This window comes from Strix aluco, chromosome Z (genome assembly GCF_031877795.1).
Source record: "Strix aluco isolate bStrAlu1 chromosome Z, bStrAlu1.hap1, whole genome shotgun sequence".
In the NCBI taxonomy this organism is placed as follows: domain Eukaryota; kingdom Metazoa; phylum Chordata; class Aves; order Strigiformes; family Strigidae; genus Strix; species Strix aluco.
The window spans coordinates 92,472,234-92,760,153 of NC_133971.1; the positions used below are offsets into that span (position 1 = coordinate 92,472,234).

The window sequence follows — 287,920 nt, forward strand, 5'->3', positions numbered from 1 at the left end:
CTAACTGTTGTCTAGCAAGAGTGGCACTTGGTAGAAAAAAATTGGCACGGTTATGCCACAAGAATGATTAAACAGGTGGTATAAGACAGCAAAGCTCATCAGGAGTCATCAAAGAGTTTGTGTAAGGAAGAGGGAAAGCCAAAACGAGAGCTGAGTTGTGCTGGTAGCATGGGCAGGGAAATAGAGGGGGTGAAAGCTCCAAGGTGGCTGCAGCCATGAAACATCCCAGTGTGCACAGAAGCGTTGGTGTCCTGGAGGCAGCCTGCCAGCCTCCAGTATCTCTGCCTTTTGCTCCTCTCTGAGCTGATCTATCACATGCCATCACACACCACACTCATGGCAAGCCTCATCTCCCTCATCAGTACCTCCTTCCTCAGAGGTCCGCAAACCCATACCTCCAGGCTGCACGCAAAAGGTGAGCAAAAGCTAAACCCTCCTACACCAAAGCAGAGGAAGAAACCGGCATGATGCTGTCTTCATCTTGAATATAAACTCAAACCAACACAAACCTCTTTGAAGCTGTGAAAATCAGAGCTACCTCCAGATACATCCGTACAGCAGGATGCATTTACCTCAGCAGCAGTAATGGTTGTTTGCACTTCACCCAATTTCCAGCTGGGAATTCCCTGATTATTCTCAATATTCACTTAATGTTGATTCATGCAAAGCACCAATCACTCTGGCTCCTACTGAAACACTTCAGCGTGTGTTTGTCTTGGAGCATCTGAAGAGTACCTTGACATTTATGCAAAATACTTGGAAGTTTTTAAGGGTCTGTGCTGACTGTTACAGGTTATGTTTGCCAAAATGATGCTCTATGCACATGAACACACCAGTTAAATACTTACTATGGTTACAGTTTTATCAGGACCATCCTTTACTCACCATGAAAATGGGCCTTTGAAATTAGCACTTGTTTGTTTTTACCAAACCACAGTTTGAGAAATAATTTCTTGTCATACACAAATTGAGCCAAATTCTTCTCTCATTCACTCAGGGGCAAATCCTGACTAACTCCATTGACTTGAGCACAATGACTTTGGATTCATATTGGCAAAACTGTGAACAGATTTGGACCTCACACACTACAAGAGATTGCTTGCTTTTTATAAGCTTTAGCAAAAGCAGCTTTTGAATCCAGTATGGATGCCAAATTAATTATTCAAAGAAAAAGAGGGATTTTTTCCATTAATATTTGGACTGTCTGCACACTGTTATACATTTTGTTATTCATAGTATATAAAGAATTGCAGAATTAATAGTATCTTGCATTTTGAGACACTTCACAGACATGAATTAGGGAAGTTTCCTGCAAACTTACCACTAGTACACTTAGACAGCATTATGTTGAGCTTTGAAAGATAATTTATCTCTTAAAATATAAATCCAAAGCTGAATACCGTCCTGTCTGTTCCCACAGGCAGAGTAGTTGTTGTTTGGAGTTTGTTTTACTTCATCAGATATTGCAAAATCAACATTTCATTCTCATGCACGGTAGGAAGCCAAACTTGATTCATCTGGTGCTCCAGCTATCACTTAAAAGTGCTTTTGCCTTAGCACCACCAGCAAACACATCTTAGTTCTTTGCTGGAACAGCAAAGCAGAATTAGCTTAGCAATCGACGTCTTTGTCACTCAAGATTAAATTGAGCTGGAGGAAAACACTGTGCCTCAGGGGAGAAAAACATTTTCGAGAAAAACCTACTCCATTTCTTTCATTATCTTTTGGAGACAAGGGGGGCCTGTCAGGACACAAGGTGCCTCTGAATCACAACTGTGGACAAGAACATTAGACATTGCTGCCCAATGGGAAGTGTAAAATGCAGCTTGGGTAAAATATGACATTGATTTTACCTGCAGCAGTGAGTAAAGTCTGTGGTAGAGCAATGTGTCTGCAGAATGCAACTGGAAGTAATTCTCTGCTATCACATCACCAGATTCAAACAAGAGCTCCACTTTCTTCTAGTTGTCTAGGCAGCAGGACAACGAAGACCAAGGAGAGACACTCTCCTTGCTGCCAGCTCTGACCCCCAATACCCAGATATCAGGAAGAGCAATTTTCCCAAAGATCATTTTTTTGCTGACCCCCCAGCACCCTTGGTCTGGAGGCGTTGCAGTATTGGACGTTGGATGTTTCCTGACATGAGCAGGGCACTTCTCCCAGCTTGTTTCTGGGGAATGGCTGAGTTGGTTTTGCAGAGAAAAACACATTTGACAATGACATGTTTCAAAACTGCTCATCCTGAGGTGGTGAATCCAGCAGGACCGTGTTCAGGAGTCAACAGCTGGCAAAGCCACTGGCAGGCGAGGACTGGATGATGCTGCGAGCAGGGACAGTCACCCCATGGCAGGCACACTACCTGCAAGCAGAGGGTGACACTGCGCCTGTGGCAGCTCTCAGCTGAGGAACCAGCACCTTATGCTCCTGAGACCTGATTTCCAGCTGCATTTCAGGTTGATGTGTGGCATAAGCAAGGACTGATACCTGCCAGAAGCTTGCTATAAACACAAGCTATGTGTGTCACTTATATTTACACACACATTGTGAGATGTCATTATGAATTAATCATAACTCCATGACTTAACCATTCATGACAGACAGCTACTACTATCCAACTAGCACCCTAGAAAAGATTTTTTAAAAAAACCCAAATATGAATGGGTACAAACTGTGATCTTCCCACCTCCTACCTCTTCCTTCTTCGCAAATACCTCCTGATTAACACTTGCAGCTCATAGAGTAAGTCTGATAGGAATACTGCTATGATACAGACGTCTATAAAATGGAGGACACCAAACTGATGTGAAATCTGAACATTAGGGGGTGAAGGGCCACAAAGACCCAAGAGTTTCTAACAGCCACAAAGAATTACAGCAGCAATGAACAACTACTTCGTGATACCTGTCCAGTGGGTCTTGCAATACATATAAACCCATCAACAAAAGCCACAATTATTATTTTCAGGGTGTTTTTAAGTGTTGCCATTCAGGTATTTGTGACACTGTGTTGCACAGCAGTATCCAGCAAGGAAGAAAAACCAAAGGCAGAAGAAAAACACCTCTGACAATACTTGGGGAAACATCTGCGCCCACAAGGCACTCTGAATAAACAAATATTTGTTGGAGCAGCAATAGTCAGCCAAGAGGAGGCTTTAACTGGACAAAAAGTATGTTGTGAATCTGGAAGTTATGTCCTGGTTGCATCCTCAACAGCTGACACAGAAACTCTTGGTAAATCATAGCATGATGACAGTGGTCAGATGCTCTCAATACCAACCCCACCAGGAGTCTGTTCTCCTGGAGCTCAGATGGGTAAACCACCTCACCTGAAGCTGTGCAGGGAATTGACTCAAGCTGGAATAAAAATTTGCCCTGGTACCCTGTCTGTGCTTAGTCCCTTACAGATTAGTACAAGTTTCTGCCCAGGCTTTCCATCTGGATGGAGGTAACTCTGCTGTTTTAATGGCACAGTATTCAGATCCAAATACCCAGGGACGTGATGATAAACAGCTTCATGGAGAGCCTGGAAGACATATTGTTAACAAAGTATAAATGGGAATAAAACTCATGATCCTTAAAGTACTAATGCAGTCCTGAAACTGGGAATTTGATGCACCAGTGGAGGGAACTGCTGTACCTGTGAGCAAAAGCAACTCCTCAGTTTTCTTTCTGCAACCAGAGAATGAAAAACCACCCAGGCCAATCTTGGATTTTCTAAAAACACAAGAATCTTGCTTAGTTAATTAAAGGTTTAAAAAAAAGGGGGGGGGGGGGGGAAGTAAGAGGAAAAAACCCCCAAATCTTCTTGAAATTTTCCAATGTGATCATGTTCTAGTCCTGCATCCTCTAAAGGTCACCTTCCTCAGAGAGACACCTTGCACAACACCTCAGATGTTACAGATCGTTAAATCCCGGCTAATGGGACACACAGGTTGCGGGGAACACGTTTAGGATTGAATATATTAACCTGCATTTAACATCTGCTTCTCAGGGAAATCTTGTTCAGTTTCTCTTCAGGAACTCTCAGATATTTTCTTTTAAAGCCCAAAACCCAAACATTCAGTCTAAAAAGTAGCCACGGACAATTGAGGATATAAAACTGAACTTGCCATTCCATTCAGATTTAAGTATTTTGGGTGTGCGGTGAGCAGCAATGCTGGAAAACTGCAGCCCTCACGCGTGTGGGTTTTACAGGCATCAGCTGGCACATCAGCTGTGCCATGCGTTTGGCAGCCCGGCACCTGCAGCTGTTCCTCGATGCTGTTTTTGGTGCTGCCAGCTGGGCTGAGCCATCCCAAACGGATCGTGTGTGCATAACGAGGATGGCTTCTGCATATGCCTGGGGTTCCTGGGTCCTGCCCAGGGAGAGGGAGAGGTGGGGGGTAGAGAAGCGCTCGCTGCCCCCGGCCCCGTACCTGCACTCACTCAGCACACACCTGCAAACGAAAGGAGACATCTGCAAGGGCCTAAACCTTCAGATCCCAGAGAGGGCTTGCTCTGAAATATTTATTTGAGCTCATCTGCTTTACAATGCTGATTTTCCACACCAACGACTATCGGCAGCCCTGCTGCAGGTCAATGGATGATCAGGGAGGATGAAAAGCTGCTGTGGTTCCTTGAAGAGCCCCATCCACAGCATATTAACTACTCATTTCCAATTTGTAAGACCCCATTTCATCAGGACACCTCCAGGCAACTTTAACTCTCCAGTGGGACTACACAGGTGTGTAGTGAGGGGTGTCTAATAGCCAGGACCAAAGATTTTTTGGAGCCAACATAAAAATATTAGCGAGTGCTCCTGCAGTTTAATCAATACTTTAAGATCACAATTGATTTAGTGCTGGCTTGTTCTGTCACACGACCCGATAGTTCCTGTGTACGCTTGTCTAACAAATTTTAAAAGTGATCTAAACTTTTCAAAACTCGTATTTCATGTGGTCATTTGTAACTGCAGAAGATGCTGACATGCAAGCAGGTATGATCCACCACATCCCCAAGGCAGGTTGCAGCACCACCTTCTCTTAGTAGCATGCTTTGCATGGCCCACTGGATCACAAGAAATAAAATTGCCACTGCCACAAAAGTCTTCTCTGAATATTTTATGCCTAAAATCAAAGCTCATTTTGGCTGTGAGGAGAAAAAAAAAAATTCATCATGGAAAGAGGAGTCCTTGTTCATTTTGATTTGGAATATTAATCAAAGCCTTGGTTTGGGAAGATCAGAGGGTGCAGGGCCCAGATGAGGTGATTTTGCAACTGATGATCATAAAAGTATGTGATACATCTCTCCAGTTCTGTATATAGCAGAGGGAGAGAGCTGGCAACCACACAGCACTTGCTCTCCTCCTCCATTCTGCTGCTAAATTACATTAAACAGAATTTAGCAATAAACTCAGCGTGTCCTGAATGCTTTTTCTGGGTAACCCTTTGCTACAGTTGCTAAAGGAACATGATGTGATAAGCGTAACACAATAAAACGGATGGTGCACATCAACAGAAATGATGACTGGCTTGTGTGTCTATTTACAAATCAACAGTGGCCCTTTCCCTCCTTCCATCACCATTTGAGACAATGTGTTAACACAAACATGCATTTCTTGAGTAGCTTTCTTCATTTTATAATTATTATCGGCACTGCCAAGAAGTCCTGCTTCACCCTTTGTGTAGCACGGACAAACCAGCAGTGTTTCATACAAAGTGCTCAGCATCTGTCCGTGGAAGAGATGACAGCAGCCTCAAAGTAGTGCATCTCCTGGGAGCTAATCCAGGCTTTGCCCCCTTGCATGGGATGTACACTTTCCATGGACCTCTACAGTATCTTTATTATCATGAGTCCCCTAAGCTTTCCTAGCCATTTACTGTCACACAGATCTGCCATTTCAGAGATTGCCTGTATGGAAGTGTTATCCTTCATCGTCTATGGGAATCCTGGCCCTGGAGATGTGACCAAGCAAGCATCGTGTGGTAGGTCTGACTACATGCTACAGTAAAACTTCCAAGAGAAAAGGAAAACCCGCTGAAGGATTTTTTTCTCTTTAAAGGAAATACACCCACTTCTTAATACCTATATCTGAAACTCATCAGGAATAAAAGAGGGCAGAAAAGAAAAAAAGGATTTTATCATCAGTAGGACCCAAAAAAGATTGTTTTCCTCCAAAATTAGATATTCTTCTTGGTGAACTACAGCTATGCAAAGAGGGAAGCCCCAAGATCTCCTGAGTCAGTAGCACTTTACTGTGGCACAGTAGAGGAGGGAGCTTTCCACCATCTGCCACAACCTGTGGATGTCTCGGGGCTGGAGTCACCAAGCCAGCAGCTACCAGCTCAACCAGAGGAAAGGCTCAGTTAATCGCATAAAAGCAAGTTTGGAGAAGGAAATACTTTCTTTCTTCCTACCAGCCCAGAGATATCAATGTCTTTGGCAGAAGTGACAGAGAAAACAGATAGTGACACCTGGTCCCTTCCTTCATAGTTCTCTGACCTCAAACCTGAGCAGGAGGATAAATAACCATGCCAGTGTCCCTCTTCCCTATCACAGACAAGATTCAAGATATCAAGAGAAAGGTATGGAGAACGAAAGAGATGGAGTTCCTGCAAAGGGTTTGTTTCAGGTCTCAGGCATCCACTCTGAACCTCTGATAGCTGCTACCTGTAGAAGCTTTAATGATGGTTTAGGCAGCCAGGGTGCTATATGAACAATCTCTGGATACCTACTTCACTTTAAATCTACCGATTTCAGCAATTAACTTTGCATTACACAGAATGCCCTGTTTGCAGTATTTGAGGTACGGCAATTCAAGATTATAGAATGGTTTGGGTTGGAAGGAGACTTTAAAGGTCATCTAGTCCAACTCCCTGCCATGAGCAGGAACATCTTGAACTAGATCAGGTTGCTCAAATCTCCGTCCAACCTGATCTTGAACACTTCCAATGATGGGACATCATCCACAACTTACCTAGGCAACCTGTTTCTCACCAACCAGTGTCTCACCACCCTCATCGTAAAAAATGTCTTCCTAATGTCCAGTCTAAACCTACTGTCCTTCTGTTTAAAACTATTGCCCCTTCTCATGTTGCTACAGGCCTTGGAAAAAAGTCTGTCCCCATCTTTCTTATAAGCTCCCTTTAGGTATTGAAAGGGCTCAATAAGGTCTTCCCAGAGCCTTCCATACTGTACTGTAGAAATAACTTTGCAACTACTTATTAATAAATAACTAATCTCATTAACACCAGGATCACAGGCATGGACAACAGCTGCAATCTAGTTAAAAATGCCTGCTATCTCTGCTATAATTTTCTCAGATACACTATCACCCAGACACTTGATATCTTTTGTTTTCCTGTCCCTGGGAGCTGGATTTGTCTTGTTCTTCAGTCATCGATCGAATGCGATGGGGGGCATTCCTTCTTCTGTTTGCTAATACAATAAGATAAAGAGGACATCAGATGACACAGGCACCACTGACTCCCTGCTTATAAAACATTTACAACATCTCTCTTCTCTTTTTACAGCAAAAGAAATCACAACTTGTGGACTGAAATATATCTCTACTGAATATTCACCAGTACCAAAGGCAGCTGACATCCCCAAAGCTCCTGGGAGGCTTTTTGCAGATGTTACATGATTCTCAAAAGCCTGACCAACAACAGTCACTTCACTCAATGGTCCTTTGGAAGAAAAGCAACAGTGGCCTCCAAGTCACAGAAAAAAATCTGCTGTTTTGAATCAAAATAGGAAGACAGCAGCTTAGTGCATGGCAGAGGGAATAGCTGAAACTCAGGCAAGAGGATAGGGCAGTTAGAGTTTGCTCCTGAGCTTTCAGTTTTTTTGGTGCCAAACTGGCCCAGTAGCAGGTTTTCACTGGTGGAAAACCTCAGTGGCCCATTGATTGCGTATGTCCTACCAACATCCTTCTCCTCTCCCTTGTCCTTTGTTTCTTCCCTCACATACATGTACACTCCATTCCATAAATATCTTGAAATTGAGGGTGCAAAATTTTGAGACACAGCTCAAGGAGGAGAGTCTATGATCCAAGGGAGCAACCATTGGTTCACCCTTGGGACTTTTGGCCACGTGACAAGTTCTTTGAAGGTCTTGGGGCTGTCATGATAGTAAGTGTTGCAAGTTTTGGACCAAGTTCTTTTTTCTGATAGGGACTATAATAATCAAGTCCCTGCTTAATTCATTCCCCAATGTTTCAACCACAAGCTCTTACTTTCCCTGCAGAAACTGTTGAGAAACTAAGCAGAAGACCGCATAGACATTATTACAAATATCTGATGGAACTTCTCTCTTTAAAAAGTGCAACCGTTATTATTCTTCTACTATTAAAAAATCATGGTGTGAAGGGAGACAACCTCTCTCCCCCTAAAGAGCCATCCCGAATGAAGTAGATTATGTTCATGGCCTAAATACAATATATATGGGAGGGCCTTGCTTCTCCTGCATCAGAGCTGTTGAATCATTTTTCTTTTCCCAGTACAGCCATATGGCACCATTACAGAAGTCATCAGTTATAGTTAACCTATAACCACACTGCAAGCATGAGATGCTTTACAAGATTCCTTAGGCACGCTCAGTTCTCCAAATTGCCACATACAAGACGTGTTATTACTTTAATTACCTTATGGGGAAACCACGGTGCTGAGAGGTTAAGTCTCTTGTCCCAGTCAAGCTAGGTTCCATTTGCACAGGTAATGAGGTGGCTGGTGTCACCCCTTGGCAGTCTATTATCTCTTTGCTGCCCACCTCTCTGATAAGGAGGTAACTTCACTGTGCTTGGGAGCATCCTCCTACCTACTGAGGGCTTTTTCTTTTAATCATGGAACTACACTGTGGGTCTTTGCTGTTCACCTTGCACTTCCTCACTTCTCTGCCATAGTGCTGCAGGTTTGCTGGGGAGGCAGAGGGATTACTAGCTGCCACCCAGCAGATAAAATGCTAAAGTGCAGTCTTTTTCCACAAGCTGTCTAGATGTTTCCAGGCTGATGTCTGCAATTCTTCTCCAGGACATTCTCTTCTAATGAAACAGAGTGCATCATCTAAAACTTAAGTCACTGCACAGCTCATCATGCATTGAACTAAAATAGCCTGTGCACATAAAATGAGTGGACTGTTTGTTGTACCAACACAGTATTAAGGTTTAGACATGATTAGGAATATTTCCCCAACATATCTGGTTACTTACAACAGTCGGAGAGACAGGACCTCCTGCTTCTACATCAATTCTAAGCGGTCCACTGCCTGCTCGTCTGATTGCTGAAATCACCAGCATGCTCCTGCTGCATGTCCTTGAGCAGGACTGTGCACCTTTGTTATGTATCCTGCTTACACAAAGGGAGTCATCATAGCATACCAAGTTGGAAGGGACCTCAAGGATCACCTGGTCCAGCCTTTCTTGGTAAAAGCCTAGTCTAGACAAGCTGGCCCAGCACCCTGTCCAGCTGAACCTTAGAAGTGTCCAGTGTTGGGGAATCCACCACTTCCCTGGGGAGATTATTCCAGTGGCTGATTGTCCTCAGTGTGAAAAATTTTCCTCTTATGTCCAATGAGAATCTCCCCAGGAGTAAATTATACCTGTTACCCCTCATCTTTTCCATGTGACTCCTTGTACAAAGGGAGTCTCCATCTTCTCTGTGGCCACCCTTTAAACACTGGAACACAGTGATAATCTCTCCCCTCAGCCTTCTCTTCTCAAGGCCGAACAAACCCATTTCTCTCAGCCTTTCCTCACATGGCAGGCTGCACAGTCCCTTGATCACCTTTGTGGCCCTTCTCTGGACTCTCTCCAGCCTGTCCACATCTGATGATTGCAGCTTCTGAATGGCACCACAATGCAAATATTAATTAGAAAATGTAATTACAGCAGTACCATGCACATGGCAAAGTGACTTCATAAACTGAAAAGCTAATAAAGACACAATCTGTCAGTGCCACCTCACATAGCAAAAATTCTTAGTTAATTAGAAGTATCCCCCACATGGGAAAGGCAAGTGCCTGCACCCCCAGGAAGGGTCCTGAGACAGGAATCGGCAGGGCCAACATCATAACTGCCTGCTCAAGAGGCAAGATGAGAAACGATGGAGCTGACCTTTTTTTTTGTTGTACTCATCTTCTGTCGCATTGGAGGCATCCGAATGATAGTCCCGAAGCTCCTGTTCATACATCTCCAAAAAATTGTCATCTGCCTTTCCTTTCTTGGACTTGTCACCTTTCTTCTTCTTCTTTTCCTTGCCTTTTTTGCGTTTTTTCTTCTTTTTTTTTCTGCGCTCATAGTCATCTTCATCATCACTACTATACTCTCTTCGCTTGGTTTTTTTCTTTTTCTTTTTCTTCACTTCCTCATCAATCTCTGAGTCCTCAGACTTTGATTTCTTTTTGCTTTGTTTCTCCTGGCTTTCATCTTCCCCGTCTTCCTCAGCTACCTCCTCAGCTACCTCTTCCACTACCTCCTCTTCCTCTTCCTCCTCCTCCTCCTCCTCCTCCTCCTCTACTTTGTTCTTTTTGGTCTTTTCTTTCATGTCATTGTTTTTCACCCCTACACTTTTAACAACACCCTAGGATTGCCTTAACCTCACACTTCTGCCACCTACCCTGGCTTCTGTACTAATTACCAAAGTCCTTTAGTCCTCCTCTCCCTACCTAGGGCTGGGCTGCCCTTGTTTTGTGGTGTCCTTTCTCCCCACCAGCTCAGCGTAGCTATGTGCTGGAGTCCCTTGTCCTTCCCAACCCACGGGTGCCGACAGCTCCTTCTGACTCTTTGTGCCTTCCTTCACCTCCTTGACTGAGGCACCTTCCTTTCTCTTTTGTCTCTCCTGGTCTTTGGGTTTTCTCCTTTTCACTGTTATTATTTATTCATTGGTCTGTGCTGAGAACTTTCTCTTTTTTTCAGAGCTGCCTCAGCCTCCACTCAAGGTCAGTTGACAGTCTGGGTCTATGGTATCAGGATGTGCCAATCAAGGTTGTAGCTCCCCGGAAAATCAGTCAGATGAGGGCACATGGTCAAGTCGCTTCTTGTCCTTCACATGCCAGTTCAGGACAGGGGAAAACAAAGACATTCCTCCTCCTCATAACATGTAGCAGCTTCAGAATCTTCATGAAAAATTACTCAGTGCTATGCAGTCATGTGGTTATAAGACAGATGGGCAGGTGAAAAAGGAGACCCACCAAGCAACCATATCGCACTGGTCTGCATTTCCTCTCCATTATTCATGGTGTCAGGATCACCTTACTGATAACAAAGGTCTCAACTTTACATGGATTTTTTTTTTTTTTTTTTTTTGACCAGGCCAGTGACCAGAAAAAAACAAACACTTCCAGGATCTCTGTCTGGAGAACTTCAGCAGCATCAATGCACTCCTGCATCCAGCTCCTCCATCCCCCAGTTACTGTGCTGTACCTCCAACCAAATGAAAAAATCAATGTTCAATAAATAAATTCAGCAGAAGAAGAGACTGAATGTTTTTTGCACAAGGTGTCCCCATAACAGCCCATCTTGGCCAACCAAAGAGGAATAAAAGATTAATAACTGAACAGAAACACAAATATACCTATCTGACAGCTCTCACGGACAAATACAGAGGTGAGATAGGTGGAGGACAGGAAAAATAAATGATGTGACATCCTGGTTGGAAGGACACTGCAGCATAAAACATGCCCAGGACCCCGCTTGTGCCTAGGAATGTCAGCATGGGGCTCACCTAACATCTAGTATATGAAACAGGGTTTCCACTCCCATGCCCAGAGGCAGATATTCCAGTGGGACGTAATAAGGGACCCAGGGTCCTTCAAGGTCTCTTTTCCCAGCTGAGCCATCAGTGCAGCCGTGGTCCAAGCCCCATGATGGTGTAAGTGTAGGGCCCCAGCTGTTCAGCTGGGTTGGGTCCAGCCCTGCAGAGGCTCCAGCAGGCTCTTGTGACAGGTAAGGGAAGGACAAACACCAGGAGACTGGGTCAATCTCAGCTGTAGTCAGGAGCAGATGATTTAAAGTCTGACTGAGGACAGAAAGAAAAAAAAAGAAGAAAAATAATCTCTTCTTCTTCAGAGGTGCTCTTATGGGTTTTGTCATAGGAAATGAAGTTTAATTAAAAACTGTGATATAGAAAACCATACTGAATTTCTCTGGTGTAGCTCAAGCATACGTAAACCAAGCAGGGCAGTCAGCCTGACACTAAATCACACTAATGGAAGAAGCGAGAGCTGAATTTATGGCAGGGTTGTAGGATGATGATACAGGGCCACCTGCTACCAGCTGCCCTGCCTGTGGGATAACTCAGCCCACAGCTACCTCAAATGATAAATTAAGTGCGATTTGCTTGATGGGTTGCTGCCCAAGTTAATGATACCGTAAGTATTGGTAAGTCCGAGGATTCAGCTGTGCTAAGTCTCTAATGCACATGTTTTAAAACTCTTCCTAGATAAATCTGGGGGTTTCCAGGAACCAGCCTGGAAAGGGGGGCAATGGCATCAGTGGTGGGTTATCAGGAACATCAGGAGCAGATATTTTGATGGCAGGATGTGCAGCCTGAGCAGGATGGCAGTGGCATTGCCCTGGGCAGGAGCAGATGGGAAGCACCAGGGTCACAGGATCCAGGGTTGGTGGGGGTCCGTTCCACCCTCTTTAGCAGCCTCCAACAATTTAATGTGAATAACAATATTTAAAAAAAGCACTGTATTTTTTATGGTCTCTGTTGCTGAATGGAAATCTTTCTATTAAGCATCGTAAAGTGAATTATTCAGGGATAGCTTCCAAGTAGGTTAAAGCACAGGTTTGGGATGAAACACAAGAATGGCTTTTTCAAAGTCTTAAAATCATAAAGAAAAAAAAAAAATCACTGTCCTTCCGTACAATACAACTCTCACTTGCCAAACTCCTGAGACATCAGCACCACAGGACCTGCACCATGCCTGAAATCCCCTGTTTAATTTCAGGTCTTTATTTTCTGGAAAGCAGCAGAAAGGCACATAGTGCATCTCTGCATGGCATTTCTCAGGACGAGCACAGGACAGTGCTCAGCAGGCACCAAGGGCACGCGTCTCCAAACGGACCATCCAGGCACGTGGATGCTGCCAGTCCTCAGGAGCTGGGGGACCCTGCAGAGAAATTTGATGAAGCAGCACATTTCCCCAAATAGATCCTTTGCAGCACAGTATATTCATAACTGTTAAATTTCCCGTCTCTGGGGCAGCCATCAGCCCACAGCAGAAATCGCAGGCACAAACATTTCTGCTTAAAGCTGGTCACTGGATTTTGGTTTCAGCCGCAGAAAAGCCAGCCCTTTCCACCAAAAAAAAAAAAATAATCCCACAAAACAGAACAAAAACATGCCCTCAGAAAAAAAAATAAATAATGAGATGCCTCAGAAAAGCAAAGCTCGTATCTTTGTTATGCTTTCACAAAGTAAACACTTCATCACATCCAGTCCCTGAACGCTGCTGCTCCAAATGGCTCCAGCTCCATGCAGCAAAATGTTGGCAGCATCAACATCTAAGGTCAAAAGGCAGCATTACGATTACACAGAAGTCATCCAGGTGCAAGACTGCTCCCTTCTAGACCTAAAGTAGTTTTCCTAATATCTGCTTGCCCCCACTCCCTGTTAATAGTAAGTTATCTGCTTTGCATTGACAGCAGAAGTGCCTTTTCCCCTCCTGCACTGGGGGATTCAGTTTCAGGGTACTCAGGGCACCCTCTGGGAGCAGCCTCTGGCTGATGCAGCCCCAGTGATGGCTGATGCCATGCATCAGCCGCAACTACATTTGCAGAAATACGCCAGTTAATGAGTCGTGTGTCAGAGAGAAAGATCTGAGGGACTAAAAGCACCAGTGGGACACCACAGTAGCTGCCCCGGTGAGAATCATCCCTCTGAACTATCTCTAACCTTGCACTTCGCTTTCTCCTGGTGCAGCAGAGCAGGACCTCAGGTATAAGCCAGAAATAAATCACCCCATTCAAATGGGCTAAAATGGTGGGAGAGAAGAAATATTTACCATGTCTCGTTCAAACTTTGCTCCATACGCTTCCTTCGTCTGTTGTTTTAATTAAAAAGAAATGTGCCGAGAACGCTTCAGCTTGCTTTTGTTCTTTTTGTGAATAACAGCTGGGAGAAGAACAATGGGGTTTATTGGTGCATAAAAAACTACTGGGAAAGCAACCAGGCTATTGGTGAGAACCATTAGTTAAAACTGTCAACAGTATTTATATGGGTTTATAATCTTACACTGGGTTCAGCAAGAGATTCCCCCAAATTCTCTCTCCCAAAAAGACTCAGGCCAGAACCCAGCAGAGCACCATAAACCCAGGGTGACTTCTCAAATTAAAACAGATTTGGGGGAGTACAAGAGGTCAGAATTTGGCTCTTTGAGGTACTAACTCACCTGTAGCCTTTTTTATCCTGGCATGCTAAAACCTGTACAGTGCTTAACCTAGGATTATTCCATTATTAAGTAATGAGATCATTATTATTAATAATTATTAGGTAAATATTAGGCAAGGCATGAACACACCTTTTCTTTATTTCATTCTCTTCTATGTTGTTCCTATTTTGCACCTATTACCATAAAATCCAGATGTCCTGTACCCCAGGTGCCTTGCAACACAGCTGACGTTTCCCAAAGAAACATTTGTTCTAGTCTCCTTCCCAAGGCAGATGCAGTGAAACCTCTTGTTTCAGGAGGGGTTATTTTTCAATACATGCTGCTCTGCATTTGTGGTTAGAGAAGTCTGTCACCTTCATTGCATAGTCTGGGGACAATGTAATGAAAAAATGGATGTCTGCGTGCACAGGTCTGTATTTTGATGCTTTTTTGGTGACCAACACACCCCATGGAGATGAGAGTAAAGAAACTGGCTGTGAAGGGCAAACAGCAAGACATAGGTCAGATATAGGCAAAGCAGTTTTCCAGATGTTTTTATGAACCAGTTGCTTTAGTCTGCCTCCACTACTGCTTCTGTGGGGTTCAGGGTGGGGTATAATCCAGAAAAAAAGGGCATCCTTGGACTCTAGCTGAATTACCAGTTAGCAGAGCTTCAGGGGGCATTGAAGCACACCATGCTCTGCCCAGGGCACTGCTAGCTCCAGGGACACAGCCTCAGCTTAAGTACTGCAGAATTTCATATTTTTTTCTGTTAATATACTTGGCAGTAAGGCAGGATCTGTCCCCATCTCTGGATAGTTTCTTGAAAATACTCCCTGCATCCCAGCACGCCATATACTTATAATACAAACATGCGTAGTCCATCTCCTTCAAAACATAAATGTGTTTAATGCCACAGAAATAAATACCAAAGGATTCCTTTAATAGAGCCATTTCATTTCTCTCCCATGTACATGAGTAATGAACAAGATTACACCAGGCTGGGCAGAGGAGGTGCTGGGGGAGCCACTTGCCACTGTTGCAGCACCAGTCATTACAGATTTAATCAGACCTCACGGTGCCTACTAAGAGCTTTGCTTTTTCTCCCAGCCCCAGTTGGCTACCCATTACTTTTTTTATTTTTTAACTCAAATAACAAAATCTGCATCTGCACTGCAATACCATCAACCCAACAGCTGAGCGAAGGGCAGTTGGGGATATTGGGGTACAGAGTCCAATCCATCTCAAAGACAGGCTGGAAAGGTTTTAATATGTCCATGGGCTTTAGTGGGAGCTCGCTGCCTTCAAGCGTATGGGCATAACGGCCTCTGCTGGCAAAATGGAGTTTAGCCAAAAGAAGTATTTCGCTGGCAAAATGCAGTGAGAGATGCTAAGTGTCCAACAGAGAGAGGAGCAGGAGTCCCTGATCCCTGGGAGCTGCAGGCGTCCATCAGCAGGGACACACTTATACTTGCATACTTGCAGGGACTCTGAGCCTTCAAAAGCCTTGAAACAGCAGCTCCTGTAGCCATCTCGAACTCAGGACTGGGGAAACTGCTTTCCTCAAGGTCATAAGGAAAAGCCTTGAAAACAGAAATAAAGCATGAGGGCTTTTAACAGAATTTGCCTGGAAAAAAAATATATACACCAGCTTTTTCAAGAGCAGGTGGTTAAATCCATGTCAAGATAGAGATTTGTGTGGCTTTTCCATAATGCAGAATGAAGTCTCTCCTGTTGCCCGAACAAGCAGGCAGCAGAGCACAGACCCTACCACCATCCCTGGCACCCCCTAGGACACAGCCAAGCAGACATTAAACATTACCTGTCCGGCTTCGAGTGCCAGAGGAGCTGCAGGAGCACAGAGCCCAACGTAGCCCAACACCGAAGCATTTCCCAGAGGTTTTCACCCTGATGAGTCTTCTGATTGAAATAAGGAGGTGCTGGGAGAGGGCAATGCCCTTGTCTAATTTTCCCTGGGGCTGTGGTATCTCTGATTTGAAGGCTCCTGCCAGACCTACAGGATCCACTCCAGATACCCATAGCTGGCAAGTTGTACATGCAACAATCCATTAAGGCTTATTCACAGCCATGAGTTGTTGTTTTAAAAGCCACAAGCCTGGGAAGAATGAGCATCTTAATGCTGCTAGCCTAAAACAGACCCCTTACAAGGACAAGTGTGTAAGGCTGGTGAAAGAAACGCTCTTCTTTTTTATCAATTTAATTCACAAGGTTTAAGTACTGCTAAAAATTAATTAGCAACAATTAAAAATAGATTGAACTGTGATTATGGCTGTGATTCTGTGTCCTTAGGAAGTCAAGCTGAGCCTACATGTACTCAGCAAATACAAGCTCAAAACATCTCTATTTGCAGCTTTTTGCATAAACAGAGGTATCTCAAAGCTGAGAAGTCAACCTCTGTCACCAAAGGACCTGTCAAACATGGGACTGGGAAGAATGTAATCCAAGCCTTCTCATTCAAGAGAGTTTCGCAACATGGAAAAACAGGAAAAGAGCTGACTATGTTTTTACCTGCTTTCCAACTGCCTTTTCACAAAACAATAACAAAACAAGACGCACAGAGACCAGGAATTTCAAGTGCACATAGATACTCTCCAATGCATAAGCAACTAGACTATCAGCTAAACAACTTAAAGGACATTATTTCTATTTAAACCAGCCATGCAGCCAGCCCTAACTAAGGCATTAGCTATAATTACTAGTATTGCACGTGGTTTCTTATTGGAGACGCTTTCCTTAAAGAATAACGATTCAACTCCTGCTGATTCCAAGAGAATGAGAGATTCAGTCCCAGGACTGTAATTTGCCTATTCATTTTGATCGTAATATATATTAGCCCAACCACCAAAACTGGGAAGAGGGATTCAGAGCACTGGCCACTTCTGTGCCAAGTACTGAGTGTCCCTACAGGTGGTGAGGCTCCTTCATCATCTTGTGCAGGAGTTAATTTAAGTTTCCCCCAAGAGGGATCAACCTACCTTCTTGCTTCCTAAAACTTTCTGACATATCTGTTCCACCAGAAGACTATAAAATCCAACATTTCTTAAACAGACTGTGACTGTCACTCACATCAGCTTTAAGTATTTCAAAGGACACTGTTGTTTCCCCCCAATAAAGGACCATCCAATGTTTAACGTATTTCTTTAACATCCCCCCAGTGTTTAACATCTTTGTCAGTGACATGGACAGAGGGATCGAGTGCACCCTCAGCGAGTTCATCAATGACACCAAGCTGTGTGGTGCTGTCAACACACTGGGGGGAAGGGATCCATCCCAAGGGACATGGACAGGCTGGAGAAGGGGGACAGGCAAACTTCCTGGAGTTCAACAAGGCCAAGGGTAATGTCCTGCCCATGGGTCGGGGCGATCCCAAGCACAAATCCAGGCTGGATGAGGAGTGGCTGGAGAGCAGCCCCAAGGAGAAGGACTTGGGGGGGTTGGTTGACAAGAAGCTCAACATGACCTGGCAACATGAGCTCACAACCCAGAAAGCCATGTATCCAGGTCAAGGGATGTGATTTTGTCCCTCTGCTCTGCTCTTGTAAGATCCCCCCCTGCAGTGCTGGGTCCAGCTCTGGGGGCACCAACAGCAGAAGGACATGGACCTGCTCCAGCGGGGCCAGAGGAGGCCACGAAGATGCTTGGGGGGCTGGAGCAGCTCCCCTGTGAGGACAGGCTGAGAGAGTTGGGGGGGTTCAGCTGGAGAAGAGAAGGCTCCGGGGAGACCTTAGAGCGGCCTCCCAGGACTGAAAGGGGCTACAGGAAAGGGGGGAGGGACTCTTGATCAGGGGAGTAGGGATAGGATGAGGGGGAATGGTTTTACACTGACAGAGGGCAGATTTAGATGAGACCTAAGGAAGAAATTCTTCCCTGTGAGGGTGGTGAGACACTGGCACAGGTTGCCCAGAGAAGCTGTGGCTGCCCCCTCCCTGGAAGGGTTCAAGGCCAGGTTGGATGGGACTTTGGGCAACCTGCACTAGTGGAAGGTGTCCCTGCCCGAGGCAGGGGGGTTGGAACTGGATGGGCTTTAAAGCTCCTTCCAACCCAAACCAGCCTGTGCTTCTGTGAAGAGCACTGCAGATCACAACGAGAGGCAGCAGCAGAAGTGACTAAGTGGCAGGGATACACGGAGTAAAGCAGCTATGTTCAGGCACTGCAGCAGGGGTAAAGAACTGACAGTGTTCTGTTTTGCAAGGTATTGAGCATGGTGAAAATAAATGTATAAATAGAAACACTGAAGTCAATGGGATCAATTGATGTTTGAAATGCCACCTGAACAAAGCAAACTCCAGAGCTTTTCTCCTATTGCAGTGACATGCAGCATGTTAATGCTGCCTGCATTCACATGGCTGCTTCTCCCTGCAGAGCCAAAGCACAGCTCTGCTTGCTCCTGCCCAGCTCCCAGCCTCCACAGCCCAAGAAACCAGCTGCAGCACCAGGTTCTACGCAGCTTCTCCCTTGCCAAGCCACAGTAAAGGCTCAGAAGTGGAAATTTGAGCCCATGTCAAGCCATTCCATACCACCCTGTTGAACCTACTGTCTGTGGTGGAGGCCAGGCTCCATCCCAGTCCAATATCCCCAATACCTCAAGCTTCTCCCTTCTCACTCCAGTACCATCTTTATCAAGGACAGATGGACACCGCAACCATCCCAGCACCTACCGCTCCAGCCCTGACCTTCTTCACCCCTAGCTTGGTGCCTTTCTCTCTGCCCAGAAGAACCATCAAAGCCTTCCCTGATCTCCAAGGTGTATGCATTTCACACCTCTCCCCAGCTTGGGTTTACACAGGGTTGTACACAGTGCTAACACTTCCACTGGGGAGAGGAGATTTAAAGAGAAAAAAAAGGGAGGGAGGGTGTCAGATCCACACTCTCCTGCTAATTCCTACCAAAGGACCAGGCTGAATTTCCTCCCGTCTTTTAGCTGCATCATGAGAAGCATGTCTTTGATACATTGGTCCATCACCTGCAGAGATAATCATACTTTTCATTAACCTGGCTGCTCCTGGGATTAGATCTTCCCCTGAAAAGTGCTTTAAAACAAGTTACAAGCCAAAGGGCATGTTTAGCAAGCACTGAGGTGGACAAGCCTTCTGTAAATTGTTTCACATGAACTTGCCTTCTCTTTTAAAGGCTTGAGGAAGATCTAAGAGCAAACGGTGGCTGCACTGTGTAGCAGCATTAGCCTAAGATAGACAAAAAGAGGATTTTAAGGTTGGCTATGAGAAACAAGATGGTCAAGAGGGCAGAACCACCTGTCTGCTGTGCTTGCTAGGGCAGATGTTGCTCATGGTGGACTACAGACTGATGTAGAAGAGAAGATGGGGGAGAGAGGAGGAATCAGCTAGCACTTTCCACCCCGTACTTCTCTCACTTTACCATATCCCCAGTCGGCACTTCCTTGGGGAACGGAGCTTTGTGCACAAGCCTAAGGGACATTGTGGGGCAGAGCCAACTGCAGAGGGACCAACTGGTCCTGCCTGTGCAAACACTCTGCTCACGGGCAGCCAAGGAAAGAGATTCTCCCACAGATTAAGAATAAAAACATCTCCTCCTTTGAAAAACATATTAATTAATGGCATTCATTAGGGAGCTAGCCAGGAAAGTAGGTAATTTAGTTTCTCAAGTACACAATGTCAGGAAAGATAATGGGCCAAAAGCCAGTGCTGCCAACAAGGTGAAACCTCTTTCATTTATTATCTGAGAGGTGGGGAAGTCAAGCATGAACGTCAGAGTGTCACTAGAGAAACTAGATACACTGAGCAAGTACTAAATTATCCCAATGAGTCCATTATATCTATTGCTGTCATGTACCACCCGAAGGAGATGGGAAAGCTCTCTCAGCTCACCAGTGATGCCATGGGGCAGTGACCTCCTGCAGGTGAGAGGCTTTGCTGTGCTAGACACCACACAGAGCGAGTCAGCAATTTCAGAGAGAAGAAAAAAGAAAAACCTCCCAGCCAGCAATTTGCCATGGGAAATCATGAGCAAATAAAAATTCAGATAACATTCCTCTAAAAGATATTGATGCCCATGAAATGCTGATTTAACCAAGAGCTACAAAAATTATTTTAAATCCCCAGACTAGTTTGCAGTGTTAAATGCACAGGGCAGCTGGGTCTGTTGTCCCTGCCAAGGGATGCCCCATCTGGACTGTGTTTGGGGAAACAATGGATAAATCAGGCCAGGTGACTTTCTTGCCATGGTCTACATAAAAAGTGATGGAAACAATCAAGCTTAGTCATTTTGCTGTGCATCTCTGGTTTTCTTCCAAATGTATCAGAGAACTTAAACACAAATCAATCCTCACAACAAGTAGTCAAGCCAAAAACCTTCGTCACCCTCTGAACAGGTAATTTGGAGCTTGGGGAGAAAATGGATTATTACAGTGCTTGACCAAGCTGATTCAGCAAAGCAGGGATAGAAACATGAGCAAAAGAGTCCTATCTCACCCCCTTCCTTGGCACAAGAGTTGAACATTTGCACCTTGGGCTGACGTAGCCTTTCCTTTCCAGGAACCAGACAGATAACTCCAAAGCAGCAGATTCAGCAGAGGGAGACACCTGGCCAGAGCTAGGAGGCTTGTTTTGGCTTAACAAGGCATGGTCTCAGCTCCAGAAGTGTTTTATGGGAAGAGGTTTTTTTAAATTTTATTTATTTATTTTTAAATACCAACTTAGAAATGGCAAGAGATTACCAGCACAATCAGTCTAGGACACCATGACTCTTTACAAAGAGGCTCTGGGGAAGAAGAAAAAAACCACCACCATTCCCAGTTTTAAAAGGTGTAAGAACACTATACATATACCCATCTACCGGTACCCAGCCCACCTTGAGAAGTTCAAGACGATGCTCTCACAAGCTCACAGCACATCCTGCAGTGGTCAGTGAAAGTGAGACTGCCTCAGAACAAGCAAGTACAGGGCAGTTCCCATTCCTTTTCCATCCCTAGAGAAATATACACTTCCCTCCCCCCTTTAAAGATCAGCCATGTCAGTACATTATTTTTTGTAATTAACAATTTTAACAGTGCACCATTAAATTCTCCTAATTAATGAAAAGGACAGCACTGTAACACTATACACAACAGGAGAAACACCTTCTTTTATTTAGGACAGGTTTGAAATTACTTTTGGATACATCCAACCCCTTTAAAATTGTAATTCAAGCAATTTCACTGAAACCCTGTTTGGTTTTTACATTCAGGAACAGAACCCCTATCCAGTACATACCTCCAAGGGAAAACATTACCGTTATCCAAAACTGCATTAAGATTTAATACAAACAACACAGTAATTCAGCCTTTTAAAATTCAATAATGGTTCCTCTGATTTGACACATAGTGAAGCTGATTGCAGAACTACCATTAACTTCAGTGATTTGGCTGCAAGCTTCCTGACAAATTCAAAATTACATCCAAATCACACAACATTTATTATGATGTAAGCTATTATACAGTAAATTAAAATCAAAGCTAACAGATGTTTCTACAGCCCTGTTTACTTAAAAATTACACAACTAAAGAACACAATTTTATTTTTTTTATTTAAACCTATGCACAGGCTACTGCATCTAAGTACATTTAATATTTAAGGCAAGCAGTATGATCCCTACAAGAATTTAATGCTCCCAGTGAAGCCAGTACCACTGTTGACATTAGATAGCAGGAGTAAGTGTTTGCAGAGTTCAGACCCATAATTGATGTAATGACAGTAAATATGCAGACCCTCAGGCATGTCCTCCAACTTCAACAGAGCTAAGCTTCCGAGAGGATTTCTGTATCACATCCACGTATCACAGACCACATGAGCAACAGTGATTAAGGCCTGTAATACACAGCTGCTTGTTGAATTTGGGGACATTTGCAGCAAACGTGACAATTCTGTAAGCTACCTTCGCCTCCCTCGCTGAAAGATAAGGATCTAATTCAATAAACCCAGAAGAGCTCAAATGCTTAGTGCTTCAAATGCTGCCAAATTGCCTCTGCAACGGTCATTGATTTCCTCTCCCACATGCCCATGGCCTCCTCAAAGCGTGCAGCAGGGCTGCCAAAATACTGCTCAGCATCCCTGGGCTGCCTCTGACCCTCCTGCCCTGGGCCATGGGGAAGCTGCGTGGTCCAGCTGCGCCCATGCACATCCGTGGGCAGAAATTTCCTGGAAGCAGTGCCCAGACACACTGGTGTTTTATACCTCTGTGGGAACACAGGGAAAGATTGGCGAGGATGATTGTAGCTGCGGGAAAGATCAAAGCACAGTGGAAAAATACACCTGCGAAAATCCCTGATATTTACAGATGAAAGCAGCGGGCCTGAGATCTTTTCTTTCTTCTTCTCTTTCTGGTTAGCAAGGACCGAGCTCTATGGTGCCTGCATCCCTGTTTGCGTGCCTCTGCCCAGGTGCTGCTGCAGAGATCCCCCAGGTTGCGAGGTAACGAGAATAAATCTGCTCTTTCCATTTCATGTGTGGTTTTCTGGTTGTTCCTGTGTCCTGCCTGTGCCTGGTCATACAACCTTAAATACTTTCCTGTGCTGTAAATGTTGTTTGACCTTTTAAGATGGTCGTTAGCAATGTAATCAGCACCAGAGAAGCCTCTGCATACTCTGTTCCCAGATAATAGGAAAAAATTGTTTTTATTTGTTTTTTCATATTTGCTCTGCAGTGACATTAGAGTTCCCAGTTGAGACTTGGGTCCCTGCTGTGCTGAATGCTGCAATAACCACATCGAGAGGGTGCACCACCACAAACACTGAGCAGGTCACTACAGCCAAGATGGGTGCACCTCCTGTCTCTATTACCTGCTCCAGTAATCACTGAGTCACCAGCAACAACATGCACCAAAACCCCAAAGTTTACTGTCCTCGCATCTTCCTTGCAGGATGCAGCCACCTGCGTGTAGGGAAGCAGGCTCAGAGGTGTAACAGATGCTCTTCACAAACAACTAAAGAACTATTCAAGCAGTGGTGGCACCTGGACAAGCTGATCTTGATCAAGTTTAAGGTTTTCAACATCAGAGCGGGGAGGTTCTCAAACAGCCCTCCAAAAACAGTAGTGGGCAGAAACCCACAGCTGGATTTGACAGGGGCTTGGGGCCTTCGTGGGTAGAATACTTCATGGGTTAAGCTGGGACTAGATTTGGTGAGGCATGTGGTCTCTTGCGACCCTGCAACCTCCAAAATAATCACTTTGTGAGCAGGTGACGTTCCAGTGGCATGTCACAAAATAGATACTTCAGAGATGGTCCAGGGCTCATTGTCCTGGCATTGACTTCTCAGTAGTGTCTCTCTTGATGGCACTTCACCATTCCCAGGGCCTGATGTAGCGATTGTTTGAACCAATTATAAGATAGAGGTACTTGCCTCACCAGTGGGCTTGTCCCCACCAGTGGGTACCCGGTCACAGAATCATAGAATGGGTTGGAAGGGACCTTCCATAAAAGTCCATCCCCCCTGCCATGGGCAGGGACACCTTCAGCTAGATCAGGTTGCTCAGAGCCCCATCCAACCTGGCCTGGAATGTTTCCTGGTGACAGGCACTCAGACAGAAGATCGCTGGCCCCAGCTCACCCACCATCAGCCAAAGCCTGGCAGATGAACATTTTGATGCCAAGGCAGGTCCTTCACATCAGTAGCTCAGCTACCAAGCTGTGAGTCCTGCCCTTCCTGCAGGTCCAGACACTGTCCTGTGATACACATGTCCATGCACCTGATCAGGGTTGCCCACATAGGGCTCATGTCATTTAAATGTGTGCTATAAGTGTCCATACCCCAGCAACCCACCCCACACCTCCTCCAGGATTGATGGATCCCTGCCAAGATGAGGTATCTCCATACACAGGGATAAATCCCACCCAAGAAGATGCAAGAGTGGCCCTGGCTTTTCCAAATCCAGATGTAGAAGTGCTAATGATGAAATTGTGATGTTGTGGTCACCTACTGAAGGTACTGCTTTCTGCCCATCACACACCTCCACTCTGTTCTCCAACCTTCCTCATGGACAGGGTAATATCCCATCACTGATTCTAGGCAGGCGGCTTGCAGTAACAGTTCTGAACACAGCCAGACACAGCTGTCAAACATATTCTATGAGGAAAGACAAAATTCCTACAAATACTTTACATATATCTGCTAGCACCTGCTGGAGGACCCAGAGTGGCACAGATACTTTCATCTCTAAATCCCCAAAAGCATAATAACCTGCTCTTTGCAGACAGGGACTCAAAAAGGGAAAGTCAATTGTCTTGCCACAAGTCAAAGCTAGAGTCCTTTTTCAGTGCGTGACACTTGTCTTAGCTGTTAAAAACAATAATTTCTTGGCACAGCACCTCGGAAGTGAGGCACACCCAACATTTGGTATCTTTTCTTTCAGATTTGGGTGTTCAGCGCAGTGCATCAGCCATTGACTGACCACAGCTGAAAATCCTGTGCACTAACTGTGCTCTAGGAGACATCAGAGAGGATGGAGAGCTGAGAACAGCTGCAAAACTGCTGAGTTTTTATTTCCTTTTAAAATAAAAAAAATCAAAGCTTTGTTCTTCCAATCCTGTACAAACATCTGTGTTCTTTTCCTCTTTTCATCCTTTCAAACACTAATCATCCCCAGAAAGTTTACAACACAGGTGGAGACTGAATTTCCAAAACCTGTTGTTAGGAAGGAACTAAAGAAAGCCTTCTGTAGTTCTTTCATGAACTGGAAGCGCTCTTAGTCCTGCAAACCCCATACAAACTATGGTATGGGATTTCAAGTGGTACCTGTGAGTCTGCTTACACACACGTGAGCTGAATGGGTTTATTTCTCTCTTTTTATTCCCACCAAAACTCTGAGTCATCCTGGTAGCATTGCCTAACTCTCATAAAAGCATCCTCCTCCTCCCAAGGATCCTTATCTTGAAGAAGAACTAAGGGTTTGCACCACACAAACTACTCTAGACAGGCACTGAAAGAAAGTCAACTTCTGGCCAAAGTTTCTTCTCTCAAATATTTTTTCACCTCCATTCTTCTATCAGCAATAAAATTATCACCAACAAAAAATTTTTGCAAAGAGAATTAGTTTAGAAGATTTCTGCCAAGGAGGATTAGAGGCATTGTTACAAGCTGCCAAGAAACAAGAGTGCAAGTGTATATACGTGTGTCTGGAAAAGGATAAAAAGTAAAATAATTGCAGCTGAACTTGCCCAGATAACACCAAATAAATATAAAACTTTCTATTAAGCTGACATAAAAATAGAAAAGCTCTCAGAGTTACAGGGATCCAGACCTAACTCAAGAAATAGTAATACCCCTTATCTGTCCATGCCATGGATTTACTCTCAGGCTTTCAGAGTTGATCCAGTTATTTCCTTCAGGACTTGCTGCTTGCTATACCTTATCTGAATACGGCTGTAAGTAGCTGTAAGCATGCAAACAAGCTTCCCCAAAATGTGCTACAGCAAATCCTTCCCACAGTATCTTCAGTTCCCTCCCCCAACACCGTCTGTATTATTTGTCCGTGGGTGACTCCATCCCAGTTCTCCCTCCTGCGATGGTGGACATATGCAAACACTCAGTTCCACGTGTAACATTAGGGAACCAGATAACCAGACTGCCCTGGAATTTATTTCTGAGCCTGATGATTGATTTTCTGCCTCCTCTGACATCAAACCACCCTCCGCCGTTACAAATCTAATGGGCCATCCAGAGATAAAGCTCTGCTTCAGGACAAAACAGGCTTGGCTTCCATCTGCTAGCACAACGACTTACAGCACAGGTGGAGAGCAAACCGTCTTTAACACCTATTTGCACCGACACTTCTACCTCTTATGGTAAACAGATTTTGGTCTAGAGTTTCCAGGTCCTACTGCTCACACAGCATTGAGACTGGTCAGATTGGACGGCAACATTTATACCTATAGTTATTTTTTTTTCAAAAAAACACCACAAAGCTTCTAATATTGGAGAATTCAGCATAGTCACAATAAAGGTTTATCGTCTCCCCTGGTGAATATCCCCTAGGCCTGACTTCAGCTTCCAACAACATCTTTTGTATTGGTGTCTGGTAGACTTTGGGTGTCCAGGCAGGCCCTGGCACACAGAGACTACTTTGAGGTAAACTAAGCTGCTTGACCTTTCCATTTTCAGGCACATTTCCAAGCTTTTCAGTATTCTTGTTTGAACTCTAACATTTTGCACACGTGACGCTGCGACTGTTGCAGGGGTGCTGTGTCAGAGCCGTGCAGGGAGGTGCTCCCACACAGGGACCCCTATTTCCACACAAACACTTCCCACCGCAGTAGGAGTTCATGGTAAACCTGCTTGCATACCTCTGCACTTGTTTCATGTCACTGCATGTATCAAAGATCAGCAGAGATTTTTTTTTTTTTCCGTCCTGTAAAATGTAGATTAAGAGCCAAAAGTACCTAACTGAGAGTCTGACTCAAAACCCAACCCACTGAGCCTCCCGAGAAGGTTTTGCACCAGCCCTGTCATACTTTGCATGCAGAAGTATGTGGGCAGAAATCCCCACTGATCTGTGTTGTAGCACCAGGTACACAGCCGTCAAGAAGCAAACAAGCAATGATTTTTTTTTTTTTTCATGCTGTCAGCTTTGAAATTACAGTCCTGCCAATACTGTTTTAAGCCCAACCCCCAATATCAACCTAAATGATCATAAATAAACATTGCATTACTACACAGCTGAACTCCAGAAGCACGAGGAGAATGATAGTTACTTGTATTTCCTATCTGCTAGGAAAGGGACAACATGGCAGGAGCAAAGAGAGTTTGTATGTGTACATATGTATATACACACACATATATACATACACAGAGAGTATACAAGCAACTTGAAATACATACACAAATAGAAAAGAGAGAGAAAAGTAACCCAGCCCAGCCAGCGCTGTCTATGGGCTACAGATCACAAAGGACAGACATGAAAGAGCAAAGCAGATATACAACATCAAACAGGTGAAAATAACCTGCTACAAAAAAAACCCAAACAAACACAAATGTAGAGGGCACCTTTACGAGAAGAGGTGAAGAGGGAAACGTTATTACCACACATCCTCAGTCTGGGACTCATAAGTAAGTCATAATCCACGCTGATATCAGCTCTGCCGACTAATTGAACTGAAAAGCCAACTGAAAGCTATCTAATTCCCAGCATTTTCTAGGGGGCGAAGGCTCAGTTCAGAAAGCGCTTTTGCAGCTGATCAACTCTTAAGCGTGTAATTAGACCCACAGGGTGAAATCCTGGACTTAGTGGTAAGTTCTTCCTGAACCAGATCAAGGCAGGATTTTGTCTGTTGGACTTTGTGAGTGCTCGGGGACTTCGCTGAACCCAGATGGGAATTTCAGCTCTTCGCAGAGAAAGCATTTGTGGAATTTCTTTCTATTTGCTTCACAAAGAAGTTGCACGAGGCCGAAGTTTCCAAATCTTGTTGTCCTACACTGAGGCATGTTTTGCATTGTTTTCACCAGGGCTGGACAACCGCAGCTCCTGTCCTCTCAGACCCATCCTGCCATAAGCCAGCACCCTGCAGCCAGGTGTGATTCCCAGCTTTAGCATCTCAGGGGTGGCTTTTTGTGACTCAGCTTGCGGCTTAATTTCATCATCAAAATAATTATGTCCTTCACTGTAAACCTGTCAATGGTCTCACTGGAGCTAGCACATGCCAAATTAAACAGCCCTTTAAGTGTTAGGGTGGATGAAGTTCACTGCTGCCTCCTTTGCGGGGGGAGTGATGCTCTTTGCAGCACATAATAGTGTTGGATATGCAGCCACTTAATGCATTCAGCCGTTTAACCAGAAGACAGACAATTTTCCCCCCTTTGTGTAAATTCTTCAAGTCAGAAGATTTCCTGGAAAAATTCCCCAGGACATCTCTGACTGGCATTTTCTTCAGACAAAAGCCACCAGTGTCTGCTGCTGTCACTAGAAGAGCAGCCTGTGCACTCCTGAGGGGCTCTGGGCAGAGGTGAGGACATACCTCCCCTCATTATTCCTTGCCACAACAAGGGATAGTCTCCAAGATATTCAAAACCCATCAAAAAAAATCCCTGCCTTGGAGGTGACAAGCAATATATGATATTTCGTTGAATTCTTAAAGCTGAGCTATCAAAACCCCCTCATACTTGCATGCTTCACCAGTAACATTTTTGCAACACACTTAAACAAGGACTATCATCAAAGTAAAACTTTAGTTAACCTAGACCGTGCCACCCCACCCACCACGGGAGGTCAGTGACTAGGACCATGCAACACTGTGCCCCCTCCATCCTCTGCTCGGATTCCAGTCCAGCAGCACAGCCAAGATGTGCTTAAAATTAAGCCTCAGAGCCCAGAGTCCAAAATAGGGATTTCAGTGGTGACATTAAAGCTGTTCAAAGAATAGAGCATTGCTCCAAAATTCAGAAATATGTTGTCTCCAACATATAAAATGCAAATCATGCCTTTATTTGAAAGACACACATCTTTTCCTGAGAAGCTACAAAGCAGAATAATTCAAATATACAGTTAATAGAGAGCTTGTGAAAGTATAACTCTTCTTGGTATTTTGACAGAGACTTTTAAGATTTACTAACACAACATTTCACATGCAAATAAGGAGAAATAAAGCACGGAAAACACAAAGGGCTCCTCACCCTTCACCATTTCACTATCAAAATTTTCAACACAGTTCAGCCCTCATTGACACGGTCAGACTATAGAATGGTTAGGGTTGGAAGGAATCCTTAGAGATCATCTAGTCCAAAACCTCAAATCTTCAAGGCTGTATTAGTCTGCATTATTTAAAATATTAAACAATAAACCTCTTGTTTCATACTGCAGCAGCACAGCTCATGTTCCTCCCCCAATTATATGGATTTGGAGAAGCTTATTCTAATCATAAGCTATCAAGCCATCATGTAAGTTTTTAGTTCCTCTTTATTAACTTATGTAAATTCAGCTCCTTTGAGGGTGAAGCTGTGACAGGGGAGTGAACAGGACAGTCTGCTACTCTTTACCCAATTTATGCACATTCTTACAGATATCTTTCACCTGTGCTAAAGAGCAGCACTCATTTTTTGTGTCATCTGACTTCTCCTGCAGAGGACAATGTGGTGAGACTTTGAAAAACAAATGGTGTCAGTTTAGTTTTTTTATCTGACTGAAAAATATTGGTATCAGGCTCAAAGTAAACATAAGCATTTTGTTGTGTGCCTCCAGGCTCAAGACTTTTTATCTACATCTTTTAACTACTATCTCCTTACAGAGATAAAAAATCCTTAAAGTAATTTTTTTTCTCTGTAATTCTGACAGAAAAAAAGAAGTCACATTATAACTTTTGGATATACCTCCAATTGACATTGTTGGGGCTCACTTTCTGGAGAGAGGGAAAAAGTGCATCTAATTTGGGGTATAAAAGACAGAAAGATGAAAACCATTACCCTACCAGCACAACCACCAGCAGAATGGAGTTTCTTCCCCCACCCCATGGTGACTACTCTTGCTCTAGAGGTGATCAGCTGGTTTCCTTCTTCAGCTGCTGTTTGCAGATTGCTAAATGAAGCCACCTGGAAGAGCAGAAGTTCTTCCCAAGGTCTCAGGTGTCCTCAGGAGAGGAACTGGCAGAGGAGGCAGCCGGGAGGGGAGTCAGAGTATTTATTTGCCAAAGGCAGTCAGCTGAGAGCCCTGCTGGAGTTAACGAGGGCTTTAAAAAAACATGAAGCCAGCAAGGACCTATCGACCTCTGAGAGAGGAGATGTTGGGGAGATGATAATATGGGGGGGGGGGCGACGACACACGACTAAAAGGAGGAATAACTAATTGCACGTTAAGCAGATGTTCTGCCATTGCAAACTTCACCCATAATTTAATTTCTCCCATTTAACTCACCTTGAATTTCTCCATATACTACAGACTAGATCCCTTTGATCTTTTCATACAAACGAGGAAAAATCCTCCAGTTTCTGACTTTTAACATCAATACAAAGAACAGTAAAATCCCCTTCTCAAGGCACAAACCAGGCTTGTTTGATGAAGTCTATCCTATATAACTGAAAATACCTTCAGTCCTGAAGTTAAATGGACCTTATGGTATTTTTTTGCTTTTCAGTATGCAGACCTGAGCACAGATTTCCTCCCTCTTTCCCAAGAATTTTCTACTTGGGCAAAGGAACAAAGAATGACTGGGGAGAGCTGTGCAAGATGGGCAGCTTCACCTGCACTTGACCAAAGGGCAGGTCACCGCTGTTCTGCAATAGAAACAAAATTAGGTCAGTGCAGAAGCCTTAGGAAAATCTGGTCCAGAAACCCTGTGTTGAAGACACCATCTGCAGTTCTTCCTCAGGTCACAACTCAGCAGATGCAATTTCTTTTGAAAAATGAAAAGCTTTCACTGTAATTAAAATACTACACGAAGGATTACAGAGCTGGTTTCGTGAAGATCTGGCCATCGCTGCAGGCCACAGCAAACTAGAGCAAGTGATGTCTCATGAAGACTCTTTGAAGAGCAACCTTTAAGGCTTAATATTGAATTTTGAAGACAGTAAACATATCAACCCTGCCACAGGGCACTATGGGGGGTGTTAGGGGAGTTTCTGCTCAAGCACTGCCAACCCTGATGCAGCATGGACAAGTGGGTCCCAGGCAGACGTGCTCACCCTCGAGCAAACCATACCTCCAAGAGAAAATATTGAATTTAGGCCTTGTTTCAGTTTATCTATTGTGATGGCAAAAGCACTTTTCCACAAACGGTTGTTTATGAATATGCCCCAGTTTTCAGAGCTTGTGTGTATGTGAGCACATATTGAAGTAGTCTTTGCTTTATTGGCTTTTTTAAACTCAAAGAGGCAAACCTTGAAACAAATAACAGAGCCAGTTACTGAACTAGACAGCTTTAAAGAGCTAAAGGACCAAAGTTTTGGAAATTTTTTGAGTCAGAAGTTCAAAGCCTATTGTTTCAGATATAAATAATAAAGGGAGTGATGGGACACATACTCCAAAATTCAGTCTGAGTTAGACGTTGGAGGTTAACAAAGAATAAGATATATTGCAACATGGATTTTGTGAAGAAAGAGGTGCCTGACTAACCTGAATTCTCTCTCTGATTATTGACTATTATTTAAGAAATGAAAATGTGCCAGGTCTCTCATATTTGCAAGTTACTCTGGTATAGAGTAACTTGCGAAATGGAAAATAACTTAATTCTGCAGAAGGTGTAAAGCTACAGAAGGTGTGGACTGAGTCCAGCAACATGGGGCAGTGAAGAGGAGACAAAGGGTTTTGCTGAAAGGAGAATAAATAAAACAGAGTTTGTCAAATGAAAACCCAGGGCAGGTAAGTGTGTAAATGAAAGGCATGGACCTAATTAAAAACAAAAAAACAAATAAAATTACAGGAATCATCAATATGAAAGAGAAAGTATTTTCATTCCTTTGGATCAAAATATTCTCCAAGCATATGGAGCAGCTCCAAGCACATGGGACCAGCACCAGCCTGTCCACCTCATACTTCTCGTCTTGGACTTGCTATCTGGCAGCATTGTCTTGAGTTGGGTTCTTTTGCTTCTTTAGGTGTTTTTCATATCAGTCCCACTGAATTGTGATAATGAGAGGAAAAATGCTACTCAGGTGCTGCATTAATATCCTCCTTGAATAATAGGATTTTTCCTTCAGAAAGTTTTAAATTGGTTCATTTGACATCTTTTTGATCTGGCAACAGTTATCCCTCCTAGATATACGTGCATCACCAAGAATACTCCTGAAAAAGAAAGAAAAGTGGAAAAGTGTGCAGACTACCCTCAGAGAGCAAGGTAACAGTGGGGGGAAGATGATGGTTCATCACACAAGCAGCAAAGCCATTGCAATCTTGGCCTGTTGAATTCAGCAAAGAGCAGAGGAGCTGTGCTGCACCACCCCCGTTTACAGAATACCCACTTAAATCCAGTACAGCTGGCTGGCCTGGGGGTAATATCTTAGATATTTTGCCATTAAAGACAGACTTTCTGCATGGTGGTGAACTAATGACCATGGGGAGCCAAGCTTTCTGCCTGCACAGCCAGTATGGGTGGCCCACCAACTCACTGATGGACCCACAAGTGCCATGAGAGGGTATTGGCATCCCAAAATGTCCCACATACAGCTAGAACTGGGATTTTCTTGAGTAGCTTCCATCCAACACAAGCATCAGTTAGTTCAAGCCATAAACGCTTCAAATAGTGATAGGGGTGATTGTCCTTGTGTGCCTTAGGGATCCCTGATTAGCACGGGTGGAGATACAGAGCAGTGAAGGATGGGTCCTTGCAGAGATAAAGGCAGGGAAGACACGTTCAGAGCAAGGAAAGCAATGCACAAGTGAGCAGGGACACTATCAGCCTCAAACATGCACAGGGCAAATTACAAACGAAGGCCAGAAACGTGTCCACACTGCACTCCAATGCTTTCCTTCCCCAGGTTTTTCTTTGCCCAGGCTAGCCCTGCCTCCTCTCACCAGAGGTAGTGGAGAGCTGACTACATCGATATCTTGAGTTAGATTTTAAACCAATGAGGTTCTCACGGCCTGCACAGCCCATTCCAGTCTGTAATTTCACTTTGAAGAAAGTCAGAACAATCTGAAATCCCACACTAACAGTTTTCTGCAGGGTGATATTTTTTTTATATACAATCTCTGGACCGTGGATTGCAAAGGTATTAACTGACTCTAGCGAGATTTTGAAGACAAACATTGCCTCAGTCACTGTTGATCCAATCATCTTTGTGTGCGTGTCTTGCTTTGTTTTCCCTTCAAGTCCTTCTCCTGAAGAACTACCTGGGAAAGACATATCCCTCTATTATAAATAAAGCATCAGCATTAATACTTAAAAGTACTTAATAACCATCTATCAAGATATGGCAATAAAGTAAATTAATACTCCAAAGTCCTGATTTGGATCTCACTTACATTGGTGTTACAGCACTAAAACTATTGGTTTCAGCTGGGTCATTTACAGACGAGTAGCTGAGGCTAGCCTGACCTCACACTGCTTTAATAAATACATTACAGTAACAACAGATCTGGAGTCAAAAAGAGTCTGCCACTGGTTGCAACAGAAGCATAGTGTAAATAATACATGGATATTAGAAAAGCAATTACATCCCAATATCAGAGCCCATATCATGAGCACCAACTGCTCTGCAACACAAGCTGGCTCTGTTGGGATGAATGCCCTTTCTAAATTACAGTGTCACAGATCAGCTAGATATTCATTTTGTTTCTACAGTTATGTAAAACAGGAGACTGCCCCAGATTAAAGTCAGCCTGATTTTAATCTTTTTTTTTTTTTTTTTAATAGATCTCTTTAAGGACATGAGTTTATCTTTCAGAGAAAACAAAACCTAATCTTCACCTTGGACAGGCAGAGGATGACGTCTCCGTTTAGCTCTAGTCCCTCCAGAGTGATGCAGGGGAGGGAGAAGAAAGGCAGGATGAGGCATGGTCAGGAAAACTGCGATCAGTCTGATGCCATTTTGGAGGAACAAAACCAATACCTGGCCTAAGATGGTAAATTTGGGGCAAACAGAGCCCTGGCAAGGAGCTCACCTGTAGGCTCTACACTGGAGATGCCTAATATTAAGAGAGATCATTTCATGCAAGTATTGTTGCTTTGTATTTGCAGGAAGGTGCAGACTCAACTTCCCTCTGCCTCTGTTTTTCCATCTATATGAGAATATGAATAATATAGAGCTACATACACTGATGCTACCCAGGCTGTTGGAGACCAGTGGCCAAAGAGATAAGACAAGTCCTCACCTCTTCATTTGTCAGGGCTTTACCACTTGTGGTTTTTTCTCAGATGGTCAACAAGCAAGACCTTGACCTCAGCTTTGGACAAAGCCATTTGCTACTTGGCAGAGATCTCATTTGCCACTCAAAAATGATGAAACTTAACACCCTGAGATGAACCACATTCAGTTTTCTTGTGCAAAAAGTATGACCGGGCTTGAAAAGCCTAACAGCCCAGCCAGACCCACCTAAGTCTATGTGATTTATGATTGGATTACTGGAAGACTTTAACAAATACCTGTCCTATGTAGCAAGCTCCTTTAAATAGCTATAATCTTGGTATAAACTTACACAGCATAAACCAATAATTTTTTAAATCAAAATCATATTGTCTAGGATAAGGGGGCAGGGCCAAACTATTTTAATGTCTTCTGAAGCATTGACTGTGAAAACATAAATGTGATTACTCAGTGAATGGATCTTGTTTGCTTTTCCTGCTGGTTATTAGTATAAAATTAACAATCAGAAGGCTAATAGATGAAAAAGTTTTTAAGGTATAGGTTAATTAATTCACAGAAATTAAATCTTTTGCTCATGCAGCTACAAAGTTTGATAGTCATAAAAACATTTTTTGAGAAAAGCTTAGCAATACTGACTACAGATTTGCCCTAGGGGTGGTCAAAAATGCTCGGCACAGAAGATGGAAATGAGCTGTGCCACAAAGCCCCACAGCTGACAAGAGCTCAGTGCATTACAGACCCTGCAGAGGACAGTCAGCATCTGGTGAGCTGGTTGAAAACTCACCCAAAAAATTTAATAATAAGAGCTTATGAAGACATAAATCCTTGTTACTTTTCCAACTGAATCATCAGGTTACATTTGTATGTGTCTTATCAGCCTCTTCTCTGCGACAAACAGTTGAGCATCAGCCTGGCAAAGTGTCTCCAAATTCACTGGGATAAAAAATGTTAAGATAGCAGAGCAGTTATCGGGCAAGCACTTAATATTTTGGCATCAATATTGCCTGTTGACATGATTTCTTACAGAAAGGGTTGTGCAAGGCCCCTGCCTGTGTCTGTCTGCCAGCCCCTCCCTTCTGCCTTCCAATGCATGTGCTAAATTTCAGTCAAGGCTGACAGCAAGTCAGTGCTTCCAGAGACAGTCTCTCCCTAGATAGTTTATGGAACATTTTAGGGAAATAAAGAGCTATTGTGGGTAGTGCACATGTACTTCTTTCATTACACTGGAGATCTTGCAAAGGGCAGAAATCCCAACCGAGGAGAGGGGTGTCTGGTGTCTAATATGGCAGAAAATCTGATTTAATCTCTCCTGTTCATGCAAGCATTCGTAACATCTCTCTGCCGGGTCAGTCTTACAAGATCTAATATGGGATAAACCCACTGCTGCACTTATTTTAAAAAAATAATCTGCCCACCATGATCCATAAATCCAGAAGAAGATAATTTTCCTCCGCTCCACTGCTCACAAAACCATTCTGGATGAGTTTTGGATGTCTTCAACTTGTGGACACGCATGGTTCCTCCTGCGGTGATGTGTAAACATTTGAACCTGCTAGCAGACTAAATAATGTGATGCCAGCAGGTTTATTTTATAGAGTAAGAGGCTTGTGCAGGCACAGAGTCACAATGTGCTCTCTGCAGAATATTGTATACATTGATTTTTACTAATTATTCTTTATTCAGATGAGTAAGGTAACACACTGATCAGATTTAATCATGTAAACAGAACCATGTCTGTAACAGTGGATAAAGAAATACTGAAAAGCCAGAGGTGTTTTTCCGCCGGTGTTAACAGGTCTGTGATTTGAGATGAAACAGCTCCAAACCTCCAATTAAAGCAGCTACTAGATAGGAGCTAGTCATTATGATTGTCCTTTATCCCTAAGAGTTCATAACAAATAAGAACAACAAATTAGCATATAGCTCTAGAAGTGAGTGGTTTGGGGGTAATAAAGAGTGTTTGAGCCTGGGTGAGCTGGAGAGGCACCTGGAGGGTGGGTTGTACCCCTGCAGCCTATGTGTCCCCAGCATGCAAAAGGGACAACCTCAACCCTTATATTCAGCAGCAAATATAGTACTGGCTTATCTACTGCTGCCGCAGCTTATCCTGAAGAAAGGGGAGGACAGTGGGGCTTCTCTGCTCCCATGAGCATGGAAAATCCAGCGAAATTCATCTAATCCCAACATCTGCACTGTTACATACAAGACATTGTATATGGTTGCAAGGCAACAGAGACTAAAGAGCCGTAAAACCGTGAGTGTTAAGGAGAAAAAGAAATGCATTAGAAAAATGCATCTTCATTAGAAGAGAAGGCGGCTCGAGCAAGAACAGGAACCCCCTGGGGTAAGTTACAAAGGTGCCAGCTGAGATTGGATTTGAAGTTTTCTCAGTGGCAGGCAGCAAGGCAGAAGGTCAGGCCAAGTCTGATTCTGGGGCTGGTCTGAGCCTGACACAGAGAGATGTGCAGAGGCTCTGCAGCATCCGCCTGCCTCCCTTCGGCTGCTGGCAAAAAAAGAAGCAGAGAGATCCCCCAGGCCATAGACAGCAGCCTGAAGATTGCTGTGGGCCAAAGTTTTTCTAGAGTTATGTGGTCTGGCAGAACAAGAAGAGACCCCTCACCACTTCCATATTACCTTGTAGAGAAAGCAAACAAGATTCCCAGAAGAAGGCAGGAGGAACAGTGAGACTCATCCTGCCTCAGCAGGGAAGAGAGGTGGTGGAAAAGCAGCTTGCACCGTGCTATGATATGCCCTTCGAGGGGTTGTGGTTGCATGTCACCCACCCTAAATCTCAGCAGGAGAGAGGGCATGCACATGTCGAACCACCTGGTTATGGGGGGCTCTACACACGTGGGATGGACAGGGGGAAAAAGCCACCATTACCCCTGGGGGTGTCCTCCCACAAGGGGAAAATCTGGGTCCCACCACCCATGGGCCTTCAGTGGAGGTGAGCCGGTCATAAAATGGGCATGTCAGGTAAACAGAGAAGGATATTCAGCCAATGTCCCTCACTGCTCCAGAGACATGGCTATCCTTTCTCCAAAATATGTTGACTTTAACCGGTTTTATCTACAAAACACTTGGACCATCAGAATTGGAGGGGAAAATGAGACCATCTCCTGTGATTGCTAGGATAGGACCAGTTCTGCGTAAGTAACTGATATTCCATAAAGGATAAAGAGAAATATCTGATGGTGATCAATTTTCATTCTCACCATCACTCAAAGAGCCTACTCAATCAGTTTTTCACATAGTGACATACTGAGATCCATCACTGTTGCACAGCCTTTCCCAACTGTTGCCATGTGAAGCAAAGTTTCTGAGAGATTTATTAAAGACGTGATTGAAGAGACACTTCTGAAACAACAAAAGAACCCCCTTCTCAATACACAGTACTTCATGAAACACCTATATGATAAGTCAAAAATGCCATTAATCTTTTGAAGGGAAAGGGATGCATATTCCATATTTATCATCCTGCACCACATGTTCATGGAAACATCCGAAGAGCGTGGCATTAGGGACTCAAGTATTTTATTTTATCACCTGATGGCATTTGCATTGAGCAGCAAAGATGGTAAATTGTTTGCAAAATTATCAGACTCCCTCAGTGCTTCGGCACTTCTCAAGGGAAATAATGTGCTTAGAAACACGGATGTTACCAAGATTAACTTCCACTGCCTGAAAGGCATTTGCCTGCCTGACCTGACTGCAGCCCACAATTTTATCAAGTGCCACTAAGCAAACAGGCAATGAGATGAAAACGCTCCCATGAAGCTCCAGGCATCAGCTCAGAAGCCTCGACAGCATTTCATTCACTTCGTCTGGGGAAAGAATAAACTTCATTTTCCAAAAACTGACTGTAAGTCCAACAAGGCAGAAAGACTGCTAAAACCAACAGTGTGGCAGTCCTGGCTGTTAGCACATCTGACAAGATCTATTCCTTGCAAAAATAAACAGAAGATGCATGAAAGGAAAACAGTGGATTTTAGCCATTATTATCTCTAAATATGCAAAGAAGCACAGAGAAAGCTTATTTTTGTTGGTTAGTTTTGTCATGCTCTGTCAGACCAGTTAAACCCAGCCTGCCAGCAAACCTTGCATCTGGGAGACCCCTCATATACCAGCATGTCTGGAGGTCTCAAAAGGCAGCGCTGAACCCCAGCAACCAGGATGGGCCAAGAGCCCCTTGTCCTTCCCCTGCAGGACCAGCTACCCCACAGCAAGGACCTCTGTACAACCCCATTTCGGACCAACTGGTGACAGAGAATTCAGTGGCTCCCCAGGAAACCTTTTCTAGTGCCAAACCCTCGTTATCTTTCTGGTAAGTCCTTGCCAGGTGCAGCCAGAGGAAGAGGAGTTGCAGGCAAGGGTTGGAGCAGGCAAAGATGTCCCCATCCGCCTCAGGGTGATGGAGGCTGCAGGCAGAGAGGGTGAGCACCCAGCGGGACGCTGTCAGCAAGGAAGGAGGATGATAGTGCCACAGTGGTTTTCTACAGCTCTGGGCAGTAAAGGGCAGGCGAGCTGTACTGGACCTCTGATTTCACCTCCACGAGTTGTAATGTAATGCAAGACAAAGCTGGTCATGGGGAGCTGAAATTTGCAGCTCTGTGAAATGATACCCGACGTGTCCAAGAGAGAAGAAGACAGTGCCTATGTACTGGCTAAAACTGTGTGCTTAGGTGTTAAGAATAAACTGTGCTGGACGATGTGTGCGTCACTCATTCAAAAGCAGAGCAAGGAAAGGATAATTTGGTTAATTATTTCAGAGTTCTGTTTCACATCTCTGCCCTTCTGCCTACAGATGCCTACTTAGGGCTACCACAGTTACTAGCAGACACCTAGTGAGACACCCTCCAGTAGCATTTGTGTTAATTTGAGGGGTGTGTTATCATCTCTGAGGTCTACATAACCATCTATTTTCTACATCCTACCTTCAACAAAATACTCATGCTCCAAACTCTTGGTTAAGACCTGAACTTGCTAACTCAATAGTTTGCAAGTGTAGAAAAAAATAGTGGGGTCTGAGTTTCTACACATAGGAAGCTTTGGCATTGACATCCTTGTAACCAGGGTAACCTGAAAAGGTGCCCGTGGCAGCAGTTATACACACTTAATGGCATTTTTCCCCTCTCTGTGATGGACAATAGCTCATTTATGGATTTAAATGGTTTATTCCTCCATCCAGACCCACTGGGAGGGCTTAGAGATGGCTGAAGACTTAGAGCAAAAAAATCACCCAGTGATAAAAATTACCTGAAGCTAGCACTTCACTGCTCAGGAGTAGATTCTGCTTAGCAGTGCTCATCACAGCTCTAGAGCTGGTTGAGACAGAAAAAAAAAAAAGGGGGGGGGGGGGGCTGGAAGAGATTCATAAAGCTTTTATTCCAAGAGGTGATGCCTGTGGTGGAAGAAGGGAGGTCAGTACCTGCCCTGGCTCCACCTAGCAGGTCCCACAACCCAAAGACATCTTGCTGGGTGCCCCTGGGAGAAAGCAGCAGCTCACAAAGGCAAAAGGAATCACATAATCACACAAGCACAGAGCTAAAAACTGACACTCGTAGCACATAGTGTTGCTGAGGCCAAAAATACAAGCTGGCAATATCAGTTTGAGGGAATACCAGCAGAAGGGCCATTTATTAAGTTCCCAATTTCTTCTGCTCTTTCCCTAAGTATCCACTCCTGGGCACTGTCAGAGACAGACTGTGGTGAAACATCTCTGTCATTCACTACGGCTTTTTATTGAGACTTTCTCAGAGGAAAGGCTGCAAATGCCACTAAGGAAAATGACGGATGCTGCAGTCTTTAGAAAATGAACCATTCTTTGATTGCTTGCTTAGCTGAGCAATTTGCAGTGTGATAGACAGCAATTATATCATCCAATGTCAATTTGTCTATTCATTTTTCCCTCTCCACATGTTTCCTCTTCTTGATTGAATAATCACTAACAATAATCACAAGCAGCTGGGGGAAGGAAGTACATCCATCAGTTTTAATGTCAGCAAGAATGAGAACTGATTCCTCCAGCATTCACCACAGCTCTGCAGCTTCAAAGTCATTTACATGTTCCTTATACCAATGCTAATATCATGATCACGTTATTTCTATTACCTACTCCTATTTCAGTTTATAATCAAGGAACAATAGAATGCTACAGGAAAACACCCCAACTCAAAAAATATATGGTTGCTTCATCATCTATTCTGTATTCACACAAATATTTTTAAATTTGTGGTTTAACTCTCCTGATGCTGAGAATATTGAGGGAAGCGTAAGCTTGTAAGCTTGCTGCGGCTCAGTAAGATAGACCAGACCCACAGAAGATGAGTTTATGTAATGGGTGAGGACAGTAAAGGACAGAGCTGTTAGGAAGGTGTAAGAAGGCAAAACCCGGAGATTGCAGAGGCTTTTCAAAGCTTCTCTGTGCACAGATTGCTACTTTCAGCCATAAATTACCTTACTGTGCCCATATATATTGTAGGCTACAATTGAGAATGTAACACTGAATGTCCAGTGATCAAAATACCATATTCTCAATTTATATCACTGTATAGCCCGATATATGCTTTTATATATCTGTATACATATATGACATTATATCATCATATAATTCTACAGTGGTATTTGTTAGTTATACAAACCAGTTTCTATCAGCTGAGCTTCCAACTCTCTCTGTTCAGAGACACAGAACAGCAGAAAACAGAAAATGAGTTTGAAGGCACAAAAAGTGGCCCAATGATTGCCTTTCCCATAAAACTGTTAAAGTTTATTCAATAGAATCAAATCATCTTTCAAACACAGTGACACAGACCAAAATATACCCTGATTACTGTTTTAGTTATGGCTTACATCAATTGATAGGCTTTCTATTACAACCATAATACAGCTACAGAAACAATAAGCAAAAATTACAGGGTGGAAGGTTGAAAAAGGAAAGGTGAGTCAATGGACACGAGGGATTAACATCATCATGAAACTACCATGACTCCGCTTGGATTTCTCCACCCCCACCATCACCCCCTTACAGAAATAACAAACATGAAACAAGCTTTATTTTTGTAACAGCCCAAGCTCCCCTAGCGTGAAGACACACAGTTTTGCTCCAGTACTTCCAAACTAAGCATTTGTTTTCCACCAGGTGAAAACAGGAGACATATTCAACAGGCAGCAGCTGTTTGATATAATTTACATGGGCTGAACGCGGAGGTTTGATCAGGGACCTCATGGTTGACAATAAGGAGGACCCAGAAATGAAGCAAAAATCACCATGTCCTGTCCCAGATAGAGCAAGTACAGGCAGTTTCCTCGTCTCTAAGGGGTCAGGCTCTAGTGTCACACTTAAGTGCATATCACTTGGCCAACACAAGGTTAACAAACAGGGATTAAATCAATTCCGCTTGCTCCCCACTGCTAAAATGGGTAATAACCAGAACCGTACAGAGCACTGGAGATGCTTCAGTGTCTTGGTCCGTCAGTTTCAGGTAAAACAGACATTTCGAGAACTAGCCAACACGGTATCTGGTTTTGCTGGCTTAACTTGTCACCATTTTACATGCTAACACATTTTAAGTGATTAGTACAGTTAAGAACGTACGTCAACTTACCCAAAGATCAAACACCGAGAACATTTATGGCTTCTAAAGGGAAAGTCAGACATGTCAATAACATATTTACAGCTTTCAATTCTTGAAGCACTGAGGCAGATTTGTCTTTCTTTAAGTTTTCCATTATGTCCCAGTCCCTCATTTCTGACGTTTCTCAGATACTCAGGGCTTCAGGAAGCATTGGAGGTGCTGACAGCCTTGAACTCAGGCTCCCTCACTCTAATGCTTAGAGTACATTTGGATTTCCCTTAAGTTTATTTAAAAAAGCACTTGAGTACAATTGCTTATTGATTTTGAATACCATGCAGACAACACAGGGATGCCCAGCAGCCTCACCCATATCAGGCAGGATAATAGTAAGACATAAAATGATAATAGTCTGGGAGGGAGTTTCGGGAGATGCAGGTTATTGGCTTGACTTACAAGCACTGGACCCGATGTTTTTTTCTGTTGAAGCCAAATGCAAATGTTGTGCTGACTTCAAAGGGAACAGGCTGAATCCTGCCTTGAACACATTCATATCACTGGTGAATTCCAGGCGGATATTTTAAAGCAAGCAGTAAAACCTCTTTTCTTGAGGCATGTGATTCGCATACATACAGTCAGGTACAGAGGGTTCATTTGGGATTTCATATGGCAATTTACACTACCACGATGAAATGCTTTGCATAGATGAGTTTGAAAAGATGAAAAGTGCTGAAATCTGGAAGGGAGAGAGACAGTCACAACATTTCTGCTTCCAGATAAGTTTGTTCTTTACGCACACCATTAAAAACACAGTATTGCTACTGCACTGTATCTACAATATATTAAAAAGTGTATCTGAAATCGAGAAAGTAAGAAACAAGGGGCTGCTCTTCCTGCCCATGATCAGGGCCTGTTTCTGGAGGCTTGCTCTGAAGTACACCGAACTTTCTACAGACTTCACTGGATTTTGGAAAAGGCCCTAAGCATAAATACTGACTCCTTTATTTCTAAGACCTCAGATCACTCCAGAATTTCCCAGGGAAACTGGCCCTTAAGGATCACTGAATTTTGTCATTTCCTTCTTCATATACTTGAAAAACTCCACAGTTCTCTGCAAGCTCAGATGCAAGCAAGATAGGGGGAAAGGACCACTTCAGAGCTCTCCATTTTCATTGCCCAAGCTTGTGCTCTCTACAATCAGAGCTTTGCTGACAAGCCACCAGGCCTCAGGAGATTAAAAAGCACAGTTTCCCTCTCGCTCCACATCTCAGTGCTTTATCCATCTCGGTTTCCCTCACACACAAACCAGGATTGCTCCCCCCTGCCATGGAAAGCTGAGCACGGGCAGTCCACCCACGTAGCTGCGCCACCAGCAGTGTTTTTGCCTTCAAGGTCTGAGCAACATTTCTACTGATTCACTGAACCTCCACAGAGTGGACTATTCTTAGAGCTGATTTCCTTCTGTCTACTACATCTAACCATCCCAAGTGAACATCACCTTTAATTTATCATCAGTTGAGCCTGCATGGGGGCAGCTTTTGTCAGGGATCAGGGGAGCTACTCCTGAGCACTGCAAGCTGTGAAGCTTCATCCACTATCTCTGTCATATTACTCCACAGAGCTAAAGGCTCTGGACCAGACCTGTGGTTGCAATCTCCTATATTCCCTTTACATCGCTTTTCTAGGTGACCATGGACCTACTCACCACAGTGCCTCTCCTCTCCGAGATCACAACAGGAGGAGCTGCCACAGCATGGTTCTCCCTTTGCAATTCATGAGCTGGTTTTGACAACTCTGTTGCAACCACAGAAAATATGCTAAAATATTATAATGGCCCTATCACCATTTAATCCACTCTGTCCAACAGCAAAGTTGGATTTCATAAATCAAAAGCAAGCAGCTAAACTATTTTGACTAAATACTTCCTTCCCTTTGATGAAAGCACTGGCAGATTTATAAGCCTCCTCTGTTGACCTGACAATAAAGGAGAAGCAGTCCAAGTTATGTTTTTCCGACTGAATTTGCATTGCCAGTGTATGCAGATCTCAGGAACTTCTTAAGAGATTCTCCTAAATAATATGAGGAATTGGGGATTAAACCATAATATTATCATCATTTTCTCTCTCCCTGTCTCAGATTTCATATCCTCAGCAACAGAGCTGGGATTACAGCTTGAGCTCAGGATGTGGTACCAGACAGCTGACAGAGTTTCTTCTTGGACAGATCAGATTTTTGTATCAGGGGATTTCTCTGGGGCCTGCAGCCTTTTCTGTGGGAAAGCACGACATGCTGTGCACGCCCTTTACTTGTTATAACAGTGTGCAGCAAACACACACAGCTTCCTGACAGTCATTTCTTATCACTCAGGTATCCCATTGTTCAAAGATAGGACATTTGAAGCTCTGACCACATGGGAGAAGGGAAGACAAAATAGCCTCAAACTCAGACAAATTCTTGATGCCAAAGGAGTATTTTCTTATGCTCAGTACACAAAAGAATGATGGCAGAAAACAAGGAGGGTCCTTCTTTCTGCAACAGCCCTTCTTTTCATCTGTTTAAGCAGGACAGGCAGAAGCTCAGGCTGGCCAATGCTGGGTCACCCAGCCCAGAGTGACATTGCACAGGTAGTGACCTCCGCCTAGCTAAAATCTCCTGGGCATATTTATTTGCTACCCATGGAGAACTGAGCAGCAGGTTGGGCCCATCCTCAGACCCTGCTCCTGCAAGCTGCCACCACACCATTTCCACTCAACCCCACAGATGCTGTGGTACAGCAACAGGAATCTGATTTTCCAGCAGCCAGTGCAAGGTAAAGAGGCCAAAAAATATCTGAAAGCTTCTGCATGTGGCACTTGTGACAAATGCCATAGTTTTTCAATCATTTTTTGAGCAACACCTGAAAAATGAATCAGAAAGTAAACGTGTTGCAACATGCATTTTATCTCAAGGACTATTTTCTATATATTTCTTTAAGTATCTTTCTGGCTTGCAAATCACTCCTTATATCTAACTATACATCTATGTACACTTTCACAGACGTGTCTGGGCCTGTTTCTGCAGTCCCTACACAAACAAAATACCCATCCACTTGAATGGGAGCTCTTTTCAGATAAATGTGGCAAGACTGGGCCTTTGGTGCATATGTGCGAGTATCCTACACACACATTTTTAAAATCACTAAAAAAATATAGTAGCTATAGATTTATAACAGACCAAAATTTAAACACAGTAAAGCTGCACTTGTTACAGTATAGCCTAGGTGAATTTACATTGCTCATTTATATGAAGGAAAGGAAAGGAAAGGTCTGTGACCCTGTAATTACAGGTTAACTGTAATTACAGTTTTGCTTATCCTTTTGTCTGTCCAAAAAGTCCAAAAGGATTTTTGAAACTAAAAAGAGGGGTTTGCACAGTTCCTTTCCAACATATGGGTGCTTCTCCAGTGCTTTCCCATCTTTTTTGAAGTATCTTCCACAACTTATCAGACTCCTTTCAGTTGCATTCATTCACTTCAATCACCATAGTAGAGAAAAATCCCTTACTAAAGAAGGTAAGCTTAGCAAAGCAGCAGCAGCAAAGCAATACTGAAGTCACTACTACTTCCATAATTAGGCAGAATAAGGAGTAGAGGCTCTAGGTACCAACTTCAGTGTCATTCTTGTTATCATAAAGCTTAATGCACAGCAAGATGGCCAACCCACGGGGTCACATTGCTCTCTAAATAGCACTTTCATTTCTGCACTTCATTATCAAAGCCCTTTGCACATAAATCTACAAAACACAGCAAAGACAAAGATCTCCCCTGCATATTAAATCAAGGAAACCGTTTCATCTACAAGTTCATTCTTAGTGTGCTGCATATTTCACAGCTAGCCGATATGAGGTGGTGCTCACTAACACACAGTGTAACTCTAAGACCAAAAGCACAACAACACAAATAGATAAAGCGCAAGCGCAGGTCCTTCACCTACCCCTGGATGGTATTTCCCAAGTGAGTTCTGACACCTTTATCAAGGATATGGGTTGTTTTTAAAAGTAATCAGACCTCTGGAGTCTAGTGTAAAGTTAAGGAAATACACTCTCTCATACCATCCAGGTCACTGCTGGTCAGTAGGGACTTTTGAAATGGTGACCATCTCGCTCCACTTGCTTTTTGATCATTTTATCTGTAGCGTGAGCAACTTTCACAGCTCTCAGATTAGCGCAGAGGCTTTTAAAAGAAGCTTTGTGCATTCATGCATTACAAAATCAAAATCCAAGTCCGGATTTGGATTTAAACCCCCTCCCCCTCAAAAAAAAAAAAAAAAAAAGTATTCCTCATATAGAACTAGCATGTTAAACTCCAATCCTCGATCAAAGATCTTGTAATTTAAGTAAGACAAGACAAGGCACTGGACAACAGCCCAAGTGCTTCAGACTAAGAACTTAAATGAGGAAACTCTGTTCATTTAACTATGCCAGCACAGCTCAAACAGCAAACCTCACCCTCACTCATACTGGTGTGGAAGGGCGTATACCAGCAGCCCATTACACCGCAGTTCAGCAGACAAAATAAACTCCTGCAATATGTGGCAGGAGTTTCTGCATCAGGATTTTGTCAATTTAACTGTATCAGGTGAAAAATTAAGCTTGGCATAACTGACAGAGTTGCATTGGTAAATTTTAAAGAGTACACCAGCCCTTTTACTATTCTAGCAACATTCTCAACATACAAAAATGTCACATTAAGACTTCTGACATCTTAAAATGCATAATTTTAAAATAAGCATCATAATCCAAGCCACAAAGTATCTTCTCTGTATTTTAACTGTTTCCTGCTCGTACTTATTACAGATACCTGGAAGTATTTAACTTGACCTGCAGAACAGTGAACCAACTTCAGATACTCCTGCAAAGTCCTGAACAAAAATCAAAGAGGAAATGCTTTTTTCAATCTTATGCTGTGATGATATTTGAACCCATAAATCAACTTAGAAAATATAACTACGTAATCCCCTTGCTATTCAGCCTGATATAATCTTGCAGAAGTGTGAAGAAGCATGTTTCTTCGAATAAGGACTCCAATCTGAAGCTGAGATGGTCACTGTATGAGGAAGTACACACATGGCTCATGTGTTAGCTAGATAGAAAGCATTAAAGACAATGAGGAAGAAGACATGATCAGCAGAGGAGACCAGAAATATAGGACACAAGAAGGAAGAAGAAAGAAACACTAAAACAATTGCACACCATGGTCAACACAGTTACCTGTGGCTGTGAATGGGAGTTTAACATTCTTTTCTATCCTGGCTGAAAAAATTCATAAAGTGATCTTGTTTATTCCTATCACATCTATCTGCTATTTTTCACCAATACTTTGTGACGTTACAGAACAAAGACTTCAGGTTATATACTTCCCCTTAAAACTATAATGCTAAAGAGTATTTTCAAAAACCCAAATTCCAGAGAACAGTGCTTTCAATAAAATCTGGCAATGACCCAAGGTACTTGATTCAGAAACCTATGTAAAGTCATACAGTCTATGCTAAAATTCTCCATCACTGATTCTCCTCAAAAGTTTGGTGCTTTTCTTCATAGTGAAATGATAACTATATTAATGTGCTCTGTTTATCCCTAAACCTATTGGAAATGTGCTTCTTATCTGACTTGCTTTCCAGGGCAGCACATACCCTGGGAGAGAGGAGTTTTGCTTCTCCTACATTGTTACGGACCCAACTCTGCTAGCAGGAAAGGTGCTGGTATCCTAGATCCTATGGGATGCAATGCCTTGAGGAAATTTATATCAAACAATTATTGCATAATCTCAGGGGGTAATAAAACCTCCTCCACCATACAGAGGCATTGAGTTCCTGTTACACTTTTGTGTCAGAGGAAGAAATGTCCCTGTCAACAGCAGCTACAGGTCCCTGTATGGACCCGCAGGATCCCCTTGCTGTGCATGTGGAGGAAGTTGAAGATTTCTGAGGGCATAGCATGAAAACCAGGGCGAGGTTTCACATTGTCATAATAGTGGTGAGTTATAAAAATCCCTGAGGGGTTCATGGGGAAGGCCCAAAAGCCAAAAAGGTGAACCTCTTCGCAGAGCTCCAGGGCAGCAGTCACCAGGATTAGCCCAGTGCTAATCCGCTTGGCCCGCACCCCTTGGCCGAGCCAGTAGCGTGAGACGTTGATGAGATACTGGGGATGAAAGTAATAAACAGCTTGCTGAGATTCAAAATCATCCAGGACATATTTGACGCGGATTGAGACGTCCGTGTTGCGAGTGTTGTAGAAAGCTGGCAGCAGAACGGAAGCGTTCTCGTAGACCTGGAGCACGTCATAGAAGGGTTTCCTCCATTTCTCCAGCTTATGAAATCTAAAGGGAAAAGGATGCAAGTGGTGGTCAGACCAGTGAGGACTCAATCTGGACCCAGTAGATAAGAAACCTTCAATGGGCTTTTACTGAAACATTTCTGATACAGAGATAATTGAAATTATGTTTCAATTAAGAAGGGGAATATATTTAGGTTTGTAGCTAAAGCATCAATATGAAATGTAGAGCAAAAATGCAGAGAATAAAAAAATACATATTCTCCCCTCTTTTGACAATACACTCATTAAACAGTGGACAAGCTTTGTAGACATTCTGATAATGTCTCACTTCACATTTTATTATAAAAAGTATGTAATTTTTCCAAGGTTTGGTCAGTTGTATAGTGCATTACGCAGTGCAGAACTGTATAAAAAAGTGGCAAATATCAAAGCAGAACAAAATCACTTCTAAAATGTCTAACTGTAACATTTAAAAGAAATCCACGATACAAGCAAATGTTGCTTGAGAAAAGAAACAGATTCCCCCAGCAAGAACGGAAAGCAATAATTAGCCTCATGATCCCAAACTCGTCAGCAATGTGGCATTAAGGCATTAAATTTAAATTTAAATTTAAAATCACTTAGTCAATCCTGGGTACAAAGTTTAACTGGCATTTTTCGCTACAATGTGCGCTGCTTTATTTAAGAATTTAGGGTGGGAACCAGTTGCTTCCACCCTAATGTGTCCGATACATTTGCCTGGGGCTTGCCAGCATGGTACAGGACTTCCAGGTGAAGAATGACTCCGCTGTTATGATTTCAGCTCATCAGCTTCCCATTTCCTGTTATCAGTGTGCAGGTTTAAGTGTTTAACACATTTCTATAAGTTGTTACAGAGTCCATATACTGAATAACTTAAATTCAGAATGAAATATATGATTCATCGCGTCAGTTTAAAGTAATATTGGAGAAAAGGATTCTCTGTAGCAGAATTTAATGAAAAGTAGATTTATAAAAGCAATAGGAGGTGAAAATACAAAAACCAGAAATGACCTCTCAGTAATTATACTGGGATTGACAGTCACGACATCCGTCTTTACCCCAACGTCCGTAAAGTATTTCTCAGATATAGGAGGTAAATTGCATCTATAAAGGAAAGAAATTAGTAAGAAAGTTAAACAATTCCTTGCACATTTTCAGGACTAGAAAGCAGAATTGATTTAAGCATTTCTTCCAAACAACAAATCTAGAAACAGATTGAGAATTTAAAATGCTATGAAATGTGTTGATGCCCAAACAATGCATTAAAGTAACAAGTTCTTAGGGGCTGTATGAAAACCTCTCTTCTACCCCAAGTCTGCCAGAGTTGACCCCTTTTTGTGGATGTAGCCAATGTTCATTCGTTTTGCTTCCTTAATAGCAGTTCAACTATTTACTTTGGCAGTTTAGGACAAGAAAAGGGATGAAGCCCTGTGGGAATACAAGGGAAGATTGGCGAGGTTGATTGTAAACACACTCAAGTGACTTGCAGCTGGGCTGTCAAAAAAGACATATATCTCACTAATTGTTGCTTAGCCTTGTGTGTCTGACATGTAGAATGTCTGCATTTAGATAACACAGGCCTGGGAGAGGCTCAGGGGCACCTTATCGAACATCCTTGAGATTCCTGCCCTGCTGTGGGAAAGATCAAAGCACAGTGGAAAAGTTCGCCTGCAAAGATCCTGGATATCTACAGGCAAAAGCAACAGGTTTGAGATCTTTTCTTTCTTCTCCTCTTTCTTGTTAGCACGGTCCGAGCTCTGCAGTGCCTGCATCCCCACTTGCGTGCCTCTGCCCGGGTGCTGCTGCAGAGATCCCCCAGGTTGTGAGGTAACGAGAATAAACTTGCTTTTTGCATGGTTTTGTGGTTGTTCCTGTGTCCTGCCTGTGCCGGCTCACCCAAGCCCCAAGCACAATCAGCCCATAAAATCAAAGACTTCCTCAGCAACAGCTGAGCTATATTCAATAATTAATAGATAAACTATATCTATAATATAGCTTTTAACATGCTTTGTTTTTTACCCAAGAGAATTTAGGGGAAATGTTCCACAAGAGAGAAATCTGTCCAGTCCTAATTAATCCAAAACTATCTGATTCCCTTTCTTTTTTCTTTATAAGTATCTCCTAGCACACTGTAAGAACTGCAGTTCTCACTCTACAGATTCACCAGAGGACACCAAAGCTATCAGGAGCAAACTTGTGAAGATTTGCAAACCTTGACTTTGCCCAGCCTCCACTCACTTTGGCCTTGACCTTGATTCATCATCTCACAAAATTTAGAGCATCTCTCAAGGGATGCTAAAGTTATTGAAACACACAAATGCACAAGCTATCACACAAGCTTTACTTCTATAGGAAACCCAGATTAAAAAAAGGTTCAGCATGTATTATCAGAGGCAATGTAAGTGGCCTTGCAACTAGTTTTACACTCAGTTTAAGCTAGCATTAGATCCATTTTGAAAACTTTTGAAGTGATCTACAAGCCTCAATAAAAGCCATCACTGTTAAGACCCCCACATCACAAAAATACTGCTGTGCCTAATTCCTAAACATCTCCATGTTTCTGAAGATCAGGGCTGAATAGGAGAAAACTGTGGAGGTATTTAGGGTAAGCGATGCTCGGGGTTTTCACAATTCTAAAGTTCAGCTGTCAGCATAATTTCTTAGTCACAGGGAAAGGGCGAGTGGGGGAGCAGAAGAATGCACAAAGTCCTTCAAGGTCCTTGCCAGACCCAGGAGGTTCATATCTACTTTCCAGAGAGTCCCTCTCTATCAGGTCAGAGAATTTTTTTTTAGCCAACTCATCCTCCCCATAGGCAGTGTTATTTCCAGCACTCTTCTACCCTAGGTCATGCAACGTCCTTCTGGAGGCCTCTAGCACCCTCAGTTCCACCTAGTACTGGGCACTGTGCTCATCAGATTATATTTGAAAAAGGTCTTCAAATACTCATCTTCAATATTTTTCAACAATAAACTGCCACAAGGATTAAGAAAGACTGAATTTGTTGGAAGTGATAATTCCTTATAAAAATGATAAAACCTGCACAAACTCTACTTTTGCCATAAGACTCCAAAAATTCATCCCTGCAAAGAGAGTAGTCCCATCTCTAAATGCACCGTGTTTCATCACAGACCTCTACTCTGGCCAGTAGATGGAGATAGACAATAACAACTAGTAAATGCAATTCATGTGTGTGTACTTTATATATTCTACTGAACTATAATTAATTGTTATCAAAATTTATTTCATAGAAAAATCTTGGTTGCATCCTGCTGGCCACAAGCTTCCTGACAACAAAAGGATTTTTCCAGGTGTCCTGAAGGAATCAATGAATGCTGGCACTGCTCCATAGGCAGTTTTTGAAATAATTTCAAAGAATTATTTCATTGGTGACCAAGACGGTGATTCCTGACGGTTTGGTATTAGACTGTAAAGTGGATACGTTTAGACCTGACCTTAAATACAAGCTTTACTTTAAAACTGATGTCAGCAGACCTTAAGCTCTTAAACACTAGCATGTCTTTGTGCTGGTTCCACATATTTCAGAGATGGTGAACCAGGGTTTTTTTTGCACAAGTACTGACATATTTATTCCTATTTTAGTTCTACTTAAGCCTCTATTTAATTAATTACTGGTACCAAAAGCAACCCAATTTCTAAGTTCTGCAGTGATCTGATCTGCTCTTTTTAATCATTTTTGGGACAGTTCAGGGCAGAGTACCAGTGGTAAAAAGGGACCTCCACTGAAAGCAGACATTTGCTGCCCATATTTCCACTTTGACTCAACAGCTTCTCATCTCCATGTGTAACGTGTATCACTCCTTTCAACCACACTGATAGCTGTGATCCAACACAACAGAAGGGAATCTACAGTAGTTATTTAATGTATACAGGGTACACTAGGCTTTGAAGAAGCAAATTATGTGAAGCCTGGACTGTTTCACAGATTAAAACTAAGACAACCATTTTCTATAAAGTGGGCACAAGAGGTAGACACAAGGGTCTGAAAACAATGAACAGCGAAGGTAGGACCTGTAAAATTCTATTTCTCATTTGATGCCAAATTAAATTAAGAATGCAGTGAGCCAAAATCTGACCTAATTTTTGCTGGTATGAAATCAGAGAAATTAATTGGTTTATGCACAGTTATTCTAAACTGCTGGCAACGTACCCAAAATCAGAAAACAGGCCAATAGAAGTAAAAAGATTTTTCTTTTCTACAGAACAGGTCATGAATCTGTGATCTAGTTGTCATATCCCATGACCTAGGCAAAGAGCTTAACAGGATTTAGAGAGGGATTAGTCATGCATATGAATAATTAAAAAATATTTCCCATGTATATTAAGGATGATAAAAGTGCTGATAAACTCTGTTATCCAGGGACAAAAGTTGTGGGACATCCCAGTCTACGCAAAACCTGAATAACTCCACATATGGTGGGGAGCACAATATGAAGACACTCAACCTCCAGAGTTATTCAAGGCATCTCCGCACAACCTGGAGTCTAGAGTACTGATTACTGTAACTCCCATTATCCAGCACTTGAGCTCTGCACCACTTCAGAAACACACTTCTGAGGCACGTGAACTGCACAGCGTGGAGCTATTAACATCTGGCCAAGCTGCCTGTCACGCAATAGAGGTTGTACCTCTGGTTCAGAACTGCGCCAGAAAATCATGGCCACATTCACAGGTCACTGCTTATGAGCTAATGTCCATGGAGGGATAAATCCACAACCTGAGTGACAGGGGATGTCCTGAAAGAGGACATCAAACTTTGTCAATAAGTCAATGATTAACTACACGGAGTTAGGGAGAAATAATTCCTCAAAGAATAATTTTTAAACAAATATATGTGAGGGGTTTTTTTCCAAAACATTGCTTTTTGTGCAAGAAGCAGGCTTGATAGGGCCAGTTTGACAAATCCCATGTTTCCATGTGAGAGAGAACAGGTTTGCAATTCTTTATTTGTCATTAAAACAGGCAAAAAGAAAAACGGTGCTGTGATGATTACCGGAACACGAAGTCTGCACTGTCAATCTCCCGGCCACATCTGCTGTTCTTCAGAATTCCTCCGTTCCCAACCACCGCACATTTCTTAAACTGGGAGCGGTGGTATGGCATATCCTGCAACATCACAGTAAGGAAACAGTTAAATACCCTGAAACATGGAGGCAACAAATCTTTTTTTTACTTTTTCCTTTTTTTTCTGCAGTTGCATCTTGCTGCAGATGCACTAATCATAGGAAGTTGACACTGGTTCTGGTCCACAGTATTCCTATGGTGTACATAAACGGGTGGGATTGTTTTCTGTGCAATTAGAGATAGCATGGGCAACTAACTCAGAGGGAAAAAAAGCAATAACCTGGTTTTGTCCAGACTTAATAACAGAGTAAGTCATTTCAGAAACTTGCTTTCCCTTCTGACTTCCACATGAGGGCATGAGCCATAAAATTAGCATACCCTAGGCATTGCCTTCTGAGCTGCCTGCACACTGCTCGCTCCTCAGGCTCTGATGTCCTGCTTTCAGGAAGTCTGCACCCATAGTTTCAGAGCAGCTAGTAAAGCCCAAGAAGTCTCTCTAAGTCAGACAGCACACTACAGCTATTTATCGGAACCTAGCCCAAATTTTAGTGCTTGCTACCACTAATTGTACTAATAGTATTAATGATTATTAATTGGCGCTTGTACTACCAGCAGTGCCTAGAGACTTTGGTCAGGCACCTTCCTGGACTTGTGTAGGCTGTATCTTTCTGAAATCTTCAGGCAAAATTCTGCCTTCATATGCAGACATGCAGCTGCTGCTGATGCCAGAGAGAGTGAAAATCATCTCCTGGAGAACAGAACTGGGCTGTCAGGGTGAGAGGGTTGTGACGCAGAACTGAGCCACGCTACGCCTTATGAATATGTAGAGATGTGCTTATATAAGCATGACAGCGCTCGTTTTGGTACATACATATTTTATCAATAATTTCATACCGCAAACTACAGAGAGATGTGATAGTGGCATGACATATCTAGGTGGTTATTCCCAGGATCTTTCCATAGCATTCATAAACCATGAGGCAAAAGGGCACGCAATTACACCTGTCTGAGAAAAGCAGCAGCTGCCTAACAGAGAGGCAAGATACAGTTGCTTGTGTTTTATCCAGAGATTTCTTAACACAAAATGCCTTGGCAGTCCTGAAAGGGAGATCAGAAGCCAGGTCTCCACACTCAGCATGAGGATCTTTGCCCTTGCAGTCTTGCTCCCGTGCTTTCAGCCCTTTATCTCCTACATTTGACATGCTGCAGCCCTGCTCCTAGGCAGAGGGTGGCTTGGGCCACATAGGTGCTGCCCAGTGAATCCCAAAGGCACTTTGGCAGGGGATGGAGCCCGCAGAGCATCCTCAAGGCATACCTGGATAAATACAACAGCAGCTATAGGACAGTCCTAGCAAAAGCGTAGGAGTCTAGACTTTTGTGCATTCATCTGTGCAGTCAAGCAGGGTTTTGAGGATACTACTCCTGGATTTTGGTGTACCCATTCTTTGCATGTCTCCAGATACCAAAACGCTTTCCTGGATCTGAGGCTTTCCCCTGCCCTGCCCCAGTTCCCCATGTGCACATTTAGATAACAGCACTACCCTACCTCTTAGTAGTGCTTGGGAAGCAAACGGATTAAAAGTGGTTAGACCCTGAAGGACAACATTAATGACACAAATCTAAGTACTTCAATATTTTTCTGACTTTCTGAAGGGGATAAATTTCAGTTATTTCCTCCAAATATGCCATTTTAAATTCATGAGGTGTGACCCGTGATAAATCATAGTCACATAAGCCCATTTCTGCACATCATTCACTCTGTGCAATGGGAATTGCTCACTGGTTATAACTTTGAATGACCCCCTAGGTCAAGGATTATTTGCTGGAAAGGTTTTGAATAGTCATTATGATGAATATATTTAAAAATTGTTCAGCCTATTCACAGAGAAGCTGCAAACAGAAATAAGTATAAAAATATTTGGTCACTGTGAATATGAATTATAAAATAATCATGCCCCTAAAAAAGCAGACCTACCCCAAATGTTGGATTTACTGTATGTGAGTATTGTACTTTTAAAAAAGTTCTGATCAGTAAGTGCCTCTTTTATTCAGCTTTCTTAAGTTATTTCATTAGCCACTTTGTTGCTCGGTCAGTAATATTCTGCAGGAAAATATACATACATTGCATAATAGAGCCGCTAACCACTAGAAAATAGGATAATCAGCTAAAATATCATATAAAAAATAAACATTTTCAAAGTGTAAGTATGAATTTTGTAGAAATGTCAAAAAGCCAAAAGCTAAATGCTTGGTTATAGGATAGTATCTAATGCATCAAGTAGAGTGAAGTTGATTCTGCAAATGGGCAGAGGCATGAGGCACCTTTGGAAACATTTTGAAGATTTCTTGGTTGATATGGAAGATTCCACTAGTATCCACTTCATATTTCAGTTTAGTTCCCAAGGGAGTATTTTTCTGGGTGGTGAACAGAAAGGCAGGAGCATTGCAACACCTCGACAAAGTAGACCTGTAAAGTGAAAAAGAGAAATAAGATTAAGGAGCTGATAGCATGCTTTAGGATTTGCAGTTACTATTACTCCTAACAAGGCATTTTTCAGCAAAAATAAACTTTTTAGCTGTAGGAGGGTAAAATGGTGGTTTGCTGGATTTTCCTTTAGAAAATTTCAGATTCAGTGAAATTTTCCCTGATTGAGGAATTTATGGTTAAAAAAAAAAAAAAAAGAACCCAGAAGAAATGAGATCCCTGTACCTGTCTCTCTTCTAGGCTTCAGGAAATACATGTGTAAACTCTGCTCTGCTTCAGACCCCAAAGCTGAGCTTCTGCTCCTAATATCCTTGGGAAAACATCCTAATGAATTAGTCCCTCTCTGCTTTATAGGTTTTCCCACTTTTGTAAATTATTTACTCATCACTGGGCAGGAATCACAGGGCTTAAGTATTCGTCTGGGTATGTGGAAGTATGGCAGGGCAGGGACTTAAACACAGCAATATCTAAAGACATTACCCCACTCACCAGACTACTGTGGAGCATGGCACACTTTATTCACAAAATAACTTTTAAAGGCCTTAGTTTTGCCTTTGAACCTTGCATATGTGCATTAGGAAGACAATGTGACCCAACAGATGGGTGCCAGGCAGACTGGTCATGGCTACAACTCAAAAATCTCAGACAAATGGTCAAAATTTTCTTTGTCACTGGGACAAAATGTCAGGTATTCCAATGCCAACAAGAACTGTTTTGAAATCTCAAATATGGGATTATTGGCATCAGAGCAAGTGCATTCAGCTCTGATATGAAATTTAAACAGGAAAAGCCACTTTTCAAATAGGAGTACATTTTTAGCTCCCATCTTTCCCTGAATGCTTTTCTCCTTTTACTGGTGGAACTGAAAGCCCTGACTTCAGCTTACTCTTACTCCAGAGCCAGTTTGTTTCTCAGTCAATGCATCTCATACCTTTAATGAAAGATACATGTCATGGCACAAACATGAAGACAAAGCCAAACAGCTCTCAAATAACCTAGATTAAATACCTTGCCTCTGAGGTATGTGGCCTCATTATGAGTTGGAAGAATAAGTCAGTCTTCTTTACGGGCTTTATTACAAGCATCAGACAGCAAATACAGAATTATGCAAACATTTCAGTGATGTCCAATTACTATTATATACTCGACTCATGCAGAATGACACAATTATGATGATCAGATCAAGGCAGCAATTGAGACTGAATAAGTCAATAAATAATTTCTAATAATGAAATCATTAATAATTACAAGCAGGTAGTGGGATTGAGTTGTGGTGAGGTACGAAAAAATTCTTCATTAGTTCTGCATTAAGGAATTTAAAGTGATGTTGTTCTTTAATATCCAACTGGTTTTCCAGAGGCACGTTCCTTAATGTCAATGTCTGATACCTGAGGAGGAAGACTGTCAAGGAAATTGCTTTCTTTAGTCTCCAGGTACAAAAGCTAGTGTGATTTTTGCGCTTCCTCCTCCCTGCTGCTTAAGTAGCTGACATTTGAGTTTTGCTCAGTTCTCCCCATCTCACCTGATGGTCCAGAACTGGCAAAGTTCAAAAGCCAACAGCTCAGTGGTGTTAGACCACCACTATTCAGCCTCCTACTAGTCTAGCTCCAAACTCAGAGACTTTGGTCTGCTTTTAAGTGACTACAGTTTCTCCACACCTTCACACACTGAAGACTGTCCCATAAGACGAAAATGAAACAGACTTTGAACTTCTTTTTTTTTTTTTTTTTCCCCCTTGACTAGCATGATTCCTGGAACCGGCTAACAAAGGTTGGGTAACATCTAGGTGCCAGCGGGAGTTTCTTAAGCAGTGATATATCGTGCAGTCAGGCGTAGCCAGAGACGGAGGTCTTTCATCTCTTCTCTCAGTGCATTGTCTAGGATGGAGAAGGGTTCTTTGCTTACTGTGGGTGGCCTGAGAGAGAGTGATGGTCCTCCTGATGGGCTTTAGATAGTCCTTTCTCATTGCTCCCACCTCTGGGCTGGCCCTCATACTTCAATGTGCTCCTTGCGCTCTGGGCACAATCATTAGTTCTCTTACTCCAAGCAACCTTTCAGACAGCAGGCTCTAATCCTGAATGGCTCTTGTCTTCAACATGAGCTCTGGTAATTGTCCATCAAACAATTTCCAGAAAAAAATATACTAAAAAACCCCTAAAAAACTGATGTGTGGAGCTCACATTGGAAAAACTGCTATGAGCCTGAGACTAACAATTAGTTATTTTTAAAGATGTTAATGACTAACTCAGCACATGCATTCTCACATTCTCTCATTAACTCGTGACAGCTATTTTCTAGAATCATGTAAGACAATTTGGGAGAAAGCTGTGGGGCCTTATTCTAAACAAGAGCTCTGAATCGTGCCAGTGACTTACAGATTTAACCAGTCTATATTCCACTTACTCTTGAAATAACATGTTTTCTCTAGCCCTGCTCAATTATGGCCCTTGAATACATCAATATACAACATTCAAATATTGTTTTGGCTTTATTCTACTATTGCCTTCACAAGACCAATTTCAAAAGTTGTATCTTGAAAGGACCATGGAGGACTCTCAGCAAAGAGGAATTCACACAAAGGAAGACAGAGTATTACAGAAACAAACTGAAGAGGTCTCTGAAGACCAGAAAAAATATCTAGGTAATCAGGGAGTAATAGCTGAGAAGACATTAAAAAAGAGGAAGTCATAACCAAGGTCTGACAGTACCTAATACACCACAGAAAAAAATCCAGTTTGAGTATTTTGTAGGCCAAATGTGCAGTGTCACTGATGATATTACCATTTTACACCACCAGAGAGTTAGGTTGATGTATTAGGTGCATCCATTAAGTCTTGGCTCCACCCTTACTTCTGCCTGAATCATACCTGGAAGTCTTTCCCATATCAAATTCCCTGCCTTTCCTGGGAAGACTGTTCCACATGCCAGAAGAGCTCTCATTCACTCTTGCTGTTGACTTTTATAAAGTAGAAAAAGGTCCACATTTATTCAAAAGGATAGTACTCCAACAGTAACAGTGTTATAATGCTTATTCTTGCTATCCATGTGAAAGTTTAATCCCTCTACAGGAAGCTAAACTCAAACTAAAATAAATCTTACTCAGTCTTATTAATGTGGATCATTCTTACTTGAATAAATTAGCTTCTGTGACATTCATCTCCCATTTGCACATCTGAAGGCTCTTCCATCTGTCAAACAATTCAGTTTGTTTCACCCTAAAAGATAAAAAGAAAGAAAATAAAAATTCACTTTATTACAAGGGCCTCACATCCTAAACCAGCTGCAGCCAGGGTTCCATGCAGTAAGCTTTTGATAGAGCAAACTAGTCGGTCTAGCCAGTGCAAAATTTATCATTTTTATTTCTTTTTTCTGCTCAGACATAGCAACTCTAAGCCATGTATACACTGGTAGTGATGGAGCTCTTCAGATGTTTGGGACTGACTTCTACTCCCTGGTAGGCATTCTCCATTTCTTCAGGATAAAAAATACAGTACTGAGCAAGAAGCATCTACTGTGTCAATGTCTTTTGACAGTCTGCTGGAAAGCAGTGGCTTTAGGGGAAAAAGTTGCACCTAGCAGAAGGGCCTAGCAGAGCAGGTGTTGGAAAAGAGCATACTTTGGAAAACATGGTCAAATGCCATTTTATTTTGGTGAGGTTATCTTAATCCATGAGATGCTACAGAACAGCACTGCTGGTAAATCCATTTTATAAACTGCAAGAGCATGTGTGTAGGGATAAGAATCTGTGAAGGTAAGAGGACATGAAAAGCTCTTTACAGGATCTCTCACTCTCCTTCTGTTAATAAATATACTTTTAGTTATGTCAAAAAAATGACACTCCTATTTCTACGAGGCTGATACAGGATGACACATTTTTGGTGATATCATGAATTCGAACCACTTCTACCTTAGAGTTCATACCTATTCTGTATTTGGACAACAGAGATAATGAAGGCCTTGCAACTATCTAGAGCTAGGGAGCAACGTCATAATCTGGCTAGGAAATTTCGAAGTCTGAGGTTTCTTCAAGACTGATAGGTCTTAATGAGTTCTCTTCAGGCTTGAGGGCTTTGAATGTTTGAACAAAGCAAAGACTTTTAAGATAATTATATGTTTAAAGTGAGTAGAATTTAGGATTTCCCAGGCTGTGGGAGTTACAGGAAGGAATTAGGTCATATTGTACTTTCTGTAGCCCACCAGAGCACATTAACTTGGATAACTTCCATTACCATAAGGGCTGACTTAGGAAAGGTAATACATCAGAAGCAAGCACATCAGAAGAACCCAGCACAGTAAAAGAGCTTAATGACAAATGGCTTCTATCATAAAAGTAAGGCTAACTCTATCCAGCTGAGCAGGAGTCCACTACCTTATACATGCCATTAGAAAAGATTAAGAGAAATGAGTATTTCTCTGTACCATCTGATAAGTATGCAGAAAAGCAATTCAAAACTCCCCATCTTCAGTAGAACATTGGCAGAAGTGTGACATTCTCACCCCTTCTATTTATTTTTAAGCACTGCAAGTCAGCAAGCAGTGCAAAGTTGTTACTTGTGTATCCTTCATCCAGTACCAAATACAGAAGACAAGGACATAACCTACATTTTTCTGCGCATAAAGTCAGCGAGGGTGACATGTTCAAAACCCTGCAAACCTGGAGCAACAAATTGTATTTTCTCTCGTCTTGATTGCTTAATGCCATGCACTTTTTCAACTGAGATTCTCAGTGCACTTTACAGACCTTAATAAACCTTGTGGATTGCCAGTAAGATTACTAAACCACTGGTTTTAGATATGGTAGGGGATTAGGCATAATCTAAGCACCTAAATTCACTGTAATGCTGAATATGCAAAAGGACAACACAAAAATACCCTACTATGCTCTGTCCAATGAGTTCCATTGGCAACCTCACTTTTTTGCCCGATTTTACTGCTGTGGCTTCATGGATACATCTCATTCAACTCATAGGTTTCCTGATGTACATATAGGACCACAAAGGAAAATTAAAGATCTTTTATTGTTTCTCAGAATCACACTTTCCTACTTCTTACTGAGTGTTATTAAGTTGTGAAACTCACTGCTGATTGAGAATGTTAAAAATACAAATGGGTTCAGAAAAGATCTAAACAAATTAACAGAGAGGTGTATTGTCCACTCTGATTAGTCTAGTCACCACCTACCACTCAGCAAGTCCCCATGCCAGTATTTGTTATCAGGAAGGGCTAACTTTTTATTTAATTTCTTAGCCTTCACTACTGGCCACTGTCAATGACAGAACCTTAAGCTAGATGGACACTTGCTATGAGTCTGTCTGTCTGTTCTTACTCTTCAATTACCTGGAATATAATTTTAAAAATAATATTACAGACACTGTATTTAATTCCAAACAGTGATACTGGGCCTGACCAAATGCCTCAATGTACGTGAAAAGCCTCCATTTTTTTCAAATGGACCTCAGATCAAATTCAGATGTCATTACTTGCACATATGTGAGAACCTCAGGAATCACTGATGTGATCCCTATTGACGTGATCTCTTGAGCCATGTATCTTTTGACAAATTTATCATTTTCATCCTGCCTAAAAAGTAATCTTTTCAGCAAGCATTGATTCATACTTACATAGACAAAACCTTCACCTCAATGATGTCCTGCCGTAATTCCAGGCATTTGGTGGAGTTGTATTCCAGAGGCCCTTCATAAAACTCAAAATACCTGAAAAAGAACAAGAAAAAAGATTATAAATAAGGCTTAGACTAGAATACTTGTCTTACACATCAATGGAATTTATGATTTTTGCCTCACTTGAGACTACACTGCCTGGCCCATAGGCAGGTTATCACTTCACAGAAAAACACAGATGTCATTGCTGATTGTAGAACAGCCACCTTCCATCCCTACAAGAGTTCATCTATCTTGTAGGCACCAACAAGGCCCTTTTCCAGCAGTCAGCACATGGCAGCTGCCACTGAAAGTCAGGGGGAAAGCACTGAACGCTGTTGCCATCCTTTGGGTGTCTGAATGTGCTGAGAGTTTAAAAAAAAGTGCCTTAAATCTTGTTCTTATGTGGAAAGCAAAAGTGCTAGAGGTTTCATCTTGTCTGTGGAGACTGTTGCACAGCTCTACACAATTGAGCTTTTCATTATGATTTACTCTTTTGGTATATTCAGAGGGGAAGGGAAGCTGGGATTTTCTTTTCAAAAAATTTGAGATGGTTTTGAGAACGAAAGGATTTGAATGCTCAGACACAGAACAAATGACAGTGCTATTCCTAATTAAAACATAGACATAAATATTTACTTTTTTGGTTAAATCCTCCACCTTAGCCTTCAGACTGGAGTAAAGGGGAAACAAACAGAATGGTAGCTACTCATGTTTAAGGGCCAGAGAAAGCCCAGGCTGTCCAGTGAATTCAGTGAGACTGTACTGAAATGACAAAAAAGATTTAGGGTTTAAACCAAGCTCTGCATTAGTTTCACCACTTAATATTAGAAGTCTGTGTTAAAACCTAATACCTAAGAATTGTGCATACCCATATAGTAGTTATGAGCATAATGAAGAAATATGAGGAGACGACTTGGAGGAATTGGTATTGCGACCAAGGGTAGAGCAAGTTATTCTGATGAATCCTTTAAAATCTCAGAATTCATGAGGCTGTAATTCCAAACTATCTTCTGAATCTTCAATATGAATGAAAACATCAGATTCCTGGAAGAGCTTTATTTAAAGCATTATTGGAAATGTAATATTTTGGGTTTGTGTCATTGTAAAATAACATCAAAATTCATGTTTGACTTGAGTGGCTCTTCAGTTCTGAATATATATAATCCTTAGGTAGGAAATCCTTGTTAGCTTCCTTAGTAGTTCATGTTTATTGTGGGAATGCAAGGGAAGATTGGCGAGGAGGATTGTAATCACACTCAAGTGACTTGCAGCTGGGCTGTCAAAAAAGACATATATCTCACTAATTGTAGCTTAGCCTTGTGTGCTTGACACATAGAACATCTGCATTTAGATAACACAGGCCTGAGAGAGGCTCAGGGGCACCTTATCGAGCATCCTTGAGATTCCTGCTCTGCTGTGGGAAAGATGAAAGCACAGTGGAAAAGTATGCCTGCGAAAATCCTGATATCTACAGGCGAAAGCAACAGGTTTGAGATCTTTTCTTTCTTCTCCTCTTTCTGGTTAGCAAGGACCGAGCTCTATGGTGCCTGCTTCCCCACTTGCGTGCCTCTGCCCGGGTGCTGCTGCAGAGATCCCCCAGGTCGCGAGGTAACAAGAATAAGTTTGCTTTTTGCATGTCATCTGTGGTTTTCTGGTTGTTCCTGTGTCCTGCCTGTGCCGGCTTACACAATAGTTAACATAAAAATTCGGGGGGATCCAAAGTTTGATCTGTTCTGGAGAAGCGCTAAGAACTCACACCTCTCAGGGGAACTGTATGAAGAGAAGAGTGTCCAGAAAATAACATCTCCAGGTATCTCCAACAGGGCTGCCAAAGTTCAGAAGCATCTCAATGCAAACAACTTCTGAATTTTGCCTTGTAAGTACATCCAGAAATCAATCTGATAAAGTGGGGACAAGAGAAGCCCATAGAAGGGAGAAAGGGACTATAGTATGTGACTGGAAAAAGCCCAAGAGCCTCCCAAAGCAATCTGCTGGGAACATTTCTATCCTGTGAAATGCTGCTTTAGGACATGTCTCCTTCACCTCTCCCTGAGGTTTTCACCACCTCAGCTTTGCCAAATCCCAAACTAATAATTTCTTTGATCCAGTGAGAGGCACAAACCTTGAGACTGAAAGGAAGAAGGCCATGCCTAGAAGATAGCAGGAGAATATCATAAATTCCCAATAAAGAACTGATTACTGTCAGAAAAAAACCCAGCAGCTCAGCAATCTTTAAAAAATATGACTATTTGGAAATGTGTTTGCATAGTCTTCAAGGCAACAAATAGATTTTTGTGAATTTTGTAGACGAAAATATGTATTTAAAGCACTCCATAATCAGTGACAAATCTAGGAAAATACTTCCTCAGCCTCCAGAAGCAAGATAAAGTTCATGTCACATGAACCTTCACCTGTTCTCTCACCAAAAGGCTTAGGCTCTCCTTCCAACTCAATCATTCACCTGAACATTCAGCCTTTACTAAAGAGCAGCTGAAATCCATCACATTGGCACATTTCCTGTATGCTTGGCTCGTTGAGCTGGAGCTGAGCAACTTGCGTATTTTGAGAGCTGCTCCAACTGAAATTGGATTAAGAGCTCATCTGGTTGCACCAGGACAAAGCCCTGTGTGGATGTACTCCAGATAAATTTCCAAAATTAAACTGAAATTTCTCCCTGTGGAGCCAACACCATAGGACTTCTTGCGGTCATGGAATTTTACAGGGGTAAAGGAGTCCCCTCTGGCTACCAGCCCAGACAACTTTTTATGCTCCTGCAATACTCATTTTTCTTACTGTATTTTGCGGTATTCATTCTTCACTTTGGCTCTTTGAGTAAGACAAGACTGGGACCCTGAATGTGTATGTTCTACACAATAGCTAGAGGCAGGTATACATCCCCACACAACACCCAACACATTACACACCACTCCTACCTCTTTGGGCGTAAGGGGGATAGCAATCACTATCAGCCTCATCCTTTCCTTTCACCTAACACTGTATTTCAGTACCTTGTATGTGCCTCAGGACAGATAAGAATGACAAAAATCTAGATTAACATGTATTTTTATCTTTCCTGCACACTTCTGGCTCTGCTGCTAAGTTACAGAACTGCAGCTCAGATGTCAAACAGCACATGCTATCATGTGGGAATGCTGCAGCAGGGGAAAGTTGGCTTCAGCTCGTGGCACTGGAGAGAAAGATGTCATTTTATGAAACAGAGATGAAATTTCCTGAGTCCCAGAGATTCCCTTTGATCATTGACTGTTTACCCTATCCACAAACCAAAAATAGAAATGAAAAAGGATGTGTCACCAAAGAGGCAGCAGGGTAAGGAGAAAAGGATTAAGTAAAAAATAAACCACTTCTGGATCTGAAAGGAAATGCATTCCATTTGTAGCAGAGTTATTCCATGAGCCTACAGCTTTGAAAAGCACAGGACTGTCCTGCAAGTCACTAACTCTCACAATAGCCTCAGCTTTTCCATCAGAGTCACTGGGAGTGGTGAATTCACCATCTGGAACCTCGTGGAGGTGCAGAGGGAGGATCCGTGAAACAGGCCGGACGATGCGGTGCCGATGGGATACCCACGTGTGCCTCCCACCGCAAAGGCAGGGGACACCGACGGCAGTGTCACTTCTGCACTGAGTAGGGAGAAGATGCTACTGGCCATGGGGTGAGCTTGACTGAAACCCACTCATCCTGTCTGAGCTGCTGCATAATCACCATTTGGGCTGTCATTCATAAGCCCCAAACCACATCTGAAGCACCCAGCCAGATGCTAAGCCTCTTTAGTGTTAATGCAACTGATGCTGTAGCACTTAGGTTGCAAGCGTTAATGACACAACAGCATTAAGAAATTTGTGAGACAGTATCTAGTCAATAGACCAAATAAAAAAGATTTCTTCTCTTTCCCCCAAGAGTGTTCATGCTATTTATTTGCTTCACAGCAATTCTCCTCCTGCTACAGACACCAAGGCAAATTAGCAGAGGCAGCTCCCTGGAGCATCAGCCAACTTCTTCCCGCAGAAGACTTTCACGCTGTACTTTCCCAGAATACAGCTTTTGCACAACACCGGGCTCTAGCACAAGGAACATGGGTTCCCTCAACCCCCGCAGATGTCCTTGAAACCCAGCTCCTCCGCTCGGCAGGGTCTAGTCCTGCCAGGAGTGTTTGGAACCAGCCCCTCGCACTCTCCCAGAGGAAGCATCAGTCTCACCCACTCCCTGGGCTCTGAGTGCTGCTTCTGCCTATTAACTCCCACTCTAAACCATGTAGTTCCCAGTGAGTGAAGATACATTTGCCTGTCAGGAAGTTTAAACAGCACAAATGAAAACTGTCCTCCCCATCATCTTCCTCAGTCTGATAGCTGGCTAAGAAGCAAGGGTGTAGCGCAGTTTATTTTAATTTATGCTCTTGATTAGTGACAAGTGACACACCTGAGTACACTACTCTTTTGCTACAGAAAAGAGCTGTGGTTCAGCTCTACAAGAACGACAGTCATGTTTTATAACCATAAAACAGAATTGATATGTCACCACCAGAATGTCCTCTCCCTGCATTGCCTTTGCTTCCCCTGATGAAATCTAAATAACTTCTATCTCTCAAGGGTCACAAGTCTACGGGAAAACCAGCACAAGAATTCATGATTCTTTACAATAGGGAACACAACTACAACCGAATCACAACAAACCATACAGTTGCACACAAGATTGTGTTTTCCCAGGGTACCAGGCAGTACACACGGTTCACTGCTCTATATCCATTCAGGTCAGTTGTAGCTTTCAAATCTACAACATTTTTTCAGGATCACATCCTGTATCTGATTACCACACAAGCTGCAAGTGCTCAGAGAGGACCCTTTTTATGGCCCTCAGTACCGAATGCCCAGAAATGAGATGCTATTCACATGGCAATTTTCCATTTTTGACTGAAACTCTCTTCTTTTCTAAACTTCATGACTCCCATTGCAACCTCACTTCCAGCTGAGCAGCTTACAGAGCTCGCTAGTGAGAGACAGATTTGGTTTTCCAGAACACCAGCTAACTCTCAGGTCTTTGATCATCTGCAGTTGGGCTGCTTCTGCTTTGATCAAAAGTAAGCTTCTCTTGATCATGCTACATGAATTAAAAAGACTGAGACTTCAATCCCACCTTCAAGTGACACTTGGATTGAGGCACTGATTTGTCTGATATATTGAATAAAGGTTTTAAAATATAATTGAGCATAATTGTCAGGCATTTTTTAAACGAGACCATTTTCTCCTGAACCAGCCACCTTCTCATTTTGCTTGTTTCTGCAGTGCCGGTTCTGCAGTGTTTGCAGTGAGGCTGCAGCACTTACGCTGCAAGAGAGCAGAGTATCGCAGGAAGGATTCCACCTACCCTGCAGGAAAAACAAAGATCTTTCTAAAAATATACATTATCCAGGGACTAAGAAATGAGAATAAATGAACCAAGCCCTGCAGGCTTCTACTAAATACTTATTAAGAGAACTGTCCAATTAGCAGTGCCTGCACTCATCAGCATGGGCAGAGCCACAGCTAACCTCGGGTCTAGATTCACCTTCCCTACTCAGTAACCTTGCTAGTGTGCCAGAGCACAATCCCCAAAGCACGCAGGTACTCGCATTCATCTGGCAGGGCCAGCATGGGATCTTCAGACCCCTGTAGCAAAAATGCCGCTGAGGTGGAACATATCATGGCTATAGGGGCTCTGAAAAACCCATCCAGAGCAGAGCAAGCTACGTGCTGACTTCATCAGAGTCCATTGTGAGTGAGGCACCAAATACTGCTAGCCTTTGCTTCTATTAATATTTCTATGTGACAACATCAGAAACTACAAGATTTGGTCAAAAGGTTTAAGGGCCTGACATCAATACAGTGATTTGTCTCCCTCAAAGAGTGCATCCTACAACTTCACACAGCACATTCTCCTAAGATTACTTTGACCCTGTTTGGAAGTCATGATCCCCATTTGGCAGATAAATAGCTGATGTAAAGGCTGACTGCCAGGTAAATCCGTGGCAGGCAGGAATAGGGACCTTAGGCCCTGCTCTCATAGACACTGCCTAGACTACATGATTACCACCAAGAACAAGAGCAACCTCTGATGTTGATGGAATCATAATGACCTTTCACACTACACCTTGCAAAAGAAAAAACCTGTGGGCGTACTGATACTAAATGAGATCTCCTTGCTCTGAAAATTGGCAAGTGAAGCAGAAATGTTTGATGCCCTTAGATTAATTTACACATCACTACGGCTGTGGCACAAAAAATCACATTGCTGCATGTGTTGTTTCTGCTGTTTGAGATCCTGTGTTAACCTGTCCACACCAGGATGGTGCTTCAAAGACTGAACTGAGAGAGAAGGTGCTGTGGGCACAAAGGAAGAGGCTGGAGAAGCAAAAGTCTTCTCTAATACAGGTCAGTGAAACTAATTGACTACCTCCTCCTTGGGGACTGCAAATATAAAAGAAGATAGTTCACATTCCTCCCGGCTACCACCTACTGATGTCAATGTCACTGGAATTATCTGCTTTAAATCTTTTACCACCTTCATCTCTAATGCTACTAGATACAGTGGATGTCTAACTGATTACAAACTTTCAGTATGTGGCTGTAGCTAGGAACAAAATTATAGATTCACAGAATCACAGAGTGGTTTGAGTGGGAAGGGACCTTAAAGATCATCCAGTTCCAACCCCCCTGCCATAGGCAGGGACCCCTTCCACTAGCCCAGGTTGCCCAAAGCCCCGTCCAACCTGGCCTTGAACCCTTCCAGGGAGGGGGCAGCCACAGCTTCTCTGGGCAACCTGTGCCAGGGCCTCACCACCCTCACAGGGAAGAATTTCTTCCTTACATCTCATCTAAATCTATCCTCTTTTAGTTTAAACCTGTTCCCCCTCATCCTATCCCTACCCTCTGATCAAGAGTCCCTCCCCCCTTTCCTGGAGCCCCTTTCAGTCCTGGGAGGCCGCTCTAAGGTCTCCCCAGAGCCTTCTCTTCTCCAGCTGAACCCCCCCAACTCTCTCAGCCTGTCCTCACAGGGGAGCTGCTCCAGCCCCCCGAGCATCTTCGTGGCCTCCTCTGGCCCCGCTCGAGCAGGTCCGTGTCCTTCTGCTGTTGGTGCCCCCAGAGCTGGACCCAGCACTGCAGGGGGGTCTCACAGAGCGGAGCAGAGGGGGAGAATCCCCCCCCTCGCCCTGCTGCCCACACTGCTCTGGGTGCAGCCCAGCACACGGGTGGCTTTCTGGGCTGCCAGCGCACCTTGCTGGCTCACAGGCAGTTTTCCACTCACCAACCCCCCAGGTTCTTCTCCTTGGGGTTGCTCTCCATCCACTCCTCGCCCAGCCTGGATTTGTGCTTGGGATTGCCCCGATCCCTGTGCAGGACTTTGCACTTGGCCTTGCTGGACTTCATGATTATAATGTGTCATTATAAAGTGTGTTATGTAAAAAATGAAAATAAGCAAGAGAAAATGGTCATAAAACTTTGTGTACATTATGTGATAATAGTTCTCCTGAATTACTGCATCCAGTTGTGATATTTCAACTCTGAGGGTCTGAGACACTGGCAAGAATTATGAAAGGACCTGCAGAAATTATCTGGGTTCCAAAAAGTGTGAGAGGCATATGAAGCTTAATCTAAACATATGGTGACTGAGTAGGGAGATACTGCACCAGGAAGCAATTACTAGTAGCAGGAAGCTTTTCAATACAGCATAGCAAGGAAAAATAGTATCCGATGCCTGGAAGCTAAAGATAGAAATGGCATCTTTAGCTCAAGGCTCATTTTCTTTCTAGAAGAACCAGAGTAATCAAACCAAAGTCAGGAGCTGGAATTCTTGTACAGGGATGCATGCTTCACAAGAGACTCATGTAGCTGAGGTTAAAAGCTATTAATGCATGAATCTCCTGATCATCCACCTAGAATATTTTGCCAAGAAGGCCAATGGCATCCTGGCTTGCATCATCAATAGCGTGGCCAGCAGGGACAGGGAAGGGATCTTACCCCTGGACTCAGCACTGGTGAAGACGCCCCTCAATGACTGTGTTCAGTTTTGGGCCCCTCACTCCAAAAAGGCCATTGAATGACTCGAGCGTGTCCAGAGAAGGGCAACGGAGCTGGTGCAGGGTCTGGAGCACAGGTCTGATGGGGAGTGGCTGAGGGAACTGGGGGGGTTTAGTGTGGAGAAGAGGAGGCTGAGGGGAGACCTCATTGTCCTCTACAACTCCCTGAAAGGAGGGTACAGAGAGGGGGGATGAGTCTCTTGAGCCAAGGAACCAGCACCAGGACAAGAGGGAATGGCCTCAAGCTGCGCCAGGGCAGGGTCAGACTAGCTCTTAGGAAGTATTTCTTTGCAGAAGGGGTTGTTGGGCGTTGGAATGGGCTGCCCAGGGCAGGGGGGGAGTCCCCATCCCTGGAGGGGTTTAAGAGTAGGGTTGACTTAGCGCTGAGGGATCTGGTGGAGTTGGGAACTGTTAATGTTGGGTTGATGGTTGGACTGGAGGATCTTCAAGGTCTTTTCCAACCTAGACAATTCTGATTCTGTGATTCTGTGAAATGTTTGGCTAGATTTGTCTCCTTACAGTGCAACAAGTTTTTCTGGGTTTTGATAGTTGACAGCATCAGAAATGTCCATCCAACAAGACAAGGACAGGTTCCCAAGATACCCTGCCTATCTTCCAAATTAACTATTTTTACTTTAAAAAAAAAAGCAGAAGTGCTTCCATGAACCAGCCCTAAATTCATAAGTTCGATCTTTCACAAAAGAGGAGTGCGTTTTATATTTCTGTCCTGTAAAAGCAGTTCATTGTTAGCTCCATGTACCTCCCAAGTAACCTTAGAAAAGCGCATAAATTAATCTGTCCTATCTCAGAGGTGCTCCTTTTCTGTATTCCTTATTTGATTTGGTCCCATGACTTCACAGATAGTTTACACACCTGTGCAGCTAAGATGTTATGTTTTTCATCACAGCTGTGAAGGCTCCTGGCAGACTGGCACTGACTGCTCGCTGCCATTCTGATTTTGATCTCCCATCTTTATGTCTCAACACTCAGATCATTTAGGAGTGCTTGGTTCTGCTGCCCCGTACCACATTAGCAGTGTGAATTGACCAAATATCCACTCCTGCCAATGACATGTTGTTCCCTTCTCATCTGTCCACCTATTGGGGACACAAGTCTCTCTACAATTTCGGTTGAATATACCACCTAATACAGCTCTACTGCACAGCTGTGGGTGTAACAGCAGGAGCTAAAGCAGAAACAGCCCTAAATGACATAGCAAAGTCCAGGCTACCGCCTGCAGTTTGTTCACCCACCTGGGATAAGCCCATGCTTCTGAACCACCACTACCCCCTGTGCTTCCTGAGTCTTCTCTCACACATACTTCATTTAGAGGTTTTCCCACTGTCCAGTGTGTCGCCATTAGAAGGATTTATTGGAGAGTATACTGAATTCTAGTTTTAGGGACACTTTGGTGTTTCTTTTCTTTCACAGTCATTGTGTCAAAATGACACTGGTTCCTGATAAGCAGCAGTGGGATATGCTGTAGGAAGTCCTATTTTACCAATGCAATTTCAGAACTCTCCAATTTTTAATAAGCTGCAGTTTGACTGTTTTAATCAAGCCCGTTCCCATCACTCTCATGATGTTGTTATCCATATGACCACCTGGGAGACATAACAAAACACATGACAACACTTATATCTCAATAACATCTCAAAAACCACATTTTAGTTTATCGTTGCAAGCAATGTTTGGGGGGAGTGTGGGGGGGTGGTTCTTAAGATTTCAGTATCTTTGTATGAGAAGTTCAGCGCTATGACCTAAGGAACATCCTCACCTGCTGTCCTGGCCAATGAGGTCTGATGGCTCAAGCCCTTACATTCATTCTTGTAAAATGTGTATTTGATGAATCCAATTCATTATACTTTCTATTTTGAGGCAACTGGGGAAAAATCTCCAGATTTGTCATACTGGAGAATTCAGTCTACAAATTGACAGACCCAAAAGTATAAAGCTCATGTCTCCTCTCATCCATCAAAGATTTCTGTGGTCTCACCACCTAAGTCCTACATTGAACCTTATCTTCAGCTCAGATGGACTGAAGGTGGCAGAGAACACCATAATCCAACCGATATGGCAGAGAGATCTTTAAGGCAGATTCTTGGCAACAAAAAATGCTTTAAGCATGAAGACTCACAATCCCAGTAAGTTGCAAAACATTAAAAGGAGAACAGAGGAATCAGGATTCGAGGAAGTAGTTGCATATATTAGTTCTCATAACCAGCATTAGATAGGGAGCCCTCTACCTGGTTCCCCACAAGTATGCTGTAAGATTTACAATACTTAGCACAAGATAAAAAGCAAAAGGTAGAAATCTGAGCAATGGCTGATATGTAAGAACCAAAAATAAGCCAGTATTTGACAGTTGGTTGACAATGCATCTGAGTGGGTGTTTCAAAGAGCCTGCAGCCCATCTTGTCCTCCTTTGGTTGAAAGCAGACTTCCCTATGGCTTTGGGGAGTTGTTGAGTGTTTCAATTTTAGTCCTGCCAAATATTCACAACTTCTTTGCTACCTAGAAGACCTGCAACGTGCAATATGCATCAAAATGAAGCTTTTGGTGCCACAAAAGCCCCATCAAATAGAGATCTCTGTCAGGCATCTACTCACAGCAATATTAGATGCCCCAAGCATGATCCACACTCTCAGTTGTACCATATACTGAGCTGAGCTCATGATATTAACTCCTATCTCCATGGACTGGTTCTACACAATCTGAAGAAGTGTCTTATGCATTGGGATGAAAAGCCTTGGTTAGTTTGGTTGCTCTGGCACAGTGGAGCTGTCTGCAATCAGAATAGGGCTCATTCTTCAAAACTGTGTAATGAACTCCCCATGACAGTAAAAAACATACCAATTGCAAGCCACACTTCAACTTAATACATTAGTTAAAGTCTGAATCAGTTTCTGTTGAAATCAGATAACATGACATTCTTCGTCTCTGTCCTACTTGATAATATTCATTCAACATTTTACATTCACTGTTCATTGGTTTTGATATGGCCACTACTCTCGTGAAGTCTGGCTGTGTTGCAATTCTAATGCACTGACTCTCTCAGGGTGCCTTTGCTGGAAGGTTTAGACTAGATATTAGGAAATATTTCTTTACAGAACAGGTAGTCAGGCGTTGGAATGGGCTGACCAGGGAGGTGGTGGAGTCCCCATACCTGGAGGTATTTAAGAGTTGGGTTGACATAGCGCTCAGGGATCTGGTGTAGTTGAGAACTGTCAATGTTAGGCTAATGGTTGGACTAGATGATCTTCAAGGTCTTTTCCAACCTAGATGATTCTGTGATTCTGTGATTCTGTGCTTTGAAAGCCCTTCATTCCATCACTCCCACAGAATGAGTTGTCAGTGTCTCTATACCATGTATTAAGTTACATAATTAAAAGATAAAGAGTAGTTATAGAATATACATGGGTTGATACCACATATGTATGAATAAACATGTGTCTATATACATATATAAATGATGTAAGCTAATGAAAAGCCTATTAATATCTATTTTAGTTAATATCTTTAAACACCGAACCTTTTATAAGGAGGTGATAACACATAATAGACTGCAGAGACATGTAGTGAAAGGTATTTACTGTGCATATGCTGACATATAATTAGTTTTGTGCACTTTAGACATCTCTCTGGAGACCTGTAAATATATACAAGTAAAATCGGGTCGGTAAAATGTAGTCTGCAAGTTTTCCATTTGGTGGAAAGAATTATTCATTAGAGGAAGGCTTGTTTTCAGTTTATATCAACAGCCTGAAGTTGGGTGTCAGATTAAGACTCTCAGGAGATGTCTAGCGATAACACGGTAAGAAAGGTGATCAAAGGTAAATAGTAAACAATTTATGACATAGCTCTGCAGTTATTCACCACACAGTCTCACCTCCAGTCTCACCTCCACATTTATACATTTCTATTTTGCTATATTCTCAGCTTTCAGACAGTAGACAAATGGATAAACAATATCTACAATAGACTTATGAGCCATATATGTTGCAGCTAGACTTATCCCTAACTCAAAATCCCCATCTTTCATCTTCACAGTCATTAACACAACACAGACTTTGAAATTTACATCCTTTATTGATAATATAAGCTTGAAATTTACACCTAACTTGTGCAGTTTGAGCCCATCTGTATAAAAACCCCTTGTATCCTGAACCTCTTTGCCTCTGAAGAGGCTAAAGAGATTGAGAATAGTACTGTCATTTGGTGCCTCACAACTTGCTCGTATTTTGCAGTCAAGGGTTTTGGTTCCTGTCCTGCAACCAGTGATGGTTCAACTGTCTCTGTCAAGGGTGCCTAGAGGGGGAAATCTATATTTATTAATTTTCTCATGTCTTCAAGAAGTCTTTGTGCCATATTCAGTTCTTTTATATGCCAAGTGCCTAAACTGAAGACTTTGCATATACAGACTATAGCTGCATACACATAAAAGGCAACAAAAGTAGATACAGAGAGATACACACACACACACATACATACATACATACGTTTTTCCCTTGCTCTGAGTGAGAAACTGCAGCTTAAGTTCGTTCTTTTTATACAGAACCATAACCACTTAAACCAGCCGAGTGGCAGGTAGCACTCATACAGAATCACATTACAACAAAGAGCCTTAATGGGAATTGCAGCAGTGATGTGGTTCAGTGAGACTGGATGATTTGGGGCAGCTCAGACTCCATTCTGCTTGCCTTTGAAATGATATCATCTCCACAGTTGTAGTGGTGTACGGTTAACAATATGAGGATATTTTAAATAAAATACTTAGTTTATCCAGAGTTTTATTTATATATAGGTATTAAATGTAAGCTTCTTATAATTAATTTTAATTTTTTTTAACTCACAGTCTTTCTAAGATTTCTCTGCTACTTATTGAACTTGATACTATACATGACTCAGGATTTTTAACCTCTACAACTGAGGTTCCAGGAAGATACCCCAAATATTTGCCCTATGTCTGTATCTGGATTTATACAAATGGTCTGCAATAGCTGTGGAGGTTTTCAGGGACAAATGCAGCCAGTTTCCTGACTATGCATGTGGCTCTTCATGACCCTTCAGATATGTGTCAGTCAAAAGGATCCTACTACAAATTCATAAGTAAAAGTGCAACAGCACATCAGTGCTTCTCATATATTAAAATGAGTGTAAATAAAGGAAATAGTCCAGTCTTATCTTGACAGAACACTTTTCCCCTACCAGGCCCCGGAAAGACTTCTAGTTAAGCTATGTTTTCTTAGAATACATATTCTATTATAAAGTAAGCCTTGGGCCAGATTCTCCAGCGTGCTCTGTGTGCATCAATACTGTCATGCTGGGACATGCTCCACCCAAGTCCCACTCTCCCACACTGCCACATATTGACACATAGCATTGGTGGGGGAATGGAAATGGGAGATAGCAGGACACAGAAGTCACCCTCCTGTGTACTGCAGGGATGCTTACGGCATGTATCAAAATGGCCTCAAGGCCTTCAAGGGGGAGAACAGTGCAGCACTTGAGCATCCCTGGCATCTTCTGTGCCATGCGGAGCAGCCAAAGCAAACTGCAAACCTCATCTTTCATACAGCCTGTGCTCACATCTGTGGTTCATATAAAAAGAGAGATATCTCTGTAGTCATTCCCTCGGGTGTTGGTACCTGGTGCCTGTGTCACTGCCACTCTTCACCGCTCCGTCATCCGTGAAATTAAAGGTGCCGGTCCAATTTGCCAATTCCTCTCCATTCTGCCAGCTAAACTGCAGCCCTCTAGCAAAAAAATGAGGCAGTTGATATTTTATATCATTCATTAGGTTAAGTCTATCAGCATGAGTTCTCATGTCCTTTTTCTTAAAGCAGAAATGTGATTATGACACATTCACCAAAAACAATGAAAGGATACCAACAACCACAAGACAACTTACTAGTGGAAACAATTAATTTCAGTTCCCATAGACTCTACAAGTCCTTGGCTGAAAGAACACCAGACTCCCCAACCAGATTGGAAGGCCAGTAATCATCTGTGCTCATAAACAACATACGTATGTGTGGAGTGGAGCAAGATGGAAATTTCATTCCCAGAGACGCAAGTGCAAAAAGCTGGAGACTTATGTGGAAAACTGCAGGGCCAAAGAAGTAAACCCTCCAAACTTCAATTTCACATCTACAGTAGTTGTTAAATGTGGTGGGCACTGGGTCCTTCCTCTGATTTGTTGGCCATGCTAGCAAAGGATTTGTCATTTGATGACTTGTCTAAGTCACACTATATTGCTTCTTTTCCCTGCTTGGGAAGATATTTTTTTTAAGCCAATGCTTAAAAATCATCATTTTTTCCAAACTTTCACAAATTAATTCCAAGACTCACGATGCCTGCAGTCTTTTGGAAAGTCCACCTATACTTGGCTAGAAATCTCACATGTATTTAAAAAATCTGGGTCTGAAGAAACGTTTGACAACACAAGTCAAACCTTTCCTTTAGCTCAGAAGTCAACGAAAAGGAATCTTGCAGATTGTTATTTTTAATCTTCTCCATTTTAACCCAATTTCATGATTTCAGAAGACTGGCAGCTGACTTGTGAACATTTGGTGCTGCCAATACTGAAAGTTCACTTCCCAGTTGGGCTGTGCGGGGACAGCCAGGAAACAATCTGCCAGCCTGCTTTGCCCGAAAGAAAGGGCATCCAGGACCCTGCTAGTTTTCTTGGTCAACAGGCTTATTACAAGGACTGGAGAATCTGTCAGACCACATCCACCTTCTAGTCTAATTGGCAGCAGTTATGAGCATGGGAAATTAAGAAGAAACAACACAAGGCCTTAAAATAAGGCCTCTTTGCTTCCTGCAGTAGAAAAGGGGAGAAGCTTTAAACAGCTCCAAAAAAATATAGTGGGAGTTTATTTGTTCCGTATTGTGGAAATGTGTGCACATAACTTTATGTTGTCATAGTTGTTTTAAGACAACCTTGCCTAATTTTAAGTATCTGCAGTGCAGGCGTTTCCACATGAGCTAATTGTCTTGTTTATTAAAAATCAGTAGAGATTGGCTCAGCACAGTTAGTTTAGGGAGAGAGTCACCCAGTCAAAGGCTGGCCTTCACCCTAGGGTGAGCCCATCCACCCCCCAAACTCTCCCTTCACCAGCAGTACAGGGAGCATGGGGTTGCCTGTAGTGTGGGCATGCATGACAGAAGAATCCCACCACACAAGTGAAGTGCAGTGCATGTCACCACAAATGTTTTTTCTGACCTAACCCAAAATATTTTGAAAGAATTTAAGAAGTTTATTCTTGTATGCTTTATGCCTTTTTTTTTTTTTTTTTTTTGTTCGGCTGTTTGTTTTACTGAAACCAGACTTTTTGGTAAAAGCATATTGGGGGAGAAGGAATTCTGAAGAAGGTAGGGAGTCATGTCAAAACCCTGAACTGAAGAAAGAACTAGACTCCTAAACTGCCCCCTCCCTTCTCAAGCTGCCTCCCACCACAAAAGGTGGGAGAAAAGCACTATGAAAATACTGAAAAAGCTTCCTCTGAATCTTTCAAATACATTTTCATTTCTTGCATGTTCTCCAGTGGTCAGATTTTGTATTTTCAAAGAAAACCTTTTTAAGTATAAAAATGATAACATTTCAAATTCAGAAGGCAAATTCTTTGCTCATACAAGACTCATTCTGATTACTTCTTAGTTAAATAAATAGATGCAATTCTCCTATTTTCCAAAAGATCAAAAAAGTGGAAGAGACCATGCTGATCACCATAAGCAAAATGAGATGATATCACATACTTACATCTTACATTCAGCTTGGAGAGAGATACTTTGGTGATCAATTTGGAAAATCCCATCACAGGGTGTGTAGGTTATGCTATAATGGCTATAGGGTAATGCAGTGTTATGGCTTGTCAGGAAGTTCCATACCTTGCACATTGCTCTGACAGCTATTAAATAGTTTTTAATCAGCTGAGGCTGCCCAAGAAAACATGAGAAAATTCTCACTTTTACTAAGACGCCTTCACTTTTAGGCTTCTTGAAATAAACACTTGTGCTTCTCTCCCATGTTTCACAGTCTAACACATTTTTTTTGCCACACTGTAACTGGTATGGAAACATGTTTCTTTTGAATGTGTATGTCTTTGTAAAATCTAAATATATGGCCTTAAAAATATCTGTTAATTGCTAAGGGCAGCACTGAATGATACAGGGGGAGAAAGAGAGAAGTGTGGGAAAAACAAGTTGGAATTATACTTTTTAATTGAATTTAAATTAGATATTTTGGGCTTGGACTTTTACTTGCAAAATAAAATAAAGAGCATTAATCTAGAAAAATAGCTGGTGTTGGTATGTCCTTCAGAGGTGAACTCTCCTAAAGCATAGCCAATATTCAGGCAGATTAAATGAAGAATTAAAACATTCAGTAAAGTCCTTTCCCTTTCTACGTCTTCACTCCACATGTAACAGCTCGAAGGAAAGCTAAGTAAATGCTCAAAGGTGGAGGGAGGTGAATCCGTCCATAAAGCAAAAGAAATTATAAAACCACTCTTTAATGCCCTCCTCTCATCAGGCCTTTTTTGGGAACAGTGTGTACTGCAGCTGAGGCACCAAGTTTAAAGGAGGACATGCACATTTTGGGCAAGATCCAAGAGGAGATCAGGAAGACTAACACTGAGGAATGGTAGATATGTCTTATGATGAACAGCTTAAAATACTTAGCTTTGAAATGGCAGAATGGGAGATCTAATTGAGGTACAAAAATATCTAACGAGGGCAAGCAAGGGTCTGGGTATGATACTTCTACATGGTGAGGACGAAGTACAAAGTTGTGAGCTTAGCTTAGGGTCAGGAGAAACCTAAGTGTCTGACCCTAAACCAGAGAGGGAAAGGGGATCACACAGTGCTCTTCTTCCAACAGACACTCCAGAGGTTAACAACACACAGACTTACATACACACAAAACACACCACTGAAGAAACACTGCACAGCTTATAGGACTGTCTCACTGTGGGTCTGCAAAACTGAGACCAAGCTGCTGCTCTGCATTTTCCGGAGTGATGGTACAGTAAACCTCTTCCTCTTAGTAGGAACAACTCCCATAAATCATGGTTTGTACTATAAGGACTGAGTAGAAAGGATGAGACATTTAAAAACACTGACCTGAATTAATTCTGTTCCTAACAAGATTACTGAGAGTTTTACCATTTCTTTCAATCAGGCTTAAGTTGGGAGATTTCAATTTTAGAAGTATAAAATATTCTAATCCTCTCAGTTCTGAGTGGTAAATGTTCATAAAAGCTGTCTGGCCAAATCTGCAAACAGCCTGAGAAAATAGAAAAGAGACTTGAACAGCTCCATCAGTATATTTCTTTGGCATATTACTGTAGTTAAATTCTACCATGTTCATTCTCAGCACTAACTACATTTAAACAGATAAACAAAGAATTAACTTTCCTTCCTTCCTTCCTTCCTTCCTTCCTTCCTTCCTTCCTTCCTTCCTTCCTTCCTTCCTTCCTTCCTTCCTTCCTTCCTTCCTTTCTTTTCTTTTCTTTTCTTTTCTTTTCTTTTCTTTTCTTTTCTTTTCTTTTCTTTTCTTTTCTTTTCTTTTCTTTTCTTTTCTTTTCTTTTCTTTTCTTTTCTTTTCTTTTCTTTTCTTTTCTTTTCTTTTCTTTTCTTTTCTTTTCTTTTCATCTCAGTTGGAAAAGCCCTTGAAGCTCCTCCAGTCCAACCATGAACCTCACACTGACCGTTCCCAACTCCACCAGATCCCTCAGCGCTGGGTCAACCTGACTCTTCAACCCCTCCAGGGATGGGGACTCCCCCCCTGCCTTGGGCAGCCCATTCCAACACCTAATTATGTGAATCAGAATAGCAACAGAAAAGCACATGCAGGATAGTAACACAGAAAAGGAAGAGAAAAAGAAGCAGAACAAAAGAGTGTAAGGAATGAAGAAAACCAGGGAAGGAAAGCAGAGGAAATGACTGAGACATAGAGGTCTCCTATGTAATTGAGACAGTTCCTGTCAAAGAGGTTTTTTTTTTTAAAAAAAAAAAAAAAAAAAGAAAAAAGAAAGAAAGAAAAGCTAATTTTGAGGCTGGGATCATTACCAATGACTACCATTGGTGGAAGTTTGCCATTTGCTCAATTTGCCCTAATGCTATTTCCTTCTAAAGTTAGTACATTTCTCCAACACATGATGTTGATGATGACAAGGGAAGACTTTATAAAAGATGTGATAACCAGAAACACTCATAGTGTAGAGATGCTATGTTTTGCCCATTCACTGTAAGCAAACCAAGGTTTATGGACATCACTAATCACATGACTTATCCCTAACAAATAAGAGTATGAGCAATGTTGTGCCCTGCGTTAGAGAAACTCCATTAAGTTGGAACTCAATAAAGACCTTGAGTTTCAGGTAAATGTCAAAGCAATATTTTGACCCTAATTGGTAACTGTAAATGTTGAATCAGTGCGTGGTCAAATAAACACTGGCGTAACATAAGAATGGTGGTGGGAGGGGGTGAAAAAACAGAAAATTAAAAAAGCAACATTAATTCTGAAGGGCTTGTCAAGACCAGCTGTCAAGAAGCAGCAGGAAGCAAAGCAAAAAGCCTGTTGCTGCAATCCAAACAACTCTTGCACAAGTGGAGGTTTTAATAACAGAGAATGTCAAACAATTACGAGCTCTTTGAACTATAAGGCAAGAATGAACAAGTGGATAGATTGTAGCAAGAAGCTTTGTATCCATGCTGCCCTCACACTGAGATCCCAACTCAGGGGTGTCTCATTGCCTTTCTAAAGCGTGAAGGCAAGGTGAAAATTCAGCTCAGACAAGAAGGCAAGGCTTTTAAAAGGGAGCTATTCTACAGCTAATAAATGGAGAAGACCCAAAAGACTTCAAGCACATCAGTCCTGTCAGCTTTAACCCAAAAGCAGGCCATGACCATGTATGCAGCAGAATTTATTCAGGAGAGACCCACATGCTTTCAAGGCATAAAAGCAGTTCGGTGCAAGTGGCTGAGTAACACACTCATCAGCACCTGTGAGCAACAAGGATGGAGTGGCAACAGGAGCACCACGCAGGTGGTGTGAGGAGAGGGCACGGAAGACCCCCTGCCACTCACTCCAGTGACAACCCATTCCCCCAAAACCACCAGCTCAGCTCATTTAATCCCAGCCAGCAGGCTATTTCCACTCATCTTTCAAGGTGACAGCTACCATTACCCCCATCCTGCATCTACCAGAGGCAAACTAAATGCAAAAGCAAGCAAAACCAAACAGAAACCAATGTCATTTTATATTGGTGAAGACAAGCCAAAATCTGACTCAGCTTGCTGGCCTACCACAGATGGTCGGGCAAGGGGAAGCAGAGGAGTCTACAGACTCGTTCTTTGAAGGGGTGAAAGGAAGATACAAAAGTCCCTGAGAGCAAGGCAAATTACTTCATTCTCTTTCTGAGCTCCCTCTCTTATTTGTCCACTTTTCCTACTCTTTCTTTCTAGCACTTCTCATATTCCTTCTCTATATGCCTTCTCCCTAGCAAAGAGGCCATTAGGAGGTGACAGCAAGGCCAGCTTTTGTGACTCTGGATCCTGTTTAAGTTATAAGCTAACTGTATATGCATTAATTCCATATACCTCACTAATAATTTTACAATCATATTTCTACAGGCCTGGCCGTGGTGCTGCACTACACTGTCACATACTATCCAAACACAGAAGCCATATACAGTCCCTGCCCTGACAGACAATCCAGGCCATGTATAGGCTTCCTAAAGTCAGTGGAAAATCACTTACTTTCACTGTACCTCAGTTTCCCCATTTCATAAGTCTTGTGCCCTTGAGAGGAGGAACTGAAGACTTAGTGTTAAATGATCGTGTTACTCTCTTTGAAAATGTAAAGTGATGCCCCTAGCCTACTAACTGCGATGTCACAGAGATATTGGAAAGTCAGATGGTTAATCTTGTTGAAGATCCAGTTCCTTCTTTCTGCAAAATAAGGAAAGTATGACTCACTGTGTCCACAGGGTGTATGGAAAATAAAATGAAAACAGTGGTATGCATGGATGACCTGCAGATGAGAGTGATTGAAAACACTCACTAAAATGGATCAGAGAATATGAGGAGGCTGGCTAAGAAAGGGGAATATCAGGAGTCTCCAATGTGACAGACTGCTACACAAGTGAAGACAAGGATAGCAGCCAACAGAGATAACAATAAGAGAAGTTTTGGAGAAAAACCAAGGATCTGGGTTTTTTTCACACAGGCCAGAAACAGCAAGTTTATTTACACTGCACTTGAAAAGACATCAGAGGGGCTTGAAAGGAATAAAGCATCCACTAGGTCACAATGAGATGCTGAGATCAAACCCAGCCCAGCAGAGTCAAGGCAGACTAGCCTCTGTGCCCAAAAACTCCCCTTTCCTGACAAAGGGCCAGACTCAGTCCCTGAAGACAATGAATGTAGATCACAAAAGAAAGGCAAATGATTACTTGAATAGTTTAATATCATTTCAAACAGTTCAACCCATTTTGAAATAAATTTTCAAGGCACAGCAATCTAGAAAAACACAGCAGAGATGAAAGAAAGAAACATAAATCTGCCTGTAGCAGTCCAGGTCCAATTCACCTGTGCTATAATTCCAGAAAAATGCCATGTGTGTGTTGGCCTCTTTCAGTGGAGAATCCATGGGCATAACCCTGCCAGGCACAGCACAAAGAAATAAAACATTTCTGGGGCCAACACATGTACTTGAGGGGGATGATCCCCTTCTTATGTGAGTCCATAATAAAACTCACATTTACATGCAGTGGAAGCAGAGTTGAATCTGATCAGTCCAGTAAAATTAGCAAAATGCAAGTTGCAGTCTGGATACATACACATATATACTTCTGCTCACTGCATTAACAGACTAATCTTTTTCTCAGTGACCTACAGCTTTGTGAGTTGACTGACAATGGGTAAAATGCTGAGCTGATTGCCTGCTATCTTATTTGGAGAAGACCATTAGAAAAGGTTTTGAAAATGTATGAAAATATGTGGGAGAGCAGGTATGGTATATTCACAGCAAAAGGAAGAAAGAAATTATATGGGTCCCATGAAAAGCAAAATATGGAGGGAGGAGGTGGGAAATGGGCACGTCTGGTTACACCACACACTTGGCCATGCAGTATTACATCAGGGACAAGCTTGGCTCTACATGTTAGAGGGAAATGGTAGTAATAAAGTGGTGGAGGAGTATATTTTGACTAGCACAAAAAGCAAAATTGGAAACATAGGTGGGAAGCTTCTGGATTATAACCACTATTACACAGAAAAATATTTTGTTTCATGTAGAACATTTCACATTTAGGTTAAACCTTGCATCAGCTATTCGCATGTAATGTCTGAAAAACCTGATCTAAAATCACTTCCCAAGAAAGATAAAATAGACTCAACACCACCATTCAACTAGTCTGCTTAAACAGGACGAAGGACATCAAGGACATTGAAGGATACCTTTCAAAACAATACAATCCTTCCTTTTCTCATCTGTGGCTGGAAGATAAATATTCAAGGAGTAATAGACAATCTGTATCAATTCTATTTGTAATAATTATTTATAATTAAAATATTATTATTTGTAATAAATAGGAGCAACACAAAACCCATAACGGAATGAACTGACAGCAAGGCAGGTTATTTTCTTTTCAAGGAAAAAGACCAATCAAGCCCCAAGCATGGAGACTCACAGGAAATACCAAACATTTTAAGATACCAGCGTATTCTGACATTTGACACAGTAGCTCACTGCAAAGATACTTGATGCAGCATGGGTACCACAAGCAATCTCACCATGGCATTAGAGATCTGACTGAGATAATTGCTTTGCATCTTATGCTTCCAAAACTAATATATTTAGCAGCAGGTCAAGTGTCCCTATACTGCACTATATTCTTCAGTGTAACCATAACCACAGAGCCCCATTTGCACTGAGGACTCATGTTGAAGATGATGAACAAAATGCTATTTAGAGCCACAGGAGTAGGCAATATTCCCTCTCTCCACGCACAGAAGTGGACGGCACATCTCCTCCTACCATTTGTGCAAGACCTCCAAACTGTTGACTGCCCAAGATTTTCAGCTAGGACTGTGAAAAGCCTAGCTTTGGCTTATTTGTTCTAACAGAAAGTCCTATGAAACCACCAGTGACAGAGATTGCTTTTAAGGTTTTCATCATGAGAACTAAATCATAACACTAACCAAATAAAGAGGACATGGAAGGACAGTGGCTATCTGCAGGGCTGATGAAAAAGCAAAATGGATGCAAGCAACAGAGGGCAAGGATGCCTCAAAGAAATGAGAGGTTAAGTCCACAATTTGCCTGAGGGAGGCATGGACTGCTGAGCAATGAATACACTTGAATTAAAAAATGAGAAATGAAATGAAAAAGCAATCAAGGGTAAGAATGAGGCACAGCGAAAGTAAGAAAATACAAAGCTTTGCACAGAGATTATGTCCAAATCAAATCCAGCAAATGTAAGAACGATCAGAAAACTCCAATCAGGTCAAAAATAAAAGACCAAATTACCAGGAGGTCTGCAATGCTGGCCACGGAGGTCAGCAGTCAAGGATGTAATCCTCACAGCTGGGGCTGTGGGGGGCACATGTGTAGCACAACTCCAAACAGGAAGATTGGGTTCTGAGTTTGGCTTTCCACAAATGTAGGTAAGACTGAACTTTGTACCTGCCCATACACATAGAGGGCAAGCAGCTAATTTTATCAAAATGACATAAAACAAATTGATAGCAGGCTGTAACACAGATGGTTTTGAAAGAAATGCCATGGGGTTTAAACCACTGTGGGTGAAAGGGCTTTGATTCTCAGGTGTTGAACGCTGGGCATTGGCAAAACTCACCTTTACTTTGTCATACAGCAGGTCTGCGTAAAGTGCAAAAAGTGGAGTTATCCTAGATATGCAGCCAAATATTCAAAAAGAGCTGTTTGAATGGAGAGAATCAGGCCTAGATCTCCACACAACAAAGTTAGACTGAAGCAAGCTGCTACTGGTTATTATGGGAATTAGGGTTTGTCTCTGTATTAATCAGTGAGGATAATGGCCACCTTTTGGCTGGTAAACGGGACACCTATAATCCACTACTCCAGGGCAAGAAGCTTCTGCAGAGCTCCTACAGCCCAACATGATTCAAACCCTAGGCAAACCAACCACTCCTGGGCAGGGTGGGCTTGTGGGAACTGATTTAGGGACTGTCAGGTGGCCACAGCCATAGTGAAAGGCGTAAGTATCTGTAGTGACTCACATCCTCCATGGTTTGAGCTCAGGAAGGATCATGGTGTTAACACACCAGGGAATAACACACTCAGGATAATGCAATTTGCACATATAAAATACTGAATAACTGACTTTCATTACCTTAATTTACTGTCATTTGGGGAATGGAGAAGGACTGGCAATTCACAGATCAGATCAGCAAGTGGTTTTGCCATCTAAACAGCAGAAGTGCAACACAACGATGGCTAGAAATCAAGCAAGTCTAGGGGAGCAGGGATTCAAACCCTGCCTGTTTCCTGCATTAGAGCTATAGAGAGCACTGCCAGGGAGCACGAGAGGAAACAACATACCCTCATGCTCTTGTACTAAAACTTCAGCCACTTGATGTTTTTCTTTAAAGGCAGATTAAAGTTACGGGTCAGAAAAAAACTCCAAGTAGCATAAGGTAAGATTTTGGCTTCGGGACACTTTTCACAATAAAAGTCTCTGTTACAGATTGTGATAGAGCTGCAATTGTTTGTAAATTCTTGCAGTGCTTTAATTCATATGCCATGTACTTGTGAACTGTCTCCTTTTATTTGATGTGGGGAGACAGGACCATCACATAAAGCAACCAACAGCAGCAATGAGAAAGGGAATGGGATGACCAGCGGGGAATGACTTCACAGGCAGCTGAGTTAATCTATCAGCTCCCTGCTCGTTCTGCCTCCTCCATCCCATTGCCATCTCTCCCCTGAGCTCTTCCCCAGCACAGGCTCCAATGTTCCTCTGACCTCTCAGGGAGCTGATTCAGCTCCTTGTCTTTTCAAGGTCAGTTAGGCACGATGGGGATGCCAGCACCCCAGTTCCCATCCCCTTGAAACACCTTTGGGAATACCCTGTAGCAAGAACAGCATGGCTGGAGTCTCAGCTTCTCCTGCTACACTAGACTAGATCCAGTCACCTTAAGGTAAAGACCATATCCCATACTGGTGTATATGTACTGGTGTATATAGCTTCAAGATTTTGCTGTCTCCTGAAGTTTCCAGTGCTCTTCTCTGAAGAAAACCCAGACCCACTCTGCAGCCCTGTCAGGGATGCAGTGAGGTGACTCATGGGTCGCATGTCATTTCGCCAGGATAATACTTCACCCTGGTTAGAGGCGGAGGGGGCACAGAGCTGTGTGTTAGAGGGATGATTCACTAGGTGACCTTCAGCTTATGTCTCTTGGGAAAAATATTTAAATGGAGAGAGACTTTAAACACTGGAATAGATGGTCTTACATTACAGTTAACATCTTCACAAGGTGTTACGAACAGGCCAGAGGAGCATGTGCCAGGTATGGGGCAGAAGTTCTCAACTGACATGAGATGGCTGCAGTTCCTCAAGAGCCCACTTTAGGACAAAATACAACTCAGGCCACATGCAGCCTCTGTGTCCCCATTGCAACAACTGCTGTTGCTGGTATAAGTAAGATCTGATCTTGTTTTATAGCACGGTACAGACTAAATGATCTCTCAAGTTGTAGTCCAGGTTTATTTTCTGTGAGTTCATTCCTTATTTGCCCATGCTGTGCAACAAATTCTCATAAGCTATATTTCTTATGCAGGTAAGGAAAGGGGAAAAGATGCCTGGGGATTGATCTTCAACTGTTGAATAAAAGCTGCTTCAGAAATACAAAAATGGTGGTATAACCTCAAGTTATGAGAGTCTGATATTAATTATAGGGTACACACACATAGGAGTGATGTTTTATTCTCATTTGAAAAACATAAAGCTTTCAAATAATGCAGGCTGCCTGCATGGGAAAGTTTGTTGTTTCTTGCTGTGTGATTCTTTGAGTTATTGTACGTGCCCCCTCTGACAGAACCCCGGGGTAATCTTTTTTTAAAGTCTTCAATAGCTTTGAAAATGTGTTCTCCTCACTTGGCTGGGAAAAAAAAAAAAAAAAAAAGTTTTAAAGGGGCAGATTCCTTTCTTCAGCTGACTGTCATCCTGTGCAGAAGTCAGGCTGTTAAAAAAACAGTATTTAATGAATTTTCTGCCAATAGAATATTGGTATATAGCGAAGTCTTGCTCTGATATTTTTCCCTTGCCAAACAGGCAGGGACCATCCTATTGACCTCTACCATGCTACAGGTTGGGAGATGAAGGCAGGGACATTTTTAACATTTTTTACTGTAGTGGCAGTTTCCTGATGTAATCCAGGATTATTCCCTGCTGGCCAAACAAGAGCTCACAAAAAAAGGCCAGCCCTCAGCTGAGCATCTGATTCAAAAGAAAATTCAGCTGAAAGGCGAGCATTGGAAAGATGAGTCAATACAAAAGCAAGCGGCAGCTCTGGATTTAAGCAGAAGTCCACAGTGTTTAACCTACTTTAGCAGATCAATGCAGTGGATTCTTAATCATCACATTAATCCTAAAATAAAAATAATTACCCCAGAGATCCGTATTAAAGTCCCTTAATTATATCTCATTTCATCATCCTTTTTACTGAGGATCAGGAGCTACAGAGACCAGAGCTTCCCGATGTCATTCTCCAGCTTGCAGTTTAACTCTCTCCTTAGGACTTGAGCTGCTACTATGGGCATGAGGCATTGGCCTTGATGAGAGCACCCACATCCATCTCACTTGGAGAAAAACTGAAAAAGGGAAAAAAAAGGTGGGCAAGATTCTGCTTTCCAATGACACGGTACAAAACAGCAGGGGAAGGAGCAGAGAACATTATATGGTGGGTGAAAAACACGTGAATACCTAGGAATTCAATCTCTAGATTCTCCCTTTCTTCCAGCAATGCGAGCTCATTAATATCTCATTAAGGGGAAAGAAAGGACTTCATCAGAGGCTGGGCCCCTTATCAGATTTCACTGAGCAGAGATTCTTTCCTGGAGCATCTTCTCCTGCCTGCAGTCCTGCCATCCCCACAGCCAGCCTTTGGGAGAATGGTCACAGGCAAACACAGAACCATAAGCCTCCATGGCACCCTCCATGGAGAGCTTCAAGGTGTTTTTTTACGGCAATAAACACAGCCCATTCCCTCCTGTAAGGGCAAGTGGCACAGCACACTTACAGCCATACAGCTAACTTTTCCATCTTTCTCCCAGAAAAGAGTACCTTTGCCCACACCACTTATTGGGACCAGTCCCTAGTTTTTAGTCAGATTGCCCCTGCCTTGCTGGCCTTTACCCATTTCCACCGTCTTCTCGCAGAGAAACAAGCTTACCTTGTGTTATATTTAGGCTTAAAAGCATTGTATGTTTACTGGAATAGCCCTTCCAGGGCAATTTTCAGGTTTCTCAAAATCCACTAGGGAATTTCTTCCCACAGCCTTGGGAAGAGGCCCAGAGGCCTGTTATTGTTGCAGATGTTGGGATGCAAGCAAAGGCTATCATAAAACAAGCAGCATGTTGAATCCTAGTGAGTAAATGGCTTTAGGTTTAGGCAGCATCCTCAAGCTCCAGCTTGGCAAGCAGCACCAAAGCTATAAATATCCCGCTTCCCCTCTGCAAGGATGCTCTCCAAAACCACCAGCTCCACCGTGATCCCTGGAGGTGCAAGCTATAACGTGTCCAAGGAACCTCCCAGCCAGCATCAGCTTCTAACAGGGGACTTAACACAGGAGGTTTATGAAAGAAAAGACTCATTAAAGGTTACAGCTATCCCTGCATGGAGTGGACTGGCAATTAAACTGCCCAGGAATGGTCACCACAATGTGCTGCAGGGCATGAGAGTGACAGAGGGGAAGAAAAAGTGAAAAAGTACCTTCATGATAATATTATGTAGGCTGCCATGTAAATCATCTTTCTATCATTAATAACTGACAGCCTGAGACTGCCACATTCTCCATTCTTATTTCCATAAAAGATGGGAATTAGCATTTCCCAGCAGAAAGGAGCCAAAGGGCTTCTTCCCTGCACTGAGTTGGAGACAACCCTCTTTGAGACTCTTTCATATCATAAAAAAAAAGGAAAAGAAAGAAATCATTACAAGCTGGAATTTAAAAAAAACCCCAAGAAATAGTGTTTTCCCCTCAAAGTGACAAAATGTACGCACATCTTGCTGCTTGAGCCCCTTTGATGTCAGAGTGCTCAGAACCAGATTTTCTCCTAGCAAGCCAGGGAATCGGACATCACCCTTTTTTCACTCCCCACAGCCCACTGATGACAGGAGAGGCTCACAGGGCATGAGGCAGGACAGAAACTGGCCATAGAGATCACTCACTGAAAGAGTTTTAGTTGCATCTTCTCAACATTTTATCTTTACTTTGCCATTTTTCATTTCAGTTTATACTTGGGATTTATTTTTCATTGCTCCAATCCTGCTGCAGTCATTTCAATTTAGAAAAGCAAGTATTGGTAGGGCTGCAAGGTCTTCAGGACAAATGGGAAAAATGGAGGAAATAAGACAAGACCTCAACTGGTCATAAAGTCATTCTCTCAACACCAAGACAGCTCAGTACTACCCTTTTCTACCTAACAGGTTATCAAGGTGCTGAGCGAGTGCAGAGGAGGTCAACAAAGCTGGGGAAGGGCCTGGAGAATAAATCCTGTGAGGAGCCATTGAAGGAGCTGGGACTGTTTAGTGTGAGGAGGAGAAGGCTGAGGGGAGACCTCATCACTCTCTACAGCTCCCTGAAAGGACATTGTAGAGAGGTTGGTGCTGGTCTCTTCTCACAGGGGATTAGTGACAGAACAAGAGGGAACGGCTTTAAACTGCAACAGGTGAGGTTCAGACTGGACATGAGGAAAAAATGTTTCCCAGAAAGAGTGGTCAGAGAGTGGAATAGGCTGCCCAGGGAGGGGGTGGAGTCCCCATCCCTGGATGTGTTTAAGGGTCGTTTGGATGAGCTGTTGGGGGATGTGGGGTAGGGGAGAACTTTGTAGAGTAGGGCTGAGGGTTGGACTTGATGATCCCAAGGGTCTTTGTCAACCTGAATGATTCTATGATTCTAGGTTCCTGAAGCCCCAAAGATGAAGATTTTATACCTCCTTGGGTATTGTTATTCTTTAAAAGTTTCCTTCATGGTTAAACCCAAATTTTTCCTTCTACAACTTAAGCCCATGACTTCTTGTCATGTCATGAGCCTTCACAGAGATGTGTTTATTATCCTCCTCTTGGCAGAAATAGTTTGGGTATTTCAAGACAGTTACAATATCTCCCCTCAATTTTCTCCCAAGACAAACAAATACATGTTTCCTATACCTCTGCTTATTCTTGCTCCTTCCAACTGACTCACCTCTTTCTGGAAGTGAGGTGCCCAAAAGCAGACAGAGTCCCCCAGCCAAGGCCTCGCTGCTAAGCAAGGCACACAAATTGCTCTGTGGATAAACGACAACACTCCTGTCTATACATATTAATGTCATGCTTGCTGTTTCCCCCCCACCCCCCAGCGAGAAACATTTGCTGATATGTCAGCATTTTGCTTGCTGTTGGCACAAGGCAAAAAGCTACATGAGTTACAAACCAGGCAAGAACCAAACCATTTATCTCTTCTGGCAAAATGTAACTAAATTCCAGTAAAAAATTCCACAGCAGCTGCCTACACTACTGAAACCCACTTACCTCAAAGCATGTAAGAGAAACATTCCCGTTTATAAAAGCATACAAGCTGTAACACCTCAAACTAGATTTAAGTAAAATAAACTCTGCATGGGTCAAGGTTAAACACTTGAAGATCCCCACTGGTGTTTGCTGTAAAAAGAGCAGTATCATTTTCAGATCAAAGACTGATGTGCTCTACAACAAAGTGGTCTCAGCAGTAAGTCATAAGAATGTAGCAGTAAAAAAATAAAGTGCTCTCTGTGTTATTTGAAACACTAATATTGCCACTTTGATTTTAGGAATTGCATCTGCATGTTTGTTTCTAAATACATTAAAGTTCAGGCAATGACCATGCTACCTTAATTCAACCTCTCAAGACATTTCAACTTAAAGTTGCATAGGGTGAAAAGCCTATATGGCAGGGTCTGATCAGGTGTTACAAGTCACTCTAGTTAAAGTTAAGTAAAACCTAGATTTTTACAACAGCTGAGGATTAAAACACAATCTAAGAAACACACAAATCACTATATTTTGCCTGACATTCTCCTTTATTAATAATCTAACAGACATTACAGATGCCGGATGCACCTTCCCAGACTGACAAGATATTAATACTGTCAGCCCAACACCGAGAAGTAGTTTGAACCGTTATAATGGTATGGCTGCACCTCTGTCTCCATTCAGCCCGATCAGACAACTTTTCCTATTCCCTCAAATCCCCCCTTACCTTTTGAGATAGTTTCTCCCATAGAGGATCTGCTGCAGCAAGGTGACCACGGCAAAGGCGCAGATGAATATGAAGAACAAAGTTCTGTTTCCCAGCAAATCCCTGCTTGACGAAGGGTCAGTGTAGCCCATCCTTCTTAAAAGCCACTGAAGCTCCACTGGTAAAATTCAGTTCATTGTCGCCTTCATGCCCTTTTTGCTGGGAAGCGGAGGGGAACGCTTGCTGGCTTTTCTCTGAGCAATCCAAGGACAAGGTATCCCATTGTTTGGCCCTGCTGCCCCTTCCTTGCCCCTTTTGGATGTTAGCTCCAGGACTGTGCGCAGTGGCTTGCTTCCATGGTAAAGTTTCCAGGAGATTCAGACGTGGGTAACATCTAAAATCATCTCTCAGAGCTCTTTCAGTGCAGGCAGCCTGTGCTGTGCAAGAGGCATTCTGTTTCCTCTAAGCCTCTCTTGAAAACCCGCTGCTAGCAATTATCTACTTCAATCCCATTTTCATATTCCAGATGGGGGAAGCTGCAAATAAACCAGAAAACTGCAGCCAATGGCAAACACAGGGCTCCGGCAACCCATGTTGGAAACACATAGTCGTCAGCTCTTCTTTGCTTCTGCTCAGTGATTCCAATGAAATGTGCTTGCAAGGAGACGTGACTGGGGTGTGCTATTATTCAACAAGCATGTAACGATCATGAGGATTTCATTCAGTCCCCTGCAAAAAACAACAGCAGCAATCTGGTCAGGCTAGCAGGAAAGCTGCATTTTGTGTAACAGCATGCTGTCCGTACCGTCCCTTCAGTACTGTAGCATTTTCATGCAGAATGCAGTGCCTTTAGTCATACACCGCTCACTATTTGGGCTCCTATATTTCCCCTGGTTATTCCTCCAGAGTAAGCATAAGCAAGGTCACTGTGCATCTCTTCAAGGACAGAGCTCTCAGTTCCTGCATGCTGATTTATTGGAGGCTCTGAGTAGCCTCACAGCCGCAGAGAGGGAGACTGCCTCTCAGTGCAGGCTCTAAGAACCATTCATTTAAAGAGACAAATATTCTGATTGTTCCTCCACCAGAAACAGTTCTCTTTTGAAAGGGCAAAGCAACGAGACCTTGTCCACAGCCATCATAACTCCTCTAAAAACCTCCCCATTGTCAGGAGAGACTCAATTCAGCTCACAGAGAAATCAGTGGGAGTTTTGTTGCTGATTTCACTAGGAGCAAAATCTGCCCCCAACCCTTAGCTTCTTAAAACAAGTTCCAATGAAAGCCTTATCCGTGAATAAAACATCCTGGCTAGGAGGTCATTTTGCCCCAATAACAGATGGGAAAAAGATTTTGACAACAAAATGTGGGGAAAAAATCCTTTATCTAAGAGAATGGGAAGTTTTTTGTGTGGATAAATTTTCCAACACTTAAATCAGCATATGTAACAATCAAAATGTACTAGTGTGCCAGCAGCCCAGCTGTCCAGCACAGCCCAGCTGTGCAAAGCAGCAAAAGGGGACTGTTTCTGGACTTTGTCTCAGCTGCAATTGGTGCTGCATGGGAAGAAGAGCCAAAGGTAACTTTTCGCAACCCTTTCAACCCAGTTCCTGATGCGAGGGCTAGTCCTCAGCATGACCTATGGCAATTTAGGGAAGACAATCAAGGGTTAAAGCAGGCCTTGCCTTACCTAATTTTAAGCAACAAAAGTATCAAAAGTGTTTAAGGTAGGAACCTGGTCACCCCACACTCCTACAGGCAAGAACCTCCAGAGGAGACCAACCCCTCAGACAATCCTGACTTTGCAGAGAAGGTGCAGGTGCAGGTCCAGCCTCTGACGTGTCCTTCTTCTGTCCCTTCCAAAGCTCCCACACATGCATTTGTGAGCTCTGCTAAATGCTTCAGTTATCACCTGTGCCTATAAAATAGTGGTGATCCTGGGTCAGATCAAAGATTATCCATCACAGTGCCTTGTCTGACTGTGGCCAGTGATGGCTACACAGGGAAAAGTAGAAGAAGAGGGCAAGGACATACTGATGCTTCCTTGGAAACACTCTCCTACCATTTTGTGGTTCGAGGTCTTCCTGAACCAGGGGAAGAAAAACAGTATTTTGATTAGAAAAATAACTGAGTTGGATGCACTCATTTGTACTGTACTGGGATTAAATACAATACCAGGGGACTGCAAATTAAACAGCAAAAGCATTTTGATTCCCTTTTCTCAAAGTCATCAGCTCTAGGGCTGAATATGTTTCTTTTAACAATCAGTTCATGTAAGCCCATATAATACCAGAACGTTTCCATATAGGAACCATGCCATTTAGACAGATCTAACCACATACCCTTCTCAGTAACAAGAAAAGCAGTATGGCCATCAGAAATCCCAGGGTGGGATCCCACAAGATACTACACAGGTAGATTTGTATGGACGAGCTGAGAGGTAAGGACAGTAAGGGCAGATGTGAAGCAAAAGGTACTTAATGCTTTGATTTGTTGGATTTTTACTGATAGCTTTGAAAATCTTCTCAAAAAAAATTGTCTCGGTTGATCCAGGAGTTATTTTACAATAACAACAAAGTATCAGAGAGTAGAATTTGGCTTCTTATGACCTTCGATGGTGTGATGCCAGTTTTACAAATATTAATATCACTTAGGTTTTGGTGAAAACACTTTCAGCTTTTCTTCCTCTATTCCCCTCCAATCAAAGTGATTTTTTCTTGATATCTGTGTTAGAGTGCACCAAACTCATAAGCCAAGCAGCTGCTCTTTCTCCTGGACTGATGGTCGGCCCGAGCTGCACTAAACAGCCCGAAAGCACCATGTTCTCTCAGTCAGTCTCTGATTTTCTGTGTCCTCTCATCCTTCTCTGCTATATCAGAGCTGGCCAGAGGATACAGCACCTGAGAGGCCTATGTGCAGGAGAGCTGCACGCCTAAAGCAAAAAGCAAAGTACAAAGATATATAAGTGGAGAGGGTTTCCTTTGCCAGATCTTACGCAGACACTATTCTTGATGAAACATGTAAAAGAAATCTGTTTGCTGCCTTCAGCCCAGTACTACAATAACACTGCAGAACTGGAAGCAGAGCAGCTCTGTGTAAGCATAAAGAAATAGTATGTCTATTGACAAATTTTCAAAGGATGCTCAAGGTTGCCTGCAACATTTGTTGTGAGAGAAAACAGTCATATAGTGCATGCAAAAGGGCTGAATGAGCAATTCCAGCACTCATTCCCAGGGGCCCTTTGAGAGTTTGACTTGTCTACTACAGGCCTCCTTGAAAGCATCAGGCCTCTGCAGAGAACAAATTAAAATATTTTGTAAATTATTTTACACCCTGCACTTAAGCAAGCATCGGAAAACAAAAGACCCCCTCCAGAGCTTGAGAAGGGCTTGGGGAAAAGGACTTTACAGTAAGTTGTGTTGCAAACACAGATTTGCTGGGCATGACCGGGCCTCAGGTGCTGTGTACAGCACTGACTGCTAGTCATGTAGGCACTGACCCTGCAACAGGCAATGTAGCTACAATGGCACTGGGAACATACAGAGAGTCCAGGCCACATCACACTGTACTCCAGTCAGCATCATGCCAGAGCACAGGAACCCAGTAAATAAGATGTCTTCCATCACCAGAGGATCAAGTATCCACTTAACTAGTATTAGCTACTCAAAATACATCTTATGAGATGGTGAGGGAGAGAATAATAAGCTGCATGATACTCACAAGCTCAGAAAGGGTATTCTTATACCGATTCTTGGAGCATAGACTTCAGAGGCTAAAGCAAACATGGCAAAATGGAACTGCTCATAGCCTATCATAATATGAAGGTGCCAGAAACAGTCTGTCTTACACGTTGCTGGCCTTTATTTGTTGTATGTGAGCTGCTTGCTAAATATCATCAGAGTTACTCTATTACAAGAAACTCCTCCAGCCAGAGCAGTGAGACTCTAAGCCCTCTAACACAAACATGAATATGCTCCAGACAGGGATACCCTCCAGTGGGAGTTCATCATTTGCTCTTAAGTTCAAACAAAGGAGAACCAAATTTTTTTAAAAAAAGTTAACATTGAATCTCAAAGGCAAAGAAACCTTGGCTAACCACCAAGACCATATTTCTGAAGCTCCACACAAGGAAAGCTGAATTAGCAAAAGGACAAGAAGTAGAAGTCAGACTCTACTCTTCTCTTCTGCAGGGAGCAAGCACATCTCTCTCTGCTGAAAGGACAATATGCATCCCTTAATTCTAAGCTGCGGTTCATTTTTTAATGCAAATGAAACAGAAAAATTCATGTCTAATGGGCAGGTCTATTTGGGAATTTCCTTAAGTACCTTTCACTGAACCTGTCATTTGAATCAGCATTTGACTGATTATGTACTCTAATTTCAACTGAAAGCTAGGGCATTTAGTGTCTCGGATAGCAGGATCTGTCTGTTGGTTGTTTAGATCATGGCATAGATAACTGAACGTGTTAAACTCACAGTATTGTACAGGTTCAGAGTAAAGCAAAACATGCTTTGTGTTGCCCTTCAGGATTTCTTCTCTCCCTGCCTGCTCAGCCACTCTCCACTCCTCTTCATGACTGTTAGGCAGACTAAAGAACTTCACACGCAGCACAGCAGAATACTATGGACTGTAAAAGGTTTTAGCAGAACACTTTTTACATCTCATTTTTTCCCCTAAATTAGAAATAAATCAAGTCTATTTACAGTTTCTACTATGCTCATGTCAACTGCTAGATTCCTGATTTTGCAAAGCACTGGTACATAGGTATATGCCTGGAAGGTTCTGCTGAATATGAAACTCATAAACATATGCTTATCAATATTAATTCTTTTGCAGATATAAAACATGAATTTATTAGCATAATCTAGTGCTTAACACAATGTCTAGTCCCCCACTACTACACAAATCCATATGTCTTAAACTGGAATATTGAAGTAAGCTGAATTCAGCTAAGATGTAAACATTTATTTCCTTCTGGGTTGGGCTAAGGCACAAGGAGGTGACAACAGCTAATTTGGCACCGGGCCTCCTACCTGTGGACCCACCTGAATTAGAGGAAGTGTCCTGAAGATAACATATGGTCTGTACACAGGATATACATTACATCATTTATTGAATCCTGACCAGTTATTATGGGTCACATAGTCACTGGGGGAGAAATGACCCAGTGCATAAAATATCCCTTTTTCACACAGCTGACACCATCTCTTTTGGAAAAGGAATGAGGTCTTCCTCTCGCTGGTAGGAAGCTCTGATGCAGAGGCTGCCATGGCTATAGTGCTGTACATTTACTATTAACACTTTCTTATAGCAGGGCTTGCTAAAATATATAGCAAAGTGCAAAACTAAGCTGAGCTCAATACTAGGGACAGCCTTGCATTTCCACTAGAAAATATAGGAAGTTTAGTGGGATTGTTATGATCCTGTACAGGCTCACAACAACCCTGCAAGTAATTGAGAATGATAAAGGTCAGTTTCTCTGCAGGGAAAAAGAAACAAGATCAAATTGCTTTTACAGGAATTATCTGTTAAAAGCATTAGTTTGATTTTGGAGCGCTGCATGGGAGCCCTGGATTTAGCATCAAATCAACAGGACTGAGATGTTGGCAGAACCATGGAGGGGTCAAAGGGTTTCCATGGCTGACACTTGCTCTCATAATAGGGACATGATCCTGCCTCTAATCCCGAGCAAGGCATAACTCCCACCTAGTTCATCAAAACCACACTTAAAACCTTCTAGTGAAAACCTGGGAAGTGCTGGAGTCAGTGGCACTCACTTTACAAGTTTAATGGCAGTTGAAAGTTTTGATACTTCTTTTTGCTGAAAATATTCTAGAATTAACACTGCAATGAACAAATATTTCCCATGGTCAGCTAATGCTGAAAAACCCAATTAATAATTATTTTACTATTTTAACAATACATTTTTACATCAAAAATAAAATTGTTCATACGAGTTATTTAAAAAAACATAATGTGGCATATAAAGTTAGATTTAATTCACAGAGACAATGAATCTGATCTTGGAACAGATTTTGCTGTGTCAGTACTAATCAGAATGGGGGCAAATATGAAAAAGAAAATATTCATCTGAATAATCAGCTAATTAAGTACTTCCACATAAATTTTACACTATTGTTACAATGAAGATGTAGAAGAGACCTACTGCAGAAAATTATTTAGGAAAAGTTACCTTGCTTTTTTACCACAGTTCTGCATTGATTTTGCATTCGAGGGAATGAAGTATATTCCTCTTGAATTAATCATCATCTTCAATTCACACAAACTTTCAAGCAGCCCAGACATTCAGCTTTCAAACCATTCTTCATGATGTCCTCCTGCTGCATTGATTAGATTACTAAATACACCCCGTAGGCAACAAGTGTTTTCTTGGGTAGTCTACCTGTTTACCTGAGTTACTCTTCTAGGCAAAGCCAATATGTTTTCAGACATATCACGATTTTTTAAATAGACCATGCTTAGTTCAGTCCATGACAAAAATTATAAATTATAAAAAAAGTCCAGCTGGCTTCTATGGTCTTCAAAAATTCCCTCTCTTCCTGAAATACATTTTATTTTGCTCTTCTGGCACTGTGGAAGTGCTCACTAGAAGCCTGGACAACCAACCCTAAAGAAACAAGTCTCTATCCCTACACTAGGCACATCTTTATGGCCTCCTGTGAGAGCATGGATTCAGCTTTTAGCTCTGCACAGTGTCTGGTCTGACCTGCATGCGGTTACAGAGATGGCTATTAATAAAACTGGCGACCCTTTCAAATTCCTTCCTTTGGATCTGTGATCTGCCGTGAATTCCTCAGTCATGCTTATCTGTATTAGGGCAGGAAAGAGAGACCACTCCTGGAACAGGACTGTGTTAGACACTGTGGCTGGGCATTAGCAGAGCCAGTTCTTGCCATGAGAATTTATAATTTCAGCAGGCAAGAAGGAAAGGTGAGAGAGGAATTTGTTAGCCCACTTGACAGAGAGCAGGAATTGTAATTTAGAGGTGATTTTTGACAGCATGCAACCTGCTCAGCTTGCAAACGTGTACTAGGATGCAAACCTAAGGCAACAATGATCCATTTTGCTGACCAGCAAGTCTGGGAGTCCCAAGGGGACAGCTGGCCACCCAAACTGAGAAACAAATCCACAGACAGGGCCTGGATCACCCCTAACCTCTACCAGCAGTTTGAGCTTTGCTGGCTCTGTGAACATAAATGTCACTGCACTGTCACAGGCAGTGCTGACATGGACAGGGAGATTGAGGGCCCCAGCCAAAAGGGTAATTAAGCATCTTCCTCCTCTTGAAATTTTGGGAGTTAAATTAAAATCCTTGTTTGGCTCTTAGCTGCAGTGAATTGTCGAGAGCTATGATACTCAACTGAAGCTTGGGGCTAGCTTGGGAGTTGTTCTGACCCGAACACAGCACAGCCTTTGGGGAGATTGCAGCTACCCTTGTCCCACGAGCCCCATTGTACTGGCATGAGTATAAAAACACACCCCAGGCTGTATGTTGTGATCCGTGCTTTTCCTGGTTGCACACCCAACCATGTCAGGAGTATGGCTGAAATACTTTTAAAAGTATCACTAGTTATCTCTAATGAATGTCTGACCAGACTTCCATCCTCCACAACATACTGCCAAGAAGAAACCCCATACCTGACCCCATTTACAATACTCAATTTATTTCCAGTGCTTACTTCTCTCTAGCATTGGACTGCCAGTACAGACCCTTTTCCATCAGCCAGAAAGTTTTGCACATTTATCAGCAGTCTTTGGTGGTGGTGCTGGCCTTTTGCTAGAGAGCCTGCAAGAAGTTTTTTATTTAACTAGCCAAGTACAGCCACTCGGTTGTGTTTTGTTTTAAAAACCTAAAATGGAGAACACAGAGTGGTAGTTTATCCACAGCCTATTATTAATCTCCAACATAGGCAGTTGCGACAGCATCTGGCCTACAGGATCCAGTGTTCTACAAGAAGACATTAAGGAAATGCCTTTGACAGGGAGAGATATCTCCAGGAGAGCTCTCCCCTGAGGAGAGGGAAGCACAGCATGGCATTTAGCCAGAACAGGGCTTTTTTGCAGAACATTCCCATCATCACCACCTTTATGTAGACTTCACTTTCAATCAGCTTTTTAATATTCTTCCAGGTGTATCCAGCAGCTCCTTTGGAGCTAAGAAGTTCATGCGTGGGGGTTTTTTATGCACTGTGGGTAGGAAGGTATGTGGGAATTGTAATTCAGTCACTTTAAATCACATGAAGCTGAAGCTTGAAAGGAAAAATAATAATAAATGGTTGAGATTGTCAGGCTCAGTGCAATTCTCAATCAATTAAAGCCTATTTTAGTATCAGGGCAGTTTATTTTAAAAAAGTTCTCCTGGCACTTTGATGCTTTCATGTTACTGCGTAGCTAAAAAGGTCTTGCTGGGAAGAAATTACTCTTGATAAAGCATTTTCTGAACTGCATTTTTAGTTTCTGTCAAATGACAATAAATAAGATCCACATGAGGAAACAGCAGCAACAAAGCAGCTAGTGGCAGTGACTGACTAAGGCTTTGGACCTCGGTAAAGAAGGAAGATAAATCTGGAGCTCAAGCACAGTAAAAACACGGTTATTTGGGCTCAGTCTCCACACATATTCTTCAATGCATTTAACTTTCAAATGTGATTCAATATGCTGGGACATTAAACAGCAAAAAGTCACCAAGGAAGATACTCTACTTTTTCTATTTTTTCATAATGACTTTAAAATTAAATATTGTATCTGCATTTTGGATCTTCATTTTGTCACGTTACCTTGGTTCCCATTTCACAGATGTGGATCACACAGCCAAATCAGTATTCCTCTTTTGCAACCCATGCAGCACTTAAGAAAATGTATCATGGTGCCAGATTCACACTGAAAGTTTCAAAGGTCCAAAAGTTGGCTAATGGATGAGGAAAGCTCTCCCCTGATGTGACAACAAAAATCATAACTAGTACTGTTTGTGGGTCCTTGCAGTCTATGAGAGTAGCTGTCAAAAAAAAAAAGAACAATGCTAATGTCCAATCCACCTCCATTGGAATCACAGGCAAAATATTTGTTTAACAAAAGGGGCAATAATCACACTAAATGCTCCTCTTATTTTTACTGTGGCAAAGACAGATTATAGAGGATGTATGCTATACTGCTGCATACTGCCATTATAAACTGATTAAACTTTTGCTCTAAGGTTTAACAGACAAGGAAATCAAAAGGAAGGTTGAAAGGGTGTATGAAGATTGTCCCTTACCCATTTTTATTTTACAGCCTTCTAGCCTCCCACTTTCTCTTTCTTCTCCTCCTTCAGGCCTGTAGCCACCCCTCACAATACACCGCCCTGGGTAGAGTTTTTCCATTCACTTTTCCCAAGTGGAAAAATGCACGCTATCAAATACAAAGCAATAGGGAACTTAAGGCCTTTCCACACAGCAAGGAACTATGGCATGGTCATCAATTTCCCTCTGACAGCTCAGGTTCAGGTGCTAACCCCTTGCCTTGGATACCACTACAGGTTTGGCTTGGAAATCCAAGGAAGCTGTAGTTCAGATCTACACATACAGCATCCACCTGCTCTCTGCAAAGGAAGGACATGCCTTTTTTCTCAGCATTGCTCCATCCAGTTGACAAAGCAGAGGAATTGGCTGGCACTGCAAAAATCAGTGCTTCCACAATAAACACTGTGCTGTGGCACATGATCTCAGTTTAGATGGTCACCACCTTCACAGGAATACATACCTTGCTCTGGGCCACACACCTGGTAAATCCCTGAAAGCTCTGACTGGTCCTACACAGAACAGAGCATGACTCTGAGTGTTAAATACATACTTGAATTCACCAGCTGCTGCCTGGAACCAGCACATCACCCTTCTCTGAAATATGCAGGAAAGCCGTTGACTCTGCTTTTCATGCCTGTTGCCCTTCCTTGCCATCCCCACTCTCCCATCAAGGCATGCCAGTGCTCCTTAACTTACATGTTCCTGTTAACAGTATTATCTTCCCAGCAGCTAGTGAAAAGTTACAGAGCTACAAAAAAGTTACAGTTCAACAATATCCATCCAAGCTGACTTCAAACATCAGCTCCAAGTGTTTCATACCCCATTGGTTTTAATAGGTTATTAATATTAAAAGTAAGAGATTCAATTCAAAAATCATTAACTATTCCCTAGTTTGCTATTTTTGCAGAACTATCCAATCCCTTTTTAACATAAAACCCTAAACATCCTCCCAGTAGGCCCAAAGCCGAGTTCATCCTTATCCTCATCCCAAGGGGGGTACAACAGTCCTAACTATCGTTTGCCAAATAGGAGGAGGTTTGGGCTCAGCTCCATGTGTCACCAGGCTTCCTTCATGACTTTGGGCAGAGCTACCCCGCAGTGCTGAGATCTCCAAGCTGGCTTGGGAAAGCAAAACGTCATTTCTGTGAAAGCATGGCTGCTTCCAGCACTTGAACTGTGATTTCTGCATGGTGCAGTCGAGTCATCTACCACTTAGTCATCTCACCTTACACTCCATACGCCATGCAGATGAGTATCTTTACCCTTCCCAGCATCTCCTCCCTCATTTCTGAACTAGCAATCATAGCATTTCCTGGCCTTGCAGGTGTACCGCAGGAGTAACAAGGATAACTGCATGAAGCTTTCCACATGACGTAAGGCAAAAAAACTCTTCTGCCTTTTAACGTATGACTTTGTCACTCTGCGGAGTGCAAGAGCAGGATCCACCTGACTAGGCACAGGATTCATTTCCCTAAGTGCTGTCATCCTGAACTACTTGACATGCCCCAGGATCATCTGGTTAAGACAGACAAGCATCACACACAGATCACGGGTACCAGGAAATCGAGGTATTAATAGCACTAAACATAGATGTACCTGGCTCCCACCATAAATGTATGTGCCTACAGCCTACCAAAACCCTCCGTGCACTTAGCTGAGATTTAGACAATATACTCCATGGAGACTAGCAGTTCTTTTCATCCTAAAGTACATTTCTAAGCTAGGTCAAATGAATCACATCCTAAAACTGTCTTTGTATTTTCCTGACTAAAATGGGAGTTTAAGATGACCACTTCAGCTGCAGGTATCAGCATGGTGGATGCCTAAATGCTGGTGAGAGGGCCAAGTGTGAAAACAGCATGACAACAAGTTGAAGTTAATGCCAAGTAAATAACATAAGGAAGTGAGCTATGAATGTTTCTCCCTTAATATTTAATCCACTGAAAGTGCCTAGATTCATTCCAGTGAAACTGTCACAGAAACTCACATCTCCTGCAGCCCCTTGCATTGAAGGGGTACAAAGCTACCGAATTTCACCTAGATTTCCAGTACTACTTCAGTACTCTTTTTTCTTTTTCATAGCTACTGTAGATGATCATCAGCAAATGAATAAAACATATTTTCATGCGAATGAAACAACATGTGCCAGCTTGGCTGCTGGCATTCTGTCCACATGACTAGCACTCCCCTTTGCTAACCCTTCTTCCCACTTCTACTATTAACCCTCCTTTCGCAGTCAAAAGGAAGACAAGGCAAATCTGGGCAGTCATGGTATCTCTTCCTCCCAGTAACATTCAGAAATGGTCTGGGGCAAGGAGAGGGGGGGAGTTACGTTTCCAGACAATAAAAGAAAACCAGATACCTTAAAATAACTTTTCTCCTAGAACTGAAACAATTTAAAAAGCAACGTAAATTAAATAATTTGATACCATTAAAAGGAATTGCCCAGTTATATAGCACGTAGCTTTTGAAAGTCCCTGCCATGTGGCAAAGCACTTACTGAGATTCAGAAACTCCTTTGACAACCCATGCAAAGGCTAAGAGCATTGACAGCTTCACAGATTGTGTACTAACACCCCAGAATCACTGTGTGAGCCACTCAAAACTTCCTCAGCTAGGCTATTCTGTAATCATCTGTCAGGAGGGTAGGAGATAGGAACAGCTTGCATGACCTGAAGCATTTATTATTCAACATTCCCTTATTTTCATGGCCTTCGCTAAGATGCCTGACCTCCAGGTTCCCCCACAGGGATGGCAGGGAACAGTGACAGGAATATAAATTGAAAAAATACTCATGTTTGCATAATTTGGCCCCTGGATGAAATCTGAGTGACATCAGGGAAGACAAAGATTGTTAAGAGAATCTGCCCTGGTTTTTAGGTTATATTTCACCCTTTGGTCATCTCACTTGGCTGCAGACTAAATACCACCTACTATGGCAATGACAAATACAGCTTACTGGGGCTACTGTTCCTGGTACACCACTTTACTTGTTATGAACACGTCAGGAAAAGGAACTAAAATGTCTACAAAAGAAATCTTCACTTGCTGCACCATTTGAGGGTTAGCAGAGAAACCCTCAAACAACAAGCAGATGACGATTGGGTAAATGCCAGATTTCACTAAGTTGTGCCAGGGATGTATTTGGTCATGTATTTTTCATTTGTACATCCCCCATAAAGTTGAATCATCGGGCAAATTCTGCTTAATCAGAACCTAAGCCAGTACATGCTTAAATCAATGGGAAGCAATCTTGATTTCCAAGGGAGGAAGCAGAGTCTAAATCACTTTATTATCAATTCAGACTCACTTTTTTTTTTTTTTTTCCTCATCAAAATCTACTGTTCAAGTGGCTTTAACCTATCCCTGTTACCATCGGTAATAGAGATCCTTAATCCAGCAACAGGCCAAGCACCCACAAGCTCTGTTAAAGCCCTATGGAAAGATTAGAGCAATCCTGGGAAGCATCCAATATCATATTGGACTGATATGTAGAAAGCTATTTCAAGCTTTTTTCCCTATTTGTTACCATGCTGGATAAAAAAGGCATTAACTAATTATTTTAATTGCACTTTTTGTAGTATTTCTCATGGGACCGGAACTGCAGCTGCCTCAGCTTGATCCCATCTGGCTGGGGGATGGGAAGATATTATAAAATGTGTTTTCCCCAGAGTGAATAGGACTTTCTGCTGCAGCTGTCTTTATGGAGGTGGGGGAACTATTGGGAACAGGTGTATTGCACATAAATGCTCCCTGGTTTGAAACTATCTAATAGACTTCAGTAGGAAAGCTTCAATCAACTCCACAGGATGAAAACCAGCCTAACTCCCACCCCACCTTTTTGAGGGGAGGAAAACACACAATGATTACTTTTAAAAGTACAAATACCTTTGTGGGGCTGATGTCTTGAAAAGGTATTTATGGCTTTCCAACAAGAACGTTATTAGTTTCTGAAGGGCAAAATATTGCAACTTCTTTGGAACAGTCGTGATCTTGCAGGCAATTAATTATCTGCAAGATTAAGATCACTTATGGAAAAATATGCTGTTAGGAATGGAGCGAAGGAAAACACCCCCACAGAAACCTGATTAATCAAGTACAATTGGCAGCAAGCATAGAAAAGAGACTGTGTTCTTTAGGAGACATTTTTTAGTGCAGATCAGTTTTTGCTTGTCTCAAATTGATGCTGTCATGATTTCCCATACTTTCATCCCTGTTTCAGACCTTGTCGAAGGCTCTGTCGGTACCTCAAACCCCACATGTCCTGATTAATTTTGCTTAGACTCCAGTCTTTTACAGATGCTTCATGACAAATAAGAGGGAAGGTAATTGAGACCTTCATTGGTCTCAGCCAGGCTATCACTGCTAAAAATCTGCATCTCCCCTGAAAATCCTGCTCATATTAAAGATGAGCTACATTGGTATAACAGGCACAAAGGTGGGTATAAGGGATTCCCAGGAGCTGGTCAGACCCTGTTCTCCAGAGTATCCATGATAACATAACCTCCTGAACACGTTACTGGGAACCTCTGTATTCCCAACTCTTTTGAGGCAGGCTAGAGGGTGAAGTTTCCCCCCTCACACTTAGAATTTGATAGCCAGAAGTGGATATCACTCCTTCTCCATGTCTGATGTTAGGGAGTTAACTTTTTCCCCCTGTGTTATTTTACCTCCTTTTCTGAGCATAGCCCAGAGCCCAGAAAAGGAGCTTTGGGAAACATTTTTTCACTAAACAAATTCTGACAAGTCAAACATCCAATGTACAACAGCTCTCTTCCCCTTTGACCTCTGCCTCCCAGCCTGGGGAGGCTGTCAAAGGCCTTTTATTCTCCCCTCACATTTCTGCATCCGCAGCCTGGTCTGTGCACTGTGATACCACTTGCATGCTACCCTGGGACAACGCGGCATCTCCTGACTCTGGAAGAGACTAAATTATATCATTCTGGGTACAGAAGGGGTTTCCTTTGACTTTCCTACATCTGCGCAGTTGCTTAATGAAAATGCAGCATCTGGTCTAACGGGTCCTAACTGGAAAAAAAAAAAAAATTACCACTTTCTCAAACATTTCCAACTAGGTCTTCCGGACTACACTATTTTACAGAAAAGTTCTTGGTGTGCCAGGACAGAATGTTTTTTTAATGGCTGAAGATAACAGGAAGCTGCAGTATTACAACTACTACAACCTGGCTGAAGCTGGTATTACCAACAGAGAAAGCAAACCTCTCCTGCTCTCAGCTACCTGTCTTTGCTGTCGCCCTGCTCCTTCTCTTGTATAGCATTAGTATTTGCATGGACGTATCGCAACTGTCAGAGAGGTAATCCGATTTAGAATAAACCCAGCAGAAAAGAATTTAAAAGGTTAGTTTTCATGTGGATCAGCTTTCCAGTCCAGATTCACTGCACAAGCACACAAACACTCCCAAAAAACAGGGGAGGGGATGTTACAAGGGAGGCATAAGCAGGGAAGCTGGAGATGAAGGGGTGAGAAGAATGGACTCTTTTGGCAGCTGTGCTGGCTTTTGTCAGCTGAAAGTATTTGCAAAATGATGGCCTGAATAAGTGACTTGTGGCATTCTCAAGCAAGCCTTGCTGAAATCTTTGGACAACATCATATCACATCTCCCTATTTTTGCCCAGCACAGGCTGATTTTCCAACAAAACCAGTCTGTCCAAGTAAGCAGGAAGATAAAGATGTGTCACACATATGGCCAGGACAAAAAGCCTAAGAGTCATGTGGAGCTGTGGGATTTTAACTTCAGGAGAGCTACTGCCTCACTGCGCAACCTTGGGAGAGGTGCTTGGCCTCAATTTGCTTTAGCTGGAAAGCTGGGCGGGGATGTGCAGGTGCACAGGCCCAACAGCATGATGCTGTGGCTGAACTGGTTGTGTAGTTGCTCGTGGGCAGTTATATACAAAATCACAACAGTGATGCTAGAAAGCTCCAGGCATCTTCACCAGATTTTGCTGGCCATTAATCCAGCAGACAGCTGCTAATGGCATCTGATCGTTTTCTTTGTGCTACTGCCATTCAAGGCCACTCTGAAGGACACAAACTCTTCTATATTTTAAAGTGTGAGATTCAGGCAAAATAATAACCATGGGTTATGAGTTCTCAAAATTACAATAAACTAACAAGATGTGAATTTTGTTTTTTAAGTCTCCAGCCATGCACTGAGTAGGAATAAACTCTTGAAAAGCAAGGATCTCTGATGATAAATGAAATACCACCTAGTGAGAGCAGATGAAGAATTAATCCATGACACTTCCATTACTAAACAACCTTAGAACAACACTCTGATTATGAACGCCACCCACTGCAAAGCTCCACTGCACTGCATCTCCTGCGTGTCCACCTGGCCTCACTGCGCATGGAGAAGTGCACACCATCCCCCAGGAAGTTCACAACATGCCAGTGTGCAGCAGAGATTTTCCATACCCGTCACAGAGGGATGTACCAGCACAGGAGAAAGGGCAGCCAGCAGCGTCATTCACATCAGCCATGCACAGAGGGGACCAGCTCTTTCAGCTCCAGCTGGGCAAACTTTCAACACCAGGAGTTGGTATTAAGCTTAAGAGTCTCTCAGTCCAGCCCCTGGATGATGACTTTTAGTGTGGTTATGCAATGGTCAACTCTGGCTATGGCAGGTTATTACAATTCGTTCCTTCCCAGCAAAGATAAACAACACATCACTCATTGCCTGATTTGAAAAGAACTCACATAGCAAGCCAGAGCCACTGACTTCAACTATTGCTCAAGTGTTGGCTTAGTATGAGAGGGTAACAGCTCTTTCTCAGGGTCTGGAGAGTCAACTATCATGTGCAAAAAGAGCAAAAATAGAGACAAGCTATGCAAGGACTCTGCCTATCTTGACACTTGGGCAGCTCCTTTCAGCCTCAAGGAAGGAGTTAATCTGACTCAGAAAGGATGGTGAGCATCATCACATGGGTTAGTTAGCAAAGAGATGTAGCATCCCTGTAAGCTAAAGGCAGTGACGATGAAATTATGTGTCACTCAGCATGTGTACCACTGCTTGCCTTCCTGTTTGTCCCCAGGAGGGCTTAAGCTAGAAGCCCAGTATGATCCCTCCTGCCCTGCCTAAGGAAAACTCTGAGGGAGTAGATATAAGAAGCTAAGAGGGTACCTGGAAGTCAGAGGCACCAGCTAAATGGCATGAACCAGCCAGACTGAAAAATCCCCCATCCTATGGAACAGCTCCAGTACAGAACTAGGTCAGGAACAATGGCTCGGGTCTGTCCAGATCTCTTAAAAACACATTGAAAACACATTTTAAAACACACTGTAAAACAGTCAAACACTGGGGGTTTTTATTACAGCCCCATGAATGTCCAGTGGGAAAACTAACCAGGTTGTATAGCAGGTAAGTCAAACGCAATTTTTCATTTGGCTTGCAGTCAAAAGAAGATCCAAATGATGTACAGAATCCTACCTTCACAAGTACATAGGACAGCAGTGCAGTTGAGAGCAAAATTTGATTGGAAAAAAGGAGTGAACTGGCCATTTCAATCCCTGCTGTAAGGATTCCTGATTAACCACAGCTGATGGTTTTAGAATAGTAGGTCTGAGGATTAAAGTATTATGTAGGCTGAAAACACCATGTCACATCTCTAAAATTACTTTGCTTTGTATCATTTAATACTCTGCATACTCTTAGGATCAATCCTTAAGTCCTCATTCACTAATGGGAACCTCAAATCTAGTTAATGTTTAGGGTTACTCACTCTCAGAAGCTTTTATAAGAGATTCTGCCTCCAACTCTGCTTTATCATATTTTCTCATTTGTAATCTTCAAATCCTACCTTAATGGTTTCCCTGGGAATCAATGAACATCCCACATGTAGGTTAAGGAGAACGACAAGCCCTATTTTTTCTTTACATGATAATTCTTAACACAAAATAGTAATGCAATGTCCATTCACTCAAAAATCTTAACTGGAAACAACATACCAAACTATCAGAGTACCTTCTGACAAAAAAATTGCATAAAAATGTACCTGGCTGCTAAAGTTCATGATCTAAATGTCCTCTTTTTACATATCCAACTTCCAGAGTTCAGGCACTAGATTGCTTTACCTGTGGTTCTTTGCTCTGTTTACTGTAAATAATAGAAACTAAATTTTCTGGGTGTCACATTATACACAAAGAGAAAAAAAAGCATATTATATTAGAAGCAGCAAATAAAAAGTCTGATTAATGCTCAATCTTGATAACATTTATTACATGTATGTCTAATTAAGGATATATATTGTGCTTTTTCTGAACTGAAATTTTTAAAAAATTAAATCCAGCTTCCCTTCTGGAGGAAACACATGCTGGGTCTTGCTATGGGCCTGCTCAGAACATGTATGTGGTGTGTAAAATGCAGGATTCATTTGATTGAATGTTAGCTCCTTCAGTGATAGATTTCTAGACGAGTTGTTCAGCAGACCCCTGCTATAGCCAGCAGATGAAAACAGGCATCTCCAGAAACGTTTCATTGCTTTTTAAGGTAGGCAGACAGGCAAATCAGCCATTGGGTGTGCTTCTCTCTCCCCACTCATTACAGAAGGGGCTTAAATGACTAGCTTAGACGAGAGCTCTAGCTTTTCTACAACTAAAACTAAGTGAGATTAATGATAGAATCACAGAATCATCGAACAGTTTGGGTTTGAAGGGACCTTTAAAGGCCACCTAGTCCATCCCCCCCGCCATGGGCAGGGACATCTTCCACTAGATCAGGTTGCTCAGAGCCCTGTCCAACCTGGCCTGGAATGTTTCCAGAGATGGGGCATCTACCACCTCTCTGGGCAACCTGTGCCAGGGCCTCACCACCCTCATTGTAAAAAATGTTTTCCTCGTATTTAGTCTAAATCTCCCCTCTTTTAGTTTAAAACCATTACCCCTCATTACCCTCGTTACCCTGATCAAGAGTCCCTCCCCCCTTTCCTGTAGCCCCTTTCAGTCCTGGGAGGCCGCTCTAAGGTCTCCCCGGAGCCTTCTCTTCTCCAGCTGAACTCCCCCAACTCTCTCAGCTGCTCCAGCTCCCCAAGCATCTTCGTGGCCTCCTTTAGACCCACTCCAACAGGTCCATTTCTCTTCTGTGCTGATGGCCCCAGAGATGGACACAGCACTGCAGTTGGGGTCTCACAAGAGCAGAGTGAAGGGGAAGAGTCACCTCCCTCAACCTGCTGGTCATGTTTCATGCAGCCCAGGATACGGTTAGCCTTCTGGGCTGCCAGCACACATTGCCTGCTCATGTCCAGCTTTTCTTCCACCAGTACCCCAAGTCCTTCTCTGCAGGGCTGCTCTCAATCCTGCGGGTTGCCCCAACTCAGGTGCAGGACCTTGCAGTTGGCTTTGTTGAACTTCATGAGGTTCACATAGGCCCACTTCTTGAGCTTGTCCAGGTCCCTCTGGATAGCATCCTGTCCCTCAGGCGTGTCAACTGCACCACTCAGCTTGATGTCATCAGTAAACTTGCTGAGGGTGCGCTCGATCCCACTGTCTATGTCATTGATGAAGATATTAAACAGTACTCATACAAGTACAGATCCCTGAGGGACCCCATTAGTCACTGATCTCCACCTGGACATTGAGCCCTCTGGATGTGACCATCCAGCCAATTCCTCATCCACAAATGGTCCACATGTCAAATCCATATCTCTCCAACTAGAGAGGGACATTGGGGAGGGCCATGTCAAAGGCCTTACAGAAGTCCAAATAGATGACATCTGTAGCTCTTCCCTCGTCCATTGATGTAGTCACTCCATCACAGAAGGCCACTACGTTGGTCAGGCAGGACTTGCCCTTGGTGAAGCCATGCTGGCTGTCTTGAATCACCTCCCTGTCCTCCATGTGCCTTAGCATAGCTTCTAGGAGGGTCTATTCCATGAGCTTCCCAGGCACAGAGCTGAGGTTGACACATCAGTAGCTCCCAGGGTCCTCCTTTCTACCCTTTTTTTAAAATGGGTGCAATGTTTCCCTTTTTTCAGTCACCAGGGACTTCACCTGACTTTTCATATATCATGGAGAGTGGCTTGGCAACTACATCAGCCAATTCCCTCAGGACTCTGGGATGCATCTTGTCAGGTCCCACAGACTTATGTATGTTGAGGTTCCTCAGATGTTCTCAAACCTGATCTTCTTTTACAGTGGGAGGGACTTTGTTCCCCCAATCCCCGTCTTGCAGCCCATCCACTCAAGAGGTGTGGTAAGAGGGATTGCCAGTGCAGACTGAGGGAAAAGAGTTGTTGAGTACCTCAGCCTTCTCCTTGTCCATTGTTACCAGTTTGCCAGTCTTGCTCATCACAGGGGGCACACTTTCTTTGACCTTCCTTTTCTGGCTGACATACTTGTAGAAGCCCTTCTTATTGCTCTTTGCGTCCCTCGCCAAGTTCAGCTCTAGCTGCACTTTGGCTTTCCTGACCCCATCCCTAACAACCAGGCAGCATCCCTACACTCTTCCCAGGATACCTGTCCCTGCTTCCACTGCCTGTGCATTTACTTTGTGCCCTTTAGCTTGACCAGCAGGTCTCAACTCATCCATACCACATTCTCTTGCCTGCCTTTCCTGATTTCTTACACCTGGGGATCAAGAGCTCTTGCACTCTATGAAAAGCATTCTTCAAGATCTGTCAGCACTGTTCTTCTCCCTTGTCCCTGAGCACAGTTTCCCAGGGTGTCCTACTGACTAGCTTGAACAGCTGGAAGTTTGCTTCACTAAAATTCAGGGCCCTGACTTTACCCTTCACCTGACCCATATCCCTGAGGACTGCAAACTCCACCAGTGTATGATCACTGCAGCCCAAGCTGTCTCCAATCTTGACATCGCTGATTAGCTCACTTGCATTGGTGACCAACAGGTCCAGTATCATGTCCCCTCTGGTAGGGCTATTACCTGGCTGAAGAAGTTATCCTCAGTGCATTCCAGGAGCCTCATGGATTGCCTAGAGCTCGCCATGCTGTTTTTCCAGCAGATGTCGGGGTGGCTGAAGTCCCTCAGCAGGACGAGAGCCTGTGAGCATGATGCCTCCTGTAACTGGAGTAAGAAGTCTTCATCAATAGGCTTCCCTTGACCAGAGAACCTGTAGTAGACAGCAACCACAAGGTTCCCTTTGTTCTCTCCGTTTCAAATTCATACCCATAAGCTTTCAACCTGCTCATGGCTATTCTTCAGAGACAGCTCTTCACATTCTAACCATTTCTTGATGTAGAGGGCAACCCCTTCACCCCTCCTTCACCTGTCCCTTCTGAACAGCCTGTAGCCATTGATAACCACACTCCAGTCATGGGATTCATCCCACCATGTTTCAGTAATGGCAACTAGGTCATAGCTTTCTAGCAGCACAGTGGCTTCCAACTCCTCCTGTTTGTTGCCCATGCTATGTGCATTGGTGTAGAGGCATTTCAGCTGGACTGTCGGCTGTGTCACCTTTTTAGAGAAATACCCTTTAATTCCTTTGAGGTATTTCACTGGTGTTGCCCTGTTGGGTCCCCTGGCTCATCTCCATAAGACTTCAAGAGTCCTGCATTGTAGCCAGCATGTTTCAGAACAACAGTCTGACAGCCCTCGCTAGCACCCCGTCCCTCTAACCTTCGTGTGTCATCCTACAGCTTGTCATGGGCAAGCCTGATATTATTTCCCTCCCCCTTCAGGTCTAGATGATGTAGAAACGACTATTAACATCCTTGAGCTCTGGTTCTTTGCATTACTGAGAGGTGAATAAGGCCTCATTCACTTATTTTTGACACCTGTGTAGCAACTTTGATTCCTGCTCAATATCAAAATGAGGCAGTATGAGTTTACACAATGATGCAGAAGAGCAGATATATACACACACATATATATGTATATATATATATGGCTGTAGAAAATACATTGCAGCCTCCTTAGTCGTTACGTGCCAGGGTTTTCCTCAGGCTTCCACCACCTTTGTAGGCTGGTGGGCTGGGCTGAGCTCAGTCCTCTGGTAAGTGAACTCCCATGCCACTGACCACCAAGCTGGCTTGATGCCCACAGCCCAGATTTATCTGTAGAAAGCTTCATCCCCAAGCCCTGGGCAGGTTAAGGCATCCAGCGATAGAGTGACTTTTGCTCAAGACCCCATAATGTGGAAGTGGCAGATCCAAGACTACACCACCTAACATGGATTAAACCCAATGTACAGATGACATTGTCACCCATCCAAACCACCTTCCTTCCTTCTTATATCTTTGTTTTAAATTATTTCCTCTTTAAAAACTATTCTACTTGCTATTAGTAGGGAGAGAAACCAAGAAAACAGGATGTTTTCATCTAAATATGATAATTTAATTTAAATGTTATCATTTAAAATTTCATCATCGCCCACAGATTCCTGGAAGAAAGGAGAAGTATCAAGCTGGAGACACTTCATGGAACGAATGGTGAATGCAGAAGGACAGACTGGGAGCATCAGTACTAGCCAAATACTCTCTGAATATGTAATGGGAACTAAGATCAGGGTGACGCATCTATTCAGCTCAAACTACGACATTCCATGGCTAAACTGGGATTGAACTCTCACATTCATAGAGCTGAAACCTCATACAATCACAGATTAATTTATGAAGGTAGGAACTTCAGGAGGTCCTCTAGTCCAACATGCCATTCAGAGCAAGGCCTATGCTGAAACTGTGACAGGTTGCCTGAGGCCTTCTCCAGTGAAGTTTTGAGCATCTCCAAGGACAGAGATCCCACAGTCTCTCTTAGTAGCCTCCTGTAAAGTTTGAATGAATGCTTCCAGGAGTCCACTTCATAAATTAGCTTTGAAATTCTACAAAACTTTAGTGAATTGTCTCAGGACAGATTTTCTTTCCTCTCTATCTATCTATGTAGTGATGTCAAAAATTAATCAACAGTTAAAAAATCATATAAGAAATAACTTGCTAAGTGACCCAGACCATCTAACCAGATTTGAGGTCTAGGACCACAAGCAATTTGCTTTCACCCCTAACTGAAACCAATTTTTTTTGTCACATAATGGAAAGCACTGCATGTGGGAGTCATTTACCTAATAATACCTCTCATTCTGTCCTAAGCCTTAACAGGTGTCAAGAGCTTAGATGAAAAGCAGTAGGAGCCATGCCACCTTTGCTGAGCTCAAAATGTTTTGCAAGAAATAATATTCCCGTTTTTCATGTGATTTTAATTCCAGAGCATAGGACACTAAAAGCTGTGGATTACTCCAACATATAACATAAAGAATACAAACTTCTTGCATAATAGATCTACTGTGAAGCAGATAGATATCTACAGTACTTTTAATCTGCTCTTTGAAACTGATTTTTTTTTATTAGCTGTCTAACTGGAAAGTATATCAATTTCAGCTGCAGGCCTAGGAGGCTGCCTATGCTAAGAAAATTTCGCTGGTTGTAGTCTTATTTCCAAAAATTAGATATCCATTGAACTGGAGGTTCTTAATGTGTATATGGTTATCTTTACATCAATACATACAAACACAGACATCCACTAAAACTGGATGATACTTGCTTTTCAGAGCAGAATGTTGCCCTCTAGAAATGTCACAAACTATACAACTTAAGGAAGGAAAGAATTTTGATAGATAAAAGATCGTTACTAGGATACTGAAAAATATATCAGAATTGAAATATTAAAAGTTACAAAATTTTAAAATTAACTGTAAAATAAATATGATTGAAAAATAAGAAAATGCTTTAAAAGAGGCGATAGCAGTTAATAGTTTGGGAACTACAAAACACTGAATGCTTGCCAGGATCACATGGAATATACAGTCCCTCCAAAAAAGATGATCACGCACAATTTTTACATGTAAAATCACTTACGGGATATCGACAGGAGCAGCAGCAAAACAGAACTGATAACTGAGCACATAGTTCTCACGTTGCCAGTAAAAACAGGTCAACAGCTATTTCCTTCTCAGATCTCAAGTCAGGATATAAATAACTGAGTTCACAAATTGAAACTGCTGATTCGCCCCAGTGTTATAGGTCCAAAAAGAAGCCTTTTGCTAAAACCACACAAGTAGCTAAGAATGTTGTCAGTCTTTAAACTTGTCACACAGAGGATGCTCTTCTAACTAGCATTAAAGGACAAAGATGGTAGGGTGAGATTTCACTTCAGAGTTGTACTTCTCTTTCTGTTCTTGAAAAAGAGAGCTAAAAGCTCCACGGTGGGTCTATATTCTTGCTGGTAAAACCCAGAGAGATTTTTAGTAACCTATTTTTCTTGTACTAATGAAAGCTAATTTTCCTAAGAGAGACTCTATTGACAGTTATAAGCAATAAATGTAAATAATTTACAACAACCCTTTTCACATCTTAATACCCTAATAGTAAGAACCACACTCTTGAGAGTTTCATAAGGCAAATGCATATTAACTTTTTTGGGAATCGTTGGAAAGTTGATAAATGAACACTAAGGGTTATAATTGCTGATGACGAGCAAATGCAACAAAGAGTAATTTTCTTGTTCTGTGACTCTGAGTCCCATTAGAGCAATTCACCTGACCTGCAACACCTTCTCTGGCATCCTCTTTCCCGACAATGAACTACTGATTACACCTCTAGTCTGTCACTTTCAGTGACCTAATAAGGCTCCCACATCCCAATTTAAAAAAATGCTTTCCAAGTAAAAAATGGTCTGAAGAGGAGCTAGAGGTAGAATTAGCAAACTGACATTCCCAGAATTCAATATAAAGGGATTATTCTAATTAAATCCTATACCAATACTGTCTATAGTAGCAAAGCTGTACTGATCCAATTGTCAAAGCTCTAGACAGTTAGACTTCAGCTCCAAAAGCTATCTGTCAACTTTGCAACAACTTAAGGTTTTCCCTTCCTTCATGCATGGCTCCCCACGTATCATATCTATGAGTCGGAGAATGAACACCTGACCTATTTAATGAGACAGACACTTTTCCATTTTTCCAAGTTTCCTTCCCCACGTAAATCCTGGAGGTCAGAGACTCCTGGCTGCATCGCCTTCATCACACAATAGATGTGCAAATATCACACAACCTTTTAACGAAAATTTCCTGGATCTTGGGCAACTTAGTATTTTCAAAGTGCTTCTATATCCTTTGAGAGAAGATTCTATATAAATGCAAATACAAACTACTCCCATTTTCTCACTTCCTGACAAGAAAACACTGCTGTTTTGTAATACTTTAGAAATACACACTTGTGCCTGAAAGATGAAGTGGACTTCTAAAAATAAGTAAATATTACAGTAAATCGAATAACAGCTACAAATAAAATCACTCTGTAAAAGCAAAGATTTCGATCAGGAGGAAACCAACACTGGTGGTCAAAAATACCTGTAGTCTTTAAATACCTTAACCAAAACCAGTTGCAGTCTATCAAAACAACGATGCATTCACATGCTGTAGAAATCTTAGAATTTTTCTAGAAACAGATTTATGTGCTTCTGTACGTTGATACTAAACCAAGCTTATTTTGGCCCTGTCCATTACAAAATTTGGATCATTTCTGAGCAAAAATCAAGTTGTTTGGTTACTGTCAATTTAAAATACTACACCTAATTACTCCATCAAATACCTCATTCTGATATATCTGTGAAAAAAGTCTTTTGAGAAGGTAGTTATGTACATAAGTATCCTGGCCTTCTGCGCAGAGACGGGGTGCAAAACAGGGCTGAGCACAGGGCTGAATGGGTGGCTGGAGAGTCATTTAGTTCTTCAAAGCAAAGCTGTAGTAGGACATGGGTGATGCATCATCATCCCTCTGTAGTGCAATTAATTGCAGCTACTGCAGCCTGTCTTTGTGGTTTCTGCATTCCTGCAGGAATAGCTAAGCATTCTTTTTTTGCCCATGAAACAGGCACAAAATGAAATAAGCTGCATTTTCTCTATTGGAGTTTATTTGGAAAGTCCTGGTCTGTCATTTTTTGAAATCTTGGCTTCTATCTTTTTCTCTTTTCTGTGATGTTTCAGCACTCTTAAAAACCTTGCATGTAACTAGAGCATGTAATGTCAGAGAGGTGCAGTGCTGCTAGCAGCCTCCCCTGGATGAGATGGAGATTCATTATCGTGGTCTCTCAACATATTGGTGGATAGTGGATACTAGATCCTAGATAAGAGATTTATTGGAAACAGGAAATAAGATCTTAAATCTCTTTCTTCAAGGGTGGAGCCAATGTCACATTTTTAGGGTCAGATTCTAAGACACGTGTTTCTTTATTCTCCCATTCCCATCCACATACTGGATGATCTGCACTGCTATTTAGTTTGATGGGGTCCTGTATGACCTGCAGCCTCAGTGAATGCCCTTATTATTCATCCCTAAAACTCATGCTAGTGCTGAAATGACTGTTCGTTTGATTGACTTGGCAGCATCTGCACAATGCTCAAATACTACTTAGGTAGCACAGGAAAAACACCCTGCAACCCCAGAGAAGTCAAGTTGAGGCAAATCATATCTGAGTCAGATTTAATAGGACTTAATTTGACTTCTGATTTGTTTACACTTCATCACACAGTCAGTTTCCATTACGATCCCTCTTTATTTCCTACTTCTATAATTCCACACCATTCTCTTTAAAACATGAAACTATTATTAGAGTTAATTAAATACTACAAGATTTTTGGCAGCTATGTTCAGTGCAGGTGTTAACAGCGTGCTAACACACCTAAAGGAAGCAATCTAAAGCACACATGAAGTTCAGCAGTTAATTGCAAGTGATCTCTAGCTTGGAATCCCCCCTCCCATAACAGGCATGCATCTTACAGATGTGCTGTGCCTGTCTTTGAACTCTCATTTTCTCCCATACAAACGTATTTTACTTTTTTTTTTAAAAAAAAAAAATCACCATTTGAAAACTAATTCTTTTGTGTTTGGAGTTGATTCACAATTTTTAACAAGCTTTTAGATTAACGCAGCTCTAAAAATCTATGCAAATCTATGGAGCTGGATTTCCTCTTAAGGTTTGCATGAACGTATCGGAAATGTGCTGTAGAGAGAACAGCACACACCATCTGCAAGAAATCCAGCCTGACCAGGAGAGCAGCAGCAACCAGACATTTTCCAACCAAATTGCCCCTTATTTTACTGCGATTACTTATTTACCTTCTACACGTGCTGCGGCTGCCCTCCCATTATGCCAGATTGCCCCTTTCTCTCTGTTTCTTTCTCCACTGCCACTCATGGACTCCTGCATCTTTCGCTCTTTGAATCGCGGGCTGTCCCCCTCTTTCACCTCCCCTAAGCGTCAAGCCAGCTCCAGCCTTCACCTCTGCATCACAGCCAGCTTCCACCAATGCTGAGTTTCAATTTCCTCCTGATGTCAAATTTCAGCCCGGCCCACGAAACCCACCCCCTGCCTTGGCTCTTGCACCGTGAGCTGGAAAGCTCTCCTATGCTTAAGACTTTGTAAGGGATGTTTGCAGGGAAGCAGAAGTTTTATTCACTCTGTAATTTATGCCCTTTTTCTTTTGCAGCTTTTCTCTCTTATGTGACAACTGTTTGTGTTGGGGGAAGTCTCTTTCTTGAGCTAAATCCTTGCCTTTGCTGGAAACAGCTCTTTCAGTTGCTCCAGTGACACTGAAATCCCCTGGAGTCAATAAAACTTCTCTAAGGAGCATTTCTACTACCAAGCTTTATTTTTATATCTAAAAGAAGCATTTAGACTGTCTCTGAAGAGGTTTATTCCTCTTAAAATGTGAACAAGCTTCTAAATCTAAAATTCTAAATCAGTGCAGCTCTTTGTAGGTATGGCTGGTGAAAAGCAAAAAAAAAGGGGGTGGAAGACTTATTACCTGCATAATTTTGAGTTAAATGCTGAATCTACAGGTTAATCCTGCGAACTATCTCATGAGTAACTTGACTCAAACACTGACCTGTGTGGGGCCATCACGTGAGCACAGAGGTAACACAAAATAGGTTAAGATTTGCAGAATCTGGGCTATTAGATTAATAGCAAATCGAGGTCAGGACTGCCTGCTACTGTTCGTTTAACACACAGCACAAAGCAGCTTTCTGCTCCTGCTAAAAGCCTCCAGGTAGATCTCCAGTAGGACTGAACAATAACAACAGATTGCTGATGACATCTGGAGCAATGTCCCTGCCTTATCAACTCTCCATCACATTTTACACCTCAAATCAGGTTTGAAGTTTTAAAATTGGATAGATGTGCAAGCTTGGTTAGATACACTCACATAGATAAGATAATGGCCAAGAGGTTACATTGCAGGGCTTCTCCATTTCTGGAACAATTTGCGATCTCTGTAATTGTCATAACTTAGCAGTTTACTTGATATCCCCACTTAGAAAGGGCTTTCCCCAAGCTCCAGGCAATTCATTCTATTTAAAACGCACCACCACTAAATCTGGACTCTAACACAGTGAAATTAATGACTATACCATCCTCCAACTTTCCCATTGGTAGGCTAGACTTCCCAAACAAGATACATTTGCAGGATCCCTGGGAGAAAAATGAATAGGAGGGATAAAGCTTTTCTCTGCCACACAAGTATGCATTTGATGGAGAAGAGTCAGTGGGCATAAGGAGCTCCCAGCACCCTAGGCCCCACAATAAACTCACCTCAGAGCCCTACAGTGTATGGGAATGTTTCTCAAAACTTCTTATTAAAGAGTTGTTATCAGAATTGTGGAGGTTTGCTATATATGTTTCTCTCTGTGTTTTTACTCCTTACTGTGTTTACACTTATAGAAATATGACTTCATCCTTTATTTACCACCATCACCACCACCAGATAAGAGTGGGCCGGCACAAGATGGACAGAAAGGATTATAAACTCCTTAAGGTGACATTTCTGAGTTTTTCAGAATTTTGTTTCCTCCCACAGAAAAGGCAGTAAAGAGGAAAGGGATAACGATGTTTTCATCAGATCCCGAGGATCAAGGAGAAATGGAAAATCCAGACTAAGTATCTCAAGAGTGATTATTCACAGAGAGATATCCCTCAAAGAAACAAAGCAGATTAAAAGACATCAATGTTAAAAAGGCACCGGATACTGAAGAGATCTGGTGCTTATGACAGGGACAAGATGAGGTCCTACTGCTTCCAAGGGACATTGTTATCAACACAGCAGTGTCCACAGTTACCGTTAGAAAACCTTGCTACTTTCTTTTGCTCTGGTTGTCTGGGTGATGCTTACAAGTCACTGCCTGGAAGCACAAGTAAGATTCCAGTTTATAACAGAATCTGCTTGTTTTGCATCTACTGTGCGTGAGTTTGAGTTAGTTTGCATTACTTTGCATTTTCAGCTTCTGGGGACAACAGACAAGGAGATAAGGCAAGGCAAGGAAGGCAGGAAGAGGAAAGGAAGAAGAGAGATAGAGGCATAGATAGTTTTAGGAATGTAGTGAACAACTCCGTATTTCAGCCTGTTATTTACAGCTATACTGCAACCACACTGCAAAGCTGGCAGATTACAGCCTTGCCCAAATATGCGTCCACAACTTCCTTTCAGCCACGCTGGCAAACACAGCCTCAGGTTGCTAACCCTTTGTGGACACCACAATGCACAAAGCCTGCAGTGTAGAAATACCCTCTGTGGTATATGTGCAGGGAGCTTCGTAAGGGGTTAATTTTGCTCTAAGGGATTTTGTGCGGACAGATATCATAGAGGTCAAAGGCCTAATAGGATTTTTGAAAAGGATTGGACAATGCAAATACCCACAGTTACATTAGAGATAACAGCTCTAGAGATAATAATTATGTTTTCAGAGATATAAAACCCCCTCCAGCTTCAGAGTAGAAGCTAGCCATTAAACTGCTTATGATTACAGACAAACTTTCCTGCATGGACGTCTGCATGGACAGAGATTTATGTCTTTTTCCTCAGAAGCTGTAAGCAACAGCCTCACTCAGAAGCTGTACTGTACGCTGACCTGATAATGAAACATGATACTGAAAAAAATATGACTACTTCTACTTTTTGCTGTAATGTCCGATTACACATAACTGGATTCCACACAAATGAAGGCCCTGAAGATGTGAAATTCACTGTGTAGTCCTAGACATGCCTGGCCAAGCACAGGAGAGCAGGATGATGGGAACTCAGGTTTTGCTAACACTTCTGCAGCGTCATGCCTCAAAGAATGCACTGAGAAAGTTAAACAATAAATAATAAATTCTGAAATCCAATACCTTCCATGCAGTCACCTCTAAGGCTAGGAAGGAAGCCCTGAGACCAAGTCAACTGCAGCTCAGCATTACTTCAGGGGCACAAAAATTGGCTGAGGACCAGGACTGTTTTCTTTTGGAGCAGCTACCTCTTCAAGATGGGGAGTGTTTCCTTCTCCTGGAACTCCGGCACCCTAAAATCTCCATTAAGGCAACTGAAATCCAAACCTCTGTAACCTCTTCTACATTATAAAGATGGTTCAGACAACTAGTGAGGAAATTTTTCATACCTCTTCTCCATTTCTTCTGGGGTTCTCTCTGAAGTGGGACCTGATCTAATAGGTAGTTTTGAAGATGGAGGAGCACTCTATTCCTAGGCACAAACAGAATAGTTGAATATATATTACAACAATCATATTTGCCAGAAAAGAGAAGGAAAATTCACACTCAGAGCTGGAATATTATTGCACCATATGCTTTCCAACAGCCAAGCACAACAGGGTCCCTCCTCAATCATTGTCTTACTGCACCCTGTTGTATTTCCACCTGGAAAGACATATGGCAGTGCCTAAGAGAGAAATTTTCTTTTTCTTTTTTCTGATGTTAGTGTAATTTCCCAACTTTAAAGGAACATTTGATTATGAAACATGCTCAAGCCAAAGATAAAAAGAAAAATCCTATCTATTCCCACTAATGACAAAAACAGATCCATTGACCTGTTGGCATTATGACCAAATAAAAACTAGAAAGAATGGCTTGGATGCTACTTTGTCTCATGTGTCACTGACAAAATTGTCTGTTTTGCAGAAACTTGATGCCTCAGTTATGTCAGGGACACTAAACACAACAGATTTTATTTTTCAGCTCTCAGTGAGCACTGGGGGAGAAAGACATTATAAAAATCATCCTTCTGCTTGTAAAATGGAAAATACTGCTTTGTAAAGGACTGAGCATGAGCAAATGTTCAACACCACAACAGACACTTTTAACCCTGATTACAGTCAGGTTTTATAATGCCATTTTTTACAGTGAACACACTCATCATTATAGTAAACTGCTCAAGACTGCTGCTAGATGGGGGAAGAAGTTATGTTAGAAGATGAGAGTCCCTGGAAGAATGAGAGACTACATAAAAAACTCCTGTAGCTATCCTATCATCACTGAGATAAGCAGAGATATTCAACAGTGGTGTTATTGTAGTGGTAATGCTTTTCACCTCCCCACAGTAGGTCTAAGAGAGTTATCTTGGATCTCTTCTTCTTGAAGAGGGTTATATTGAATTACCTTTTCAAAAAAAAAAAAAAAAGAAATGCATGAAATTGGTTATTACACAGTTGTGATATGAAAGGAAGATGGTAAAACTCTAGATCAGCTTCATCAGCCTGAATTAATATGATCACTGTGGAAGGTTGTTCCACAGCCACCCGCCTTCAGTGAGGGTGCCCTTCCTCCAGTCGTCTCACACTGCGCCTTAGCCCTGTGATATCCACTGCCTCAAAGGGGCACATCTGCCTTGACGGGCTGTAGCCCGAGATAAAGTCTGAATGCCCCAGGCAGCTGATCCAACCCAGCTTTGAAGCGTCAACTCCTCCCTCCCAGACTTGAAAGTGCTCGCAGTGGTTTCACCAATGACAGCACCTGGCTGCCTGTTCTGGCTCAAACTGGGAGGTTTCAGTCTTAATCTGTTCACTTCCTGAGCAACGAAGATCCAGAGACTCCTTAAAGACTTCAAACCCTGCACACACGGGTTCACCGAGACTGCTCGTTCCAGACAGAGCTTCTTGACATTGTGTTTACTTCCGCATTGGGTTTGCTCAGGGCAGCCTAATTGCATTGCCACTTGGCCTATGCCATTCTTTGCAATCAATTACAAAACATCTCCTGCTCCCAGATAAACAGATGTGACCTTTTCAGTGCAATTTGGCAGATGTTCTCAATGTAGCAAAGTTACCAGAAAGCCGAGTGGTAGTCCTTATTTAATTCACTGTAGAAAATCTGCCTGCATTCTTCCTGAAGTAGAAAAACACTTCATTCCTCGTATTTTCCCTTCCTTTTCATTCTGTTTTACAACCAGAATTGAATGAACACTGTGACGGAACTTTCTTCAGTCTTTGATAAAACATAACTACTTCTACATCCATAACACCATATTCAATGTTACAATTTAAAATAATCATACTTAATTATAAGATGTATCATAATAATAAATTATTATAAGGTAGGGAAACATTATTAATTTCATTCACAAGCAGGGACCTCGTGGCATAGAGAGTATATAATTTTTCAGCAATGTCTTTCATTCATTTCCCACAATAACTTGGGTGCCTTATTTATGAGACCAACCCTCATCTCTGAACGAACCCGGCTCAGTTATGTTCTTGTTCATTTGGTATATGTAGACAAGCGTGTTTCACCAGCACAACTGATCACACGATCCATTTCAAATTTACACATACTAGTCTTTGCAAAATGCTCGTTTTTACAGCTTGGGTTTTCAAAAACAGTCATATTGGGCCAAACTGTTTCAAACCAATGACAACAGCAATCTCACTGATTGAAGGAGAACAGAATAAAGGCAACACAGAGACATTACTTTTGAAAATCATACGCGCTGCTTGTATGTGTTAGTATCAATACCAGATATTCTTACAAACCATTCAGTGGAGGAGCAGAAATAATATCATGTGGCATATTCTACTAGTCATTCAGTCACAAGAAATCACAGGCAAACAAAAAGATGAACTGCCTTCCTGAAGTGCCTGTCTCTGTTCATTGCTAAGTAAGGCTTCCAGTGTAGGTATCTCTGTTAAAAGCTTAATATTTTATGAGATGGACCCAGGCATTTCTGAAGTGCAGGCAAAACCTGAAGAGATTGCTTGCTTGACTGCAGCCAATGCATAATTGAAACAAACAAACAACAACAACAAAAAAACCAGCAAAAGAACTCATCAGCTGTCTGATTAATAGTTTTAAAGGAATTGCATGCTGTTAGGAAAAAGCCTATGCGGGAAAGAAAAGTTAAAGTCACAATATATAACTATATACCCTTGATTCTCTGAATTTCAAGACTAAATTTAGTGGGATAGTCAAGAGTTCAAACCCACAGGCTGCTTGAGATGAGAGGTTACAAAGTTAAAAAAACCCAACTATGGCAACAGATTAAGGAAACTTTCAGCTTTAGAAGCAGTGCTACCCGTGAAAATCCCAAAAGCTGGTAGTAAAATTATTCACTGCCTTTCAAAGATTATTATACCATACAGCTTACAACTAATAGGATTTTCTTTCCACAGTCCTGAAAATCAAAAATTTTACACTTTTTCCACTCTTTACAGGTTTACTAGCATCAGTTTCACAGATTTGCTAACACTGTATTGGTCGGGTACCTTTTTGCTGCCATAAGCGTATCCATCACAGGCTTTTATTCATATAGAAATATTGTAAAGCAGAAGATTCACAGTAGCATTTTGAAGTAAATGGTCCACTGCTTCCTTGATGAAAAATTTGCAGGATTGGTCCCTGTTAGTGGTCCAAAGATTATGTGAATCCTCAGTTGTAAAGAAACAGTTGCCCCATCAGGCATCTTACAACAGTGAAAGCTTTTCTTGTAGGGTGGCTTAGTAATAAATTTGCATTTTTTTCATCTCATGCATCATTACTAGAAATTACATCCAAATAGGTAATCTACTGAAATACGGATAAACCTGCTGTCTTCAGAGGATCCCCTCAGAGCTGTTAATTAAAAAACCTCAGAGGTAGGTTTAGAGAAGTGTGATTGGTAAATAAAACAAATAGGCTACAGACTGACCTCAGTTAACTGCGGTGTCTTACCAGTACTAATACTGCAAATCAGAAGATATTTTAGTCAATACATTTGAACAACACACAAATAAGACCCTGGATTTACAGAACAAGCGAAATTGTTGGCTATGGTGGTGCCATTCTTAACCAGGCAGTGTTCAAATTTAAACTGTTCTGGGGAAAATCCTATATACAAGCAGGCAAAGGCAGACTTGACCTCTTCAGATGCACTCAAAACTCAAGATCTGGGGCAACACCAGTGTGGAAGCTATACAGTAATGATGATGGAGTGCCAGCCCTGAATTAACATGCTCCCCGAGAAAAGACATTGTTAGATCAAAACCAGACCAACCAGGCTCTCTGGCTTTCAGGCCAGAGCTACCTTCTGCTTGGCTAACCTGGATGATAGCCAGAGAAGGTCCTGCCTGTCTACACAGGCCCATGTACAAATAATATGGATAATACCCATCCTCTAAACCACTGAATGTTATCAGAATTAATATGTATAGACAATGGGACCATTCGGCTCAGTTACAGTCATGGAAAACCCAAGTATTCCATGCACTACAAAGCAAGCCAAATCTATCTGAACTGAATAGAAAACAGAATCTAGACCAAAGTGTATCAGGCACTGCATAGGAAAAATTTATGCATGTGTATGAGAAATAGTGGATCCGGAGCAAAACAGGGTAAGTGAAAACAGATTAAAAACTCTGAGAAACACTGGAAGCAGGAAACGGCTCATCCTCTTCCATGATGGCTTTTCCTGCCCCACAGTTGTTAACTGTCAAAGCAATCTTTTTCCTATGTTCCAATACATCTTAGTGAATAAGGACCCTGGCTCTTTGTACCCTCAATGCAACAGTGAGGAAAGACTGGGTACAGTTTGGACCAACTTCTTTCCATGAAGCCTCAGCTACACTTTTACAAACCTCTCTTTTCAAAGTTTTCCAAACCTCCAAAATTTGCTACGGTCTGCTCTTATTTACACTGCTCTAAGCACAGAATAATTAATCACTTACATGAAATCATTTCGGATTCTTCTAGGCATACCACAGCATATGAAAAAAAATCAAGTTGGTGCAGAAGGCAGGTACAAAAATAATGTATCACTTCAATTTCACTTATGCCCTTAAAATGTGTGCTGAATGGCACACAGCCCTTGGCTGAGCTATTTCTATAGGTACAACTTCTATTCTTCAGGCACAATTTAGGAGGGAGAATAAGGAGGAGAGAATAAGGAGAGTAATTGCTCCAGAAATACAAATGAAGGCTGTGCTCTTAGCAAAAAAAAAATGTGGGAAGAGGAATGGTTAGCACCTGTAGGATTTTTGTAGGTAGTGTACAGGCTGAAAGATACCTTGTGTAAGAGTTGACATTTTTAAATGGAAAGGAGGTCATATAAAGAATAAAATACCCATGAAGATGGCAAGCCAGTAAACACTGTGGGTTTTTTTTTTTTCAGGGAGCCTGTTAATTTGGAAACTTTTCAACAGTTCTGTAAAGTTCATTTTCTTGCACAGATTGGCATAAATTGGAATGCAATAAAAGACAGAGGAAAATAAATTTAATTTCAATTATATTTATAGGAGCATGGCTGTGCAAAACGGTCCTAAAATTGTGTGTGTGCACGCACGCAGACACAAGGAAAAGCTGGTTTTGTAACCAGCCATCAGGTCTTCAGAAAGAGCTCTCCACGTTGACAGAGAACCGCGCTTAGAGCTGCCGCTGTCTGCATAAGGAAGTCCATACAAGTGCTGACCAGATCTTCAGAACAAAACAACAGTGCTTTTGCTCTGTTGTGACACAACTAGCTTGATTAAAGGAAGCTATTTGATGTCTGCTTCATAAGCAAAGATATGATAAAAGAAAAATGAGCCTTTGGGTAGAAAAAGTTTGCCAGCAAAGTATCTGGTGAACATTTCCTCTTGTTCCACGAAAAGAGATAAATAAAACAGCACGTGTAACGTCACAGGGGCTGAATGGCAAGAAGCTTTCAGCCTTTTTCTTTCCTGGCCACGTAAAGGACATTGGTCAAATAGACTGTTTTGTTTTGAATACAGGTACTGACAAGGCAGCACAGGCATTGGGCTTACAGCCTATTCAATACAAAGTTCTAAGCTTCTGGCTGAAGGTCTGGAGCTCTCAGATCCAGGTTTTCCTCTGTTACAGTACCACTTTGAGTGCAGCTAATACCTGCTCTTTAATAAAATGAGCAATGCCTCTGAGGCAACATGTAATTCTGAACTTCCGTGGGCCATTTATTACCACTGTTTAATAAAAGGCCAGAATTTCCTAAATCACATTCACACCTTCTGCTCCTTGCTGAGTGCTTGCTCTTGTTATTTTGATGTCTTAAATGTATTTGATTGTATTAAACTTTAGCTAATTGAGTAAAATCCTGCAAGTTCTCCTTGAGCAGAAGCTCTGGTAGAAGTAATAGGTCAGTGTTTTTCCATGCCTGAGGCATGCCCCCTCTGAAAGGGACTGTTCATGCTGTATGGCTGATACAGCCATTTATTCCACTCATAAGGGCTTTATTTATAATAATATGCTTGCATAATAGTTTGATTTGATATTCTTCTTTTCTGATCTTCAATTCTTGGGAAGTATTACTGTTTAAATTTTCCTTTAGTTTGATCCCAGGAGTCGGTGCTTTCAGTGAAGACATCCATGCGCTCACTCCGCGCTTGACAACTTAATTACCTAATATTTCTGAAAGACGGTTTCGGGTGAAAGTCTGTATTAAAAATGCGAAGCGCTGTTATTACTTCAGTGTCGTTCATGACAGCGAGTTATTTTTTAGAAAGGACGCGATGTCATCTTCGCGTTTCAACAGGGAACCGATCAGTCATTTAACCTATTCTTAAAAGTAACTAATGAGAGGTTGTGGCACCTGCCTGCTCAAAGCAAGACATCAAACCAGTCGCGCTGTCGCTGAGCATCCCGAGAGGGAAAAACCTACCGAGGCGGTGCCGGCCGCCCCCGAGCCGCCCACACCGCGGCCGCCCCGGCACCCGCCGCCGGCCTCGCTGAGGGGAAGGACGGGCTCCGCCGCGCCTTTCCCCGGGCGCTGACGGGGCCTGAGTGAGGGACAGGGAACTGTCGCGATGGCGCGAGTCGGGACTCTGTCACGGGAGGATTAATGAGCCCCAAACCCGCCGTGCGGGCGGGGGTGCCCGTCCTCTCCCACTACCCCCGGGAGCCGCCGCCGCCCCTCTGAGGGGCCGGGCGATGGCTGAGGGTGGGGGGTCATGGCGGCGTTAGGGGTGCCGGCCACCGCTGGGAGAGAGCTCCGGGGGGCTCGCCGCGGGAGCGGGCAGCTCCCCTCCGGGGAAGGGTCGTCGCGGGAGCAGGCGGCGGCCAAGCCCCGCCGCCCTGAGGGGAAGCCGCCCGCCTCTCAGCACCGAGCCCTCGGTGAGGGAAGCGGGGCGGGGAGGGGGATGCTCAAGCCCCGGCAACAGCTGATCGCGGCTCGTTCCCACCTCCCGCAGCCCGGCTGAGGCGGCGGCGGCGGTGGCGGCGGCAGGTGGGACCGGAGCCATCCGCCACGATGGTGAGTGCTCCCGCGGGGCGGCCAAGCCACCAACCCACAGCCGTGCCCTGAGGCAGCGGGGCTCTGCCCGCGCCTTCCCAGCGGGCGGCTGCTGGCGCCGCGGCGGCCATTTTCCTCTCACAGCACTGCCTGTCAGCCTGGCGGGCAGGGACAAGGGTGGCGGGTCGGAGCCGCCCACCTGGCCCTCGCCGGAGCATGAGGCTTTTCAGCAGGTTCTCCTTATCCTCTCTCAGCTCTGAGGGCTGGCTGAGGCGGGGGGGGGGGAGGCGGTTCCCGCCCTCCCGATGCTGACAGGAACCCGGGGAGGAGGCGGTGGCGGCCGGTAGCGCTGAGGCGGTTCTGGCCGCGTCCTTTTCCGCCCGGGGGCTGTGGGACAGGGGCACCGCTGGGCTTCTTTTATTTGTTTTTATCCCCCCCTCGTGCTCTTTTATTGGAAGGTTGCAATGCGCACGAGTAGGGAGGGTGCTGCTGCTTCTCTCTTTCTCCTCCTTCCTCAGGTATGGGGAGCGCACCTTGTCCGTGTAGGTCACGGATTTGAACATTCCTGTACGTTTTGCCTACCACCATGTGTAGTGAATTCAAGTGTAAGCTTTGGGGTTAAATCCTGATCATCAGTGTTTATAACGCTAGGAGATAAAAGCATTGCTTCCAGTGGGGCTTGGGAAGGGCTATGCATAGCTGTGAATACATGTATTATACAGTGCTGCACTGCACCGATTTTGAGGAAGGATGGTCTGACCTGAACCAGCTCAGCAGCATTTTCTCAAGGAAATCAATCTTAGAAACGCTGGAGGACGGGTTGTGTTGGTTTAGTCTTAATTTATTCTTCCCCTTAGGAAGCCTGTCCCATTATTTTAAATCACTGCAGTTCTGGTAATGTGTTTCACCTGTTTTGAGTCTCTTTCTTTAATTCTAGTGAATCAGAATTTACTAGCCTGTTTCTGTGATGAGCAGATGCTTGTTCACCTTTGTATTTCTTGATGATTAATGCTATCGGAACACTTTTTTTTATTTCCTAGTCTTGTAATCTTTCCTTGTATTATTGTTTACTGAAATGGCCATTCTGGTTACCTATGTCAGCTTCAATGTGTGATTTCATTTTAGTTTGTTTTTAGAATATGTATTTCTGATTTGAAGCTATGTAATGATTCGTTACAATAAGAATTTGAACATCGTTAAGAGAAAGAGATGCTCTGCAGAAGAGGAAGGCAGTCTAACCTGAAGGTGTTACTGATAGCCAAGGATAAGCAACACTGCAGTATGGGCTACCCAAATGATGTAATGCAGTAGTTAAAAGGAGCAAGGTTATTGTCTGGCTGTAGTGGCTGTGAAACTTGAGGGTTTTGGCAAAATCGATGTTCTGCTTGTAATAAAGCAGTGATGTTTCTCCCTTTTACAAGTACCGCTTTCATCTTCATTTTTTGCTTGCTGTTGCACACAGGAGACCTTAACCCCTCTGCAGCAAGCATTTCATAGCAAAATAATCTCGTTGCTGTCTGTCACTGCAGAACAGAAACTCTAACTTTAATGAAAACCATTTAGGATTAAAATTACTATTAATTTTTAATCTGGCTTTGTGTTTTCAATTGTGTTTATGACCAAAAAATTGTGATGCAAGTGCGTCTCTTTTACAGAACAGCACATATGGTCAACTCTGTTTTGGCATTTGTGTAAATGAAATGATAAATAAAATGTTTGGAAGTGGATAGCATTTATTAATGCATAATCCTGAAGTTCCTGCCGGAAGGCCTGGTAAGACATTAATATTGATGCTTGAATTGAACTCTTTATCTTTTATAATAGACTATGTTTTATTAACAAGATAATTAGCAGAAACTTAAGAATGGTTTACTCAGTTATATTAACAAGAACAGTTGCTACGATATAAGAAAGTGAATTAAAAGTGAGCTAGCAGTGTTAAGCTCTTAAAAATACTCATTTAGGCCAAGGGCTGAACCAAACAATAATAAAGGAGTGCCAGTTACCTAAACTTGGCTCTCAGTATTAACTTCCTATGGGCTGAAATCTTCATGCCCAGGTGCATTGTATTGTTGTAGGCCTGGCAAAAAGTACTAACACAGTAATGCCTAAGACAACAGACCTTTGGTTTCTGCGGAAGGATGCAGTCTTGTAGTTGAGCAAAAGGACAAAGTTTGAAATACAAATATCATCGTGTTGTTGGCATTGACTTGCCATGAGACTTACCAGCAGAAGCTGTGAGGTCGCTTACGGAGGCCTGCCTCTTTACTTCCTTGAGTGTGATGACTTCTTTTGAAGGTGTAACACTAGATCTTTGGGTCCCACAGTCTGTCAAATCCCTTAAACTTGGTCGTAGATGTCCCTTGTCCTTTGCCTTACCCCCACCTCCCACCCCAGTACTGCCTGACCCTGCTCTTCTCTCACTGTGCTTGTTGGCTCTCCTTTCCTTCACTGTGATGTAGTGATTCTTTTCCATCTCAAACTCAAGCTGCTCCAGCTCCACCACAAAGTAATAGTAATGTAGTAATGACTTCTTGAAACACCAAGCAACTAAACCCATCAAACTAACATTCTACATCCATGTCCTGTATAACCGTCACTCGTCACTCCGTGTACCTGTTTTCATTCTAATTCTGTAGCAGTGGGACATAATTATCCCAGCTGCAGAGTAAGGCTCCATTGTTTTTAGGCACAAATCAAGGTTTTACACCTCCAGTACCATCCTTTCTCAGACTAAATAGCTTCAACAGCACGTAGGAGAACATCCAGTCCTGTCAGAGGAACACGTGCATGAAGTTTACATTTAGAATTAATGAAAATGGACGTGCATAGGAAGCCTGTGTGCTTAAAATATGAGGAAGAAATAAACTATTACAGTCATCTCTGTTCCTTGCCCTGAAAGAAACCTACAACGTAGCCTGTGTATATAAATGTATTGGAAACTTGGAGGCAATGGAATAAAATACAGTTTTCAGTTCAAAATGTGGTATCTGTACTAGTTAAATATTTATCAGAACTAAATTTCCCTTGTTCCACTAAGGAAATGTGTAATTGGCTAATACAAAGAGCACATAGGTACACACATGTCAACACTTAAGTATTTATTTACATTTATGAAATAAGTGTATATAGCACAGCTCTAGCACTATACTTAATTCTCACTAAGTACTGGTGGGTTTTTTTAGCGAAATAATTTAAAAACAGGGAAAATGATAAAAGTAGAAAAGAAAAGTAGTGGTGCTATTTTCTCTAAGTGGAAAAGAAAGATTTCAAGTTCTCCAGAAGAAATTTTGCTGTGGAGGCCAGGACACCTCAGAACATTCTAGAAAAGAAATATAATTGGTTTTTATTAAACTGAAGAATAATGTAACGGAACAAAGTCAGATGTGAAGTGCCTTCATTTGAGGTGGATCACTGACAAAACCGTAAGCATACTCTAAAAATTTCAGCAGAAAAAAAAAGGGGGTGGGTTGGTTGTTTTCTGCATTGCAGTCTTTGAGGCAGGAAATAAACTATAAATGTAGGGGAGAGTATTATTTATAATACTTCTTGGGGGGAAGAGGCCAGGCTGCTGCTTAGTTTGCGTATTTCTCATCTCTAAAAAGAACTTGGCTATTTTAATTAAATACTCCTTTTTTTAATAAGGCTTTTCTTGAGAAAATGTACAATGAAATAGTTGAACTGAAGATTCAAAGTTAGTATGGAAATATGCAGTAATAAGTTATATATCAAGTGTATCTGTTCATGTAAAAAAACCCCATTTTGTCTTCTACCTTTAATTATATTCTGAGCTGGGTTGGATTATTTTTATTTAAGTAATGGCTTGTCCTTGCAAGAAGCCAGGTTCCCTGTGTTCAGATGCACTCATTAAGACCCAGACTGTGTTAGAAACCTTTGTTGGTGTAGCAATGGAAATGCATGTTTCATTATTTCTGTGTCTTTTGCAACTCAAACACAGATGAGGAACCTATTTAAGTGTTTCGAATAGTACGTTTTTCTTCACTTGAGCAACTAGTATAAACTACTGATGTGATACTTGGTTTTTGTGTTTGCTTGTTTAATATCCTCCATCATTTTTTTCCTCCTAGTTCTGTCTTTTTCCATGTCCCTATGAAGCACTTCATGCATTAAAGGGATTTGCAAGAATAGCCATGTTAATTGCACTCCTGTGACATACAGGTGACTCTCACAGAATCACAGAATCATCTAGGTTGGAAAGGACCTTGAAGATCATCTAGCCCAACCGTTAACCTAGCACTGACAGATCCCAACTCCACCACATCCCTCAGCGCTGGGTCAACCCGACTCTTCAACCCCTCCAGGGATGGGGACTCCCCCCCTGCCCTGGGCAGCCCATTCCAACGCCCAACAACCCCTTCTGCAAAGAAATACTTCCTAAGAGCCAGTCTAAAATTCATTGCAGAATGAGATAGACCGAGATGAGTAAGATCTCAGCTTCCTTTGCAAAGTTGTCATGTGTTTAATACATAATTACCAGGGCTTCTGAGGGTCAAGATTATTTTTTAATTCTGCAAATTGAAGGAGGGGAATTGTTCTTAGCAAGAAATAGAAGTATGTAAATGAGAAGAATTTCTGTGATATTATTTGTGAGAGGGGGCTCCAAAAATGTTGCTTTTTGGTAGTTAAGTTTTCAAAGAGGTTTTTGACTGAGCTGGCCCACCAGTTTCTAGAGCTGGCATATTGGCTACAAAAGGAGAAGACCCAGCCTCGTCTGGAAACGGGGAAGAGTGGCTCACCTGAAAAGCCTGGGGAGATGGAGAGCTGGTGTGGGAAGAGGACTTGGCAAAGTGAAGGGCAGTGGTGGGAGGAGAGGAGAAGGATGTGTGTGGAAGCTCTGATGAGAGCTGTAGCTTGCAGTTGTGTTCACTAACCCTCCGGTAACATTTGATAGGGAGCTGTTCTGTCTCCACAGGTGGATTCTTCATTTTTGTGGTAGTTGACATTTTGTGATACGAAAGCTGAGCTGTTTTAAGTTATGGCTCCGCTCTTCATGCTTACAGAAACATGCCAAAAATGTGAACAACTGTTTGTAATACTAAGCTTAAAAGTATGAACAACGTAATTTCTTCCTTAGATTGTGAATTTAATAACAAATAGTAAAAGTTTAAAATTTCACATAAACATTTGTATACTTTAAGAGGAAGTAATACTTGTTTTTCTTTTTTTTTTTCCCCTCCCCATCCAGGTGAATTTCACAGTAGACCAGATCCAAGCAGTCATGGACAAGAAGTCCAATATTAGGAATATGTCTGTCATTGCTCATGTTGATCATGGGAAATCAACCTTGACAGATTCGTTGGTGTGTAAAGCAGGCATCATTACTTCAGCCAGAGCCGGAGAAACACGATTCACAGACACGCGGAAAGATGAGCAGGAAAGATGTATCACAATCAAGTCTACATAAGAATTTGTTTGTATCTTTCTCTTTTTTTTTTTGTTTTAACCTGAAGACAGATAAGTGGTTTGCTCACAGCTTAGCATCTTGTCAGGGTTTTTTTAAGTTGACATGTGAATCAAGCTGTGCATTACAGAGCAGAAGTTCACAGTCGTCAGAGTACAATCTGGGCAGTGTTGGAGTAAAGCTTCTAAGTGGCATCTAGCGACCATTCTTACCTGCTTCTCACTATGGAGGAAGATGCGTTCAGAAAGATTCTTAGTAGTAACCTTTGTTTTTACTGAATTGCTTACACACTAATAACCTGGTCCCCCAAGCCACTGTGGTGGGCCATGTCTTCTTATTATTATCCCGTCTTTGAGTCTGCAACTGCAAAGTCAATAAGTTGTAAAGTGATTTGGAGCATGACCCTATAAGTGTCGGACAGTGATATGCTGTGACTACTATCTTGAGGTGCTGATTTTGCATAAGAATTAAAATTAGTTACACCCAAAGCAGAATTTTAGATCCTAAGAACTTTAGAAATTGAAATATTGAAGTCGTCTTGTGGTTTTTCGTTTAAATACATCAAGAAATATTGGCACGGTAATAGAGCAGGTATAGCTGCCTGACCAGTGAAGATTTTAAAATCATCAAATTATGAAACATTATTAAATTTTTAAATTAATTTTCTTCTCTTACAGGGCAATTTCTATGTATTATGAACTCTCAGACAACGACTTGGCCTTCATCAAACAGTGTAGGAATGGTTCGGGTTTTCTTATTAACTTAATAGACTCCCCTGGACATGTTGATTTCTCCTCTGAGGTTACAGCAGCTCTCCGTGTCACTGATGGTGCACTTGTTGTGGTTGACTGTGTTTCAGGTAAGCATGCTCTTCTAATTAGAAAGACCTCAGTGTATTTTATTTTCTTCCTCTTAAGAAAAAAAAAAAATCATGAGTGATGCAAGAATCTTCTTTCTCTGAAAGTTTAACTCCTAATGGTATGAATTCTGATTTGCAGTTCTTAGCCCATGGCCTTTCCTGTAGCCTAGTGGATGATACCCACTTTGTATCCAGCTTGTGATTTGAATGGAAAGTGACTGAGGAAATAAAGGGAATCTTTCAGTAAATTCCTAGGGAGTGGAGCTGCCTGTCATTCTTTTCCTCCTTCAGTTAGAAAATGGAGCAATGCATGCAACTGAGTAATGACGGTTTCAGGGAGCACGGAGACTACCATCAAATTCCCAGTTTGAATTTCCCGGTCGCCACTGTACAAAGTACATTAGAGATCTTGCCCTTGTATATAAGGCATGTTTTAACTGTGCTTATATTTAAGGGGTCTGTGTACAGACAGAGACTGTTCTGCAGCAGGCTATTGCAGAACATATCAAACCAGTACTGATGATGAATAAAATGGATCGTGCATTGCTGGAATTGCAGCTGGAGCCTGAGGAACTTTACCAGACACGTCAGCGTATTGTGGAAAATGTCAATGTCATCATTTCCACCTATGGAGAAGGTGAAACTGGACCAATGGGTAATATTATGGTAAAGAAAACTTTAAAACTTTGCTGTGGTTGAAATCCTATTTTGGAGAATACCAGCCTTGAGATGAAACAATTGCATGCATTTGTGGCAGTAAAGATCTCTGGCCACCCTGAAGGAGCTGTTCTTCGGTCCCTTTCCACCCCCACTGTTTCATACTTTTTCTTTCGGGGATATTATTTAGACTAACCAACTGGGGAGTGAAAGCAACTAGGAGAGAGGGGAGAATTCACAGAGCAGATCATCCTGCAGTGATAATTTCTCACTAACAAAATGTGTAACCTCAAGCCAGTTGCTCAGTGTCATTCAAACATCAAATGTCAGACATTTGCCTGGGGCAAACTGCTGAAGGGAAACTATGGTTTGAAATTTAAGGCAAAAGACCAGAAACAAGAAGATTACCTTTCTGTGCCTGACTTTGCTGCTTATGTCACTTACACGACAAGAAATATGGACTTATTGCTGTTCCTGACTGATAAGACATTTCATTTGCTCTTTTCTGATCTGAAGATGCAGGTGTCTGTTATTCTACCAGCAATTACATCATAATATGCTGGATATCTCTGGAAGGATGGTTTGAAACTAGAAGGGCAAATCGTATTTCCTATATTGTAGCTGAGAATTGTAAAACAAGAAAACAAACTCAACTGCAGGTCTTCTCTGGTGGTCCAGCTGTTAGAGTAAGGAATTGTCAGAATAAGGCTGCTTCAGATATTATTTTTTCCACCAAATATCTACAAAACAGATGTTCTCACCAGAGTTTCCAGACCTGGTTCCCATTGTTTAAATGTGACTGTCCTGTACTAGCTTGTTTTATGGCTAAAATTGACTGCAGCTTAATCTAGTTACTGGAACAAAGGACCTTGGCTAGGATTGTATTCCGATTCTTATATTCCGTGAATCTCGGCCATTCTTAAGTCAGACCAGTTTTATCTGTGTGGCAGGAATGAACCACCTATATTTCAATTTCCAGAGAAAGTCCACTAACAATTCAGCTAATACTCTTAATTAAGTCATAATCCTCCAAATCCTACTTAGCACTTTACAAATATATTTCTGGAGTTTTTATTTTAGCCTTTGTTATAAGTATTCCCACTGTGTGGGACAAAGTAAGGTTCTTGCTTCGAAGTAATACTTAATAGACCCATTTTAGGGGAAATACTTCCTTGTTCTATGTTTCAGAAAATATTTGGGATCTTTACTGATCCTACCTGTCATTGAAAGCAATTCATACATTTCAAATCACTGTTTTGTGAAATGCATTCACTTTTTTCCCCCCTTCAAAGATTGATCCAGTTATCAGTACTGTCGGGTTTGGCTCCGGTCTGCATGGTTGGACGTTTACCCTGAAGCAGTTTGCTGAGATGTATGTAACCAAATTTGCTGCCAAAGGTGAAAAAGCGCAACTCCCTCCAGCTGAGCATTCCAAGAAAGTGGAAGAGATGATGAAAAAACTCTGAGGTGATAAGTAAGTGACACAGTACACATGGAATGAATGTAGATATATGCTTAGATACCACAGTAGCACTCCAAGAATATCAGTGATGCATACCAGTGTGTCTTGAGTTTGTGCTTTCATAGGCAGCTTAGGAAGCTAGTTAGAGACATAACATTGTAACTCTTACAACAAAAATATTTCTGTATCTGGAAAAGGCAGTTGCTTGTAGTGCAGATATGCTGTATGTGCCTTCTGTGGCAAGTTCTGATAACCTGCTCCGTAAGAGCAGAGAGAGAAGATTCACTCTCAGAACATAAATGCTTTTATTGAACTGCACAGGTAAAACTAACACACAACACAAGATTATGGACCATATCCAGTCTTTTGATACCAGTGAGTGTTTCTTTGAATTTAATGAACCTTAAATTGTATCTCATAAACAATGGAGTTCATTTCCTATTAGATGTGTACACAACTTGCTGTTAACTGAATGCTTTATACATGTGTGAAAGGTCAATATATTTGCTTGTCTTCTGATGCCTTATAATAAATTAACCTACCTTGACTCATTTAGCTCATAGGGTCTCCCAAGATCTGTCTTGTATGGTATTTAAATGATGTTAGCAATGCTTCGAAAGACAGCTATAGATAACAGGGTGGAGTAAAAGAATTCTTGGCAACAGGTTTGCTTATAGTGCCTAGTTCCCTGTAAAAGCCTAAAAATGCACACCGAAGTCTGTTTTTAAGTGTAGTAAAAAACCTCAACAACCTAAGCAAACAAAAAGCCTCCCTTTGCCTCCCCAAACCTCTAACAGTTATTACTACATTCAAATAAGGATTAGCCACTCTTCTGCTATTTTAATCTCTGCCTAAATGTGAAACTTTGTAAAGTTTGCTTTTAAAAATAACTAAGTGGAAATTTGCAGGAAAAGTGGATACTTCGTAGGTTCAAACTGCATGAGTAAAAATAAACATCTTCTTTAGATATTTTGATCCAGCAACTGGAAAATTCAGCAAATCAGCCACTAGCCCAAATGGAAAGAAGTTGCCAAGGACATTTTGCCAGCTCGTTCTGGATCCTGTCTTTAAGGTAAAGCAAACTGTGTCTTGATTTGATTGCAAGGGCTTAAGGGGAGACATTTTTTAGTTTAGCAGGTTAGCTCTTAGGAAAGCCATTCGTCTTAGAAAGTAGGTCCATACCTTCTGTAGAGACTAGAAAAGTTTCTCAAACAAAAGCCCAGAACAGAGAAACCAAAGGGTTTTCAGATGTACAACATGTTTAAGATAAATGGCAAGCAAAACCTGTCTCTGTTATATTACTTACTCTGGTCACTACAAACATGTTTCAGATCTTTGATGCCATTATGAATTTTAAGAAGGAAGAGACAGCCAAACTGATAGAGAAACTTGATATCAAGCTAGACATTGAAGATCGAGATAAAGAGGGAAAACCACTTCTTAAGGTAACTTGGCCTTTCTACTTCATTAGAATTGCCAGTGTGGTAGCATTTCTTACCCTTGAGCTGTGTAATGAGAACAGTCTTGCAAGTCTTTCTAAAATCCACAGAAACTTATATTAATTGTCTTTTTATAATCTGATCAGTAGTTAATTTGTGAGTCAGGAATGTCATGATTTGAAATAAGGTGCTTGGTAAGGTATTGCACTGAATTTGCTAGAGAGATAGCAGGACTTAAGTGTGTTGCAGCATACAAAAGGCATACCTGTTTTGATTTAAGAAAAGGGAGAAAATTTTTGTTTCATGCCTGAAAAAAACCCCAATACTGCCTCCCTCCCTCTTCCTGAGGTGTAAATGCAGTGCTAATACAAAGTTTTGGTTGCCACACATGTATGCTGTGGCTGTGTAATCAGAAACATGGTTTCTGGTTGGCTCTCACAAATTCCAACATATTCAAGAACATTGCCAAATTCTGGCCTACCTTTTGAAGAGTAATGTCTGAAAGCACATGATCACTTTCTATGCAGCACTGAATGTTAAGAGCAGAGACTTCAAGAAACTGTCCGGTTCCTGTGCTAACTTGTGTTCTCCTCAGGTATGTTAAAACCCACGTGAAAAGGGAGCCCAGGGGATACATGTGGAAACTTCCTGAAGTAGTCACTGGAGAAGGGAAATCCAACCACATCACTGTGGCAAGTGGCCAGTGATTTAATAAAACATTTGGGTTTAGTTTTATCTTCCATATATGAAAGATATAGCCATAAAATATGACTATTCATGGACCTTTTTCTCTCTACTATTGTAACCAGTTGTCATCAGAGAAGAAGGACATTTATGTCAGGAGCTTAATACAATCCAAGAATCCTAACCTTTCTGTTGAACTGTAAGTCCCTAGCCCAAGGAAAAAGAGACTGCAAGGAGTGCTTGCAGTAATTCAAACATACAGTTATGTTCAAATTGCTTGTTCTAGAGAAGTATTTTACTCCTCGCTTTTAACAAGACTTAAGTAGTTATAAAGAAATTTTAAATGGTTGTCATGACTTTTTACATCGCACCCCTAGGTGTAGTCTTCTACATGCTATCCAGAAGGTTTATTTGGGGGTTAGTTATTATGTTTGTTGAAACAAGTTTTAATTACATTGTGAATTTTGGGTCCCTAGGCTGTGATGTACCGCTGGCTGCCTGCTGGAGATGCCTTGCTTCAAATGATCACCATTCACCTACCTTCCCCTGTAACAGCGCAAAAATACCGCTGTGAACTTCTTTATGAGGGGCCACCTGATGATGAAGCTGCTATGGGTAAAAAAACTTTCCCAGCTTACCAGCACTGTCAAAAATACAGCACCCCTAGTGCACAGATGAGTAAAACTGCCTAAAATTAATTTGGATTAAGTTTCCATGTTATAATGATAATTACTAATTTGAGACTCTGTTAGAGCAGGGTATTATAAAAAGTGAGAAAGCAAAGGAAAAGCCTTGGGGTACTACACATAAAACTTGCTTTATATTCTTATATGCTGGATGCTGATGTGTGTGAAACCACATTGTATTTATTTTAGATTCAGAGAACATGCGGTTGAGATGAGCAGGAATATGGTATGTACCAGCCTTTGGATATACTGTAAGAGACAGATGGAGCAGCAAGTTCATTACCCTCATTCTCTCTGCAGCTTTGATTATGGTCTCCTACTGAATCCTGTGGTTCCTCCTTAGTCACAGTCAGAATCATAATAAGATCCTCTGCTTTTGAAGACTTCTAACGTGTCGCCTAGAGCCTGACATGTTGTTACTGTTCTCTGATTCACTCTCAATCTTCAAGGTGAAGGATGAAAATCTGGTAAAAAATGAAACCATTTCTGAGTTATCTGAAGGTGTGGCTGAGATCATGACTAGATAAAGAGCAAATAGCTGAATCTGAATCTGATACAGGGCTGTTGGTCTGACATTGATAGGAAGGAGTTAAGTTTTGAAGAATTCATCTGTAATATGATCATCAACTTGAGTACTTTCAAGAGGATTTGCATTTTTTGGATTTGTGTAGATTTGTCACTTCCCTCAGAAATCCACAAATGTTGAAATAAATAAATCATATTTGAAGTAATTTTCAAGTCCATTCAAGAGAAGCTTATCTGTGATGGCTCAAACCATTCTATGATTCTATGGCACGTGTGTTTATAAACTGTTAACTCTTTCTCGCAAAGCCAGAACAGGTCTTCTGGTTAGACATCCTGCTTCTGACCATATCATCCATATGATCACTGAGGATGCACATTTCTAGCGCTGTATTTTGTCTTCTGGATTCTAATGGATTACAGGGGATCTTTAAATTCCCCTATTCAAAATTTCTCCTCGGACTAGGTCACGTTGGTACAGGTTTACTGATACCATGGACCCTGCTACCAGAAGAGGGAAGCTTGGGCAAGCAGGGAATAAATACTAACAGAGGTCTCAGTATTGAAAGAAACAACAACGGTGATGATTTGTTACCTTAACAAAGAATCTTTGAAAGCTACCATGGCTATAATTCATCTGTCAGCACACCTTTGTCCTTTATTAAATGAAAAAAAGAGGAGCTGTTAGTAAGGTTCACGGCATTTTGGGAATCATACATATATAGTTCTAAGTTTTGAAGTCTAACAGAAAATGTGTCTGATGCAGCTACGTATTTCATTGCAGGTGTCAAAAACTGTGATCCCAAAGGCCCTCTGATGATGTATATTTCTAAAATGGTCCCCACCTCTGATAAGGCGCGTTTCTATGCCTTTAGGCGAGTCTTCTCTAGTATTGTTTCTACTGGGCAGAAAGTGCGAATTATGGGGCCAAACTACACACCTGGCAAAAAAGAAGATCTTTACCTAAAACCCATTCAAAGGTAGATGGAAATAGTATATTTGTTTGGAATAGCAATGCATGTAAAAACAAATACTTGCTTTTAGTTTCTGGAATCCTAATGAAATGAAGATCATATTTCTTTGTAAGAGTCTTCTTTTCCTGGTTAATAAAATCAGTAATCCAGAGGGATTATAGGCAAATAGTAGGCAATTTTCCTTTGTGAGAAAAGGCTTAGCTTTTTGGAAATACTGGGGATAAAACAGGTATTCAAGGCTTGTTGCTCATCCTCTGTCTTTGTAGAACCATTTTGATGATGGGTCGTTATGTTGAGCCCATTGAGGATGTACCTTGTGGCAACATTGTTGGTCTAGTTGGTGTTGACCAGTTTTTGGTGAAGACGGGTACCATTACCACCTTTGAACATGCCCACAACATGAGAGTGATGAAATTTAGTGTTAGTCCAGTTGTACGTGTTGCTGTTGAAGCAAAAACCCTGCTGATCTACCAAAACTAGTTGAAGGTCTAAAGCGTCTTGCCAAGTCTGATCCTATGGTTCAGGTGAGTGTTTAGCTGTAGAGCTATGGGTTTGCAGCATTCAGCTTTATTCACAGAGAGCAATTTATGTGATCTAATGGCATGGCTGCAGGCTCAAAACAGTTTTCAGTTGTGATTGTATGAGCTAACACAAGATAAACAGGGCTAAGTTCAGTCAGCATTTGGATAGGAAGATCCTGAGGAGGAACACAAACTCTGCAGCAGTTAGTGTTGGGTTTTGAGCAGTACTTTCTCTTACACTTTTTTTAATGTTCAGATACCTCAGTAGGACAGGAACTATGTTTAATGTGAGAGTACCCAGTTTTGTTGGTGAAGAGATCTATGCTGGATCACTTCTGGAAACAATATAGAGATATGTTAAATTGTGTGAATACTTGGGGTTGAGCGGTTTTGGGATCTGACACTTTTCTTATTTAGTGTGTGTGTTTTTCTGTTAATACTAATAAATTCTTACAATGTTTACTCCCTACTCTTTCCTCTTCTAGTGTATTATTGAAGAGTCTGGTGAACACATCATTGCTGGAGCAGGGGAGCTGCATCTAGAAATTTGCCTTAAAGATCTGGAAGAAGATCATGCTTGTATTCCAGTTAAGGTATTCAGGAATCTTTGTGGACTGCAGTGTATGGAATATGACTAAATATTAACCTTTGAAAATAATCATCTTAATCTGCTGTTGTTGGGTTTCTTAGAGCAACTTCCTTAAAGCAATTTGAAACTTTTTAGGAGACCAACCGATTAAGTAATAAAAGGAATTCTTTATTAGTTCATTGAAATTGCTTAGAATTAAGACAGAGGTGTGAAGGAAATCCAGTGAACAGGAAAACTGATTTGAACAATGATGGTAACCATAGATGTGCTACCAAAAACATTGTTTCTCCTGATGAAGCTAGTGGAGCTTGCCTGAATGACTGAGTGAAGCTGGCATTAACACACTGCCTTAGGAGGGGAAGACACAGTTTATTGAATGGCATTTGATTGGTGGTGGAAATGATCAGCTTCCTACTTGGGAATTTCTTTGTCTTTGATCTGCTTGACAGAAATCAGACCCAGTTGTATCTTACCGTGAGACAGTTGGTGAAGAGTCAAGCCAGGTGTGCTTATCCAAATCTCCCAACAAACACAACAGGCTGTATATGACAGCTCGACCCTTTCCTGATGGCCTGGCAGAGACCATAGACAAAGGGGAAGTCAGTTCCCGTCAAGAATTGAAACAGCGTGCGCATTACCTGGCGGAGAAATACGAGTGGGGTGTGTCTGAGGCTTGTAAGATTTGGTGCTTTGGGCCTGATGATACCGGTCCAAATATTTTAGTTGACATCACAAAAGGCGTCCAAGTATCTAAATGAAATCAAAGACAGTGTTGTTGCTGGTTTCCAGTGGGCTAGAAAAGAGGTAAGTGTAGTTCTGTATGTTGTACTTGTATCTTGTGTTACTGAAATGTATCTGAGCTCTGTTCACGTGAAATCTTCAGAAACTGTCAATAACTGATAAGAGGGTAGTGAGCTAGTTGTAGTTTGTCCCCACTGGGGAAATTATGTCACTCAACCTATGTAATGAACACGTTGTTGTCTGTGGGTATTTTAACATTTGTTCCGAGTGCGAGTTCTCACATGCTAGAGGAGCATTTGAGTCCTTCCTAGAAAGACGTTGCTGCGTGTATGGTGAACGATGCCTTGGTCCAAACAGAGCTGTTCAGCACCAGCATGACTTAAATCAGGCTAGAATCCTGCTAAGTGAAAGTTCCTATCTTGAAAACTCCCGAGTAGTATCAAACCTCTGTTTTTCCCCTTTTAATACTTCAGGGTGTCTTGTGTGAGGAGAACATGAGAGGTGTTCGTTTTGATATCCATGATGTCACTCTGCACGCTGATGCTATTCACCGTGGTGGTGGGCAAATCATCCCTACTGCAAGGAGGGTTCTCTATGCCTCTTCTCTTACGGCACAACCCAGGCTTATGGAGCCCATCTATCTGGTAGAAATACAGGTAGGCAATGGGATATTATATACAATATCATAGAATCACAGAATCGTTTAGGCTGGAAAAGACCCTTAAGACCATCGAGTCCAACTGTTAACCTAACACTGACAACAACAGAGATGCAACAGACAGATATATAATCGTGTTTCCACATTCTCTTCCAAGAAACCATGATAGCTCTGTTCTGTGTCCTTTAGGTCAGTGATGCAGAGACTTAGTTTGAAAAGAGGTTTTTCATTCCAAAGTTAGGGAAAGGTTAAATGGAAACAGAAGAATATAGAGGTGAATTATACTGTTCTTTATGAATTGCCAGTACCTGCGGAAAAGTTAGGATTTGGGGTTTGTTTTCTCCTCCTTTCTTTCTGTCACTCTAAACATTCAAGAGAATAATGGGCATCCTAAATAGAAAGAGCAGCAAGGATATTTTTTTTAATAAGCTTTTTTTGAGCTGTTTAAACATTAACGTCTGTCCTTTGAATAGCTGTTTTTTCTTTTAAAATTAAATTCTTTCATAAAATAACCTGGAAAATATATTCCATGCTAAAAATATTTATTTATCGCTAGGTACAGCTATTGACATGCCAGTTTGTCTTAACTGTCTTAAAAGGAATTGGAAGATTTAAAACCTGCTTTAAAAATGAATTCCAGACTACAGTGCTGGGTGGTGGGTGTCACATCCCACTCAGAAGAGGGAGACACGTGTCTTAGATGTGTAAATCCCCAACAGAGTGGACAACAGTGAGAGAAGTCTCAAAGTCCAGACATAAACAGTTACTGATTTCCCACAGTGTGTTAACTGGATACACAATAATTGCCTAAGTATATCACAAATTGTGGCAAATGATATGATATGCTCTGCATTAATGATAACAAGGAAAGGGGGGAAAAGAGAAAAGAGGAGACACAGAGAGAGAGGAGGGGGTGGAGATAGACATCCCTGGTCCAGGTTCCTGCGTTGGTCCCTTTGACAAGGGATCGAGGATGCATCCATTGTCTTCACTCATTTCACTGCTTCTTCATTCCACTTCTTTTCTTCTTCACTCCACTGTTGTTATTCTTGCCCCCCCTCAATTTACACACACTTTCCTTGGGTCTCTCCCCCAGGTCAACCTAATATTAATTAGGTGAGGAGAGGTAAGGTGCTTCATAGGATGTCGTAACTGCCATGATATTGTTAATCTTCATTAGGCATTAGGGTTGTCAACTGTAATACGCATTTTGTGGATAATGAAGCAAAGGTCTTTCACCGGACAGATGGCCCTGAAACTTTACAAGATACCCCAGAGCAGAACCGTCCTGTCTCCAGAGGGCTCCCTCCCCCAGCCTGTCCTCTGCTATCCAGGCAGCCTTGTCAGCTCCTTGAGCGCAAAGCCTGCGTTGTCCAGACTCCTCACTATCCACCCTGTGACTATAGTTTCGTCTTAGGGTGCTTGCAAGTGTTGGAGACATTCCTCAGGAAGGCTCGGAGGGCCTCTGTTCCCCCCGCCCTTATCTTCATCATAGATAAAGAGACCATAGAGAGTCTCGTCTCTTGCCATTGTTTATGCTTCTCTCAGTCCTTGTTTCGGGGAGTTACAAGTTGTCTCTTACAGTGGGCAGAAAATCTACCAACTCAGTTGCTTAAAAAATGTTTTAGCCCCGAGGGCTGAAGGAGATGAGTGCAAGTAAGGACAAAACTGCAAAATGGAGAATTTTTTCACCTCTGACTTGTGAGACCTATCGTGACAAAGCAGGGGAGTTTTGTAGCCTTAGTGTTAGGTTTCTAAGCAAATGTGTTTTTCTAAGTACAGTTTTTATCAGAATGCTTGTCAGCCATGTTAGTTCTAGGATAAGGTACAGTGAGATCCTGTTTGTATAAAATTTGCATCCTGTAGTAAATGCATTTATTACAAAGCACTACAGGACTCTGCTTTCTTGTGCCCAAAGATTGCCAAAGGTACTTCACTGAGCATATGTACCTTTGCCTCACTTTGTTTATGTAAACTACAATCTGGTATAGTCTGTAGTATATACAGTAATTGGAAACTTTGCAGTCAAGTGAGACAGAGAAGGCAGGCAGAGCTTCTGAAAGATGTCTTGGAAGTGAGAGTGAAGCCACTTGTTACAGGAGAGAAATTTCTCTGAGTGAGGAGTCATCGTGTGAAAAACATCAAGAGAGCTGTCTAGAGGGATTGTCTAATGCTGCCTGGCTGTGTTTAATAAGTGGTGATGATCTCCTTTCATCTAACTCCACAGAATTTTCTTTTTTATAGTGCCCAGAACAAGTGGTTGGTGGGATCTATGGTGTGCTGAACAGGAAAAGAGGACACATTTTTGAAGAATCCCAAGTGTTTGTGGTCAAGGCGTATCTACCTGTAAACGAGTCATTCGGTAAGATTATGCCTCTTTTGTTACACACATGCAATTAAAGAAAGACCTCTGCGGGATGGGAGAGACTTAAGAATTCCCACTTATTAGCTCCAAGCTTTTTCCTGTTGTCCCTTTGCATCTTCAGTTCAGAACAGTTTACTCCTTTTTTTCCTGGCAGCCTACTCCATGGGGCTTTCCTGCCAGCAGAGTGCCAAAAAGATGTGGCAGTTTCTGCACATTTAGACCTTTCAGAGTACACCAGATTCGGTTTCCATCATTTTAAATCGAGGTCTTCCGTTGAAGCAAGCCTGAAAGAAAGAGTTGGTCTGTGACAGCAGGCTAGAAAATTTGGTAGCAATTAGAATCTTCAAAAGAAGGACAGAGTGCCAGTCTGAGTAGCTTAAATGACACTACACCCTCTTGCCAATCTTAAGAGTACTTTAAAATAACCAACTGATCTTTCTTATGCTGCGCCCGAAACTTCAACTTTTCAGTGTGGTACAGAGCCCTTTGGTGTTGTGGTTTGTTCGTGTCCTATTTCCCTCCTCCCCATTTAAAAATGTGCTTCAAGAGTATCCTGTCACATCGTGACAGGAAGTTTACCAGTTTCATGGGGCATGTTTGGAACTCCCCATACAGTAAAACTGTAAGAAATGTCATGTTTTATTTTGGAGGGGGCCTCTTTGCCAAGTGTGGTGACTGCTCAAGTAATCAGTGATGAAATGAGAGATGCTTAACTTTTAAAGTCTAAACTGTCAATTTAACTTTTTAAAAGAACAACTTACACGTGTGTGTGTGTGGCTGGGTTTTGAGTGTTTTGAGTATTTTGAGGTTTTTTCCATAGAGCTTAAAACAATTTAATAGAGACCCATTTTCCTAACGTGGAAAAACAAAAAGAAGTATAAGCTTAGACTGGGTAGAATGTGTATTATACTGGGCTCTTAGTCTCAACTTACATAGCACGTTAACTTCCATATTCTGTAAAATTGCCTTTCTAGTTCCTTGCCAAAGCTGCTGTTGAATCTTGCTAAAACAGCAATCTAGAAATGTGGGGAAATACCAGTATTCCTGTAAACTAGTGGTTAGAAGCGGTTGTGCAGAAGCGAAGTCTCTGTTCACAGGCAGCAGCTCTTCACGGGACTGAATGTTTGGGAGAAGGGGATGGCACTGCTATGAAGATGAGGAAGTGGGAAAAGAAACACCTAAAGTTCCTGTACTGTCAGGCTAAAAGTCGTATTAGCCCAGCATCTTATTCAGGGCAGTGATTGAAAGTGAGTGCTTAGGGAAGAGAAAGAACAAGGTACACTGGTGCAAAACTTCCCAGTTGCCTTTTTATAACCACTTCCGGAGGCTTCCTGGGGCAGACATGGTTTCTAGATCAATTTAGTAATCCTCAATGGATTTCTCCGTGAAGTTACGCAGTCTCCCCCTCGGGGTAAAACGTCAGCGTCCACAGCACTGGCAAGGACTTCCACCCACCTGACGTGTGAAGAACTGCTTCCTTTTGTGTCACTTGAACTGGCTCCTGCTAGCTTCAGCTGATGCTTCCTTTGTATCAAAAGGAGCACCAGCTCATTTTAATCTTTATCCATTGTGTCCATGTCACTTAATTTTTAGACCCTTTACTATGTTGCTGCTCTTTCTGTGCTAAAGACTCCTGGCTTGCTAAGTGTGTTTCTTTGCATGGAAGCCAGTTCAGGGCTTTGGTCACCTGTATTCCCCTTCTCTGAACCATTTCTGCGGTAATTACTTTTATAAGAAAGGAACCATAACTGCACACCTTTGTAATAGAGGTGCAGGCTTTCACCTGGGTTGTGGTTTGAACACGGCCAGCAGCTGAACCCCACACAGCTGCTCCCTTACCCTCCCCTGCCCGGGGGATGAGGGGAATAAAATTGGAGGGGTAAAGGGACACTCACAGGTTGGGATAAAACAGTTTAATAATTGAAATAAAATGAAACAATAATAGAAAGTACAAAGGGGTAATGCACAATGCGATCGCTCACCACCTGCCAACTGATACCCAGCCTGTTCCCAGCCAGCGATCCCAAAATACCAAGATCCTGCTGTCGCAATCCTGGAAGTGAGAGAGAACCCCCCTCCTCCCCATCCACCCCTCCTTTATATCCTGGGCATGACGTTACATGATCTGGAATATTCCACTGGCCAGTTTGGGTCCAGTGCTCTGGCCGTGCTCCCCCCAGCTTCTTGTGCACCTGCACACGGGCAGGACATGGGGAGTTGGAGAGTCCTTGATCTCTGAGCAACAACTGAACACATCAGTGTGTTATCAGCATTCTTCTCATACCCAATCCCATCCTGAGCCCAAAGCGCAGAACTATTCCAGCCACTGAGAAGAAAAATTAACTCAATCCCAGCCAGTGGGATAGTTTTGGTTTTGGTTCCTTCCCTAACAGCTGCTAGCACTTGACTTCTCATGTTGGCTGCTGCTGAAGACTGAACTAATGCTTCTGTGCTACTGACCATAACCCCGAGATCTCAAACTGAGGGGTAGTGGTTGGTTCAGGTCCTGAGACACATGAAACATCATTGTCCCCATATACCTTTCTATCTATCTGAATTGAATTTTGTTTGCCTTTTTATTGCCAATTTACTTGGTCACAAGATCTGTCTGCAGTTCTTTGGAGTTGGTCTCATTTTTACCTGCTTGAAAGAATTACCCGCAAAGTAGGGGTTTCCTAACAGTACCATACCCAGGCTCTGGAAGAGTGTTTTTAGGGTGTTGTCTATGCAGAAATACAATAAACCAGTTTTATTTTTTCCTGTAGCTGCCTCATCCCTTTTTAAGTTTTAGTTTTTCCTTCCCACCAGGTTTTACCGCTGACTTGCAATCCAGCACTGGTGGCCAGGCTTTTCCACAGTGTGTCTTTGGTCACTGGCAGATTTTGCCTGGAGATCCCTGTGATGCAAATTCTCATTCTTGGCAAGTTGTGGCTGAAACACGTAAACACAAAGGTTTGAAGGAGGGTATTCCACCTCTGGATAACTTCCTAGATAAGTTATAATCACTTCTGTTTCATGTTGTGTGAAGTACTGCACAGTTTTGTCCTGATACCATTTCCTCATAAAACCAGGAAGGAAATGGAAAGTTAAGTGTCACAGTGAATACACACAGAGTGTTAATATGTTGTGATAATGGCCTGACCACCCACTAAATAAATAAAAATGACATGCTAATTTGATGTATGGGACTGTTGTTGCCTGTATGTTGTCTGTGGTCACTGATGCCTGTGTCAAAAATACGTATTAAAAAAAAATAATAATCAGTTCCCTAGGACTAATGGTATTCTTTAGTTTGCCTAATCCACAATTGTCTTTTAACCTAGGAAGCAGCTCCCTCCGTTGTTGCTCTTGCAGAAATTCTTGTTGAACTGTCAGGTTTTGTCCTCTCAGCCAGAAGATGCATTCTCTCATTTCCAAACTTGAATCCTCTGGGCTCTTGAAGACTGATAGTGAAAGGCTTGCAGTTACAGGTAAGCTTTCTAGCATCCAGCACCTAGATTTAAAAGCAGAAGTATAGGAAATCCCCAGTAATGTTGGAAATGGCTCAATTCTTGCTGCTGGACCAGTGCAGAACCTCCTTGGGGCTGGTGGTGTTATCGCTGGGCAGCAAAGTCCTGCCTGCATGGCTCATGACTGTTTCAGACAGCTCTATCTGACCTGGAAGTATGAAAATCAGAAGCCAGCTCAGGCTAATAATAGCCTTTAGGTGTATAGGTATGGCCTTTCTGCAACTAGTACTCTAGCCACTAGCTCACTTCCAGAAAATGCAAAGAAAGATGTGATGGGTGGGGAAAAAAAGGGCCAGCTCTTGCAGCATGACATTCACCGCACGCTGGTTGTCTGTGCGGTGGAGGGACGTTGTGTTGGTCTCATAAGCTTTGCTTTCCTTCTGCAGTTGGGTTGAAGGTATCTTTGCTAAGGTCCGCTCAAAGCAGTAACCAGATACTACTTCCATAGAGGAAACAAAGAGGTAAGAAGTCAGCTAACCTTTTCATCTGAGGTTTTTCTCATGGTAGAAGTTCTTGGATAGTCATTCTGATGCATTTTAGAACTTGTTCAAGGAAGAACAAGCCAGACTTGTCTAGCTGCAGCGGACAGGTTTGCTTTGAGCAGGGCCAGAGTGGTACAGGCCTCGATTAAGCTGCAACCCCCCTGTCCCCTCTCCACCCGCCCATTTAGGTCAGTTTGTTGTCCTGTGGAAGGCAGCGCATTGAATGGGTGTTCCAACCCCTCTGAAACACAACATCCACCAACTTGAGTGAATTAAAGGATTTAGGCATTACACAAGCCTAGTAATTACCTCCTGCGTGTCCATCAGTGTAGCAGGAGAACTACAGCGTTCACCTGACCGCTTGCCTGCACCAGAGCCCATGAGAATCCAGCGCTCCCCTGGAGGGGTGAGGTGCAAATGCCTTCAGTCATGGCTGTTGCGGGTCAAGGTTTGAAGCTAAATGCAGCTGCAAAACTCCTGCCCAAAACAGCTGGGGAACACAACCCTACCTCAGCCCTGACAACTAACTATTACCAGGGTACAAAAATTAACTTAAAGTTCCAGCCATATTTTGTAATACCATGAATGGTTTAGAGCACATGTCCTAAAAATGGCACTTTTCTGACGTACGTGCCTGAGTCACGCGTCAGTTTGGCGTTAAGAGTACAAACAGCATCTTCAGCAACAGATACCAGTTTAAAACACTTTATTCAGAACAACTGCGGAACCTCTTTCCACGCTTTATTTATAGTTCAAGTCACTGTGCAACCGTGATGCAGAAAGCACTGATCTGCTGCAGGCCATCAGGAAAGTTCATGAGCAGCATGGCTTTATTAGAAATAAATCACACTGAAAACTGATCCTTAAAAGGTACAAAAAAAACAGATAAGGAGAAGAAAGACTGGATGCAATATTAAGACCAACATGTGATTGAAGGCTGATGTGAAAGATGATACAAAAAAGGCAATGAGGAGTAGTAATGCAGTGCTAAAGGTACAGGGCAGACACAAGTTACAATACATCCTGCTTCTATTTCTTATCCAGGTACTTCGTTCAAATACTGTAACAGTAGTGGAAGGCAAAAAGCACCAGACAGCTGACTAAAGAAATAAGAAAAAAGGAACACAAAATTAGGAAAAAGTGAAAGCTGGTAATTAGGGAAGGAATAATCTCAAATACAGTGACTCAACAGAAACACAACACTTGGAAAATCTGCTATGTCAACATGTAGATAACACCATTATTCCAGCTCTGTGGAAATGACTTGATTTTCCTGGTCTGTAACCTCTTCCACATACAGTACTGCTGAGGTTACGCTTGGAGGTGTGTGGGGAGATGCTGCATACACACAACAAAGCAGCAGACTGAGAGGAGTGAAACAGGAGGAAGTTACTCCCGTCGAATTAGAAAAACCACCCTTAGGAGGTGTGTAATGTGGGACAAAGCATCGTTAAGCCCTAAACACTCCTTCCAGTTAGGGAGGAACACTGTGCAGCTACAGCTTTTCTCTTCCAAAGAGCCCGGCCTCCCCCGAGGCAAACTGGAGTGCAGTATTCCCAAACAGAATACGGCAGTTACTGAGGTGACAAGCCAGGAGCAAGAAAACCTAGAAAATAATGCTGCACCAGAGAAAGTAGTTCCCATTTTGTCTCCTTACAGCTGCCACAAAGGCATGAAGGTCCCCTCGTCTGGTGAGGGACAGCAGTTTCAAGGAGAGCCACCAAGGCTTTTATAATCTAAATCTGAGTTTGAAGGCCTTCTTTCTATCACCTCTTAAAGGTATCAGACCACAAACTCAACTACAGCTTGACTGTGCATAGCTGAGAGTTTCTGATGGCAGGGAGATGTCCTAATTCTGACATGACAGCACAGAGATTGTGTAATGCAGAGTTTGCATAGATAGTTTGTCCCCTCCCCAGCATAAGAACATTAAGAGGAAGAAGTCACATCTTAGGATTTTGTTGCATTTGTGGAAAACATGAGATTAGGAGGTAAAAACTCACCCAACCCCATTTACAGAGGTTTACCCTCCATCCCCAGGGAAGGGGGGAACAAGAGACCTACAACACAAGTCATGGCTATTTCAAAGCTTCATTGTCTTACAGGAAGTTTATTACAGGCTCCAGTGAAAATACTAAATCACCAATGCATACACTTCTGCACCTTTGTCCAGGTTGTAGTTGTTCTAGAGTGGTTAAGTGCCTTTTTTAATAAAAAACTTTGTTTTTACATTATTGCTGTGTTTTACAACAAAATTTAAAGACATCTGTGGAATCCATCCCGCAACAAAAAGTCAGTTTCTCCGGAACAAGCTAAAAGCATAAAAGCATGTCCTGAAGGGGCCTTTTCTATACCAGCTATTTAATGAACAAGAAAAAAACCCTATCACTTCTGTTTCTAGTGTAGACGAAGTTACTCCATTTTCCAGAAAGCAAATCCTTTCAATAAATACCAGAATAACTTCTGAGATGCTGAAAGTTCCAGAGATACAAGCAGCAGCTCTGTGCAATGCTCCTGGGAGTCCCGTGCTGCCCCTTTTTTCAGTCCAGTGAGATGATGTCGGGGGCGCTGCCTCCGCCGCTGGTTATCACTCCTGCCTCGCTCCTGCTGGAGGAGCTAACGTGCGTGCTGCTCTCCTGGTGACTGGTTGATGTGATGATGCTGCCAGGCGTGCTGCTTGTTAAGGTTGAGGTGAGACTATCCAAAAACATAGGAGGACAGTACTGCTTGAAACAAACAACGAAGAATGAAGAGACTAACTGCACGAGGGAAATGTATGCTCTGAAGATACATCTTCCCTACAACAAGCACAGAACACGTTACGAGCAGAACCTCGTTAACACATGCACAGCAAGAACCGGAGTTCTGCAAACCAGCGAGTAAGCAAGCAGAGATGGTAGCCACGAGCCCTTCTCCCTCATCCTCCTCCCCCCCCGTTTTTATTTTCTTACTAACTGGTTAGCTTGAGCATTGACTAGCACATTAAGAAACACTATCATGTCCACATGATGACCACAAAAAAAAAAAAAACACCTTCCCATTTGGAGAATGTTACTGGGCACAACAGTGTATTTCAGGCTCCTTTCATCATGAAAAGTAGCAGAATGCTTTTTGCTACTTCAATGGAGGTTAGAATTTCCTCCCCTCAAATGGCAGCAGCTGTACTAATCAACATTTTCATAGTATATACCTGCAATGATACATGCAGGCCTCTAAACATTTTAGCAGTGATAAATAAGCCCTGATCAAGTCTGATTGAGAAAAATCTCTAAGTTCATTTCCTGAAGTGGAACAAGCCTTCTCAAACCAGCGCTAAATATTCTAAGCATTTCAAAACAGAACACTGTTGCCAGGTGTCAGAGGAGGATCATCTAATACACCCCCACACGTGCAGACACACACACACACGTTGTTCAACACACCTTACTTTCTCTTACCCTGTGGATCCCAATCTTGGGCCTATGTTTACAACTGTTTGAACTGTCCCAAGTGGACATTTCAGAGCAGCATACCTGCTTCCAGTCTCCCACATAAACAAACTTGTGTTATTCCCACTTCTGGCAGTTCAGATCTCAAAGCCAGGCACAGAGTATTGCGCAGAGATCACAAGTGGCAAAAAAAAGAAGGAAGTTCATCCTTTGTTTTTAAAGGCACCAGAAGGTCAACTCTGGACTGCAGAGTCCTATTACTGTTGTCTTCTAGTGACAGATACAAAACAGAGGGTCTGCTTCAGATCCTCTTGTCTCGGGGAGCTGATATTCCCCCACATTTCAAGGCTGTAGTCTATAAGAGTCTAGCTACTGTAAGAATCATTCTCCTGAACAGTGTAAAGTTTAAGTTTCCAGGAAAGGAAAAGCACCACCTAGCTACTTTTATCTACAGCATTTCCATGTAATCCCAAGCCAATGGGGTTTAGGTGTTACATGGAGGGATTTATTATAAAACTGTTCAGCCACGTGCCCATCAAATTAATTAAGATATTTTCTTTAAAACTTGATCTCCTAATATCAAGACCAACAGAAACAGCAGTCAGTGAAGCATATTGACAGAGCTTCATCTGGCCTACAGACACACAGTATGAACTAAGAGCACAAAGTAACACGATGGGTGTATTCATGTCAGCGGTGTGCATGTATCCACTTTAGAAAGAGAAGCTATCAATAAAGACCCTGTTTCCATGCCTGGATTTATCCTGGTGAGGCTAACCTGAATCCTCCCTTAAGGGCTCTTTGTTACCACCTCTTGTCAGGAAAATGGATTTTCCTGGCCTGTGATTAGGTCTAAGCGAGTGGACTGCAGACATGGCATGGATGATGACAGCGCCCCGATAGTTACTCAAGCAGTATGTCACAAAAACCAGACTTGGAAATTAATTATGTTCAGAAACATACCTGTGAATCAACTGGGATTAGTGAAAGAAAATCCAGACCTAGAAGGAAGGATAATAAGTTGATGCGTCTTTCTTTTATTCATACACAACAAATTTAAGGAACTTTTTTGTGGTCGTAGAACAGATTTTGCAATTGTTACAGTTTCTAAATGGAATATACCACTGTGACACCACTCTCAATGACTACTTCAGGCAGCAGCAAAACGAGTTATCTAGTACAAGTGGCTCTTTTTAAGAATGAGAATGACATAATGGTGATTATTCACTGGATATTGCAGGGTGGTTCAATGTGGTTGCTTAGATGGAGGTTGCCATTTCGAGCTGTTGGTTCATAATGCAAGTTTCACTGCATATTGTACCTGACTTGGCCAAACTGGGACATGAAGAGTGTCATCACATTAAAGATGCTGGAATGAAGTAAAGTCACAACATGCACAAGTCCAAAAACAAGCAGCAGGTCTCTTCCTCCACCCACGGGCAGCCAATAAGGAAACATTTCTAATATCATCCCCGTTTTGTGTCTAGACAAATAAAAGGAACGAAGAAGAGGAAACTACAATAGTTCAAGGTATATCCTCTAAGAGCAGTGACAACTAGTGTCCATCTTATACACCATTAGCGTGTAAGCATTCAGGGCAAAGATGTTTAAAATTATGAAAACCAATGAGAAATTACAGTCTTTTTTGTTTTGTTTCTAAATATTGGCCTTGTGTTTGCTATGTCAACAGAAAGAAATGGTGAACTTCCTCCCTCCCTCTCCCCTCACCTCCAGATCTGTTCTGGCCAGTGGCATGTCTCCTCCTCTTCTCCATTACAGAAAAATTTTGAAGGAGATTTAAGATCAGCTGCTTTTACAGAATTGACAGCTTCTTTTGTTCTTGCACATTCTTGAACTTCAGTTGATAGAGAGAGACAACAGTTCTCTCAACTTACTCTCCTATCCAATTTGGGAAGGCAACCGATTTCTTAACAAGGGAGAAGTGGAGGGAGGGAGCAGTAAGGGAACCAAAATGGACAGAGAAACAAGGGGAATGATATCCATCCCATTGCCAAACTGGTGCTGAAAGAAGAGGAAAAAACCCAGAGATGTTGCAGGGGAGAAATGGAGACAGGCAATGGAGGGGGGAGAGGGAAGTACAGGAGGCCAATGTGACACCTGTCACCACAAGTCACCATTTCCTGGGCTCTGGGTTCGTTACAGCCGGCAAAGAGAACCCCCAGAGTCCCTATATACAGTGTGCTTTTCAAGGAGCCAGGATAGAAAACAATCAGTTTCCCCACCTTTTGTCTGATATTTAGCAGCAGTGTTGAAGAATACATCATAGGCATTTAGGGTATGTCTAGGTAAAGAAAGTCAATAGAGGTCAGCTTACATATTGTAGCTCACCTTAACCTTTTTCATACAGTCTAGACAGAGCACCACTATAATCAGCTAGCAGAACATCTCTACATCTAGGGTTGGGATGAGTCACTGCCATCACACGTCTATAACTTAAATAAGCAGCTACTCTCCCTCGCATCTACAACACGTAACAACCGGATGTTTACACAAAGTCTAACTGAATATAGCGAGAAGTGTTTCTGGCTGCCGTTCCAAAGCGCCAATTTATACCCCAGAAGCAATGTTTTGCACATCCCTGTTGCAAAGCGCAATCTGAAACTGGGAAGACAGCCTGCACTGGACTTTTCTAGACATCAGTGAAATACTGCATATAGTCTTGTTCCATTAAAAAAAAAAAAAGTTGATCGATTCTCCCAATCTTTACCCACCCCGCAAATTAGTAAGACTCTCCAAATACACATTAAAAATAGCCACCACCTACCTGGCAAGTCTGATGAGATACTGGATATTGGTGGATGATGGAATGGTACTGGATAGTCTGTTAATGAAGGAGGAATAGCAGCAGCATTGACCGATGTCACGCTGGGCACTCTGACAGCAGACGGCCGATACATCAGAACCCTGTTTTAAACAGCATGGGAAATTACAAACAACCTGGCCGTTAGTTAGAGAAGAGAAATGATGCACCGCTGTGCACTCTCATTCACAAGGTCACTCTGTTACAACTGTAGCGTGGCTACTCACTACACAGTATTCCACTCTAATTTCCTCTTTCATAACAGTCTTCATAATAACATGACCGTATCGTGGCTCTCAACAGCAGCTGTGACATAAGAGCAAGTTGGCGTTAAAACAAAGTACAGTGCTGGAGTCATTACCATTCAGAGACAGAAATGTGGATCTGTATCTGTGGAGCACCCTGGGAGGGAGGTGCAGGTAGCCAGAGCCAGGAGGAGAGCACTCGTTTCCATTTCTCCATGTAACTGTTCCTCAGGGCTGACCTGTCATGTCAAGGGCACGACTGACCCTTACCCAGCCCCTGGAGCACAGATTACACGGGTGGGACTTAAATATTAAACCCATCTTTACTCACAGCCTGAGCCCAAGCTAAGTTCAGCTCTGCAGGAGCATGCAACCAGTTAAAACCCTTCTGCATCCCCACCTTCTGCCCAATTACTTCACAGAATCATCTAGGTTGGAAAAGACCTTGAAGATCATCCAGCCCAACTTCACGGCACTGTTAAAGATGATGCCACAGGCATTCAGGCACCAGCCACGTGCATCAAATACTTCATGAACTCCAAGCCAGGTGGAAACACCCGGAGTCCTGCTCCCAGCTGCTCCGCATCACTCCCTCCAGCCCACCAGCCACGAGTGTTACCCACTCGAGCCTTCCTCCCCAGACTGCTGCATTTACACTGCTTCCGATTTCAGACCCTCCCTTCTCAAGCACCTCTTATACTTCAGCCTACGTTGCTTGTGCCTATAGGAAGATACCCCAGTTTTGCCAAAACTAGCATTCAGGCAACATTGTTTACGGGAGATAAGCTGTTCCACAAAAGTCTGGCTTTGACTTGGATTTGAAAAATGAACACACTCCATTTCAAAACCCGAAGAGCAAGGAAAAGACATTGGTCACAGACAGACAAGAAAACTCAAGTCCTTCTACAATTATGGTTGCAGGTAGCTATCTCAGACAAACACAGGAGCACGGAAGGAAGGCTTGGTGCCTTCTGAAACTTCATTAAGAGATGTATTTGTAGTTATTTTTTCTTACAAAAATAAGAAACAGAGTCTTTCACACAAAGACCTCTCCACAATCCTCACAAAAAGCAAGAGCATTTCAGTATCACTGCTGGAAGTTGTTGAAGCTGACTATTTTCTCTACCAAAGACCACACATTCCTGTGGACTAAACAGTACACCTGCTCATTACTTCAAGAGCTGGCTGAACAGAAGGGGGTTGTTTTTACTACTATTATACACACAAGACATAAGCCGCTACGCTGAGACACACAGACATGCCCCTCATGCCATGCAGCAACACTAATAAGCCATTTGTAAAAGCTGATGCTTGGAAACACCTCGTGGAGCAGTGACTGCTGGTGAGCCTAACCAGTGCTCCCTGCGGGCCAAGAGCAAGAACTTTATGGAAGCCACAAACGGTAACTGCAGCTGAGTCGCATGGCCTGGGACGGACAGACAGAAGAAGGTACAACAGTCAAGAAGGTGGTTAAGCCTGCCACTGAAGTCAGGCACGACTACAGAGATGGAGCAGTTGACAGAGGACTTGGGAAGTCGTTGGTTGTGCTAACCAAGGCACAGGACTGAGTGGTAACGATGGCTAACAAACTCTGGAATGTCTTGGACACTGTTAACAGAGAGATGGAGAAAGAACTTGCCTTGAGTCTAAACAGGAAAGCACCTCCCTTCCAAGACTGACAGGATGGATGAAACACAAAACTCAGCCTGCTTTCCTGGCCACCAGGGCAGATTAGAAAGGATGTAATAGACAGCGAGAGAAAAGATGACACTAACTTAGCAAGAATGCATAAAGCTCCTCCACTTGGCATAACCTGATTTCTCAGGAGAATCCTGTCCAATAGCTTAATCAGCTTCCTTTTCTATGGAGAAATATCCCTGCAAACACAGCAAAAGTGCAAGATTGTGAGATGTAAAACTATTTAATAGTGTTTTGCCTGTACAAAGGTACTGCAGCAACACAACCTTGTGCAAGGAAAGGCCTAGAAATTCTCCTCTGGAAGTGTGGAGCTGGATCCTGAAGAGTTACAAGTCCATTCAACTAAACATCAGTTTATCTGAGACATTACAGAATAACAACTAACTTTAAAATTGACAAACCCTTTGGTTGGGCTTCCTTGTGTTTCAGACATAAATACGCACTTCCTTTTGGCAGGAGGATCTTCCTCTTCATCAGAAGAGCTTTCTATCGTCAAGTCAATAACATCAACTTTCTTCTTGTTTACCTCATTGGCCACTGTCACAGAACACAGTTTGCTAACCACACTGGAACCTAAACAAGAAAATAAAATATCATTGCTTTTTAAAGGCTGTTACCATCAGCAGTTTCTATTTGCAACAGAACCAGCAACTCAAATCCTGTTTTAGCTCAACTTCCTGGCCACTACAGAGAACGTTAACATCCCAGGAACTGTTTTATTAGTATTGTGTATCATGTTGAGACTATTAAAGCACAAGCTTTAATCCTCACTTACCAGTTTAAGGACCTAAAACAAGAGCAACTTTTGTTTTCTTAACTGCTATTATAAAGCAGTTAAGCCCAAAAATGCACACTTTTAGAGATACAACCCTTTCTTTTCAGTTTAAATAAAAGAAGTATTAAGCCCTCCACGAAACAAACGTCAATATCCACACACGTTATCCAAGCTACAACTGAGTCTCCAAGGCTTTTCGTTGGTTTGCAACCAGCACCCAGATGGACGTACTTTCTATTTTGGTGCACTGTGGACTTGAGACATTCACAGCTTCTTTCTTTAGCCTCATGGGGCACCAGGCACCATCTTCTTGGAATTTGATCTCATCCACATCTGAACATTCATTAAGGATTTCCATAAAGAGCCTGAAAAATAGAGTGGTTTCATTTTTGATTCCAAGTTCAATTTTTTATTCTAAGTGACAAGGAGTCACAGTTGAAAAGCAAATTATGATCACCTTCGCCCTACTGCAAGTACTCTCTCCCTAGTTCGTGTTACCTGAAAGCCTGTAATTATGGCCTTCGCAGACATCCAGACACTGAAACCTGAAAGTATCCCAACCGACCCCTGTTCTACTCCAACACTTGCTGCAATTCATAGATTTCCATATAGGAGCAGAAATCATCATGCTTTGAATCAAGTTTGACACTTGTTTATGAGTTAAGGTTAAATTTTAAAGTTAATAGCTTCAGAGATAAGGTCATGTGAAAGGGAGACCTATCCTTAGACGTCACATTTGGATTTCTCCAGAGGAAATATACTGAGGCTGAAGAGTTTGATGATGCAGTTAGGAGATAAACTTGCACAGTTTGTTACAAGGGAATAGAAACTAATGGTCTAACAGTTCCTCCCAGTCTAAAGCATTCTGACAAAGAAAATAGTATGCAATGGCTAAACCTCAAGTCACAAGTAGCTATCAAGAAAAATTTTAAGTAATTGTGTAATCTGCAAACCCAGTCTCTTACCCATCTAATATTAGGCTCTCATAAGCTGCCTTTTTGTCACAGACAGGGCAGATCCAGGTAGGCTTCTTTTCATTCATTTGAAGATAAAGAGCAGCATCAAAACATTGCAGGTGTGTGCATGTAACAGCCCGGCATGGGATTGTCAGTCTCATTTTTCCCAACTGCAGGAGATGCATTTAAAAGGTGTCAGAACAGAATAGAGTGAAGTAGGCCTGGACGGCTAACAATGAAATCAGAGGCAGTCGGTGAAGTAACTGTCTCTTCTCACTACAGAGGTGCCCAGGTCACTGCAGGCAAATCCACCCTATCAAAGCACATACAGTGCACTTAAAGGAACAATAAGGCCACCCTCAAAGTCTTCACCGAGTTGAAAACAGTCAGAAACATTTCTAATGGACCTGTTATTTCTAGGATTTTATTTTTATTAGAAGACCTTTAATGAAGCACTCGCTTTTATAATTTTCTTTTAGCCAAATATTTGAAGGGTTTTTGTGAGCTCCACTTATTTTAGACTCAGAATGCTGTAATACCCATTTTAACATTTACCTTAACAGACCAGTCATAAACACAAAGCCAGTTTCTACCTGGGAAGAGAAACCCCAAGGCAGTGTTACCTTGTTACACGGTGATCAGGGGTTTTTTGTGTGTTGTAGTAGCTGGCTGTGTAAGCAATACTACTGTGACGAGGAGATCTTAAGTTTTATTTACCACTGTATCCTTTAATTATTCTGTCACCCTGCCCAATTAGTGTCAACGCCTCAATATACAAGATTACCTACCTCTTCTAAAGGCCTCACTATACACACACGAGTAGCAACTTGGTTCTGACTGCATTACAACTGAGGCACTCACAGTTCTAAGCCACAGCTGGTTGAATGTGCTGCTACAACCAGGTGCTTGTAGATGCACCCTTCTCCCTGCTATTTTATATTAATGAATCAGTATAGAACAAAAGCCAGTGAAGTTTCTAAAGCAGGGCCTTTTAAAAGCAGCCCAACTCTGCACTAAAGATGAAAATACAAATCTGCATATAGTAATTTCCAGCCACACTTACAGGACACATCAGAGATACTCGCAGACTGGTTGTCGCAATCTCACTATCAGGATCTGCAGTTAGTTTTTCTTTAACTATTAAAATAAATTAAGAAGTTATACACAGACATCATTATTTAAAATGCTAATCTTGATTCGCCAGTACATGTACTTTATTTCCAGCTCTCCAAAAAAAATCAAGCATCTAGGAAATTAGTTCACAGCAATATCAAACAACAACAGTTTCACTGCTTATAAGCAACTGGCAAACACTGTGCATCGCAAGATTGTTTGATGTGCAGCAGATGCACTAACAGCCACAAGGGTTAGTACAGCCAAGTCAACCCAACATGCCAAGAGATAAATAAAATAATCATCAGTGAGTGAGGTACAAAGACATGAGGTACAAATTGGCATCACATGCAAGGGAAGAGAATTTAGGACACCTAGCTGCCCCTCACAGCCCACCCCAGTGAGTGGTGCTGGTGGCATTCCCGTAGGAGCATTTCAGATGGGATCTCTAGGTGTGCTCCCTACCAGCGCAGGGACCCACATTGACAAGTGCGTGATGCCTCAGCAACAGCAAAGGGAACCACTAACACTCTGGGCATGGACTTTCTTTTCAAAATGCTGGAAACCCCCTAAGTATTACCAGTTCTAAAGAACTACCAACCACCCTCAAAAAGTACAGGCAGGCAAATCAGACTTACTCAGTGCTCTGGAATGATCGGGGTTTCTGATACCTTTCATTTTTAACCTCTGCAAAAGCATAGCTGAAGTGAGCTGACGAACGAGATACACAGACATGGAGTAATTCTACAAAAAGAGTGATTAAAGATTAAATATTGATTTCATACAGCACTTTCGCTATGACAACAGATTACTATTTAGACTAGTTGTAGCACACAGTAAAAACAAAAACATGACAATTTTTTGCTTAATAGTTATGAAAAGCATTGATAGACAGCTTCACTACTGTGAAAGTGTCTAATACTCTGCCAGAATTCTCTTGCCAATCACGTCCAATTGCCCTACGCTGGTTGTGGCTTAACTAAGAGTAACTCCACAACCAAGAGACAGTCTGGGCTCTTCTCCTGGGAAGATGATTTAGACTACCTAAGGTGATGGACCTTCTCATACATGCAGTCCTTAAGAACTTCTCCCTTTCTCTCCTAAACCCTTCCCTTTTTGTAGTATCAATCATGTGACAAAAGAAAAGACAAATGGTCTTTCAGGTGCTAACACAACACCTTCAAACAGCACACAGCTGCACTGACTTGCTGGTACCTCTTCTTTAGCTTGCTCTGCACTTTTAAACCAAGCCTCATTACACCATACCCACTCCTCCGAGGCTGGCCACGTTCCCTAGCATTTACTACTCTTACACTGCTTGCCAGCTTCTTTTGTTCCGTGTTCACGCTCTCTTCAAGGTCACTAATGAAGAGAAAATTCTGCAACTCCCGCTACTGCAGAATAATAATGGTTTCATCTGTATAACACACACAATCTGCCATCTCTTATTTCCACTCTCTGCCTGCCACCTGCTTATGGCTCCTGTACTGTCTGGGTACCGCACAAGAATTTTAAACAAGAACACCTATTGTCCTGCTATTGCTTTACCACCTATAGGAAAACCAGCTCTTACCTAGATGAGCAGATAAACTAATCTAAATGCATGGGAAACCACTAGGAAAAAAACGTTTTTTCTTTTTTTTCTTAAAGAATGACCATACATTGCACTGTTTATTGCCTACGGACAGAATTCCACAGGCTCAAGTCTGATCACCTCTGTGGGATTAACGCCTTCTCTGCTCAGCAGCCCTTCGCTATGGGCCAGGCAGACACCAGTAAGCCCTCACCATGTGAGCCCGCTGACACTCCACACTGCCCCCAAGGGTCTCATCGAGAGGATGAATGGCAACGGCTGTACGCGAGTGCTGATACTTAGAGCCGAGCACCAACGTTAGTCCAAAGAACTGGCGTTACCTCTCGGGGCAAGGGGGAGCGCTGGGATAACCTCCAATTCATCTGCTCCCATGAGAATATGTTTTCGCAGATACAGTGGGGGAAGAAAGCAGGGGTCTGCCAGAGAGGCCAAGGCCACACACACAACGCTGCAGCCATTTCAAGATTCTTGTGCTTTATGATTGGGAAGCAAAGGCTTCGATCTTTCCCTCCACCTCTGTTTTAAAAAAACCCAACAACTTTGCTAGCAGCACTGCCACTCATTTTCTGAACATTAGCTTTCTCTCTGATTTCTAAAATTTTAATTAGTGTATAAAAGCTCATACTGGAGTCTCACTTTGAAACGTGTGGCGTCTCTAGTCCACAAGTTTTGATTTTGAAGAAAAAAAGGAGATAAACTACTTTGATAATTGAATCCAGAAGAACTTACACAACTGGTCAGTCACAGAGGAGTTCTTGACTTACCAACAGCTGAAAGGGCTGCTGCAAGAGCTATTTAAACCTGGATGAATTCAGAACTTCCTCACTCTCCCCTTTTCTTTCCTTAGTAAATCCATAGGGGGATTTCTAACCACACAGCCATTTTAAAGGCTAATTCCCTTTCAACTATCGTTAATAACTGCAGGTGCTAGAGAGCAACAGGTGTCACATTTCAGGCACCACACCCTTTATCTCCTGCCACCTGAGTCTAGCATGCTTTTCCCCCCACTGCAGCTTTCCATTAAGTTTAGGACTGTATTATGAAGAGGCTTCAATCTTCATTTTTCCCCCCAGCCCTCCATCCTTCCCCACATTGAGTCAATTCTCCCCCAAGCCACCCCAACTTCTAGAATACTCTTCATTTTTAAGAAAACACACACTGCTCAGATACCCCACGTTACAAACGCACACACCACGCAAGTATGATCCAACCAAGCATGTTTGAGATCTATCAAGCCCAGAAACGGCTGACACCAGCAGCCTGACACCTCCCCAGTAAACCCTTCCCAGAAATCTGCTGTCTAAGGGCTTTCTGAGCTGGAAATTCCACCCCTGTTCTGGTTTATTTGCAAGTACAGTTTTAAATCAACTCACAGAGAGACCATTTTCATGTAAAAAAGGAATCTCAAAACAATAGAGATGGAAATATCCATCAACCAGTTCCTCCTATGAAATAAAATTTCGTAAAACTACTTAGTATTACTTGGTTAGAAAACACAAAAATCTCAAAAGCAAATGCATGTCTCCACCCCCACTGCCTTGGCACATCCAGTCATCTTAAAAAGCCTTCTCCAATGGACAGTTACAACAGATACTGAGAAACATGCCTTAGAATATACGGCTACATAATGTCATTTTTCACAGCCATCGTGCTACAAGGAAGAAAGTAGGTTTTCCTTCTGTTGTTTTGTCATGTCTGAACTGTTTTGTACTATTTACACTGAAAAAAGATTTTGGTATTTTTGACACACATTTCAGGCAACCCCTAACAGCAGGCTTTCAAATGTGAATTCTGTAAGGAAGTCTTTGCCATCTGTATGCAAATCTCATATATGCTACTGTAAACTACCATATTTCTAGAACAAACTTTGTTTACTGGCACTGATAATAAGTTCAGCCACCTAATACTAGACACTTGTTGGTGTATGCCTTGCCAGCAACATCAGGCAGTGGGGGAGAAGGAATGCTAGATGAGGTTATTTAGACAATTTTTCACACCCCACAGAACATACAGTTTACCTTTCCAATTTCAGAAGCCCAGGAAATGGAAATCTGGTTTGGCACTGCTGACGACAACCTAACTAGAGAAGTTATATTCAAGGGGCGCCCAGGTCGCTTCTGTTCAATTCCATTTTTTGGCGGTGGAGCATATCCCTATGGGAAGAAAGGATGAGGAAAGTGTTACCAAGTCTCCCCGCCGTACTCTGAAACCTGCTGAAACAGATTTGTTAGTTTTAAACAGATCTATGGGAAGCAGAGAAACCTAGAAGCTCTCTAGGCTGGAGACTAAATTTAACACTTACTCTGAGAAATACCAGTCTTTGATAGTCTAACACCGTAAATCAGCCACAATTTTAAAGCATTTTTGGCTCAAAGTGGTTTTATGGAAGTGCTTAAAAGGTGGCAGAGAACATAGTTTTGGTCCAGTTGAGTTCACTGGAATAGTAAAAAGTAATGTTGATGCTTTACCTTCATCCCACCACCGCCCCACTGAAACAGAGTAGAACATCACAAGGACACAGTCTTAGTGACAAACACAGCAAGACATAAAGAGTTAATTCAGCATTTCACACCCAGGAAACATTTCACTGATTCTATTTAAGAAACAGTGGAGCTCTTGCAACAAGATTTTACACATCCTTGGTGTCTGCTTTGCCGCCCATCAACTACACCTAGCCCCATCAGCAACAGGTTGTCATTGTGCACTGCCAGGGCCCCTGCGGAGCAGCTGTACATGGAATGTAAGCTGTATTTATGAGGTAAAAGGCTTTGCTGTTGTCTGCAGAAACAAAAACTAGATATTGTTTGCTCAGCTTTGATGAAGAATTTCATAACCCGGACAGCTTTTCTCTGTAGTTTTATTTCCTATACAACGTACGTGAACTGAATCAGGAGCCATCCAGTTCCCTTTTGCTTCTAGGCAAGCACATACTCTCCAGCATGTCGTGAGCGGGAAGTACCTGTGCGATGTGAAGGAGCACACAGCCTAACTGCAGCTTATTCATCTCGCCCTGTGTCTGTCACTACGAAAGCAAGCCAGTCTGCAACAGGAACGTAGAGAATCTGTTTTGAGCTCACACAGACAGCCTGCAGTCCACTCATCTGAAAAACTCATCCTGCACCAGAAGGATGCCAATAAAAGACTGCAGCCCTATTTCTTGCACAGAACTGACTGCCAGATTTCATTTAGTTCAAGACAGTGTTATTCTACACAAGAAACTCTCCCAGAAAGGATATGCTGGAAAAACACAGGCACATATATTGTTTTACCCGGAGAAACGCACACATTCAGAGCCTGGAAAAAGCGTTACTTTGAAAGACCTTAAGACTGAGAATAAAAACCAGAAATAAACAGCCTCTTCCGCTCACTAGCCAAGTATACCATAGGATGATCACTGCCTTTAATCCAAGGACTCAACAGACGTCACATCATTTCCTAGGTTTCCAAAGCAGCTCTGTTACCAGTCCATACATTTCACCTGACAACCAAGCCTTGGCTGTGCCTCACCACAGCCCTTTATTAATTTCAGACAGGACTCTTGCTTGCAATGACAGAATAGGGACTTGAGCTTCTACAGGCAGCTCTGCCAGACCAGAGCTGCAGGTAGCAACTGCTGAAGAACTTTCCCTAAAGTGATTCTCACCCCAGATGAGTGACCCAGTAGCTACTGGGAACCTTACCACGTGTGCTTTATCACACAACACAGAGGCAGCAGATGTATGGGTACTGCTGACGATTTCACATTTAAAAGAATGAATGATTTGCCATTTCTTTAATAAGACCCAACAGCTGCAGTGATTTACAGAGTATATATCCCAACTGCTTTGCTGTAGTAGGCCTTTCTCTACTATGGTGACTTTATAATGAGCTTACATGGATGCACACACCATCCCTGCAATATTTAGGAGAGTATTTCCACGCACACTGTACCAGCCACAATAATCCTGCTGGTCTCCAACCTAAAATGAAGCTGCCTTGCTTTCAGGACAGCAAGGATGCAAGTTCTCTTCTATTTCCCAACTTTTTTTCTTTTTTAGAGCCAGACTCTGCAGCGCACATGCTTCATTTCAGTCACGCTTTTGATACCATTCCCTCATAACAAGAAGGAACTCAAGCCAATCACAAACACAGACATCCCAAACAGCAAGGGCTACCACCAATCAAGTCAAATAAACTCAGCTGAAGACCTGTGAGGAGGATTCCGCATGCAGACACGGGCTTTGTTTTTGACATATTTTGTTGTGTTAACTGTAACAGATGAGGTTTGATATAGGTGGCTAAAACACAATTAATCCATGCAGTGGCTGTACCATGATTAATAGTAGTAATGGTTATCTCGCACAGCAAATGTACAAACCACGTGCCTAACATTAGTAACCAGGGAAATTTAAGTGATAACAATAAACAGCTTGATTGTTTTAGCAAGCTAACATTACAGAAAAAACACACACTGCAAGTCACAAGCCACAAACACATACAAACAAGCTTACCGGCAAGGGAAACAGCTTCCCATTTACTTTAATACACAAACTACTAGGGTAATTATCTTCTTGAGGGCAGCTTGTCTCTGCTAGGCATAACCTATATCCCCAAAAAGAGAAAGCGTCATTTAAGTGTTACCACATTCGTATGTCCCCCACAAACATCTAGGCTTGTGTTACATTGGTCAATTAAGAAGTGAACACTATGAAAAAGGTACCTTAGCTGAACTTGGACAGTGTAATCTCTCCTGCCCCCTGGTAAGAAGTCCCTGTGACAAAGAGAAAGAAAGAGAGAAGTATCCATTTAGACAGCAGATCTCATATTATCGTATTATGCAGAAAGAACTGGCACACCTGCCTCAACATCACTGTGCTTTGCTCTTATTCTTCTTTGACTGAGCTATGAACAAGTCTTACAAGTGACACCTCTGTTTAGCTACTGCAAGGTAAGCAGAACTTTAGGATCAGCGTCCTATGTCAAGAGTTTATAGTGACAATAATATATGATGTCGCCAGAGAGGAAAAAACCCTATGAATTCTCTTGGCTTACACCATAGGTCTTGCAACAACATGAACCCTGGAACAAAAAGATAAAAGCAGCCTTCCATTCCTGCAGCCAGGAAACATGCAGGGAAGAAAAGCTTACCACCTCTCTAAAATAGTCACAATTATTTGGAACAAACTAACTGTTAACCTTTTAGTGGCACAGGATTTACCCCAACTGCATATAAATTCTGCACACAGTAGTTCTTGAGGAAAACCAAACAGATAAACTCAGCATAACTTTGGTGAGGATTATCACTCTGCATCTGCAAGCCTATGAGATGCATAAAATAAACCAAAACACCCACTCTTTCTCCTAAAATTTTGCAAAAGTTTACCTACACTATGCCACACTCTTATTTCTTACCTGGAAATACAGATTTCTCTGACCTGCTGAGGTGTCAAAGCAAAGATAAAAAACTTCTCTTGGAACCTCTGAATACTGCTCTGTACTAGAAAAAAAAAAAAAAAAAGAGACACACAAAAGAGGTTTAGCCATGGTGATTAAAGTCATTGATTAAAACAGAAACTGCAACTGAGTTTTTCCTGGAACAAGGTGTAAGTTACTTAATATAATCAAATTGCGGTTGAACTGCATGTAACTGTCAACAGGAAAGCAATGGAACAAATCATTCATTCAACTATATTCAGATGGCTTAATATCACATTACACTTCAGTACTAAAGAAGCTTGGCAAGCTGCATTCAAACAAGCACACAACAAAATGTAACACTGGATACCTGACGAAAAGAGTACCACAGAAAAGATGTTTGATGTTTACAACTGTTTTAATGTCCTACAAGGAGAGAACGTGCACCAGAAGTTATTAATGGACAGCTGGTAAATTACTCAATTCAGAAACAGCTAAAGGTAACTAAGCCTTTGGGAAGGAAGGGAGGGAGCACAACTCCTAATGCCAGAGAAGCCAGCTAGACTTCATGTCTGGGAATTACCGCTCAGTAGCATTTGGCAAACAAGCAAACAAATACAACTTTCATATCAGAATCCTACTTGTCTATCAATGATGGGAAGCAGTAATATTTTAGTATTAAGGGTTCACAGTATGTACATGTTACTTTTCTACTTTCTTTCGACTTGAGAAGTTAGAAATCTTGACCTGAAATAAAGGTAGACTGGACTTGTCCAACAGTTTGAAGTAACCAGCAAAGTAGGACAAATGCAAAAATAGCACAACTAAACCAGGCAAATTTGGAAGAGCTAGTCTGTCTTGTACACTGTGACATTCAGAGAAGATGATCTCTATGCCCAGAAAACACACACAAGAAGGAACCAAACACAAAATAGAACCCAGGTGGAGCAAACATCCACACACCCCAAGTTCCTCAAACAATTCAAAACATCTACATTGTGCACGTATGTGCACACACACACCACAGACAGCATTTTACATTTTAAAATAATACTCAAGCACATATAAAAAAGATCATGGAAATATTTTGTTATTGAATTGACTGTGGTTTAAAACTAAACCCCACACCTACACCTGCTCTTGTGTTCTTGTATTAGTACAAAAGAACAATTGCACTCACCCCTTTTAAAGAGTCACAGTGAAGTGGACTATACTTCTAGCTCTCCGCCCTACCTGTCTATTTGGTTTCTGAATCCTTAACTCTCAAACACACAAAACTTGTTTGTTCCATGTCCAAATCACCCAGGTCTACTAACTGGGACTATAAGCTATCCACATGTGGCAGGTGCACCTGCCCAATGAAAACAGGGCTTCTTGGCTGCTGAAGTGTAGCAGCTCCTGATTGCCTTTGCTCTTGGGGCTTCAGGGCAGTTAGGGCCTTTGGCTATTGAGTGCAGATCAGATTCGGCCTGGCTATAAATGGAGTTCCCTGGGGAGCCATTTTGAGCTCATCCCCTGCAGCAGCACACTGCAGTTGAGGACTCTCCCCTTGGGTCGGGATGCTGCTCAAGAAAACTCCTTGAGGTGACTTGGGTTGGGACACTGCCCTAAGCAGGTCCTCGAAGTTGAGAGCCCTCACTTCTCAGGTGAGTGACAGAGCGTTTTGGGTTGTCGTTAAAACCTAAGGAGTTGTTCCTTGTTACGCGTTTCGGGTTGCCTGTTAAACCCAAGGAAGTTGTTCTGTTCTCCTCTCACAGACATTCGAACCTGTAATTTGCAGAGGGCTAGTTAATTGTGTTGACAATAAATTTTTAATTTTTCGTGGTTGCTTGTTTATTTGAGAGCCTCCGTAACACCACACCAATCTAAAACTATTAAACAAAGGAAGCCTCATTTCCAAATTTGCTCATGAATCCATGTTAATAGTGATTTTCAGCCAATGTTCATATCCTTCTAACATCAGAAGGATCCATTATTTGCATATCAATTTCCCCACTCCTCCTCACACAGATCCGAGTTGTAGCTCTGGCTGCTGCCATCTTCGAGTACTGTGCTCTGGAAAGAGTTTGAAGGCAAGTAAGCACTCAGTTTAATTAATTTTGTCCCACTTGCCTACATCCTAAGAGAAGCCAAATGTTACAGGACTAGATAATCCTCACTCCTATGACAACTGGGCAACCTGAAATGAAGAGACTACAGTCTGCAAAGGAAAGAGGAATTTACATGCAGCTCTAACCCCTAAGGAAGGATTCTCCTTTCAGAAAAAAAGGATCATTTCCAAAGTTAAGGAAAACAGCTGTTAGGGAAATTTCTGGCATATCACTATCACTTCTAGATATCATTGACCAGGAAACAAAAGGTAACTACACAGCAGAAATATAACGTGGAGCATATGTTGCATTTTATGGGACAGCACGACTATGTGGCTGGCAACCAGTCTGGTTAACTATGAGCCAAGAGTTGTCCCACAACACAGAATAATTCAGGAACCTAGTTAAGACACTCAGCTACTGCGCACAGCGAACATAAGCAGGCGTTAGGCAGGACACGGTGGTGTTGACAGATTATCTCTGTAAAGGTGATGGCAGCAGGAGCCATAGAGCTGTCCAAGACTGCAGCAACTACTGTACCAATGCTCGGGTTTGATATTAAACTTTTCTCTAACAGGGTGTCATGACACACAAACAGAAGTGACAACAGGCACTGTAAATAATGCTTGTTAGTAATGTTTGCTGCTTTGGGTACTGGAGGATGACTAGTGATCAGTGTATGTCTCACCGAGGTACAAGTCACAGCCTAAAAGGCTCTATTATCAGTTAAGAAATTAAAAAGTTTTAGAGGATACAAACAGCCTGCAAAATGCTGAAGTGTTTCTAAACAGTATTACTGAACAGTTTGGGAACATTTTCTACCATGTAAGGTAAGACAGGTTGAATTTCAAGACAGAAAACAACGTATTTCCAAATAATTAAGCACATTTAAGAGTGAGGCGTTTGAGGAAACTAAACTGAGACTTCAAGTGATCTGGAAGACAACAGCCCACTCCACATTTTAATATACAGTATGGCAACAACCTGTAGGCTGAGAAACCTTCACTAGAAGGAGCACAACATTGAACTCTGCTGCACAAAGTATCTATTTCAGTGTCAGACGTCAGAACCAGCAGAACTGTTGCAGTGAGATAAGCATAATCTACCAAACCAGTGACCTTGTTCTCTTTACGCTGTTGCAACTTATTAATTTCCCTATATAACCCTGAAATCATTTTCCTGTTGGCCCTGACCGATGGGTTCCTCACTTGTACCAGGCAGAGACTTCAAATCTTTCAGTCAAAAGTAGAGGTTCAGACTAAGTATTAGGAAGATTTACTGCCAAGAGGGTGGTCAAACACCGTAACGGGCTTCCTAGAGATGTGGTCAATGCCCTAACCCTGTCAGTGTTTAAGAAGCACGTGGAAAACACCCTTAACTATCACACTAACTTTTGGTCCGCCCTGGAGCAGTCAGGCAGTTAGATGATCATTGTAAGGTTTATTAAACCTTATTAAATATTCAGAAACCGTATTTAATATTCAAAAGGCAAAGATCTTTAATTATATAGTATTTACAGAAGAGAACACTATTTTCTGAAGTGTGTCTTGGCACTTCTGGGGACAAGCGGTGAAGAGACGACAAGGGTAGGGATGAGAAGGGGAGCCTCCACTTTTCCCCAGCTGCAAAAAGCCATTTAAGTCTGGACTTAGCACTGTCACAAGCAACACCTATTCCATGAATTAAACAACCTGCAGAGCTATAAAACACTTACCTAGACTCGTAGGTTTTATGAGCACATCAAGCACATCATAAAATGGTAGGCTTTTCAGTTGAACATCGGGATGAACAGGTGGAATCGGAGGGGATGGTTGCTGCATCTCGAAGTGGGGCTTAGTGTCCTGGAGGAGCACAGAATTCACAGGTGAGGAAGGAGACTGAGACGTGACTGAAGTAGAAGGGAGTGGGTGAATGCCAGCAACAGCCAGGTCAGGCTCGACTGGAGAGGAACTACTGTCCAAGTTGAAAACCGTGGGTTTTATAGACGTTAAGTCTGAAAGTCCTTCAATTGTCCTTGGGTACCGACGCCTATAAAGTTCTCGGATTTTTATCTGAACCGCTGGGCTGCAGCCGCTCTTCAGTAAGTGCAGCGCCCTCATCAGGAGGTCATGTTTCCTCCCACTTTTATTACGTCCAGCAAACCCCAACAACACTTGCAGTTCAGAAACACGAAAACTGGATACCATATTCTAGAAAGAAAAGATATAAGCACAGGTGAACCAACAGTACCCCAAGCAGGCCTTTCTGAGGAGCATGGTGAAGCATCTGAACTTCCATCATTCTAGTTTTACACTTGCTACCTTCGGTACTACCCATACCCTTACTCGACACAAGAGTACAGTTGGTTTAAAACAAAGAAGGTTGAGTTTAGTTGTGTTCATAACTTCAAAAGACTTCTGTTTCCACACTCAAACAATACCAACAAAACCTTAATGCAACCCATGCAGTGCTATCTTAAATTCTCAGGCAGAAGAGGAAGAAAACAAAAACAAAAAAATCAGATTAATCAGTATTATCACCTGTCTTCCAACATTCTTTAAGAAATAAAATAAGGAAGTGTTTAAGTTCTGCATAGTTTATTCTGAAAGATCCTTTATTTTGGGCAGCATATTAAATGCATGTGTGAACAGAGACAGGCACATCAGGTTTCACTCTTGAAAGGGTGGCACAGCGAGGTGGGCACTTTTTGTAAAAGCTACTAACATACTAACAAACTGTTTAACCAACATAACTGATTCTTCCAAAATGTCACAGAAAACTTCCTTTCCTTTTGTATCACGTTCTGGTATCGTGGGACACAAAGATCTCTTAAGAGGAAACACTACTATTTGCTTGGTTATCAGTTAGTTGTGGAAGACTGAGGATTGAACTATGAAGTCATAAACAGATTCTCATTTTTTAAAAAACCCCAAGAAATAAAAAAGCCCACTATGCAAGAGGAAGTGATCTTCTCCCCCCATCACTATAAATGAGTAATGTAGCATAGGTGCATCGTCTCACATTTTTGTGAGCAAGCTCTCTTTTCAGAGGTATAAAATTGTCCGGAATTCTTCTAAACACCTTCCTTCCTATTTCTGTGGGACTCTTCCACCATAACTAGGAGGTTAAGTTTTAAGCATGAAAGAACGTCTGACTTTAATCTGTACTGCTGTACTGTATCAACTCCAGGCTCAAGAACTGGAGGGCAAAGAACCCAAGAGAAAGTATGAAGTAGTAAACATCTGGGATCATAAAAGATATTTTTAAAAACAGTTCAGAAGTGCATTGTTGACTTTTAAATAGCAGTCCAATACACAACATTTAAAGATTTGGGCACTGATTTCAGAAGGGATACAACTCAAAATGCAGTATTTTAGGTTTACCTTCCCTAGTCCTTACTACACAGTTAAGAGTTTACACCCTTATCTTCTAACACAGATCTGACCTCAGCTTAACTTTTAACACAACTATGCCACAACCATGCAGTGAGCCACCAAAATAAGTCTGAACTCCCCCTGTGTCCCTAGCTCCTTGCTCCCTATTCTCTCCTTAATGTTGAGAAAATTGTTTTTAGACAGATCAGGGAATTGAGCCAGATGAAAATTGAACTTCAATCATAGAATCATTTATGTTGGAAAAGGTCTTTAAGATCAGAGTCCACCTCTAAACCACATCCCCCAAGTGCCACATCTACACGTCTTTTAAACCCCTCCAGGGACGGTGACTCCACCACTGCTCTGGGCAGCCTGTTCCAATGCTTGACAACCCTTCTGGAAAGAAATTTTTCCTAATATCCAGTCTAAACCTCCCCCGGCAAAACTTGAGGCTGTTTCTTTTGTCCTATCACTTGTTACTTGGGAGAAGAGACCAGCCCCCACCTCACTACAACCTCCTTTCAGGCAGTTGTAGAGAGCGATAAAGTCTCCCCTCAGCCTCCTTTTCTCCAGACTAAACAACCCCAGTTCCCTCAGCCGCTCCCCGTCAGACCTGTGCTCCAGACCCTGCACCAACTTTGCTGCCCTCCTCTGGACATGCTCCAGACCCTCAACGTCTTTCTTGTAGTGAGGGGCCCAAAACTGAACCCACTCATCAAGGGGCGGCCTCACCAGTGCCGAGTACAGGGAGACGATCCCTTCCCTGTCCCTGCTGGCCACGCTATTGCTGATACAAGCCAGGATGCCATTGGCCTTCTTGACCACCTGGGCACACTGCTGGCTCATGTTCATACGGCTGTTGACCAACACACCCATGTCCTTTTCTGCCAGGCAGCTTTCCAGCCACTCTCCCCCAAGCCTGTAGTGTTGCAGGGGGTTGTTGTGACCCAGGTGCAGCACCTGGCACTGAGCCTTGTTGAACCTCACACAATCGGCCTTGGGCCATTGATCCAGCCTGTCCAGATCCCTCTTGTGCCATTACAAGACAGCAGGAGCAAGCAGCCAGGACCTGCCTTTTCAAGGGCCACATTCTGTGACAAGATGACCCAACTATTGGACGAGAGAAAAGCCGTGGATATTGTCTACCTGGATTTTCAAAAAGCATTTGACACAGTTCCCCACAGAATTCTCATAGAAAAACTGGCTGCTCATGGCCTGGATGAGTATATGGTCTGCTGGATCAAGCACTGGCTGGATGGACGGTCCCAGAGAGTGGTGGTCAGTGGAGTTAAATCCAGCTGGTGGCCGGTCACAAGTGGTGTTCCTCAGGGATCGGTGTTGGGAGCATTTCTGTTTAACATCTTTATTGATGATCTTGATAAGGACATAGAGTGTATCATCAGTAAGTTTGCAGATGACACCAAGTTAAGCGGGAGTGATGATGTGCATGAGGATAGGGAGGCTCTACAGAGAGACTTGGATAGATTGGATCGGTGGGCCAACGTTAATGGGATGAGCTTCAACAAGGCCAAGTGCCAGGTCCTGCACTTGGGCCACAACAACCCCCTGCATGGCTACAGGCTCGGGGAGGGGTGGCTGGAGCTGTCTGGAAGAGAAGGATCTGGGGGTTCTAATTGACAAGCAGCTGAACACGAGCCAGCAGTGTGCCCAGGTGGCCAAGAAAGCCAACGGCATCCTGGCTTGGATTAGAAATAGTGTGACCAGCAGAAGCAGGGAGGTGACAGTCCCCCTGTACTCTGCACTGGTGAGGCCACACCTGGAGTGTTGTGTCCAGTTTTGGGCACCTCAATATGAGAGATCTTGAGGTACTGAGCGAGTGCAGAGGAGGGCAACGAGGCTGGGGAAGGGCCTGGAGAATAAATCCTGTGAGGAGCCATTGAAGGAGATGGGACTGTTTAGTGTGAGGAGGAGAAGGCTGAGGGGAGACCTCATCACTCTCTACAGCTCCCTGAAAGGACATTGTAGAGAGGTTGGTGCTGGTCTCTTCTCACAGGGGATTAGTGACAGAACAAGAGGGAACGGCTTTAAACTGCAACAGGGGAGGTTCAGACTGGATATTAGGAAAAAATGTTTCCCAGAAAGAGTGGTCAGACAGTGGAATACACTGCCCAGGGAGGGGGTGGAGTCCCCATCCCTGGATGTGTTTAAGGGTCGTTTGGATGAGCTGTTGGGGGATGTGGTGTAGGGGAGAACTTTGCAGAGTAGGGCTGAGGGTTGGACTCGATGATCCCAAGGGTCTTTTCCAACCTGAATGATTCTGTGATTATTCGTGCATATCAAAACAACTATCTAAAATACTGTGATACTCCTCGCATCAGGTACACCCTTCTCTCATTGCTGAGGGGATGAGGTTATCCTATTTCAACTGAATTTCAACATTTCCAGATAGCCAGTTTGGGTACAATGACGCTTCTATCAAGTAGCTATCAGGAAGCTAACCCAGCAGTCTTCAAACTGGTATTCCCCCAACACTCCATCAATAAATGCACCATGGATGCAACTGCCAGTGAAAGCAGTGTCACATGAGGCATTGAGTAGCTCACCCTAACTTCTGAAGACGACACCAACAGCAGATGTCACCTTAATTTCATCCCAGCAACTTCTCTCAACAGAAAAATGATACAAGAGAAGAGGAAATACAGAACTCCATCCAGTTCACAAGCTGCTGGAGAAGGTTAATTTCCACCTGGCACCCTCCTGCTACTTTTCCTTAGTGTCACAGTCAAAGAGGGTGAAGAAAATAAAGTGTTTCAGTATTCATAAAAAATAGCTTGAAGTACTATAACAGCTTTATAGTCATGCCACATAAAAGAGAAATTGTGATAAGATAATACTGATATTCAAGAATTTACTGAGAACTTCATGTTGTGGTTCCATAGATAGTTGCATAAGCTTGATAGCAGCATCAGCTCCTTTATTTCAGATGTAGGCAGTAAGCATGATTCTGGATTCCATTATCCGAATGCAAATGAACAAAATAATCCGTTACATTGAGATTAAGGAAACGCATGTATTGCAAAATACTATTACCCTGTCTGCTGCCTTCTGTGCATTCCTGCAAGTTACTCAAGGTGAAATGTGCAGTTAATCACGCCCTGAAACAGCTAACATTTTATGCAGAAATTCCACAAACTAGCATTTTGTTACAAGATGGATTTCATTTCATTAGAAGACACAGGCTGGCTTCAATACATAGTCAGCAAGATTTTAAATTGACACCTCCATTAAAAGTGCTTGGGAGAAAAAAAAAAATTACAGTTTTGTCCATCAACGCAAAAATCTTACATATGCTTTTTAAAGAAGTCTTGCAAAAGTGAATTTTACTGAAAGTAATTAAACAATGGCTTTTGAAACATTTTCCCCCTAAAGCTGATTCTACATTCCCTTTAAGGTAACAACAGCCACGTGCATGAACACACAGCTAGCCTGACCTACACATTTTAGCTTATTATTCCATCTACAGATATATGAAAGTTGACACTCATTATAATCAACAAGGTTTTAATGGAGGTGTAACATATGCTTAGGAGCATTTATAATCATGGTGCAAGATAGATATTACTTCCAACAAACACTACCAAGTTATTTTATTTTGGGGTTCCAGCAATATTGCAGAAGACTGCAGCCTAGCTATTAACATGCTTTTCACATCACTGAATTAAGATTAGACATTTAAATTGTGTCATGTAAATGCCATCTATTTTCTCTTAAGAGAAGTTCTTTACAGCTGCACAGCCCAATAAAGAGCTTTTTTAACACAGAAGACCAAAGTCGTTTTATTTTTAATGTTTCTCCATGAACACAAAGAGTAGTTTGACAGAACTTTAAGGAAGGAAATCAGTCTGGATAATTCAAGTACTTTTATATTCCAGAAACACTTTTTCCCCTGAAATTCATACTTGAAGGTCGTAAGAAGTTTCAAAGGGTTTTTTGTTTCTTATTGTTAAACTATAGCAACCATGATTCATAAGCAGAAATACTGTTCTAACACATTAAGCCGTAGGTGTATCTGGAATGGCATTCACTTCACAGGGAAAGTCCAGGAAATGCTGACACACCACTGAAATTAAGGGCAGGCATGTTTCAGAGCAAAGTAAGGAACCAAACATACCTCTCAAACAAGAGGTACATGATTCTCCACACTCCCCCTGCCAACGCTACCTGTAATTTTAGCAGTCATTGTACTTACATGAATGAAAGGCAATCAAGGATGCCTGTTAAATTATTGACATATATCTACAATTTGCGCCAATGACTGTAGCTTCTAGGGCAATCGCAGCTGCTCAGGTAGTGAACCCAACACCTGAACCTGCAGAAGCAATCCAAGTCAACTCAACAGTTCCAGTCAGTCTCCACCTAAGAGCTCTGCTTCAGCCCCACTGGCTTCCAGATGGTTTCTGAAGTGTCTGAAGGCTATGTAGGGAAGGGACACACCAAGGACAAATGCCCACTCCTGACTTTAAGCCCTTTTCTGACACTCATAGCAGAGAATCACATTTGTGACATCTTCTGCAATAAATCTGCATACATGCTGATTTACAGCGGGCTACAAATGTGTAATACTGGTAAGAAAGAGCAACTCACGTCTTGGGATGGTTGAAGACCTCTATGCTGACCCTAACGACAAATATAAATGTATTCTGGAAACTGATGTAACCTTAGATAAAAAACTGCAAGTCCTGGGAAAGAATGAAGACGTCACTAGTTACATCTGTGCAAGTAGTACAGCGCAGTAAGAGCAACTCTGAAGAGCACAACAGTTGGTGTAAACAGCATGACCATCAGGTCCTCAGTATTACAGGGATTTTTTTTCGGACTAACTCTAGCCTGGCTCCTAAATTAGGCATTGGTCTTCAAAGTTGCATGCACTTAATATAACAGTGAAAATCCTGAATCAAATACTTGCATTAATTTCAGGTAAGACATGCAAAACAAAGCTTGACCCATTTCATTGCAGCCTCATTTTTTAAGTACCACAAACTACATTATCTCCTTCCTCTTCTCCATCACTCAGCACAATCATTAATTGTAGATTACTCTAGATACAACAAACTTTTAAGGTACCACAGGTCTCACTGGTCTGAAAAAGTGATTATGCATCTAGGAAGAACAGGGGAATTACGCAGAGATACAAGATAACAGTATATTATCATAGGTTATTAACAGTATCTTATCAGAGGTTATCTTATTTAATACACTCCATGTTAACTGCAACCTAAAGATCACTACATCACCAACAAACTTCTCAGTACCTATTCTGTCCATCATTTTAAGTTTACCCCAGATCAACATGCAGAATTCAATTTCTATGTCAAACACCCAAACCGGTTGGCACATACAGTACAATGTTATTAATACAGCTAAAATAAACCAGAGTAAAACAGATTGTTCGGCAACAAGCTTGAAGTAGACATTGTGAAAATAACTCTCCGTTTTTGTCTTGGTTAACAAATCAGCACGAAGCACTGCTTCACCTGCTAAACAGGCAAACACCATCGATTCAGACCCAAAAAATAAAGCAAAAGGAGCAGAAAGACACCAAATCTGGTATGAATGAGAGATCCCATACATACAAGAATGAGACTTCAATTTCTGTATTTTAATATGGTATCCTAACCATATTGCTCTTCACATTTGAATTGCCTGACTTCAGTACTGGCTGTGCAAGAGCAAAAATTAAAAGTGGGACTTACTTTCAGCATTTATAAACCCTGATTTTTGTGTGTACAAATTGTGTGTAATCTCACCTTCCACACAGGATGTATGAGCACACTTCCAACTCTTCTCACTAAAACATTTTTTTTTTCCCACAATGGCCATGAAACTGATCTCTAGCATCACACAAATTAGTTTTGGCATAGGCATATTAATTTGCCTATAAAGAGCTGCTTCCCCCCCCCCCCCCATAAAGATGAAACTAACACATTACTTCAAAACCGACTTAAATACAAACTATGAGGCTGAAGCTGTTACCTTCTAAACTAGGGATCTGCAGTGTTTCAAGGGTAGTCTGCACCCTGTGTTGTTTCCAAATTAGAGTCAAGATGCCAGCAGAAACTTAGGAGACCCAAGAGATGTTCTCTCTCTCCCTCTAAGTAATAACATATAACCGATCCTCTTATCTGCAGTATTTTGCTGGGATGCAAACAGTAGCTTCAAGCCAAATCTCGGTGAGTTAATTTGTTGGGAGCTGGAACCGTTTTCTCACAGATGGCTCTCAGAAGGAGCTGTAGTTCCCCACTCCTGGGCCAATTCTGTTCAAAAATGTGTTTACATGCCTCCACACCAGACTGCTGACTTCTGCTCCACGTCCATCTACGCCTGTGTAATCCCTCTGACATTCATCGGGCTACTCATGAGTGAGGATTATGGATAAAGGTATGAGCCATGTTTAAAAACAGCAGGTCTGGAAATTGTATCTCAAAATACAAGAAAGATACCGTTGTGCTCACCACATCTTCTCAGTAACTCCCTAATGTCTCAGAAACAGGTAACCTACAGAATTCAACAAACACTACTAATTAATTAAGGGTTAACCTGAAGGTCTGAAAGGGGTAAGCCTTATATTGGACATTTTCACCAATATCTTGAAAAGTAGTGACTGTGGTTACAGCTACTTCCAAATCCTTTAACAAAACTGAAGATTTGCAAAAGGCATGATGTAATAGCAAGTTCCTTTGAGTCCCTTTGTTTTCTTTCACTACAGCCTCTCAGTTATAATCCTTTGGTCATAGCTCCCCAGAACTACTCCAAAGATCCAGAGGATGGCAAGGATGGTACTAACAAATACTAAAACAATCCTTTGCCCTGAAAATAGAAAAATGCTGTCCCTGCATGTTTCCCTCAAAAAACAGAGCTTGAGAGAACTCTGACCTCCCGCCTTTAGTCAGTCCTTAACGATTTACTAAATAAATTCAAACTCTCCAAATTGCCCTAGTGGCCTTTTATAAGGCTGGTAGAGATCACATACTACAGGAAACTGCAATCAACAAGAGAGCAGCAAACAACGCCATAAAAACATGAATCTATAAAGCAGCAGTTTAAGATCACTCCTAAAGATCAATTCACAAAATCTACTGGGGGGGGTGTGGGGGGTGTGGGGTGTGTGTGCATGTGTGTGTGTGTCTCTCTCTTCTCTGGCCAAAGCGGTAAGAATTGGTTGTCTGAAAAAAACTTAAACCTGCAGACTAAGTGCCTGGTATTCAGGCAGATGCATTCAAACATATCTTCTTTAAAAAAAAACCATGTCAGAAAAGGCCTTGAAGACAGGAGGCAGTCTACACTATTCTCTTCAAAAAAACACCTAGAGCTTTCCCAAAATGAACCATGAGTTACTATCAGCCAGATCTTGAACAGTTAGAGAAGCTTCAGTTCATAAATAAGAGGAATGGGAACATCAAAAGACATTTCTTCAGACTAGTATTTTTTTAATTACTGATACCTATTCTTTTGAGTGACAAAAGGGCAGTCCTGTAGGTGGCCTGAAACCCAGTTCCCTCTTCCCTCCATACTTCCTGTGTTACTTCTGGCAAGCCACTCAGGTGCATATATAATTTCAAAGGTATTTAGGTACCCAATTCCCAGAGTCTATCAATACTTATGCATACCTAGGTAAGTGATTATAACGTTTTGGAAAATGCAGATCACAGCTCCAGCTCAAGCCCAGAGAAGAGGAGCTACACAAAGCAGAGTTATCTCTGCTACAAAGTTTACACTGGGGGTTTAGCCACCTACATAGCTACACCCTTTGAGAGAACTTGGAACAAGGGCCAAAAAAGAGTGAGGATACTAAACAGAAAAACATGTAAACACAAACAAGTTTTAAAAAAACCCCAACATTTGACTTGGGAAAAAATAAGCTAACCCTTCTTAAACCTAAGACTGAGATAGAGCACTGTTATCCCCAAATAAAGACACTCAGTTCTTTCAATGAGGTTTTTATAACCAAGCTTCTCAGCTACACTACAGCCACTTCAAGCCAAGCGGTGTTAGTGCTGGAAGAAGCCTTAGTGTAGGAAATGCTCTGGTGATTGCAGCATACTTCCCACTGTTGGTCAGACTACAGTCAGGTCAGCCATCAGACCTTTCTCTACACTAAAGCCTAATACACAGTGGTTCGTATTTAACCGACTTTTATTCCTTCTGTAGGAAAGTCTAGGTCGGGGGGGTTCAGTGGGCACATAGTATTCCCACGGCAACACTTCTGCAGTTACAGATACTGCAGAAGGACAACATTCTCCTTCCAAACAAAGATACTCCCAGACTGCTCAAGGAATGTACAGAAAAACAAAACAGTGTAGTCTGCTCTTTGCGTACACACCTCAAAATATGAAAGGCGATCCCCGCGCACCGAAAAATCTGTTACATAAACTCCACAAGTGCAATAGAAAATACATTCAACTGAAGATAAAACAGGTCCGAAAAGAAATACTGGATTTCACGCTTCACAGGCACAGTTCTCCCGGTTAGAAAGCGATTAAGGACTTTTTAAAAATTCAATCGTCATTAGCACTTCCCAAAATTCAGTAATTTCTCAATCTCCCTTCAGCTCGCAGCAAGGGCACCGCGGCGCTGGGCCCTCCCGAGGGCGCGGAGCCCCGCCGGGCGCCATGCGAGACGCCGGCACCGGGCCGGGGCCCGGCTTCTCACCCGGCCGGGCCGCCCGCAACAAGCGAAACGCCTTTTAAAATGTCGGGAGGTAGGGGAGATGGGGGGAAAAGGGACAGCGGGCTCCCCGAGCCCCCCGCCCGCGGGAAGTGACAGAGAGGGTTTTCCTCAGGCAGAGGCGCCGGCTTCCACCGCCCCCCAGCCGCGTTTCAGGGCGGCCCCGCTCCCTCCCCGGGGAAGACAGAGGCGGCCGTGGGGCCCAGGGGTTTCCCAGCGGGGCTGCCGCCTCAGCGAGAGGCGCTGACGGTTCACCTCCCCCCCCCCCCCAATCCCCGGCAAGCACCGAGGGGTGCGGCGGGGGCTCCCCGGGAGGAAAGGCCGGGGGAAGGGGGTGTAGGCGAGGGGCCACCCCGCTGTGGGAACGGCCGGGCGACATCTTAGCGCGCGTCTCCCCCGCTCCCGCCGCCTCACTCCCTGCTCACCCGCAGCTCCTCGAAATCCGCCATTTTCTACCCGCTGCTGCTGCTGCTGCTGCTGCCGCCGCTGCTGCTGCCGCCGCCGTCGCCGGGCCCCGCCGCCACCATCGTGCACCCTGCGCGCGCCCCCGGCATATGACGAGGGAAGGAGGTGCCGGCGGACGGGCGGGAGAGAAGGGAGGGACTTCGCACCGTCTCCCGGGGCCGCCCCTGAGGGGAAGAAAAGAGCATTTTTTTTTGGTACTTACAGACCCGCCGGTACTAAGAAGGGCCCCTCCGCCACCCTCGGGGTCCCTAGCGGGCCCGGGGCGCGCGGAAGGCGCCCGGCGTGACAGCCAAGGGGACGTGAGGGTGAGCGGGGAGCGGCCGGCGGGATGGCACCCCTCAGGGCTGCCCCTCTCCCTCTCCCCAAAGTTAACACCGCGGACGTCACGCTCAGGGGTGAAACGATTATTACATTCGCAAAAAAAACCCCACGACAAATAATACAACAGTCTCGCGACTGAAGCGTATTAAACAGGAAGGTTGGGGTTGCGCTGTGATTTTATAGCTTTCTTAGTTTTATCCATCTAAACAAGAACATTCCCATAATTTGTGTTACAATGATGATGTGACACATTTTATCAATAAAAAATGAAGCGAAAAAGTCACTGGCAGTAAGCTTCAAAACTGGGTAATGGGTTTCCTGCTGTAAGGGAAATGTTGAGACATTCACAGAAAAATAAACATCGAGGTGCAGCTGAGAATACTATTTTCAAAAGCAGCCGGAGATCATTATCTAGTCACAATAATTACCTAGTCACAATATTCAGTTTCACTGGCAACTGGGCTGTTAAACCAATCAACCAATTTATTGCAATAAAAAAAGCAAAGACTGAGCCAACAAACAGGCAAGCAGCCAAACCAACCCAAACAAGAATAGAGACATTGGGGGGGGGGGGGGAAACCCATAATTTCTGAAACACAAAATGTATTTACCCATATTAACCAAAAGGCAGCAGTTTTTGCACAAGTGACAGATTCAGAGCGGTAACTCAACTGTAAGATCTCTCAGAACAAACACAAGTACACTACACCAGGAGCTTCTTAATGAGCCAAGAGACAGGCCTCATCATCAGCAAGCTCTGCTAGGAGGGATTCTGGCAGGCAATTCTGGGAACAAAAAACTGAGGTTTTGGAGAGGGTAGTGATGCCTTCTGTACACACTGGCTATGGTCACTCAATATAGTTACAGGATCTGGACACATAGAAACTCAATAATTAACATTATTAGCAGTATTTTTGCAATAGCAAAACAGCTCATCCAAGATAAACCATCAGTTCTGCTAAAGTTTTTAACCATAACCACAGCTAGACAGTCCTTCTCTGCATAAACTGTGCTTGGTCTTATAACAGTCAACTCCTTGAAGATTTAAACATAAGGACTTCATTAATTTCAAACCCCTTTTGTTAGTCAAAGCCAGGAATTTCCAGCCTAACAAAGCATGCTGTCTGCCACACCGCTGCATGAGTTCAACTCCAAAGTCCATCAAACGTTTCTTTTTCCCTGCAATTCAATACCAGACTAAAGGGGCAAGCTGCAGGTTAGGAACTCTTAGATCATTAAAGCACACGCCAGACCAAAGCCTTATCTCTCCTTCTTTCAACACACCCTCACGTTTCTTCTTTTAAATACACCAGGAAAGACATCAATGTTCAAGCTCACACCAGAGCCAGGCATTCCTTTTCTCATGTACACTCACCTCTCACTTCATAACCACATCTTTCAACCTCCTCATTCTTCTCATCCCCAATATCCATTGAGGTAAGAACAAACAGATTATAGTTTGCATTTTAACACCTCACATGCATAAGATAAGAAGAGTTTACATATTAGCTTATCCTAAGTTCTTGCTTGACGAAAACAGTTCCTTAGAGTTCTTTTAATCATATTTTGTTTTCCCCCAGCTTCCCCTCACAACCTTTCCCCTGCTCATCACTGGGGCTATATCCTTGAAAAAACAAGTACTCCGTCCTCCTCAAACTTTTTCCTAGGTCCTTACTCTACAAAAGCATAGGGCACAGGCCGGTCCTCCCCCACTCTCTTATCTCTACACCAAGGTTTCTCTCAAATCTCTCTCTTGCGGTTTTTCCAGTAACTGGAATCAGTCTCCCCTTTTGCTCTAGTTCTTCAAAATCCTGTTTTTTCAAAACTCCTCACACACATATGAACTCCAGACTTACACTCCCCAGATACCAGGCCATCTTAGCAGCTTACCAACACTTTAACCTTTCCAACACTTCTCTTTCCACCAAAATTTTAAGAAACCTACTTCAAGCATTTGATGTTCTTCCAGCTTCTGATACTTCTGCTGCTGCTTCTTATTGCAATTCCAATACTTCCTCCTGCTTATTGGATGAGGGAAAGGCTCTGGATATTGTCTACCTTGACTTTAGTAAGGCCTTTGACACCGTTTCCCACAGCATTCTCCTGGCAAAACTGGCTGCTCATGGCTTGGATGGGCACACGCTTCGCTGGGTAAAAAACTGTCTGGATGGCCGGGCCCAAGGAGTTGTGGTGAATGGAGTTAAATCCGGTGGCGGCCGGTCATGAGTGGTGTCCCCCAGGGCTCGGTTTTGGGGCCACTCCTGTTTAACATCTTTATTGATGATCTAGACGAGGGGATCGAGTGCACCCTCAGTCAGTTTGCAGATAACACCAAGTTGGGTGGGAGTGTTGATCTGCTCGAGGGTAGGGAGGCTCTGCAGAGAGACCTGGCAAGGCTGGAGCAATGGGTTGAGGCCAACTGGAGGAGTTTCACTAAGGCCAAATGCTGGGTGCTGCACTTGGGCCACAACAACCCCCAGCAGCGCTACAGGCTTGGGGAGGAGTGGCTGGAGAGCTGACAGTCAGAGAGGGACCTTGGGGGGGCTGATTGACAGCCGGCTGAACATGAGCCAGCAGTGTGCCCAGGTGGCCAAGAAGGCCAATGGCATCCTGGCTTGTATCAGCAATAGCGTGGCCAACAGGGACAGGGAAGGGATCTTAACCCTGGACTCAGCACTGGTGAGGCCGCACCTTGATGACTGGGTTCAGTTTTGGGCCCCTCACTCCAAAAAGGCCATTGAATGAGTCGAGCGTGTCCAGAGAAGGGCAACGGAGCCGGTGCAGGGTCTGGAGCACAGGTGTGATGGGGAGCGGCTGAGGGAACTGGGGGGGTTTAGTCTGGAGAAAAGGAGGCTGAGGGGAGACCTCATGGCCCTCTCCAACTCCCTGAAAGGAGGGTGCAGAGAGGGGGGATGAGTCTCTTGAGCCAAGGAACCAGCACCAGGACAAGAGGGAATGGCCTCAAGCTGTGCCAGCGCAGGGTCAGACTGGCTCTTAGGAAGTATTTCTTTGCAGAAGGGGCTGTTGGGCGTTGGAATGGGCTGCCCAGGGCAGGGGGGGAGTCCCCATCCCTGGAGGGGTTGAAGAGTCGGGTTGACCCAGCGCTGAGGGATCTGGTGGAGTTGGGAACGGTCAGTGTGGTGTTCATGGTTGGACTGGAGGATCTTCAAGGGCTTTTCCAAACAAGATGATTCTGTGATTCCTTCCCCTCACAGAACCCTCTGCTGCAGCTCCTAAAGCATTTCCACACTCTCCCGTTAAGTCTTTTCTAATTTTATAATACAAGCTCTAAAACCTGGCCCAGCACCAGCCATCAGAGGAACAGATAACCTATCCTTCTTCACAGCAACCAGATCATGGAGCATGCCAGGTTTGCACATGTGGTAGGGTTTTTGGTAGCAGGGGAAGGGGCTACAGCAGTAGCTCCTATAAGAAGCTTCTCAAAACTACCCCCTTCCCACGTGAGACCCACCTCTGGCCAAGGCTGAGCCAATTAATAATGGTGGCCACACTCCCGCAATAACGTATTTAAGAAGGGGAACTGGGAGAAGGAGTTGGAGTTATGAGCAGGACATGTATGTGAACACTGAGGTCAGTGGGAGGAATGGGGGAGGTGTGCCAGAGCACAGAGCCCCCCGTACCCTGTGGTGAGATGGTAGGGCCACACACACAGCCCCCGCTACCCATGGGGGTCACCAGAGGAGCAGATGCTGAGTTGCAGCCTGTGGAGGACCCCACACCAGAGCAGGCGGCTGCAGTTAACGGAGGCCAGGACTCTGTGGGAAGAAGAAGCCCCCGCTGTTGTAGTTGAGTGCTGAGAGGACTGCAACACATAGCGGTGACCCACGCCGGAGCATCATAGGAAACACTGCGGCCTGTGGGAGTGACTCATGTCAGAGAAAGTTCGTGGAGGGCTGTCTCCCATGAGAGGGAGACCAAACTGGAGCAGGGGAAGAATGCAAGGAGTCATGTGTCGGCCCCCCCCAGAGGGGGATGAAGTGGCAGGACTGGCCATAACCCCCATTCCCTGCCCCTGTGCTGCTGGGGAGGGAGGAGATAGACATATGGGGAGCAAAACTAAGCCCAGGAGGAAGGGACGTGTGGGAGGAGGTGTTTTCAAGATGTGGTAATGTTTTTCACAGTCCTACTCTGTCTGTTAAGTGTTATTACTAGTGTCTGAACTAAATTCATGTTCTTTTCTCTTCCCCTGATGAGTCTGTCTTTTGCCCATGACCATAATGGGTGAGTCACTCCTCTCTGTCCTTATGTCAATTCCTGAGCCTTTTACTTTTTTTCTCCTTCCCACACTGGGGGAGAAGGGGGGAGTGAGTGGTGGTACTCAGCTTCCCTCTGATCTCAATCTACAACAACTCCCATCTGATAGCATATCACTGCAGCAATTAGTTTGTTTTCCCAATAGGCTCTAATTAGTGTAAGAAGGGAGCCTATAGGGTCTAAGCATCCTGCCCCCTAAATTGAGTTAGACTTGTTAGGAAAAAACCCAAACATCTGGGCTTCAACCTTCTTTAGTCATCTTTCTAGGACTATGCACAATCTGTCTATACAAGCACTGACTCTTCCCACAGCTGTGTTACCTACTGAAATTGGAACATCTGAGTATCTAAATAAATTCTCCCTGCCTCCCACAGACACACTGCAGACAGTTAAAAACAAAACAACAAAAAAACTCACCCTACAGCTGCTCCCAGCATTGCAGCGATTACACTCATCAGCATTATACCTCAACAAACGCCTCCTGTGCTGCTTAACCAGCTGCTAATACAACTGAAAATGAATTACAGACAGTGACTGGGGGGGGTCTGACATGACTCAGTCAAAGGTAGATTTTTTTTGTGTGTATGCTGTGTTTAAAGGAAGGAACTTTAGGAGGCCAGCCTGAGACTTCTCCATCATCTTTCCTATCCCATAGCCATTTATTTTTTAATGTAACACTAGAGAAAGTGGATGGCAAAAATGTGATGGGGTGCCGCTCAGTGCCCACAGTCCCCTTGTGTTAGGTCTAAAACTGTCAAAGAACAGAGACTCACAGACCCCCTTAATTGCTCCCCTGCCGATAAAAATATGGGCTCTGATTCCAAGACAAGATGTTCTGAGTTGGATACTTTATGTATTGGAAAGAAATTGTACTTTGTACAGTGCTTTGTATCTGCACCTTCTGTGCAGCGGACAAAACGGAGCTTAGATGGGAAATAATCTTCTCTGTCAAGACATACAGTGAAGTTATATTAACTAAAGTGATATCAGACTCAGTAGATATATATTATATATAGACAAAATGTAAATTAGAAATCTAATTTCTTCTTATTTTTATGTTTTGATGATGAAACACGTTAATTAGCTTTGCTTGCCTATCCTGACATACTAGGGTGTTACACCTATATTTTGATTATAAGCACAGCAGGAAAATATTTAAATGTTTGCTATAAAGTTGTTTACCTGTTATTACTTTTATTAAATGATGCCTATTGAATGTAAGGCCTAGATAATGAGTGCCCTAGCATGGTTTCTTTGTACATTCTTGAATTGTTTGGGGACACCTTGATCCTGCCAACCAACACTGTTCAGCTGCTGAAGTTTGCCCTTGCAGATTTAACTGCCTGAGTTTTTGTGGGGTCCTGAACACAGCCTCCCCAACTGTGGGTGTGCATTTGTCTCCAAAGTCAGTTTGGAAGATTCATCATGAAAATTACCCTCACGTTTGTGTTCTAAGGATTGAAGACTCTTTGTCCACCAAAACAGTAGCAAATCACATATTAAGATAGTGCTACCCCTTTAAGAGACTGGTAGAAAACTCTCTCCAGTCAAGGAAAACCAAAAACCTGGGCTATTCTCTCAACAGTAACAGTATGATTTTGGAAACCTAATTGGGATGGCTTGAATCTTAACTTCAATTACAGGAACTTGTCTTTCAGAGCCATAAAACAAGCACCCAGTAATGGAAAATGAACGCATTACCTACTCTACTACCACCTTAAGGCCACAAAATTAAATACAAAGTCTAGCAGGTGAGGACCTAGGTTGAATGCAGGAACATTGATCTGATACACTTTGAAAACTTCATGATTTATGGGACAAATTTAATAAAAAAGGTATGTATTAAATTACATGCTTAACAGGATGAAAGTACATTTGCAGTGTAACTGAGCAGTTAACGTATGCTGAAGTCGTGTTTTTGCTTAGGACATCCTTGAGATTAAGAGATACCGAAAGGAGAGAGAGAAGTGTTATGAGTATGTGCAGTTGGAATTGTATTGGTGAAGGGAGCTTGAAGGAACAGAAAGTTTGTGTTGCCTAACACCAGATTGGGAGAGTGTTGCAAGAGGGCTAGAGAAACATTCTGGAGTAGAAACAGGGTTCCACCAAAAGGATAGGCCTTTTGGGATATTGATGGTTACACTGAGGAGCCAGCATTTGGAGGAAGGTCTGGATGTCTGGAGAACATGTATTTGGGGATGAGATGCAAAGCAAACATAGCATGGCATGGATACAAAGAATCTGGTAGTTACCTTGTCCAGGAACAGCTGGTGTAACTGAGTGGCTGTGGGTCTCCAACAGCAGGACCTGGGGAGAGCTTGCACCTGCAGCTGCCTGGCTGGAAAGCGTTCACATACGAGAGGACAGGTTGTTTCCAGAGGATTGTTCTTCACCACTCTGACCTCTTCCATCCTGCTTTCTGCCGTTGTGGCTGTCAGCGAGCAAGCCATTTGCATGCTCTAGCTTCCCTTTCATGTATATTCGGAGGGTTTTTTTCCTTTTTTTCATGTTCTGCTCCAGCTGGACTGAAGCCAAACAGTATCCAACACACACCACTCAACCCACCAACAATTCACATCCCGAACCCAGGAGGCTGCAGCAATTAGGCAGCCAAGTTTAGCAACAGCTTTCAGGTGCTCTGAAAAGGGCCCTTCTCACAGCCTTGTGTTCCTTCAGCACCAGCATGCTGGCGGCCTCCATTTTAAGGCCCACCGCCATCCAGGATGTGAGGGGCTGACAGCACTCTGCTTCTTCTCAGGTGCACCCCACATTCCTCTCTAAGTGAAATGTGCGCGTTTAACAGTGGGCTGGGCTGGTTGGGTTTGGTTTAGTTTAGTTTAGTTTGGTTTGGTTTGATTTGGTTTGGCTTGGCTTGGTCCAACCCGGCCCCAGCCCCCCAGCTCAATACCCTGTCACTCCCTCACAGCTCGACAAACTACCCCACCGCCCTGCTCAGGTGAGCCTAACGCCGATTGGCCAGCGCTACTGCTATCCCCGCCTTCCCTCCCTACTGCGATTGGCCCGTCCCTCAAAAGACCGCTCCCTGCTCCACTTCTGATTGGGTAGTTCCGCGGGCAATCTTTCACCCTTCGGCGTCTCGATTGGCTGTGTGTGGGAGGTGGGGCGGGCCTCTCCCCCACGGCGCTCGCTGCCCTCCGCGAGGTGCGGGGCCGGGCGCTCGCTGTGACTGTCCCCGCGGGCTGTCACCACCCGTGGCCGGGTCCACCGGCCGCCCCGATGGAGCTCTCCTGCCAAACGCTGAGAACCACCCACCGGGCGAGGGAGGAGGTAAGAACCGGCAGGACGGGCGGCCGCGCGTCCCCGTTGCCATGGAAATCGGGAGGGGCGTTTCTGCGCAGGCGCAGGGGAGCGGTGCGCAGTGCGCAGGCGCGGGGGGTTTGGCAGTGTCATGGCGGCCGAGACGGGGGCGGGCATGGAGGGTCCTGGGGTTACCGACTTGGCGGTGGCTCTGTCTCTCTTTCGGCGTGGGGGTTTCCCACACTCCTTCCTTCTCCTTTCCCTTCCCTTTACAGGAGGGAAGTGCTGCTTGTCCGCGCCGCAGGGCAGGGCAGGGCAGCCCCCTTGCTCCCCACAGCCCTCGTCCGTTGCATGGTCATGGCAGGAGCAGGTGCAGCGGAAGAGGACAAGCCCGTATTCCTCCCCCAGCTCCCTTTTCCGTAAATCAGGGCTGTACACTCCCACTGTGCCTCCATCCCACGGTTGGGTCGAGCTCCAGGAAGCCCAGAAGCACCAGGATTTTGCTACATTTCTTAATCTGTTCTTTTGCTTCCATCTGCTGGTCAAATTCAACTAGAGTAAGACTCTGAAGCTGCACTGCAGGACCTTCCCAGAAAGGTGTTCGGTGCTCTATATGCATACACAAGTCCCCACTGTGCATGAATAGCACTGGATTGCTCACGAAAATGTACTTTGGGGAGGGGTTCTGAGGCTGAGTTTTAGGTTATGTCAACCTCTTTGATTAGTAGATGATACATTTACCTAGGAATGGGAGCCTCCAGCACAGTCTCTGACCCCTGTGCTGATTGGATCTGAAAAACAGAACAGAGATGTCAAAATCTCTGATCCCAGTTCTGTGGAGTTTCTATAAAACAAAAATCAAGGACCTTTCAACACGTAACTGTTACCAAATCAAAAACCTTGTGAGTCAGTGGCACACGAATCATTGCTTTCTTGACCAACCCCACAAAGCCACATCTCCCTGTCTTTCACCAATCTTATTTTAGCACATACTCATTCCAGGAGGTAGGTGAACCTTGACACGTGTCAGTGCCACCAGCAGCTTTAGCTTTCCACTCACAGCTCTCTGCCCGTGCTGGTCTCCTTTCCTGAACTCCAGTTTATTCTCTAAGGACTGACTCCCACTGCAAGTACGTCCACAAAACAACATGCCTGCCACAGTACAGACAGATACTAACACTGCCCAGGGCAAGTGAATTCAGATCCCAGCCACTGAGGGTGGTGCCCTAAGGTGTGGTATTGAAATGGTGTTAATGTGCAGAAGGAAGACAAGAGGAAAAAGGGGTCTGATTTGTAACCTCACTAGTGGGGATTTGGGTGGCCCTGGTCCCAAGGATGGGTGTGACAACTAAATGCAGAAACATCGATGGGAATAGGACTCAAGAACTCTTTGCCTGTGAGCTGTACCATTGTGTTTGGGTTGTTTTGCTTTGAAAACTGACTTCTCCATAGCTTTTCACCAGATGGACGTGAAATCGGAGTTTATATTTTGGGTACAGAGTAGAGGGAGGTGTTCGTATTCTGCAGAGGGCAGAATTTTGGAGCCTACTTTTTTTTAAGCCAGTTGACTAGAACTGACTAAGACACAACCTGAAGCTACCAAAAGGATTCTTTGATTCTTGCTCTAAGGTTCTTGACTTCTCTGGAGGGAGCCTAGATACTTAATTTCTGTTTTCTGAATTGCAGTATTCCAATGCAGTATCTAAAAGTTAGGCTGCTACATCCTTAATTTGTAGCACTAAATAATTACTGGAATTTCTGCCCTTATCTGTAATGCGTTGTCCCATTAATGTGTTCTATATAATGGAAATTATTATTTTCTAGCAATTTTGGGAAAAAGGGTTTAAAAAAATTTGTGTAAAATTCTTATATGCATTACAATTATATGGCTGTTCACGGCTACCCAATGTAGTTGTACAATCAAAGAAATTTGTGAGGCATTTCACTGGTTTTAATTGTTAAATATTTCCTATGTTTGTTCTGTAAATCATTCTTGACAGAATATTATTGTAAACTTCAGTAGAACTTTGAAAATTCATACAAATGAGTGGGAGAGTTAATGCTAATTAGTTAATTTGTAAATTCAGCATCCTTTATTTGTGTTATTTAATAATTAACCATACTTTGTGTCTACTCATTTTTATGTATTCATAATATATATCACTTCAAATTAGTGAAGTCTTGGCAGTGTAAATCCTGGCTTCAGCAATGTTCCTGTTAAAAGAGGGAGATAACAGTGGTCTGTGAGTGGCTCTTAGCATTGGCGATGAATTAATGAAGGACAGCATGTAACTATTGCAGTGGGGGGAGAAATCAGAAGGTTTTTCTTTTCAGTGCACCAAACTCAAATTGTAAAATGTCTTTAGATTTTAAACGTAACATATCTCGGATGCATCCTAGTGTTACTGCTAGGACAGGCCTAACTTCTGTGGTGAGCTTGCTGTATGTCTTTAATTATGAAAGCTATTTGTAATCCTTCTTGAGAAACTTTGCCAGCTCTATTGTTTGCAGCAGGCTTGTATGATTTGGAAGAGAGAAGAGAGTAAAGAAGCGCCTTTTCTTTGTGCTGGGAAATCCTATTCAATGTCAGCCAAGTCATACATTGTTTAAAACTCACCCTTCTCTGTCTGTGTTTGTGAAAAAAATACTGTCACCAAGCCAAGCAATAATTGAACATCAGCCTTTTAAAAAGCCTGGCAAGGCTGCAAATACAAGATACAGAGGACTAGGGGAGAGGGAAAGCTGTGGGGATACAAGGTGGTGGAGGGAGGAGGAGAACTGGGTGAGCCTGTCATGCCTCAGCTACTCTATCCTGGCACAGCTTGGTCTTGAGGAACCTCATACTTGGCAGCCATCCCGGGATCCCAACAGCACAAGAAGGAGAGGACACTGTGTGTGTATTATGATAAGATCTTCCCCTGTGTGATTACAGAGCTAACCGCGTGCCTCTTGTCCGAATTCTTGATCACAGATCCCTCTGAACTCATCTTGTTGATTGCCTCAGTTGAATGTACAAGGGCACAGTATTACGACAGTAATGATTTCCAAGCTTCTCAGACTGTAACTTTTTTCTTCATGCTATCAAATATAGTCATGCAGAGATATAGGCTCAAATGGTAATGAAACATTATAAGGTTAAATTAATCTTTTAGTAGGTCCATTAATTTGATGGAATTACACAAGAGACTAGGTTGATTTATAATGTAAATGCATTTTAGTAAAAGGTATGGAAATGACTAAATGAACAATTGCATTTAAGGATGCACAACTCTTAATAGAGTTTAATTTTAAACGGCTGCAAAGAAAGGAATACTTACTACTTTTGTTAAGATAGAAATAAATAAAATACACTGTAAGTGTTGGAGCTAATTAGTTAAGTGCTCAACTGTTTAGTTTTTAAAACAAGATCACGCTCAAGTGCCTTAAGCTTTTATTAATTGCATGGACCCCAAAATCCCCTATAGTAATTGAAAATTTAATTACATACATTTTTTGTTCTTTTAAGAATGGAAGCTTATTAAACTTTAAACACTTAAACATCTATTGAAGTACCAGTGGCTATAAACAACATGCAATTCTAAATACTAATTAAACAGGAAGGCTAAATCACTATAAAGCTAAACTGAATTTTAAGTAACTTTGCACTCATAAGTACTCTGATTTTTTTCATGCTGTATAAGATTTACCATTTCCTCTCTAAGCACAGCTGAAGTCCTGGGCAGTGTTAGTATCTGTCTGTACTGTGGCAGGCATGTTGTTTTGTGGACGTACTTGCAGTGGGAGTCAGTCCTTAGAGAATAAACTGGAGTTCAGGAAAGGAGACCAGCACGGGCAGAGAGCTGTGAGTGGACAGCTAAAGCTGCTGGTGGCACTGACACGTGTCAAGGTTCACCTACCTCCTGGAATGAGTATGTGCTAAAATAAGATTGGTGAAAGACAGGGAGATGTGGCTTTGTGGGGTTGGTCAAGAAAGCAATGATTCGTGTGCCACTGACTCACAAGGTTTTTGATTTGGTAACAGTTACGTGTTGAAAGGTCCTTAATTTTTGTTTTATAGAAACTCCACAGAACTGGGATCAGAGATTTTGACATCTCTGTTCTGTTTTTCAGATCCAATCTAATGCAAATCTTTGTCAGTGGATCAGCTGATTAACAACTTAGTTAATTTTCTTTGGACTGATGTCTGACTTCTCAAATTAACCACTGCTTTTCGCATTTGTATTAACACAAGGTAAAGACAGAATGAACATCTCAGTCTAAACCATCTTCTGATTTTTAGGTGGGCCTCTTTTTTGAGGTAAAGGTTCACTTTTGCTTCCGTTTGGTCAGCGCAACAGGATGAACATTAGTATGTTAAGGCTGAACTGGGTTGCTCATACATAGACACAATGTTATCCTATACCCAAAGCAGGTCATTACTTAGAATATTTGAGATGCTGCCCATCAGTCTATCACTATTTATACTAGAATTTAAAATGCCTTTAAGCATAGCAGGAGTAACCTAGTGAGATGCACAGCAGCAGAAGACATACCAGAATGCAAATTCTTTGCAAGGAAAGTTCCAAGCAGGGACTGGGAGCCCTGTCAGCTCATCAGGCAGATGCAATTCCTTTCTCATCAGACTATTACTGTAAATACTAAAACATGAAACATTTGGTGGGTTTGTCTTCTATGGCAACCACTGTGTTTTCATTCTGTGTTTAAATATTCAGAGGTAGCTGTGATCTTGCCTTTTGATATGTGGGCAAACACAACAGTCAATTTTTCTCAGCATAAAACAGCAGGAGTAGTTACATTTAGAAGACAGGTGGGACTCTCAGCGAGTGATAGCTCCGGCTTCCTTCTTGCACATCCAAGCCTGTTTCAGAAGATTCAGATGATCCAGGAGAAATGGTGAAAGGTCCACAATTCAAAATGTATTTTCCAAACACCAGCATCTCAAAACAGTAAGAATGAAAAGATCCTTTCATCCCAGGGCGTCGGTGTCATCCCTTTGCTCATGGCAGTTCTCAGAATTGGTTTATTTCTTGTTGCAGCACCTCTCAGGAACCGATCTACTTCATTCAAGAGTTACTGATCTACCAAGCATTTACACATCACTCTTACTCCCTAAAATGGTTAGAAAAATCTTTGTACCACCACTGAAAGGCAAACAGTGTTGTAGCTTCCTTATGGACTCAGAGTGGCTGCGTAACTTTATCAAGGGGTTATTAAAGATAGTAAAGGCTAGAAGTGGGGTGTGGTTTCTTCCCTTTTCCCCGGCCAATTTGATTCTTCTCCCTCAAACACCAGAATGAAGTTTCTACCAATCTTTCTATTAATATGTGAAATACAAACACACTTTCACCCCACAGGAAACATTAAAAGCAAACCCCCAGCCCTTTCTTAGTTGTGTCACTAGATGGCCCCACATCTGAAGCAAATATCCCAGAAAATATCTGCTATACTGGGACACCTTTTGCCTGCTCTACCCAGTACTTTTTACAGGTTGACGAACACACAGAGAGGTGTTAGTTTTTTAAAAAAACCCCAATCACTGATTGTGCTGTCACAAGTGTTTAAATTAGCAGCAGAATGCTATATGATACTCACTGCTGTGTACAGTGCAGAGGGAGCAGATAGGTCTAATCTGATAAAGGAAAGGCATGCTAAAGAGGTAAACTGGTCTTGCAGTACACTGCACCACCCAAAAGCACCTCTGCATGTAGGAATAAGTGATTCTTTGGTGTCCACAGTATGTAATGGTGCTTCCTTCCAAGAGACCAGAAGGAGGAGAGGGTAATTGTCTTTCTGTATGGATATTCCTTTTACACATCTTGTGGGATTTGAAAACATAAGCCTTGGTCAGTAGTAATTCTTTGGCTTGTTTGTGTGCCAGGTGCTGGCAGAGAGCAGCAGAAGTAATTTTTACAGATGCTGGGGCTCTCTTTCCAGTATGAAGAGGATAAAGGTTTGTGGGTCTGTCACCTGAAGGTTCCTAACACTTGAGCTAGGCTTTTTCTTGGGGAAGGATGCAGAAAGGAGGGAAACTGGGTGTGGAAGTAGGAGACTGTGTATGCATTAGTATACAACATGATCAGGAATATATATGTGCTATGCAAGCAACAGAAACTACTGCTGTTTTCTCCATCCACTGAATAAGTGTCACTCTTTCATACTCACACTGGGTCCTCATAAGTAATCACGGAATGATAGAATATCTCAAGTTGGCAGGGACCCATAAGGATCAGCGAGTCCAACTCCCAATGCTGAAGGCCAGCATCCTAAAAGAGAAAAGAAATAATTCATTTGCCTAAATGTGGGTTTGGCCATACCTGCTTTTCCTGTGGTTCCACCTTCAAACCCAATGAGGCAAAGTCGATATGCTGATTTCTAGAACTTTCCTTCTGACCCTAAAATCTCAGGGTTTCTCTGCAGACACTCAGCATATATGGCATGTTTCATCAGCGTAAGGCTTTGTTCCCGTATCTTACACGATTTCTGCTTCCACCACCCCCTTTGCTCTACTTGATATTGCATTTTATGCTCCCCCCCAATGTAGCTTCACGGAATGATGACAAAGATGTTTTACACTGCCTTGTTTTTATCACTACACCATTTGTGAATGACATTGGGTTGTCCAGTCTGTGTGAAGAAATCCATAGGACTGGCTCCATATTTAAATTTCTGCATGTTGGGACCTGACTTTGGTCTATCCTGTGTTAAAATTAGGCAATGTTATCTCAAACTACTAATTCTTCGAGTACTCTGTATTTCACTTATGTTTTTATATCAAGGTCCATGAATTGGGAAGGGCCAGGAGTATACAGCTGATCTTTGTAGTGTAGTTATGCAGATCCCAGACCTTTTCTCCATCCTGAATTCTCCCAGCACTCAGAAAATGGGTTTCCAGTTTCCAAGAGGGAGGGACACAGCCATGCTGGAGCACAGGATTTCCTTGCACAGCCCTTGGAGACACTATGCATGAGGTCTGCAAGAGTCCTACCTGAAATTCTTAGCAGCCTGAACATGTTGGAGGGCTATAACCATAGTAATATTTTTCCAACCTCAAAGTAATTTTCTCTTCTCCCGGAAAAGGTTTCTACCCATCCAGTAGCCCTGATAATGTGTAAGAAAAATTACGTTGAAAACCACTTTCCTTCTGTTTATTAACAGTGAGTTGTTTTACAGTTCTTACATGCTGTTGACTTAATTTGTTTGTTTCCACAGGCTACATTTAGATGCTGTTTACAGCAATAAAGAGAATATTACATTTGATCTAGAGTTCTGTCTTAATTCACAGGATGAGATGCGAACAGAAGCTCGTCGAAAAAACCTCCTCATTCTAATTTTGCATTATTTAATGGAGGAAGGGTATGTTTTTAAAATAATGCTGCTCTACATTTGTGGGTTTGTGTGTGTCTGACCTCCCATAATGTGTCCTTCTGACCTCTGTTGCGTGGATCGACAGCATGGCCCTTTGGCTTAATGTGAGGAGGAGGTAAACTACTATTACATATCTTGGCAGTTTACTTTGCTGTATTGTTTCAGTTTCTGGAACAAAAATGTCCTATATAATTTAAAAATACTTTAAAGCAATCAGCAAAGTACTTTTAAATAGGGTATATGCTTTTATAATAAATAGAGTTGTGGACAGGTTAAAAATAGCATATACTTACTAATGCCATTGTTTGCTTTTTCTGTCAAAAATCAGAATAAGATAATAACACTCAGTGTTTTGATCTTTGCTTTTTGAAATTACCAGGTATGTCGATGCTGCAAATGCTTTGGAACAAGAGACAAAATTAAGTTTACGAGGCTTTGAAGTTTGTGACAACATTGATCTTGAGACAATTTTGATGGAATATGAAAGCTATTACTTTGTAAAATTTCAAAAATATCCTAAAATTACCAGAAAGGTCCTGGACACTGGTATGTGGCTGTTTTCCAAAAAGAAAGCTTTTGTTTCTCAAAGCCTAAAACATGTATTTGCCTGATATACTTACCACCCTTCTTGTGTATGTCAGTGTTTAATGTTTGAACTCTCTTACAGTTACAGAGCTATAGTTCTAGCACATGGGACATAAGAATTGAGAGATGGAACTTTGAGCCCTTCTGTTCTTCCTTCTCTCTTTATATAGAGGAAAAAGAAAGTGATGTTTTGCTGTCTTTTACAAATTGCTTCAATATTGGAAAATGCCATGTAAGCACAAAGTGTTATGGCATAGATACATGCACTTTCTTCTCATGGGGAGAAAGTAGTAAGTCTGTTCTATCTTGGATTTAATTTTTAAATTAAAATAACCCACTTAAGTGAAATATTATAATTTTGCTCATCCAAGCTAGTGCTTAAAAGTTTATCACCACTAGTCTCATTAACCATTTTTTTCACACATTTTCATATACTAAAGGTAATGTGCCAAACAAGTAATAGGTTTATCTGCTCCAAAGGCCTTAAAGTCTGAGGTATAAACAAATGATACAGAATAAGGCAAATCAGAACCTGAGTGTTTTGTTATGACCCTGAGAGCCTGAATGGTTTTGTACTTGAGCACAAAATGTGACTTACAGAAGCCATAAGAAAAACTGTGTAAGAGTCACTTATGAGGAGCTTGGAAGGTGCATAAAACACCAACATCTCTTACCTGTTTGTCTCATAAGAAAAATATAATCATTAGAGGAGGGGATGATTGGCCAGGGAACATCTCTGAGCAGTCATCATTGTTTTGTATGGCTGCCAGCAACTCTGAAATCACAGGTAAATGAAACATTATACAAATATAATAAAATTACCTGTCTAGGTGAAATGATTTTGAAAGGTACTGAAGCTACTAGTCATCATTACATTCATAGTGATGCAGAAGATCAGTACTAGCTGGAAGCAAGCATTATCTGCATGAAAAAGATTTACAGCTAGAACCTATTGATTGGCATTAATACAAAGAGGAGCAGTCTTGCAGGACAAAACCAAAGGGATTTGTTACGAATCAAGAAGGAAAATGTATTTTGCAAAGCGTTCATCACGTTATACTTAGTCAAACCGAGTAGTCACCAAGTCTTGATCCATGATCCAAGTGAACAATTCCCAGAAAGCCACTCTTAGACACTTACAAGCTCTTAGTACCCATTTTTTGGACAGTAAAGCTACTCAGGCATGGGGCATGCTGACATCACCCAAGCCCAGAATGGTAACCATGCTGGCAGGAGGGTATCATTTCTTTTCTCTGAAGCCTAAGCAGTGTCCCTCCTGCGTGTGTCTCTCTAGAGAAGCTGCTGCCTGGTTCATTGTGACCTGCCTTAAATTGTGTCCATGGTCAGGTCATGGTACACATAGGCCAAACAAAGTGATTAGGGTGGTGGTCCTTCCTACTAAATTCTTTGTAATACTCCCAGCAAATCCTGCAGAATCAACTCATTTCCATGCAGAATTGCACTTAGCAGTGTTGTAGATGTACCCGCAGGATGACAAATTTCACGCATGGGCTCTGCTGCCTCGAAGTACACTGTGTTCCCAAGCTCCTTCAGTGAAAGAGCTGTTTGGGAAGGATTATTGTATTTAAGTGTATGAGCATCTGGGTGCAAGAGCATTGTACAGAGAACACTGATAGGAGATGTATTTTGGAACAACTAGGTGCATGCTAGCATGATACAAACCCTCGGCTTTATCAGTTGACATCTGGGCTTTGTGAGTTTGACATTTTGTGAGAAAAGCTTTTCTTTGACAGTTGTTTCAAATGATGTAAGTGCAAAAAATAACATAGTTTGATAACCACCGTTGCAATGTGACATTTATGCTGTCTTGGTATGTTGAACATGATAAAATTACTACTAAGAAGAGTGAGGCAAATTCTTACTTCCCAGTTCAGCAATGAAAAAAATATTAGCATTAAATAAGCATTCTGTGTGATATATTGAATTAGTTTATTGTGCTTAATCTAATTTCTGGTAGTGTCCATTTTACTGTGAAAATGATACTGGTTTTAAAATGTAAGCAAAGAAGCCAAAGACTGAATGAACCTTAAAATTTAACAAGCCTGAAGCCAAACTGCTATCTCCAATATCAGTTTGCTTTCAAAACATTTTTGCAAGCTTGCATTGCTTGTAATCATGCTGTTCCTGCTTATGCATTTTTCTTTCCAATGTCATTTAATGTATGCTCAAAAATATTTTTGAAAGGGAAAAAAATCAGGTTGCCCTTTTTTATATCCTTAATTATTTTCCATTTTAATATTAATTTTGCCACAGCAGAAAATAAACAACAGCTGAGAACTGGGGGAAGACCAAGAAGGTAAGAGAAATGTGTGGGGTTTTTTCTGGGCAGAAAATTTTCCTATAAAAGCAATATGCAGCATGGTTAAAATAACTGTGATACCATAGGAATACTAAAGCCTAGAGTCATGCTGCTGACTGCGTGGTGCATTTTTCTGTATCTTTTAGAGGAAAATAAAGACTTATTTCCCAAATGGAGATGCAGACAATTTACAAAGTTTCTACAGTGTTGTTAAGGTAGGGTGGCGTGTAGGGTAGCATTGAACTTTGCTGTGATTAAAATTGATGCCTTAACTTGACAGTGGGAGAAAAGTTAGCCCAAAACTGCTTTCTTTCAAAACTCTTGCCTTTTAATCTTTTGGTATTTTGAAGGAAAAAAAGAGGTTGTGAAAGCCTTTCAAGGTGCTATTTTTTTAATTCTAGGGCAGCAAGCTCTTCTCAGAGTTTCCCAAGGCTTAAACATCAGACTGTGCAACGACCATTGTCAAAAACTTCACCTGGGAGTACAACAGAATTTAAATCTTCTACCAAGGAGACCCTCAAACAGGTTTAAGTGTGTTTTATCTTGGCAGCATTACAGTTGAAATTTATGTGATTTTATTTTGAAAGGCTATAGGCAGCAAGAGGATGCAAGTTACACAATAATTGTGTAACAATTAATAATTGTGTAACTAATGGGTTTTACCAGTTATGTCATTTAAGGATTATAGATGCAAGGGTTCAGGAGAATATGCTTTCTGGCTGTGAGTTTGGGAGCAAGTCACAGGCAAAAATTAAAGGAAACGGAGTCATATAATCCAACCTATACTGAAAGCAACCAGAGTTTTCCCATTAACACCAGTAGATTGATCTTTTAGTGCCAGAAAGCCAGACAAACCAACCAAATAGAAAGACTGGTGTCAGCTATAATCATCTTCACCGTGTTTGAGATTGGGGGAGTAATTTGGCTCTCTAACTTTCAGTTTGGTGAGTCTCATTTTGGTAAGATTGCTGTGAAAACTATTACCATCCCTTACAGAGGAGGGAGCAGGAACAACAGATTGGTGGGCAAGCACCATGTCTGTTATAGCTTTTGAGGAACTGCGAGAAGGGAACCTCTTTTTTTCTTTAAGTCCTTGTCCATATTCCTGCATAGGGTGGCTCTCATCACTGACCCGTTCTCTCACCCTTTAAAAAACTTAGTTTTTGGACACTACAGCAGTGACTGCTATGAAGTGAATGTCAAAGTAATTTATAATCCTAAAATGGCTCCTCATTTCTGAGTTGACACATTGTGCCTTATACTTGCCTGTTGTTTCCACTGTTCATTAAGTGTTTCTGCACATAGCTATGTAAAATGCACATTTACAACTTAGAATGAAATGTAATAATAATAACAACGTGTATGAAATAACTTGAATGCTGAGCTCTAGAGCCATGGCTAAATGTACATAACTAAATGTACGGTGGTGTCTGACAATATGGGATTACTGTTGCAACTACCATGTAATGATACAGCTCATCTGGGCATGTATGAAGAAGTAGGATGATACCTATAATGGGATAACTGTAACTCATCTACTTAGCAATACATCTGTTTTAAAATTGATTTTTCTTTAGGATAATGACAGTGCAGTTACTCTGGAGCAATCTCACTTTGGCTTAAGCATTACAGCAATCAACAAAACTGGAGGAGACAGCACTCACCTAAGAAGGGTTGGTGGAAACCTGGCATGTGATTTATGGTAGAAAAGTGTATGTAGAAAAAACACATGAAAGTTTTTTCACAAATCTCAAATGTGAGCTTTTTCTGTCTATTTGTATATAAAATAATCCTGTATAATCAGCTGAAGGCTCAATTTTATGATTTGGGCAGTAATTCTTTGCATAGGAGACTCTGCTTGCATTAAATAGTGTTTCAAACATCATCAAGAAGGAAGAATATCTCTGGTTTTAAAATAGCTAAGGTAATTAGGTAATAGCTAAAATTGAAGATAAATTTCAAATTCCTGAATGAGATGATAAGAGGCTCTGCAGCGAACTCGTTGCAATGACTGAGAAGATGTGTGTTCTTTTCCCATTGCTACCACAGGTTCTGTGGTCAGTTTTTGCCGTGTTTAGGACTTTATGTGCAGCAAGGAAACTAATTGCTATAATGGCAAGCAAAATTTGGTCCACTGCAGTTCTAATAGTTAAAGCCTATCAAAACATTATTTTCTCCTTTAGGGCCAAGTAATTGACTTCCATAGGATGATTCAGGATGCTGTCAAAGTATCATCAAATGGAATAGCCTTGAACAGCCTCAATTGTGATCCAGATCCTTCAGTAAGTGCTTCTGTTCATACTTCCATCCAGTGAACGTGAACATCAGTTTCATATAGCCAGGAACAAAATAAAACACCGCAGTGATGTTGTCTTTGTTCCCAAGTGCTAAAAAAGGGCTTAGATTTCTGAGTGGTGTATTTCCTTCTTGAGTGGACAGTCATACTTGATACCTGTCTAATTTGTTGACATTTGTTTACTCTTTGAACAAGACAACAAATACAAGTGATACCTTATGATTCACCACAAAAACCCCAAAACTGCAGAAACCCACAGAACGTCTGAAGGTGAAATTCTGGTTCCTTTGAATTCAGTACGTTATTTAGTGTTTACCTCAGCTGAGGCAAGAACAGAGTTTAGATGGTTAAGATAGAAAACTTTCAGTAAAGTAATCACTCCTTAACAGAAGCCATAGCTTTTACGACAGCACATCCAACTTACTCAGTGCCACTCCACCTGGCAACTGCTACACCTGAAGAGACTTTCAAAACAGGCTGTATGCTAATGTGGTGAACCATATTTACATTTTCACTTCCCTTAATCTATGTAGGGCATGTTTAGGACTACACGTGCAGTAAGAGAGCATCTCATTTTAATGTTAATGCAGGATTAGATTCTGTAAGATGAAACGATGAGTTACTGCAAATATGGCTTACTTCAAAATCTTTATTATTATCCATATTTTTACAGCTTTAAAAGTTGTTACGATGTATCAGCTTTTTTGAAATTATTTCATAGTTAATCTATTTAAAACTAATTGAAGTCTGACAAGAACTTATGTTTGTCTTTTTTAGGAACGATTACTGAAACCCCTTAGTGCTTTTATTGGCATGACTGGTGAGATGAGAGAACTTGCAACGGTTGTAAGCAAAGTAAGTGGATCTCCATTTCAGTTGTATAGAGATCTTGGTTATCTTTGTCATCTGAGAATACTGTTTGTTTCTTTTTACTGTCACTGATAGTGTTTATTCTTGAATGTGCAAGCTATTTCTCTTATCATGCGACTCCCAACAAGTCATTTCTGTACATGTAATGATGTTTCTTTCTGATACACAATGGGAGGACGTAATTAAGAGTGTTCATTTCTAATGGGGAACGTGTAATCTAATCATGCTGTACCCATGAGACTGTCATAGCTTTTCCCTTTGTTCTTATTGCTACAGAAAATGTACAATACTCCGCTGAAAAGAGAGATTTAAATAATTTAGCTAATACCAGCTATTATGTAATGTATTACCTGTGATCAAATGGTGGGAAAGCCTTGATTCAACTCTGTGGGTGCAGTTTTCATTCAAGGCATCGGGTGATATGCAGTGTGGATGGTGTGCCAGTATCGCAGCAATATCCTGATTCTGAGTGCATCTGCTAGATACCATGTACCAAAATTATTAAACCCTGATATTCCCACAGTGTTTATAATGCTGGTGCTGTGCTTTGCTGTGTGCTGCCTGCACGATCTGGACTCCTTGTCTCTTCTCGCTTGACGCAGTTGAGAGATGCTGTTACTGTAGGCTCTGGAAGCAGTGCCCTTCCCTCATCCCAGCACAGGAGCTGCAAGGGCAGCATCAATAATACACTGTATCCCAGGGCACACTGGGGATTCTTCCAGGACAGGTAGTTTGGCACCTGGAGGGAATCCCAACATTGTCACCACCATTTCATTGCACTTGTGGGTCGAGGTGCAGTCTAGCAAACAGGCCTTAGGCTACTGGGGATCAGCCTGGCTACAAAGCAGGTAAATGCTTTGCGTGCATCACCTCCCAAACTCCACGAGGCACTTCTCCAAAAAACTTCATAGTATCACAATATTTGATAGTGTTGTGACTCTTTCAGGATATAAGCATCAGAAATGGTATCAGCTGTTGCTCCCACATACTTAAAGTCAGCTGTTCAAAGAGACTGGAAGTCTTTTGCTGACTGATTTTTGTAAACTGTGTATGGCCCAAATTCTTGGTCTGCAAGTTTTGCATTTGCAGTTTAGTAGAACTGAAGCCTAAGAAATTTCCAACCTTAAAGTAAGAATATTCTCATTCATTTCCATTCCTGTCTGTTTTTTAATTTATGATAAACCTTTAAAATAGTGTTGTTCATTCTGCTACTTCAGCAAAAAGCAATAGGGTTGCTTTAACCTTCGTTATGGTATGTTTTTTAAATTGTGCTGGTATGTTCCTAGTTGCTATGGTAATCAACACTGTGTAAATCAATAAAAATAAATAGCATGTGGTATCTATTTCACAACACAATCTAATTTAATTTGAAAACAGTTATGGAAGTCTCTACTTAGTATCATAAATCTGATTCATCTTAATTTGCTGTTAATAGAAAGGGAAAGTGTAATCTACTCTATATAAATAATTTTTCTAATTGTATTAAATCAAATTTTCCCCTCGGATATAAGCACATAATTTTTCTTCAGTCTCTGGGGTCTGCCTGTTTTTATTGGAGAGCAGAATTTATCCCAAGTATTTTTGTTGAGGATATGATAATTTCTGCAGAACAATTAGTCTCTGGAACACAAAGTCACAAAATATTACTAAGGCAAAGGGAAAGATTTGTAGATTTGGAAAGTTTGATGAATTAAATAAAATTAATTTAGTGAGTGCTTCAGGGCATAGACTAATTACTGACTATCTTTTGATAGATGCTTAGGGGAAAATTTTCCTCCTGTTACAGAGTTTCTCACAGTTTTTCCTGCAGCCTATAAAATCTTGCATAGTGTGGAGTAAATACCAATTCTTCCATTACCTATAAGTAATAGGTGCAGACATAAAGTTACTGAGCATCAAGTTTAAAACAAACAAAAGTATCTTTACACTGCACATGATTAAACTGTGGAACTCATTACTACAGAATAAGCAGTTCAAAAAAGAGATAAGAGAAATTCATTGAAGAATGAATGTCAAAGGGTGTTTGAACTCAAAGACTAAGATGTAATTTTAATTATCTAAGTCCTTCGGTTGCAGATTTTGGTGGATGTAAATATGAACCAACATATCACTCCTATTGCACTTTTTTTAAAACATGCAGTACTTGCCAGCATTGGAGACAAAATATTAGGGTTGGTGAACCTTCATATCATGATAGCTCTTCATACGTTAGTTAGTTACTAAAACCAACTAACAGAAAACAGATCTGAGAAACAGAACTGCTCAGCATATACATTTGGCAGTGTACATGTTCTTAGGGAAACTAGGGGCTTGAGGGGAAGCAAGGCACAGTGTAGCAGCTCTGTAGAAATGATTGCTGTGTATGCTTTCCTCTTGGGAGGTCCCTGGTACGTAGGGTTAAATAATACAGTTTGTATCACTTAATAGCACTCTTATTTTATAACTGAGTCGATTCTTTGCCAGAGGTCATTATCCTAGTGCAGAAGAAGTTTTACTGACAGGATGTGATGTGTGTTGCAGGACATTTATCTCCATAACCCAAACGTGAAGTGGGATGATATTATTGGACTGGATGCAGCTAAAAGGCTAGTCAAGGAAGCAGTTGTTTATCCCATAAGGGTAAGGCACTAAATAGTTTTGAGAAAACCAATGTTGGGCTCGTTAGCATTTTCCTTGTAATTACAATGATGTTTTAGAGTTCTCACTATTTCTGTGCGTTTCTAGGCAGTTCATGTTAGAACTATTCCTGTTTCATCTGACAAAGGCATGCGCATTCTCCTATAGGAAAACGGCTTTTCAATATTAAAATTATAAAATTGGGTTCTGTTCTTTGGCATATTTGGCATATTTGGCAATGTTAGAGGGGCTGGATTTGGCCCATATTAATTCAATGGATATCAAACCAATTGCGTATGAAGTATTCACTTAAATCAGATTTTGAATGGTAAATACAGTATTTTTCTCAGTACTCAGATCATAAATATTGTATTGTTTTGCAGGGTTTTTATGCCCTTCTCTTCAAATTTCTTGGGTTTCCTGAATGTGTTAGGAGCAGTGGAGATAGGGGTTAGAATCCCCTGCATTTTGTTATAGATGATACAGTTTTAATCCATAAATTAATTTTCTGTTTCCACAGTACCCACAGCTGTTTACTGGCATTCTGTCTCCTTGGAAAGGATTATTGCTGTATGGACCACCAGGTATGGAGAGCTTTATACCGTATCCATTTGTTCATCACTGCCTCTGGTTTTGTCCCATGGATAAATAATTGGTGCTAATTAGATCAAATGTGCTGGTAAAGAACATGTTCTGTAATGTGAAATAAAAGGAGACATAAAGGATGGTTACATCTGTCTCTGACACTCAGACTTGTCCATTTGCCTTTCTCACAACCCTTGACTATTTCTACACCTGAATCTTCCAAAAACAGTACTCATACTCACCATCCAGAGGAGTGACAACTCTGTTTTTACTCAGCTTGGACCATATTAATCAAGTTTGGCTTGACCTGATTTTCCAAAATGTGAATAAATATAGCAACGACTCACCTTCTTAAGGAAAATATCCTATCTTTCTTCTGCATTTAGGGGTTGTTTTGGAAATGGGGTGGAAGCTTTGCCCTCTGTGCTAGCTGGGTGTTTTCCATGTCAGCACAGCTTCCCTGCTTGCTCTGCTCCACTTTGACAGGAGAGGAGGGGACAGAGGCAACAAGCACCGCCTGAGTCAGGTTGCAAAGGCTGCAGTAAACTCCATTTGTTCCTCTGAGTGTTTAAATGTACTTGCCACAGAAGGTATCTGACCATTTCAGCATGTGGTACTTCAGAATTTGGGGAATGGATCTGCAGTGCTGTGTTACCTGAATTTCTCCAGACAATTCTGGAAGGCCCACAAAAATGATCCGAGGGCTGGAGCACCTCCCCTGTGAGGACAGGCTGAAAGAGTTGGGAGGGTTCAGCTGGAGAAGTGCTCAGACCTTAGAGTGGCCTCCCAGTACTTAAAGGAAAGATGGGGAGGGACTCTCTATCAGGGGGTGTAGGGGTAGGACGAGGGATAACGGTTTTAAACTAAAAAAGGGGAGATTCAGACTGGACAGAAGGAAGAAATTGTTTATGATGAGTGTGGTGAGGCCCTGGCACAGGTTGCCCAGAGAGGTGGTCGATGCCCCATCCCTGGAAACATTCCAGGCCAGGTTGGACGGGGCTCTGAGCAACCTGGTCTAGTGAAGATGTCCCTGCTCATGGCAGGGGGTTGGACTAGATGGCCTTTAGAGGTCCCTTCAAACCCAAGCCAGTCTGATTCCATGACTTTTTTTACTGTTTTTTTCTGACTGATAGTAGGATGCAAGGAATTATTCAAACATTTGCACTGTATTTCTTTAGAGAGTGAATTTCTTCAATGCTGTTGTTTGTAGGTACTGGAAAAACTTTGCTTGCTAAGGCTGTTGCCACAGAATGCAATACAACCTTTTTCAACATATCAGCATCCACCATTGTCAGCAAATGGAGGGGTGATTCAGAAAAACTTGTCCGGGTAAGGATTATTATCATATCATTTGTTATACTTCAACAAACATCAGATTCCCACTTAAAGAACTGGAGCTTAACACGGAACTGGAAAGTGAGTATTCCTCTGATACTCATAATCTTTCCTTTCTTGGACAAAACATCTAACTCTGTTTGTATCCGATTAAAATGGGAATTATATCACTTCTGCCGGAGTCTCACAATGGATTCTTGCTGTGGAATTTTAGTTCTGTAATGTGAGATGACGCAGATGTCCTGAAGGCAACAAATATTTTTGACTCACTGAATATGAGACAGGCAAGCAGATTTCCTAACTAAACTAGTGTTTTCTTAGTGACCCCTTCAAAGCACTTCACATCCTTTCGTCAAGGATTGGCTCCGAGGCTCCCTACAAAATGTTATTTAGATTCCCAAATTCCCTACTACTCTTAGTCTTCAGGGCACAGAATTGGCAAAGAGTTCCCTTGTCACAAAGATCTTACAGTCAAACGCAGATGTAATGTTTTAAGGAAGGTAATTTGATAGTAAATGGGTAAATTTATTTTTGCACATAGACTAGCAAGTAGCATGCATGGCTCAGCTGTGATACAAAAAAATTCAGGAGTTCAGGTGTAGCATCCTTGCCCTAATGTGCCCATCCTAATCTCTCCATAATGTCCACCATTTCAGTGTAAAAAATCCACAAGCTATTAGCCTTCCTTAACACACATCTCTTGAGCTACATTTCAGATAGATACAGAGCTCTTGAGAACAAATAATCGTAACAGATTGCACTTGGCAAATAGCACTGCAAGCATTGTTAATCTCTCTTGAAATTTAGGCAACCTCTGCAACATAATTATTCTTCATGTGTCCTTTGTCCTTTAAAATGGCACATTTTTCTTCTGACATTCACCTCCTATGTTATTTATCCTCTTGACATCTGTCTCAGTAGCTTCCTAGAAGTTTTCCTTTTGGCAGAAGTAGGGATGGGACAGTCCATTTTTTGACACGGTCATCCAAAAGGTTTTTGTGAACATGCTGCAGCATTTGCAGTGGTACTGAGTTTGTGGCATTTTATCCTTAGTTGTGTTTTTGTCAGAATCCAAAAATGAAATGAGATTGTGGATCAGGACAGCTCTAAGATAAGTATTGTGTGAATTTATATCCTAAAATTGCACGAGGCTGGTGAAGGAATTTTCTCAAGTTGTGTGGAGTATATGTGGGTTTTGTGGTCATTTGGAGACATGTCCACTCATCCTGTTTTCCTCAATTCTCAGCTGTATTGGTGTGATTTTATGTTTTAGATTTGTCAGTAAAATTGTAGACTGGTCATGGACTACTTGTGACTCTGGGCAAATCATGTGCTTCATATCCAAAGTGTAGAAAATAACATATATATTTTAAAATTTGTTTTTTCAAGTGTTCAGATTAAAAAGTGCTGGATTAATATATATTGTTAGCGGTATTTATTTAAAAACTCAAAGAACACTTCACTGAAGAAGAACTGACAATATGTTCTTACTGCTAATATAAGCTTCCTTATGTTTACAGAAAATAGATGAAACTTCTTTCTCCAAAGGGCAGACCCAGATTTTCTGTGTCAGCTTAATATTCCATTTTTTAATCTTGATTGTTCAAGCAGTTTATGTTTGTTTTCACCAGGAAAAACAAAAGAACTGCTTGATTCTTATCAAGAGAATTACTCCACTTCCTTTCATTGTGGTTCAGCTGACTTGTAATTTTTTTTTCTCAAATCCTTATTTAACAAAACTACAAATGAAGCAACAACAAAAGATGATGTTTAATCTCTGATAACAATTTAAAAGTTCCCAGAATCCTCTGATGGATCATTTTCTTCTATCTCATTATTCACAGGGTACTCTGATAGAATGTAGCCAGAAAAATTTACACATAAAGACAAGATTACAAGTCTGTGTTCTTTAGAGCTCCTTTACAAACCTTTCAGAATTTGAGAGGATTCAGGGACCCTCAGCCTACCCAGAGCTTTTTTTTCCCAGCAGATATCCCTCTTTGTCCTAGAAGTTTGGAATGTGGGTGCTGTTATTTATCTTGTGTGCCAGTGGCCCTTAATGCCTTTTTGTGTTAGTTTAGCTTTTCTTTCATGTTTATTCTTCTCTCTAAACAGGTGTTATTTGAGCTTGCCCGGTACCATGCTCCTTCCACAATTTTCCTGGATGAGCTGGACTCAGTCATGAGTCAAAGAGGCACTATTTCTGGGTAACTAATGAGATCACTTCCTACGACTTTAGAAGAATCTTTGTCCCCCTTTTACTGCGTCTTTTCAATATTGTGTGTGTGTGTTCAGGTACTGACCAGTGTTTAATCGTGCAGTGTACCTGTTAGAAACAAATCTTAGCTAAACTAAAACCTGAGGCTACTCCATAAACTTTGGGCCCTTGAAAGACTTGTCTTTTAGATTTTGTTGACATTATAATTACTTTGAGTGGTAATGGTAGTTTTCTTTACTTTTTATTAAGCAATTTTTCTTTTGTTCTGTTTAGTAGCCTCACAGTGTGTTATTGTCAGAATGCCTATCAGCTCTGAAAGCACCATTTCATGGAAGTGTTGTATACGCTGTGGGGATTTAAAGAGCGAGATGTAGTGGTTGTTTCATTCAGAGTAGATGAGATCCGTAGAGAAGCAAGCGTGAAAGACAGGTTGTGTGAAGAGTAGCAAGGGACTGTGGGTCCAGCAAGACTGTGAGAAGGAGGGAAATGCAAGAGTGTACAACCGGCAGTGCTGTACTTTAAAATAAGGGATTTCAAGTGGAAATAAAGGCAGGGAGGGCGGGAAACAACCTATAACTTATTAGAGGTGAATAGGAAACAGCTGATTTTGTGTCAGTTTGGACAGGCTTAGGTGTAGCAGGGTAAGATGGGATGTACATGGTGGAATGGCATTTTCATTAATGGGACTAATTTTAGTGGCATTGTCAGGACTTCCAGATGCAGGAATGGGAGGATGTTATTGTCATCCATGGTACAGGCAGTTTATAGTTTAAAATAGATTGAAAATGTTATGGATGGGGAAGAAGCAGGAGAAATATAAAAATATTGTTATAACCATTAGGAGCCCATTACAGTGGATTTTATGTACTGTAAATTATATGCTCACAAAGATTTATAAATAGAATATGACATATTGTAAAGATGCAACTTGTAATAATTGTCAGTTAATAGCTATAAATTATGGGCCAAATTTTGCTTTCATGTATACTTTTAAAAGCTCTCATTAACATCTCTGGATTATATATTTTAATAAGGATTTTTATCTAAGATTATACAGTTACTTTTACATATCCTTATTAAATATTGACTTGGCACCGATGTGTGGATGCGTTTGCAGAAATAAGACATTAAACCTGAATTGTAGCTCTTAGCATCTAAGGCCCTGATGTTTTCTCTGGGTTTGATCCAGGAGTTTCCAAGAACTCCACATCTGGGACCAAGAGTTCAAATTGGTTTCCTGCAAAATTGGTTACCTGGATCAGGGCCAGAAATCTTAACATTTTGCTTAAGCTCCCCTTCTCTTTTCAAGGAAGGATCCTCTCTGTGTGCTCTCTGCCCCATTTTAAAATTCATTTCAATATGGCCTATTTTTCTATTTGCTTTTGATAGAACATTTTGCAAAATATTGAATTCGGTAGTAGGTGTGTCTTCTTGTGACCGCTTAAAATTCGCTCACAGAAAAATGCCAGTAGTTGCCCTGTATAAGTAGGTGTGTTAGTTATTTAATGGCAACTATCACATTATAAAAATTCTCCTACATAGATCATTCAATCAAAGCCTTAGCTGTTTTGCAGTAAACATCAGCATTGCATGGAGATTAATATGAAGAAAAAATAAAAATAAAAATTTTCTTTGGATTCAGTAAGAGTGAATTCTCCTCACTTTAATGCACTGAAAAGAGTCCATTTAAGTAATCATTAGAAAGCTTGATTTTATTGCTTAGATGTTAGCTAATGGAGCTTAATCATGCTTTGAACTGGGGCAAAACTGTGACAAGGGCTCAGTTGCTGTGAATGACACTGTATAAATAAAGATGATTACTTTAATGCACTGAGCAAATAATATTTCTCTGAATCTTGGTAGTGGTGAACATGAAGGAAGTCGGCGGATGAAGACAGAATTACTGGTGCAGATGGATGGCTTGGCCCGATCTGATGATCTTGTGTTTGTTTTAGCAGCTTCCAATCTGCCATGGTAAGAGATCCACAGAGTACATTTTGAATACATTTGCATGAGCTTCTAAGCGCAGATAAAGATTCTATTTAGACTTTTGCAGAAAAGCCTTGATACTTGGTTAAAGCATTTAAAGATTAATTTGGAGCTTTTACTTTTAAACTCCACAATTCTTGCTATTTGTGCCACATGAGAATAATCCATAATAAAGTCAACATATGCTGGTGCTACCAGCTGCTAATATTAAAAATGGAGTATTTGACTTTATAGACAAGTTATTTACTATGTTTAAGCTAAGAAGGATTTCAGCCTGGGACTGTAAGGTGCTTAAAACATCTAGTGCTTAGAAGGATACTCCACAAATAGGAATGTTGGATTTTATTGGTATGAAATGTGACTTTTAAAAGTTGAGGGACAAAATTATTCACTTTCTTTTAAGATAATTTAGAAGAGAAGATTAAATGGTTTAAGACTGGAACTAGGGCATTTCGCCATGTTGGTTCTCAAAGTGAGCAGGACATGTATTGAGAACAGGACAGACAGAAAAGGATGAGGTAGGGAGGTGACATTTGTGGTGTAACAACCGTAGATGCTGGGGGGAGTGCAACAGCCAGCAGAAAAATGGCCAGCTCATGTGCTGTCCTTGAACAGCGTCTCCCATCGCCACTGTCAGAGCCAGCATGTTGATCTGGCATGATCATTCATCTGAACTAGTGTAGTGCATCTTTTTCTTTCATGCAAAACATTATCAAATGGTTGGGAATAGTACATGGGGAAAACAACGGCTGTTGGTTAAGCGCAGCTATTTTTAACAGTCTGATTTGTAGCTCATTAATAATTTTCCAGAGTAGAAGCCAACACCTATGCAGGGAACTGAAACCCATTGACGATGGGCTTGTTTTTACAGTTTACATAGGTCTGGAACTAGTCTGTGAATTTCTGGCTGCCCCAAGATTCCCCCTGTCCTTGGGCTACCGATCCATGAAATCTTCAGTGGAAGATCATATTTTCCTACAGAAAAATCTGTATGTTGAAAGCAGAGGGGGAACCTCAGCAAAGTAAACTGTGGAAATCATCTGTTTGGTGAGGGACAGTCTTGGATGCAGATGCCTGCAAAAAAGATGAGTTAGGCATAAGAAGGGTTTTCTTCTTCCTTTCCCTGAAGTATACATGAAGCAGAGAAATACAAGATGTCTGCTAGGGGCAGGCTGAATGGCTGTTTTTTGCAGTCTGCTGATCATCATAGCACTGAGGTCTGTCTTGATACCCATGTCCCTAAAGGTATGCAGACCTAAGTGGGCCCATTCACCTCTCGCATGTAGAGGTGAAGGAGTCAGAAAAGGAGAAAACAGCAGTGCTGTTTCCAGGGAACTTCAAACCATGGCCTGGGAAATGTTTGGTGGAGCCCAACGGCGGGTGTTTTCAGGAATAACCCTGTGTGAGCAGTGGCTTAGCAGCATTTCAAGTGGCGCTACTTGAAATTTGACTGAAAGCCACATTGTTTGTTGACGTGACGCTAGCCCAGCTCTGCAGTGTTGACAGCCACAGCACAAGGTGTCCAAAACTGGCTGGGAGCAAGGGAGGGCTCTGCACCCACAAAACCACAAGCTTCTTTCTGGGATTGTTTTTCATGATTAGTGGTTTTTGGCTGATTCTCATGAGGTTGCCACAGGGAGATGTGTTGGAAAAGCCTCTCTGTGTGACTGGAGGGCTCCAGGCTGTTGCTGGCTCTAGGGCGTGTCCAAGTCTGAATGACCTAGTGTGTGTATCCCCAGCTGCTTGCTTTTGAGTACTTCTAAAAAAGCCTCAATTCCTAGTACAAATGCACTTCTCAGACATGACACACCACCTAATGTTCTCTCACAAAGTTTGTGGTAATGCTTTATTCCTCTCCTCAGCTGACCCCCTTTTTGGGAGACCTGACTGAAAGGCCAAGGGAACAGGCAAAGAGAATTAAACAATGGAAGTGATGTTGGTGCCTCGGAATTGAGGCCCAAAGGTAATATTTTCAATCAATCCCATGTGGCCTGTAAGCCTGGCCCATTTCAAAACATGTTGGTGCTGAGAAGCCTGAGTCCTTCAGAGTACGTCACCTTTCATGAACTTTTGTGTTCACATCACATAATTTTGGCAGCTGAGGTAGAAGGCGAGTTTCCTCTGCTATGAGACAGACAAGCCAACAGCGAAACAAGAGATGCAGCAATTCAGAGCAATAGAGAGACCCGCACCGATCAGTGCTGTAAATTTAACATCTCCATCAGTGACTTGGACGATGGGACAGAGTGCACCCTTGAAGATGATAAAAAACTGGGAGGAGTAGTTGATAGACCACAGGGTTGTGCTGCCGTTCAGAGGGACCTCGACAGGCTGGAGGAGTAAGCCCACAGGAATCTCATGAAAGCTCAAGTGCGGGTGATCAAACACTGGCACAGGTTGCTCAGGGAGGTTGTGAAAATCTCCATCAAATGCTCAAAACCTGACTGGATGTGGCCGTGAGCAACCTGCTCTGGCTGACCCTGATCCGAGCAGGGGGTTGGACTACATGATCTCCAAGAGATGCCTTCCAACCTTAGCCGTGCTGTGATATTGTAAATCAAAGCAGGGGCCTAATTTAGTACCGTGAGAGTAATTCTAAGTATTTCTCTCTTCTGAATGTAAGAAAGCCTAAGGGGATTGGTCTTCTAAGTTAGGCGTAGAGGCACAGTTGCATAAAAAAAGGCAGTGTGTTACCCTTCAGTATCCCTCATTAAAGTTAGATAAATTAGATTAAATACCTAAGAACTCACTTGAGAATTACACGGTTCTTCTTCTCTGCTGTAAAGGTTTCTGTCCATCATGGGAAGAGATCCAGTCCGCCTCCTTCTACAAGCCTATCATTCCCTCTACATTTTCTTTCCTAATGCAAAATCTTATGTTTCGCATATAGTCAGGGAAGGATGGTTCTGAGAGCCACCAGGCAGACACCTTACCTGCTCAAATTCAAGTGCCAAAGTGGCAACATATTCAGAGGCTTTCATCTGCCTCTCTCTATGACCTGCCCAGGGCTTTCAGACTCTTTAACTAGAAGAACGGCCATGTGAGCACCTAAAATTTATGCAGAAATTAGATGTACAAGTTAGGCTGGTTCCTACCCTGGCCCAACAGTGCGAGTACAGAGCCATCACTGGCTTTTAAAGCCATAATAGAGCGGAGTCTGTGTGTTGGTTTGGAGGATTTATGCCTTGAACAAACTCATGAATTTAAATCAGTACAAAATCCACCCCATTTTGTGTTACAGTATCTACATGAAAGGAACTGAGCAGAATTTGATTTAATTACGTTCCAGTTGTGTAAGAAAATGCTGAAAAATAAATATCTACTGTGTGTGTGAACAGTTAAGTTTGAAAGAGAATTAATGCATTAATAATCCATTTGGCTCTATGGTTCATTAGTAATATGCTATAAATGTTTATGTTATTGTAGCATCGTTACCCTTTTAGGAAGAGAAACTCTGAGCAGTGCATTGCACCTTTCCATGGTCTTTTAAATTATCCTGTGAGTAGCTAAGCTTCACATGTAATGCTGCAGCATGGCAGCATTAAAAAGGATCAGATGTCTTCAGAGGATCCATGTCTTCCTACTCCTGCACACTGCTTTGAAAGGAAAAATTGGGTATTTCAAACCCACTGAGGAAGAGTTCAGAGACAGTAACTGGTTTGAAGGTCACTGTGTGGCTGGTGGTGGATCTAGGGATCTTGGAGATGTGTCAGTGTAAGCATGAGGCTGACCTCTCTCTCGATGCTCCTGCAGAAAGAGATTCCTGCACGTGTCTTGTTAGCGTGCATCTGTCTTATGCAACCAATAAACTCTTTCTGGAAAGTCATGCAAAAATTACAGAATACAGTTTTGAGTATTTTACACGTTTGATTTTGGATCACTTTGCAATTCCAAAGTGCTAATTTCGGAAAAATTGCTTCTTTGAAATATAAGAAATGTCACAGCTTTTTTAAGGTAGATCCAAAATGACAAGATTTCTATTTTGGGGGAACTGCTCCCACATAAAGCTTGCAATCTCTGTTGGTATGAGGGTGACAGCTGAGCTGCTGTGAGAAGCCAGCTCCCACTTTCAAAAGTTTTATACCTGAGAGCTTAGAATTTCCTTTTGGACTTTCTCAACTTTGCTCATGGGCAAGTTGGATTTTGGCCTCTCTGAAGCAAATCCAACCTTTAAATCCTTAGAAAGTATATCCTTAGAAAGGTGTTTTAGGAGGACAGAAAGCTTGTGAAAGCCATGAGCATCTTACATCGTCACTGAGGCTTACAACCTCAAGGAATTTGGGAGGGTGCTTGCAGAGAGGTTGGCAGGATTCGAATTCCCTTTAACATCTCAGCTCTATGCTTACAGATTATTTTTATGTGTATTACTATTCAGTTGTACTGTAAGACTCCAGACTTCAGCTGCATAGGGATATTTCATAACAAAGTTTCAAAATACCTAGTACTGCAGTCCGAGGTTGTAGCTTCACAGCACAGCCCTGTGCTCTTGCAAACATTTGGTATTAAGCTGGATTTCAAGAGATTTGTTTAACTTGGGTGTTTATTGATCATGAAAAAAATTAGTACCAAGCTGCTTTTAGATGAGTGAAAAGAAGCCTAAACAAAGCTCTTTACGCTGTTCTAAGCTGCACTGCAGCTATTGATCTTCCTCTTCAGCCAGTGCTTGCTGCCCAGCCTTACTACCTGCTGCTCATCAAGGCACTTCCTATTGACAAATTACTTGTTGAAATGATTCAACGTAATTAAATAAAATAAAGGCCTCATTAGCGAAGAAATAAAGTGATCCTTATCCATGTAGTGAATGTTTCCTAATGTATTAGTGGATTTCACTTCCATTGCGGTGCTGCTTGCTTCTCCCTCCCCAGCATCAGGGTGGGTGAAGCTTTGGTGCAGGCTGGTAAGACTCTTCCCTTCTGTCCGAGCCGAGTCCTGTCAGAGCTGTGAGTGCACGGCCAAGATGAGCTCAGGAAGAGGTGGCTGCAAAATCCTAATCAGATCTGGGATTACCCCGTAGCAAGCCCTTTCCTTCCCTCTCAGCAGGGCACGGTGTATGGTGGAGGAGAGCGGGAAGGGGATTGGAGAAGGACAGTGTGGGGAAGCCCTAAGAGGAGCAGGGGAAGGCGTGGAGTGAGAACAAGTCCTCAGCTTATGGGGGCCCTGCCCAGGCCTCTGCACAGGAGGATGGGAGGTGGGAAGGATGAGAAGTTTGCTCATTCTTGATGCCTTTTCCTCTAGAGCACGACAGTGATGATTGCACTAGGCAGGGATTAACTATGGACCAGTCAGTCCTTGTTGCTGTTTCTGGGTTCACCTTTGGAGTTGCTGAGGTCGCTTAATTTCTGCCTAAAATGCATTTGTAACCCTTCTCCCTTCTGGAAAATGCATTTGTTACCCTTCTTCCTTCTGGAAATGAAAATAGGTGTTTGTCTTGTTTATCTTCATGAAATTTGGGAGTGATAACGTGACATCATGCCTCCTGATGTCAACCTGGGGGAGCTCCAAAAAGTCACCCACTCTTATAGGTCCTGTACAGCTTTGTGTATCCTTCATGAGCATTTCTTAATACTTTTATTAGCTATTGTTTCAGAGAATATTTTGGTTGGCTCAGTGCTTATTATTCTATTCTAGTTACTGTCACTTAACCTTGCATTTGATCACTAACAAAACAATTTACAAACAACCTAAACACTTCAGATAGCAAAAATGTTATGTCTTTATTTTGCTATTTAGCCAGGGTCACTGTAACCTTTCTGGATAAATAGAGCAACTTCTGTGCATCATTGGATTTATTTACAGAACGTGGTTAGGGAGCTCATGAAACTGTGATCTTGGGGGACACCCCAGGAATGCTCTGAAGCAGGAAGAGTGGTGGAAAATGTCATCATTTAGAGGATTTGTGGGGTATTTGCAGAGGCTCTGGCTGTGGTTGTCCTTTCCCTGCAACGGTGGTTTAGAGTATCTACGCAGTCATCTCTAAAACCCTGAGGACTTTTGCACTGTTTACACAGAGGATGGTAATATGGGTAAACAACAGCCAAGGGGTTGGTCAGCCAGAGAGTAATTATTTCCAGCCAAGCAAAGCAATTTTGAGAAGAAGTTGAGCTGAAAAATATGTTTGGAAGGACAGCGGGGACTAACGTGGTTCTTTGTCCAGTCTGGGTGGGATCCTGTGCGAGAGGAGTTGTACTGGATGTTGGGCAGCATCTTAGCCTAAAAATACCAATAATAACAATATACCAACAGCCATTGATTAGCAAACTCTGGTATTTACTTCTGAGGCCTTGATTAGAAGGAGTGGGATAGATCTGAGTGAGTTCCTGTTGTCCTCTGAGTTCCTACTGATCTGGTTTTCTCATCTTCACTTTAATTGCCCTTGGCGCAGTGCATGTGGAACAAGCTCTCCCAAACTGAGAGCTCCTTTTTGGGGAGAGGGATGCTTCTGCTGCAGCTGAGCTGAGAGCCAGGCATGCTGAGGTCTGTCAAAAGCCTAAGCAGGCACCTAGCTGGGGATTTGGGAGCCCATTTTTGCTTTTCTTTGTCAGGTACTATGTCAGTAGAAAACAGTTGCTATTAAAAAATAATGACAAGTCACCAAAGGTGACAGAAATAGGCTCTGTTGACGTGCTACAGATCCAACTTGAGCTGGCTTTGAGCTCCCTGTAAATTAAAGAGGAGTTTCATACAAGAAGCGTTGCTTGAATGTTGACTTTGCTGGCAAAAAGATTTCACCAGGGAGTCGGGAAAGGTAGGGGCAGGTTTATTTAAGTGTAGCTATAGTCCCAGATTGCAGGTGCAGTCCTCCAACAGCTGGCTCCTTCTGCTCAGCCAACAAGGGTGGAAATGGTGCTTAGTGCTTGTGTTTTTCTGCCTGCACAAGGCACATGGAAGTGTTTTTCCCCTTGATGAGAGTTTCTCGGCAGGTATGAGGACCAAATTATATTTTAGACTGAAATAACAAGCCTGTGACTGAATGGGGCCAGTAGAGGAAGATTGGTACAGCACTTGGAAGGATAATAGCTCTGAGCAGCTCCTGAAAGGCACTGGAGACTTATGACTGAGTAAATATTTTGCGGCAGCTATTTCTTGTTGAAAATTATGTGGATGACTGGGGTACCTGTAGACCATTCCCATTACACAAGTGACAAGGGATGAACTGGAGTAGGAATTTGTATTGAGTTATTTGGTTGTTAGTTGCAAACAACTGAAAAGCACTTGGGGAAAAAACTATATTCAAATGAACTGTTTGGATGTGTGTCTGAGAGAAGCTGGCGTGCTGGGCGTGCCAGAACTCCTGACATTGATAGAATCTGTGGCACTGGCAAGAAGGACTGTTTCTAGATGGTGATGAAATGCATTGAGAAAGGAACAGAAAGAACCATTCATTTTTCTTTCAAGCTTCCTTTGTGCATCACAAGCAAGTAATAATGAAGAGTAGTCCCAATCCTTTGTATTTTACCTTTTCCTTTTCTTTTTTTAGGCAAAACATTGGTGTTGATGTTGACAGCATCATCGTTTTTGGCTCACTGACACATTTATCCAGCCTGTCCATCCTTCACATGATTTTTTATAAGGACACTTGCCTTTGTGGCTGTATTATTTATATTTTGTACTGCAGGAGCAGTCTCAGATTGACATCTTGTTCTGCCATAAACATGGCGCTCACATCCAAGACCTTCAGTTTGTATTTTATACCTACTAAGCATCCCTTACAAAGTAGCAATTAATTAGTCCTGACAGTACCCCAGACAGACAATTTGTAGTGTCTCCTTAATAGCAAAGGGAAAAAGGGAGATGTTGTTCCTGGTGAGACACGCTGCAGGTGGGTACCAGAGCCAGGGAAGAGAACTACAACTTCTGATTGTTATTGTTAAGACTCATTGTCACAAGCCAGCGTATTGCTAACATACTGAATAGGAATACACTGGGTAATTAACAGCCCCCACTTTTTTTTTTTTTTTTTTTTTTTTTTTCAAAATTAGGTTGACACAGTTACAGGTGGGGTTAAAAAGTGTCAGCCCCCACAGCAGGGATCTTGCTGTCAAAGCCATGTCTCCGCAGCGAGGTGTGCTGAGACGATTCTGCTCCTCCTTTGCTTGCAGGGAATTAGATTCTGCCATGCTGCGGCGGTTGGAGAAGAGAATTTTGGTTGACCTCCCAAGTAAAGAGGCACGGCGGGTGATGATCCAGCACTGGCTGCCCCCTCTGAGCAACAGCGGAGGAGTGGAGCTGAGAACGGATCTGGACTATGGCTTGCTGGGCCAGGTGAGACTGCAGCAGGGACAATGCCCAGGCAGTGACTGAGGTCTTCCTGGGTGGGAGCCATTGTGGCAGAAGAGGTCCAGAACTGTGAGATACGGAGCTGGGGGAAGGACCTCGGCTCGGTTTGAGGCTCCAACCAAAGAGAGACCAGCGAGGCACAGGGCTGAGCATTTTACTGGCACGTTCCTGGCTGTGGAAATCGCTGGTTTCACACAGCTCTGCTTGCAAAATGGTGTCTTCTGATCCTCTCTGTTGGGCCAGATTTCCAGCCTTAAATACAGGGAGACTTCCAGAAACAGTATATTTTATCACTCTTCTCACCAAGCTGGGAGCACTTCCAATTCATCGGAGTAATGAACAGTTAATTGTGTAGGGAAGGTTTGTCACAGTTCCACTGCTGCAGGAGAAAAGAGCATTTAGACAGTGAAGAGATTCACTAGATAGGAGGCTTTCTTCATTTAGCCTGTTGTCACATCCTCAATTCTTTGAAAATATCTTAGAGCTTACCCAGTTGGCCCCTTTTATGTCTGTTCACAGAGACAATACTGCTAAGTTTTTGTTTCATAAGCATTAATAAGGAAGTATAATTAAAAAATATTAACAGGAAAGCCAGGAACAGACACAGAAGGGTGGGTTTTATTTGACCTACAGAAAATTGCCTTTAGAAGGAAAATGCCTGGTGTTTTCCTTGCTCCTGCAAGGTAGTGTGGGCATTCAAAACAAGAACAAGCTGCATAATGTTGAGGGGAGGATGCACATAAAAATATATATGTGCACATATATATATATATTTCATACAGGAATAGACTTTACAAATATTTTAGATAAAATATATGTGCTTGTAAATTCCATTCCTGACCGATTTGTAAGCCTGTAAGCTGTCATGTATCATTCTGATCCCGTCACAGGAAACAGACGGGTACTCCGGCTCAGACATAAAACTCGTCTGCAAGGAAGCAGCCATGAGACCAGTGAGGAAAATTTTCGATGCTCTTGAAAACCATCAGCCAGGTACCACAGCTCCGAGTAGAGAATCCGGTCTGGGAAATGCTGTAACTCTAGATATTATAATGTTAACCCCAGCAGGTGGAGCTCTGTTATCTGCTTAGGAAAGTTTTAAACTACATTTTTGAAACATCTGCCTAAGCTAGCAATTCTGAAAATGTCTTTTTTTTTTAAAGCTGTCAGTATCTGTGCTCTGTGCACAGATATGAATTTTTCCTTATCTCACTAGGATTATCATTTTGGTTTTGCATATTAAGTGTTGCATTTGGCAGGAACATAAAAGAATGTCTTCTGGTAATAATAACAGTATTTAATCAATTCTCTTCTGTTTAGGTAACAGTAACTTACCCACAATCCAATTAGACACAATCACAACAGCAGATTTCCTGGACGTGATCGCCCACACCAAACCATCAGCAAAGAATCTAAGCCAGAAGTACACAGCTTGGCAGAGAGAATTTGAGTCAGTTTGAAAAGAAAAACCCCAAAAGATTGAAAACTTCAAAGACTTCTGCTATCCACAGCGGCATCACTGTGCCTCCAAAGGATCGAATGGTGATGGGAAGGAAGTGCTGTTGTTTCCGGGGAAGAGAATGCAGTGAGAAATGTCAGGGGGAAATCTTCAATTCCAAAATTTAATTGGGGGGGTTGGTGGTGTTCTTTGTTTATTTTTCTATTATCCATTTTAAACGACCATTCAAAAAACATTCTTCATGGAAATATGTAATGGCAGTTGCTATGTCAGGAAGACTCCAGCCTTAACTTTATGTGTAAAGACTTAGAGATTGTTTGCTTGTTATTCACAACAGTTGTTTACAGGTTTGGGGTAGAGGAACTGGAGCAGAAAGCTTGTTCAGAACAGATGATTAGCGTAATTCTCCCTTTCTGAGACTAGAGCATCACAACCAGCGTAGCTTTACCAGCAGAGACCTGCACCCTTTTTAATAAAACGTCACTGTTTTCAGTGAAATTCAGGTAAATTTTGTTATGTTTGTCATCATTTTCAGCTGAGCTCAAAGCCTTGACATGCCAAATGTATTACTTTCCAAGGCGAAAAAGGCACGGAATGAGAGGGACTTGCAGACAGTGTAGAAAATCAGCAGATTTAGGCTAATCTAACTAGAAACTGGATTGGTCGTTCCCCACCGGTTTGCAGCCAGCCATAAAACGCACAGGGCGAGTCTTTGCAGCGCAGGGTCAATACTAGCCAGGCTGGACACTCTTCTGCTTAAAAGCATGGATGGGTAAGCAGTCAGGACTGCCACTGTCCTGCAACCTTTAAATCAGAAACTCTAATTAGTCATTTTTTCAGGCTCTCGGGTCTCTTTCCTGCCCCACTCTTACCCTCCCTCTTGCTTGGCAAGACACTTCTCCTCTTCAGAGTTCTGCCAGGGTTTTCCTCGCACAGGCTTGTGCGCAGCTGCTTTCCAAGCGCCACGGTCTTGCACCGGGACCCCCACGGCAGACAGTCTCTTTGTTCCAGTGTCACTCACGTTGTCAGAAGTCTTGACGGGCGACCACAGGGTTTTGCTTACAGATCTCTCACCTCCTGAACCTGACTCTGACTACGGGCCAAAGGCCTCCCTGAGGTACTCCAAGCAGAAACCAACACACATTCAGAATCGTTGCCATGAGCGCTTAGATGTGTGAATTTATTCAAAACTGCAGGTTACAACTGATGAGGGCACACAAATGGGATTTAAAGACGGCTTTTGTTCCAGGCAGGGGGGGTGTGAGGTGGGGGGTGTTTATTGTTTCTTCTATTTCTGCTGCTAAGTCTGCTCCATTCTGTCTCAGACAGAGATCAGATCTGATCCGACCAGAGACCACAGATCGACACTCTCTGATGTAAGGAGAGCTTCCCATTCTTCATCACAATGATTTTTCTTAACAAGAACGAGCATGGCTCATTAACACAAAACTGTATTTTCAATAAGGTTAATCCTCCAGTAATGTATAATTACAATCTAATAATTTAACACTGAGGAGCACTGTAAAACAACTGTAAAGGACTTTGATTATTACGGTTTACAAATGGACCAGAAAAAGTATTTACCATCATTACAAAGTTGGTTCATATTGGTGGATTCAGCACATAGGAAAAACATTTCAAACTATGGAATTAAATTTCATTTTACAGCTCTGCTAACCAACTGTGTAAAAACTGGAATCTGTCCCCATGGCTTGTGAAGGATTTTTCCCATAACATTAAAAAGAAACAAAAAGCCCCAACAATACTGAAATCTTGCAACTGTAGCATTAATAGGGCCCTGCTGAAGTCTAATTTCAAAAATTCAGAGTCTCTACGGCATTTAATACCAGAGTTTTGTTTCTGTACCATTCTTTTTAATAACAGCATCTAATTAAAACATCTGTAAAATGGTGACAGTTTTAATTTTATGTAAAATCTGAAAAACAAAACCCAGGATCTGTTCTAATAAGAGGAAAGATATCAACAGTAGTTAATATTAAACAATGGTGATATTCCAATTTAAAAGTCACTTCTAAATGTGCATAATCTCTACCTTTAAATTAGAGGAGAGCAGAGACCTACTCGGTGAAATCACTACAGGCTGACTAAGGCTCTGTTAGTCTTTCAGGTTTATTTACTGGAGTATTTCCAGTGGGTTTTGTCAGTTTAGCTTATTCAGCAGAAGAACATGACACTTTCCAGACAGGGCTTTTAATCACTTACTTCTTGAAAACTGAAAATAAACAGAACTCTCTGCCCTGCTCCCGGCATCGTTCAGGAAACGGGCTGTGTTGGTTGTAGCCTTCCTGTCTCACCTGCTGGGTATCCGCGGTCCCTCATCACATCCTAGTGAAATTACTACAGGAAAGGGGCTTTGCCACGACTGCGCCGGGGCCCTGTCACATCTTGAGTGGAAGAGGCTCACGGCTTGGCTTCTGATGCCACGCATGCACTGACTGGTCCTGTGACCTTAATTTTGAAAGCAAGAGTAAAGGAAATGATATGACACAGATGGTTTCTTTGAAGTAACTACTCCCTTTCTCAGAGCAGATGCTCTAGGATATGTTCCACTGCCTCTGGGAAATTCTCACAGGTTAAGTAAGGAGCCGGATTGATTTTGTCTTCATCTGCTGGTCGATATTTACCTGTAACAGATTAACAAAAAGATGCATTTACCAAGCTCCTCTGAGTATCCTTTTTTCCCCTGAAAATTACAGCCTCCTCAGATCAGTAACAACCAGAACCCATCTGAGCTTCTCCTGCAACAACCACCCCACAAGCCTTCCCTGAGCAAACACTGAGCCTCACTGCAGATTCCTCCAGGGATGGCTCTGGTTCAAAATTAGCATTACTCCACTGTACTGGCACTATGTGATTCAGATCTTCGTGTTGTAGGGTCTTGAAATAATCACGTTATCATCTTCCATTCTGTTTTTTATGAGGAAAAGTAGAATTGCTTGCTTTCATTTTCAGCATAATGGGCTGTGTGGCACGAGCAGCTGCCACCTCAGAAGGACATTACCCAGTCCACTGTATCATCAATAACATCGGTAATACCTGTCAGTCCCTTAAGGTCCCACTTTTGTTCTGAAGCAAAATTACTTTTATAATTGTCAGTGTAATTACTAGGGAACATCACCAGAGTTCCTGAATGATCAGAGGTTACAATGCTATGCCAATACCAGTCAATCTGAGATGTCACAGTAACAGTTCTGTTCTTTGATTAGTGCTCAGGATTTTAAGAGTGATTAGAGCAAAAAATTCACACCTACAAGATCAGCCGCCCCCATCTATTACTTTACATCATCCTTCTGTGTTTGGGGTCTGTGCTCTAGCCCTGTTGTAGAAACATCAAATATAATGGCCTATCCTGAATTAATCACAATCCACTGCATGACAGGCTGCCATGCTGCAGCCGAGGAAACACATCTGCTGACTTCACCCCAAAACGCATGTGCTGATGGACTTGGGGTCTCCTGGCAGCCCCTCGGTGTAACAAAGGCCAGAGTGGGGGGGCTTCTACAAGGAACCAGGGCTCGGAGCAAGATCACTGAATGCCCCACTGCCTCCCGCAACGACCGCTCTGTCCAGCACTTACCCGTGCGTACCAAAATCCCACGCATGCCTGCGTTCTGGGCGCCGCCGACATCATCCCTGCAGTCCTGGGACAGAACAGATCAGCTGGTTAGCGGTCACAGACGCTGTTTCTTAAGTTTTTCATAACATTCTCTGCCTTGCACCTCACTAACCAGCCACTTAAAAGCTGCATGGAGTCAAATCGTTTAGCTGCCTGTTAGACACACTGTCACAGGAATGGTTTACTACCTGCTTTTTTGCCTGATCAAACAGCGACTGAAGTAAGAGAACTAACCCCACAGACTACATGTTAAATCCTGCAAGTTTTGACAGCTCAATTTTCACCCCTTGTTTAATCCCAGCACTTTTCGGAAGATCAGCTCGTGGCATCTGGTAATCTGGTAGGCACCACGCAGTGGAGATGAGCACTACGTTAAGAGGAGGGTGATAAAGCATTGGGGCCCCACGTACGTCACCGATCATGATGGCCTCCTCCGGGGCACAGTCAGTCCCCCGCAAAGCTTCCAGGAAGAAGGTTTTCTCTGGCTTCCCCACCACTGTTGCTTTGGTGTCTGTCGCGTATTCCAGCCCAGTTACAAAAGGCCCAGGTCCCAGAGCCAAGCCATCCTTTTTCTTGAAATACCTGGCTTTATGTATAGCTATAAGAGGAGCACCATCCAAAATCAACCTAAAGAATGAGTGGAGAAGAAAGTACAAAAATCATATTAAAGAAATATTTACAGCTGAAGGCCTCAACTGGCCTTTATCAACTTTTCATTTACGTTGACAACAAAACTCCCACTGACTTTCATGCAGCCCCTAATGATAACGCAAGCTAGCATTCATTTGGAGAGTTAAAGTTCCTTCTTTTCCTCAGAAACAGCTAGTAAATCCCCAAAATAAAGAATTTATTATCTTGAGGATTTTAACACACAACTATTTTTAAATCCTGTCTATCTTTCTCACGGAATTAGGTCCATTCCTCTACAGAGCCTCGCTTCTCACTAAGGCAAACACCATAACATTAGAACCCATCTGATTTCTCCAAGCAAGTATTTTAAAATACATTAACCACAGGTAGTGGTTGGAGGTAGCAATTTGATGGCCACAGCCTTAATCTCCTTGCCTGGACTGAGAACACAGCAGCGCTTTCAGGATGCTGCAGCCCAGCAGCTCTTGGGGGTGCTGGTATCACCTCTAACAGCCGAACAGCTACATGTTTCCATGTGAATTCCAACTAGAAGGTGAATCACTTTACCTTAACTTTTTATTTTAACGTTGGAGGAATTACAATAACAAGTTACACAAAAAGGCACGAAGGTATTAGGGGGATTCGTGTCCCACCAAATTCCCCAGTTAACAGTGCTATTACTAAGTCTTTTAGAAACAAAACTGGATTTAGGCTCCTTGCTATTGGGAACCAAAAATTCCAGGTGGAAGACAGTTCAAAGCAACAAGTCGGCAGATTCCAAATACTTCTGAGTACAATAAAAGAGTTACTGAATAAGGGTCATAATGCACGATATGGCAGCACTGCAGGAGGGTCTTGGCTGGGCACAGCACCTGGGAGCCTCATGAAGTGAGTGCAGCGCTGGTCTGAGACTGGGAACTGCTGCCTGCCCAACAGCCAATATCCTCCCACCTTCCATGGACTCATTTCTGCCCCGACACGACAGCGTGTGCGCTCCTCGGGGTTCCACAGACACCAATGTTGCCTGCCGGCTGACCTACCTGTTAAAAACCTGCACAGGACACGGGATTGTCTGGAGCAGGTGGAAAAATGTAAGGAAGAAGTAATTAAGAAACTGCTGTTGCCCCACTGATCTCAATCAGCACCTCCTTAGCCTCACTGCCCTGTCAGTTCATGTCTGCTTGAGGGCTCCTGTCTCGTAAAACCGTTGTGGGAGGGAGCGTGTCTTGGTAGCACACACAGTGCAGGAACAGTGGACCTGGGACAGCAAAGTAATAAATTTTAAGAGTTTAAGAGAGCTTGCTTTCACAGAATGTGGACCTAATCTTTGATTCTTCCATTCCTGCTGCTGCGCTAGAGGAATCCTCTGGGTACTGCCAAGCACGGCAACGTTACTGCAGTCCTCCTGCGCCCCAGCCTCAGCTCCAGTGCCACAAAGCCCTCCAGACAGCATCTCTAAAAGTTGAGGTAACAACACCAAACACTTCCCATTCGATTTTACAGCACCTTCTTTGGGTACTGAAGAAATTCCAGTCTTTATCACAACAGGTAGGAATGTAACTAGCAAAGCCAGAGGAAAAAGAGGGGAAATGCTGGTTGTTACCTTGAGGGCAGAAAGGATTTCTTTTCCCCTTAAACCTGCCTGATTTACAAAAAAACGCCATTAAGAAGACAAACAAAATCTTGCTTTGCCCCTTCACTGCCTTTCTGGAGCTCTGCTGTGGCTCTGCTCAAAGAGGCTGGCTTAGGTGAGCTGTGTGCTCCTTGGAGGATGTCTGCTCCTTCCCACATGCTTGCAGAACAGCCCGGGTACTCTGAGCAGTACACAAATTATAATATTTCATTTCACTTAATTATCACAAAACAATTCTATTGAATCAATGCGTTCCAAAGCAAGCTCAACAAGAAGGGAGCTGGCATGCGAGTCTGTGAGCAGCCAGATACGTTCTCGATGGGAGGATGCCTCTAGGATACAGAAAAATTTAATTTGACAGCAGCACCACAACCACTTACATTCAGCAGTTTGCAGGAAAGATCTCACCTGAGAGAATTCTTTTAAATGTGGTATCAAAATCCCACGTATACAAAAAGGGAAATTTAGTCTCAGTCATTTCAAGTGGTGCCTAGAGAATGGCCTTACTCTGTGTATCTCGTTTTGGGACTCATATTGGGTTAGATTTACCTAACCTAATGTTGGATATCAACTGAGTAGTTGCCTACCAGGTAATTAGTCAGACTGGGCTCTTCAGAGTCAGTGGAGAGGAAAAAGCACTTCTAGGGCACAGTTCAACTGTCCTATTTTAAGCACAACTAGGGGAAAAATGAATGATGCCTTACAAGCACCTCCTCTCTCCCTCAGGAGCCCAGGTCACCAGCTCAGATACAGGCATCAGCACTGTAGGTATCTGCATTTAATCAGATTCACCTTAAAGTTTTGCTATGGGCAATATAAATCCCCAGTGACTTAATTATCTGAGCAGTAAAGGACAAGGAATATGGACATGGCATAAGGCTCAAGAAGAGAGTGTGGCCAGTAGTTAGTATTTCCATTAGACCAGACAAAACTGACACCAGAAAACCAGTTTACCCTCAATAGAGGACTGGGGGAAAAACCCAGAACAAGTCAGTGAGATGTTAAAGATCAGACAGAGCCCATCCCAGGGCCTCTGCCCAGCCTGAAACACAGGACCAGGAAAACACTGGGCAAATTCAGGACAGACTCAGAGGATGAAATCTGCCTCCAGGCAGACAAGCCAGCCAGGTGGCTGGGAATGCACCTGTGACAAGGCGAGGTGAGCTGAAGGACGCAGCCACAACACCCTGACAGCCCAGGATACAGGACGCCCAGGCAGCATGCACTCCACGCTACCCCCTGGATATGGCTCTCTTAGGCAGCAAGGCCACACCACACCCACAGCCAGGACACCGACTGGATTTGGCCTTCAGCACCTTCATCACCAGAGCTGGTGTCCAATTTAATGCAAAAAGCCCAAATTCAGCCTGGGCCAACCTCTCCTACCTCCACAGAGCCAGTTCTGCAGGCCTGCCTGCCTGTGCTGGCATGGGGAAGCCCAGGGCCCGCAGGAACCTGAATGTCATGACTGGTTTAAAGTGTCTGGTTTCAAGTGTCCCGGCCTCCAGCCTGAGGCAGCTAATGACTATTGTTCAATGGCTACTATATTCATGGCAGAAATATCAGTAAATAAAATGATGTAAGCACTGGAATACACGACAGGTTAAGTTCATGCAGTTGTGAAATTACAGCCCACTCCTGAGCGTGCTGTAAAACTCCAAAATCAATGCCACTGGCAACACGCACTAATGAGGCAGACAGAGAGTCAGTTTGGGTCAATACATGTTCTTATGACATAGAACTGGCAAGGACAGCATCAGCTTCCTACTCCAAGGAGCCTCCATAAGACACTGGTGAGCAGTAATTGATACTCCCTCTTTGGATTTAGGGGTTATAAAGACAAATTAAGGTGCTTGAGATCAGTTTTTTTCAAATTCCAAAAATTGTGTGGTAGCCATTGTCCCACGAGCAAAGAGTGGAGAGGACTCATCACATGTATCGTAGCACAGCAGGGAGTTATCCAGGGTGTTACCAGATGTCCTCTTTAGCTCTGAGATAGCACTGGCGTTGGTTACCAGCTGCTCGCAGGGGTTAGCTAGGATGGGATGGGGAGGTGGGTGCTGCTCCTCTGTTACCAGGCCAGGCTGATCAGCTTGGCCTAAACGGCTTCCAGGGCTCAGAGAGCTCCCAGCGAAATGTAATGGGGGCACGGCAGGCTCTGTTGGGGCGCAGGATAAGGGGCGTGCTCAGACAACCCTTCTCTGTGAGTTTCACAACAGAAAGACACATCACCAGGGCTAAACTCAGCAACAGGCTCACATCTTAGAAACAAAAGGGTTTTTTCAAGTTAAGATCAAGTGTGCTGTGCTGAGCTAGAACTAGAAAGAAGGACACGTGGCTGCGCACCTCCGCATACACTGTTGCATCCTCCCTCATTTACAGTTACAGTTAAATTTTATCTGATTTACCCCTTAATCAACACACAAAACTAAGAGCTTCAGAAATAAGACAGACCAGGTCAGATCCACAGTTCATCTAGCCCAGCACATTGTGCCGGCCACTCCTGAACACAAGATGTTTCAGAAGATACTGCTCGACAACTGCATTAGGTAGATAAGGAAAAATCTGCCCTAAATACTGGATTTCCTTCCCTATAATATTCTGGCTCCAAAGGCTGAGGTTTGAAGATAGAAGCCATCTCCTGGTACTTCTCAATATCCCTGGTTTTGTGTATTTCCTCTTGAAGCATTGCTAACTTTTTCACCTCAATGACAACCATGACTGTACTTCTACAGTTTATTTACAGACTGAGAGCTATGAAAACCAGGGCTGGTTAAGGCCCCAAATCCACCGAGGTTAGCGGTGCTCTCTCAGACCCAGAGGAAGACACCACAGCCACGCTATGTAACATTGATATTGCTACCACCCCCTCCTTCTCACACGAGAAGGATTTCCTCACGCATGTAGAGGTACAAGACAGCCACCACCCAAGAAGCCACAAGGAGGGGCCGACTTACCGAAACGCTCTGTTCATCCTCTCGTAGTGAAAGTGCTCGGGAGCCAGTCCTACCACCACTGCGTTGGGGTCAGCCGTGACTATCCCTGGAAAATCAAAACATGATTCTGAGCCAAAAGAATTTTCTTCATACTTAGCAGTACACAGTCGACAAGTGCAATTAATCCCTTTACAGCAAAAATGAGCATTTTCTGACACAGACACAGCACATAGACTAGTTTTACGTCTCTTAGAAGTGAGAAAAGCGTCTTCAGAAAAGGTGTTGATCTATCCAGACTTTGCCATCCTTCACAAAGAACACAACTCTGCAGCTGGACACAAGTCCTAACAGCGACTGTTGAACAGCAATTCTCTCACTGCCTCCACTGAAAGGCAGCAAACCACTTTTTTAACTGAATGACTTTTTGTTATCTGAGAATTGCTTTCTGCATATATTCATCTGCTTTATAAAGACAGTAAAGCAGGAGGGCTAGTGAATTCCAACTGTTTTTTTTATTCCCTCTAGTCACAGGAAACTCCACTTAGGGTATAAAGCCTGACTGTTGTTCCTCATATCAGTCTGGTTATGATGGCAGACAGTATTGCAGCATGACCTAGAAGTTGTTATACTAGATTAGTTTTGGCTCTTCTGCAAGGTCTTTTTTTTTAATGTGGATTAGTCCCCTCAAGATCAGCTTGCACCTCCTTTGTCCTGCATTGATCCGGAGGGGCACGACTGTTTTTACATGGCAGTGCCACCTCCGAACCGAATCAGCAACGGAACCACAGGAGTACCAGAGAGTTTTATTTACGACAGGTTAAGTTATCAGCTGCATCCTGCACTTGCTGGGGTTTTCGTTCCCCTTCACACAGCATACCCTCTACACCTTTACTGGGACAACTAGAGCTCCTGGGTCTCCAGAGTGTCATCGCAGCTGATGTCCCCTGCCCCATGCCCTTCAGTTAGCCCAGAGAACAAAATGTACACTCAGAGATGCCATATGGATTTGTGACACCACCCAAGAGCATCTGGGTCCTTTAACCAAGAATGGATTACATTCATCCATCTGTGACCAACTTTACAGTGAGATTAGCCAAGAATAGTTCAATAGCAGCCATTAAGAGGAATTTAAAGCATTCTCCACAGTATTTAAATGTTTCAAGAGCAGCACTGCGAGAATGTGAGCCAAACCACTTGTAGCAAAAAGAAACAAAACAACCCATTCCAGACCCAGGCAATACAGATAATGTCACCCGTGTATTCCGCTCATACCTCTGTCTTTGCCATCTTTTACAAAATTAGCATCAGCTACTGTAAAACTGGTGGAAAGATCCCAAATACATGGAGATTAAACTGATTTAAATACCTTCAGTACAAGAGTTGCTCTCTCTGCTGTTTCTGACTCAAGAAAGCTTTCCCAGAGAAAACAAAGAGAGAATATTGCTGGGGCCATATTTCTCTGGATAGGATGTTAGGTAGAGCAGATTATCAGGTTTCGTTGCCCTCAGAGCCCACAGGGGCTTTTCTCCTGAACACTTACCTTTCTGAAGATTACTGACTAGACTATGGCACTAAAATTTAACAGGGAATGTCTAGCTCCTAGCAAGATTAGAACCTACTTAAAGTACGCAGCCATAAGGATTTCAGTTCACAAGGCTGGGGGCAGGGAGCAGTGGTAAGTCATCCACATTTTTGCTGCCTTGACTTTAAATGAAAGACTGAATATACAAAATACAGTTTTCAACTCTGAGTAAAAACGTTAAAAACTTTAAAAATGCAGGTATCTTCACTACTCTTGAAACAATAATGTGGTTAAGTCGAGGTCTAACAGTCCTAGCTACAGGCACCCACCAGACATGTCTGCGTTAGAATATATCATATTCTACTCCCCTTCTTGCTGAGAGAGGGAAATGGGAACATGTGAAAGCAAAGCAAGTTTTAACCAGGTCTTTAGAGATGACAATCTAGAGAAGTGAGGGTGATGAACCTTCTGTCACCAATTAAGGTATCCAAGTATATGGAGCGAGACCTAGATGTTCAATACAAGATAAGTAACAATAACTACCCGGAGATTTTACATTTCATAATTATCTATTAAGAGAGAAATGGCCTCCTGCGTGTGCCTACACACTTGCTTTTCAGCTCTTCACTAGCAAAAACTGTGCAATAGCCGAGGGAAACCTGATTTCCAACAAATTGACATATCCTTGCAATAAAACAAATCAGCACTAGTAGGTGCAATAACTCTCCAATGATCTAGTGATATTGTTTACACCATAAATTAACAAAAAGTATCAAGTTTTACCCAAATTCCTGACTATTTGAAGTCTTTGGTTGCCATTTCTACTACTCCTCAAGAAGGTACAACTTCAAACTGTTTAATGTTAATTTAAAAAAGAAGAAAGGATGTTTATGTCTCTGGAGAGTTCCACGTCTCAGGCTTCACCACGGCTAGTGGTATACGTATGACTGTCATTCTACAATCAGAGCACCGTGTTTCCTTAGTTGCTCAGGAACTTCCCCCATGTTGTTTTCTGACCACCTCACCTGCGAAATCAGGCAGGGCCTTATCGTCCACCAGGAGGAGAGGCCGCACCTGCTTTTGCTCCAGAAGATTTCTGGCCGCTGTCAGAGATGTGAAGATCTCATTTTCTGCAATGTCAAATCCCAGTTTCGTCAGCCTCTCCAGCAGGTCTCTCTTGCACTCCTTCGTTGTGTTCGTCACAAATCGGATGGTAACCGGAGCACTGCGCAGCCTGATGGAGGAAGAGGAAAGGCAAATCAGCCACAGCATCCCTCTATTAACGTCTCTTTGGGACTGAAAAAGGACCGTTTGTCTAAAGGCTGCAGATGAAAAGACTATACATCCCAGGCTACTGGTGCCACAGAAAAAACACGAGGTTGTTAATTTCCGTGGACTGGAGGGTAATGTGAAACAGACAGCAAGAATTACAGCTACCAGAACAAGACCAAATCTCCCCTCCTTTCTTCTACCAGGAAAAGTCGGGAGGAAAACGGTGATTCCAAACTCCATCTTCATTGTAGTAACAAACACACCTACGATCAACAACAACAAGTTTGAAAAGCTGTTCAATTCTAACTAGATAATAAATAAGCCAGCCCTGTATTCTGGATCAAGAGCATCCTGAACCAAAATAAACAAACAAAAGAACCTTGTTGCTGAATTAATATATTGAACTCACATGCTGAGTGAATTTCACCACAGCTGTGGCTCATTCAGAGATGCAGGATGCTCTAGGAACCTGTGTTACCTGTGTGGCAATTTTATGTCAGCTTTTGCAGCCATTTCTCCCTTTGCTGAGGAACACCAGTATCCCACAAAAATACATTATTGCCCTACACTGACAGTACATGCTACCAAACAATCAAATAATTTTAAGTGACAATTTCAATGGCGTTCCCTTTAATTATTCCCCCACCATCACTTTCTCTGAGTGTTGCTATAGAAACAAACACTGGCATCACGATTGCATGGAGAACATCAGAATAAAGTTGGTCAGTGCTGGAGACTTGCTTGCACCTGCCACTTCTTCCTCTCGTCTGATCTGCTGCCCAGAAAGATAGATACACTGACCCTTCACAAGTACAAACTGGTTAAAAAGTCCCTGCTAGGGAAAAAAAATATTAATTTTTATTTTATTATCAACCTGAATACTGGGAGGTAACCCTACAAATGGAATCTATCCATTTGTTCCCTCAGCAAACTGCATGCCAATCATTCCAGCTTCTCTTTAAGAAGCCCAATGACATGGATTAGCAGAAAAAAGCATGAGAAAATATTTTTTCCAAACCTCTAAGCAAAAAGACGTGGCTGTTCTTTGCAGTGAAACGATGACACCCACTCTCCATAGCGGTGACAGCAGGTTGAAGCTGACAAACAGCACCAGACTCTCTCTGCACCTCATCCCTTCGCTAACCCCCTCCCTTGCCAGCACAGGGCCTGCATGAGCTCAGCTCAGCAGGAATCAAGAAGCAGAAGACAAAGGAGAAATCAGTGACTTTATAAAACAGTTTGTCGTCTGCTTCTACAGAAGCCATTTCTTCTGTCCATTCTACTGCCTGGAGGTTTGCAGGTGAGCAGCAAACAGGACAGATACTGAGCTCTTCTCGACAGTATCACCATTTTTTTTTTTTTTTTTGAGAATGATGACTCTCACCTGGCACAAGTTCTCCCTGCAGCACGAAACACCAGGCAGACAAGGTGCAGCGAATAAATGCGTACCCAACACTTTAGCAGTTTCTATTTCCTTGCAATTTTACACCTTTACAAGATAATTATTTCCACAGAATTATTTGCAAAAAGAAATGCAGAGTTTCCTAATTCCTCCGTGAACTTTTCCTCTGAGCAACTGTCTAGCTTTATAAAAATTTAAGTGGCCAATACAACCCTAGTAAAAAATCACATCCTTAATTCAACCCTGTTCCTCTCCCCTTATTAATTCTTAGTGCCCCAGCATCTTAAGGTGTCCTCCCTCACCATGACAGCTTACATCACTTTCTGCTTTTCTTCATCCATTGCAAGATGTCTTCTCCAGGAAAACAATGTCATAACACAGTACAAAGATCTCTGGTGTGGCGTATCCTGGTTTGCCACTGACTCAGCCAGATTAAGTAATTTTACTATGCCTCAGTTTCTTTAGGCACCCTTTCATCAGAAGAGAAAGAGGTACTTAACTGTCCTGCTCATTGACGTGTGGAAATTCCTACAAAAGATGGGCTGTATTATCAAATGTTTCACAAACTAAAAAATGACTGAGGTTGTTTACCTAGCAGAGAAACTTTACAATAATAAAGCAAAGCCTTGGCTGAAAGACTGAATGAGACGAGAACTCTGCAAAGGTTGTCCTGCTCACTGGGACAAGCTATTCTCTCTGTTATTCCACTTCAGCTCAGCACAGACCTACGGGCTCAGACGTACAATCAGGTTCCTGTAGTTAAACAAAGCACTGGGGAACAGCTCTGCTGAAGTGACTTCAGTGTACATGAGGTAATTCAGGTTAACTTAACTACTTTCTACTTTGGTTAAAACTGCAGTCCCACATGAATTAGTGGAAACACCCTGAATATTGTCTTTTCTATCAAGAAAAGACTTAGAAAAGACCTAGAGAGCAACTTAGGAAAGCTGCAGGGGCTTAGGTAATACACAGTAACTTTTCAATATCTAGACCCTTTGCTGATTTCTCTTGGTATTAACACAGGTGTAAATACAAGCAGAATTTGGCCACATATTTGCTTATCCACAACAGCACAAAAAGGCAGAAGTTTCGGGCCCATTTACTTAAAGAAGCTTCTTTGTGCAAACAGTGCTGACATAACCTATCAGAGGAAATCGAAAAAGGTAGCTTGCCTTTTAAGAGCTTCCTGTGCGCCTGGCACAGCTGAGTCTTCAATGTGAAGTGTGCCGCTGAGATCCACCAAGACAGCTTTCAGTGCACGCCGAGCTGCCATCCTTCCTTCCCCAGGGAAAAGGCAAATAAATGAAACAACAAAAAACTGGTTAGCAGACAATGGATAATAAAAATAAGGAACTCAGTTAAGCGCCTCATTTGTGCCAAGCCCGGTATTACTCAGAACATTACTCGCAGTATTAAATGGGCCCCTTTAGACAGAGAAATAAAAGGCAGTGTTTAAAAAAAATACATAATTGATGGGGTGGTATTTTCCCAAAGACTCTATATATGGAAATCAGGTGCTATTTGTTTTTTAAGTGCCTTTATTTGTGCGCGTCAAAAAATTCTCTAAACAACTAGGACTGTTGAGAAGAGGATCATTAGGTCTGGTATTGCTGGTTCAAGGCCTCAGCAAGCACATTTCGTCAAGTCCCATCGATACCAATGGCGCTGTTCAAGTAAATATAACACTGCTAAGTGATGATACAGTGCTCTGACTATAATGCTCAAAATGCTCTGCAGAAGTGGATATTGTTAATTTCATTTTTGTAAGCGAGATCTAGGGTGATCCTGCCCACAATACAGCTCAGGTGCGCTAACTCCTAGGCTATTTGGTGGTTGACTACTTGTGTGACTTTGCAGACTGTTAGCCTGGAAGTTCTCGGGGCTCAAGGATATTCAGCACCCCAAAGGGTTACTCCCTCCTCTGGCAAAGAGGAGAGTCAAGCAGTTTTTCTACAGCAAACTTCTGCGTCACATGAACAGGTACATGAGACTCAGCCCAAAACAGAAGTCAGCAGTCAAAGGATAAAGGCACTGGGGAAGAAAACAGTGGGGTCATGTGCAAGTCATCTGGCTAAAAAGCTGTCTTCAGAAACTAGCACTTCTCCTTACGTGCGCTGCAAGTGCTGTATTTTGCTCCACAAGAAAGTTTGCTGTGCTATTTCTTAACAAATGTCCAATACAGAAGCTTTTCTCCTAGCTGTAATGAGTATCTGATCTATTACCACTAGCAAGTCATCACAATCTTATGTTGAGCTGTTCTGGTTACAGACAGAACATGCAACATGTATGTACTTAAAAAAACCCAACACAGAGCAGTCAACACCATGATTAGAATCTGCCTTAATAAATTTAATTTTCTATCGGGACAGTTTTGTATTTGCAGACAGTTTTATCAATGATCAAGATCATGTCTCAAGTACAAGACACATGCAGAAAACTTTGCGATTTCACTTGCATTATTCCAACAGGTTCCCTGCAATAAGAAAAAAAAAAAAAACGCTTATTTTATAGTATGTCTGTTGCTACACAGGCCAAGGTTAAATGTCTATGATACAAAGCTGATAACAGAACTCCTACAGGAGCTTCATCAATTGCATGGGAAAAGAGGGCACCACGGTTCTAAGACATCTCCTCTGAGTAAAACAGTGCAGACAAAGTACCTGAACAGAATGGCATTTGCATGACTCCACATTACCTCCGTGACAACAAAAACCTCTCTTCCTCCAGAAACTTCAGTGCTGGCTGAGGGAATTTTAAGTGCTGAGATTAAAAAGAGGACTGAAGAAGGTACTATTATATAAATTCTATCCAAAGACACATGACTGCAGAGCAACTGCACCTTGCCTGCATGGATAGCACTGCTAAGGACAGATAGAATACCCTAGTTTAGCAGAAATGGGGGTGGTTTTTTATTCCTCTTTTACCTTAGACCTCCACCGGTTCTCCAATTCACAGTGTCCTACTCACAGTGTATTTATTTATTCAGGTGATACGGAAGTTATTTGCAGAGCCAGTTTTTGGCATAGCCTAATTTGAAGTATAAAGCTCACAGCCTAGGAAGAAAGTCCTAAAAAACTTCAGTACCTCAGCTTTCATAATCACAGCCCAACACATCAGGGAAGCCTCACCTTCATGCTGGCATTACAACTACAGAAATGGGATGAAGCCATAGAGTAATTCTGGCTGTTCAGGACGTAAGGGACCATCCAGTTTAACTCCTACCTGGTCTTTGTCGGTCTAAGGTGCCTACATGCCCTACAGGGATGCAACGGAGATGCTCACAACCTATGGGGAAAGAGGCCTTGTCCCCTTTCAAGGCTTGTAATGGCACAAATGTGCTGGGGCCTCGGAGGGGCTGCTCACCGCAGCAGAGGTACCCTGCACTCCCCACACAGGGCCAGCCTCCCCTGGCCTCCTGCACCCCAACCCCACCAGCCCACTCCACAGGGCCTGTGCTGGGGGGATGGCACATGCCAGGCAGAAAAGCAGGAGCCCCTGAAGCCACAGAGAAGCCCCAGAACAAGGCAGCAGAGCGGCCCAGGCCCGGGTCAGGCTACACTGAGGGCAGTGGGGCTGTAGGCTCCAGGGCCACCCACCCAACCCCACAGAGAGCCCACACGGCCTCCTCTGTGGACCTGCCATGCCCCCTGAGGAGCCGGGGGCAGTCCGCGCCTCCCCGCTCACCGGGGAGCCCGGGGGCCGGTCCCCTGCCCCACAACGGCTTCGAAGACAGAGGCCTTTCCCTGCCCTCGTCATACTGGAAAAGGCATGAGGCTACAACTACCCTCCCCACCCCCGGCCAAGGAGATGGTACCGCCTCTTTCCGCCAGTTTACAACGGGCAGGTGACTGGCCCACTCTCTGGCGGGGGAGTCTCCGGGCTCGGCGGGCTCCCCTTTCCCGTGACGCGGATGGCTGGTTCCACCCGTTCGCGCCCGAAGAAGGCGGGCGAGCCCACTCGAACGAGAGGGGAGGGCACGCCCCCTCCCCGGGACTAACCTGGCTTCCGCCGCCCCGCCGCCGCCCCTGCGGCCTGCTCGCCGCCGCGCCGCCCCGCGGGGCCCTCGCGGAAACGGGGCTGCCCAGCCGAGCGCCGGTACCGCCCGGCCGACAGTCGGTACCGCCCGGCCGAGCGTCGGTGCCCGCCTGCCACCAGCACGTTAGCCACAGCCGCGGCCAGGCGCGGAACCGCGGCAGCGCTCAGCCCTCAAGGGCCGGTGTTCCCGGCTGGCCTCCGGCAGTCGCCAACAGGCAGCGCGGTGGACAGCCCGTGGGGGCCACGGCGGCGCTGAGGGGAAGCGGGCGCGCGGCGCCTCAGCAGGGAGGGCGGGAATCGCCATGAGCCCCCGGTGCCGGCGGGGCCAGGCCGGTCCTGCGGCCCGGAGCTGCGCGCTGAGGGGGTGTGAAGGAGCAGGGAACGGCCGCCCCATGCCCCAGCGGGCCTGGTCTTCTTGAGAATGCGGCCTGAAGCCGCCCAGCGAGTATTTGTGGGTATTTTGAAGATTAGCTTTCTACAGCTGCTCGGTTGGGAAGATACAGAATTTTAAGGACTGTGCGCTTCGCCTGGGACAGTAGGAAGCCCCAGTGTGGGGAGAGCGCTGTCTAGCTGTGATGGCAGTGGAGTGTGCCACGCTCATCTGCAGGAGAGGCAACATACAGAAAACATGGGTAGATGAAATTGTGTTTTAAGCTGTTGCAGTTATGAGAAATGAGGGCATAAATTACTATGATATACATTCACAGTTTTATATTGTGATGTTACCTCAAAAAAATCCAAGGTATATAAGGTAGTACAATTCTAAAGTTGTAACATTGCAACCCTATGGTAAGATGTCAAGGATAATTAAAACAGTTTGAGATCCACTTATTTGTGTACAAACCCATTGCCTTCCTACTTCTTCCTCTGCCTGTCCCCATGCCCTACAAAACAAAACCTTTAACTCTACAGGTATACAGAACTGATCCCTTATTCCTGTCTGTATTTGCGCTAAAAACTGAATCTTCCCACAAGCTTCATCTTCCACACGCAGCCATCCATGACTGGTACCATCACACTGCAAATCCTCTGCTGTGAAAGCCTCTTCTGTTTACAGACCCTTACTAGGACCACTTATTCCACACTGGAACGTCTTAGTCCTCACCCTGATCTGTAAAACATTCTGGTTATTGTCATTTCTGTGCCAGGTGTGAGTGATAACACTTCGGGGCTTGACATGACCGCTGGAGCCCAGGCTACTTTGCATGTGGAGTTCTTTGCCAGGTGGAAACTTTTCCCCGTGTTCCCTGTTACTGAAGAACCCAAGGCCCTGCCAGGTTTGAGGTCCTTTGCCTTCTTTGAACTTAGTCACAGCAGACTTGTTCCAAAGCTGCTCAAAGCCACACGAGGAGATGGCAGCAGTGTAGTTACTCCCTCACTGTTTCTCTCTACACTTTCTCTGCCTGGCTGCTGTCTGCCCTTTTGCCCTCTTTCCCAGCTCATTACCTGGGAGACCTGATCTTCCACTGCTGCCCCATTTTGAATCACTATTTTGCATCTGCCCGGTAAAATGTGTCCCAGTTTTGCCTCAAATGCAGGATTCCTGCTGCACAGAACCGCTGCTCCTTTTTACTGCATGTGCACAGCTGATTTTGGAATGATTTGCCCACGTGCTGTAAGCCATGCATTGAAACTTCAGCCTTTCTGAAGGACAGGAAGATGGGGGAAAAAAATAACTTTTTTTTCACAACATATTTAAAGCTGTTGCTTGTAATCTTTAGGACTGGCTTTTATTTTAGTAAAGAACTAGTGTTTCAACTGTCAATACATATGAAAAGTAGACGATATGTGAGCTGTGCTTCAAACCACTTGGCACTCCAATGCATCAGCAATGGAAACATCCACCACTGATTTTTTACAAGAATTCTACAAAAAGGCCTGCATACCTTCCATGTTGTAGCTATTCCACATACGTCCCATCCAGTTTCCACGAAAGACAGAGATAGGAAAATAATGATCCAGACTATACCCTTGTCGCCTCAGACTTACACAAAGATTATTATAAGGAATACTTTACAATAAGATTTACCTACTTTAGAATTTAAAGGCTAGCATGATCCTGTTCTTCCTCTGGCCAATGTTGCCACAGCTCAATAGATTTGCTACATAAACCAAAATACAGCTTCATAGCGAAGAGATGATGCCTGCAAGTGCCACAGGGATGAGAAAAAAGGTATTTAATGTAAAAACAGTAACTCTGGTGTCTGGAACAGGATGAAGCTGGGTTTTGAGATACTCCCACTGTACACAGATATAGAGCGAATTATGAAAGACAGTGCTTAACTTAGAAATTCAGAATTTATTTACAAGTTTTCGCTAAAAAAAGGAAACAACATAGAACTCTCTCCTTGGATATATTCCACGCTGCAAAACACTGCAATTGAAGATCATTAAATTCATTTACACATTTTACAGATTTCGTATACAACAGCAAGACATCAGAAGAAGGGATGATAAACTAAGCTGTTTAAAATAATGGAACTGCCACGTTTCCTTTGGCCTTTCCCACTTTGAAAATAAGCTAAAACACTGTAGCAGAGGAACAGACATAAGACTTCCAACTTTTCTAAAGGAGAATCAGCTGTCTTCAGTGCAGACTTGCTGCGTAACACCATAACATCCAACCAAAGCAACAAGATCATACCCATAGTTTCAATCTCAAAGTTGTTTATTTAACAAAGGAAGATGGAGGGCAGGTGAAGAAGCAGCAGTAACAGAAGAGGCTGTAAATTCACTATTTTTTAGCAAAGAATTCCATTTGAAAAGGGCACAGAACTCCCCTCCCACCTTTCCCAAGAAGCTCAGAATACAAACATTTCCCCACTTCCAACACACTAATCACCACACAGAATTTTAACACGCATTTTAAAAAGTATAATAATCCTTGACAGAACAGTAACAAATGCTAATCACTATTATCACCTGCTAGTCTAAGAGTTGCCCAGCTTTAGGTACAGGTTTTTTAGATTTTGCATAGCAATTGCACCTATTTTCAACTTACTTCACCATCAACATGAAACATTATTGATTTGAAAAGGCTATGAAACACCAACAGAAAAAAAGCCTGGAATCAATCAAACCAGGAAAATTTGACTTCCAATGTAAACTGAATCAGGACTTTACCCAGCTACTTTTATCTTCCTCAATATCACAACTGTAATTCAATAATTCATAACATGTTTTCCGAGCCTAATTCATATCCTTTAAAATAGTACTGCTGTATTAATTGAAATTTTAAAAACCTCTGTTTTTTTTAAATTTAAAAATAAATTGGGAAGTGTACCGAAGGAAATTCATCCCTGAGTAACGAGACATTTAAAAACCTCATCCTATCGACGATCCGATCGATTATAAAGATGTAGTGAAGTTATGCAGGGAGAACATCAGGAGAGCCAAAGCTCAGCTAGAGCTCAACTTGGCTGCAGCTGTTAAGGATAACAAAAAATGTTTCTATAAATTCATTAACAGCAAAAGGAGAATTAGGGAAAATCCCCCTGCTTTACTGGATGCAGAGAGAAACATGGTAACTAAGGATGAGGAAAAGGCTGAGGTGCTCAACGCCTACTTTGCCTCAGTCTTTAGCAGTGGAACTGGCTGTTCCCTGGACACCCAGCCTCGTGAGCTGGAAGATGGGGAGGGGAAGCAGAATGAGGTCAGCACAGTTGAAGAGGAGGTGGTCAGAGACCTGCTACACCACTTGGATGCACACAAGTCTGTGGGACCAGATGGGTTACACCCAAGGGTGCTGAGGGAGTTGGCAGATGTGCTCGCCAAGCCGCTGTCCATGATCTACCTGAAGTCATGGCTAACTGGGGAGGTCCCATTGGACTGGAGGGTGGCAAATGTGACACCCATCTACAAGAAAGGCAGGAAGGAGGATCCAGGAAACTATAGACCTGTCAGTCTGACCTCAGTGCCAGGGCAGGTCATGGAGCAGGTCATCTCGGGTGCCATTAAAAGTCATATAATGGACAACCAGGGGATCAGGCCCAGCCAGCATGGGTTTATGAAAGGCAGGTCCTGCCTGACAAACCTGATCTCCTCCTATGACAGGGCAACCTGCTTATTGGATGAGGGAAAGGCTGTGGATGTTTTTTACCTTGACTTTAGTAAGGCCTTTGACACCGTTTCCCACAGCATTCTCCTGGCAAAACGAGCTGCTCGAGGCTTGGATGGGCACACGCTTTGCTGGGTAAAAAACTGTCTGGATGGCCGGGCCCAAAGAGTTGTGGTGAACAGAGTTAAATCCGGTTGGCGGCCGGTCACGAGTGGTGTCCCCAGGGCTCGGTTTTGGGGCCACTCCTGTTTAACATCTTTATTGATGATCTAGACGAGGGGATCGAGTGCACCCTCAGTCAGTTTGCAGATGACACCAAGTTGGGTGGGAGTGTTGATCTGCTCGAGGGTAGGGAGGCTCTGCAGAGAGACCTGGCCAGGCTGGAGCGATGGGCTGAGGCCAACTGGAGGAGTTTCACTAAGGCCAAATGCCGGGTGCTGCACTTGGGCCACAACAACGCCCAGCAGCGCTACAGGCTTGGGGAGGAGTGGCTGGAGAGCTGCCAGTCAGAGAGGGACCTGGGGGTGTTGACTGACAGCCGGCTGAACATGAGCCAGCAGTGTGCCCAGGTGGCCAAGAAGGCCAATGGCATCCTGGCCTGTATCAGCAATAGCGTGGCCAACAGGGACAGGGAAGGGATCTTACCCCTGGACTCAGCACTGGTGAGGCCGCCCCTCGATTCCTGGGTTCAGTTTTGGGCCCCTCACTCCAAAAAGGCCATTGAATGACTCGAGCGTGTCCAGAGAAGGGCAACGGAGCTGGTGCAGGGTCTGGAGCACAGGTCTGATGGGGAGACCTCATGGCCCTCTCCAACTCCCTGAAAGGAGGGTGCAGAGAGGGGGGATGAGTCTCTTGACCCAAGTAATAAGCGATAGAACAAGAGGGAATGGCCTCAAGCTGCACCAGGGCAGGGTCAGACTGGCTCTTAGGAAGGATTTCTTTGCAGAAGGGGTTGTTGGGCGTTGGAATGGGCTGCCCAGGGAGGTGGTGGAGTCCCCACCCCTGGAGGGGTTGAAGAGTAGAGGCAACATAGCGCTCAGGGATCTGGTCTATTTGGGATCTGTCAATGTTAGGTTAATGGTTGGACTAGATGATCTTCAAGGTCTTTTCCAACCTAGACGACTCTGTGATTCTGTGATTGCAATATGTCACGACGTGTACTCTAACAGTCAGCGCTATTAACAGGCAGCAACAGAACTTGTCACAGTCCAATATATTTGCAGCGTTGTGGCATTGATCCCCTTATCTTGTTTAATGAAACTGCAAGTGAACATTAGGAAAAAGGATAAATAGAAATAGTGTCTTTATTATTTTAAGTTAAATGTCAAATTGACAGCTAAACCGTGCTGGATCCCCGAAAACTCAGAGCAGTGATGGTTAGTAACTTGCTTCTTTGGATGTCCGAAAGATTTTCACCAGGTTGTCTTCAACCAAACAACAGGAGGAGAATGATTGTAACGGAGTTCACTGCTATTAATGGCACTGTAGGAAAAAAGAGAAGAGCACTTCTTCTGCAAGTGACAGAACTTATGTTGGGAGACCTCCTTTTAAGGAGCAAAATCAGACAAAACTTTAAAAAATACACTGAATTTTATTCAAAAATCAGAATTAGTGGAAAGAGCCATGTTCAAAGCTCAGGATACTGACAATTAGGAAGCAACAGCATAAATATTTTTATACCGCTCATCACATTATAACTTTGACCCAAACAATCCTTTCTCCAAACAATGAAACAAACCATCTCAAAGTCAGTTTCTACCCTAGTCTTGCTGTGATCTAAAAGAAATGTATCGGTTTTTACCCTGTGGTCGACAGGACAGGTAAGATTTGCTACTTCCTCTTTATCATAAAATGAATTTTTGGTGTGATCTATAGTGAACAACTACCAGTAACTTACAAATGAAAAGTCTATTTTTTCCCCTAATCCTTTGGGGCACGTAAGCCTGGTTTACCTTTCAGAATTCCAGGAATTACATTTCCCTCACTAGGTACTTCACATAAAATTGAATTTAGCCAAGGTGAAGTGAACTGCACACTCACCAAGCTTCCCCCCAGCTCCCAAACTCCGAGGAAAGGCAAAACACAGCAGCGACACCACAAGCCACAGTCAGTCAGGGAACGTTTTACACTTTATCAAAATCAGGGCAATGTAGCCATGACCTGCGCCCTCCTATACAGAGTCCACACGTGAAGGAAGGGTAGAGTGGAAGTCATGAGCAGAAATACCAGCTGCTTGGTAAACAAGCCAAAATCCTGATGTTACTTCGTTAAAGCACAGGAATAAAATTTTACAGACAATAATACATAAACAGAAGATTGTCACCTTACCTCTCATAACGGTTCGTACAGATCGAATAAGGTTCGTTAGCTGTGCTTTAATTCCTGGTTCCTCTCCAAATCCTCCAATCCCCTGATCACTTCCCCAGCCAACTGTGTCACATAAAAACAGCCAGAGATGTCAGAAAAAAAAAAAAAAGTCAACAAATGATATCAGCAATATTAATGAGTGATCCATCTCGAATATGGTGAAGTTTATACTAACATTGAAAGACAAACTACAAACCAATTTGGTTTATTCCACCATCAGATTTGAATACAAGAATCTGAATACAAGATCTGAAAACTGTTAAACCTTTTAATGAACACAACAGTAATGACACCTCTGTGTCATTCTGTGAAGGAAACCCTTACCTTTTTAATACACTACTGTTCCCTGCATGCCAGAGAAACAAATGAGTTCATCTGGGCTTCAACGAAACACCCACCAAAATAAAAAAAAAAAAAAAACAAAAAACAAACTACAATCTGTGCACAGTCCTTCACCAGAAGACAAAAATCACAAATAATTGTTGGGTAAGAAGTGATGCTTCAGCACTGAGGAACAAGCTGCACGACAGAGAACGGTCAGTACAAATTCCAAATTGGGATGATGATTTTTGTAACTGCTATTAAAAAAATACAACAAAACAGACTTGGGAACTTTTCCGAGAGCGACAGAAGTGTTGAAGGTTTACAAAGCCCTTCAAGGGAGAATCCCTTTCCTGGCCGCTGTGGAGAGCAGAGTCTGTGGTCCCAGTGATGGGACCAGGGAATTCCGTGTCGTGCTGGCCACAGCCCTGACCCGTTTGGAGATGGGCAGAGAAGGGAGCGGCTCTCAATATTCAAACCTGCACTGTGCAACCTGCAAGTTTCTTTTCTCCAGAGACAACTTCGGAGTGATTTCCGCCCCCCCCCCCCCCCTTTCTCGTCTCCCTCACTCTGCTGGCACCATGCTGTGGTCGGTAGACGAGTCCTCTTCATCACCACTGCTTCCCACTTGGAGGAACCCCGAGTTACTCCCAAGTCTCCCGAGTCACCTGGGGCTGACAAGGGGCTTGACCCATCCTGTTAGTCCCCACATCTCCCTTTTCTGCAAGCTGCAGCTCACCAGGAAAGCAAAAGAAAAACCCAGACTCAAACTGAGCAGGTCCCCTGCAGTGAATCCTCCTGGGGAACGGGAAAAAGGGATAACTATCCGCCCTCCTGCCAAAAATCCAAGTTCAGCCTGACTTGGAGAAGTCAGGATTCCCCCGATCAGGAAAATGGGAAACCTTCAACCATAGGTAATTTATTCTGGGGCTTTGCAGATCTTTGCGTGGCTTTTTCTGTGTTTTGCAGAGTTTTGTTTTCTTTTAAAGGACAAGGATGCCCCCAGCCTTGGCGATCTTTATTCAGTACCGCAGAAACATGAGCGTGATCGTGCAAAGCCCGGGAAGTGCCATCTCATCCAAAAAAAGGCAGGACAAGATGAAAGAAACCATCTCACGCTACCACTGCATCCTGACGCGTGGCACAAATGGAGATGAAATACTACAAAGGCACAGAAAAAAAGAAAACCATGGGGATAAAAGAGACAGACAAAGCAACGACAGAAGTGACATCAGCCACACCAGCAGAAAATTCAACTTCGAGACTGAAAACCCCCGAGCAATCCCTTGCACGCTGATATTCAGCACCGGTAAGGAAAGGCCGCGGGGAGGGGCAGGGGGGTGACCGCAGCACCGTCCCCCAGGAAGCCCGGCGAGCCGGGAGGGGCCTCCGCCACACCGGTCGGCCTTCCGGCGCCCGCGGAGCCCGCTACGCGCCTCCCCGGCCCCGGCGAGCGCCGGGCGGCCGCGGCCGGGTCCCGCCAGCCGGGCTGCGGGCGGCTCCTCCCTTCACGCGGCCGTGTGCCGGGAACACGTCGCCGCGGCCGGGCCTGGCCCGGGCCTCCCCGCCCCGCGCTCCGCTTCCGCTCCGTTCGTTCCCCTCAGCCGACGGGCGGCTGACGGCCTCACCGTGTCGGAGGAACCGCTCCTCGTGCAACACGGCGACGGCGTTGACGATGAGGAGCGCGGCCTGCAGCAGCGAGTACAGCGTGAACGCCATGGCCCGCCGCCGGGGCGCGAACCGGCGCCCAAGCGGGACGTGGCGGGGGCTGAGCGGCGGGGAAGGGGCGGGGTTTTGCGGGTGGGGGCGTGGTTTGTAAGGGGGCGGAGCGTCGGGAGGGGGGCGGGGCAGGGGGCGGGGACTGTGGGCCGCGCAGCGTTTTGCCGCGGAGGAGCGCGCTTGGCGCGCAGCGAGTGCGGGCTCGCCCCTCGCCGCCGGTAGTCTGAACATCGCACCTTCTAAATAGTGGGAGGGAAACGTCATCCCGCTGCCAGGTAGCCCCCCACGGGCGTATTACTGATCTAATATTTGCAGGATCGGTCAAAACCGTAAATCATCTCATGTGCAGAAATACACGTTTTTATATTTAATTTTACGGACAATATCTGCGTTTTTTTCCCCTGCATTTTTTCAATATCTATTGATTCACGTTTTTCTTCTAGCAGGAAATCAGCTCAGATCCCAATTGTTTATCCAAAATGTAAGGTCTGCAGAAGTCAAGATTCGTAGCAGAATCCAAAACCTAATTCTATCTTATATTGGATTGATCAGGGCCTCTGGGAACTTCTGCAGTCAAATAACAAAAATAATAATAACTGGAGCTCAGGGATACTGTATAGTTATTGATGCATAAATACACATTTTTTTTCCCTTGCATCTTTCAGTCCGATTGGCTGAAGGGGGTGATTTGCATAATCACTCTGATTTTATTTCTCAGTAATCATACAATATGCAAACTCCTTAACTCCGGATGGTTGATAGCTTTTATTACCCAATCAGGGTACAATGATTTGCATAATCACTGAGCTTTGATGGTTATTAGACTCATTCGCTGTGATAGCAATGATAACTTTGTGCTTAATGTGGTGGACTGGAGAGACCCCATCTCGATCCTTTACCCTGCCACACATTTCTGATACGATCTGGGCAAATTATCCGGAGTTTTATCAATATTACATCTCCATGCTTCAGCTCTGGGTTAAGATCCACTCACCAGCAAGCGTGAGATGATCTGGTACTTCAGCAATTAATTAAGCGTCGGGACAGTACGACCAATAGACTCTCAGACACCATGTGAATGAGGCACGAAGAAGCCCACACCTCAGCTGCTTCTCGTCTTCGTCTTTCCTTTCCAAAACAATTTCTTTAGTCGATGACATAGTGTTATGCATCTAGATAATCATTACTATTAAATTACATTACATTTTAGCAGCTGGAGCTGGACGCAGGAGGAAGCACCCCATCAGCAGAGCCATAGCATGTTTTGTTACTAACTTACCCCCAAAGTTATTACTATTAAGTAAGGGTGATAGAACAGAGAACAAAAACACGTTCATCAGAGTTTTTTGTCATCTGGTCAAAAGTATTTGTCACTTCAGTCTCAAAAAGGAATATAGCCTTAATTTAGGGAAGCGAATAAAGCATCTATTGCACTTCCAGTGGGATCAATATTATTTAAGCCTTACTGAAGAGTTTTGTTACATGAAAGCTCAAAATATTTCCAAATGTTGGCTCTGATTCTGCAAACACATCTAACTTCCTGTTTGTCAGCAGATAGTGGCACTACTCAGGTGTACTGGCACGTGTGAACACGTACTTGCAAGCTCAGGAATTCCAACATCTTTATTTCTCATCTAGATTTTTAAATTTGGTATAACTACTACATATAGTGGTTGGTATAAAAACTACCAGTTTAACATTTAGAAATGGAGCCACTTCTGGTTACCCAGGGGCCCCCAAAGTTTGCCAGAAACTTTTTTAAATCCTTCAAACCATCTTTTTCTGTGTGTCTATAAATAATAAAAAAGGCTAATCTTGATTTTTACCAAACTCCGTACACACAGAGAAAGTCAATATTGGGCTGAAAAGATTTCATCTCAAAGGTCATTACTATTTTTTAAGAAGTTGTGAGTGCTGGCATATAATGGTCTCACAAATAGAATTGCCTTTTGTTCTCAGACATAACTTAGGGCATTATGGCAGTAATTCTATAATTAAATACAGATAAATATGAGGGGTCACTAACAGGCACGTTTAATAACCACCATCATCAAATAGCATTTCCTGGGCTACCTCCTTACGGTATCCAGCCTATAAATAAATACTAACCTCAGTGAAGAGCTAATGTTTAGAATTATGGCTCTGAAAAAAAATGAGGTTTTTAAAATAAGTATACAAGTTATGGCTTAGTATTTTTACCCATAATTAAGATGTATTTCCAAAGAGCAGGTGCCATCAAGCTTACATAAACTTGACGTGATTTTCCCCTTTGTAAAATCCATCATGGCAACTTAACGACCGCATGAGTCTTATCTCTGAATCATCATGTTACGTGGTTGAAGGGAAAACCAGACAAAGTTGCTTGCATTAGAAGGAAGGTTTTTTTTTTTTTCTCTTCATTAAGGTGTTATGTTTCATTGCAGTAAATTCCTGTGGTGTCATCTGCAGAGTGCAGTCAATCACCATAAAGGAGAGTTTTAAACCGCCTTACAGATGTCGAAGGAATAAACTTCAGGCTGGTGAACTGTTGTGAAGACCTTGGTATTTTTTATTCTGTTTATTGTTCAATATCATCAGACAGAGCATAGCTCCTCAGGTCTAACTATCCTCTACAGTTAATGATACTCGAACTTGTTGCTCAGGATTTTCAGGATTACGTTAGTTTATTCCTGGTGAGCAAATACCAGGTCAAAGGAAGTATTCTTATGACTTCAGTCCCTAAATCCTTTGCCTCACTTGCCACCATCTTCTGGGTTTATTTTCTGAACTAGCTTTGGCAGTTTCCTCCTTTAGATATTTTACATACCCAGACATACACATATCAGTAAGAATATTTTTGAGACACAAGAAAGGCTGGAAACTGGCCCAACAAATATCAAGTGGAGAAATGTATTTTGTTGGTGGCAACTCTTCCGTCTGATTTGACTTCTGTAATTGCCAGTGGAAAGACCCTTAACGGGAACACGGCATCAGCCTTCTCTATTTTCGGTGCCTCATGCCAAGTGGTTGCTAACGAATGTGTGTCTCTAGACGGGCTTTGCCAATGGGCCTAGTCATACCTCATGAGCTGAAGATGAGCAAACTTTAAATATTCACCCTCAGAGTCCAGAAGGCAACTTGCTACATCGTGGTTTTACCTTAAGAGGGCTCTGAACAGACACAAACCATCGCACTCTGGAATGGGGTATCGAACCAAGCAGCTGAGTCCTTACACCCACCTACCATGTACCAACCTCTACAATGAGTAACTCCATTAACTGAAAAATTCTGTGTATGTAAAAAATTTAGGTTCTGCAGCTGAGTTATAAATAACTCCCGTAGCCTCATTCCATGGTTAAACTAAAGCCTTTGCCATCCTTTAGTCATCACACCTATCGCACTGCCAAGGTCAGTGATGTGTCCTACAGACATAATGCATCTGTTGTAAGCACAAATTGAATACTTAACTGATTCAGTGTCTAGTTGTTTGTTTTAACCACCAAAGCTGGAAATGCAATAAGATTTGGTACATCTGAGAGAACTAGTATCTAGTTCTTACCCTTCAGCAGCTGTATAAAAGATCTTCGTCTTGTCCATGACGCTGTATGGGCTGAGCAGTATCATCTCTGTCCTTCCTGGCTTATTGAAAAGTGAATAGCCATCCTCTTCAAAAATCACACCCTGTCAGCTTTCCTAAGATTTGCACCTTGAGAGGACGTTAATACGGTTTCATACGCAAATGGAGATTGAAGAACAAAAGAAAAACGAATACAAAATTCAAATTTACACCTGAATTTATTGACGCCATTTCCTAAGTTTATCATACTTGGCTCCATAACCATAACAGCCTTTAAATGTCATTTGTTGTCTAGTGCATGTACACACACACACATGCTGCTGTTCATCTTGGTATTATCAACAGTACATTATATTGTACTGTGATTATTGGCAACTTTGGCCCAGTCACCGTTTGTGCTGTGTTCATGCTGAAACCAGAACCAAAGTTCATTATGCTTGGTACCATATCGATATTTTTCAGAGATGACAGGTGCAGGGATTTTCCAGTCCATGTCTCAGCTGGAAAACAGTGAATATCAAAAGCAGGCCAACATGAGGAATGAGGCAGCAGAAAAACAAATAAACTTTGCCAGAGAATTGGAAGTCTCTGCTTAGCCTGCCTTACCGCTGACAGACGGTCAGGATTTGCAGGCGTTGAGGCAGCAGCGGGTCTTAAGGAGGGATTTAGAGGAGGATGAGGAGACAGCTCCATGAATTTTGACAAGGGGGAGGATTTTGTCTCTGTACGGCAAGTGGCATGAAGAGCGAGCAGGGGTATTAAGGAGAGCAAAGAGAAGGGGTGCCTGAGGCCGCTGTTACAGGCGATGGACGGGCAGGAGCAGCTCACTAAGTACAGGTGTTATGCAACAGGGAGACCAAAGTGGCACAGACTGTTCAGGCAAGGAGTTGGTGTTTGCCACTGTGGACATGCAAGCATGTGTTTCATCAGACCATGGAAAATGGTGTCAGTAGCAATAGTTTGAATGGGAATATGGTTGATGTCAGAGGAGAAAGGATCCTGCTGTGGCTGAGCCTCCACCAGGGACAGCTGACATGTCCCCTCAGTTTCAGAATCAGGTCTGGTTTCCACCTCTGCTAATAGAAAAGTTACTGAAACTGCTTTTTTGGGACAAACACAGAGGTGTTGTAAAGGTGGCTGAAGTCTGACTGCCTTCGCAGCACACAGATTTTCACTCATGGCTGTGAAATGCCCCATGCCTGTGGGAGAGCCTCATCTTTCTGTGCCTACCCTAAGTCTCTGTTTTGATAAGCATCAGATACGGGAGCTTACACGAGCGTGTTGGTGTCACGGTGTGTCCCACTGGGGCCAGACTCTTCATCAACGGCTTCCCCGGTGAATGGCTGGCCCCATCTAAGCCTGGAAAAGGAGGAAACTCATAGACTGTAGCCTTCCTGTTCATACATTTGGTGGCCCTTAGGGCCTCCTGTTTGACGCCAACCGCCCTTCCAACCTGTGGGCAACTCCAAAGTGCCTTAATGATCCTGCAGATATTTTCATTGCTCTGCAATGTGTGAGCACAAAGGGGGAACGGACCATGCCAGACCCCTTTTTGGAGCAATATCCATTGGTCAAAGGGCTTTTCTCCTGATTCCTTCAACTTTCCATCTATTTGTATTGGAAAGCATGCTGGAGATAGGCCAAGAAAGTTGATAAGGTACATGGAAAATTATATACCCGGCAGCTCTTGAAGGGTTCCCAGCAGCAGTTAGCAAAGGGCATGAAGCTGGACTAGGCTGGCCAGATCCAGGGAGCACACTGATCCCTCTCTGTGCCAGATCTCAGACTAGTCTGTCCCCTTTAACTGTCACCTGAATAGGGAGAACAGCCAGGCTTGCTCCTTAGCAAGCTGGTGCCATGCCAGAGGCAGAGGTCATTGGTGCTGGGAAAGCTGCAGCACTCTGTTTAAAGATTAATAGACAGTATCCTCCTTCATGCTGTAAAAGTGGGCAGATTAAAAAAAAAAAAAAATCACAAACCTGGTGACTTAAGAGATTGCAATCTGTCCAATAACATTAGCAATAGCCGCAGAGTTGTACAGCTAGTAGGAAACCATGAGCAAAAGGTTAGATCTCAGCATAACGTGTGGGATTCACACATGAGTCAGAGGGATTGGGAAACCTTTGTAAAAATCACCAGAAATCCCCCACTGCATTTTTTTTCCCATGACTCACCCACAGAAAGAGATAATATGGAAGGATGTATGTCTCTACAGTAAATTTTTAACACATCATAGAGATAAAGTACATATATCTGTGCTTTTTCTCCGCTTCCATTTTCCTGCATTTTCTAATACTGGTGTGCTACGAGTTCACAGTCTAAAGCTATGGTGGAGAAAATGAAGTGCTTCATGTCAGTCCATCAGCTCACCAGCATACACCCCCAGGTCCTTCATCCACTTTTCTCTCCAGAAGAAACCTGCAGGTGGAAGAAGCTGTGGGCCATCACTGCTCAGGCACTGAACCAGGGGGTGTCGTTGAGACAGCAGAAAAGAACAGTAAAAAATGGAAATTGGCTCTTCAGAGATGGCAAACCAGGGAAACAGTTCACTTGTCAGAAATGTAACTTATACACACTGGGCCAGTCAAATCCACCGTCGAAATCTTATCATCAGAGCTATTTTTCGTCACTGTAATGTTTTCCACCACCACAGGCGTACTGAGATTTTTGGAGAAATAATTTGATGTGCAGCGCCTGGCACAACAGAAATGGAGCAAAGCAAATCATTAGGTGTCAGATAAGCATGAAGACCTGTTTTCTATTTTGAACCCAATCCAAATAATAACAGGATATAAGTCTTGGCAGTACAGAACCGATAGCTGGGGTAAAGCTGATTTAATTAATTATGGAGGTGACCTTTTCCTTTCCCCCTAATCTTCTGCCCTTTAGCATAAAACATGTCTTATGACCCCATTGCCCTCCTCCATTTGGTTAGATGCATTCAAATTAAAGCTGAACAGAGTTTTTGCTTGAAGAGATTTCTCAAAACATATCATTTACTTTCTCATCATAGAAATAAACATCTCAAGGAATGTTCCTCTTCTTGTGACTTCATGTTGTTTTTGAAAAAAATGAAAATGTTGGCAGTAGTGAGAAAATAGGGGCTTGGGTCTCTTAATTTCCTTAATAAAATATCAAACATATAAATACACATTTCAATAAAATCTGAGGAAGGGGAGAAGAATTTGGTGCAGATGTAAAACAAAAACAAAATCATTGCCCTAAAGAGCAACGGAGCTGGTGCAGGGTCTGGAGCACAAGCCCTATGAGGAGCAGCTGAGGGAACTGGGGGGGTTTAGTCTGGAGAAAAGGAGGCTGAGGGGAGACCTCATGGCCCTCTACAACTCCCTGAAAGGAGGGTGCAGAGAAGGGGGGTTTGGTCTCTTCTCCCAGGTAAGAAGTGACAGGACAAGAGGAAATGACCTCAAGTTTTGCCAGGGGAGGTTTAGATTGGATATTAGGAAAAATTTATTCACCAAAAGGGTTGTCAAGCATTGGAACAGGCTGCCCAGGGCAGAGGTGGAGTCACCATCCCTGGAGGGGTTTAAAAGATGCCTAGATGTGGCGCTTGGGGACGTGGTTTAGTGGTGGACTTGGCAGTGCTGGGTTTACAGTTGGACTCAATGATCTTGAGGATCTTTTCCAACCTAAATGATTCTGTGATTCTGAGTCTAAACTGGTGTTACTCAAGCACCCACCCTAGCAATCCTCCAGCCACTGTTACTGCACCCTGCTGTGGGCTGATGGAGAGGGAGGACCGCACGAGGCAGTAGGGTTTGGCAGGCTCTTCCCATGGGCTCCCTGATCACACTCGGCTCCCACAGGAATTCATCACTGCAGGCATTTCCTTGGTGACCCTGTGTCCTCTCCTACTGCCCTAACACTCACCTCCAGAGAACACTTATTGCCACGCTGATGGCAACCAGCAGTAAGAGACTTCCACTGAGAGACACCATGATAATCTCATAAGTAGATGGTGATGAACCTTGAAGAGAGTATGGCAATCACAGGTGAGTTTTGCCAAAAATAGCTTTAAGAAATGCGACTTTTTGTGAAATGACCCAGGTTGTTACAAGCTGCAAATACTGGCGGTCCTTCTGCTGCAAACTGTGGATGGAGGGGCTGACCAGCTCTGTGTTAGAAGGGCATTCCTGGGAAATACTTTTTCTTGAAAAATCTCACAGCTCAGTTAATTCTCAGTTAATAACTCATGGATCTTTATCTGCAGTACATATCTGCAGTACAGTATCTAAAGTACAAAGCAAAACTGCTTTGCAGGGCTGAGACTGAAACCCAGCCAAATGGATCTCAGGGTGGAAAAGTCTGCCCGGCACTATTAGACCACAACGTTTTTCCACATATTATTCACCTATTCACAGTAAAGCCACAGCAGGATCCTGAATCTTACTGCTTCTCTAGCCAGCACTTTCCATCCACTTCCACCCTTTTCAATCTGCTTCCATCCTATATTGTTCTTGGATTTAATTCCAAACTTAAAGGAGTGGAAATTTGCTACACTGCCTTCAGGTGTCCCACTCCTCTGTTCTGCTGCAACAGCTTCTTTTTTTTCCACCATTCTCCCCTCTAAAACCCCAACAGAAATGGGTCTAACATGTCTGATTCACTCATTCCTTTTGAGCACATTCAACACTCTGTATCTGCTAATCTTACATACTTGATAACACTGCTGTTGCCTGGTGCCTCTCAGCAGTGCCACCACACAAATAAACACGGCAAAATGGATTTAAAATGCTAATGAAACAAACAGGAGAGTAAAATACCTTCTTCCTTGGAAACCACGGTGTTGTAGAAACCTTCTTCATCAGCATGGACCATCCTGAAAAAGAAAACCAACAGACATCTGGATCACAGTTTAATGTTCAAAACCAGCACATTTATTTTAGATTCATTTATGAAGTCTGAGCATTTCACCACCTCTAACGTGAATTATCTTTACAACTTCCTTGTGAGATAGATTCTGCTGTCGCCGTTTTGCAGACTGGAAATCAAAACAAGATGGATTAAGGGACAGATCCAAAGGGCAGAGTTTAACCTGACATCAAAACCCTGAAGGTTTCTCTTAAGGCAATGAGCCTCCCCAGGTGTCTTGAGTATGATTTATGTTTGTCTACAGCATCTAATCTTGGCATGGACAAGCACGTTGGCATCACACTCTAGCACGTCTAGCACACACCTTTATCTAATCCCAGCCAATTTGCCCCAGGACACAGAGGGAGACTTAAGCAGAAAAGGTAACTGAGCCCAAGTTTCTTGAGCGGAGGTTATACTTTTTCTTTTACTGCTTCCAGAAATGGAGTGATTAACTCCTATAAAACATCTCAGCCATCACATAAGAAAGTAACTAGGAATGATCAACAGCTAGATGGAAAGATAACACGGGCCCAAAATACAGTTTCTTGCCTTGTGGTGAAGAACATTACCTTACCACAGCAATACTGCCTGTTACCAAAACCCTCATCTGATCACCAAGTTTCTCAAACCAGTGGATGAAGCTTTCTTCACAGCCAGCATGTGAGGCAGGGATGGATCATTAACCTACTGTTGAGACAGGGAAACTGGGGCTAACAATTTGTTTTACATCAGTCAGAGAGCCTGTGGCATGGCTGGGAATTTCAAGCATATCTCCTGCCACTTGGTTTTATGCCTTCACCATGGTAATATTCTTCTTGTAGAAGCTTAAAACTGTGACACGCCTTATTAGTGTAAAGTATAATGGATAAAAAGTGCTCAAGTCAGATGCAGGTGTCACCTTGTACTACTACTGCTGCACAGACACAGACGCACACACATGCACGCGCATATTTCCAGCTTGCGTGTGTGATATGCAGGTTTCCAATCATTATTTTATTCTATTCCAGCTCCTTTTCCAGAATAGAACTAAAATGTGGAGTCACAGGATGTATCCTGATGACATCTAGTTAGTAAACACAAGAATAACTTGTCTGCCAGTATGTTCTCAGGTATAAAAAGAACTTGTATCTAAAGTCTTAGATGTTGCAATTTAATTCTACTCTCTTTGCATCAATAAACTTAACTTAAAATGGAATTATTGTGAAAAATCTGTGTAGCCACAGGTTGCACAAGAAAAAAGTGAGTGACTGAAGCAAGTGACAACCCTACAGGAAAAAAGCCAAGCCAAACCCTTACTCATATTTATATGAGGAATGATACCAGCCCTGAAATGCTGCTCAGACTGAGATACTGTATAAGGCACAGAATCACAGACTGGTTTGGGTTGGAAGGGACCTTTAAAGGCCATCTAGTCCAACCCCCTGCCATGGGCAGGGACATCTTCACTAGACCAGGTTGCTCAGAGCCCCGTCCAACCTGGCCTGGAATGTTTCCAGGGATGGGGCATCGACCACCTCTCTGGGCAACCTGTGCCAGTGTTTCACCACCCTCATCATAAACAATTTCTTCCTTTTATCTAATCTGAATCTCCCCTCTTTTAGTTTAAAACCATTCCCCCTTGTCCTATCATTACAACCATTACCCCTCCTACTGACATGAATCAGAGGGATCTGCAATAACTCCTACTTTTATAAAGCCTGGACAATAAAACCAGGCAGCATAATTTTATAGCTATGTAGACTGTCCAGGCTGTGCCTCTTATCCATTAGTGCATGTGTCTGTGAATAAACTGAAATGCTGGCCTAGAAGCTGTTTCAGGTTCTCATGTGAAATTTTCCCCGGTGAAAGGAGAGCTGGGCTAAGTATTACTGAAAATGAAAATCACTTGCTTACTACAGACTCCTCCAGCCCCACTGTGATACAATCTGGTTTTGTCACATCAGTAAGATGTCCTAAGGAGCACCTCGGTGTCACCCCTCAACTTGAAAAAAGTTAAGAAAATAAACCACGGCAGTTTAAATCTAGAGCGGAATAAGATTACAAATTTCTGGATTACCTTGTGACTGCTGGAGATCCTTGTGTCAGTGTCATGCTGCTAAGACCTTGCCTGAAAGTAAAGCTGGTCTGGAGGGTTTCAGACTAATTGCTCACTTCATTTGCCTCTGTTGATTGCTTTCTTCTCTCCATGGTTTTTATTAGGGCAGAATAATCTCTTCCGTTTATAGCCAATCAATAAAGTGCGGAGGTGGATCAAAGCGCGGCTTTACTCACTGTCCTTTTGATAAGCAATTCCTCTCACGATCTTTCTGGTGGAGCAGGAGACACAGCCAGACTCCACCTAGGAGCCTGCCAGGGCTTCCGCTGGGCACTGAACCCCTTCTGACATGCCACGATCGCATGAACTCCTCCAGCAAAACCACCTCTGTAGCTTGCATTCTGGAGTCACTGCAGAAACATGCCATGTCCCGAGAGTGGTGTTTTTGGGGCTCCTCCAGCAGGCTGGGTGGAGAGGGCAGGCAGCCCCGTGGTTTGGGTGCTCTCCAGGCAAGGGAAGCCCACCAGCCAAGATGGCTCCTGGCCAAGGGGCAACTACGGGACCACAGTAAGTCTGAGCCCTGTCCTTGCTTTTTGGGTGTTAAGCAGACTGACGTGGCTCTTCACATTGAAAGGAACAAGGCAGGAATTTGCGGAGCTGTTGTTTTTAATGGGTGATGGCCAGTTTAGGGTTGGGTTTGAAATGTGCTTCATTTCGGTGTTTCTTGCAGCCTGGTTTAGCTGTTCTTCACTGCACCGTGGGGAGGAGGATATCATCAAGCTTGGTCTGCAGCACCCACCTCTTCCCATACCTTCACTAGGGAAGTCACAGCTCCGCAGGTCTGGACCTTGTGTTGCTCTGCAAAAGCCTTACCGCCACACTGGAGCTAAGCTGGCAACTGCACTGAATTATCTTGTGAAAAAAATGCAATTACTTGTGCTTTGTGATCAGAGAAGGAGTGGTGCTCTAGGGTGGAGACTCCTTTTTTGTTAATGCATTCACACAGAATACATTAATACACTCCAGGTTGGCAGGTCTTTCAAAACTAACAATAGAGATTGACGCATTTATCTGCTGTGCCTAGATTAATAGCTGCAAACCCATTTCAGCTCCTCTTGCCTCACTGCTACTATGAAACAGGACCAAAGCACCTCTCCAAATCCCCTGGAGATTGTTTGGCAGGATTTCAGATGTCCACAGTCCAAATCACCGGTCATGTTTAGATAACGACCAGGGCTGTGAATTTTTCTCTGTGGCCAAAGAAAACAGTGAACGAACTACATGAATTAGATTTTACAGAGAGGTGAACGGTGGAGAGCAAGCCTGCAGATACATGCAGATATATTTTTGGTTAAGCCACACAACAGTTATCCATTCTGTACCATCCACAGAGAAGAACACTCAGTATGGAAATACCTTCTCTCCCTCTCCAGGGCATCAGTGGCCTTTTATTTGGCTTTGAGCCAGAGCAAGCATGGTGTTAAAAAACATTTCCACGTTGTACATGCCACAAAAGACTTCCCAAGAAGGGAGGACTTTATATTCAGACAGATGCCAGTGACTTCCTTCCTTATCAAACAAACAGAAAGCTCAAACCAAAACCTAAATTGGTTTGTGAAACCCATTTGCAATTTTGAGTCTGTCCCAAAGCTCACCAAAGTCAAGGAGAGTCTCTTGACTGACTTCTCTGGTGTTTAGACTGTGCCCTGAGGGGAAAGGGACTGTTTATTTTGAGGAGGAGAAGGCTGAGGGGAGACCTCATCACTCTCTACAGCTCCCTGAAAGGACATTGTAGAGAGGTTGGTGCTGGTCTCTTCTCACAGGTGATTAGTGACAGAACAAGAGGGAACGGCTTTAAACTGCAACAGGGGACGTTCAGACTGGACATGAGGAAAAAATGTTTCCCAGAAAGAGTGGTCAGAGAGTGGAATAGGCTGCCCAGGGAGGGGGTGGAGTCCCCATCCCTGGGTGTGTTTAAGGGTCGTTTGGATGAGCTGTTGGGGGATGTGGTGTAGGGGAGAACTTTGTAGAGTCGGGCTGAGGGTTGGACTCGATGATCCCAAGGGTCTTTTCCAACCTGAATGATTCTGTGATTCTGTGATTCTGTAAATACATGGCAGACCTCACTCTTACAAACCACTGAACGTCTGCATGGTAGATCTCCATCCCTTGTACATGCCCAGTGTGGAGACATGATGGAAGTGTCTGGGACATGTTCTCTGTAAACTTCTCTAGTGAATGGAAATTCCCTTTCATTGAACTTTCAGAGACATTAAGGAAAAAGCAGTAGGATGCTTTGAATATTCCCAAAGGGGATCTATAATGTCTTGATTTTTTTTTCTTTTTTATCCTGGTATTCGCCTGACTCCAAACTCAGTTTTGCAGACAAGCTTGAGATGAGAGTGGGGAGCTGCGGTGGAGGACACAGCTCTTTCCTGCAGGAACATTTTATCTCACGCGGATTGGGTGCCGTCCACCACTGCAAACTGCCAGCACAGGTAAAACAAACCCAGTGAGACCAGGGCAACCAGCCAAGTGTGGACGTGGCCTTAGAGACACATGCCACAGGGCACAAGGATCCAAGCCACGTGCAGCGCCCGAGCGGCTTAGTACGGCTGTAGGTTATTTACCTGCTCGGGGATTTATTAGTGAACACTTGGCTAGTAGTTTGGAGATGAGACATTTCATATCAGCGTATGTATCCAGGATAATCTTACTATAGTGAAAAAAAGCCCTCTCAAAAGTGTACCGAATAATCCAAGCCGGCTGAGTAAAACTATCAAAATATATTTAGAATCACAGAATCATAGAATGGTTTGGGTTGGAAGGGACCTTAAAGATCATCTAGTTGTAACCCCCCTGCCATGCTCATCTGGGCAAAAACTCCATGGACAAACCCTTTAGAGGAAAAAGAGCTACAGAAAATTATAGGAAAATAGTGAGATGTCCTAGAGGAGCTCTCCCAACAGTTTTGCTTAGTAGAGTGATTCTGCTTTGAAAGCCAGTGGGGTAAAAGTAGTTATCCAAGAGAGTCAGAGCAAATGCTGGGCTTTGTTTTTGTTAATTCCTTGTGGAATTTGTGTAAAATGTGGAATTTGTGTAAAAATACAGGTTTGCTGAGAAGGTGCTATTTTTTGTGCACTGCAAAATAGATGCAAAACTTTTGGCACAACTGCCTTGAAGTTTTACATAAAAATCATGGAATAGGAAGAATAAATTTTGAGGAAATCTGAATTTCAACCCCTCACAGAAGATGAAAGACTCAGGAACAGTCAAGAGTTGGTCAGTAGTACAACAACGACACATTTTATTTACTATTAAATAGCAGGGCCTTATCCTGCTTGCCATACCCAGTTCAGACAAGAAGTCCAAATCTTCACTGTTAACGCCTTTAATTGGCCTATTCATGCGGAGAAAACATTTTTATAATAATCAAGGTATTTATTTGTCAGTATGATTGATCTCAAGAGCAATAAATGCTCAGATATGCTGTTCACTTCAAATAACTTTTTCATGATTCACTGGTTTTCACCTGTCATTTCAGAACAAGGTCAACAAAAGGTAAAAAATGTCTTTGAAGGAGGTGGTTTGAAGGCACCCGAAAATATGGTCCCAAGAGAAGGTCTGTTCTCATGCTCTCCAATAAGGGAAAGCACACACCTTCCTGCTTTTGCTTGGTGCGCTTCTTCACCAACATAAATAACTGTGCTAAAGTATCTCAGAAGCGAATGAGTTAAGCCCTAAGTCCTGAAGAAGCACCACCACGCCTGAAGGACAGAGCTCAGTTTGGAGATGCTGTGGGAAGTTCACCGAAACCCAGCTCTGTGGGGGAAAAAAAATGGACTGTCAATCGCTAATGAGCTTTTCAATCTATTCGTTGTTCATTCAAGCACCCAGGAAAATTCAGATCACAGCTCAGTGTGTAGCCTGTGCTGTGGTTTTTACTATTCTCAGGGGATTTTGAAGAAAGAAAGGATGAAACTAAGATTTGTAATACAGCTATTTCCTTTTGCCTCTCCAGTGGTAAGAGCTGTGGAAGCGATATTTAGTCAACATGCAGGTTCCTTAAAGGTATCGACAAGCTGCATGCCACGTGTAAAAAAAGCTGAATGTTTATTTTCCACACTAACACGACGTTCATTTTAAATTAAGGAGAGCAACAATACAGGCTATCCTATACCAGTAAATTAACCGTGGCTGTGCCCACACCATGAAACCCTTACCTTGCAGCTCAGGGTAGCCACATCCAACTGCCATCGGGAAAGGCTGTGGGTCTGGGTTGACGGGAACAGCTCCCTGGGACATCAGTGGGCTCAAACAAAACCCTGCTGGGGCCGCTGCAATGGTTTAACTATAGAGCTGAGTTCAGGGACAGGGGAATGACTTTAGACACGGCCTTAGGGTACACTGCATATCAACTACTGGGTAAATCTTCTACTATCCTTTATTTTCTTTTCTTTATGATGCCTGCTGGTGGAAATGTTGAGGGCTGAGTCTGTGAAACACAAGTGTTTAATGGGATCCTCATCACCTTAACGTGTATAAACTTTGGCACAAGAGGAAAGCAAACAAAAAGCAACCAGTGATAAGAAGCTTCCATGGATGTTTACCGAAGTAGATTGGTTCAGGTGGTGGCTGCTCTGTGTTTGTTTTCTAGGATCACCTTCTCGAGCTTTATCAGTGTGAGGGATGATTTTTTTAATTCAAAACACTTCATTCCTGCTTAATTCTGAGACATACATTCCATCTTAACTTTGCAGTTGTGGTCTGTAGACCAGTTACAAACCAGACAAGCGGTGTTTCCTTCTCCTGACTGGGGAGTTTAGCATAACGAACCAAGTGCAAATTGGACATTTCGGGTTTGGATGTTCGATTTGAAATGTCATTTGTTGCATACCCATTCTGTCCTTTGTGTCAACTACGCATTTAATACACAGTTTCACAATTTACGGATGCACGACTTACTCGCTGTGGAAAGTCGCTGGGGAACATGATGGTCTGAGCACTGCTGAGCAGGGAGTAGAAAACACATAAACCTGTTGTAGATCGTTCGTGACTGCTCCTGGGTCTGACCAGGCTAGTTCTCCAGTGGGGAGGGACAATGGATTACTCTGCACGCCTGACCACATCCAGGAGCTCTGGCACTCAGAAGCCATTAGGGCAGTAATTTCTTACTAACTGGATTACTTTATGTCTGGGCAAAATTTTTGATCTATAGTGGTAAGACATTTTACCACCACACTACAGTTGAGTTCATTCATCACAGAAAATACCATCATGTCACTCTGTACTATAATCTATGTGGCATCCTGTATCCTGAATACTTGTAGTGCTAGGGCCTGGATAATAGTCCCTGAAACAAAGTTGACCTCTAGATGAACCTCACAACCAAACGCTATCCATTATTAGTATCTGCTAATTAATAAAATTTTATTACCATTAGCATTTATTAATTAATATCTGAACATTAACGAAATATGTACGCTCACTAGTGAAAGATGCAGCTTGGACAGAATATAATCAGCAGTGAGGATGAAATGCTGAGAGAATGTATCCAACCTCCCTTGTTCAGCCTTGTTCAAGGCTGAGAACCCAAGTGTTGGCCTTGTTAGACACTCCCTTGGTTCTCCCCCCGCCACGAGCCCTGGCCAGGCTTTGGGTGGAATCCAACAGGAGGATGAAACCAGATGTTTCTGCTCAAGGAAAAGTGCAAGTTATTCTGGCTTGCTGATTTTTGGTACATAAAGCTGGACCCGCTCACAGCGACTTTGGGTGCCTCACCTACGGGTGGACGCACCGCGTAGGATTTCCCACTTGCTGGGAAAGGCTCAACAAATCCTCGCTGCAGCCGGGGCTGCCCAGCGCCTGCGGGTCTGGATGTTGGTAACGTATGCAAGGGGTGATGGATCTTAATCACTATTCTCCCTGTCCTGTAGTAATGATTAGGTGCATTAACTTGCTTATTCTTATTTTCTATAATTAACTGTATGTAGTAATAATTGAGTGTACTATTCTGTATTTTTCTTGTTGCCTATTTTCCATATTACTTGGCTATATCCTTCAATTATTAAAAGTAAAATAAGCCTACTCTTTTCACTCTGGTGTCTGAGTTTGACATCCTCCATCAGCAGAACAATACACAGCTAATTCTCCATCTCATAAAAGGATGTAGCTGATCAGGAAAAAGCACATGAAGGCTAAAAGCTACAGGACTGCTTCTGTTGGAGGGATGACTACAACTCTTCAACCTGGAAAAAAGACAACCGAAAAGTCTCAATAGATGGCTGGGAAATCAGGACCGGCATGGAGAAGGTGGGCAGAGATTGCCAGTAGCCAACTGGCAACTGGTCTCATCCCGTACAAGAATCCCAGGGCATAAAATGAGGCTAGCAGGCGGCAGCTACAACCACCAGCTGGTTTTTTAACTCACAAGCTGTATTTAAGCTGCGGAGCTTATTGCCACAGGATCTTGTAAGCTGCTAAAGGTGTGCCTAGGTTTTAAAGTCACTGGATGAGTTCATGGAAATAAAAATCCATTGAGGGTTAATAAAAACAAGACATCATGTCTAGATCAGAAATGAGCAGTAAATCATTAGATGTTAAAACAATATTCTGGGAATGTATCTCTAATTGCTCACGTGCTTTCACAAAGAATCTGATTTCATCTATTATTGGGAACAGGGCACTGGCACGGATAACTTGGGTCTGACCTGGTCCAGCTTTTCTGGCACTTCCGTTGCTTTTTTCCACGCTACAAAAGCCAGTTTGCTGCCAGTTCAGCAAGTCTTGTATTTGAGTCTTGTCAGCTCACCTACTGGAAGAGCAAACTACGCAGGACAGGGCACGAAAACAGGCTGCACCCTTCCTCCCCTGCCTTCCAGATCGGCGGGGCTGCACTAAGGAACTATCTCCAGGGATTTTCTGGGAATGAGGGGGAATACTGAGACCTGTTGCACAAAGATGAGTTTCTCTCAGGAAAGCCCTGGCAATCGGGGTGTTGCACATCATCAGGAGAAGACCTGAACTACAGTCTTCAAAAAAGTCAACTGACTTTGGCATAAGTCTCCCTTTATTTCTGTGGATGCACAAGGCACTTCCTCAAATTCCACTGATCTGCTTCCAAATGTTTTCAAAATAACCAGAGGCAGAGGATTCCTGCCATGAAGTACTTCCAACACATTATTTGTGAATTAAAATATTTCTAAAAATGTACTCTTGGGGATAAATTTCCCAGTTCTTTAGTAGAGTAAGCATCACATTAAATTACAGGGAAGCTCAACTATTATCTCATAGTTTTCTTTTTTTTATTATAGACTTTTTATCCACATGAATGATAAAGAAACTACAACAGAGTTAAATACCTTTTTTGATAACAGTGATTATATTCTTAATTACACTCAATATTAAATTGTAAAATATTTCCAGAGGAGTACAATCGTAATTCATACAGCAGGCAAAATACCAGAGAAGGAGAGGGCCAAGGGAGAGGGGTATGAGAATTTCCAGTCTGCTTTTAAAAAGCACTGTGTATGGCTAACGCTGCTCTATCCATCCATCCATCCGTCCAGCCAGATGTGGTTCTGGCCCATCTGGTAAGACACACATTTCTTTTCATAAAACAATCACTATTCAAAAGCAAAAGATGAACGGGCAGATGTTGCCAGTGTTTGTGGCATTGAAAGGATCAGCAGTTCCTTCCACAGCTTATCTGTACGATTCATCGAAAGCATTTTCTCTATCAGTAGTCCTTCTAAAAACACAAAGACTTAAACTTTGGTACCACCAAAAAAGATCCAGGACAGGCATTTTTTGATTTTTTTTTTTGTTTTGTTTTGTTTTTACTAATAAATGGCTGCTACATTCTATTTTACATGGTTGTCCATGATGCTTTGAGGTCACTTGTCCTTGGGTTCGGAGGAACCCAGTTTATTTGTTCTTTAATCCCCAATCGGTTTATTTGTTCTTTAAATCCCCACAGACGTTCCTTTTTTTCAGTCTTTATACAAGTTAAGTTTCTGAGTAGTAGGTTATAACTTACAAGGTAACAGCTGCAAAAGATCCTGTGCACCTGGGAATAGGAAAAAAAAAAAAAAAAAAAGATAAAATGTTACCAACACTAAGCCTAAGTTTGAGAGGTCTTTACAGAATTACAATATTTATTTACAATCCTTGAAAAATGGATACATGTAAGTGACCTGCTCCAGAAGCACCCTCTGAGACTTTGCTAGTATCTCTAGAGTTAATGTAGAAATACTCGCATTAAAGATGAAATGCAAACTGTAACTGACTGAAGTACAACTAAAGGCAAGAAGACCTGCTGTGGAAAGGAACACAAAGCCCAACGGGGGTAGCTGAGAAACACAGAGCATTAACTGAGTGGCTGTTCTGCAACACACAGTGTCCTTCACCCCCCCGGTGTATCGTGTGGGTATGTATGTGCACACACGGTTCTTCTTGAGGCAACTCCTTTCTGCCTGGCACATTGAGAACGTGAAATTGCTTCTGAAACAGCATAGTTGCGATTCTCTGCTTGACTGATTTAGCTTAGCAGTTAAGTAACAGCTAATCTTTCAAAAGCACTAGGGCCTACTTAGAGAAATCCCCATTGTCTGCAGGGATGGTGTGCCACTGGAAACAAAACCAGCGTGAGCAATGCATCCATCCTTCACACTCTCAGCAAATAAGCAGGAAACGCTGGTAGCTGTGATGCCAGCACCGTCCTTGCAGGGATTGTCAGCTGATGAAAACCCGATGCTGGCAACACACGGTGCCGTTCATCTGATGCTGCCATCCTCAGGCAGACTTTTATCGTAGATCAGTGCTTTGGACAAGGCGCTTGGGGCAGGACCCGCTGCTTCTCATCTGGGGAGGCGTACTGCTTTTATTCAGGATATTAATATCACTGAATTTATTTTAAATCAGTGCTCAGATTAATGTAGACTCAACTGGAAAATGCTGGCAGTCAGTAAGAAAGTATGCACAAGAGGGCAAAACAGACCAACCTGACGCTTAAATTAATCTCCTTATCTCAGTAGGCAGAGCTCAAGGCCACAGATACTGGTTATCTGGTTATTCTATACTTACTTAAAAACATTAGGAGTATCTCCTTCTTCCAGAGCTCAGGCAAACCTCCGTCACTTATACTATCAAGCCCTTCTCAGATGCCCCAGACCTTCTCTTGAATACCTCTGCTTTGTGCATTACTAAGGTCTCTATATATAAATATCTCTTTTTTTCTAATCCACCCACTCCACCTCAGAGCGGAATCCACAAGCCAGGTTTTGTGGCCTGACACAGTAGCAGGGCTACTGGCTTTTTATCTCTCTGTCTCCAAGCCCTAATCTTCTTGTTTTACCAGAAAAAAAGAGAACATCATTTAAATGTTAAAGCCTTTGCACCCAAAACTGTAATCTCCCAGGCCACTGATGATGGAGAGAGTGTTTCTGCTAACTGAATGCTCCTAAAAAACACTCCTGAAAAATGCAGTGTTGGGTTTAGGAAGATCCGGGACACGGGAGCAGCGTGACTGCCGTCTGCAGGAGACTGAACCACAGAAGACAGTGTCGGTGTAGTTCTGTAAAGCTCCCAAAATGTACTGCTCTTTCCTGGAGTTGAAAAAGCTCCGTTATGGGCAGAAAACTCCATCCCTATTTGCCTGTGTGTGAACTGCATTGTGAATGCCAAGGTATTTCCCTTCTTCCACTTGAAGGTACATAACCTCGACACCACTTTGCAGTGCCAGAGGGTGCTCAGGCGATTAGGCCTGGAATCACTCTACTCTCAACATTACGTCCTACCCCGACGAAGCCTCATAATTTGTGTTACGTGCCAGTTACCAGCTTTAGACCACAGCATGACACCTCCACAGACAGAGCTTTTAGACCAGAATTGGTAACACCACACAACAAAACAACTCTCTTAATTCTTGCAATGCCTGCAAAGAGAAACATGACGGCCAAGTCAGGCAGAAAAAAAATCTCTTCTTTCACAAGCTTACCTTTAGCTTTTGCTGAGGTGTGCACCGAGCTTTTCTTTCCTGATCAAGCTTGCTGCATAGGGAATCTGCAACGACACAGAAACAAAGCCACTGCTTTAAGCCAAGGTTTGGCTAACAAGACATCTAAGCTGGAACCCCTGCAAATGAAAGGTTTTGTTTGCCTCCCTCTATGATTTTAGGAAACAGTGCCTTAAATTAAAGGATTGAGCTATTCACAGAACTGCAAGAGTGTTGAAGCAGAAACAAAAATGGCCCAAATTAAAACAACAGATAGATTTTACAATCCAATGTAAAAGACGTCTTCCGATGTTTTGTTTCTATCAGTTGCTGGCAAAAATAAAACCACCGCCCGTTCTGCTACCTGTGTGGTGACAAAAATCAGCTGTCTAACACAGCAGGCAACACACCCTGATCTCTGCACAGTGAAAATATAGCAGGCTGGGAGTACGAGACTTCTTATATTTATATCACCATAATTAGGAAGTTCAGAATAGTTATCTCTGACTTGCACCAATCTGAGGGAAGCCACTGAAGTGGAACAAATAATTAAAGAAAAACAGAGAACACAGGCATATTAGGGAACATAGTTATATTTAGAAACAAAGTGGGATGATGTGCCCACTGGCTACTGGGAATAGGGTATGGGGCTGCACTTTTTCAACACTGGGCCTTTAGAATGCAACAGAACTAAATTGCTCTGAGATTTCTCCATCGCTGGGAATCCAAGCAACTGCAAATTCACTATTCTTTGATGCTGCCTTTTGGAAGGACCATTGGAGGAATTCAGGTTGGGATCAGAAAAATCTATGTCCCTATACTCACAGGTGCTGCTGCACACTGAGGTGACCTGCTTCTACTGTCAGGCACTCCAGAATATATTCACAAATAATGTCAAGTATGTTACTGCAAGCTGACAAATAGGCCGGGCTGAAGTCAGGAGCAAGGCCTTTAAGCTGCACAAACAGCAAAAGGAACAGACAGGCAAACACACAGAGGTCACGTGAGCCGCTCCCCACACATAATATACTAGACGCATGTGAATTTGCATCCATATCCACTGACTATACACCTAACATGCATTCTTGTGCATCCCTGTTGTGGTTTTAATTACATTATGCCCACAGCATGTGAGGATGCTTGTGTGAGTTGAGCTCAGCATGTCTCCAGACTGGCATAAAGTGCAGTATCCTCAGTGTCATCTCCCTCCATCCCTGCCTGCCTTAACAAGGAAAAGAGCAGGGAAAGCTCAGGATGAGAGGGAAGAAAGGGGCATCTGCAGCACAGGAGCTAACCCTTTCATCTCTCGGGAAAGGAGGTCAGTCTGATTGAAAGCAGCAGTACCAGGAAGCAGCAGTGTCTACAAAGATGAGCCATCTGGCTGAATGAAAGCAGAAGCCTTTCACAGAGGCATGCCACTTCCCCCACGACACAGCCCTGGGAAAAGGGAAACATGTGTGCACAAACTGAGAGGCCCAAACCACTGACGACCTGAAAAGACCCAGGACCCAGGTGTTTTGTCTTACTACTCTTAGAACCCCTTTCACAGAAGCTAAGTGCTATCAGGAAGCTTGCTGACAGATCCCCCCAAAAAACAGAGCTCTCCCCTCCACCAGGTCCTTGAACAGAACTCCCTTCCACAGCACAGTGTTTGCAACGGCTGGAAAACTCCTCTCCAAACTGCAGCAGAGAGGAGTATGCCAAGAAACTGTTTACCTGATCACCCATCTCCATCTTTTAGATTCAAAAAGGAGCCACAAACAAACTGCCTGAATAAGCATATTTCAGCTGAGACCCATGATGCTTCCCAACTGCTTTCTTCCTCTCTCCCTCTCACAATGGCCAACAGGCAACACCGGTTTGCATGGCCGCCAATTATATAGGACATCTCCCAAGCTGTACTGACCTAGATAATACAACGGGGTACATTCTGTCAGAAATTAACTGTTCTTAATCCACTTCTCTGCTATATTTGGCACATCAGCATCTTTACAATGTGCATTGGTTTATCTAGTCTCCGGGTAATAAATTAAACTGGGAGACATGGGTGTTCAATAGGGAAATCACTACTTTCTTCATGAGTTAAATCACCTATACTGTCATCTTCTACTTTTGTCATTGGAAGAGCATATGGTAACTCCAGTGCTGCAGGGGAGCAGTATTTAGGGCTCTCCATGACCATACAGTTTTGCATCCATGGTGACTACTGTGATGCGGGATAGGATCAACACTCAAATGGGCATGAAGATTCAACACATGGCCCTTATCATAGGATGCACACCCCTGCCAGCAATAAAAGAAGCACAGATAGTTCAGTTTTAAGTAGCAAGCAATCTGTTTCTTAAGACTAAGTCCACATTAATAGGAAATACATCACAATGGGAGAAAGACCCAATGGCGGTACTGCACTTCTCTTTGGGGTTTTTCCTTCAGGCTAGTCTGGTCCTGGGTACTGATCACCCATTAAGAGCTAAAGCACACTCCTATGTGCGTTCCTGGAACACATTCTAGTTGGTTTCATCCAGAAGGAATCCAGTTTGCATGATCTGAGTCTGCTCCACAACACAAACCAAAGCACAGATAAGCAGATAGGATTGGGGATTAATTTCTAAAGCACATGTCTGATCCCTGTTACACTTGGCCATCAAAGAAGCTTCTGTACACCATCCTCTTTTGGGCACTTCTCCTTTGCATCCCATCTCTAGGTGGGGTACACAATGACACATCACATTGCTTGAAGAAGGGATCTTCAGTACCCCAAAGCACTATTATCTGATGTGCACCTAAAGGTATATAGTTGAACAATTTTCATTTCCAGAGAATGCACTCAAGACCTCACTCAGAACACTCAGCCCTTCCAAATGCAAAGCATATTTATGCAGGGAAGGAGAGAGATGTGCAGCTGAACTGCCACTGGAAAGCTACAGTCTGCACACGGTGCTTCTGGGTAGAACAATGCATGGGATTAAGTGGCAGGAAAAGCAGGCACTGAGCCTTTAACAGCTGGAGGAGGAATCTAAGTGCCAACGGCATACCCTGGAGCACCAGTCTCCACTACTGCCCTGTATTTATAGCTGTGTGGGTTGAATTCAGACACTCTTCCCTCCAGAGTGGGTAGCGGCATGTGCTCAGGGCAGCGCACTGCTCTGCACAGGATGCAAGGCAACAGAGTCATGGCTGGAGGATGCAGTCTCCCCCCTATGTATTTTTAAGTAATGGAGCACATTAATACCATAGAAAAAGGATTGTGCACGCAGGCAATAGCAGAGGCTGGCTTGCAGCTTTCTGGTACATACACATCCATTTTTGATCAGAATTTCTGCAGAAAGGAAGCTTTTACTTCTGTTTTTAATGACCATTAATTCTATAAGGCCTCCCTTTTCTTTAACTTTTGAATTTACTGGAGAAAGATGCTCCATCCTATTAACCCAAGACATACCCAGATGGACTGCCAAGATGCAAGTTTCGCTCACCTGTCTTAAAAAAGCACACACTGGCAAACAAAATTCTGTTGAAAACTGTACTTGTCATCTCACTTTTCTGTACACAGTCAGGGATGTGTATGCTACCCTCAGCATCAAAAGGTCACATTCCTAATTTGTACCACTTAACCTGGAGAGAAACTCCACCAAAAAAATCAAACAAAGATAACAGAACATATAGAAACAGCCCTGCAGTATCATCCCAACTGCTAACGCACAGAAGAAGAAATTAATGAGAAAAAATATAAGTATCTCTCTGGTTTAGAGGGGGCAAGGTAATGAAATGTGCCTTGCAGTCTGCAAGACATGGTAAACACAGTCCTAGAAATGCTCTCTGCCCTGCTATTTGGCTGTCAGTGGACAGGCACTTCAGCCCAAGATGCAGCTTGAGAAATCCAAGAGCCATTCTGCTGAACCAGTGTTTGCCTCTAACATTCTTGTCAAGGTCAATCAATCCAGCTGGACCGCTTTAAGCAGAGGACCAAATCAGAAATCCCAATAAAGCACTGCTATTTCCCATTTCCACTCTTCAATACGGAATGACAGGCATGCAGTGACCAAGGTCTCTGCACACAAAAATGTGGATATTCCTTGTATAATGAATACCTTAGTTGTACAAAGCACCTACTTTCCCCAGACAACCTCAAACAGGAGTAAAATCTACTGATGCTTTTCTTAATTACAGTAGGACCCAGAGGAAGATGATCTCATACCTCTGAAGATCTACCAACATTACCACATGGTAGATTTTTTCTTCTTTTAAACATTCCCTGTGAATCTGTAAAGATCAGGGTGAAAGATGATGCAGAGATAGAAATCAGTTTTGCAGGTAGATAGTTCCTGATTTATTTTACTGTCTGCCTCTGAGAACAGAGTTGATTCAAAGCAGCCCTGAGAGTAGACGGCCATCAAACATCAGAGGAGTTCCAGCTGGATCCAGTTCTGAGCTCTGAACATTATTATCAGCCCAAACTTAGGCTAGTGAGGAGGAATTCAGTTCACTGCAGTATAAATAAAGTTTAAAAACCCCAAAAAAAATCAAACCAGCACTTTCCACTTGAGCTGGAAAGACAAGGGACTGCCTGAGTAATTCTCATTTCTAGCATGTCTCAAAGAACTGCTGCCTTTACCCCTAAGTAAAATTAGTGGGATTGCTCACTACCTGATCTTAGTTATTTAAACTACAATGGCAGGGTGATGAACACCACCTTTTCCTGATGGATAGGTTACAACTGTGGTCAGCGCTTCCCAAGAACCTACAAAGTACTTGTAAGGGACCCCGAAAGGAAATTGAGAAAAGCTAGCCTGTTTGCAGGAGCTGAGATTTGCTGTGTGCTGCTCTACTTTTCTGTGGCAATGTTTTAGAAGGGTTCACAAAAACATAAAAGGATAAAAGAATCATGATGCTGGGAATGCTGCTTCTGATCTTCCTCTCCCACCCAGAAGCTAGGAACAAAGTTCATGTTCTTTAAACTCGATCCACTAACAGAGTTGCTCAGAGGAGAGTATCAGACAGATAAGAGTCTCAGAGGCTGACTCAGTACTTTGTTAGGCTGGCTGGGCTGTCCTGACAGACAAATTCTGGTCACGTTAGACCAAACCCGACAACTCTAAAGGCAGGTGAGCTCTTCTGAGGCTGTACCAGATGTTAGAATTTACCCCAACCTGCTGGGCAGCAATTTCTTCTCAGTGGCCCTTTCTGTACAGCTCAATAATAGAACCCAGATGATCTATGCCTGAATCTATATGTAAAATCCATATTTTACATATGGCCTCCAAGTACACGCACTGTACTTAGCCAATCTGGGAGACTACACTGTGAAAGAGGAAGACGAGAAAAATGCATTCAGTGATTTAAGATCCATTTTCTTGTTAAAGATGATGATCGGTTGCTTCCTGGCACTTGGCCGAGAACTTGGCACAAACAGGTTGTGATACTTCCTGGCAGTTGCTCTAGACACTCTGAACAACTCCTTTCTCAACAGAAACTGCTGACGGCCGCACAACGTCCCCCTGCTCCAGCTACCTACCAAGCCAGGTTGTGCCCAAAGAAGCCAAACATCCATCGCAGAGGATGGAACAGAACACAGGACCCACCCCCCATTTTCCCAACGATCTGAGCCTTGCTCCTGACTTTCAGGAAGCCATAAAATATTTTTTTTTAAAAGTCCGGAGTGGACAGAGCATTAAAATAAAAGCCCATTGATTAAACACTGCTTTAACTGAGGCTTTTAATGAAGAATATTAAACGCCGCTGCGGGTGTAGTGGCGGCCGGGGAGCGGCAGAGGGCACCCGGAGCCCACGCCAGCGCCCCCAGAGCTGCCACCCACGCCGCGGCTGCCCTCCACGCGCGGCGATTTATCATCCCTTCTGCAGTGCAGCTGCACAATGTGACCCAAGAACTGGGAGAAAGAAGCGTTACGTTCCGCGTTCAGTGCTGGGCAGGAAGCACTGAAGCAGTCCTTCAAGCAGTCCTTTCTGCATGGCAGTCAGGTTATGGTGGGCGTTCGCACTACGAAGTTTTCAAATACAATTATATTTGGTTGGTTTTTTTCATGCTTAGCTTCAGCTTGTTGCATTCCAGACATCTCCGACACATCAAACACAGCAAGGCAGTTTATTTTAAAGTCTGACTACTCAGTTATGCACCTTGAAGAATTCCAGTTCAGGGAGAGTGAAACCATCGTTCTGGCAAAACCTGCCTCTGGTACCCACTGTTACAAGAGATGCCTTCATCATCATGCACAAGTCTTCAGGAAGGACTGGTTTAAGTTTTGTAATCCTTCAGCAGTGAGAAAAGCCAAAAGAAACTGACTCTGTGCACTTATATTGTTTGTAAAATAATAAAATCAATTAAGCCAAGTTCTGTGGCTAGTTGTACCAGTAAATTTTGTGTTTAATGCTACAAAGCTATGCACCTATGAAGCTCTAAGTAAAATGAAGATTTAAGCATGCATTAAACACTTCTGCTTTTCTCTTTGCACTTCTATATTAACAAGAAAATTAGGTGTGTGCAGCTCCGTTAAAGCAATAGTACAGTGTCCCAGGCACATACAAAACAAAACCACCTGACCCTGTTAAAAACAAAACACAACAACCAAACAAAAAAATCAAAAGTAATCATGCTTTTTGTGTATTCTGCGCCGAAAACTTTAATTCATCCATGCCATAAGCCAAGAAGGCCAAAGGAGTTCTATTGTTAGCACGTTCAGCTCATTAATCTTAATCCTAGATATAACCATGCAAGATACATTCACATGAATGAATTAAAGTCACTGCAGGGATTATGACATCAAAAGTGCTGACTCCATTTCAGTTATCCACCAAAATATCAGTGAAGATTTCTGCACCCATCTTAAATAAACACACTTGTTATCTGCAGCAGTGTCTCAGTTCCTTCTTAAGCAAACATCCTTTTATCGGTCTCACTGACACACAACTTGCCTCACCGGTATCAGGAGGCATACCCAGATGCGAGTATAACGACTTACTGATGTTTTGACAACAATTGTATTAGTAATAATTCAACTCGGGTAGCCACACTGAGTGATGAGGTCCTGAATTGTTGGTGCAGTACATTAAATGTTGAAACTCTTCTCTGTAAGTACATTCAGGCAGCTCTGTTTGATGATTACATGACTTTTAGCCTTTCTCTAGCATGCATCAGTAAGTGAAAAGGGTGTGGATTACATGATCACACTTCTCCTGCCTGAGAAAAAGCACTACACTGAACCTTGTGATTTCTCCACTTCATGTAAATCAGAAAAACCACCACAGCTGGCTCGCTGGAAGTCTGGGATATCCAGTTTCAAACAACTTCACAACCAGGCCACAAAGTGAATGGCAGAGATGATCCATTCTCTCCCTGGGAGGGAGAGTGAGTTCGCTCCAAGCTGGGCTGATGCAAGAGATAGAGGCTGAAGTGGGCCCACAAACTTTCTGCTTAAATGTGCTTCACAGCAGGAATCAGACAGGTGACCTGCCTCAAACCCAAAGCAGCAGGGGAGGTATTTTCCAGGATGGCATCCTAACTATCATGTTCTGTGACAATGCGATTCACAGATTGAACCGAAGTCCCTGCCTGGCATCAGGAGACAAAAGGGAACACAGTAACTACTGGATGCATTAAGGGAAAAGAGTAGAGACCAGCAGCAAAAAATCTCCAAAGATGTTCTGGACTTGAATTTCCTCCATGAACAACCTCCTCCAAGCACCCTTCATCTCTCATTGAAATCTCTGAAGTCAGCAGGAACAGGGAGCAGGAATGTTCGGTAGCTCTAAAAATAAGTCCACTCCTAAATGCCTCTAAACATAGGTGCACAAGTTTGACAGTCCTGGCCTTCAGCTTTATTTTTATGTCCTAACCCATCAATTAGAAAATGATAGCACGAGAAGGCTGGACAATGCCTGTCAGGGTTTGTGACAAGCACAAGGAAACTTTAGATGCTCAAGCACAGGGCTGATTCAGGTAAGGGGGGATATTTGGCAAGCCTGCCTCAAAAAAACCCCTGTTGAGTAACGTCAGACTGATCACAGAAAAAGCAGTGGCAAAACAAGCATTAGCTGCCAGCCTGCCATTCGTTACGATGCCCTGCTCTTAGAACCACGCTAAGCAGTTTCTGAGTAAGAAATAGCTTCACATACTCCACACCCTGTGCTTGTACTGGATTAAGTATGTCAAGTTTTCAAAACAGCACAGTTGTTTGCAATGATCTAGAGTTGCACTAACACACACATGCAAAATCCCTCTTGATTTTAAAATAACAAGCAACAGACCAAACAGCAATGTGTGCCTGTACTAAACTGTGTTTTGGCAACTCGATCCTTTACTGCTGAGTTAAGCACTTCTTCTAGTGGCTGAAATTTGAAAAAGACAAGTCCTAAGGTTTATTTGCCAGTGAGAAGCTGGCCTCGCAGGGATTCCCTACTGGGGGCTGCGAAGCACCCCTTGGCAACTCATACAAGGTAGAAACATTTAACTGCTTAAGGTTTACTGATTCAGTCCTCACATTTCTCCCTGAAGAAGCACCTCTCAGTGTTGAGTCAACACATTTGGTTCAGTTGAAACATGAAGACCCATCTGGTTACTCTATGAAAGTAAATCTCCAGGTAATTAGACTCTAAACCAGCTGAGAACTGCATGCTTACGTCTTGCTAAGTATGAGGTAATATGAGCTCGGTAATAGTACATCTGCATGGCTCACAAAGGAAAAGTTTGAGGAGTGCATTTAAAAAACATAAAAACACAGCCCATAACATTTTCAGCAGAGAAGGCAAACTTACAATTTGTAGCTGCTGTACCATTTCTTCTCTGTATGCCAGTTCCCGCTTCATCTGATCTTGAAAATTATCTATAAGGGGGAAAAAAAAAAAAAGTAGATGTGGTAATTAAAGCAGAGACCACACAGCAGAATTCATATAAATCAAATTACATCAAACCCAATCACTACTGAGAAACCGTGAAGCACTACAAAGCCCTTCACCCAATTAAACACGTGCCTAATAAAAACTTATCTAGTAGGAGACACTACAAAAAACAGAAAAACAGTGGAAAAATTAGATTCAGCTACTTCCCCAATTAGTAAATGTAGGCTGCTAAGTTTCTGTTGCTAGCACTTATTCCCACAGTTATTTTTGTCAATGGACAAGACTCTGCAGTCATTAGTCAAACTTCTACCAACACTGAAGAGAAAAGCAAAAACTGTTTTTCTTTGCTTTGGCATAAATATGTTGACATCAATAGTGATGTCCAACATGTGAGAAGAGAAAGCGTTCAAGGATGCAGCATTTGATTTGTAGTTTCTAACATACTGCTGATGGCTTTGAACAAAAGTCCGACTAACGCTCCATAAACAGTGATCTGGAACTCAGAAGGGAAAAAGTCTTTGAAAGAGAGATCCTGGAGAGCTGGCTTACAGCACAGACCAGCCTTCCTGCTCCAGTAGCTCCTCCTTCCCCTATTTTCCCCCTCAGTAACCATTTCAGACAAAACTTCATTTGGTAGAAGATTAACTCCTGGTCTGTGTTCTGTAACACTGGTGTTGGAGGGTGGGAAAAAGAAAAATATAAACAAAACCATTGACAAGAAGCAAATAACTTGGACAGCTGCATGATGACCTGGGTGCAATGATGGATTATTAAATGGAAGAGGAAAGAAAACCCATTCCAACCAATATAATTTTGATCTGGGAAATAAGCCTGTCCTGGACCATCGAAGCAGGAAGGTGAATGCCATCAGGAAACACCATGGAGCACTTCAACTCACAGAGCTTGGAGAAGGCAACTACAAGGCCAAGGCAGCTAAAATGTTTGATTTACAACTAACCAATTAAAAAAGTTGAATAGTCATGCCAGTTGCTGGGATACTAGCCCAGGGCCCAGGAAGCCTGGGTTCAATAGCTGCTCTACCAGACTCCGTGTGTGTGTCTCTCCATGCCTCCCTTCATCATCACTAAAGCAGGAATAATAGCACTGCTTCATCTGCCAAGTGCATTGGGAGGATTAATGGATTAAATGACTGTGGGGTACTTCAACAGTACAGTAACGAGAGTCACAGAAATACCTAAATTGCAAGGGAAAGATTTGAGCCCAGGTGAGAATGAGAAGCTCCTATTAATACTCTGTGTGCTGCCGCAGTGCTGGGAGCTCACCCACTGCCAAACCAGCTGCACACTCTCACCACAACCAACACAATGAGCAGCTGTGGCACAAAACAGTGGAGAGGAAAGACGTACCTCGCCTGTGGGGAAACGGGATGTGTCCCCATCAAGTGTGGGCACAGGAAGGGGCTGCAAGAAGGTACAAGTGGGCTGAGGTCTGTCCTGCTCTTTCACACAAGAATTTTGCCCTCTCTGAATGATGAGTGAAAGTTATTGTTTAAAAGGCAAGGAGGCACTTCAGGACAACAAGAAAACAGCAATGAAACAAAGAGTGAGAAAATCTGTCAGGCTGAAACCATCAACAGTTCAGCATGGCCATGTAGAAAAGGATGTGAGGACATTACCTTAATGAAGTTCTTCAGATTTCAAGTAAATGCTCATACAATTTTTCAGCCTATTCCCTCTACTCCAACTCAACCAGAAAAAGAAGCTGACAGAAATAAAGGTTTGCAACTCCTCTCTTCGTAGCCCCAAAAAAGCTGTGCAGTATAAAAAGGTGCCCGCCTTCTATCTTGGTCACTAAAGGCTGATAGAGCTGTGCTAGCTACTACATAAGTCCTCCAGTTTCGCTCCTAGTAGGATATATGGAGAAATTTTCCTTCTTTCAACACTCTCTTCCCAGCTGCCTCTTCACAGGCTCATCACCTCTCAGAACAAACAGCTCAGAAACCCTGCTCAGTCCTGCACTGCCAATGCCCAAGCTCACCGTGGAAATGGGGTGTTAACGGTACGGATAGCGTTTTTTCCGGCAGCATTTATCTGGGTCTGAACACTTACAGACAAAGCCATAAGCAATACCCAAGAGAAAAGATATAAATATTTAAATAGTTTCTTAACACAAAATTAAATACTTTAACTATCCAGACTATGTCTCCGCCATTTTATTACCACATTGTTAAATGCAGCAGGACAAAATGCATGCCAGCCGACACTAAAGGTACAAACCAGCGGGGAGTTCTGGGAGAACATGCTGTCACCATGCACAGGTGCTCATATTTCTATCAGGACAGCAAATTCTTTCATTTTCTTCAAGCAATCTGATGTTTTTTATTTTCTTCAAGTTTTATTCTGCAAGTGATCTCTGCATTGAGAGATCTTATCTACAAAGAAAAAATCTTACCTGCAGCTTTCAAGTAAAATAGAAATAAAAAAAATAAAGGTGCAAACAGCAGAAGGTCTGCTTTTTTTTTTTTTTTTAATTATCACAGGCTACATTTCAAGCAGGTCTAGCCACACAGAAGTGAGCAGCATAGTACTGCTGAATGAGCTTGCAAATAAGATCAGTTCTCATTGAACAGTGATTTCCACGAGCAAAAAGCATGGAAACCAAACACCACGTACAAGACTGCATAGCACTGCTGTGGGTGGCAGTTTGATGCTATTAATCTGTAACACCCCAGATGTGCTCAGTTCCAAATGTGAGACCCAAAAAAAGGTGACTTTGGAGTTAACTCCAGGTAACCCAATAGGAACATTTCTAGAGAGACACAGCGTTACCCTCCACATCTCACACACTGCTTCCCTCCTGGAAGAGGGATGAATTTCTCCTTTTTAAAAAAGCTTGAGAAGACTTGAAAGACAAAAGCTTCTTATTTATCTACAAAGAGTACAAAGCACGAGCAGAACCACCACCGCCCACCGGAGTGAGAATTACCCTGGCAGTTTGTCCCTGTCCCCAGCAGCTTTAGGGATGGGACAGAGATCCATTCCCCATGGTCACTCAGCCTGATGCTGCAGTGAGCTGCACTGGGATGTAAAGCCTGTTACCTGCCTGCTCTTCCCTCCCTCCCACAGCCTCGGATGTCTCCAAGCCATTACAAATTCACCAATATAATTTTAACTGTACCTCAACTTCGCTTTAGTTGGATCTCTGAAGACTTCTCTTCCTAGCTCTTCCCTATCCAATACCACCACAAGCACTTAGTAACTTGGGAAGACTGGCAAAACAAATAGTTTCTAATACCTGACTTAAAGCAGCAACCCCGTCTGGCAGCAAGACCCTGAACAGACCTCATCTCTTTTGCTGAAACACCTACTGCTCTAGAGGGCAAATCACACTTACCTTGGATTTTACACTTATTTGCTTTACAAAGACCCTTTTTCTTGTGTTATTATGTGTGGAGGAGGGGTTTTTTTGGTAAATCTAAATCTGTAAATAGGTTTTACGGTCACTTGTATATATTGTTTATAGCACACTGTCTGTTTTCTATTTTAATCCTGAAGAAAATTGACCACTACTTTGTGGTACATTGAAACCACATATTTTTCAAGCGGGCGTACAGAGTCGCCACTTCCTTGGTCGGCCATACGTGTTCTTTTCTTTTATTTGAATTGTATTTCATGTGGTTTAATTGCAGTGTTTATTTACATGGCAATGACAGAGCATTAATTTTACTGTAGAAGAACAAAAGGATAAATGAGTGACCTGAATGGCAAAACTCCAAGATGCCATTTCACCAATACCACACATCAGTGTTTTGATCTATACAAATTATTTGAAAATTACCTCACTCCCAAACCCATGTAATGACTGAATTTATGCTGAAGGATGAGGTTATCCTCCTTTCATTAATATCTGTATCACCTCAGGCAGCTCTTCTCCTTTATTTATGAAGCTGTCTACATCTTTTGATATTTGGGCTAAAGACGGGCTCATTCCCAGAGTCCTCGTACTTCCTTGCTTCCCTGAACTTACTCCATCTGAAGCTACAGAAAGTGGAAAAATATATTTTCTTTAAATAATAGGAAAATGCTGTCTGGGTTCATACCTTTTCCTGCAATCCAGGGAGGTGCAACATTCCTCAGCTTGCAGCAGTAGGTTTTGGTTGACTGACTTACCTCAGGGGTACTGGAAATACTATTTTTTGTCCCTGTAGTTCTTATGACGGAACTCAGAGGACTAACAGAACAGACAGTTTCTGAACTCTACAGGAAACTATGATAAACCAGCACAAGGGCATTTTGTATTGAGTGCTGGACAGGCATTTCAGTCATGCAGGAGTTAAGAGAAGTTAGCAAATGGCAGAAGAGCCTGAGAATAAGTCTGGGAAGGTTTTAAGGTATCTATCTTGGCTTGCTGTGAGTCAAGTAACTCTGCAACGCTCTGTCCACGTATAGTCTCACAGGAAAACAAGGACAAAAAGGGAAAGTTTTAAAAAGCAGAGTTTAAAAAAGAACCCACGACATCAAGATTAGGAAAATACTGAATGGAGATATTGCCAGACCTCCCTTAGACTGCATGAAGAAGTAAATGGTGGGCTCATGAACTGGGGGACTGTCCGGGCAGGTGGCTGCAGAGCTGTGACAGCCAGGCATGGGGAAGCCTGTATAACAGACTGATCTCTGCGTGCTGCTGCATTACAGATGGGCAGAGAGCAGTTGGGATGCCCTGATCACTCCAGATCTGTACGCTACATTCATTGCACGTTGGAGAGCCCTTACCGTGTCTATTACCTTGCCCCAATATAGGTGGATTTCTCCTGGAAGCACACTTTCCCCTGTCGCTGCCAGTGTAATTCAAAAGGCCTCAATAGGTCTTTTTCCATATCCTTGTGTATGCAGTTTGACTTTCTGGCAGCTTCACAAAAACCCTACTAAGTGTTCATTTGGTATTCTTTTATTTAACACATGCCCAGGACATTCCATCCACCCTGGATAGTAGCACCCTGCTCATCAGCCGTGGTGAAAGGGCCACCCAAATACCCCATCTCAAGAGGAAAAATTCAAACAGGTCTTGCTACTTCTTAAACACAGTTGAAATCAATACTCCAGCATCAGATAGAACCACCTAAAGATCACTATGAAGTACCCTGTCTTCAAAAGCCTCCAAGAAGCCGGTTAAAACCACTCACATCTCTGTACCCCAAGAAGCCCCAGACGTGTTTCTGTCCACTCACTGTATGCAATGGTATCAAAACCAGTAAAATATACACCAAAATAGACATCCAGCTTCAAATTTTCCCTACAAAAGACCTGCTTGGGCAGCCTGCAAAGCCACAGCAGAAGTGCTATCAACCTCAGCAGAACTAAGCCAAAGATCCTGGCAACACAACTGAGAACATACCTCTTCCATTTTAACAATCTGACAACATCCAACCACCCACAAATAACACCAAAACCACAGATATGTGTCTTACTGAAGACTGGGAAAGACGCATTTCCTTTCAACACCTGGAATTCCTGTTCCAGTCTCCTCCGTAAGTCAATCTGTTCAAACAAAACCTTCTGGAGCTCCTCTAACAAAGAGAAAAGAAAAGTGGTTTGCTAATCTGTATAAATAATTCTTGAAAGAACAGTTGCAGAGCAATTCATTACTATAAGACAAAATATTTTAGCAGTTATAAAAAAAAAAAAGTGTTGCATAGACCTACAATAGATTTTGTGCAGAAAGCCATGAATATAAATCAATGTAATATATTATTTTAAAGTATTATATTACAGTGTCATGTATTGATTGATATATATGCATTAATCTCAATTATATCCACCCAAAGGTCCATATATTATTCATATGTTACTTGACAAGCTTAAAATATGGTGCAGAACAAAAGTGCCCCCTATTATCCTCATATTCTATTAAAACAAAGAGCAGTTTTATAATGCAAGAGGCCCTTATTTATTTTACCTTTCCCCATGTTTTCTACATCCTTCTTCAGAGAATGAGGTGAATTGGTTTCTTGTGTGTGTTCACCTTAAAAAAGCGAAAGGAAAAAGTTATTTATTTACTGATACTGGTTTTCATCAGTATTGTCCTTACGATGCAACTGCTTCAGAGAATCTGGAGAAAAAAAAAGAGAGAAAAAAAATACGCAGAAAGAGTAAGATTGAGGTTTACCTACATATCTCTGCGCGCATAGCACAAATGTTTGCAGGATTTGTATTTTCTTACAGTTTAGTAAAATATCTACCTACACCACAGCCTCCTGCAGACAAGACCCAATGTCTCCTCCATACCTAGGAGAGCTCCTCTTGCACATCCTCTGACAAACTGATCCCTGCTTTCCCTCTAATCCCTCCTAAAGATGCTCTTATCGGACAATGACTAGGAGCAAGCTGAGAGAGCGGTAGAGCTTTCTCTACAGTCTCATCTCCTCTCCTCACAACGGGAAGTCCGTGCTATCCAGCTGGGCAGGACCCTGTTCCAAAATCCACAGGCAAAATCGTTTTTGCGCCAGCCTCTTTGCCTTCATCAGCCCTTTAACTTCATCATCTTCTAGCACGGGCTTGCTGTAACTGGATATCATTTATATCCAGCTGAGATAAAACTGACATTAGTGGTATTTGCATCTAAAGGATACACCTCTGAGGTCAACCAATTCAGAGACTTCTGTCTTAGGTTGCTCACGTAACTTTTAATCATATAAGTGGTAAAGAATTTTCTAGATAACAGAATTTGACTATTTCTAGATATAGTCATGCTACTTCTTTCAGCTTTTTTCCTTTACAAAAATAAAATAGATCTTCACAAGGTGTTAAGTTCATCTGGATGACAGTTTGACTTAAATATGAACCTTCTGACAGAAGCTGTTATTTTCGTTATCCTCCAGAACTATGAAATTTTCCTCTAATTTCTATCAATAGGGTTTTGAAACAAAAAGCTATGAAAAACAATGTTTTTAAAAGAAATGATACCACTTTAGTATAAATTAATGGGAGATTTTCTGTTATTTACAGCCCAAGTAGAAATGGACTCTCAATAATTAACAGAGTATTTGGTAAAAGAAACAGTTATTGAACTAATTGGACTAATTCTTGTTTTAGTCCAGCCAGTAAATACACATCATTAACTCTACTGATGAGTCGTCACAAGACAGACATACATGTAAAGCTACTCATGTTTTTATGTACTTGGAGGAAAGAATCACAGAGGAAATACCTTGGGGTTTTTTTGAAAATAAAAAGCCAGAGCACTGAATAGGTCACCACAGGTAAGATAGCAGCTACTTAAAAAATTCGTACTGCCACCATGCATTTGATAGCAGGTCATCACAATAAGCTAATTTTAAAGTGGGAAAGTCTTGGTTTATATGCTGTCAGAAATCTTTTTGCGAAACATTTATTTCTGTTTTTAAAAATCAATGTATATATCTAATAAACCTTGAAGTCACAGGATATGAAACATATCCAACAGCTATGCATTTTAGCATTTGCATTCTCTTCATTCCTTAAAAAAAAAAAAAAAAGCAACCACTCATTCAGGCATATACATTTACACAACTGATATGTGGTGCCAGCAATTCCATTTTAAAAATCTGTTTACGTTAACACAATGATTAAAAAAATCATTTTTGTAAGATATTTGATATTAAAAAAGTGTTTTCTACAGGTAAATTGTCTCACTACACTAAAATAAATAGCAAGCTTAAAAATACACCACCTTTTGGGCAGTGGTTTGAGGCATTTCCGTAATGTAAAATGGTCTTTTTTTTAGTTACCATAATTCTGTTTTAAACAGGATTGCAAACAAAAGAAGTATTTTGCTACATAAATTAAAGTACACAAAATCAGAAAGAAGGAATTTAAGTTTAGGAAAGGTGTTTATTGAATTATAAATACTAGCATATTTTTTCCAACCCATTTCTTTCATTGAGTCATTCTTTTCTGAATGTTTTATGTGAAATTTTGAGGGATAACAGACTCAAGACTGGACTCTTCGAGGGGGAGGAAGAAAAAAGGGGAAGAGACTAGATCCTACCACAGAGCATGGTGGCAACATAGCTCTTTCCCTCTTGCTCGGTTGAGCTTTCAGGGCCGTATGGTTTGAGGCTGCCGACTCGCTGGAACTGAAAAAACTGCACTGAAATGAAAATAAGGGCATATAGCATGAAGAATGACTTCTCCAGCCTCTTCAGCCTCCCTACTAAGCTACCGGAAAGGCATATTTGAAAATCCCCCATCCTTGCCCCCTGAAATAAGTAAAGAACAGGATGGGAAAAGTGAAGGTATTTCAAGGCAAAACCCAGCATATATGGTTTTAAACAATAACTGCATTTTTAAACTTCTTTCTGATGTTCAAAAAAAGCCTCAACATTATTATCGTTAATGGTAATAATAATCCGATGGGTTTCACCTTTCCAGTCCCCCTGAAAATGATAATCAGGAGCCTGCTCTTCTCCGTTTTTCCATACTTCCCAGAGGCCCCATCACGCGTTGTGTACTGTTCTACCTTAATTGAAAGGGAGGAGGTATTGAATATTTAACCAGCTTCCTTTCTCTTAAATGTTAATTAAAAGCTAAATAGGTGTTTAAAAACAAACAAACAGAAAGCCCAAAGAATTTTAATCAGTCTAAGAAAAAAATCACTTCCCCTTCTAATAGCTCCACCATAACTCTCTTGGGCCTTGTCTACACTCGAACTTGTAGCAGCATCTAAAACAGCAGCTCTCAAAGCTGTGCAGCCCCCCAATACAGCCACCTAGTTTTCTCTGAGAGACCTATTTCAGTTTATTCAGAAAAATCAAACTATAGCTAAACCGTCTATTGGCTAGGGGGAAAAGGGGATGAAGTGTCCATAGCCAGTTTGCACTGTCTCAGCTGAAGGTTTTGGTACATCTGTTCTTCCCGATTAGCTCTGGTGCACAGGCATTGTTATTCTGGAATAAGGTACATGGGTTGTCTTTTACGCAAACAGCTTTCTTAACCTGGAACGTGAACATCCACCCATGGAGGAAAACTGAGTAGACACAGCTCAAATTACTTTATCAGTACTCTGAAAACGAGAGGTCCCAATTTGTACATTGACACAACCTCAGCTCTTGTGATGCCACCATTTTATTAGCTCTACACCCACTGGATTAGTTAAGATTTGAATTTTCAATAAAAGAAACAAACAGAAACATTTCTAAATTTACTCATCCCAAAAGACATACACATTGCTGTCGCTGTACAAAACCAAACCAGACATGGCCAGGTTACCTCTTCATGCTGTGCCACCCGGAGCAATCTCCTGCAATCCTTTCTTGAGAAGCTCTCAAAGAGCTCTTCAAACAGCAGCTAAAAATTTCCATGCTGGACCAGACAACTCAGCTACATCAACGGGCAACTGACTTGCCCAGCGCAGAGCTCCGATGGACCAGTAATACAACTCCGTTCTCCTGAATCTCAGCCCTGTGCCTTGTCCTCAGCCCGTTCCTTCTACAATTCTCACTACATCTGCAATGCCAGCCCACATCAACCGAAATCATCCCCTTGCCTGTGTCTCAGCATCGGCCCTGTTACTCCAGGACGTTACTTAAGTATTGCAGAGCGCACCATGTCTGCCAGCCAGCTCTGCAGCTCACGCCTACCAGGTGAGCTTAACCATTATGGAGCCCACAGCATCAACGGTCTACCGTAACTTAAACGTCCACCAGTATTTTTAACTGGAGAGAGCGCTGTCTGCAGACATAAAGACTGCAGCAGTGAAGATGTGGGTGTCTTCTGGGTATAAGTATATATATATACACCCACGTTAAAAATACAGGCAGATGTGAATCGGCAGACTTTCAGAGCTCCAAAGGCTCCATCTGTATTTGAAATTAATTACTCGCTTTAAGACACACACAGTTCTTGTGTATGTCCTGAAGAAATCCTACCCTTACTGAAAATATTCATGCATTGTGCATATTCATGCCGCTTTTTGGGGGAATAATCAATAGGATAATCAGGACTTGGGAAAATATGCCTATTTTAGGAAACCCAATAAGCATCTTTAAAGTGCTTTTCTGTACTGGGGCTGATATACGTGTCTTACAAAATCTAGCGCTTCAAATGTTGATTTGCCCTGAAAGCGGTTTAAGTTTAAAACAAACTAATTCTTTTTTTGCACAGATAAAGCCTCATTTGTGACTTCCATTCAAAGTTTAAAGCACGAACATCCAATTAAAAAAGATCTGCACTGAAGTGCTAACGGAGAGAACAGTTTCAGGATTTCAAACCAAACATTGAAATACTGTGACCAACTTAAAAATATGAAATGTTTTAGAAACAAATCAATTGGCTTTTGGTCTGAACCTTATGCGTATATCTAGGAAGTATTTCTTAACTTTATTCTAGAAGCATGAGAGCTAGAAAATTTCTAATTCTTGCTTTGTTTTAAACGGAAGGTAATATTCTCACCAGATTCCAGAAGATGGGGCTTTAAAAAAAAATAAAATACACCTAACATTGTGAGACTTGCAAAAAATAAATTCAACAACATTCCACCTTCTTTTAAAAATTCAAAGAGAGCTCCTGAGCTCCTCAGTAATAGCAGAAGAGAAAAGAGACAGGAACAGTAAATAAGGACCTAGTCCTACAGTCCGCCTGAAGTTTTGTCTGTCGTGCAGATCCGCGTATTTATACACAATCTTATCTATTAATAGGCAGTGTTGGGTCCCACATCTGAAACTTCGCATTGTCTTCCCTCATTTCAACATGTAACTTCTTCGCTTTTTTGCAAACAACTTCCGTAATAAAATATCATGTCATTTAACTTCTGGATCCAATGCTTTACCACTTATCCCAGTATAGACTACACAACTGTCCAGTCTGCTATATATAATAAATGTCAGGGTGTTTTCAACCCTCTACAAAGTACTGTAAATCTACAGTAATTGCACCAATATTTGCAGAATTATTTTGGGTATATGTTTGAGAGTAAATGAAAGAAGAACCTGGTTCACCGTTTCTAGCCTGAATTTTCCTGAAATGCCTGCCAAACCATCTTTTACAAATCAAAAAACAAAAATGGGAAAATTGTAACAAGATTTGAGACGCTAACTTCTAGCTGTTAACACCCGATTTTAGATCTCCCCTTTCTCAATAAAATAGATAAAAAATTAGATTGGTTGGGGAACAGCTTACGGAACTCAACCTCTGTTTAAGAAGACGCCGTATTTGCAAGGCAGCCTTCCAACGCTGTGGTGTGCCAGGCACACACAGCTCTTCTACCCTTCAACTCCAGCTGCTGAAGAAGGGTCAGGATGGCAAACCACAGCTCTCCCTCACAAAATGGACCAGTTACATAAGTTAGACACAGTTATCTTTCAGAACTGCCATGGGATTCTGAATCATTTCAAGCTCTTTTCGAGCACTGCCTGACAGCAAAGGAAGGGGATTTTCACCGACAGTTTAACGGCTATGCAGGACGAACGGCTATGGGATCTTCAAGCCCATATCTATTTCAACCTCGGAAAGAGCCCTCTCTCCTTATTATGAATTTTCAAGTTCATTGGCACATTGAGAATAAGAAGCAAGCACACGCACTTGCAAACAATTGTCTCTGGCACAGAAAATACTGCTTTTGTTTTAAGACCCTCTTTACTAGGTTTAGTTAATAAATACAAGTCCACCTCACAAC

The 287,920-nt window shown here is 42.7% G+C and overlaps 7 protein-coding genes across 33 annotated transcripts in view; 2 read left to right on the top strand and 5 right to left on the bottom strand.

Moving 5' to 3' along the window:
• Positions 1 to 40,849: 40,849 nt before the first annotated feature.
• On the bottom strand, positions 40,850 to 123,742 carry ST8SIA5 (ST8 alpha-N-acetyl-neuraminide alpha-2,8-sialyltransferase 5). Of its 6 annotated transcripts, XM_074812574.1 has the most exons (10): positions 123,567 to 123,742; positions 120,474 to 120,556; positions 90,806 to 91,513; positions 74,965 to 75,072; positions 61,204 to 61,296; positions 58,711 to 58,797; positions 55,420 to 55,564; positions 53,027 to 53,139; positions 49,026 to 49,118; positions 40,850 to 48,036 (listed from the first exon to the last, which is right to left on the bottom strand). In XM_074812574.1, exons 3-10 carry the CDS (start codon positions 90,934 to 90,936, stop codon positions 47,568 to 47,570), a joined length of 1,239 nt encoding a protein of 412 aa, XP_074668675.1. In that variant the 5' UTR covers positions 90,937 to 91,513; positions 120,474 to 120,556; positions 123,567 to 123,742; the 3' UTR covers positions 40,850 to 47,567. The 6 variants fall into 6 exon arrangements, with proteins under 6 accessions (XP_074668675.1, XP_074668677.1, XP_074668678.1 ...); XM_074812576.1 differs by lacking the exon at positions 120,474 to 120,556; XM_074812577.1 differs by lacking the exons at positions 120,474 to 120,556; positions 123,567 to 123,742 and adding an exon at positions 117,162 to 117,256.
• Positions 123,743 to 128,004: 4,262 nt separating this feature from the next.
• Positions 128,005 to 148,274, top strand: LOC141918710 (elongation factor 2-like). Its single transcript, XM_074813560.1, is given in 17 exon segments — positions 128,005 to 128,034; positions 132,723 to 132,947; positions 133,616 to 133,797; positions 134,252 to 134,463; positions 135,747 to 135,928; positions 136,883 to 136,988; positions 137,248 to 137,361; positions 138,516 to 138,654; positions 140,032 to 140,227; positions 140,488 to 140,669; positions 140,672 to 140,745; positions 141,228 to 141,335; positions 141,781 to 142,077; positions 142,079 to 142,135; positions 142,546 to 142,728; positions 144,975 to 145,092; positions 147,904 to 148,274. Coding segments are annotated over 16 exon segments (2,388 nt in total). The 5' UTR covers positions 128,005 to 128,034; positions 132,723 to 132,903; the 3' UTR covers positions 148,098 to 148,274.
• Positions 148,275 to 149,777: 1,503 nt separating this feature from the next.
• PIAS2 (protein inhibitor of activated STAT 2) lies at positions 149,778 to 182,120 on the bottom strand. Of its 17 annotated transcripts, none has more exons than XR_012621788.1 (15): positions 181,664 to 182,113; positions 170,915 to 171,389; positions 167,108 to 167,192; positions 166,416 to 166,466; positions 166,207 to 166,297; positions 163,735 to 163,869; positions 160,761 to 160,866; positions 160,073 to 160,146; positions 159,019 to 159,179; positions 158,285 to 158,418; positions 157,680 to 157,851; positions 155,300 to 155,439; positions 154,758 to 154,816; positions 153,478 to 153,515; positions 151,691 to 151,783 (listed from the first exon to the last, which is right to left on the bottom strand). XR_012621788.1 is itself a non-coding variant. In XM_074813550.1 (14 exons), the coding sequence occupies exons 1-14, from the start codon at positions 181,685 to 181,687 to the stop codon at positions 151,627 to 151,629; spliced, it is 1,887 nt and encodes a 628-aa protein (XP_074669651.1). In that variant the 5' UTR covers positions 181,688 to 182,120; the 3' UTR covers positions 149,778 to 151,626. The 17 variants fall into 17 exon arrangements, 11 of the variants coding, with proteins under 11 accessions (XP_074669651.1, XP_074669660.1, XP_074669649.1 ...); XR_012621786.1 differs by lacking the exon at positions 154,758 to 154,816 and adding an exon at positions 153,836 to 153,997 and having other exon boundaries at positions 151,708 to 151,783; positions 181,664 to 182,114; XR_012621785.1 differs by lacking the exon at positions 154,758 to 154,816 and adding an exon at positions 153,836 to 153,997 and having other exon boundaries at positions 151,709 to 151,809; positions 181,664 to 182,114.
• Positions 182,121 to 189,514: 7,394 nt separating this feature from the next.
• On the top strand, positions 189,515 to 221,980 carry KATNAL2 (katanin catalytic subunit A1 like 2). 2 transcript variants are annotated; one of them, XM_074811806.1, is made up of 16 exons: positions 189,515 to 189,587; positions 196,840 to 196,910; positions 197,302 to 197,468; positions 199,782 to 199,824; positions 200,229 to 200,352; positions 201,405 to 201,500; positions 202,011 to 202,109; positions 202,901 to 202,978; positions 205,514 to 205,612; positions 206,130 to 206,193; positions 207,405 to 207,523; positions 209,645 to 209,736; positions 211,611 to 211,721; positions 219,836 to 219,998; positions 220,904 to 221,006; positions 221,334 to 221,980. In XM_074811806.1, the coding sequence occupies exons 1-16, from the start codon at positions 189,537 to 189,539 to the stop codon at positions 221,471 to 221,473; spliced, it is 1,620 nt and encodes a 539-aa protein (XP_074667907.1). In that variant the 5' UTR covers positions 189,515 to 189,536; the 3' UTR covers positions 221,474 to 221,980. The 2 variants fall into 2 exon arrangements, with proteins under 2 accessions (XP_074667907.1, XP_074667906.1); XM_074811805.1 differs by lacking the exons at positions 189,515 to 189,587; positions 196,840 to 196,910; positions 201,405 to 201,500 and having other exon boundaries at positions 197,320 to 197,468.
• A 645-nt stretch (positions 221,981 to 222,625) lies between these two features.
• On the bottom strand, positions 222,626 to 238,603 carry HDHD2 (haloacid dehalogenase like hydrolase domain containing 2). 5 transcript variants are annotated; one of them, XM_074811807.1, is made up of 7 exons: positions 238,503 to 238,603; positions 235,677 to 235,782; positions 232,856 to 233,064; positions 230,330 to 230,414; positions 225,520 to 225,736; positions 225,071 to 225,134; positions 222,626 to 224,117 (listed from the first exon to the last, which is right to left on the bottom strand). In XM_074811807.1, exons 2-7 carry the CDS (start codon positions 235,775 to 235,777, stop codon positions 224,014 to 224,016), a joined length of 780 nt encoding a protein of 259 aa, XP_074667908.1. In that variant the 5' UTR covers positions 235,778 to 235,782; positions 238,503 to 238,603; the 3' UTR covers positions 222,626 to 224,013. The 5 variants fall into 5 exon arrangements, with proteins under 5 accessions (XP_074667908.1, XP_074667909.1, XP_074667910.1 ...); XM_074811808.1 differs by having other exon boundaries at positions 235,677 to 235,778; positions 238,503 to 238,577; XM_074811809.1 differs by lacking the exon at positions 238,503 to 238,603 and adding an exon at positions 238,319 to 238,414.
• A 5,279-nt stretch (positions 238,604 to 243,882) lies between these two features.
• IER3IP1 (immediate early response 3 interacting protein 1) lies at positions 243,883 to 247,062 on the bottom strand. The gene is made up of 3 exons (XM_074811812.1): positions 246,913 to 247,062; positions 244,925 to 245,026; positions 243,883 to 244,078 (listed from the first exon to the last, which is right to left on the bottom strand). The coding sequence occupies exons 1-3, from the start codon at positions 247,001 to 247,003 to the stop codon at positions 244,023 to 244,025; spliced, it is 249 nt and encodes an 82-aa protein (XP_074667913.1). The 5' UTR covers positions 247,004 to 247,062; the 3' UTR covers positions 243,883 to 244,022.
• An 18,345-nt stretch (positions 247,063 to 265,407) lies between these two features.
• Positions 265,408 to 287,920, bottom strand: part of SKOR2 (SKI family transcriptional corepressor 2) — a 27,901-nt gene continuing 5,388 nt past the window's right edge. The window contains exons 4-8 of the mRNA XM_074812679.1: positions 282,227 to 282,292; positions 281,739 to 281,837; positions 276,227 to 276,294; positions 267,464 to 267,528; positions 265,408 to 265,534 (exon numbers count right to left, since the gene is read on the bottom strand). Coding sequence (XP_074668780.1) covers positions 267,466 to 267,528; positions 276,227 to 276,294; positions 281,739 to 281,837; positions 282,227 to 282,292 — 296 coding nt within the window. The 3' untranslated portion in view covers positions 265,408 to 265,534; positions 267,464 to 267,465. The remainder of the gene's footprint in view (positions 265,535 to 267,463; positions 267,529 to 276,226; positions 276,295 to 281,738; positions 281,838 to 282,226; positions 282,293 to 287,920) is intronic.

Excerpts from the sequence above, each read along its gene's own strand:
- ST8SIA5 (XM_074812576.1), bottom strand. The coding sequence starts at position 90,936 with ATGGGCTACACTGACCCTTCGTCAAGCAGGGATTTGCTGGGAAACAGA. Across the intron at positions 61,297-74,964 it reads GGCAGTGACACAGGCACCAG|GTATTTTGAGTTTTATGAAG; the intron begins GTACCAACACCC and ends GTTCTTTTTCAG. Across the intron at positions 55,565-58,710 it reads ACAGAAGCTAATTTATTCAA|GTCTACTTTGTCGAGGTGTT; the intron begins GTAAGAATGATC and ends TTCACTTTACAG.
- PIAS2 (XM_074813548.1), bottom strand. The coding sequence starts at position 181,687 with ATGGCGGATTTCGAGGAGCTGCGG. Across the intron at positions 157,852-158,284 it reads ACAGTGCACCAAAATAGAAA|GTTCCAGTGTGGTTAGCAAA; the intron begins GTACGTCCATCT and ends TTTCTTGTTTAG. Across the intron at positions 155,440-157,679 it reads CAAGGAAGCCCAACCAAAGG|GGTTCTGATGTATCGGCCGT; the intron begins GTTTGTCAATTT and ends TGTTTAAAACAG.
- HDHD2 (XM_074811807.1), bottom strand. The coding sequence starts at position 235,777 with ATGGCAGCTCGGCGTGCACTGAAAGCTGTCTTGGTGGATCTCAGCGGC. Across the intron at positions 233,065-235,676 it reads GCACAGGAAGCTCTTAAAAG|GCTGCGCAGTGCTCCGGTTA; the intron begins GCAAGCTACCTT and ends TTCCTCCATCAG. Across the intron at positions 224,118-225,070 it reads TGGGATTTTGGTACGCACGG|GTAAATATCGACCAGCAGAT; the intron begins GTAAGTGCTGGA and ends AATCTGTTACAG.
- KATNAL2 (XM_074811806.1), top strand. The coding sequence starts at position 189,537 with ATGGAGCTCTCCTGCCAAACGCTGAGAACCACCCACCGGGCGAGGGAG. Across the intron at positions 196,911-197,301 it reads CATTATTTAATGGAGGAAGG|GTATGTCGATGCTGCAAATG; the intron begins GTATGTTTTTAA and ends TGAAATTACCAG. Across the intron at positions 221,007-221,333 it reads TCTTGAAAACCATCAGCCAG|GTAACAGTAACTTACCCACA; the intron begins GTACCACAGCTC and ends TCTTCTGTTTAG.
- IER3IP1 (XM_074811812.1), bottom strand. The coding sequence starts at position 247,003 with ATGGCGTTCACGCTGTACTCGCTGCTGCAGGCCGCGCTCCTCATCGTC. Across the intron at positions 245,027-246,912 it reads GGAGCGGTTCCTCCGACACG|TTGGCTGGGGAAGTGATCAG; the intron begins GTGAGGCCGTCA and ends TATGTGACACAG. Across the intron at positions 244,079-244,924 it reads TGTACGAACCGTTATGAGAG|TGCCATTAATAGCAGTGAAC; the intron begins GTAAGGTGACAA and ends TTTTTCCTACAG.